The 288358-nt window shown below is 38.3% G+C and overlaps 5 protein-coding genes across 12 annotated transcripts; 1 reads left to right on the top strand and 4 right to left on the bottom strand.

Annotated features, from left to right (window-relative positions):
* The first annotated feature begins 6227 nt into the window (after window positions 1–6227).
* CSTF3 (cleavage stimulation factor subunit 3) lies at window positions 6228–78715 on the top strand. Its single transcript, XM_045484892.1, has 21 exons — window positions 6228–6454; window positions 21307–21408; window positions 21531–21626; window positions 57504–57536; window positions 57934–58031; window positions 59056–59122; window positions 59213–59247; window positions 59337–59463; window positions 61128–61205; window positions 62422–62584; window positions 64811–64920; window positions 65282–65398; window positions 65654–65728; window positions 67394–67537; window positions 68175–68277; window positions 72642–72711; window positions 74085–74280; window positions 76414–76567; window positions 77292–77386; window positions 77528–77588; window positions 77999–78715. Exons 1-21 carry the CDS (start codon window positions 6428–6430, stop codon window positions 78199–78201), a joined length of 2154 nt encoding a protein of 717 aa, XP_045340848.1. The 5' UTR covers window positions 6228–6427; the 3' UTR covers window positions 78202–78715.
* A 3723-nt stretch (window positions 78716–82438) lies between these two features.
* On the bottom strand, window positions 82439–116748 carry TCP11L1 (t-complex 11 like 1). Of its 5 annotated transcripts, none has more exons than XM_045484895.1 (10): window positions 116636–116748; window positions 113627–113813; window positions 102982–103114; window positions 101261–101381; window positions 99963–100183; window positions 97587–97723; window positions 94987–95183; window positions 91410–91591; window positions 89496–89668; window positions 82439–86388 (listed from the first exon to the last, which is right to left on the bottom strand). In XM_045484895.1, the coding sequence occupies exons 2-10, from the start codon at window positions 113787–113789 to the stop codon at window positions 86186–86188; spliced, it is 1530 nt and encodes a 509-aa protein (XP_045340851.1). In that variant the 5' UTR covers window positions 113790–113813; window positions 116636–116748; the 3' UTR covers window positions 82439–86185. The 5 variants fall into 5 exon arrangements, with proteins under 5 accessions (XP_045340851.1, XP_045340852.1, XP_045340854.1 ...); XM_045484896.1 differs by lacking the exon at window positions 116636–116748 and adding an exon at window positions 116350–116454; XM_045484898.1 differs by lacking the exon at window positions 116636–116748 and adding an exon at window positions 115928–116230.
* Window positions 116749–121907: 5159 nt separating this feature from the next.
* DEPDC7 (DEP domain containing 7) lies at window positions 121908–139534 on the bottom strand. Its single transcript, XM_045484893.1, has 9 exons — window positions 139390–139534; window positions 129859–130249; window positions 127902–128029; window positions 126891–127080; window positions 124436–124647; window positions 123265–123407; window positions 122953–123078; window positions 122767–122845; window positions 121908–122230 (listed from the first exon to the last, which is right to left on the bottom strand). Exons 1-9 carry the CDS (start codon window positions 139460–139462, stop codon window positions 122037–122039), a joined length of 1536 nt encoding a protein of 511 aa, XP_045340849.1. The 5' UTR covers window positions 139463–139534; the 3' UTR covers window positions 121908–122036.
* A 19265-nt stretch (window positions 139535–158799) lies between these two features.
* On the bottom strand, window positions 158800–243022 carry QSER1 (glutamine and serine rich 1). Of its 3 annotated transcripts, none has more exons than XM_045484889.1 (13): window positions 242516–243022; window positions 206153–206265; window positions 204930–205091; window positions 198528–202208; window positions 185232–185554; window positions 184158–184274; window positions 182901–183034; window positions 180954–181171; window positions 172744–172881; window positions 170265–170362; window positions 164762–164914; window positions 163434–163529; window positions 158800–162456 (listed from the first exon to the last, which is right to left on the bottom strand). In XM_045484889.1, exons 1-13 carry the CDS (start codon window positions 242704–242706, stop codon window positions 162316–162318), a joined length of 5565 nt encoding a protein of 1854 aa, XP_045340845.1. In that variant the 5' UTR covers window positions 242707–243022; the 3' UTR covers window positions 158800–162315. The 3 variants fall into 3 exon arrangements, with proteins under 3 accessions (XP_045340845.1, XP_045340847.1, XP_045340846.1); XM_045484891.1 differs by lacking the exon at window positions 242516–243022 and adding an exon at window positions 240677–240851; XM_045484890.1 differs by lacking the exons at window positions 158800–162456; window positions 163434–163529 and adding an exon at window positions 166059–166184 and having other exon boundaries at window positions 164806–164914.
* A 28872-nt stretch (window positions 243023–271894) lies between these two features.
* On the bottom strand, window positions 271895–286987 carry PRRG4 (proline rich and Gla domain 4). Of its 2 annotated transcripts, none has more exons than XM_045484888.1 (6): window positions 286862–286987; window positions 286071–286195; window positions 278702–278865; window positions 277071–277119; window positions 275762–275894; window positions 271895–272142 (listed from the first exon to the last, which is right to left on the bottom strand). In XM_045484888.1, exons 2-6 carry the CDS (start codon window positions 286171–286173, stop codon window positions 271908–271910), a joined length of 684 nt encoding a protein of 227 aa, XP_045340844.1. In that variant the 5' UTR covers window positions 286174–286195; window positions 286862–286987; the 3' UTR covers window positions 271895–271907. The 2 variants fall into 2 exon arrangements, with proteins under 2 accessions (XP_045340844.1, XP_045340843.1); XM_045484887.1 differs by lacking the exon at window positions 286862–286987 and adding an exon at window positions 286535–286816.
* Between the last annotated feature and the right edge of the window lie 1371 nt (window positions 286988–288358).

Genomic DNA, 288358 nt, shown 5'->3' with positions numbered 1-288358 from the left:
CTAGTTCTTGACTAATTTAAGAAAGTTTTTTAAATATTTAGAACAACTGGGGCAACTGGGTGGCTCAGTCACTTAAGCATCTGACTTGGGCTCAGGTCATGATCTCATGGTTCTTGAGCTCCGTGTCTGGCTCTGTGCTGACAGCTCATATCCTAGAACCTGCTTCAGATTCTGTGTCTCCCCCTCTTTCTGACCCTCCCCTGAGCTCTCTCATTCTTAAAAATAAATAAACATTAAATTAAAAAAAAATAAATATTTAGAATAAATAAAATTTAACAATGCCCAGATGGTTTTTAACTGAGTACGTTTATTTATTTTTTTTAATTTTCAAATAATTTTAAATGCCAGCAGTAGAGTCAGATTGCATTTAGAAAATGGGTAAGAGATGTGTTTCATTAACATTTTAATTTAAGATGAGTCAATAGTCTTTCCAGACTTTCCATGTACATAGAGAATTCATTACTTGGAAGTATCATACATACTTTAAAAAATAAAATCCCAGATATATTTGTGTCCTTCTCACACAAGCCTTTAAACTATTTGCCCATCCCTCTGCACAGCTGTGATCATGCTCCTTTTTTATAGAAAGCATACTGAAACATTAGAAAAATATAGCTGTGAGTGTGAGGAGGTAGAGTAAGCTTAATGTATTTATAGCAAGTGGGTAAATTATACCAAGTATAACAAACACCCAGACTTTTAGGACCAATTTTAACTGTTAAGAGTTTAAAACTGGGAGTAATGGTAGAAATCTCTAAAGAATTTTTTTAAGATGTTTTTATTTATTTTTGAGAGGAGAGAGAGAGATAGTGCTCATGGGAGAGGGGCAGAAAGAAAGGGAAAGAGGATCCAAAGCAGGATCTGTGCTGACAGCAGAGGTCCTGATGTAGAGCTTGAACCCATGAACCATGAGATCATGACTCAAGCCAAAGTCAGATGCTTAACCGACCGAGCCACCCAGGCACCCCTCTAAAGATTTTTTAAAAACCCAATTAGTTGGGGGGCACCTGGGTGACTCAGTCAGTTAAGTGTCCGACTTTGGCTCAGGTCATGAACTTGCGGTTCCTGAGTTTGGGCCCTGGGTCAGACTCTGTGCTGACAGCTCCGAGGCTGGAGCCTGCTTCAGATTCTGTGTCTCCCTCTCTCTCTATTGCTCTCCTGCTCTCTTTCTCTCTCTCAAAAATAAATAAAGATTAAAAAAAAAATTACTTGGTTAACAGAACTTTTGCTTTATTACCAGTGATGCTTAATTGATTTTTTCAGAGCCCAAAGGACCAGTATTAACTTCCATCCCCAGTAGATACATTTCTAAGTGTTTAGGATGATGGATCAAGTGGAATATATATTTATCAAAGTGCCTAATTACAATGATTGCTCAGCAATTTAACAATGCCATTTATGTTCCTAATGAAATTCTAAGGTAAGTTATAAGAAATTAATTACATAATCATATAGGAAGTATACTTGGCCTGTACTCTAGAATTCTGATTAATATTTCCAATTGGTTTGCAGTATGTAACATTCTTACCAAGTTTGTTTAATCAAGTGGAAATTGTATTTGTCTGCCACCTGGGGGATTTACGGAAACACTGCAAGTGGCAAAATTCATAGTAATAAAATGTTACAATATATGTGTTAATAGTAATTATTTTATGAATAATGTTGGCTTATGTGTGTTATATATATATATAACATACATATATATGTATATATACATATGTATATATATGTATGCAAATGTGTATATATGTATGTATATGCGTATGTATATATACGTATAACATATATATACACATATAACACACATACACATGTGTGTGTGTGTGTGTGTGTGTGTGTGTGTTTAAATTTGGCCAATGACATAGTGGCAAAACCAAGAAATATGTATTCTGGATGTAAAGTGACAAAAATGTTTCCAAAAGAAAGGAGTGATTGCGTTGTCAAATATTGCTGGTAGATCAAGTAAGACTGACCACAGCATTAGGTAATTGGGAGGTCATAGGTAACCAGCAGAAGAACTGTTTCTGGATGTTTTATGGGTTTTTTGTTTTTAATTTTTTTTGTAATGTTTTTATTTATTTTTGAGAGACAGAGATAGAGCACGAATCGGAGAGGGGCAGAGAGAGAGGGAGACACAGAATCTGAAGCAAGCTCTAGGTTCTAAGCTGTCAGCACAGAGCCCAACGTGGAGCTTGAACTCATGAACCAGGAGATCATGATCTGATCCAAAGTCAGACACTTGACTGACTGAGCCACCCAGGTGCCCCTGGATGTTTTATGGTTTCTATTGCTATCATGAGTATATTTTATCATTTATGACATTTTTCTAATCCATTACTGATGGAGTATAGGGAACTCTTAATTTTTATAAGTTGATCCTTTATTTGAACACCTTACTGGATTTTATTGTTATTTCTAATAGTTTATCAATTGATTTATTTCTGTCTTCTAGGTAGAAAGTCATATTGTTTGAAAATATTGAAAGATTTGTCTCACTTTTCTAACATTAATATTTCATTTGGCATTAACTGGGACCTCCAGTGCAGTGTTAAGCAGTAGAAATGAAAGTGACCACCAAAGAAGACATCCATATGGCCAACAACACGTGAAAAAAATGCTCAACATCACTCATCATCAGGGAAATGCAAATCAAAACCACAATGAGATACCACCTCACACCTGTCAGAATGGCTAACATTAACAACTCAGGCAACAACAGATGTTGGCAAGGTTGCAGAGAGAGAGGATCTCTTTTGCACTGCTGGTGGGAATGCAAACTGGTGCAGCCACTCTGGAAAACAGTATGGAGGTTCCTCAAAAAATTAAAAATAGAACTACTCTATGACCCAGCAATTGCACTACTAGGTATTTATCCAAGGGACACAGGTATGCTGTTTCAAAGGGGCACATGCACCCTAATGTTTATAGCAGCACTATCAACAATAGCCAAAGTATGGAAAGAGCCCAAGTGTCCACCCACGGATGAATGGATAAAGAAGATGTGGTAGATATATATACAATGGAGTATTACTTGGCAATCAAAAAGAATGAAATCTTGCCATTTCCAACTACGTGGATGGAACTAGAGGGTGTTATGCTAAGTGAAATTAGTCAGAGAAAGATAGATATCATATGACTTCACTCATTTGAGGACTTTAAAACACAGAACAGATGAACACAAGGGAAGGGAAGCAAAAATAATATAAAAACAGGGAGGGGGACAGAACTTAAGAGACTCTTAAATATGGAGAACAAACAGAGGGTTACTGGAGGGGTTGTGGAAGGGGGGATGGGCTAAACGGGTAAGGGGCATTAAGGACTCTAGCCCTGAAATCATTGTTGCACTATATGCTAACTTGGATGTAAATTAAAAAAATTAAATAAAAATTTTAAAAAGAGCATAAAAAAAAAGTGACCATTACTATAATTTAAAATGGCCTACTGTAGATTTCTGGGAAACAGTCTTTATCAAACAGGGAAGTTTCCTTCTGTTCCTACTTTGTTAGAGATTTCCTTTTCTTTCCTTCCTTCCTTCCTTCCTTCCTTCCTTTTTTCTTTCTTTCTTTCTTTCTTTCTTTCTTTCTTTCTTTCTTTCTTTCTTTGCTTTTTAAACTGCTTTATTAACTTCACAATATATAATGAGCATTTTGCCATGCAATAGGGTAAAACTCCCCCGCTGACAGAATCTTACAGATTGGGTCAAAATACAACATTCATTTAGAAGTTGGTAATAGGAGACCCACAATGTTTACAACAAAGGTATACGGAGAACATGTAAGTTTAGGAAGCAGGTGTGTGTTATCATTAACTTCAGGGAAAACATCAGGATTGGAGGCATAAGGCAAAACTCATCATGATGGTCACGGTGAGGAGGATCAGAGCTAACTACCCGCAGACTATGACTGAATTGCTTTTCCCTCAGCTTTTCCATCAGCTCTCTCACCTTCCCAATCCTTCCCATCTTGTCTTCTTTCATCCTTGCCTGTGGCTCTGCAAGCCTCTGAATCATGTCCCACCTATACTGAAGGATGGGCTGACTAAACACGGAAGGGCCTATGATTTACTCTGGACACACAATATTCACCAGCTTCCAAAGAGAGGCTTAAGGGCTCTCCTTTATTAGCAACTTGCTCCTTTTCATTTTTTTTTTTTTTTAATCATTTTCCTGGCTGTCATTTTCCATGTTGAAATTTTTGACTGTGCCTCTTTGGACGCCATTGCTCCCAGGCCTAGCCTTGCAGTCTCTTGCTCCCGATTCTTGCCCAAAGTGCGCCCCTACAACAGTTAGACCAGGGCACCTGCTCCCTCTTCGCCTCCTACTCTTTGGGGCTGCCCCTGACCTGCCCTGCTCGGAGACTTCCATCTCCTTAAATCATAACTTTGGGTGGAATTTTATCAAATAATTTTTTAAAATGTTTATTTATTTTTGAGAGTGAGAGAGTGCGAGTGGGGGAGTGGCAGAGAGCGATGGAGACACGAAATCCGAAGCAGGCTTCAGGCTCTGAGCTGTACCCACAGATCAGGAGGCAGGACTTGAACTTACTAGCTGTGAGATCATGACCTGAGCCAAAGTCAGCCACTTAACCGACTGAGCCACCCAGAAGCTCCAAGAATTACTCTCTAGTTGCAAGAATATAACAGAATCGGTCTGTCTCCACCCTAATCCAGTATTAAGTTTTATGTTACTTAATGGGCAGTAACCACACCTTTACAGGAAACTTACGGGATGACATCATGAGGAAACAATGAGACAAATCCATAAGGTGGAACATGCATTCTAAAAGACAACTAACTGGCTTGGTCAGTCTCTTCAACACATCAGTGTTGTGAAAAAAGCAACCGTCTTAGATTAAAAGAGATATAAGAAACAGAAAAACCAAACATAATGTGTAGTCCTGGATTGGCTCTTGATTTAAGTAAACCAGATGTGAAGAAAATTTGGGGACAATTGGAAAATTTGAATATGTAGTATATATTAGATAATATTAAAGAATGATTAATCTAATTAGGTATGATAGTATTATGTTGGCTAAGCAGAAAATATTCTTCATTCTTGAAAGATGCAAAGCACAGCATTCAGAAGCAAAATGTCATATTGTCATTAATTTATTTTAGACTACTCTTTCATTAAAATTTATTTTTGAAAATGGAATTTGTATTTGGGAGAAGATAAAATTGGATCCATTCTGCGTAATATACGCCAGATTAAACTCTAAATGGATCATAAATCCAAATGTAGGGTTACCAGTTAAAATGTACAGTTGCCTACATTAACCCCTTGGTACATAATTATAGAAAAAATTATTTGTATGAAATTCAATTAGCTGATTGTGCTGTATTTTTATTTGCCAATTCTAGCAACACTATCTAAATGGAAAAAATGAAACCAAGGAAGTACTAAAACCATGATTGAATTTATTATCTGGGAATGGAGAAAGCCCTTCTATCTTGGTCCCCAAATCCAGAGCAATAAGATTGATAGATTCTACTACATAACAATTCAAACAAAATTTTTTTGCATAACCAAAAATAACCCTACCCAACCTCCTGTAACCCCCACCAAGAAAACCCATAAAAGCACAATTAAAAGGAAAATGAGAAATAAGCCTTAGACACAATAGTAGATGGTGACAGTGCAAATTATTGTGGGCTTGATCGGTTCCTCTCATCCGTAGGAAGCATAGAAAAATTAGCTGAGACCTCGATGTATTCCTTATCTCCAATACATAGAAGGCATTTAAACTTAGCATTGCTCCCTAAAATAGCCAGTTTGCCTGAACTGATTGGTAATCAGGCTTCAAAAGTGAAGAACCATGGGGGGTGGGAGGGAGGGGAAAGTCGGTGATGGGCATTGAGGAGGGCACCTGTTGGGATGAGCACTGGATGTTGTACGGAAACCAATTTGACAATAAATTTCATATAAAAATAAATAAATAAAATTTACTGTTAACGCCCAAAAATAAAATAAAATAAATTTTTCAGAAAAAAAAAGTGAAGAACCAGGTTTCAAAGCTTGACAATTAAATTCTGAAAGGCGCGCAAACCTCCAGGTTAACCAGATTCCCGCCTCCCAGCCGGTTGTAGCCAGCTCAACAACAGTTTCCCTAAACCCAGAGTCGTGACGTCAGCGCAGGCTTTGGGCCCACCTCTGGGTTCTCTTTGCTTCTGCGCGGCCAAGTAACTGGGGAGTTGAGCTTTTAACCCCGCCCACTGCCCCGGAAGTTAATGCAGAAGCCACACCTCTCTCCTCGGCCAGCAGGGGCGCAGCCATTTTAATTCATATCTGAGTGGGCGGTGGCGATTCGTGTTGGCGGTCTGGCTCCGCTGGGCTGGGGGTAACTTTACTGGCTTGGGTGGCTTTTAGTTTAATTTTTCTTTTCTAGCTTCGCATCGCGGGCCAGTTCTCACTTTCTAATCAGCTGAGGCCATGTCAGGAGACGGAGCCCCGGAGCAGGTGAGGAAAGAGAGTGGTGGGGCCTCGTGGCGACCTCTTCTCTCCACGTCTCTGTTCGTCCGAGTACTCCAGCCATGTTCGCCTGAGGAAGGAATCGGGGTCTAATGAACCCAGAGGACCGGGTACAGAAGAATGGTGGGAATGGGGAGCAAGAGCTGACTGAGCTTGAAGTTATTTTTTGGCTTCTCTGTCTTAGGCGTTAATGTGAACAAATACTGGATGTAGACAATAGCCAGGAAGCTGCTTCGTCCTGTTTAGGTTCGTGGGACTACTCCTGTGGGATGCCTTCCTTTGATAACATTTTGTTTTGATGTTAGGGTGTTTGGGAATTGATTATTTTAACGTGTACTCGCTGTTCTCGAAAAACTTGTCAATGTTTCCTCCTCCCCCTCTCCGATATACGCAGAAATAGGTTACCAGTTTGAAAAATAATTTGAGATGAAACTCATCTGCAGAAATAGTGTCTTGCCAGAGCGAATGAAGAAGGAAGCAGTCTAGGAGTAAGAGCATGGTTATGCAGAGACTTGGGGAATTTTGTGGTTTTCTTTTTTTTTCTTTCTCTGTCCACATTTCATTTTCGGTTTTCAACCGACACATAATGCAGAATTTGATAAATCGGAAATGAGGAGTCTGTTTTGGCCACTGTGAATAAACGCATCTGCTTTAGTACTGGACATAAGTGACATATAAATATTTTAAAATTCAGACATTTAAATAAATGATTTGTTTCTTTTGCTCTTTATTCAGAATTTTGTAGGGTAGTATTTACCTTTTAGTTTGAAGGAGGAAACTGGTATTTTATGAAAGATGTCATTCAGTTTGTTTTTCGACTTAAAGTGATGGTATGTTCAGGTAAATAGTTTTTAAAATGGAGGCTAGCTAGCCTGCAGGGTCTCAATTTCCTGAAATTTCCCGTTGCCATGGTAACGAACTACACTTAGGTTTTTGTTTTTTTAAGTCCCCAGCTTAGAAGGTAGAGGCTGTTCTTGGAGGTTAACAGAGATGAGGCAAAATTGCAGTTCCTCTTGAATAGTCTGTATGATTGTAAATTTCATTAGGTCGGGAAAAGCTTCCTAAATTAAATTTTGTGTTTGCTTGTGGACTGATTTCAGTACTGAAATCTTCTGTGCTTGTATTTTACATGTTGTCAGAATGCCCAAGAATGAAAAGTCTCAAAATTCTATTAAATCTGTTTATGTATACCTACCATTTTTCTGGGCTAATAGTTTGTCACCTGAAAGTCAAGGAGTGATCTCCTAAGGTCTCATTGAAAATTTCCAGAATTTGTTAATTCTTTCGTTTATCTAAAATTGTAGACACTGCAATGTCATGACTTCGAATATTTCAGATATGTGGTGTTTTAAATGGCAGAGATGGTTAAAACTTACAGAAAAAAAATTAACCCTAAAGTTCTAGTGTGAAGTTTAGTACATAGAGAAAAGTTGAAAGAAAAGTGCAATGAATGCCTGCAACATAGTTCTTCACCCACAGTCAACAATTGTTAACCATTTTGCCATACTTGCTGTATCTCTCCATACATATTTATTTGAAAGTAAGCCAACACATATTTCAGCATTCTTTTATATAAGGACATTGATGCAGTTAATGACCATACCATTTTCTCACCTAAGAAAATTAATAGTAATACTATCATTTCCAAAGCCCAGTCCGTGTTCAAATTTCCCCAGTTGTCCCAAGAATATGTTTCGTAGGGTTTCTTTTCCTTTTTTTAAGGCAGAATCTATCTGGATTTACAGGCATCATTTAGTTAACGTCTCTTGAATAGTCTGCCCCATTTTTCTCCCCAGGGTTATTGTTTGAGGAACCCAGGACAATTTTCTAGTAAAACTTCTAATTTTCTGAGTTGATTTGATTTTTGTGTGTGTTGTTGTTTAACTTTTCCCTTCATCTTGTGTTATTTCCTGAAAACTGTGTGTGGTTAGGTCTAAACTGAGAGCTTTGGTAATATTTGGGTTAAATATTTTTGGGTAGAGTAACTTAGAGTGTTATGTTAGAAAGCACTTCATGCTAGGTTGTTCCACTATTAGTGATGGATAGGTTTATTTGGATAGGGTGATGACTGTTGGCTTTCTTCATTGTGAAGGATTATTTTCCCCTTTGCAGTTAGTAATCTGTGGGTTGGTATTGTGTTCCTCAGTAACCTTTTAACTAGTTATTATTTGTCATCGATTGATAATTCTTGAATAAATCAGTTATTATATTGGAGGTGGCAAATGGTGTTTTGAAAATTCTCTTATGTCTTTACTGACTGGCTCATACTTTTCTGTAAAGAAGAAATTTCTTTGTTTTTCTTTATAAAAGAGATCACTATGGATTCATGGGTTTCTCTGTATCTACTGTGTTAAGCAGTGAGGCAGCTGGGTGGCTCATTGGGTTAAGTATCTGGCTCAGGTCATGACCTTGTGGTTCATGAGTTCGAGCCCCACAACAGGCTTGCTGCTGTTAGCGCAGAGCCTGCTTCAGATCCTCAGTCTCCCTCTCTCTGCCTTTCCCTCACATGCACCATTTCTGTCTCTCTCTGTCTGTCTCTCTCTCTCAAAATAAATATTAAAAGAAAAAAAAAAGCGATAGCTATTTTTCTTTTTGATGCTCAACTTGGCCCAACCTTTATGGTGGCTCCTGTATCTTTCTTTCATCAACCTAAAACACATACTATCTTTTCTTTAAGTTTGTAATGATAACATTTCAAACATGCAAAAAAATAGTGTAACGAATGATGTTTCTATCGTAGAGCTGTAACTGATGACTTAATCTTTTTTCCCCCATACTTTCACTTACTCTCCCCATCCTCATTGCTTTCAGGCAAATCCCAGAGATTGTACTATTCAACTTTAACTGAAGTGGTAATTAAATGATACCTTCAATAGTGACCTGGTTGACAATACAAATCAACTAGTTTGCTTTAGGTAGGGTGATGACTGCTGGGTTTCTTCCTTGTGAAGGATTATTTTCCCCTTTGCAATTAGTAATTTGTGGGTTGATGTTGTGTTCTTCAGTAACCTTTTAACTGGTCAGTGAATATTTATAGGAAAAGAGAGTACCTAAAATGATAGACAAGAAAAAGAGACCAAACAAAGCTGAAGACTAGTAAGAAAAAAATCAAAGCCACTCTGAATTGTGCATTTGCTTTAGAAAGATGCCAAGAGATGTGATGGACAAAGAATCTGGCAAGATAGGAGGTGTAGATTTCTTTTACCCTTTTAGCATTGAAGCGCAAAAAAAAGTTTTTTTTGAATAAACCTGATACCTTAGTTATTCAAAACTATGCATGGTCATTTCTTTCTTGGTACTGAATCTCTAGATTTCCCTTTGATAGAGGAAAATGACTGTAGACCAGCAAAATCGCTGCTAAGGTTTATTGGTTTTTGTTTCTGGTTTTTTTTTTTTTTTAACTCTTGTGAGAAAGTTCCATTTTGCATATAGAGAGCTATTTAAATTACCTTAGCAGTTTTCATGGGTATTCTTGATTACCGTTTTTTGCCAGTTCCGTGGTGACAAAACTTTGTTTGTAAGTCCCCTCCCCCCCCTTCCCTAATGAAAGCACATCTAGTTCCTGTGTGGAATTATGGCTCCTTTTTTGTCTTGCATATGTTTCTTTTCACTGCTTGGTTCAGTTTTTTATCTCATTCTTTCTTAGCTTCATTTTACTTTGTGCACCACCCTTACAGCATTTAGCTATTGTTTAGAGTTCCTCCACTGGGTTTAGGCCTGAGTTGAAGGGGTGGCCTTATTTATTCATCCTTGCATCTAGGAATTTAGGAAATTCTCTTTGATATTTAAAGGTGTTTGATAAATGAATGGATGAATTTTGCAGTTAGGCTCTGTGCAATACAGTACAAATTCTCAAAGAGTTTAATCTTGGGAGGACAGATGGACAAATAATACAGAGTAAAATATTTTGGGTGTAAAAGTGGTGGTTCCTAAAGTTTTGTTAGATAAGAGGATGGAGATAGATGTTCTCAGCCAGGCCAATTCATATGAACCTTTAAATCCTTAAAATTCTGTTTCTACACTCTTCTTTTAGAAATAAGACACGAGGCACCTGTGTGGCTCAGTGGGTTAAGTGTCTGACTTTGGCTCAAGTCATGATCTCTCACAGTGAGTTTGAGCCCCACATTGGGGTCTTTGCTGACTGCTCAGAGCCAGGAGCCTGCTTCAGATTCTGTGTCTCCCACTTGCGCTCTGTCTCTCAAAAATAAACGTTAAAAAAAAAAATAGAAATAAGACTTCACTTTTAAAACAATCTATAACCTACCTAGAATTAGAAAGGCCTATAATATAAACAAAGTGATCCTCACTTTGGAAAAATTGCGTGACTTGAAGAAGCATAATTACCAGTAGTAATTAAAAAGATTAATCCTTGTTTTGCTTTATTAATGAAGGAAGAAAGATGAAATATATACAAGTGTTGAAGCCTGAAACCTTGTTTAGGGCTTTGCTGAGTACCATTAATACTTACCAGTGGTTAAAAGGTAATGATAGCACCAGGACAATTTCAAAGTCAAAGTGGATGTGGGCGGCAGTTAGGAATAGGGAGGGGGAAAGGCCAGGTATGTGTATTAGACGATGTGTTCTTGGGCCCAGTTATTCTTTTCTGTTTTTAATAATCTTTCTGTAATAGTCTTTCTTACTTTCCTCCCTTGTGTTGTGTTACTTAGTATAACAGTTTGGGCAGCTAAAATTGAGTTCGTCTTTATTAATATTTCGACTGTGTAGAATACTATAGTTGGCAGTCATTGTTCCTAAGTGAGATTGATCTGTATTTACGGAAGTATTGGTTTTCTTTAGAAGTACAACAGAAAGGTGCTGTGTTAAGAAAGATTGCATTCCTGGGGCGCCTGGGTGGCGCAGTCGGTTGGGCGTCCGACTTCAGCCAGGTCACGATCTCGCGGCCCGTGAGTTCGAGCCCCGCGTCGGGCTCTGTGCTGACGGCTCAGAGCCTGGAGCCTGTTTCCGATTCTGTGTCTCCCTCTCTCTCTGCCCCTCCCCCGTTCATGCTCTGTCTCTCTCTGTCCCAAAAATAAATAAACGTTGAAAAAAAAAAAAAAAAAGAAAGAAAGATTGCATTCCTTCAACATTAAGAATATAGGCGTTTCGGGGAGTATAGTTTGCATCCCAGATAGACTTCCCAGAGTTGCAAAATCTGTGTTCAGATGTTTGTACCTATTAAGTGGACCACTGCCAAACACAATTCTTAGTTTTGAGCTTTTCTACCGTTGTCTCTAAATCTTTATTTCTCTTTAGCCAAGACCTTGCTGTGAATTTGAGTCTTTTTGTTTTGCTGGACAGTTGGTAATGGTGTGAGAATTGATGTAAAAAGAGATTTGGGGCGCCTGGGTGGCTCAGTCAATTGAGCATCCAACTCTTGATTTCATCTCAGGTCATGATCCCAGGTCTGTCGAATTGAGCCCTGCATTCATTGGGCTCCATGCTGTGCGTGGTGCCTGCTTGAGATGCTCTCTCTCTCTCTCTCTCTCTCTCTCTCTCTCTCTCTCTTTCTCTTTAAAATGTATTTTTAAAAAAAGGAAGGGGAATTTGAGTTAGTAAATTTTTAGATTAGTGGATAGCTTATAATCAGTAAATACTTAAAGCCAGAAGGACAAAACTATTTCTTAATTGATGTTTTTCTAACATTTTACTTAATCTAGAGAATTAATATCTTGGCTACATTTGGTCTAAAGCTACATTTTTTAGATTCTAAAAGACTCAATTTTTTATTTGTAGTTTGCATCTGTTTCCTAGGGAATGAATAAGCAAATTTAATAAGGAAATGTGATATGTGTCATTTGGGCCAATAATCTTTAGCCTACTTTTTCTTAAGTTTTGAATTGTTTACGTGTTTCTTAGATTTTTAGTCTTTGAGGGATTGAGGATTGAAGGGATTATATGCAGGATACCAAAAATCTGGTAGAGTTCCATTGCACTGGTAAAGGCACACAGGACTAAGCTGGCATTCAGTCCTAACATCACCTGTCACATAAACTGCTTCATTGTCTAGGCGTATGAATCTTCTTGCTTACTACTTGCAGATAGTCTTGCAAAGGGTTACTCTAGTCTATTTTTAATTATAAATAAAGGTTAACTGCCAAGGGAGAATTAAGACTTCATATAGATAGTATAGTCCATGCAGCTTTATTATGTTTTAGGGAAAAAATGGAATGACTTAGGTCTGATGCCACTTTATTTTTAAGGAAACAACATTTCGAAAAATGTATTACAGGACACGTAGACTAGATAGTATTACTCCAAACGGAGTTCATGGTCTATTGAATCATAATTACTTAGGTGCTTTATTCAAGTATAGGTACCTACACCCCAATTTCAGACTTAGTATAACAGATTCTGTTAGTGAGGCTGAGAATCTTCATTTGAAACAAGTACCACAGGTGATTTTTATGTAAATGAAAGCTTGCAAACCACTTATGGGTTAAAGATACCTGAACCTTAAAAGTTGTGGTATTTTTGTTTTGTTTTAAAAAAAATTTTTTTTAACATTTATTTATTTTTGAGACAGACAGAGAGAGCATGAACAGGGAGGGTCAGAGAAAGAGGGAGACACAGAATCTGAAACAGGCTCCAGGCTCTGAACTGTCAGCACAGAGCCTGATGCGGGGCTCGAACCCACAGACTGTGAGATCATGACCTGAGCCGAAGTCGGACGCTTAACCGACTGAGCCACCCAGGCGCCCCTTAAAAGTTGTTTTTGAATACACTCTTGATAAAATAAAAATTTTTTTTAACGTTTGTTTATTTTTGAGACAGAGAGAGACAGAACATGAACGGGGGAGGGGCAGAGAAAGAGGGAGACACAGAATCCGAAGCAGGCTCCAGGCTCTGAGCCATCAGCCCAGAGCCTGACGCGGGGCTTGAACTCACGAACCGCGAGACCGTGACCTGAGCTGAAGTCGGACGCTTAACCGACTGAGCCACCCAGGCGCCCCAGTACACTCTTGATAAAATAAGTGGAGAAAAATATTGCAGATTATTTGAGGATGGTTAGGCTTTTGATACTATTTTACAAAAATTTTCCTCCCTCTACTGTATTTAGCCATTACCCTTATTAGTGGAAAATACTCATTACAGAACTGTATTTGAGACTCATCCTCTAGTTCTGTTGGTCATGGTCAAGAGATATTTACATAGGTTTAAATCTTTTTAATTTTACCACCTTCTCCCCGTACTTATGATAATTATCAGTTGGATTAAATTTTCATTGGTCTCCATTTTAATTGAATGTTGGTATGACCTCTAGCATAACACCCTTCCTATTTACCATGAAAATAGCTATTTGAAGGAGACCTATCCCTCCTTCCCTTTTTTTCCCCTGTGAAAGTTATATTTCTACTTCCCTGGTGGGAATGGAGGGAAGAAATTAGATTACTTTATTCTTTCAACCGTTAATCGTGTTTGTCATTCCCCCCCCTTCCATCCCCAATTATCCAACCTCTTTAATTAGTTAAGCTGCCATATAGAAACTGGTTTGCAGTTTTAGTAAAGCTTAATTTAGTTTCTCAGAGACTACCAATGATTCGAAAATGGTATTAAAAGTGCTTTTCCCTTTTCCAACTACATACGTAGTCATGTACTTCATAACTGTAGTTACATAGTCATATTTCATCCAAAACAATATATTGCAATAGACTGAAAGCTGAAGCAGATAATGTCTTCTATTCAGCCAGACATTAAAGAATCACAAAAACATAAAACTGCCATTATTTCCACTAATTATTTTTTTGTTTTGGAAAATATTTTTAAATAAAATTGTTTTATTTTAAAGTGAATTAACAAATTTTTTCCATTTTAATTTTTAATGATAATATTGATATAACCCACATGTAAAAATTTTTTCTTTGGATCTTCGATTTTTAAGAATGCAAACTAAGGCTTTACAAAAAGTTTGAGGACCATTGAAAGTGCATGGTGTCTTGTCAAGTTCTCTTTCTCTGGGTTAGCTTCACATGACAAACAAAAGGTTAAGCATGGAAAGTGAAAACACTCACCTAACAGGAGAACATTTTTGTAAATCTGGTATCTAATAAGGGATTTGTAGCTATAATATACAAAAGACTCTTGCAATTCAACAATAAAAAGATAGCCCAGTTAAAAATGGGCAAAGAATCTGGGTAGGCCGATAAGGCAAATGGGCAATAAGAACATCAAAAAATGCTGAACTTGGTTCACCATCAGAGAAATGTATATCAAAACCACCATGAGTTACCACTTCATACCCAGTAGGATGGTTATAATCATCAAAAGACAACTGTTGGTGAGGTTGTGGAGAAATTGGAACCCTCATACACTGTTGGTGGGAATGTAAAATGGTTCAGTCACTTTGGAAAACAGTCTGACAGTTCTTCAAAATGTTAAAAATAGAATTCCCATATAACCTAACAATATTACCTGTAGGAGTGTGTGTGTGTGTGTGTGTGTGTGTGTGTGTGTGTGTGTGTGTGTGTACATGTGTCTCTAAGAATAACAAAGCACAAAATGAACTCTACTGAAAAATTGGAAACAATCCGGGGCACCTGGGTGGCTCAGTTGGTAAAGTGTCCGACCCTTGGTTTTGGTTCAGGTCATGATCTCATGGTTCATGGGATCGAACCCTGCTGTCAGTGCAGAACCTGCTTGGGATTCTCTCTCCTTCTCTCTGCCCTTCACTCATACGGGCTCTTTCAAAATAAATAAACCTAAAATCCTTCTATATTAATTTTTTTAAATGTTTATTTACTTTTGAGAGAGAGAAAAGAATGGGGGAAGGGGTAGAGAGAGAGGGAGACAGAATTCAAAGCAGGCTCCAAGCTCTGAGCAGTCAGCACAGAGCCCGAAACAGGGCTCAAATGCACAAACCGCAAGATCATGACCTGAGCTGAATCAGATGCTTAACCGATTGAACCACCCAGGCGCCCCCGCAAAATAATTTTTTTTTAATTGGAAACAATCCAAATGGCCATAACTGATAAACAGAATGTGGGATTATCCATACAATGAAATATTTGGCATTAGAGAGGAATGTACTGATATGTGATAAAACACGAACTTTGAAAACACTCAAAATGCAAGTCAGAAACACGTTATGTAATCTCATTCACATGAAATACACGCACATTTATGGAGACTGAAAATAGTTTGGTGGTTGCTTAGGACTAGGGGATTGGGAAATTGTAATGACTAATGGGTATGGTTCTTGTTGGGTGATAAAATGTTTTAAAAAACTTATTGTGAATTGTATACATTAAATGAGTGAATTATATATGATTATGTCTCCAAAAAGCCATTATTAAAGAAAATTTTAAGATTGAACACATAATGGGTTTACCCTGCCTTCAGACTTTTAGCCAGTTGTAAATTGGTTACTGTTGTAACCAAAGAAAATAAGTTGTTAATTTTAGCAGTATGCTACTACTAGAAAAACAGTTCATAGAACAGATGCTAGAGACAGTTCTTGAGTAACATCTTGTCCCTATACAAAAAATATATCATCTAGTTCATAATTTTTCTGGGTTTTGTACCCATTTGAAATAGTATGTGTTGGTATGTATCTCCGTATACTCCATACAATTGTGTAATTTTTCTGATTTTTAAAATTTTGCAAATCAAAGGAGTTCTTAAAGTTCTGGTATCATTGGTAATGTGCATGCCTTGGGAACTAGTCCATCTTTTGTTCTGCTTATTGGGGTTCCATCCCACTGCCCATTAACATTCTTAAAGAATGGTAATAGGATTGTAGTTTATTCCAAAGGCAAAAGCTGGATTTGTAATAGAGTTTCTTATAGTAATAAATTTTGGGGCCATGTATCTATGGGACAGCTGTTCTTTTGCTACACTAAGCAAGCTGAGTTCTGAACTCATTCCATTACAAGTGAGCACTGGAAACTTGTCCTAAGTTTTCTTAAAGTGACCTATTCCTTTGGGCAAAACATTTAGGAAATAGTAACACAATTCCATTCCTTGTGGAGGTCCAGTCTCCATGTGGATAGTAGAAAACTGTTCAATTTTCCTTTGCCGTATGGAAATATGCCCAGGCCAGAGAACAAAAATATTGTGCCATTGGCCACCTAACTGGTTCATGATGATGAATGACTTTTTATTGTAGGAATTAAATGTGGCCCAAAGTACTTGAAGTCCAATGCGCTATCCATTGCGCAAAACTACTAGACTATATTCTTGGCTATTTTCGGTAGCTTTCTTGTTAATTGATATAGTTGATTGAGAATTATCTATGTAAATTATTTTATGAACATTTAACTGCATCCTTGGCAAGAGGAAAATATTTAGGGGTGTAACAGAGTCTGAAAAGAGCTGAGCTATGGTTCTGTCAGATTCTAACTAGACTTTGGGTAGATTCATGTAGTTTATATTTCTTGTTATGAAATGGGGTTATTACTTAACAAATAATGATTAATGCTTTACATTGTAGATGCTCAAAAACTTTTTTACATCTGATCTCCAACATCATTTGCACCGGTTCTTAGTCCATTGTAACCCCATCCCCCAGGTGTCTGGATAGAATTGTAGGGATTCTATGAAGTTGTATGGAAAACTCTTTGTTTTTACTAATGGCTAACTGAAATTGAGCCTTTCCTTATGAATGTAGGCAAGATACCTTTACATTAGCGGTGTTAGCAACAGCTGTAATTGGACATAAATATTCCAAATATTGTTGCCCTTATCATTAGACTGACTGCTAGATCTTATTTAATGTGTTGTGTCTGTTATTGTGTAAAACTTTGTTTAAAAATATTTCAATAATTATATTTCAATGTAATTGGTTTCCTTTGAGGTATCTGTTTATTTTGTGTATTTAAGAACATTATTCTTAGAGGGGCGCCTGGCTGGCTCAGTCTGTAGAGGAAACAACTTCTGATGTTGTGCATTCAAGCCCCATGTTGGGTGTAGTACCTACTTTGGGGGGAAAAAAAAACACTTATGAGAAAGAGCCCACAGGCTTCACTAGACTGTAAGAAAGTTCTGGGGTACTACAAAGGGTTATGAAACCCTCAGAGAGCTGTGGTTTCAACTGAGACTGCACATTAGAACCATCTGGGGAATTTTTTTAAAGTAGTGATTAAAAAAATTTTTTTTAAGTAAAATAAAAGTAGTGATGGTCCAGGCCAGTTCCTAGGGATTCTGATTTAATTGATCTAGATAGTGGGGCTTGAGCATCTTTTTAAAATCCTCTTTCACCCAGGTGGTTCTAATGTGCTGCCAGGGTTGAGAATCACTAAGGGAATGGCTTGTTTTATTTAGCAGGGAGACATTTATGCTTTTTGCTGCAATTTTGGTGGTTGAGTATTAGACACTGTTTCCTGAGTTTTCTCTGCTGTTTTACAGATTGTGATATACATTATCTAATTTGGTTGGTTAATTTTCAGATCATGATTTGCCTTCCCATCAGATTGCTTTGAAACCCTAATTGTTAGTGTTGATTTAACTAAAACTGGTATTGGTTAGTTGTTTTTTACTTGCTGATTTAAAGTACTTGTATCAGATTTACTTCTTATTTTATCATTAACACTTTATTATAGTTGGTATCTTACAAACTAAGATCCTAGTTTTATTTTATTTTTACATTTATTTATTTTGAGAGAGTGAGTCCATGTGAGTGGGGGAGGGGTAGATAGAGAATCCCAAGCAGGCTCCCTCTGTCAGCGCATAGCCTGAAGCAAGCTGAAATCAAGAGTTAGCCGCTTAACTGAGTCACCCAGGTGCCCCACTCCTAGTTTTCTTTTAAGATAGTTTTTTAATTTTTTTTTCAAGAAGTAAATAAATCCTTTGAAAGTAAAAGTCTTTATTTGTTGTATCTCAAGTGTCCTGTCAACAATGTGTGGCACATATTAAGCACTGAGCAAATACTTTTAAGGTGAATAGTAAAAATTTAAACAGTAGAAGAGTATATACATTGTAAAGTAAGTGTGTGTGTGTCTGTCTCTCCCCAGCTCACCTCCAATTTTTTTTGACGCAGTGTTATGGTAATAGTTCCATGTTACTATCTATAGACTTGTCTTGCTCTGTTCTTTTTAGTGACTGCAAATTCCTATATTTAGCCAGTTGTTGTATACATGATTATTTAAATTACTTCTAGTTTATGTAACAGCAAACAGCCAAGTACTTGACTCTTTATTTAGTACACATCTTTGGGCATGTGTGCAGTAGAAGTTGCCAGGAGTGGAATTCAGGGTCAGACGTTCATGTTAAATTTTGATCAGATTACTTGCCCCTGCCAACAATGTGAGAATGTCTGTTTTTATATACCCTTGCCAGTGCAATGTTGATTGTAAAACACTTTGGTCTCTGTCTTACGGTTTACATTGGTATTTCTTTTGAGTGTTTAAAGGTCATTGTTAACTTCTCTTTCTGGGAACTGTTTCAGTACTTTGCCCATTTTCTTTCTGAGCTGCTGGTCTTTTATTGACTGTACGTTAATAAATTTAGTACTGTGCCAAATAAGTTGGGATGTTTTTTAGGTTAGTCTTTTGACTTTGTAATACTTTTTCATGCACAAATTTACACTGAATTAAGTTTACTCTTCAAAGGCTTCTAAAAAGCTTTTTCTTTTTTTTTTTAACATTCATTTTTGAGAGAGAGAGAGAGAGCGCGAGCGAGCAGGGGAGGGGCAGAGGGAGAGGGAGACACAGAATCCGCAGCAGGCTCTAGGCTCTGAGCTGTCAGCACATAGCCCCATGTAGGGCTCAATCTCAAGAGATTCAAGAACCCGAGATCATGATCTGAGCCGAAGTCGGACGCTCAACTGACTGAGCCACCCAGGCGCCCCGGAAAAGTTTTTTCTATGCACAGATACATTTCAGTTATTTTTTCCTCTAGTTCTTTTTTTGTTGTGTTTAAATCTTTGATCTATCTGAAATTTACTTTGGTAGAAAGGATAAAATAGTAATTCAACTTTATTTTGATAAAGTTGACTGCAGTTATTCTAACACTGTACATTAAATAATCTATCATTCTGATTTAAAATATCACCTTTGTTCATTTTCCATATATCATTCTCTTTCTTAATCATCTTGAACCAGTGATTGGTTTGTCACCATTACCAAACTTGCCTTGTCATTTTGTGTTATAACATATGGTTGGAGCCAGTAGTCCTCTTCATTAAATTTTTCCAGTTTTAGCTTCTTAAGCTGGCCTGCTTATGAAGCTCTTGTATATTAGTAAAACATCATAATTTTGATATAAATTTACATTAATCTTTTAAAATATGTTTTTCTTTCTAAATAATTTATTCCAAAGAAGAGAGTATTATTTCTCCTTGGTAATTTTGTTTTCTAAACTCATAATTTAAAGTGTTTTTTCCCAACTGGAGTTTTGACAGTAATTTTCTATGAGATATTAATTGCCACTGAAGAAAGGAAAAAAGAAAGCTCTTAGCGGCAGTGTTTCCCTGTCTATCTCGAACATTATTGTGTTTTGCCATATTACAGATTTCAAGAAGTCCTGCAAAAAGACAAAACTTTTATAGGTTAACATGTATCTGACTTATTTGAATATCAGTTTCTTTTTGTGGTACATAGTAGTATTCTGAACAACAATTTGAGAAGTAGTTGTATTTTTGCTTCAAGTGCTAGCTACTATTTTAGGCAATAATTTTTTTAAGATTATATTTCTATAATAAAAATAAAACTACCACCCATCACCCATACATGACCACTAGACATTTTAGTACAGTCTTATAAATCTCTTATTGCAAGTTTCTTTTATAGTTTTAGTGATGCTGTATAAATCATTTGTGAGTCCTGTTTTTAAAATCTTTACATCAAAATAAAATTTCCAGGGGCACCTGGGTGACTCACTTGGTTGAATGCCTGCTCCTTGATTTTGACTCACATCGTGATCCCAGGGGCATGGATTGAGCCTTGTATCAGGCTCCATGCTGAATGTGGAGCCTGCTTAAGATTCTCTTTCTCCCTCCTCTGCTCCGCCCTTCCGGCTCTCTGTCTCTGTCTCTCTCTCAACTAAAAAAATAAAATTTCCATGTCATTTCATGCTTTTCCTTTTTGTGGCTCAGGGTGAATGCTCTATAGCAGTGTTTCTCAAAGTTGGTCCACAGACCCCAGGGATTCCTAAGACTTTCAGAGGTTCATTTTGTGAGTTTGTACTGTTTCATAATAAATCTAAGACATTTTTGCCCTATCACTCTTAATCTCTCATGAGAGTACAGTGGAATTTTTACATGTGCTATCACAACAGATAGAATGCAGAAGCAGATATAAAAATCCAGCTACATTTAAAACAATTGGACATTAAGTAGATTTGCAAATACATAATACAAGGGTATTGACTGAATTTTTAAATTTATTTTTCTTAAAAGTATTTGTTAACATGCAAATAATTTTATTATTTGTATGTGAATAAATATTTAACATTTTTCCATTTTAATTTCTAATATAGTAAATATTGAAATAATCACATAAACGAAATGCTCTTTGGCATACCAAGTAATTTTTAAGAGTATGAAAGGGGTCCGTCTTAAGACCACAGAGTTTGAGAACGGCTGCTGTGTAATATTTGATGTGAAAAATGGGTTTAAATTTTAAAATGTATTTCAGACCACAGAGTTTGAGAACGGCTGCTCTGTAATATTTAATGTGAAAAATGGGTTTAAATTTTAAAATGTTTTTTAAAAGTATGTGATCATTAGATTTTGTTTTTATGCAGGTGACTTATGATAGCATAATATAGATTATAGAAAATGCAGGCCTCTTTTGTAAGAGGACATTTTTATGCTTTTATATTAGAGACTGATAATCTTGTGCTTGGATTAATTTAGGCATGAAATTTTTAAAACAGTAACATCAGTTTGTTATTTTTCTTTCTCCCAGGCAGCTGAGTATGTCCCAGAGAAGGTGAAGAAAGCTGAAAAGAAATTAGAAGAGAATCCATATGACCTTGACGCTTGGAGCATTCTCATTCGAGAGGCACAGGTTTAGTGATATAGGATTACATTTCCTTCTCTATGGGTCCAATCACACTACTTGGTTCTGCAGTAAATAATATTTTCATAATCCTAACATTGTAAATGCTGTTTATTGGTTTTCAATTTTAGAATCAACCTATAGACAAAGCACGGAAGACTTATGAACGCCTTGTTGCCCAGTTCCCCAGTTCTGGCAGATTCTGGAAACTATACATTGAAGCAGAGGTTAATATTTTATTTTATTTTTTCTTATATAGCATCTGATGGGAATTGCAGCATACACTAGTGTGATAGAAAACAAGTTAGGAACATAGATAGCACAACTAGGACAAGGAGGATTTAAATGTCTCTTGCCTTTATTTTGTAAAATAGGTATGAAGGAGTAATTAAAGTGAATTTTTGAAATTTGGGTCTTTACAAGCTGATGATTGTTGCATTTTGGAGTTGCAACAACATTAAAACAGTTTCAATGGTATTGGAGTGCTTTAGCCTTTTATTTACTTGTCATGTGTCAATTTATTGCCTCCTGTGTCATTTATTTAGAACTCATTTTTCTTTTTATTCCTACTTACAAACTAATATGAATGGTACTATGAGAAAATATGGAAATGTTAACTTAGTTTTATAGGGTATATTGAGTGGTGAAACATGTAGGTGAAAAATTGTTTCAGGTTTTAATTTTGTGAAAATGCATGGTTTGTCAATAAATGTAAGCACTTCAGTAATTTAAAGTTTTTTAAGGGGATAAAGTTTCCATTATTTGGGAATAAGCTAATGTGATTCAAATTTGTGTAATCATAATTCACCCAGTGATACTTTGATTTTTTTTTTTTCCTTGCTTTCTAACTGTCTTGAAATTTTAAGTCAGGCACGTTTATTTTAAAGAGTAAGGGCCTCATTCTTGATTATGATTAGAAGGGAAATGTTCATTTTTGACAACTGAGGTTAGCAGTCAAGATGATAATAAAGCATTAATGTATCGATAACAATAGCACCAAGTAATCATCTTTCAGATTATAAATTAATGGGATGGAAGGGGTGAGATGGGAATAATTGATATCCACATTACGCTGAAAATTCTATCCATTTCTTTTTATAATTTATAATACTAAGAAGTATTCTTATTTTGAATGTTATAAATTCTCAACATAATCAAATACACTGCAGCCTCATCTTAACGTTCTCCATGATAACTGAAATTTGATGATCTATGGGTCTGTTTTGGACCTGTTTAAAGGGATTTAGTCATCAGCAGTACTAAACAGAATTTAACACAACACAGTGTCACCTGTGATGTGTTCCTCATAATGGACCCAACCAATAGCCAGTTTAAATTGAGGCTACAGTGTACTTACTGTATTTGTGCTATGGTTTATAGTATATTACTTTGGGGTGAGGGGAGATTACTGGACAATAACAGGAACATTGTGTGTGTGTATTAAATTTTTTGTGTGTGGTTGTGTATGTGGTATGTGTGTTTGTATGTGTGAGAGAGATTGTACCTTACATGGAGTTTGGTTGTGGTTTTGGTCCAAGACTTTAAGGTTTCATCAGTTACCCTTTGGGACCATTTCTTTCCTTAATATATTTAATCATCAGAGTAGACTGACATGGAATTCACCAGGTGAGTGAATAGGCCTGTCTGAAGTGTGCTGAACCCAGTGCTGCTTTGTAATACTCATTAAATCAAAGAACCTTGGATCACCTGTACTTGGTCTACATTCCGGTTTGATTTTACAAACACATTAACTTATATGCAAACTCATCAGACATGAACATAATTGATGCATAGTAGTTTTTATATAATGAAGTAGTACTTTAGTTTTAGAAAGTTCTCAAATATTCAGATATTTGTGCATTTTATTATAAGTTAAACTGAAACTGGCAGATACTCCATTCTGTAGGAACTGAATGAGTCTGTTTCTCCCATTTCCTAACTAAAGATATGAAATGCATTATAAAAAAGAATTCTAAGACGGACCAGATGTTCTTTCAAGGCTGAAATTGTCTAAATAATAGGCTCATTTCATTTAATATTTCAGAGCTGCTAGCAGTTGCCCGATTTATTTAATTGGTAAGACTTGCAGTTATTTCACACACATACACACACATAAATATGAATGTATGTATAAAACATCTTTTGAGAAAAAATGGTAAAGAATATATATATATGTGTGTTTTGTAAAATTTACATTTTTGGTTTAGGAATTAAAATGTTAAAATTGCTGATTTAGAAATGCATACCCGGAGCTGTGTTTTTCTCTTTTCCTGATTTGCTCTTTATTTTTTTATTTTCACATTTTGTACTTTGTTTAGCCTGTAAGAGGCTAAAGTTTTCTTTGGTCATTTCACCCAGTGTGGCCTTTAATATTTCTGGAGGAGACACATAACCTCTTTATAATACATTCAAATCTGAAGTAATAATTAGAATGTCTTTAAAGGTAATACTAACAGTGTTTACATAACATTTTGTATGCACTCTCAAGAAAATAAAGTTTTTTTAATACATTTGTTGTAACTCAGTACTTCATGGCGGGAAAATTATGTTTTGTTTATTTATGGTCAGTTAAACCAATGTGTGTGAGTCCAAATACATTTAGTACTTTTCTAATGAAAATACATACATCATTAATAACAACAGATAATTTGCTTCCCCAGAGAGAGTTGTAAGTCCTACTAAGAACAAGTAGCAAAAACGAGTTTTTCGGTTTTGGAGTTTTTGTTTTTGTTTTTGTTTTTTTGCTTTTAAATTTGAAACATAAGTTGCAAATGAGAGCATAATATAAATAATTTTTAGGAAAGGAGTTAGTGACACTAATCTGATATTTTCAGTATTTGCAAGTATATCAGCTTTTCTCATATCAGTGGCATTTATAATACCTAGCTACTTGTGTAAAATTTGAGCTTTATTGAACTATCATCCTTAATTCATTACCCACTTTTAATTTTTTGCTAAAGCATAGAAATTGTTGGATATAAAATTCTCTTGTTCTAATGAAAGGGCACTTAGAACCAATATCTGTGTATTTGTTATAATTATATAATTTCAAAATTAAGCCAGATTACTTGAGTGTTGTACATATTAATTCTATGGAAACACCAGAGGTTAAGTGGGATACCCAGTCAAAGCCTCAGTGCTCTGTAAATACCCACTTTTTAGGGTGGTTAAAAGGGTTACTAAATATCACAAAACTGAGAAAATTTATAGTTTTGCCATATTCTTTAAGTTGTTTTTCCCTTTGTGGTTTCTGTAGCTATTCATATAGCTAGGTAATCAATGTGACAGCACATAAGCTACAATATTTTACTGTTAGGAGTAATTTGTTTTGAATTAGGCCACATTCATAAGAAATTTTTCTACAAAAGGATGATGGTTTTTATTGGTAGCTGAAGGAGAAATGAAGAAGGTAATGCTGCTGGTAATAGCAACAATGTATCTTGCTATCTGTGAAAGCTGTAATTCTTTAATAAAAGTATATAGAGAATCGATGGCTTTTTATTTTAAAAGATTTTAAAAACATGAATCCTTATTAAAATGGGTTGTAAAGTATACATTTCAGTTTTTCAAAATAACCTTTCTACTTGGGAAAAATGACTCTTAAAAAATACCTTTCTTCTTGGAAAATGGAAGTGAACTCAGGATGGAACATGAATGACCTAAATTGAAATAAACTTCTCCACTGTCAATACTGTTTTAATATCTCTAAGTAGCAGTTCAAACTACTGTTGTTATAATGTTTTGTATATTTTGAGCAATGTGATTTTTTAAATGCAGATAAAATTATTGCATTATCATATAAATTATTTCTTTTCTATACTTCAACTTGCAGTCTCTTTTTAAAAACATCTGTACTCTTTTCTTATAGATCTGCTCTTTTCCTGTTTGTAATAAATGTTGGTCCATGTCTGTGTGATTATTCAGATTGTACTCTAAAATGCAACATGCTCTTTAATCTATAGTTTCTTAAATGCATGTATAAATGTAGTGTAGGGGTATAAAAGAAAACAGGACTGATTTGCAAACACAGAACTGAGTAATCAGATATCTGAAAGTGCTTTGAATAATTACATACTATTTTTTAAACCAAAGGAAATATTTGTGTGTTTATTATTATAAGCAGTAAACTTCTATTTCAGGTTTTACTGAAATACTGTATTCTGTCCATATTCCCTTCCATTATTGTAGCATAGATGTTTAGGTTTTGTCAGTGATACTAACTTGATCTATACATTTTTTTTTCCTTGAGGCCTTTTCTCTTCACCCAGGCATTGTATAATAAAAACTATTTTGCAAAAGGACATAGCTAATTTAGATAAAATTTCTTTTTAAAAAAATCTTATTTTCTATTCTTTGTCTTTAGATAATTTAGTATTTTATGTGAAATGTAGTGATTTATTTTCAAGCAAAACCTTGTACTAATCAGCCTAATTGCCTGTATATTTATATTTCTCCACTTTTTAAAGGAAAATTATAATCTTTGCAGTCACTGATACACAAATTAAAAAAATAATGGTCCTCTTTTTTCCTTTGCGAAGACTCAGATTTTTAAGATAGCTTCTTCATATTCTACTTCATTGCGTGTAATAAGATTTATGGTATATTCTGAAAATGTGGAAAAGGCATCTCTGACCAGATTTTAATAAAAAAGTACACACGTTCTCAAATTTATTATGGAACAAAAAGGGCTATTTGATCATGTAGTTTTAAGTTTCCCTGTGGGTAATGCTCTAGCCTAAGTTTCTTGGGCATTTATGGAATAACAATACTTAATATTATAATACCTAATATTTAGTGGTTTGTTTGTTTTTTTAAATCATGGGGCATTGTAATCAGTAAGGTCTTAGGGGATTATTTTGGTATATGACCCACTTCCCCTATTCTGGGAGGTATTAGTTATGCTCCAATATGGCATCCATGAATAAACACAAACACATAAGCCCTTCATAATATTATGAAGTGAAACCTCCATATTGGAAATAATCTTAACAGAAAAGCCTTTTGAGGGTGCTCTGCATTTTTGGTTCTAACTTGAGCATAAAGGAACCAGGTGGCAATTAATTGACTTTCTCTTTAAAAAACAAATCTTAAAGTCTAAGGCTCAGTTTTTTTCTAATGGGTTCATTGCTTTTTATTTTGTTTAGTGTGTTCTTTCTACTTGCAAACAGCTGTTCCTTTTTGAATGAGTCTGATTCAAGGCACTTCCAAGAAATGAAGATGTCTAAAATATACTGATGATGTCTATTAAAAGCTGTATTTTGAGATGTGGACAAGAATGCATTTTTCTTCCTGTAAATAATTTTCTTTTGAACTAATTTTTATTACTAAACAGTTTTGCTCTCAGCAACTTTGGAGTGGAAAACAGTTGGTTAATATGGTGGTGTAGTGGTTAATATGATGGTGTGGTACATTGAAGTCTATAAATTTTTTCCCCCACATATTCAGAATCCACAGCAGTTCCAACAAAATTGTGAATATTTGCTTTGAATACAACTTGTTGAGAAACTAAACGGCTTTTCTAAGGCTCAGGGAAGCATAACATGGGGTAAGTTTTACCATTTTGTATGCTAGGAGACCCCTCCCCCCCAAAGAAAAATTTTCTATTTGGTAATGTTAAGTGATAGTTCTAAAAACAAAAATCTAATGTCAAAGACAGGATTGACATGTGGTTTTGGAATAATACTTCAAAATGTAATAAGGCCAGTATAACTGTCCCAAAAGCTATTTTTAAGCTTTCTAGTACATTTATTTATGTGATACTGCATTATGACATTTTTTAAAATACAAAATTTTAGCTCTAGCATATACAGATAACATTGTAAGTCTTTGTCTACATATTTCTATATGGGAAAGTTTTTTCTCTTCTGGTTGTGTGGAGATATAAATGACCTATAACACTGCATAAGTTTAAGGTGTGCAATATATCAATTTGATAAATGTATATACTGTGAAATGATACCCACAATGTTTAGTTAACATCCATCACCTCACACAGTGATAAGGAAAAAGGTCTTTTATGATGACATTTTCTTTTAACTTTTTCATGTTGAATTTTAATGTTTGTTTATTTTTGAGAGAGAGACACAGAGCATGAGTGGAGGAGGGCCAGAGAGAGAGGGAGACACAGAATCTGAAGCAGACTCCAGGCTCTGAGCTGTCAGCACAGAGCCCGATGTGGGGCTGGAACTCACAAACCGTGAGATCATGACCTGAGTCAAAGTTGGATGCTCAACCGACTGAGCCACCCAGGCGCCCCTTTCATGTTGAATTTTAAGAAAACGGAGTGTTGAGCATTTTGCCATGATGGTTTCCTTGAAATCAACAACTGAATATACAAGTATTGTATATTTATTTTTTAAGTATTATTTTGAGAGTATGAGTAGGGGAGGAGTTGAGACAGGGAAAGAGAATCCCAAGCAGGCCCTGCACTGTCAACGCAGAGCCCAACATAGGGCTTGAACTCAATGAACCATGAGATCATGACCTGAGCTAAAATCAAGAGTCAGATGCTTAAATGACTGAGCCACCCAGGCACCCCTCCTAGTGCTGTATATTTAAACCCAAAGAGGACCTTAAGTTTAAAATTTTTTTTTTTTTTTTTTTTTTTGGTTTAGTTTGAGAGAGAGCATAAGTGGGTTGGGGGCAGAGAGAGAGGGAGACAGAGAATCCTAAGCAGGCTCTGCATTGTAAGTGCAGAGTCCAGAGTGGGGCTCAAACTCACAACCATGAGATCATGGCCTTAGCTGACACCAAGAGTTGGACACTTAACTGACTGAGCCACCTAGGCGCCCCAAGGATATTAAGTTTGAATCTGAAATTCAGAGTGGAAAGGTGAATTAATTTAGCCACTTCATATGTGAGTGACGTAAAGCAAGATATTATCCCTTAGAATCAAAGTTTAAATTTTTCTTTAATGTTTAGTTTTGAGAGAGAGGAAGACACAGAATCCGAAGCAGCCTCCAGGCTCTGAGCTGTCAGCACAGAGCCCAACGCGGGGCTCAAAACCACACAGACCGCAAGATCATGACCTGAGGTGAAGTCAGGCGCCACCCCCCCCCCCCCCCCGCTTTTTTAAATTTTTTAATTTTTTTTTTTAATTTTTTTTTTTTTTTTTTTTTACCTTAGAATCAAAGTTTAGAAACTATAGTGCTATGGGATCACCTGGGAAGCTTTTAAAACCTGCAAGCTTGGCAGTTAGCATACCATTAATGCTGACTCCATCTCCACAGAATGGGCACATGGAAACTTACTGTTCGGTGTTTCTGGCAACTAGTTTTGGAGTTGAGGCTTTAAAAGACAATAAAGGAGTCTTGTTGCTGTGAGTATATTTCATATCTCACAGAATACTACCTTTATTTGCCTGGATTATGAAGTTATTAGTCTCCTGGCTTTTTTGACTACACTGTGATAGATCACTCAATATATAATCAATCTAGAAGTAATCTTAGAAGCATGCATTGTGTGCTTAGTAGTATTCCTAACAGTGTGGTGACTGTTTCGTAGATCTGCAATCAGGATAATGGTAGTGTTATTGAACATTGACAGTTTTTTAGTTGCTGACTTAATTCCTGGGTTTGAAACCCAATTTTCTAGCCCTGGAAACTTTAAAAACAAAACAAAACAAAAAAACAATGTAATTACTTAAGTAGCAGCAAATAAGAGTGTCATGTATTCAGGAAGGACCACTTAAACTGGAAAATATGACTTAAAATTACTGCAGCTTTTTTTGGATAACTAACCCTTAACTCCTTTTATTTTAAATGTTTATTTTTGAGACGGAGAGAAGAGTGTGAGCTGGGGAGGGGCAGAGAGAAAGAGAGACCGAGGACCCCAAATGGGCTCTGCGCTGACAGCAGAGAGCCCAGTGCAGGGCTTCAGCTCAAGATATGTGAGATTGTGACCTGAGCCAAACTCATGCTTGCCTGACTGAGCCACCCAGGTGCCCCACCCTCAACTCTTGAGAGAGTCTTTAAACATGAATACCACATCTTCTTTTCAGATTATTAGCTAACCATCCATTCATTTAGTTAGGGCTTGAATATATGTAAGTACTACTCATTCTTTTGGGAGATGGGAGATGATGGAGTGTTTTAACAAAGAACCAGTCATTATTCCTAGCTATTTCTGTAGTCAGGTTTCTGAATTTTTCACCCCACAGAGGAGTGCAGTGTTTCTCAACCATTTTTAACTCTTGTTTCCTTATTAAAAAAAAAATGTCTCCCTTAGTGTGTTTTGATAGCTTTTAAATCAAATACGGCTTTTAACAAATGGTGATTTTAGTATTTCTGGTTGATACCTGTCCTTAGGAGAGTTGACTTATTTCCATCTGATAGTTGAGAATTTTGGCAGCAGTGATATTCGTAGAAGAACTGGAGTAGTATATCTAAATTTCATAAAACTTAAATGTCAAAAATATTACCTTAATGAAATACCTTGTGAAAATGTACACTGTCATAGGAGGGAGCTTACAAGTATTTGGGGAGATTGTAAACAAAAAACTTTGTTTCGTGCACTGTACATTTATGGCGGGGGGGGGGCGGAATTGTAGAGGAAGAGAATCCTAAACAGGTTCCATACTTACAGGACAAAGCCTGGTGCGGGGCTTGAACCCACGAACATGAGATAATGGGGTCCAGATGCTTAACCAACTGAGCCACCTAAGCACCCCAATTTTATCTTTTAAAGCTTTGTTTATTTCTGTACCCAACGTGGGGCTTGAACTAATGACTCCAAGATCAAGAGTCTCATGCTCTCCTGACTGAGCCAGCCATCTGCCCCTGTACATTTAATCCCCTCATCTACCATTATTATTACTATTATTAATCCTTTAACTTGTTTAATAAGTGAATTTTTGAGGTTTTGTGGTTCTCTTAGGATATGTTAGTAGATGAGAAATGCTTAAAACATCACTATTTAGATTATTTAGAGTTGAAGATTCAGATTGTATGCCAACCACATGGTTTATAATCTGCTTTGTTATGGGTTGAATAGCAAGTTAGAGCTTTTATGGGTAATAAACTGACATTTTTGCATTTTTAAAAAATGTTTTAAACTTAGAGTTGCAAGAACAATGCAAAGAATTTATATATGCTTTACCCTGATTGGACAGCTTTTAAGATTTCACATACACTTTATCAATTCTGTATCTTCCTGAACCATAGGAGATTGGATTGCATACATCACAACCTTTATACTTTGGTGTATTTTTTTTTCCATTTAATTTTTTTAATTTAAATTTTAGTTTAACATACAGTTTCAGTGTATTTTCAGTATATTATAGCAGTTTTCTTCTAAATTAGTAGTGTAATCCAAAGTTGTACATAGTTGCCATTCCTCTTTAGCCTCCTTTGATGTTGAACAGTTCCTCAGCTTTAAGTTTGATATTTCCTCATTCAGGAAATATACATATCAACTGAAAAGCTGCAAATGATGTGTGTGTTCTCACTCTCTCATCCAGAGGCACATGATGTTTATTTACCCCTTATTGGTGATGTCATTGGTGCCCATTTTCTCCACTGTGTAGTCACTATTACTGCTTTCATAATTAATAAAACAATGAGATACTTTGCAACTGTAAAAATCCTATTTCTCATTAAATAGTTACCCACTTCATTTTGAAATTGTAAACAATTTTTGCAGGAATCATTGATTTTTTTTTGACATTACCTAGTTTTTTTGGAATGTTTATCGTTGAGTGTTGTAAATATGTACTCTATATTGATGACTCAAACTTCAAGCCTTTTTGTGTTTGAAAACTACTGGAAAGTAGTAGCTTTTCTTTCCTTCCACATTTTAAACAGGTTAGTAGTAAGGGTTGTTAGAAAGGTGATGATTTATACGATTTCAGTGGTTTATAATAGGAGCAAGTTTTCCAGATCGTATACTCTATTAGTAATGCCTTTAAATTCTATCATAAATCACATAGGGGAAAGATAACATTTCCTTGACTCATTAGGTTTATAGAAACTTAACTAGTTCTATATTTTTATAAGAACTGCTGGAGGCCATAGGAAATGAGTATCTTTTATTGATTTATTAGCTGGCCAAATGGCAAATTATTTCAAATAATTTTATATTTAAAAAAAATCATTAGGTCTTTGGCTTTAGAACAGGTTGGAAAGTAAGGGGGAAAATCATCTAGATAAATACTGTATTTGCAAATGCTGTATCTTTAAAGTACTTAAATAATTTCGTTGCTGCCTGAGGCACAAATTAGAAAGTTACCACTTTAAAGGAAATAATTTCTCTACTAGCAATTAAAGATTGCTTACACCATGGTAGTGGTATTTTCCTAAAAGCAGGCTGTTTGATTAAATTTGAATTTCCTGAGTTAACAGAAAGTGAGATTTATAATTAAAGAACAGACATTCCAAGTCCAAAGAATTTATTTATATGTGTCTGTGATATCCTTTTAATAGCGGAAAGGGGGTTATTTGCCATGTGTCTCAACAGCAGAATTCTTTTACTGCAGCAGTAGCATCAGTTTTTGATAAGTGCAGAAAAGATATATTTGAAGAATTGGTAGTTTCTTGAAAGAAATGCAGGAAATCTGCAGATTATAAAGGGTAGTATGGAGGAATAGGAATGGCCCAGAATTTGAAATCTGGTGACCTAGGATTTTATACTTTAAGCTCTTCTGTTGAATTCCTGTCATCTTAGGCAAGCCATTTTTGTTTGTTAGGTTCTTTAAGTAGATTCCATTCCCAAGGGGGGGCTTGAACTCATACCCTGACATCAAGAGTCAACTGACCCAGCCAGGCACCTCCCTGCTTTTCAAATGTTTATTATGAAAATTTTGAAACTGAAAAGTTGAAAGAGTAGCATGAATATTATAGTAAATACCTATATACCTTCTTCCTTGACTGAATGTTATGTTTTGTCATACATGCTTTATCTTTCTCTTGTTTATATATTGTCCTACATAACCACAATAACCATTATACTGAAAAGGAACCTTGGTGTTCTAATATAATTTAATATGCAGCTCATGTTTACATTTTTCAACTGTCCCAGATTCATTGTTACTAAAATTCTCCATTTCTATGATGGATGAGATCATTTGAATTTTATGCCCTTATGGTCCTTTTTCTGCTGTGCTTTGTGTTTTAAGTAAAATTTTAGATTTTATATTATTTCTCACTCTTATCCCTTCCTCACGTGAATAGGAAAAACTAATGTGAATCCAAGTGTTGTTTCCAGTAGTCTGTATATAAATGGAAAAGTCCCATTAACCATTCCGGACAAGAATTGTCTTTAGAACTGTTGTAATTTTTTAAAAAATATTTTTATGTTTATTATGTTTTATGTTTATTACTATGTTTATTATTATTTTGTTTATTTATGTTTGTTTATTTTATGTTTTTATATTATTTATGTTTATTATGTTTATTTATTTTTAGAGAGAGCGAGCGTGAGTAGAGGAGGGGCAGAGAGAGAGAGGGAGACAAAGAATCTGAAGCGGGCTCCAGGCTCGGAGCTGTCAGCACAGAGCCCAACATGGGGCTCCAACTCAGGAACTGTGAGATCATGACCGAAGCCAAAGTCAGATGCTCAACTGACTGAGCCACCCAGGGGCCCCCAGAACTGTTTAATAAGGAGTAGGTGGGAATTTTTTTATTTTTTACCACGAAGAGGCAACTTTAAAAAAAAATTTTTTTTTTAAATATTTATTTTTGAGAGAGAGCACAAGCGGGGCTGGGGCAGAGAGGGAGACACAGAATCTAAAGCAGGCTGCAGGCTTTAAGCTGTCAGCACAGAGCCCCACGCAGGGCTCGAACCCACAAGCCGTGAGATCATGACCTGAGCTGAAGTCGTAAGCTTAACCGACTGAGCCACCCAGGTGCCCCAAGAGGCAACTTATTTTAAGTTTAAATACATTTGCAGTAACTTAAAGATTATAGTCTGAAATATGCATGGAATTGAATTGACTTCTTAAAAGTAAGCAAATGTTTTTTCAATTATGTTACATTTTCATTGTAGATCTACAAAAACTAAATTTTATGGAAAACAATATTCTGTATGGACACTATGTAAAGGAAAAAAAGTAAATGAGGAAGATATTTTATAGGTAAAAGATTTTTCTTAAAATTTTTAGAAGGAAAAAGTTCAGGTTACATTTTAAAAATCCGTTGTTGATTTTCAGTTGTATCTTGTTGATAGTGAATTTTTCCTTCAGTATTCTCATTATTGGCCTCAACGAGAATAGCTCAGATTTATGGGTCCTTTAACATATTCTGGTACTGTGTTCAGTACTTTATATGGGATATCTGATTAATCACAGTTTCCCTTTTGAGGTAGGTATGTATTATCCTTCCTTTTTTTTCAGATGGTCAGCTTTACTGAGATTTAGGATCAACAAAATTAATGTTTAAGTAAGTGGGAAAGGGGCTTACAGTCAAGTATTCTAATTCCTGGTTCTGGGCTCCTAGTCCCTTGAAAAAAAATAGATAATGTATAGCCACTCACAACCACATACAGTTGTTAGAAATGTTTTTGAAGAAGCATGGTACAATAGCTTCCATGAAGCCTAAGTCCAGCTTCATCTTACAATTTGTAAAATCTTTGTTGTTTGTTACTCTTCACAGTGTAAAAAAAAATTAGCAATACATATTTGGGTCTAATTTCAAATAGCAGAAAGGACTTCTGAACACAGCAAATCTTAGTAATTCTGGACTTTTTAATTTATAAGAACTCATTCTTTAAAACTTTATATTCAACATTAATATGAGAACAATACGTTTTACCTTCTAGTTCTTATTGAGCAATTGTGAGTTTTATTAGGATGGAATATTCTTTAAATCCTTTTTTAAATTTTAGAGCATGTGCATGCACGTGAGTTGGGGAGAAGGGCAGAGGGAGGAAAAGAATCTTAAGCAGGCTTCCACACTCAGCCTGATGCTGGGCTCAGTCCCACAACCCTTAGATCATGACCTGAGCTGAAATCAAGAGTCAGACACTAAATGAACTGAGCCACTCAGGCCACCCTGGGATGGAATTTTCTTAAGGTCAGAATTTAGGATTTAGTAAAGAATATTGAATTATAGAAATGGTAGAAGTCTTGCAAAATAAGTTCTGACAGGATAGACTATTTTATTCATTGTGGGTTTTTTTGGAGGGGAAATCTTTAAAATACAGTAAAACCTTAGATTGCGAATAAGTTCTGCAAGTGTTCTGCAAAGTGAGCAAACATTTCTAATAAACATTTCTAATAAAGTTGATAAATGAGTGATGTCTTGCAATATGACTACTACATGATGCTGAACATCACATCACAGCTGAGCCAGTGGTTCTTAAAATTCATTTTGAGGGGCTGCCTGAGTGGCTCAGTGGGTTAGGCTTCTGACTTTGGCTCAGGTCATGATCTCACACAGTTCGTGGGTTTGAGCCCTGCATTGGGCTCTGTGCTGACAGCTCAGAGCCTGGAGCCTGCTTCAGAGTCTGTGTCTCCCTGTCTCTCTGCCCCTCCCCTGTTCACGCTGTCTGTCTGTCTCAAAAATAAATATTAAAAAAAAAATTCGCTTTGATACACGAGTGCTTTGGATTACGAGCATGTTTCCAGAATGAATTATGCTCACAAACCAAGGTTTTCCTGTATTTTAAATTATGAAAAAAACTTAATGAAAAAGTAAAAATGAAATATTGAAGCCAGACAGGCACAATGATATTTAGTGGTCTTTTAAAAAAATCATGAAAGAGGATCTTGACTCCTGTAGTTAATGGGAAAATCGTATTTATTGAAACTGGACCAACATTTCCAGTTATTTGTAATTTAAGGTTTATTGGACTTAGAAATTTAAGAACTATGAGTACATCTCTAGTCTGTGTCATTGAATACTGAAATCTTTATTCAGGTTCCTGATACTGCTCAAATAATTCTAAACAACTGTTATGAAAAAATTCAAATTACTTACCTATAAAACAGTTTTGTAGTTCTTTTTTCAAGGAGGGAGAAACTGTGCGTGTGAGCAGGGGAGGGGCAGAGGGAGAGTGAGAATCTTAAGTGAGCTTCAAGCAGGACTTGATCTCACAACTATGAGAGCATGACCTGAGCCTAAATCCAGAGTTGGTCACTCATGGGCCACCCAGATGCCCCAGTCTTGTTTGCAGTTCTAAGGTTCTCATAATTGAAGAACTGTAGACATTCACGTCAGTGTGTTCAGTGATGCTTATTCTAATCCTTTTTGAATAAGGAGCAAAGTATAAACTGTAGTTTTAAGTTTCAGGAGATTCTATGCAGATTAAAATAAGCAGAATTTTGTTAGCAAACCCTCCTGGCAAGTAATTTTACATGTGGGGTCTGTAAAAGTACTCTAAAACAGTGGATGTATACTAGAATGAAGACTTGACAGATATCAATTGTTGTATTTGTCTGGGTTATATCCAGTTAAAATCGCCCAAAGTGTTATACTATTTTTCTGTAGTACAATTGACTGTTGAATTTATAGATTCTCAAAAGTCATCAGGTATGTTTTCAGGCCCCACACCATCTGTATATTTTCATAGTTTTTTATGTGGCTTCGGCAAAACATGAAAAGTGTTGTTTCAGGTTATTGGCTTTCACTTCATGTATCAGGAGAAGATGGGGGAGTTAACTTTCAAGTATGTACTGAATAAATGCATCCTGGGCACTAAGATGCTATGGACACCTCAGTGAACAAGTTTACAATTTGATAAAGTAGGGAAATTACAATATGACTGGTAGATGCTATGATAGAGAAAATGGAGAATATGTGAGGGTTGGTCCCGGAAATAGAACAGCAAGACTTCTAAAGAGGCCTGAAATTTGTATAGAATCCCTGGCAACAAGAACCACTAGTTGTGGCCTCAACAAAGGCGAGAAAAAACATATGCTTTATTTGAAGAGTTGAAACAGCTTGATACTTGGTAAGCTGAATTTTGCTTCTAGCCCTCCCCACTATCTTAAGCAGATGACTTGTGACTGTTAGGTGGAATATGTCTTAATTACAGAAAACATGAGCTTGATAGTTAAGAATTGCAGCCAAGCTGTCAGCAAATAGAACTGAAGAAAAAAGTCTGAATATCTGAGACTAGAATAATAAGGTGAATGTAATTTTGCTCTAGGAAAATCAAATTGAGAAAAGATAATTCTGGGCTCTTGTTTTAACTCATGCCTACATAAATTTAACTGAGTGGAAGTTTACTTTTCAAAGAAAAATTGCATGTTAGAAATTCTCTTTTGGTTTCATTAATTTTTACTTGGCATTTAAGTCTTAAGAAACTAATAGAATTACGGTATGAGAGTTCTTAATCTCTTAAATAGTCTTCATTAGTTTGAGGAAAATGCAACAATTGGCCAGTGTGTTCATTTTCAAAGAGAAAAAAGATTTTTCTAAAGGTAAAACTAGTTATTTTTTTTATAGGTAGATAAAACCTGAGTGGTTATTTTAAACAGATTCCTAGAAAAGTTTCTGCCATAAATAAAATACATTCTTAATGCCAGTCCTAGGACACCATATGCCTGTGTCTAGTTTATTCAGTAACATACAGTTTCCAGACTACTTATGCATGGTACAAAAAGATGGCTCATTTATTGTATGAATTTTATTAATGAAAAGAATTTATGATACTTTACTCCCTCAGTTTGGTTAAACATAGAGATTAATGTGCAAGTGTGCACTAAAAGTGGCAATTGTACCAGAGGGACAATTAACCAAGATTTTTAAATGCCACTTATACTTGTATTGATTTAATACCAAAGACTGAAACTTAGTTTTGAAGACAACCCTGGAACTAATGTCCTCATGTCTTGTGAATATTTTTGGAATACTTATAGACTGGCTAAAATGAAGAAAAACAAGAGCACAGGAGCTGGTTTCCAAAGATCTGTATTTGGTAAACATATGCCAGTCTCTTAAGTTTTCAAGTTTTTGTAAAGTCCAAAAATCCATTAGGGTAGGAACATTACCTACCTACAGCAATATGGTAAATTAATGAAGGAAGTATTAATAAGAACTGCATTGATGTGATAATGATAATGTATGTTTTTAAAAAGAATAGTATTACATGAAATAATGCTGTTTTTATAGCTGTAAAAGTAATTGAGGATTATTCTGGAACTTTGATCACTGAATTAGTTCTGGTTCTTGGTTGGGTTTGGCTATCTGGAATCTTCAAAATTATTAGAATAACCAGGGTTCTCTTCCAAGTGGATGTTGGTATAGTAATGAAAAAATTCATAAATTTTAAATGCATTTATATCTGTAAATTTTATAGGTTTAGGAATCAGTTATTTAAAACAATTTTTTTTAACATTTATTTTTGGAAGACACCACTATGGGGGAGGGGCAGAGAGAGAGGGAGACAGAATCTGAAGCAGGCTTCAGGCTCTGGGCCATCAGCAGAGAGCCCAACGCAGGGTTCGAACTCACACAGGTCATCTGACTTCGGCTCAGGTTGTGATCACTTAACCAACTGAGCCTCCCAGGCCCCCCAGGAGTCTGTTATTTCTTAGTTTAATTCAGATAGGTTGATTAGTTTTTAATCAATTTGTGACAAGTAAATGCTGGTATACCAAATTAAGTATAAAACTTTGTGCTTGAGATCTGTATGGTAGATCATTCACATAGTAAGGTTACTTCAGTCACACTGGCCTCCTTAAATGTTATAGATATTCCCATATTTTCTTTATTTTAGCTTTTTTTTTTTTTTGCCTACTCTAAAGATGTTTATGCAGGTAGTTGCCAACTAAATCTTCAAATCTTCAAGACAAAAGTGTTGTCTTCTCAGATCTATGGGAACCATGTTTAAAAATTCCCAACATGTCAAAACTCATTCTTCTATTTTTTTCATCTGTAATACCTAATCATTTCCTAATATACTGAATGACTGACTTATTGTGCTTATAATTTGTCTTTTATACTCTGATGTTTCAGGAACCTAAAACAATGTTTGACATATAGTAGCACTCTAAATATTTGTTGGATGAAAAATTGCAGTGGGAAGTAAAACAGATTATCATATTGTTTTACAACTTAAATTTTAATTTCTAAGAATTAGAGTATGATACCAATTTATGACCATAGTTTTGTAAAATTATAAGTCTGATAGATACACTGTTAACAGGTTAAAGTGTTTTTATAGTTTTTCTAAAAATACAAAAGTGTTTTTGTCTGATACCCCAGATATTTAGGTATTATAGAATAAGTTAATTGACATTTACAGTTATCTTGATCTATGATGCAAAAGTGTTTTTAAGCAATTACTCAAATTAAAGGCCATTACTAATTTAGCTACCATTTTGAAGTACCTATTTTTTTTTTTAATTGTTGTGATTCTGAAACAGTTCAGATAAAACTTAAAAATCTGATACAAGATAAAGGCCTGACTAGTTACAGTAAAGTTTTAGGTGTATTATACTGGAGTGAAATTTCTGAGACATTTGTTTGTGTATATATGAGATGAAAACTTGAGTTTTCACATGCTGATTTATCATATTTCATAGGTAGTTTTGTCAAATTGGTAAAGCATAGACATTCTCATTCTTCCCCATCCCCTTTCACAACTTTGACTGATGTGTGTGTGCACAATGCCAACATCTGATTGATGGGTGGGAATTCATTTACAAATATTAAAATATCAAATTATATTCATATTAAGATATTGGGTGTTATGCAATTAAAATTAAATGTTTTTTAAAAGTTTATTTATTTATTTTGAGGGAGAGAAAGCTTGAGTGGGGGCAGGGCAGAGAGAGAGGAAGAGAAAAAATCCCAAGCAGGCTTTGCGCTGTCAGTGCAAGGCTCGAACTCACAAACTGTGAGATCGTGACCTGAGCCAAAACCAAGAGTTGGATGCTTAACCAGCTGAGCCACCCAGGCACCCCAAAATTAAAATATGTTTTAATCCATAAACTTAACTTTTATATAGATTTATTTTTAAAAACAAATATAAAAGATGAATTACGCTAGATTTTGTCTTTTATAAAAGCTGTAGAATTCAATGTTAAATATTATTTATCATTTTACTTTTTGTTTGTGATTTCCACCCAAGCTTCACTTGCTTAGGCATAGCAAACATTAAAGGTAAACTCAAATTGCTAGATTCACAAAGTGTTTCAGAGAACTGAATTCTATCATATAGGAAATATATTTGGTTAGTTGAATTCTACAATTTTTTTAACCTTTGGGATTTAGTCTTTCAGTGAACTTTGGATTTTAAAGTTTTTAAGTTACTTTTAAAATATATGTATATATATTTTTTTTTAACTTAATTTTTTTTTTGAGAGAGCGAGAGGCGGACAGAGGATCTGAAGTGGGTTCTGCGCTGACCACAGTGGCCCGATGCAGGTCTTGAACCCGTGAACTGAGATCATGAGCTGAGCTGACGTTGGATGGACTTTCAACTGACTGAGCTGCCCAGGCATACCCTTAAGTTACTTTTAAAGAGTTTGCATAGAAAATATTTTCTCAAGTTTTTTGAAAGTTAGATGTTAATAAAATATATTAAAGTAGATTTGGGTAAGATGGTAAACTTGGTTACTCAGATCAGCTCACTCAGTTGAAAGCAACTAAGACTGCTGGACTGTATTTGAAAAGTATCTTAAAAGCTTGATTGAGGAACTGATAGTACAGTAAGGAATTGCCAGCCCAAAAACTAATTGGAAAGCAAATACAAAAAAAATCATAAATAGAAACACTGGGATATAAGCAGAATACCTTGGCTGTTTTTACCCTGAGAATCTTGGCCACACTGGGAGAACTTAAGCTGTGATTTTGAATGCTTCTAAGAGCTCATGCAGCAAAAGTCAAAGCCCAAGTCCTGCCCAATAAGACATTCTCCCCTTTTAAAACTGTGCAGGCAATACTCAGGGTGACCATGAAGCAGAAAAATATGCTACCTTCCTAACCTTAGGAGACTGAGGAAATATGCTGTGATTCTGAGCGGAATGGAATGGGGTAGGCCTGGTATGTTACAACACTAAATTGGCCCTGAATTCATGATCCAAGCACACATCATTTGGTGGTTAAAAAAAACCAACCAAATAAAAAAAACCATGAATATAAGGTGGACTCAACCTGAGTTAGGCTTTAATAAACTGATAAACTTACTCAGACCCTTTCCAGAGGAATGTGCCTTCATCAGAAGCCACAAAATAATCTCCACAAATATTTTTCCAAGGAAAAGGATTTTAATTGTTAAAAACTAAGCATGTAAGGAAACCACATGTAACAGAAACAGATCTGCCAAGACTTCAGCTAAAACTGAATTGAGTTAAAACAGATTAGACACAGTGAAGAGAGAATTGAAGAGATCCAGATTAGAATTTAAAGAGACAATAAGAAAATATGAAAGAGGATTAAGAGTCACAAAGCATAGAGTGAAAATGTGTCTAACTGAAGTTTCAGAAGTGGAGGAGAGAGATTGGGCAGAAGCACAATTTGAAGAGAGAAAACCTAATTTTCCAGAATTAACAGATTCAGGATGCTCAATGGATCCCAAATAAGATTAAAAAAAAAAAAGAAAAATTTCCCTACCTAGACACATGAAAATGTAACTATAGAAGACAAGACCAAGAAATCGCCAAAGCAGCTGGATACAAAAAGACAGATGACCAAAGGAATGGCAGATTGATCAACTTCCCAACAGCAACAATGGAAGCCAGAAGACAGTGAAATTGCCACTTCAATTCGCTGAAAGAAAATAGCTGTCAAAGTTCTATATCCAGAAAAGAAGTCTTTATGGGGATTTAAAAAGACATTTTAGGCAAGGTTAATAAAATAACATTGGCATTTCAGAGATACACGTGTGTTTTGGGACACTTAGAGTTTCCTCAAGCTTCAAAAAATATGTATATGTTAAGGAATCTTTAGTAAAGTATCCATCAAGTTATCCTGGATATTTGTTTTATTAAATTCACTCCCCCAAATTCATTCTGTTCTAATGAAAGTTCTCATAAGTGAATGGGCTTTCATTAGAATTATAATTAATTATATATGTATAGTTTGATTTCTTAAGGAGAAAGCAATTATGAATTTTAGTTTTTTGTTTATAAAATAAATTTGGTAGATCTTATTTGATTGCATAGTGCTTGAATTTTGTGAAGTTTATGGTATTCAACAGTTTCTTAAGTGTTAACTTCCAGTCATATTTTTACCCATGTATAATCATTTCAGTAATATTGTTAAATGTTATAAATACCTTATAAAACACTTTAAATCTTGAGTTACACCAGTGTTTTATTTCATTAGTTAACACCCATTTCTAGGTTTGAAAATTATCTGAGTTAAACTTTTAGAGTAGTACTTCTGTACTTTGTTTTATGTATTTGTGTTAAGATAGATTTCTTTTAAAAATGCCTAAATTCTCTTAGGTGTTTAGGATTTGCATAAGTAATCCTTTGCCTTAGAATATATTGTTAGTTAAATAGTTTAATATTATACGTCTTATTTCTCTGTGCATAATACATATCCCATGTCTTTTGTACATTTTTAGAGTATTTGGAGGGTTTGTTTAGAGTTTTAAAATGCATAATCTTTTTTAAAATATGGTTCAAAAATCCAAGATACCAAAAGGACCTAGTGAAATTTTTCATCTACCTTTCCTTGAGCCACCCAGTTCCCCTCCCCAGTGACAAATGTTCAACCTATGTTTTCTCTTCTCCTTTTACATGACTAATGGCCTCTTATGTTCTGTTTTGCATTTTGCTTTTTCTTTCTTTTTTGTTTAAAGTAAATTTTAAAGGTCATTATTTTTTTTTACAAGTACTTTATATTTTAACACAACTCCTACTGAGTTCTTCCCAGACTTGTTTTATTACAAACATTACTGCACTTTATATCTTTCTACATGTCATTTTCATTTGTGTGACTATGTTCTAGATTAAGTTCCTCGATGAAGAATTGTTCGATCATAGAATATGTGGGATTTTTAAAATTTTTCTGTAGCCAAATTGCCTTCAACAGAGGTGATAACAATTTAAAATCCCATTGACAATCCTTGAAAAACCCCACTTCCTCAACATTCTCTTATGCAATGTTTAAAACTTTTGCCAGTATTTATAGGTAAATAATCTCCGAGTGGTTTTGATTTGCATTTCTCTTATGAATGAGATTGAGCATGTTTGCATGTTTAAAGACTCTGGATTTCTTTTTCTGAGACCTAATCTCCTTATCCCGTTTTCTGTTTGTTTTTCTTATTTGCAGAAACACCATATATTAGGGGAGTTAAGGGAGACTTCACAATTTGCTATTTAAAAGTAAAAATTTTTTTTGAGAGAACAAGCATGTGCTCGTGTGCCCATGAGCAGGTGAGGGGCAGAAGGAGAGGGGAAGGGAGAATCTTGAGTAGGCTCCACTGTGATATAACCTGAGCCAAAATCAAAAGTTGGATGCTTATCCTCCTGAGCCGCCCAGGCACCCCTTAAAGTTGAAGTAATTTTGACAAAACCTTTAAATTGTATGTTCTCTTTATTGCTTATGCTCTTCCCAGTGTCCGATTGGAAGGAATGATAAATATGTTCTGAGATGAAAAAACAGTATTTTTCCTTGTTTGTGTTCTTGGCTTGTTCTCGATACTTTTTTCAAATACATGTTTTGTGCTTAGATTTTCATTTAGTTGATCAAACCTATAATTTCCCACTTAAATCTTAGGTTTGCAAATCATTTTTCTCATGTCTTGAACTTAACATATTCTTGCAACTCAACATTAGAAAGACATGAGAAGACTTAAATACCTGTATGTAATGATAATAGTTTTTATAATAATATAATAATATAAATATAGTAATGATAAGTAGATTTTATAACGGTATACTTTTGCTAGGTACGTAATTTTTATGCTTAAATTGATCTGACTATAAAATACTTGTGAAGAACATTCTCAATTCACAGTACAAATTTTCTTGAGCTATTAATTAAAAAGGCATCAAAATCATGAAGGCACTTTCAAGGATTATAAAGATCCCTTTTTTGTTTTAGAGAGAGTGTATGTGAGTGAGGGAAAGGGGCAGCAGGAGAGAGAGTGAATCTAAAGCAGGTGTTACTCTCAGTGGAAAGCCTGACTTGGGGCCCAATCCCACAACCCTGGGATCATGACCTGAGCTGAAATCAAGAGTTGGATGCTCAGCTGACTGAGCCAGCCAAGCACCCCTGCAGAGTTCCCTTTGAAGTGAAATTTTGATATACAGATTATATTTGTATTATTTAACATTAAACATTTTTTACTTTTTAATTGTTATTTTTTTAAGTTTCTTTATTTTGAGGGACAGAACAAGTGGGAGAGGGAGCAGAGAGAAAGAGAGGGAGGATCCCATGCAGACTCTGCACCATCCGTGCAGAGGACACAGCACTGGGGGCTCAACCTCACCAACAGTTGAGATCATGACCTGAGCTGAAATCAAGAATCAAGATGCTTAACTGACTGAACCACCCAGGCACGCCTTATTTTTGTCTTTTATTTATTTTTTAACATTAAACATTTTTCAACTAGTGTTCCCAGTGGTGAAGTAATTAAACACTTAATAAAATCTGGGTTTCCAACATGCATGTCCTCCTATCCAACAATGTATCTCAAATGTAGCAATTTGGAAGTCCATCCTTACATTATTTTATGACTTGTTTGTGTGCATATTGCTTGATGAGGGCGATGTGGGGAGGAAAATGTCAATGGTCTTGTCCCTGCCCTCTGTCCTCCCTCAGGTTTAGGTGGTGGTTAGAAAAGGGCTGTCAGCTCAGCTTCTTAGAGAAACTGGGCAGTAGGAGACTTCTTTTCATATAAAAAGTGTCACCAATTTTGATAATCTGAGTGCTGCCTTAACCTGTATATAAAGAGTGGACAAAATTAGACCTGTATATTAGAATCCACTAGAAAGAATGGCCATCCATTTATTGGATTACAGGAGCCTTCCTCCAGACTTAATATATAAGCTAAAATACTATTTTTATCCAGAGCTTGCTACTCAGCATTTTTCCCCTTCACCTTTCTTTACATTTAAGTGATGGCACAGTGAGGGCCTGTTTTTTTATAGCAGGAATGCGAGTACAATCTTATTTTGTTCTTGTCTACTGAAACTTTAATGGCAGTGTTCCATATAGACTTGGAACTTAATTCTTTACTTTTGGTGGTATCACTTTGGGAAGTGTCCTCACAAATATATTTGTGAGGAGATAAAATGTGAAATATAAGCCAAACATTTCAAACTATAGAAATCAAATTGCAGAGAATAAAGGGCATGCTTTTGTGAAGGCTTTATAGGCCTACTTGGAGAAATATACTTAGGAAATAAGGGGAAAAGCTTTAAAATTTAAGTACCTGTTAGATTATTTTATAAACATTCTGGAGATTATAAACACTTAACATTTTAAAGCAGGACTTAACTCATAAAAATGGAGCAATAATTTGAATTTTGGAACATATCTATCACAGAGGAAGAAGATGTAGGTCTCAATCTTATTTCTTGATTCTTTGTGGAATTTAGTATTTTTTACCTGAACATTTTCTTTGGTTTTTATCACTTGTTAGCTATGTCTGCTTATTTAAGCTTATTTTCAGAGTCCCAATTTCTCATCTTTCAGGTGATCATTTGAAGCAGTGTTACATGGGAAATGTTTAAGTGAATTAATGAGAAAATAATTTTGGTGTTCACATGGAATTGTCTAAACCATGTGAAAATCTACTTTCAAAATCCACATTAGCATTTTATTCAGTCCTTAATCTAATTTTATAAAATTGTTTGTCTAAATTGACTGACAAGATAATATTCTTTCTAAACCATTTATTGAGGTGGGATTTTCCAGTTAAAGTTTTAATAAAAATTTTATATTTTTACATTTCCATAGATACTTAAGTTAGTATAATATTAATTCCACAAGTTAACTTTGAATATGCAATCAATGTTAGGTATATCTACACTCATTTAGCAACTGTTTATTGAATATTATATGTTAGGTAGTATTCTGGTGTTCTAGTATTGCTATGAATTAAACTGATGGTCAGTTCCCTTGTGGGCACTCACACAAATGATGTTGATGCATTTGTTTTCAGATGAGCCAATGGAATAATATCGAGATGGAATACTGAAAAGATAAGAGTTATTATGGTAGGCGTTATGTACAGTTGTCACTGAAGCTAAATATGTGGGTGAATAAACATTTTGGAATTAAATTGTTCAATTTTAAAAGGGGAGCATAATGAAGTGGCATCAAATGAATGGAAGTTAGAAGACAGATGAGAGGAAAAATGAATTTGTCATTATTTAAAAGGGAAAATAAAGCTTGTATTTTGGGGGGTGCCTGGATGACTCGGTTGCGCGTCATACTCTTGATTTTGGCTCAGGTCGTGATCCTAGTGTCATGGGATGGAGCCTCATGTTGGGCTCTGTGCTGAGTGTGGAGCATGCTTAAGATTCTCTTTCTCTCCCTCTCCCTCTGCCCCTCCACTACCCCTCATGCTCACTCTGTAAAGTTAAAAAAAAAAAAAAGTGTATTTTTCTTTTTAAAAAGGATAATATGTGTTTATTGCAGAAAAATATAAGTATAAAGAGAGGAAAATCGTTATTCCCACTACCTTTCACCACTGTTAGCTTCTCTAGATGTAGTTGTCTGTAAAATCTTAAGAAACTTTTTGTAACTTATGTTTTCCACATGGTAGCATATTTTTGTGTTACTTATACAAAATTGCTTTTAAATATGCCAAAATAGTCCATTCTAGATAATATGCTATTTAACCAGCCCTTTATTATTGTACATTATATTGTTTCCAGTTTTTGGCTTTATAAGAAATTAATATAAATATGATTTTACTTAAATATCTTTATACATTTATAATAATTTTTTAGATCAACTTTTCAGAATTGATATTTCATTATCAAACGTTGCTGGCATGATCTTTCAAATGAGCCAGGTAATGCCCTTTTAAATTGTTTCAGAATTTTAGTAAAAATGACCACTGTATAGTTTGTCCAAGAGTAGAGATAAAAAAATTAAGTGTACAGTTTTGGTGGAAAAGATTAGGAGATTATTTGGTGAACATTTTTAAATGCAGTGTGGAATTAGGTCATTTTGATAACAAACTATGCATGTAGGATTGAAAAAGCTGGAATTGAGTCATAATACAAATGTTGATTTTATTTTTTTGGATAAAATGATAAGGGTATGAAGGGCAGAATTCCAAATTTAATTATAATTTCTGATCTAAAATTAAGAGTATTTGAATAGAAGCAATGATTTTAAAAAATGTGATATTTTAGTCTGAGGAATGCACTGTAAGTGTTGTAGAATGAGGAAATGGATTTTTTTTTTCCACATTTATGGATCTGTGTTGATAAGGAGATCCTGGAAGAGGAGGCAAGTTGTTCAAAAAGTAGAGAAATGTAATCCACTAAATTTGTATCCACTTCATTATGGAAGCTTAATCTTGTTTTTCCAGAAGTGATCTTGAGAAAATCTGGATGAAGCTTTATCCATGATATGTACATATCTAGTATAAATGTTATATGTGATTTAGCAATGTAAAATCATATGTAGAATTAGTGACAAGGACATGCATAGAAAAATTTATGATACCATTGAAAATTGGCAAGTGAAATGGTATTCTGATAGGAATCTATCAAAATGGGAAGGAAATTGATTAGTGAAACTAGAATGATCCACAGTAGAGGAGTGACTAAAATTTGGCTCTTGTCCAGTGTTAATTCAATTGTTAATTTTTAAAAATAGCAATTCTCAATTTGTGAAATTGCAAATCTAGTGAGAAGTACAGTAAGAAAAGAAAGGATTGTAAAGAGTTTTACGTAAATGGTTTTCCACTTCAAAAATTTTCCCCTCCAGGAGCGACTAAGTCCGAAGAACATACAACTCTTGATCTCGGGGTCGTGAATTTGAGCCCCTCATTGGGCATAGAAATTACTTTAAAAAAAAATTCCCCTCCACACATTTAAAAAAAAAAAAAGAAAAGTTGTATGACTACTAATGGAAGATTAACTCAGCCAATGAAAGCAGACTGAGATATGTTCTAAGGTACATAATCTTAGAGAAATTGTATTATTGAGTAGTATTTTAAGTTTGCCTGGAGGATTTCCATTTCATTAAGAGGACAGTTCATAAAAGCTGAAAATTAAGGTAGCAGGGTAGAAAACAGTATAAATAGATTGGAAAGAAACTGTTAAGACATTTGGGGGAAATGAGTCAAGTCAGTACATCTGCTTGAGCACAACTCATGCTGTGCATTATGGAATTGATACTGTTTTTGAGATCAGTAGCTTATAAACTTGGTGTTCTGACGTTCCTCTACTAGCTTAAACATCTCAAACGATTGTACATATTTCTCGTTCTTGGTTTTAATGTACTGTTTAGAAAGAATTTCTATGCCACACAATTTTGGGGAAGTGATGGGAGGAAGCATAGTGGCGCTAGAGTAGCCAAACCAATTGAGGCATTGATGATTAGTGACTTTTGACACTTCAGACCAAATTATTTTCCTCAAAAGGTAAAATATCCTGCTCTATTTTACTCAAAATCTGAAGATTTACTCAATCTGAAGGTTAGTTATTTTTGAAAAATAGTGTTTGGCATAGTGTTGACAAAATGTTTTTACTGGGAGCAAAGAATTGAGATAGTAAAACAGACTGCCTCTATAGATGGGAATTGATGATTGCTGACAGATGCCCTGTAAATTAGGGCAAAATCAAAATAGGTCAAACTTTTTACCTTTGACAATTTTGATTGAAATCAATTTTGCCTGATTTACCTGTAAATTATTTAACTTTTTTAGCTTTGTAGGCCTGACTGACAATTTCAAAGCATTTAAAAATGAATCTAAAATGGAGATTGTTTATAGCCAGGGAAAAATATCAATTAATTACTCAGAAGAGGAGTTTACTGCCCCAAATAAGTTATGATTTTCTTTTTCACTTAACAAAAACCCAATCTCTGCTGGGGTAAACTTGTGCTAATAGAAAATGTGTTATGGAAATAGTAACTGAGACGGATATCAATTCTCCCAGTGATAACAGTTTTGACCAACAGTTTTGTGTGCATTTCTCCTTAGTTTATATCTCTTGTACTCTGGATGGGTGGTGGGGGAACAATAAGGAGGAGAGGTAGATGGGTAAACATAGCAAATGTGTATATATTTTTTAAGTTCTACTTTTTAAAATAGTATATTGTACACCTATTTCTATTTAGTATTATAAATATATGTCACTGCTTTTAAAGTTTTATGTACATATGTATATACCCTATGCTCTTGTTTAGACAAAGCATAATTTATTCTGCCTTTGGTCATTTAAGTGTCCAAGTTTCTGTATTAGAAGCACTCTTTTGGGGAACATCCTCATACATATGTCTTGCTGAAGAGCAGAATAGTGTAGTGGGTAAGAGCTCAGTTGTGCAATCATGGGCAAGTTACTAAAACTTCCTACGCCTTGGTTTTCTCATCTTTAAGTAATAAATCATAATAGTACTTTATTTACTTGAGTGGTGTTCTAGGATTAAATGAGTTAATACATATAAACTCTTCTTAGAGTAGCGTTTAACATACATTAAGTATTTAATAAATGCTGCTAGTATTAGTATTTTGTCATTGATTTCAACTTCTAAGAAATTGAATTGTTTTCACTTTGAAATTTAAATTTGTAAAAGGTAAGCAATAACTTTATTATTACCAGATCTAGTGATCTTTTTTAAACCCACATTCCTTTTGACCTGTGGCATATCCTACCATCCACCAGTTCTCTTTCTTATAATGTTTTTGACCTCTTAAATGGGATTTTGTACTTTTTCTTTCATCTTATGTACTCTTTAGTTCTGTTCTTTTTTTCTGCCTGGTAATACATGTTTTTTCCAAAATTGTGTATATTCTCTGCTTTAGACAATATTCCTAATGTCTTGGGCATTATATACTCTGGGTATGTATGTAAGTTCATTTAAAACAAATGACTGATAAAAATATTATTTAATTCCAGTCTAATTTGAAAACAAATACCTTATCTCCTAACTTTAACCAGTTTCTGCCTGCAGAAATTGTATGGCCATCTCATATTAGATCTAAAAAAAAAGTAAACTTTACAGCAACTACCATAACATTTTTTATTTTTATTCTCATTAAAAAAAAAAAAAAAACCTCCATTGCCCTTCCCTCTGTATTACTGGTTTTCTTTCCCTGTTTCCTCTTCCCCAAGATCAGGCCATTATTACCCTACTTAAGGATACAGCAACAGCTTCTTAGCTATTATTCTCTCAGCTAGTGCCTGCTTGCCTCATCCCATAGCACTAAAGCCATCTCAGTCTTACTCACCTCCACCTCCCACCCTAATGTGGATAAGCCATAGTTTCTGTACTTTCATTATTGGGTGACAATTTTTTTGTGCATCAGATTTAAACTCTGATTGGCTCAGGCCCTTTGTAGTGGACCTCTACCACAATTAGGCAATCTACTTTCCTAATACTTATTCTTTCATGTGTGGATGTCTTCACTGTTCCACAGAAAATTCCAGAAACTCATGTCATTGATTTACACAAACGTTTTTTCTCATTAATGGCCTGGATTCCACCTGCTAAGTGAAACTTTCTTTGGTAACTCCATTTGCGTAGAACTCGTTTTCCTCTGAATTTTATAGGACATGGAATGTATACAAAATAATTTAAATTTAGTCTTATGTTCTTTCCAATAATTACTTTTATGTATTCAAGTAGATTATAAGCTTGTTAATAGAATTAAGTTTCATATTCTTGTATCCATTTGGTAAATCCTGTGCACACACTGAAGATACTTTTTAGTTGGTTCAGAAAAGTGGGAGATCAATTAATACCTAATTTGGTTAGTATGAAGAATCAAAATGAATAGAAACTTAATCTAGAACTGAAGGTAATCTTATTTTTGCTAAGTACATTTTAATTCTATTCATAATGAGACTGTAACAGTGGTCTGTACTTTCTACTCATTTAACAATATATTATTTCTGTGACACATTTTAAGTGCTCAGAGAATTGAAAATTTATGGGACAGGAACAGGTTTATCTAACTCTGTATATGCATATATAGACATCATTTGTAACTATATTTAGTAGAAAAATTACAAATTGTAGAAATAATATAATCTATTGTAGGAAAAGTAGGAAGTACAGATGAGCAAAAAATTTTTAAACTACCTAGTTTCTTTATTTACCTGACTCCCTCACTGAAATAGAAGTCCATGACTTTTAAAACTTAGTTTAGGGCCGCCTGGGTGGCGCAGTCGGTTAAGCGTCCGACTTCAGCCAGGTCACGATCTCGCGGTCCGTGAGTTCGAGCCCCACGTCAGGCTCTGGGCTGATGGCTCAGAGCCTGGAGCCTGTTTCCGATTCTGTGTCTCCCTCTCTCTCTGCCCCTCCCCCGTTCATGCTCTGTCTCTCTCTGTCCCAAAAATAAATAAACGTTGAAAAAAAAAATTAAAAAAAAAAAAAAAAACTTAGTTTAATCCACCACTGTATCTCCAGTGCTAGAATAGAGCCTACCACATAGACACACAATTATTTGTTTAAAAAAATGAATTTATTTATAGACAGTCCTTTGCTGATATAGGAACTAGGTGGTGCAAAGGACTTCAGCTACTCCAGCAACTTAAAAACTATGTATCTTATGTAATCTTCCAACACCTATTTTTTAGGATATGAGATTGGAGAGCTCCAGAAAAGAGTAGGGAAAGAGTAAAAGAATGGAAGATGGGGTTTATAATTAGGATTCCATTTGCTTGTAGGTTTTAGGATTGGGGCCAAACCTTTTGGATAATTAAGACAAGCAGAATGAGGCAACTTTTGTAGCTCAAACTCAGTTTAAATTCCACAAAAGTGCATGTGCTTTACTTTGGAAAAGATACAAATTAGGAATATAGGTTTACAATTAATTCATTTATTTATCACATTTATTATAAGCAACTGCTGTGTAAATTCACTTGAGATGAGGCCCTAGCCCTGCTTCTGCTATGTAGTCCAGTAGTGTCTTAAAGCACAAGCACTGGGATACCTGGCTGATCCAGCCAGTAAAGCATGTGACTCTTGATCTGGGGGTTGTAAGTTTGAGCCCCACATTGGGTGTAGGGATTGCAAAAAAAAATAAAATCTTAAAAAACACCATAAGCACTGACTTTTCTTAATTAGTTGCTATATAAAAACCTAAACAAAGTAGGGATGTCTGGGTGGCTCAGTCAGTTAAGCTTCTGACTTTGGCTCAGGTCATGATCTCATGGTTCATGAGTTCAAGCCCTGTGTTGGTCTCTGTACTGACAGCTCAGAGCCTGGAGCCTGCTTTGGATTCTGTGTCTCCCTCTCTCTCTGCCCCTCCCCCACTCATACTCTCCCCCCCAACCCCATCTCTCTGTCTCTCTTAAAAATAAATAAATAACCTAAACAAAGAAAATAGAGATTTACTTTTTCTTTCATATTGTTTTGCTTGTTTATGGAGTTACCATGTCATTTGGGTTTATTTGTCAAATATGTTTTTCAGCCATTTAAAATTAATTATACAGTTATTAATGATTATTATAACTGACAAATTTGCAAATACATTTTTTAAATTCTGATGTTATATGGGATTTGTTTTCCCAAGGTATATTATAAGAAAAAAAATTAAGGGGCGCCTGGGTGGCTCAGTCGGTTAAGCGTACGACTTCAGCTCAGGTCACGATCTCACGGTCCGTGAGTTCGAGCCCCGCGTCGGGCTCTGGGCTAATGGCTCAGAGCCTGGAGCCTGCTTCCGATTCTGTGTCTCCCTCTCTCTCTGACCCTCTCCCGTTCATGCTCTGTCTCTCTCTATCTCAAAAATAAATAAGAAAAAAAATAAAAAGAAAAAAAATTAAATTTGAGGAAATAGGCCAAAATGCATAATCTGTTGCAAGTGATCATTACTTCTAATAATTACTCAGAGGATAGCTTTAGTTCCAAAAGACAGTGTTCATTAATGCTGGAGAAATAATTGTGGACATTAAGAAAGGACCGGAAATAAATGTTCAAAAGTGTTAGGCACAGATCTATATTTACTCAATATTCTACACTTGTTTTATTCTGCCCCAAAAACCATTCATTTGAATTCAATTAAAATTTAATTAAAATATTTCACTTATCTTCCCCCCTTCATTAAATAAAAATAGTAGGAAGTTGACACTTATGCAACATCTTTTTTTTTTTTTTTTGAGAGAGAGATAGCGCACAGCGGGAGAGGGGCAGAGAGATTCCCAAGCAGGCTATGTGCTGTCAGAGCCTCACAAACCATGAGATCATGACCTGAGCTGACATCAAGAGTTGGCCACTTAACTAACTGAGCCGCCCAGGCACCCTGACACTTATAAAATTTTTATTCTTTTCCCTCCACAGCAACTTTTCTTGTCTTGGTAAAATTGTAACTGAATGACAAATTCTTATGATAAACAGTAGATATATCAGAAGGATAAGTATTAAAAATTATCCTTAATTTTTTCTTATAGTGATTTTTTAAATTATAAAAATAACACAACCACATTAGGGGCACCTGGGTGTCTCAGTTGTTAAACATCCAACTCTTGATTTTGTCTCAGTTCGTGATCTCATCATGGTTTGATCTCATCACGACCCCTGTCGGGCTCTGTGCTGAGGACTCTGCACGGACAGTGCAGAGACTGCTGGGGATTCTCTCCTCTCTCCCCCTCCCCTACTTGTGTTCTTTCTCAAAATATATAAACTTAAAATATATATATAATGTAACCACATCAGAAATTGTGATAAAAATGTCATTCTGTCACACACACATAAGTTATTCATATTTTAGCATATTTCCAACCATTTCAAGAAATCTTTGCATTAGTATAACTTGGGATTCCTGTTATAAAACAGAAATCCACATTTCTTTAAAAAAATTTTTTTTTTTTAATGTTTAGTTTTGGGAGAAAGAGAGCGCGAGTGCAGGAGGGGCCAAGAGGGAGGGAGACACAGAATCCAAAGCAGGCTCCAGGCTCTGAGCTGTCAGCACAGAGCCCAATGCAGAGCTCAAACCCTCAAACCACAAGATCATGACACGCAGGTGTCCCCAGACATCCACATTTGATAGATCATCATCTAAGGTGATCATTTGCACATTAACGTTTGGGAGCTGAAGACAAAAGATAATTTTTTAAGAGCCTGTTAGTTTCATTTCAAAATTACATAACTTTTATTATTTATTTTTAAGTAAACACTAACCCCAATGTGGGGCTTGAACTCACAACCCCCAGATGCATGCGCTACTAACTGAGCCAGCCAGGTGCTCCCATAAGATACTTTTAGTAGATAAGATATGAGTCAAATTCTAGTGAGCTTTGTAAAATTATGTGTATGCATATTAATGGGCTTATTAAATGGAGGCATTTTCCATTGGTTAACAATAGATCAAGAATCTCTGATGTCAAAGTTCAAGGCAGTATCTAGAACTTTTTATTATTTAAAAAATTTAAACCAAGCTTTTGTTATCAGGAAGATTTTGTACAAGCCTACATAACTATGCTAAATATTAAGAATATTTAACTTCTAGATGTATTCATGTAAATCTTAGTAAAAAATACCTTGGATAATAATGTTTTGAAGAAGAAAAATGGCCTAGTAGGAATACCAAGGCAGGGTGTTGACATATTCTTATGCTGGTTTTTCACCAATATGAAATTTTTCACCAAAACAGAATTTGAATATGACCTGCAGCATAACCTTTGTTTTTCTCTCAAATGGGGCCAATTATAATAATAGTCCTTGATTTGGTTACTTGGTTTCTATAGATCTGTTTAGAGAATATGTAATGAAAAGTGTTTGCTCTTTTAGTTCATGATTTTGTAAATTTGTATGATTTATGCATCTGAAAAGTCTAGATGCTTTATTTTGTTTTCAATCCTTGGAAACTTTATAGTACATGTTCTTATCATCCCTGTTTTATAAATGGAAATACTGATGCTGGGAGAAATTCAGCATTTGATACGAGGTGATTAAATTCTTTTGTTATCACACTGCTTTAGCAAAGCAGGTTGATACTTTAAAATTTTGAATGATGTTTAAGAAGTAATGAGATTATGGCTGCTATGTTAATGCCATAAGTGTAGGCTTTAGAGAGGGGCTGTCGAATGTTTACTGATTGAATTAATGAATGACAGTGGCCAGGTATTTAAGACCAGAGAATTCTATAGTTTTTCTACATATGTGTATTGACCATCATGCCAGTTGAAGTAATAAATAATGAATCCAAGACATAGGACCAATTTATGTAGACAAAAGCCAGATTCTTTGGTTTCTATTTCTTATACAAAAATAGATAAATGAAATCGTATACGTACGGTCTCCGCAGTACAGTCTCTTTTTTTTTTTTGTCTCTGTTCTTCCTCCTATCCATACAACTCTGCCCACCATAACTATATCACCAACTTTGTATTCCATATTTTCTCCATATAAAATATATATATTTTATATATACCAATATATTGGTATATTTTATATATATACCAATATATTGGTATATTTTATATATATACCAATATATTGGTTTATATTGGTATATATAAAATGAATTAAAGCTATAACAGGTAATTTGTTTTGGATATTTACTTTGTTAACTAATTTTCCTGCTGCAAATTTAGCAGAAATAACCTTGTTTAACACCTTTATATCCTGGTGCTTTTGTTTCTGTAGTATAGATCCGAGAGTAGAATTGCTAGGTCAAAAGATACATATTTTTTATTTGAATAGCTTTTGCCAATGGCTTTCCATAAGGGCCATAACAATTCATATTTCCTTGAGCAGTGTATGAACTCTCTTTTCCTCCTACCACTTCACTAGTGGTAATGATATTCTTCTTAAACTTTCACCATACTAATTGGTACAAAGTGGTATCTTATTTTGTTTTTCCCATCTTGGGAGTTTGTATGTGTTGCCATATTATTTTTAACCATTTGCATTTTCTCTTCTGGGGATCTCCTATTCGTATCCTTTGCCAATTTTCTCTGTGAGTATTGGTTTTCCTGGCCAGTTGTGAGAACTTTATATAGTCTGTCATCTGCATTTGGGAAGCTGGTGAATTCACTTCCACTTTCAACTCAACTTATTTACCTCTACCGAGCCAAGCAGGTAGACGCAAGGAAATCTCAGGTTTTATGGCAGCTTCAAAGAAGAGGGCTAGTGGAGAGCTTAAGGCAAAGAGTAAAAAAGTAACCCATAAAAATATGTGGAACCCCTCAACTGCCTTTCTACCCCCAGAGGAAGGTTGACATCAGCGTGGCTTCCAAGAAACCAAAAAGGAGTAGAACCAGCAGGCTGAATCCTCCCTACTCTTGAACAAAGATTTCTTTCTGGTTCTTTGTCCAAAGACCATGAACAGCCTGTTTGCTGTCTACCCCTGCTACATAGCTGTCACAATAGAGAAAGGGTCACCTGCTACACTAAGTCTGCCAACACTGAGCTTCATTGAACTGACAGAAAAAACAACTACACGCCTAAGGATCCAGCAACAAGAAAGGATGCTAACTAAACTCTTGGGGACAGCCCCCAACAGAATAGAGGAGACAACAACTTCCACAAAATGATATGAATACAGCGACACTGAGAGTGCAGTATTTTTAAAAAATGAGCCAAAACCCATTATTTTTTAACTAACTACAGTGATAAGTCAAATGGAGGAGAATGGTAACATGGAGACCTAAATAATTGGCCTGGAAAATCTAGTGGAAGAAATAATTTTAAGCCTAGACCAAAAATGCAAAAGACAGGGTAAAAATGACAGATTTTGAGGATAGAACAAGGAGATGTAATGTGTATAATAAGAGTTCTAAAAGGAAAAGGAACAGATGGAAGAGAGGCAATAATTTTTTTTTAATTCTTGAGCTGAAAAACGCCTTTATTTTTCAAAGGACAGGCTAAATTCCACGCAGAATTTGTGCTAATAGGATAATAAATGGCACCTACTATGTGCTCACTTTGCCAGGCAGTGTTCTAATGGCTTCACATTTATTAACTCTTTGAGTCCTTACAACAGCCTTAGAAAATAGCTATTATTATCACTGTTTTTCAGATAAGGAAAAAAGAGGTTAGGTGGGTAGTCAGTGTAAACCCGAGAGTTCTGACTTCAGAGCCTTGACTAAACTGCCTCAAAGTGGAAAGACTTAGGCATATCCTCTCAAAATTTATGGACTCTGAAGATCAAGGGGAAATCTTACAAGTTCCAGAGAGAAAGCCAAGTTATCAGCAAAAGAAAAAGAGCTTGTCATCAAAGTTCTCATCGGCATCACCATAAGGCAGAAAATAGAAAATTTATACATACTGCTGAGAGAAAAGGACCACAGGATTTCTCTAACCAATCAAATTATCCACCTATCTGGGTGAAAAAGATTTGTTGATACATCACAGTTGAGCAACTGATCCCACCTACCATCTAATGAAAATATTCAGAGAAAGGGAAATCTAATCATATTTAACCTTGGTCTTTGCACGTGTTATTCCTCTTGCCTGGAATAAGTCCTCCCTCCCTTTACCAGCCTAACACCTCATCCTTAACATCTTCACTTTTTCCAGGAAATTTTCTGCAACTACTCAAGTCTGAGTTTTAGGCTTCTTCTAAATGCACCCAGAGCACCCTATATTTTCCTCATCTTGACATACTTTTCCATTACACTGTGAGTTCTATGAGGACACAGGCAGACTATGCTTGTTTTGTTCACTGTGGTAGCCACAGTTCCTACCACAGTGCCTAGAATATAGGAGGTTGACTGGGTGACTGAAATTTAATTGTAGTCGAAGTTAGCAAATCTTTTTGCAACTGTACTCAGATTGTTCTAGTAATTAGCTATTCAAGGAAAATAAAGCTTTAAGTTTGTCTTCATTGGATACATAAAGCTCTGTATGTCTTATATATTCTGTATTCACCTTGTGACTTATACACTTTGAAATTTATAAAATTTAAACATAAATAGTTGGTGAAAAGCTATCTGTGTAGAATCAGTTTACATAAGGCACATTTACAGTGCATAATTACCCAAGTTGCACTCAAAATTCTATTTGTTATTTTTGTAAGGCAGAATTAGTAGGAAAGTGTAAGGATGAATTTGTAAGATTAGTCAAAAATCTCAGGCATGGTATTTTAATACTCTAAAAACAATAATGTTAATTCTACATTTTTCTCTTTCTCTTCAGATAAAAGCTAAAAATTATGACAAGGTTGAAAAGGTGAGTTCTCATAAACATACTTTGAATTTTATGCTAAAGTTTAACTCAGGACTTACCATATATAGGCAAATCTAGTAAAATGGTAACAATTGTTGAATCTAGGTAGTGATTATATAAGAGTTCATTATACTTATTTGAGTTTTTTGTATGGTTGAAAATGTTCACAATAAAAATTTTGGGAAAGAAAATAATTATACTCTACTGACCAAAATCATGAGAATGATTTTGATTATCTAAACTGAAAATAGGAGGGATTTGTTAAATTTGCCATTTATCTGTAACAAGATAATAAATTAATGAAAATAGCTGAATTTGTTTTTTTAATGTTCCATTTCACCCACATACATGTGAAATTTATCTAACCATAGATTCTGATAATATTTTCTTGTATTTGTAGCTATTTCAGAGATGCCTTATGAAGGTTTTGCACATTGATTTATGGAAGTGTTATCTTTCATACGTTCGAGAAACTAAGGGTAAACTGCCAAGTTACAAGTAAGTTAAAACAAGATCTTAAGAATAAGTCGTCTTCAGGCACGCAGTCAACCCCACATAAACTCACACCTTCTCTTAACTTAGGGGAGACTTAACAGTTCGAAAAGTCAGGGTTCTCTGAGAAGTCAGTAAACCTTGGGAAAAGTGCTTCAAAGAAAGCCACTGGTGTCGGTCTTATTCTGGAGAATCAAATCACCCAAGCCCTTCTTCTATGCTGAAACACTGTACATTTGTTAACACCCAGTCACTTTGTTGGCAGGCTTGTTGTCAAACTAGAATTTCTATAACTAGAATTCTGTATTTTCTGTTCCTCATTATCTTTTATTATCTTATATTGAAGAGGAAGTTCTTTCTTCCTATATTTTACTTCAGAGCTAATACATCTTCAGACACAGTGTACCTCCTCAATCAGAGAATCAGATATTTCCACATTTGAATCTGCTACATGTAAGATTAGGCAATTTAAAGAATATAACAATAAGTGAAATATGGGCTTTAGTTTTGATAAGCTCACAAGCAGTAGTTAAAAAAATAAAGCATATACATTAAAGACATTGACAAACTAAACACAAAAGAACTACTTTATATATTTGCAAAAATGTCTTTACATTTTTGCTTAGACAAAAAGTTCAAATGCTGTTTTCATCTTATGATCAGTAGTTATGATTGTGTCTTTAAAAAAAAAAAAAATATATATATATATATATATATTTAATGTTTATTTTTGAGAGAGAGTGGGGGAGGGGTACAGACAAAAGATCCAAAGCGGGCTCTGACCTGACATATGGTGCCCCGTATGTTTTATTTGTAGATACATTTTAATAATAAATGAATGTTTATTATTAACATGTATTTTGGGGTGCCTGGCTAGTTCAGTCAGTAGAACATATGACTCTTGATCTTGGGTTGTGAGTTCAAGCCTCACATTGGATTAGAGATTACTTAAAACTAAAATCTTAAAATAATAATAAAACCTTTTTAGAAAATAAATAATTTAAGAACATGTCTGTCACATTTATTTCAGAGAAAAAATGGCTCAAGCATATGACTTTGCACTGGATAAAATTGGAATGGAAATTATGTCTTATCAGGTAGACTTAAGTTTTTTCCATATATATGCTATACATGTAATAAATTTGAAAATATCAAGAAAGATACTGACATTTTATTTTATTTCTTAGATTTGGGTGGATTACATTAATTTCTTAAAAGGCGTGTAAGTATTTTTATAGTTTTTTTTTTCCCCATGTGAATAATGGCTTTAGCTGTAATATAATTGATAGCATTTTTTTAATCCAATGCCAGGGAAGCTGTTGGATCTTATGCAGAAAATCAGAGAATAACAGCTGTCCGAAGAGTTTATCAACGAGGTTGTGTTAATCCAATGATCAATATTGAACAACTCTGGAGAGACTATAACAAGTATGAAGAGGTAAATTAGGCCAGAGTAGTTTATTATTATAACTAAGCCATTTTTAGTTTTTTTGTTTTTAATTTTTATGCATTGTGGATTTGTGGATTCTGGTCTCGTTAGTATAAGGTGCCTGGATATTAGCGCTACACAGGTTTGTTTTTATATTGATTGTAATCAAAGAACCATTCCTAATGTTTTTGGAAGGTTTTGAGAGTCTCCTAATACTACTGAGTTATTTTTTAGAGAATACCCTGGGAGAAATTACAATTCTTACAAAACCACTTGTATTCAGTGCTAAACCACACAGTCATGCATACACATTGCCATTCATCTCTTATTAAATGGGACCTTATTAGAATTGTTTCCAGTAGTAATGATCAGTTGCATTGCTTGTCTTTCATGTAGTTATAGTGCTGTGATTGTTGGCATGCAGGGAGGCTGCAGTCCAAGATCTTTGTCTCAGTGGCTTTTTTTTTTTTTTTTTTTTTTTTTTTTGAGAGAGGGAGGGCAAAAGTGAGCGAGGGGCAGAGAGAGAGAGGGAGAAAGAGAGGAGCGGGGCTCTTGCTCACCCGAAGCGGGGCTTGAGCTCACCTGATACTGGACTCACCTGATACTGGACTTGAACTGTGAGATATGACCTGAGCCGATATCAGATGCTTAACCAACTGAGCCACCCAGGTGCCCATCACTGGCACATTTTTTAACCAGCTGAGCTAATCAGCTTATATATGTAAACATACATGCCAAATAAGCTCTATTGTTAAAACAAAATTTCTGATATGTCCCTTGTGATAGGGAAGAACTGTGTAGGGTATTGAAACTGTTCCCTCATAGGCATGAGCAGTGGTTGTCAAATTTTTTGGTCTTGGGATTTTAAGAATTGATGAAGATTACAAAGAACTTTTAATTTTAATGTGGCTTTTATCTATTAGTATTTAGCATATTGAGATTAAAACTGAGAAATTTCCAAGATATTTATTATTTCATTTGTATTTCACAATAATAAATTCCTTACATTTTAAATTTTAACATAAATAGCATTAAAACAAACTGTCTTTTCCAAAGCAAGAAAAATTTAGTGAGGAGAGTGGCCTTGTTTTATATTTTTGTGAATCTCTACCTAACTTAATAGAAGTTAATGGAAGATTTTCATATCTGCTTCTAAATTCAACGTGTTATGATATTAATAACATCATGTAGCCTCTGAAAACCCCTGAAAGGGTCTTAGGGAACAGGACTCCTTGGACTACTTTTTGAGAATTACTAAATGTGAGAGATAATGTTTTGTATCTCCATGCTACTTTGGCATTTGTTTTTAAAGTTATGCAGACCTAGTTAAAAAAGGACTTTTAAAGTGAAGCGATGGCTGTTCACCCTGCTGAATCTGTACAGAGTTCTTTATTAGTATAATCTTATATGAAATAATTGACCCTTTCCAAATGATTCCTTATCTTTAGAAATTCCTGATACATGGAGACTTACTGCCAGCTCCTAACAGATATAAGCAGATCCTCCTTGATCTCTGAAGCATGTAATGTGATTGAATCTTTATTTTATTAACAAAGTCTTTTAAAATAAAGAATTTAAAGTGACTTAGTAAATGAACAGATTAACTGTATTATGCTAATGTTAAAATATACTTAATTTTAAAATAATATACATTTCCCTTTGTTTTTTCCTAGGGTATCAATATTCATTTAGCTAAAAAAATGATTGAAGATCGGAGTCGAGATTACATGAATGCTAGGCGTGTAGCAAAGGTATGGGGTTCTGACAGGGCACTTACTATAATGATGAGTATGGTGTTTACACAAGAGCTTTCTCTGTCTGATGTTCCTCTTGACATTTTCAATTATTAGCAATCTTAACCAGTGGCAGTTAATTGCATTGTCTGAATGGATGATATATTTGAAATGAAATACCTCTTTACATACATGTTAAAGGACAAAAATAGAATAAATCAAGTTTAGAAAAAATTTTTTTCTTTATTTTTTTTTTTAAGAGAGAGACAGAGGGAGAGAGAGAGAGAGAGAGAGAGAGAGAGAGAGAATATCTTAAGCAGGCTCCACACTGAGCACAGAGCCTGACATGGGGCTTGATCCCATGACCCTGGCATCATGACTTGAGCTCAAATCAAGAGTTGGACACTCAACAAACTGAGTCACCCAGGTGTCCCCGGAAAAAATTTTTTTAAATACATAAACAGGGGGCACCTGGGTGGCTCATGTGGTTAAGTGTTTGACTTTAGCTCATCATGATCTCACGATTCATGGGTTTGAGCCCCGTGTTGGGCTCTGTGCTGACAGATCAGAGCCTGGAGCCTGCTTCAGATCTGTGTCTCCCTGTCTTTCTCTGCCCCTGCCCCATCCATTCACTCTCTCTCTCTCTCTCTCTCAAAAATAAATAAACATTAAAAAAAATTAAAATACATGAGCGGGATATACAGACAAGGTTCTATCTACAGTTGATGAAACAGTTCTTATGCTTCCCTCCTATGTGCTCATACATATTTGAATATTGTACTACTTTATGGTCTCACAGGTCTCAGGGACAGATTTTTATCTTGTGGGCATACCTTTCCATTCATTGACACTGTTAGAAGTTAGGGAAGATAGCCTAGTAATACCAACTATTGAAATTTTAAAAGACAGACAGTGTCTCCAAAGATGGCAGTAATGATGCCACCAGATCATCAGTCATGTTGATCTGTCAACTCCCCTGTCCTGGAGAGTGACCTCCTAGATCACCTGCAGAGAGGGCCCAGGGGTGTTCTGTTCACTCAGGCCTGGGAACTCGTTCACGGGTAAGTATTCCTCTGTTATCTTTCTCCCTGCTCTTAGTTTTTAGAGTATATTAACAAAGTGGTATTTGGGAAAAATAGGCATTTGAACAAAGTATTCTAAACTGATCAATTCAATTCTGTATATCTGAGTTGTTCCTAGGCTCACCACAGAATTATAAATGCTTGTTGTCTAGGAATATGAGACAGTAATGAAAGGTTTGGACCGTAATGCTCCCTCAGTGCCTCCTCAGAATACTCCCCAAGAAGCCCAGCAGGTGGATATGTGGAAGAAATACATACAGTGGGAAAAGAGCAACCCTCTTCGTACGGAAGATCAGACGCTTATCACAAAAAGAGGTAACTTGATATTATCCCACAGGCTATTTGTTACCTCCAGTCTTCTTTTTTCTCTTATGTTCTTCAGATTCAATGAGTTCTATAGATCTATCTTCATGTTCACTGACCTTTATCATATCCAATCTGCTGCTAAACCCATCCAGTCAATTATTTGTTTCAGATATTATACTTTTCAGTTCCATAAATTTGTTTTAGAAATTTTTGTATTTTTAAAAAATGTATATTTATTTATTTTGAGAGAGAGTGAGTGCAAGTGGGGGTGGGGTGGAGAGAGAGGGAGAGCTGTCAGTGCGGAGCCTGTTGTGGGGCTCGATTTCATGAATGGTGAGATCATGACCTGAGCCGAAATTGAGTCCAGCGCTTAACCACCTGAGCCACCCAGGTGCCCCTGTATTTTTATAGTTCCTTTTTTATAGTTTCCATTTCTCTGTTGAGATTCCATGTCCATTACCATCTTTTTCTTTATGTCCTTAAACATATTTATAACAGTTCCAAAGTCCTCATCTACTAATTCCAATGTCTGCACTATCAGGGAGTTGGTTTCTTTTTCTCTTGACTGCGGGTCACATTTTCCTGTTTTGTCATAGTCTAGACAGTTAATTTTTTTCTTTTGGACATTGTACAGATATACAAATGACACATTATAAAGACTGGATCCTGCCATCTGCCTCTGAAAAATGTTGAGTTTTATTTTAACAGGGAGTTAAGTTACTGGCAGATCACCTGGACCTTGTTAGAATGGATCTGTTTTAGTTTTGCCCTTAATCTCAGGGTAAATCTCTTAGTCCTGGGACCAAGTTTTTACTCCTAAAAAAGAATGGAAAGTTCAAGGTGTTTACCCAGACCCTCTAACTTGATGGGACTCAAATTCTAAACTTGGTCTCCGTGACAGTGGGTAGCTGCTGAGAAACCTATTCCGCTCTTTCAGTCTTCCAGCTTTGCTTTTCACTGGAGCTGTTTGTATTCTTCTCTGTGTATGTATATTTCAGTGGCCTGCTAAAGATTTAAGGGCATTTCTGCTGATTTTCAGGCTCCACCCTCTGTGGCTGTCTCCTTTGGGGAATTTCCCCTCTTAATTTTCTAGCAGCTCTCGTAGTCCAGAATGCCATGTTAACTACTTCTAGCCAGTAAGACTTCAGTATTTCACTTGAGATCTAGCTATCCCAGAACTGTACACACAGGGATTGCCGCTGAGGGGAAAAGCCATATTAAATGTGGATCTTGGCCAGTGTGGTTCTGATTTTTTAAGGGCTCAATCTTCTCTGGTTTCTGTTTTGGCCACTGGTTTCTTTTGGTCATTCTCCTGCACCTTTAGATAGTTGTTTTTTGTATTTTTTGGTTTATGATTTTTATTTTCAGAAAAGTCTGATAGAAACAAATCTGCTGCTGCCAGAACTAGAATTTTTCTCAGTCTGGCCTTGCTCTTACCTATAAGCCTTTGTAGGTAGTTTCCTTTGCCTATACCATTTTCCTGGTTCTTCCTGCACTTCACTTACTCTCTCATCTGACCAGATTCTTCTTCTGATCTGATCTGATCAGTCCCTTCTTCAGATTTTGCTTTAGATGTCAGTTCCTTAGTGAAGCTTTTCTTGAGTCCTTAAACGACGTTAAGTCTGACTGCTGTAAGTTCAAGAGTACACTGTATTTTCCTCATCATAATAGCTACTAATTTTTATAATTGCTTTCGTACTATCAGTCTTCCCAACACACTGTAGACTTCTTGAGTATAGGAAGTGTTAGTCACTGATATGTTCACAGTGTCTCTCACATTCCCTAGCATATAGTTTGTGCTGGGTAAATACTAATTTAAAAATGATGGATGGGGGCACCTGGGTGGCTCAGTTAAGCATCCAACTCTTGATTTCAGCTCAGGTCCTGATCTCATGGTTCTTGAGATCGAGCCCCACATGAGGCTGTGCATTGACTATGCAGAGCCTGCCCTAGGATTCTCTCTCCCTCTCTCTCTCTCTGCCCCTCTTCTGCTTGCACACCTGTGCACACTCTCTCACTCTCTCTCACACACAAATAAATAAACTTTAAAAAATAATGGATGGATAGATGGGGCTTGGGTGGATAATGGTGCTTGATATCACTAAAGCTTGTATTTCTAATTATCATTCATTATCAAGGGAACTGTTTTAGCCTACTAAGTTAGTTGTGATGCTTGTATTGATAGTTTCATAAATAATATTTATTTTCATTGAATGTTATGAATGTCTTCCCTAGTTATGTTTGCTTATGAACAGTGCCTGCTTGTACTGGGCCATCACCCTGATATTTGGTATGAAGCTGCCCAGTATCTTGAACAGTCAAGTAAACTGCTTGCAGAAAAGGGGGTAAGTATTCCTCGTCCCCGTTTTGGCCTTTTCATGGTTTTAATATAGCAATAATTTGCTAAAAATATAACACTGAATTTTGGTAATGAAGTATAGGTGTTGAAAATTTTAATCTTCTGTTAGTATGGAGCTTAGTGACACTCAGAGTACTTCGTCAAAATTATACGGGCTGTTTCTTAAGGCATTAAAACGATGGTTTCTTCTGTATGTTAAGTAATATACAGAAGAAGTCTTTGGAATTTTTTTTAGAATCCAGACATGCATATGTGTCTGTATGTATATACATGAGTGTGTATATTCATTCTCTTTCAACTGTATTAAAATTATTGAAGAGTGAGCTTTCTTTTTTTTCCTCTCCTAGGATATGAATAATGCCAAATTATTTAGTGATGAAGCTGCTAATATATATGAAAGAGCCATAAGCACTTTATTAAAGAAGAATATGCTTCTTTATTTTGCATATGCAGATTATGAAGAGGTCAGTAACAATATTTAGAACTTTCTTATAATTGGAGTTTTTACTGTAGGACTGAATTACTTTTCTGGCTGCTTCTTTGCCAGGCATCTTGCTTTTAGTAGAGATGATGCAAAATGAACAGGTATTAGTCCTCAGCTCATTATATATTTATGCTCAAAGCAGCCATTGTGGGGTACAGCCTCTGGATTCCTCAGAGCTCAAATCCTGCTTGTTTATGAATATATATTTATATCCACTTCTTCTCTACCACCTTAGAGTCGCATGAAGTATGAGAAAGTTCACAGTATATATAACAGACTTTTGGCAATTGAGGATATTGACCCCACCTTGGTGAGTAACATCATAAGTGTCTTTAACACCTTTGCTGTCAGCTTTAACAAATTTTTAATTTACACATATTACAATTCACTGGTTTTTTTGGATATAGTTCTGTGAATCTTGACCAATAACATTGAGTCATGGGACCACTGTCACAATTATACAAAACACTTCAGTCACCTTGCAAAAATTCCATGATGTGACCCCCTTTGTAGTCTGATCTGTTCTCTTGTTTTTTTGTTTTGTTTTGTTTTGTTTTGTTTTGTTTTGTTTTGCTTTGTTTTGAATGAAGCAGACTGAAACAGTGAGGATTCCTCATGATCACAGTTTAAAGCCATTTATGGCACATAATTGTTGCCTAATAAATAAATCTTTTTAAATAAATGGAAGCAAGAGAAACCAACATTCTGGAAAGGAATTGGACTGCAACTCACTTTATCCTGAATTCTGCTGTATAATAGTGATTTTCAAAGTCCTGAGTTTCTATAGAAGTGCAATGAAGCTTTTTCATCGGGAGGAGAAGGGGACAGGCCAATGTATGCGGCCCTAGAGACCCTCTGCCTCAAGTGAAATCTACACTGCTTTTCTGTTTGTATTGGGATTCCACTGTTGTACTTGCTTGCGTTTATTCATCATTTTAAAATTCATTTAGCAAACTGCTCTGTGCTGTGTACCATGCTAGGTTCCAGAACTATAACAACAAACTGGAGGAAATCTCTTTCCTCAAGGAACTCCTAGTTCGTTCATCCATTCATGTATCCACCTGTCAAAACTGGGTAACACAGTTTAACATCATCAAAACTGGGCAAATCAGGACCCTATTCATATTCCAGAAACATTTGTTCACTGAACAAATATGACATACTTATCACGTGTTGAGCACTCTGTGGTGCTGAGTATAAAATGACTTATTAATAGTTTATCAGTAAAGTTACATTATATGGTCTTTGGAAAAATAGAGTAGTGGGCTTTTAAAGCAATAAACCAGGAAAGTATAAAGTTAAACATATATTATTAAACATGCTTGTATTAGATCAAACCTTTTTAGGTGTTGGAATTTATTAATGGAGTGTGTTCTAGTAGTTTCACTTTTATTTCCTCCTTAAAATTTAATTTGCATATTCTGGATTTAGGCAGTAGTGTTCATTGTACAACCTCATGCATATAGTAGAGACCTTGAATTGTACACTTTAAAGGGTGAATTTTGTGGTATGTGAACTATGTATCAATTTTTAAAAATTTATTTGTACACATCTTTAATACCAGAAAAACTTTGCTTGTGGATTTAAATAGAGCACTATCTATAAGCTTACTTTCTGTTGTCTTGGGTATTCAAGATTGCTTTCTTAGATAGGAAACATACTAGTATAGGAATAAAGTGAGACTGTATTGGATGCGACAGGGATCACATTAGGCTAACCTGTAGAAAAGAAATGCTTTTGGGGCGTCTGGGTGGCTCAGTCGGTTAAGTGTCCTACTTCAGTTCAGGTCATGATCTTGCAGCTTATGAGTTTAAGCCCCATGTTGGGTTCTGTGCCAACAGCTCGGAGCCTGGGGCCTGCTTCAGATTCTGTGTTTCCCTCTCTCTCTGCCTCCCTGCCCCAACTCACACTCTCTCCCCTCTCTCTCTCAAAAATAAATAAACATTAAAAAAAATTTTTTAATGTTTTTCCATAGGTATATATCCAATATATGAAATTTGCGAGAAGAGCAGAAGGTATCAAATCTGGAAGAATGATATTTAAAAAAGCAAGAGAAGATACCAGAACCCGCCACCATGTCTATGTTACTGCAGCACTCATGGAGTATTACTGTAGTAAGGTAAGTGCTGAAATATAAAGGTAAAATATTTCCTTCATCTGAGATACATTAATTAAAAGAAAGATAGTCCTGGTTTCTGTCATTAAGTTTTCTTGTTTTTTGTTTTTTGTTTTAAGATATTTTTAAGTAATCTCTACACCCAACATGGGGCTTGAACTCACAACCGAGATCAAAAGTCACATGCTCTTTTGACTGAGCCAGCCAGGTGCCCCTTCTGTTATTTTGTTTTTGTTTCTTGTTTTTTAAGTAGGCTTCACGCCCAGTGTGGAGCCCACCATGGGGCTTGAACTCATAACCACGAGATCAAGACCTGAGCCAAGACCAAACATCAGACATTTAACCAGCTGAACCACCCAGGCTCCCCCTGTCATTAAGTTTTAATTGCTCCATATCATAAAGGAAGTCCAAGTGTATCTGTGTAAAATTATATGAAACATCATCCAAATCCCCACTGCCTGCTTATTTATACCTTATTTAAGCCCCTTGGTTTTTTTTAGCTCAGCAATTTTTACTTAATATGATTTTAGTTTCCACTTTAATATTTAATGTAACTTGTTTAGGTGTTGTAGTTTTAATATTCTTTTGAGTATCTTTTCTGACATTTTATGGAAATCAGTACATTCCTCTCTACTTCTAGGACAAATCTGTTGCCTTTAAAATTTTTGAACTGGGTCTAAAGAAATATGGAGACATTCCAGAATATGTGTTGGCCTATATTGACTATCTTTCTCATCTCAATGGTAAGTCAATTCTAGATCTATAATGGTTATGTAATTTTTTAAAATTTATTTATTTATTTTGAGAGAGCATGAATGTGAGTGGGGGAGGGGCAGGGAGGGGGAGAGAGAGAGAGAGAGAAAGGGAGAGAGAGAGAGAGAGGGAGAATGAGAATCTCAAGCAGGCTCCACACTACCAGTGCAGAGTCTGACACGGGGCTTGATTGCACAAACCCGCGACATCATGACCTGAGCCAAAATCAAGAGTCTGATGCTTAACCGTCTGAGCCATGCAGGGGCACCCCTGGCTATGTAATATTAAACCATCAATATCATTCTCTGAAAATGGGTTTCTTTCTTTCTCAAATGTATTACAATTCTGTCATCACACCAGAACCAGGCACTTAATAAGCACTCAAGAAATATCTGTTGCCTATCAACCGTGAATTTGTATTTGAGTAATGGTAAGTGCCTTTTGACTCTACAGAATGATCTTTAATACGTCATCAGTGAAGTCACATCAGTAATAGGATAAAGCCTCAAATTCAGACTTGGGAGACACAGTTATTTACGGTCATCTCCAACGACTCTGGGCAAATCATCTCTTGTTTCCTGGGTGGGGGTGGAGGAATACAAAACAAATCTCTAGCCACCAAAACTCAAAAATGACAAAGTAGTAAAGTGAACTGCTTACAGCTTACTGGGGAAGAGATTTCAAAAAGAAACATTAGGTTTATTCCCATCTTTATTTCCCTGTCCTGTTGTATTAATAATAGTAGCCATTCTTTACTGAGATCGACCTTATACCAGGCACTGAGCTAGGGGATTCAGGTACATGTAGATGTCTCATTTGGTCTAGTTACCCACAGTCCAGGATATGTAATTTCTTGACCAGCAGTGATCTGGTATAGAAATTGGTTTAATAAAGAAATATACAATTATGTGTCATGTAAATGAGTTAGATATCACAGGTATATATCAATGCTTTGAATGATATTTTAGAAAAATACAGATAACATTCTTTATATAAGTAGAGAGGAATAAAACTTAAAAATCATTTTATATTTTAGCTTAGTGATTCTACACTCTGGAAAAGGACTGAACTCCAGAAAATGAGACGTGGAGCATTTAATTAAAAATTAATTTTCTCATATAGAATTAATGTTCCTCACCAATTGCAAACTATTTTGATTTTTTTAGAATACCTACTAGTAGGGGCACCTGGGTAGCTCAGTTAAGCATCCAATTCTTGATTTCAGCTCAGGTCATGATCTCAACCATTAGTGAGTTCAAGCCCTGCCCTGGCTCTATGCTGACAGAACAGAGCCTACTTGGGATTCTCTCTCTCTCCCTCTGTCTCTGTCCCTTCCCAATTTGTGCACACCCTCTATCTCAAAATAAATATAACTTAAAAAAATAGAATAACTACTAGTATATATATGTTATTCTAAAAATGTGGATGTCGGGCGCCTGGGTGGCTCAGTTCGTTAAGCATCCACCTTTGGCTCAGGTCATTATCTCACCGCTCTCGTGAGTTCGAGCTGTGCTGACAGCTCAGAGTCTGGAGCCTGCCTCAGATCCTGTGTCTCCCCCTCTCTTTATCCTTCCCGTACTTGCACTCTGTCTCCCTCTCAAAAATAAACAAACATTAAAAAAAATTTTAAATGCCGATATCTGTTATCAGCATTGTCTTCCAACATCAGTGTTTTACATAGTTCATTCATTTGTTCATCCATCCGTCCATCCATCCATCTATTCATCATCTATTCAGTACCTTCAGGACCTTCTGGTTACTAGAGTCCAGGAATACAAAGGTGACTAGGACTCTATTCCTATCAGAGCATTCTCATGGGGGAATCCAATGTGTAAACATAACTATATCGATGTCTGGTGTTTAATTGTAGCATTAGTTCTTGGGTTAGGTGTAAATCTGGTTTCCAATTTCTCATCTGCAGACCAGTCATAATAAGAGTGCCTCTTGTAGGATTGTTGAGAGGATTAAATGGGGATTAAATGGGTTTTTGCATGTGGTTGACCTCTACATGGAATGTGGTGTGTATACTGTAAATGTGAACTAGTTATGATGATAGTGGCAATCATAAAAAAATGTTCTGCTATAATAGAGCCCTGAATGAAGTACAGCACTTTGGAAGCACAGAGAAGAAAGTACAATTTAAGTTCTGGAGCTGTGCTGTGCAGTTATAGCAGCCACTAGACTACTGATTATTGAGCACTCGAAACATGGCTAAGGCCAGGGGCATGTGGGTGGCTCAGTCGGGTCAGTGCCGGACTTCAGCTCAGGTCATGATCTCGCAGTTTGTGAGCTCAAGCCCCGCATGGGGCTCTGTTCTGACAGCTCAGAGCCTGGAGTCTGTTTCAGATTCTGTGTCTCCCTCCCTCTCTGTTCTTCCTGTGCTCACACTCTGTCTCTGTCTCAAGCATAATAAGTAAGTAAGTAAGTAAATAAATAAATAAATAAATAAATAAATAAAAAATTTCATTAAAAAAAAAAAAAAAGGAATGTGGCTAGCCCAAAATGAGATGTGGTGTGAGTGTAAAATACATACCAGGGGCGCCTGGGTGGTTCAGTCGGTTAAGCGGCCGACTTCAGCTCAGGTCATGATCTCTCGGTCTGTGAGTTCGAGCCCCGTGTCGGGCTCTGTGCTGACCACTCAGAGCCTGGAGCCTGTTTCAGATTCTGTGTCTCCCTCTCTCTGACCCTCCCCTGTTCATCCTCTGTCTCTCCCTGTCTCAAAAATAAATAAATAAAACATTTAAAAAAATAAATAAATAAAAAATAAAATAAAATACATACCAGATTTCAAAGAATCAGTACCAAAAAAAGAAAAAAAAAGTAAAATATCTTAATTTTTCATATTAATTACGTGCTAAAATAATTTAGATATATTGGGTTAAGTAAAATATATTAAAATTAATTTCACCTGTTTTTACTCTTTTAAGTGGGGCTAGCAGAAAATTTAAAATACTTATGTTAGCTTGCATTGTATTTCTGTTGGACAATGGCATTCTAGAGGCAACATGAGATGGGTCTTAAAGGATGAACATAGTTAGCCAGGAAAAGATGTAGGAAAATGCATTCTTGCCGGTAGAGAACACAGCATGAAAAGCAGTGGGAAACTTATGTGGAATGGTAGAAAGTGTCTGGAGCAAAGCTTGGATTAAAGTGAAAAGAATAAAATATTTTAATCTCTTGGTTTTAGTTTGCATACGGTCATGTAGTAAAAACTGAATAACTACCTAGAGTCAATAAAAACTAACACTGCTGGATTTTTTTTAAACAACTTTATTGAGGTATAGTTTATATACCATAAGTGCACCTGTTTTAAATATAAAATTCATTGATTGTTAGTAAATTTACTGCTGAATTCTTTAAAAAAAATCCTTAAAAAAATTTTTTTTAAATGTTTATTTTGAGAGAGAGAACACATGAGCAAGGGCAGGCAGAGAGGGAGGGAGACACAGAATCTGAAGCAGGCTCCAGGCTCTGAGCTGTCAGCACAGAGCCCGACGCGGGGCTTGAACCCACAAACTGTGAGATCGTGACCTGACCAACTGAGCCACCCAGGTGCCCCTGAATTATTAAATTTTAATATATCCCTTAACAAGAAGTGTTATTTTCCTGCTTCCAGCTACAGAGGACCTCCCAAGACTTCAGTTTTAATTGTACCTATATAAGAATTTAAAGTAGTTATGTAGAGAGCAGTCCTGGTACTGCAAAATAAAATCAACAGTATATAAATTTGAGTGTGCCACCCATCACAGTCCACGTACTTAAAAAACATCAGTAGTCTGACACAATGTCAGCACATACGTAAGTTATTTTTATTTAAAAAAAATTTTTTTAAGTTTATTTACTTAGAGTGAGCAAGAGAGCACGTGAGCATGAGTGGAGGAGGGGCAGAGAGAGAGAATCCCAAGCAGTCTCCATGCTGTCAGCTCAGAGCCTGACATGGTCTCAACCCTACAACTGTGGAATGATGACCTGAGCCAAAACCAAGAGCCTGATGCTTAACTGACTGAGCCACCCAGGCACCCCTAATTTTTGTTATTTTTAAAAGACCAGTGGGATACCTCATTTAGATATCATACTGTTATAAATCATTAGACATTATAACTGCAGTATATACAGAAGGAGGGGTGAACTACAGGTAAAAAGACCTGGCTTCCAGTTACAGCTGTTATTCAGTAATAGTGAGCCAGATCAACTCAATCCTTTTGAACCCCAGGTTAACCCATCTATAAACATTGGGGTAATGGTTACCTTTCTGCATAGGACTTTTATGAGAATTATAGGAGATTATGCATGTGCAAATACACTGTTGATTATAAAACAGTTTTAATATTTAATATCTTTTTTAATATCCTAGAGGACAATAATACACGAGTTTTGTTTGAACGCGTTTTAACATCTGGAAGCCTTCCTCCAGAGAAGTCTGGGTAAGCTGTTGGGAAAACTTGGTTGGGTTCTAATGGCAGCTTTAATACTTGAATTTGTGATGTGTGGATGAACATTTCTTGAGTATAATTTCAGGAGATGTTTCCCTTTTCCCTTGAAGCTTACTTACAAATGCCTACCTGTAATATTTTCATACCTGTTTAAGATTTTTAATTTTTGATAGAGTGTGAGAGTGGGAGGGGAAGAGAGAGAATCCCAAGCATACTCCACACTATCAGTACAGAGCCCGACTCGGGGCTTGATCTCACAAAACATGAGATCGTGACCCGAGCTGAAATCAAGAGTTAGACACTTAACTGAGCTACCCAGACACCCTCTTTTTTTAAGATTTTTAAAAAGTGTTTGCCTACTGATTACATATTTAAGAGATGTGTTAGCAATTTATTATTTTAATATATCTTCCTACTTGACTATGCCTCTAGAAATTAACATGAACAAATAAAGTTCTGAAAGTTTTACGTTACTCGAGAGCAGTGACTCTTACATATTAAAAGTTACACCAGACATATTACATCCCTGGTTTATGCTTTTGACTCCATCATCAGTTTTACCAGAGGAACATGGTGTAGAGCTACAGTATAAATAAGGCTTTGGAGTCTTGGGTTCAAATTCCAGCTCAGATCTTTGATTACACCTTGGGCAGATTTCATGACCTTTCCAAACCTTATGTCATTGAGTAACAATAATGTCTACCACTGTGGACTTTTCGTGATAGCCCTATTCCTGGTATGTAGTAGGCATTCAGTATGTTACTTTAGCACAAAGGGGCTTAGTAACAGTTAAGTAGAGTCTCAGAATTAATTTTGGCTGTTACAACAGTGCTGAGGTAAAAATATGTCCCAAATAATCTGTTAAGAAAAAACAGCAATATTAGATTTTAGAATATATTTTTATTCATACATTGAGTGAAGAATGTATTCTACAGAATAATTCATGCCACTAAACAAAAAGCCACATTATTCAGGAGAAATTGGAAATCTGTGTATGTTCCTTTTTCAGCTCTCCCTGCTAAAGTTTACCTTCTTTAAGGCAAATGTGCTCTTACCACAGGGGATAGGAAAATGTGCTAAATAAGCAAAAACTCAAAAAAGGGCTTAAATATACTAGTGTGCAGGGCGAAGTGTTATGATGTCTATAATTCACTTTCAAATACTTCATCAAAAGTAAGATTAAGTACTGCAAAATATTAACGATTAAATCTTAATGATGATATATAGGTATTTGTTATACTGCCCTATAGTTTAATAAGAGCTTTTTGTAATTAAAAGGGAAGGAGGGACCTTAAGGCTTTTTTTGTAAATGGGCTCCCTGTTCCAAACCCAGAATAATGAAGTACTGATTATACTTATTACAGAGAAATCTGGGCCCGATTTCTAGCTTTCGAAAGCAATATCGGTGATCTAGCTAGTATACTGAAAGTGGAGAAGAGACGGTTTACAGCATTCAAAGAAGAGTATGAAGGCAAAGAAACAGCTTTGCTGGTGGACAGATACAAGTTCATGGATTTATATCCTTGCTCTGCAAGTGAACTAAAAGCGCTTGGTTATAAGGTATGTACTTAGGATCAAGATGTGTGTCGTGTCCCTACTTTTCCCATGTTTTAGAATAGCTCATGGATACACATACCTCTAAAGCAAATTCTGAAATAGAAATTAGTTTCAGAGTAGTTTTCCAGAAAACAGGAAAAAAGTTCAGGGATTTTTCTTGATTTTGAAACACTGAGTATCAAAAGTACTGAAGAATGAGATTTAACAAATGCTTATGCCCTTCCCGTGACATTGTCAACACCCTGTATCTTCTGTCCGGTGGGCAGATGGAGGTATTGTGGAAGGAAGAAAATTTCTAATAGCTCTTAAAACGATGAACGTGTTTTGATAGCTCTTAAACCAAATGTAGTTCCTGTGGGTATAATGAAGAACCCTCACTACTTGTTTATAAATCAGTACAGTTCCCTCAGAGATTTGTATCTCAAAACAGTACTTCAGGGGGGCTCTTCAGGAAATTAGCTTATCTAGGAATGGAACTCTTCATAGACATCTGAGTCATAAGAAAAGAAATCTGGCCCTGAACCTGTTCAGGTCAGGGGGAAAGATATTGAGGTTTATACAGCTCCATCAGTAATAGCCCTGGCTGAGAAAAATATTATTCTATCATTTCTTGATTTTTTCCCCCCACTGTGTCATGAAAACAAAGACCAAGATGGAAACCCAAAGGGAAGCTATAGCCACAGAATCTTAGGTTGGTCCCTTTATGCCAACCAGCATTAAGATGTTCCTGACTATCATTCTCCATTTCCTCACCAGGTCTTGCTGGTCTGGTATCTGAACCAGATTTAAATGTTTGAGAAAAATTACCCATACATGAACTTCAGACCTTTTTATTAATGGAAACCCCAGTTCTGTGCCAGTCCCAGATCCCTATTCTGTAACTAGGGGTTACTGCTCAGGAATGATTGAGTTCTACTTCTAGTTTAAGTACTTCTCAATGAAAAGCAAAAGACCTTTTAAGACCCCGCTATGTGAAGTTATTAGCAAAGACCATTTCAACTTTACCAAGGTGAAAATGGAAATGAAGGAAAATAGACCTTACTCTTTCCAAGTAGAACTACTTCTTAAATATGAATTCTCCATCTCATATTTCTATTTCTACTCTTTCATTTTTGGGGAGAAAGATTAAATGTACTAGAGTGTATATATAATGGGAGAAGGGAAGAGAAAAAAAAGCAATTCCCAGTGGGCCTACTCATTTAGATCTGCCACCAACTGCATTTGAACAAAGGTTGAGAAAGCAAAATGCTCTTCTACCTGTTGAGGGTGGCAAAAGGGGCTCTTCTGGTTGTGGCCAGGCAGGCTGATGCCAGTGCCTGTAGCAGAGAAACTCCTCTGGGACGGGGCCTCCACTGCCAGGTGGCCACACTGCCCCTTTTCATCCATCTTAGAGAATTGTTCTCAGCCCTGGTGGGCCATTGCTGATAAACTATAAAAGAGGATGGTGGATGGGTTTGAGGTCAGAGGCCTGTGCCCCCAATCCTCGCTCTACTTTTTAGCTATAGGACCTTGAAAATATCAGACCTTCTTTGAGCTTCAGTCCCTTCTAGAAAATGGAGAGGCTACTATTGGGCTCATCAAAGAGGGAATAAATGGCTAAAACCATCTGGACAAATAGTGGCTGCTCCATATATATTTCTCCTCCCCTGTAACAATAGGTTGGGGATAATCTTTTATTTTGCTAACAAAACCTTATAACTAAGTGACTGTTTTAGCTTTCATAAAGCAGGACTTCACTTAACCAACCCAGCTTCACTTAAATTCATACTGTTCAATTCTAGTAGAAGGGAAGAGTCAGAAGAATACCTAAAATTGTAAGTTACCCCACTCTCTACCTGGCCCAATCTTAAGTATCTACCCAGAAAATCTTGTATCTAGCCCACAAATGTCCTACCTGGTAACATGGAGTCTAATGATTTCTTACCCAGGGTTAGGGGGAGGTTATGAAACACCTGCGTAGCATTCCTTATTGAGTATTTAACCGTCTTTACCATCAGATTCTTACTTATCCCTCTTGGTTCCCTTTCTATGGTTTTAACCCAGTGATTCACAGTGTATCCTCAAGACTGTAGAACTGCACAATTATACTCTAAGTCCCTTTTTCAGGTTTAGGATTCTTCTGTTCTGCATTTTCAGGATGTCTCCCGGGCTAAGCTAGCAGCTATAATTCCAGACCCAGTTGTAGCTCCTTCTATAGTGCCTGTTCTGAAAGATGAAGTGGATAGAAAACCAGAATACCCTAAACCAGACACTCAGCAGATGATTCCATTTCAGCCACGACATTTAGCACGTAAGCCATGACTTTAGATCCAGTACTGAGACCTCTGTTTGTTGATTTAAATCCAGAGGTGGGGGTGGGGGAGTGATGTGACCTTTCCATTGTAGGTTAATTATTAGACTCAGGGTGACCGTGACAAGTGACTTGGCTGCAATCTTTGAAGCAAGAAGAGTTAAGAATGTCTTTAAAAACAACAACAAAAAAACCCTCAATGATCCAGATTCTAGTAACCCATTTTGGCAGTGACATTAGACAGTCTTCAGAAATGCTGCTACATACAAGTTACCTGTACAACTGGAAACTTACTGCATGATGCTATTTGGTATCATTTATACTTACTGATGGGTAGTAGCCCCTCTAGATCCTATGTGAACAAGGCCCTTATGATTAATTATGTTGTTGAGTAATGGACTTTAAACAGGATTGCTGAACACCTGATTTATGAGGCTTAGAAATGGTCTTCAACAAAAACTGACTCAAGCTCAGCCCCCGGGTTGTCTTACTCAAAGTCACTTGTTAACTTTTCTGCCTCCCAGTGGCCATGGGGTTGAGACTGCTCTGTCTCATCCACTTTAGTTTGGTCAAACACGTAAAGCACTAAAAACAATTTAAGATATCCAGAACAAAACAACATAGACCTAGAACTTTATGTATAAATTACTTCTTACGGATTTATTTCAACTGTTTATAGAAATTCTTACATCCTATTTGATTCCCACCCTTTCTTCTCTCACAGCACCAGGCTTACACCCGGTCCCCGGTGGCGTATTCCCAGTACCACCTGCAGCCGTCGTTTTAATGAAACTTCTCCCTCCTCCCATCTGCTTCCAGGTTTGTTTATTGTCTTCCTGATAGATGCTTGCTCTATGGGTTATAAAAACTGTGTACTTCTTTTCTTGTCTCACGGGAAATGTAAAGTAGCACAATTCTAACTTGTCAGATTATTGGGGATTAAAATTTGTGTCACAACAGGGTCCTTTTGTACAAGTGGATGAACTGATGGAGATTTTCCGAAGATGCAAGATACCAAATAGTAAGTGACGACAGCTCCACCCTAGAGCCGAACTCACGTGACCCCCCAGGCAGGAGATGGTTATTCTTTGCCACTGAGGTTTCCCAATCCAGCTAGCCATCTTGCAGGAGTACAATGAACCCTCAGAACGATCCAAACCCTCTGATACAGAGAGGCTTGTTCATATCCTAATGTCACTGAGTAAAAAGTGGGTCTTTTCTATTCATGTGAACATGCACTGCGAGTTGGCTTTCGAAAGTAATTTTAAGAGCAGCTTTGGTCTTTAATTATGTAGTATCACTACTGCTCTCCCTTGCTCTGCTAATAGTAGGCTAGGAAATCAACTGTAAAGTGTCCAATAGCAGGGCAGTCTTTCACAGGAGCGGACTCTGAAAGCTCCTCCAACAGTCCTTTCCGTTTTGTTTGCGTAGCTGTGGAGGAAGCTGTGAGGATCATCACCGGCGGCGCCCCGGAGCTGGCTGTAGAGGGCAATGGCCCGGTGGAAAGCAACGCAGTACTCGCCAAGGCCGTCAAAAGGCCCAACGAGGATTCAGACGAAGATGAAGAAAAGGGAGCTGTCGTCCCTCCTGTTCATGACATTTACAGAGCGCGGCAGCAGAAGCGAATTCGGTGAAGCCGGCTCCAGTCCTGCCTCTGAAAGGAAACTTATCCAGGATTCCCTTTTTGCCTCTTAAGTCATATGTTTAAAAGAGACAATGCTTTGTTACAAGGTCCTTGGAAACAAAGTTGTATTGTCATTGGTGCCTCTATCATATGGTTCTTGAGAAAAAACAAACCAACCTGTGTGAAATTTAGAATACAGAACAGACCTGTGCTCTAAGCAAAATTAGGTTTTCAAAAATGTGAGAACAGCACAAAATGGCAGAACCACATTTTGTTCCCTCTTCAAGGGTGTCTTGTATGTGCCGCTTGAAGACTTGTGAGTTTTCAACAGTTTTATTTTAAAAACTGGATGGCTTATGATTGTAAAGCATTTTATCACATTTTCTGAAAACAGTTGTTCTCGGTTTGCTTATGTAGAGTCCTGCCTTATTGTTTGTTTTTATTTATGGCAGAATGTATGGAATCTGTTTTGTAGTTTAAAATTTTAAAACAATCCTTTAAAAAATAAAAGGATCTCAAAAATGTCATGCCTCCCGCTGCTTCCTCCATTCAGAACGTATTTAAGGGGCACCTGGGTGGCTCAGTCAATTAAGTATCCGACTCTTGGTTTCAGTTCAGGTCATGATCTCACAGTTCGTGACTTCAAGCCACACATCAGGCTCTGGGCCGACAGCATGGATTCCTTCTCTCCCTCTCTCTCTGCCCCTCCCCTGCTCACTCTTTCTCACAAACATTTTTTTTAAGAAGAATGTATTTAAAATAGAGACTTATGGGGCACCTGGGTGGCTCAGTCGGTTAAGCGTCTGACTTCAGTTCAGGTCACGATCTCACGGTTCGTGAGTTCGAACCCCGCGTCGGGCTCTGTGCTGACAGCTCGGAGCCTGGAGCCTGCTTGGATTCTGTGTCTCCTTCTCTCTCTGCCCCTCCCCTGCTTGTGCCCTGTCTCTCATAAACAAACAAACATAAATAAATAATAAAGTAGCAACTTATTCAACCAATACCATTTAAAAATAGATGACAATACAAAGTCACCTTGTATTTACTATATGTATACATAACTACATGTCTTTTCCCGGTCTTAGTACTAACTGAAAACATGAGGGATCTAACGTTAGGAGGCAAATTAAACATTTCAGAAATCCTCAAATATGAACATACTTATCCCAATCTGAGGCAGATATTTTACCTTTCATCTCTCTTAAAAGCAATGCTTAGTGCTCAAGAACAAGTTCTTTATGACCTACATACAGCATTAAATTGTAAGTCCAAAGAATTAGGTTCCACTCCTTGTTAGCAACAGTACCTCCTCTGACTCATTTCTAGAAAAACCACTAGACAGGGGTGCCTGGGTGGCTCTTTCAGTTAAGCATCTAACTCTTGATATCAGCTCAGGTTGTGATACGGTAATCGTGAGATCAAGCCCTGTGTTGGGCTCTGCACTGAGCGTGGAGTTTGCTTAAGATTCTCTTTCTCCCTCTTCCCCTTCCCCCGCTCACACACGCTCTCAAAATAAATATAGAAACTTAAAAAGACAAACAAAAACTGCTAGACAGAAAACTAGTTGAGCCTAAGGGCTGTGATTCAGAATAAAAGCTAAAAGTCAGTAAGGGAAAAAAAAAAAAAAAAAAAAAGGAAAAGTATTACAGTTATAAAGAAATCCTTACATACTGGGCACCCAATTTAGAATTTAAATTCAAAACTGATTAAATAGCTAACATTTTAAAATCAGCCTGAAATATTTCTATAAAACTCTGACTTATAATAGAAAAACGGTTACCTGGAATCATTTTCTTACATAAATGTATACGTAGCCAGGTAATATTTACACATTAATCACAAGCATGTGTCTTTTGTATTTTCCCATGAAAGCTAAAATATCTTCGAAGCCTGCTGGCTCTAATTCTGATTCTGTTGTCCTCAAGAGCCGTGTTTAAGCCGTTTTTTGTTTTTTTGTTTTTTTGTTTTTTTTTTATAATATATGAAATTTATTGTCAAATTGGTTTCCATACAACACCCAGTGCTCATCCCAAAAGGTGCCCTCCTCAATACCCATCACCCACCCTCCCCTCCCTCCCACCCCCCATCAACCCTCAGTTTGTTCTCAGTTTTTAACAGTCTCCTATGCTTTGGCTCTCTCCCACTCTAACCTTTTTTTTTTTTTTTTTTCCTTCCCCTCCCCCATGGGTTTCTGTTAAGTTTCTCAGGATCCACATAAGAGTGAAACCATATGGTATCTGTCTTTCTCTGTATGGCTTATTTCACTTAGTATCACACTCTCCAGTTCCATCCACGTTGCTACAAAAGGCCATATTTCATTTTTTCTCATTGCCGTTTTTTAAATATGGTTTTCAGCAACAAATCTGAAAGGTACAAGTAATGCCAAATACACTGCAGGCTTTAAAGTACAGAGGTACAGAGTCTTTCCTGAGGTGCTATCTTTGGGTAGTGTTGTAAAGACAAGAATGGCTCCAAATGCCAGTGATGATCTGCAACGATGTTTGCATGAACAGCAAAGCAAAGCTACACAAATGCATGAAAAATGACTGTCTTAGCACCATAACAAAGACAAAACACACACACACACAACCTCCCTACCTTGAAAAGTGCCACTAGCAGCCATTATGTGTATTACATTTATTCCTACTGTATTTCTAAGATTTTTTTCTCCTGAGAGTTATCTGATCTTTAAAAATAAAAAGGATTATTTGTGAAAAGAAATCATTTTCTAATGTTCTGCTGTAAATACATATGGATTTTTAGTTTTTAACAGGATTCTGAGTATTGACATTTCCTTTTGTAGACACAGTTGAACAAGTAGCTGAACTTACTCTGGGAAATCTAATGTGCAGACACTCATGCCACAGCCAGTCCCGCACGTGCAGAAACTGTCATACCTCCATACTGCTAGACCCAGAAGAAATTTCCAAAAGAGATCCATATTTTTCCTTTTTATCAAGGCAATGACATTTTCTAGACAATTCTAGAACTGGGAAAATAACAATGACAATTCTAGAACTGGGTAAGATGTAAGGATTTCTATGTCCTTCCTAAACAAAAATCAGTGAAACCCCAGCCTTTAGCACTGAATTTCAAGAGGTTTTATCTGTTGCCACACCGAGTAAAGTAAAAGGCTGTAACTACCTAGTAAATGTAAAACTGAACAACCAAATCATACCATTAGGAAAGAATGAAAAAATACACTTTTGTCAGCATATCAATCTTGGTCAATAACTATTAATTTATTTGGTAGTTTTAGAACCTTCTATTTCCCTATACTTAGCATGTAAAACCAAGAGTTCATTTACAGGATAGTAAAAACATAGCTACCATGTTCATAAATTTTTTATAATTCCCAAAGCAAACTACATTAATGTTGATGGTCCTCTTACCTGACACTCAGCAAGCGAAGCTCTATGTAGTGAAAATCCCAGAAGTCCTGACAATTCATACCAAGGAACAAAACTCAGGTACCATGTTCCTGTTCTAAGTAAAATCTTATACATTCAACAAAAGGGCCATCTTACCAAGCTTTGGGAATAAAAATCAAGAAAAACAATTCGTCCATTTTGTAAACTTTCCTCCCTGAGCCCTGACCAAAGTTCTGCTTTAAGCACAAGGAAGACCACGCTTTAGAAAGCAGAGGCGGCATGAATGAAAAAGACAGAAATGGGGGAGCTTCTTTAATTCCAGGGTTGCGTTTAGGTCAGAAGTTGCTTGGGGTGTCTGAGAGGCTCAGTGGGTTGAGCAGAGGCCCAGCTCAGGTCATGATCTCACAGTTCACAGGATTGAGCCCGGAGTCAGGCTCTGCGCTGATAGCACAGAGCCTGCTTGGGACTCTGCCTCTCCCTCTCTCTGCCCTTCCCCCACTTGCACTCTCTCAAACATTAAAAAAAAATTGCTCTTAAAGGTTCTCAGTGTTTATAGTTGAGATAAAATCAGACACATCTGATTTCAAACTCAAACCAGGCCTACAGATTAGTTCTGGTCCTTAGGTTCAGAAGTCAATGTAAACAGAAACCCGCACCACAGGCAGATGTAACTGCACTCTGCCCGTTGAGGTTTCTGACACTTGATTCCCAGGGCTCTAGCTATTTCTGAAAGGATCAGTGAGCATTTGACAGAGTAAAAGAGCTTAATGGGTTTAGAGTATCTCCTCCTCCATCCCATTAAGTTGTTTTGAATATTATGAATAAAAAAGCTATCCATTAAAATAGTTATAGAATACAAAATCCAACATAAATACACAATTGCAAACATCATGGTGGTTCTTTATTTAGATTATGTTTTCAATGAGATCGTGCCTTTAAATAAGAGTTTCACAGCCCATCATCTACCGTCCTTCATTTGTTCATTCATGCATTCACTTAGTTCAAATAATACAGAGGAGAGGATGGGGAGAAGTTACCGGGGTGGAGGCTGCAAGAGGAGAAAAAGGAAGACTGTAGCTTTACCACAGAAGAGATGACGGAAGTATCAGTCTTGGGCCGGGAGGAGAACCTTCCCTCAGGCCTGTAGAATGTGCTGACTGCAGGGAGGCTGGGCGCCAAAAGTCGAATACAGGCAGAGGGTTATATGCTCTCCTTTGTTAACAAAGCAATTTATAGTCCTTTTCCGTGTCCAAAGCATTCTAATATCCATTATCACATTTAATCCTCACAGGAAGGGTTAGTCATTTTCCCATTCTACAGATGAAAATGCTGAGGCCCAAGGGACAATGACTGGCCCAGTATCACACAACCAGTAAGAAGGCAAGAGAGGAAGGACTCCAACCCAGATCTTCCCCTCAGTCAGGAGCTTTGTGCACAATCCTACTGCGGTATACTTAAGTTACTCAAGTAAGACAGATCACAGAAGGTCAGGATTGGAAAGCAGTTTAAAGATCAAGTCTAGTCCTTTCATTTTACATGTGCCAGAAATAGGTACTAAGTGGGGCAAATCAGGACCTAACAGAAATGGAGTCACAACTCTGGTTTCCTGACAGCTCCCAGTCTTTCCACTCTGCCACCCTGCCTCAAAATTAAAAGAAATACAAATGTTCTGCACAAACTGGTGCATGCCAAAGGTCACTGGATGTCCAACAGCAAACACCTACTCCCCCTGAAACTCAGCAGCAGGAAAGGTGGTGGCAGCTGCCCCTCTCTATGCCCAGAAATCTTAAGGTTTTAGAGAAATGAACACAAGCACCTCCACAAAAACAGAACTGCTAAAAAATCCATTAGAACTGGCACACGTATGTGCACACACCTACCTAGTACGTCAGACTTATTAATAATTTTTCTTCAGACAAAAAAGCTCTTACGCACCTGCCTACTGTATTTAATCAGTGAGACATCCTTACCGAAGTATATTTATAGTTGAGTTATATGGTTACATGAACAATCACATTATACAGCTTGCTTTAAAAGTAATGAGATTTTCAAAAAACATCTAAACTGGGAATCCATCCACCCACCCACCCAGCCAAGGGCTGACAAAGTAGCAATTACTGTTCTAGACATTCATTCATTCATTCATGAGACCATCAAATAAATCTAACAGCCTTGCTGTCTGTAATGGACCTAACTCTCAAGGCGCTCAGTCTATCCATGGTAAAGTACTACAGCCAAATAAACTTAGCACTTTCATAAAAGATGCTTGTGTCCACAAACCTGTTAGAAAATCAAGTCAAATCCAATCAGACTGCATTATATAGAACCAGTTCAATTCTGAAGGATAATTTCCCCTCCAAAGGGTACATATCTTGGAGGGAGAGCTGTAGGGGGGAATTACAAGGAGATGCTCAATAAAACATTTCCTGAGTGACTAAATGAACTAAATGGATTTTCCTGGCCCTTAGTGATAATCCTGTGAGATTCCAGGAAGAAAGTAGCTCACTTATCTTCAAAGAGCGACAACACAACTCAATATGAATATTGTGATTCAGAACTTTGCCTCCTTCATTCTTGGCTTTGCCATTTAGAGAACTCCACCAGTGGACACTAAGGTAGCAGGGGGCGTGAGAGTCTGTGCAGGTCCCTGTAATATATGCATCAAGATTTCAAATGGTCCAAACTTAACTTTGTCGATTTAGGAACACATTAGGGGAAAGAAAAAAATCTTGTAAACAATTAACCCCTATAAAAGAAGGCAAAAAGAATTTTTAAGATTGGGAAGAGTGACTATAGGAGTGCTGATCCACCCCATATATTTCAGGGTAAAGCTCCTCTCCTTCACCCTTGGATCAGGAGGGACAAAACCCCAAACACTCTGAGGCTGAGGCAGGCAAAAGAGTGCTGAGGTAGGGGAGGGTGCCTGGTGGCTCAGTCCGTAGAGCATGGGACTACTGATCTCAAGGTTGTGAGTTCAAGCCCAACCTCGAGGTTGTGAGTTCAAGCCTTATGTTGGGCGTGTAGCCAACTTTAAAAGAGTGCTCGGGCTTCTCAGCCTAGGGATACCATACGACCAATAAGCAACCTTACCTCTGTAAACAATTCCAGAAAGGACCTCATTGAAGACACTATAAAAGACTGTGGTTTTGTTCTTTAAAAGTTCTACTTACTGAACTTTTATTCCCTTCCAACGAAACCACGGAAGATTTGTCCTTGAGTATTAACTTTAATAATATGACTTCTGACCACATAACACAGCATACATTTCTGACTGCAAGTAAAACACACCATTAGAACACAGTTTGTAGCACGTATCTGGAGAAATCACATTCCCCACCCCCGGCATAACCATTCCCTCTCCTGAAGCTTGTACACATGACAGCTCTCACAGAGTGAAGGTTCCTCTGGTGGCTGCCCCACCTGCCTCCTGTCCCACCCTACCCCTCAGCAGCTTGAAGGGATTCCTGGCATCATTTTGCTTTTTGCTGTTCCAGCTCTTGGGAATTCACTCCAGCTTCATGGCTCTGCTTCTAACATAACATCCCTGTCTAAAACACACACACACACACACACACACACCTTTCATTTTTATTTTTTGAACAGAGCAGGTCATCTGTGAGACCCCAGCTACCCTTTCAGTCAGTCAGGAATTCTGGTCCCTGAAGTTCCTCAAAAAATACTGCTCAAAAACCAGGGATTTTCCATGACTTCCTTATCATAGAAATAAGTGAGCTTATACTATGCTATTTTATCTGAAAACACTTAAATCCATTTCTGAAATTCAAATCCAATCAATACATCTGCATATTGTATGAGTGAACGTTTCAGTAAAAACTCCAGACATTTGTCTTCTTTTACATGACACCAACATATATATTGTTTAAAAAAATAGTTCCTCCTTAACTTTCAAACCTTAAAAGTCAAAGAATTTCCTTTCTCTGGATTCTGTAAGTCATAACTGCTATCATCCAGGCTCAGGAATAATTCTGTATAAAAGAATAAGCTTTTTAAAATCAATTCTCCTCTAGAACAAAAGGGCTCTGGGGCACTGGCTAGACCAGGAGGGAGAAAGCAATAAATGGGAGGGGTGGGGGGGGGGTGGGGAGGCGGGAAAACTATATATAGCCCTTCTAACACAAAATAGCTGGGGGAGGACTGGGGGTCTGTGCCAGAGAAGGGGGAGAGTCTCAACACGGTCATGGCTCGGTGTCTCATTCTTGGGTGGCTGGCAGATCCTCTGAGGGGTCTGAAAGAAAAACTACCCGGATAGCAGGAGAGAGGCCCCAGCCTCCTGGGAGAGACAAGGCAGCTACAATCAGGACACAGTGCGGGTGGACACACAGCAGTTCACCGTGTAAAAGCCAAGTGCTACCTAGGAGACTCAAGATAACAAGAAGCTTCTTGATTTGTAAACTTGCACTCATAAATACAAACCTGCAAAATAGAATTGAATTCAGTGCGTTTTTCCACAGCTCTTTTCAACAGTGATACACAATACTCTTCCTTTTGGAATCAGTGATGTTACACAGACATGTACTAAATAGCCATTTTCCAAAGCAACGTTATAGTTGAGAACAGGTATTCTGTATCAAGAGGCTAATACTGCTACCGTAGCGCACATACGTGTTAGGGTCTGACAAGGATCTTACTGAGGATGGCATCATAGTAGGGACTGAAGACCATCTTGTTATAGTTGACCAGGCGGACAAATTTAACAGCAACTTCCTCCAGCTCTTTCTGAACCGGACCCAATCCCCCAGGTACCGTAGGCAATGGCTTCTGATGACCTGAGGCAAGGTAGCTTTCTAAGAAGATCAGGATTCGGGAATCTGTGATAGAAAAGAAAGCAGTCAGTTGTTGTTCAGGATGACTTTACAAACTTCTGAGTAGGCTTCAGTGTTTATCACAAACATCCCTTTTTCAGGCAAGTCTTCCCTGCCCACCCTTAGTGCAAGTACCCACAGTACTTTGCCATTCTGAACATTTACCCCATTTATAACATTTCCTCTCCCTGCCTAGTTAGTTAGTTCCAAGAGGGTAGAAGCACGTTCATCTTGTTCACGATCCCCTCCCCCACCCTCGCCAGCACCCAGCACAGGGCCTGGCATGAGACCTGGCCCCCAGTAAAAGCTCAAAGCTCAAAATATATTTGGAAAGGAAGAATAAATGCGTCAATGAACAAAGGGAGACTAGAGTGTTGACAGGTTCTCCTCTCCAAGGAGCAAGATACACTGAGACCACTGTGAGCCATTACTGAAGATCCCATAAAAAATGGGGTGGGAGAGGACTAACGCAGGAATTACAAGTTCAAAAACAAAACAAGAAGAGCTCCTGGGTGGCTCAGTCAAACATCCGATGTCAGCTCACATCATGATCTCCAGGTTTGTGGGCTCAAGCCCCAAGTCGGGCTCTGTGCTGACAGCACAGAGCCTGCTTGGGATACTCTCTCCCTCTTTCTCTTCCTCTCCCCCCACCCTCTCTCCCTCTCTTTCTCAATAAATAAAAACTCTAAAAAAAATAATAATAATAATGCCTACAGTGGAAGGCCATGGAGTTGTGGGCATTTGCAAACTTGGACTACTCTGAGAAATAATTTAGGTTGATTTTTTTTTAGCCCATTCCTCTCTATGATGCTTTTGCACTGTCCTCATCAACCAAAAGAATATGCAAGCCACACTTCCTGCAGATTTTATTACAAAAGCAATAGGGGCATTTATGTTAAATGGGTTCTTTCAAACTGCATGCCTACTCCCTGCCCTGCAGCACCCTCTCAGGTGCAAATGACCTCTGGATCCCAATACACACTGACAGAGCAACTGCTGACCAGATGGGTCCCATCACCCCTCTTCCAAAGTTAGTTTGGTTTCCTAAGGTTCTCAGAACTGGAAGCCTCACCCAGACCTGGAGATCCTCATATCATTCCTACTCCAGGGCTGGCTTTTACCCCCAGGTCTGTAACTGCCTGTTAGTAAACAGCCAAGACGGCAGGGCACAGAGTAGCTTATTAGCCAGCGGTCTATTTACTGCACTTTCCTGCATCTCTACCAAGGTCAGTAACATTAATCCTGGTGATCCTTATACCTCTGCAAGAGGCTTCTCCCAAGTGACCCACACATGACATCATGCCCGATGCAGGACTGGGATGAAATCATTGAACTCTTAAAAAACCATCAATCCCTGTAACTTTTTCCATAAAATATTACTTAAGAATAAAAAAGAAGTCATGGTATTAGAAGCAGGCTCATGTCATTGGTTTAGCCTCTACTCCAACCTGAAATCTGGTAATCATGGATCATTCAGCTTTTGCCTGAAGCCTAATTGTCATTTACATGTTGAACATCTATCTAGTTTCATAAAGAAGCTAAAGAATGATTTCAAAATTAAAGATAAATGGGAATTTTAAAAATTCAATGAACATTTTTTTAAGATTTCATTTTTAAGTAATCTCTACAGCCAACATGGGGCTCAAACTTAACAACCCCAAGATCAAGAGTCACATGCTCTACCAACTAAGCCAGTCAGGTGCCCCAAAATTAGATGAACACTGTATTCCTCGATCAACCAGAATTTTCCACAGTGCTACTGCTGTGATGATGAAAAGTAACAGCTACCACATAGAGTAATATTTTTAATCACAGCTCCTCTCTAGTGAGTACTTCTGATGTGCTGCCCAATACAATGACAAGCATTTTATGGATCTCATGCCCTGCAGTCCTCCCAGCAACTGCATAGGGTTGTCAGTATTACCCCTTTGAGAGATGAGGAGTCTCAAGCATCCAGTCACCCGCTCAAGAACCAAAGCAGGTGCTTGTGAAGAAAACCCATGCCCCCTCCTTCACGCTCACCCCGCATCCTCAACACTCTGGCACCAGATGTGGGTGAGGGTGAGGGGTTCCCACACCAAGCAATTCTCTGCGACTCCAGCTGGGTGTCCTACAATTGTACTCAATTGCGACACCACCTGGAGGGAGTGTCACATCCCACAGGTCAAGGGTTCAGTCCCATGAGGCTGCCCCCCCCCCACTTCAGAAGCCAACCACAAGTAGTAGGTCCCCAGAACACCCACAAATTCTGTCTGATTTGGCTACAAACTGGAGGTTCCCATAACCTCCTCTGCCTTGGATTTTGATTATTTGCTAGAAAGGCTCACAGAACTCAGAGAAATACTTATGTTTACTAGCTTACTATAGAATAAAGGAGATGAAAACCAGAATAAGAGACACAGAGGGTGAGGTCTGGGAGAGTTCGGGGGGCAGGAGTTTCTGTGGAGTTGGAGTACATCACCCTCCCATTACTTGGCTAAGTTCCCTAACCCAGAAACTCCCCAAAACCTGAACTTTTGGGGTGTTTATGGAGGCTTCATCACATGGGCATTTCCAGTCCCTCTCCCCTCTCTTGGAAAATGAGGGAGTGGGGCTGAAAATTCTAAGCTTTTGATCATGGCTTGGTCTTTCTGGTGACCAGCCCCCATCCAGGAGCCCACCCAGACTTGCCTCACTAGAACAAAAGACACTCCTATCACCCAGGAAATTCCAAAGGATTTAAGAGCTCTGTGTCAGGATCCAGGTCAAAGACCAATATTAGAATAAAAGATACTCTAGTGCTCTTATCACTTAGGAAATTACAAGAGTTTCAGGGGCTCTGTGCCAGGAACGGGGGCAGAGACCAATCCATGCATTTTCTATTACCTCATAGTTCTGGAGCAGGGTTTTGAACAAAGCCTGTGATTCCAAAGTCAGAGCCCTCAGAACAATGACAGCTGCCTGGTCACTTGTCCAGACCTCTGGCTTGCCCTAATTGCACGGTGGTGATTAATCACTCGCCCCTCACTCATCAGCACTCATAACCTATCAGACCCTTCTAGATTTCTTCAGAGGGGTCTGTCTGCCAGCCCTCCAAAAGGACATCCCTGCTACCCGTCTTCGCCCAAACATACCAATGATCCTGCGGATGGGGTCGTCGGGACTGGCCACAGCCTGGATCTGGCCCTTGAGCACAGTCTCCTTTTCCGTGGTAAAGGGAGTGAGCCCACACAGGGCAAGGCAGCCGCTCACCTCCAGGCAGACTTTCTCCCCAATGGTAGTCAGGGCATCCTTCAGATGGAAGGAGCTTGAGCAGAGAAGGGAAAGGAGAAGGCAGAGAAGGGCCCATAAACAAAGTGCACATCTACCCAACTCAAGCCCAGGAAGAGCCCCAGCCCTGATAAGAGTCACAATCACCAATGCATGGACTGACATGTTCAAAGAGAAAATCTGTGACTCTCTCCCCTGCCACTAACCTTTCAGGCTGTGTACACATGACTCAGGGGACTTTCTCTCTCCCCCTCTCCCTCTCTTGGCTAGAAAGAACACTGGGAAGGGGAGGGCTCTATACCAGGCTATACCAGGGCTCACTACTCAAAACCCAAGTTCTTACTAGCATCTATGGTGAAATAAGCCTGGATTTGGCTTAAGAAGATCTTGAACACCACTGGAACAAAACACAAGAACCCAGAAATTAGGTAGTTGTGAGACAGGAGTGGGAGAGAAACTTTTCAATGGATACCCTTCTATCCCTTTTGATTTTTGAAACATGAGAGTGTATTAACTACTTTGAAACAATAAATAAAACTGAATTCCCAAAGTTAAGAAAACTAGCACTTTCATTTCCTGGGGCCCTTGGGCTCTCCTAGAGTATCTGTGGGGAGCCCTCCTGCTGGTAGGTTTTCTACAAGAAGGCAATTGCCCGTGTTCTGGGCCAATTAAATAGTGGGAGCAAATGTGCACGCCCTGGGACTCACTGCTGGAACCAGGTGTGTGTCAGCCCCCGAGTACCAGGGTAGATACAGCAGTGCGAGGCTGGACTGCTAAGAAGGTGCCAGACAGGGCCCCTTCATCGGTAGCTTTAAGCAGTAGACAAAGCAGATCTGCTGTGGGAGAACTCACTGACAGCCAAGGGCTACCCCTGTGCAAGGGCATCTGCTCAGCAAACCCCTCCTGGCCTAAGTCAAGGCTACTGAATCCCTGGTCACAACATGTGCACACACCCCTCACCATACCGAACACACGCATGCCTGGTGCAAACTCAGCAGGAAAATTCCTCCGTTATGTAAGGATGAGAATGTCTGGGGGACATTCCCCTTGAAGAATCTTCTGAACTGGACCTTGTCAGATAGTGTTTATTTACAACCATCATTCTATATGCTGTGAACCACATAAATCACCTGATCGGACTTCACCGCAGGAGCAGTTACAGCAGCTGCCCTCGCACAGGTGTGGGTTTGTGCTGGGTGAGGAAACAATCCATTTACACGCAGCACAAAATGGCCACGAAGAACATGCCAAGGGAAAAATTCTGTACTCACAGCCCGATGACTGTGGGAAAACACCTCCTGCTTCTTATAGGACCTTTCCCTAGGGCTGTGTTGCCCAAACTGTTAGCAGGTTGTGAAAGCAATTCAGTGGGTAGCAACCAGTATTTTTTTTTTTTTTAATGTCTTAAGACTTTGTACTAAGCACAGTTAGGATAAGTTTCACTTTGTGAAGTTTTTATTTCAGTTACATGTGCCTAAAGAGTGCACTAGGTCACAACGGAAAATGAATTTCTTACCGTGTGTTCTGGTCCTAAACATCTGAAAGCCACTCTCATGGAGACCTGTGAACCCTACAGTGAACTCTAACGTTCTTTGTAGGAACCTGAATGAATTCTGCTGTGGTGAAAAACCAGAGTGTAAAGTTTCTTGTCACTTCTGAGGCAGTGGCCCCGGATTCTGCCCCACACCAGCCAGGAGATCCTCCTCCCGTCTGCTCTCTGTCACCCACCGCCCCCAACCTGGCTCGCAGGGTCTGCCCCACGGCTTGCAGCCACTTACGGCAGGTGTGCATCTGTCAGCAGAATCTTCACAATCGTCTTGAGTTTCTCAGCAAAGTCAGCCTGGCTGGAAATTCCTGGGGCTGCCATGCTGAACGTCACCAGCAACACGGCTCCCAGGATGGTCAGTTGCTCTAGCTGGAGCTGGAGTTCTTGGAAGCGAGCCTGGTCCATCAAAACTGTCTGTAGTGAATAAAAAAAAAAATCGTCCCTGAGCTGGAGGCTCAGGCTGGCCAGCAGAGGGCAGTGGGGCCACAGCCCCCACACAGGCCTCCACAGATTCCCTCAGGATTTTCTAGTCCTTACAGAGCCTTAATGGAGGGCTGTGTGAACAATCCTTCCTCCTCAGAGCCCCTTTGTCCTTAGAAAGGCTGGAGTAAAGCATGCTCATTAAGAACATGAGGCCGAATGACATTTAAATAGCATAATCTCATGCAAATTTCTTCTTCTACTCTCTGAGCCCTATGCAAAACGGGAATTCCTGGGGCACCTGGGTGGCTCTCAAGTGGGTTGAGCAACTTTTTTTTTTAAATGTTTATTTTTGAGAGAGACAGAGACAGAGACAGAGCATGAGTGAGGGAGGGGCAGAGAGAGAGGGAGACACAGAATCCAAAGCAGGCTCCAGGCTCTGAGCTGTCAGTGCAGAGCCTGACCTGGGGCTCAAAGTCACGAACCACGAGATCATGACCTGAGCTGAGATCGGACAGTTAACCAACTGAGCCACCCAGGCGCCCTGAGAAACTCTTAATTTCAGCTCAGGTCATGATCTCACGGCTCCTGGGGTTGAGCCCTGGGTTGGGCTCTGTGCTGACAGCATGGAGCCTACCTGGGATCCTCTGTCCCCCTCTCTCTGCCTCTACCTCACTTGCATATTCTCTCTCTCTCTCTCTCTCTCTCTCTCACACACACACACACAAAGTAAATAAACATTAAAAAGAACAACAACAACAAAAGGGGGATTCCTGCTTCACAGGGCTGTTTCAAAGACGGAAGATGACCATGGATATAAAGGGGATTGGCAGAGCCAACCCCGGATAACTAGGACTTATATCCTTCAACAGGAAAGAGTAATGAGGCAATGAGCTAGAATGACCAACTCATCCCAGTTCGTCTGGGGATGTCCTGGCTTTAAAGCTGGAACTCCCAAGTCCTGTGAACACTTCCTGCCCCCAAGTCCTGGATAAACCAGGCAGCCAGTCACCCTAGCCAGAGCACTGGAGAGGAGGAGGGTAGAAGTTGCTTGAAGGGAGAGCCTGCATTATTCACCTTGGTTCCCCCTCAGTATCCAGCACAAAGGAGGCCTTCAAGAATCAGTAAGTGAATAAAGGAAATGAAAAATAAATGTAAGTAGAAAAAAGGCGGAATGACTGATAACCTAAAGCCACCCAGAAAGCAGTCAGTGAGTGAATTTCCATGACTGCACCCCCCATGTTAGATACCTCTGGGTCCTGCCAGGCCAATGTCCCCTGTGTGGGATGAGGGGAAGAGCATTGGAAAGGCTGATTTTTTTTTTTTTTTTTTTTTTTTTGAGTAGGCTCCATGCCCAACATGGGGCTTGAACTCATGACCCTGAGATTGAGAGTCAGAGGCTCTACTGACTGGGCCAGCCAGGGACCCTGAGATAGGGCATCTGATCTGGATTTTTACAGGTTAACCAAATAAATGTTAAGAACCATCTTGCTATAAGAGACTGACACACCAAATCAAGACATTAACAATTTAGGGTCTTAACCTAGAATTCTTCTCAAGAAATAAAAACAATCTTTGAAGATTCAAGATCCCCTATTGTTAAACAGAGATGCTTCAACAGACTGAGCCTCTGTCTTGATTTCACTGTTACACAGCAGCATCCCTGCTTTGCGCCAGAATTTGGGTGTAGGATACAAAAGATTTCCAAGGATCGATTCTGAGGGCAGACATCTGTGTCCAATGAAAACACCATCTTCCTCACAGCTGTTTTTTAAACGAAATGTCGGGCTGTGCACTGTCCCCCAGGAGAGAATGTGCCACTATTCGGAAAGGAGCCTCCCTCTATCCCTTCAACTCAACACCCTCTGTATAGCCTCCTTTGGCACAAAACAGGGAACTCAGAGGCAAGAGGTGATACCCTGAGCTTACATCGTCTTGAAAGGAAGAATAAGGAACTTAGATGAGAACGATTTAGAGAAGTAGCATGTTCTGAGGCTGGAGCTAAAAGGCCTGAGTGCCCTCAAAAACCAGAAGGCAGTCTACACACCAAACCAGCAGTCTACAGACAAAGTGGGGGAGATCCCTTGCTCGTCATCTTCCTAAAGGACTACTGCAGTTACACGTACTTACTGTGAAAAACAGAAAAGGAAAAAAATCTTGCTCCACGTGGAATGAGAAGTATTTTTTAGATAAAACTGAAAAGCAGCATCACTGTTACCGTTTGAATCAAACTGGAAGCCCCTTACACTGCTACACAGGGCGGGAGGGGGGGTGGCGGGAAACAGTCTGGCAGTTCCTCCAGGTGTTAAACTCAGAGTCACCATGTGATCCAGCAATTCTCATCCTCCGTATTTCGGTATTTACCCAAGAGAACTGAAACACATGCCCCTACAAAACCTGTACACAAATGTTCAGAGCAGCACAATTCACAATAGCCAAAAAGTAGAAACAACCCAAATGTCTATCAACTGATGAGTGAATCAACAAAATGTGGTACAGCCATATACCGGAAGATCATCCAGCCTCAAAAAGAAAATGCTGACACACAGCAGCACAACACGGATGAACCTCGAAGACACTATGCTGAGTGAAATAAGCCAGACACAAAGGCACAAGGTACCGTAGGATTCCATTCATATCCAGAGACGCAAAGTAGAATGGTGATTGTCAGGGGCCCGAGGGAGGGAGGGATGAGGTATGTTTAAAGGCGTTAAGTATTTAAAGAGTTTCAGTTTGGGAAGATGGAAAAGTTGTGGAGAAGGATGGTGGTGATGGCGGCACAACCATGTGAACGTATGAATGACACTGAACCGTGCACTTAAAGATGGTAAATTTTGGGGCGCCTGGCTGCCCCAGTCGGTGGAGCCTGCGGCTCTTGATCTTGGGGTTGTGAGTTCGAGCCCCACGTGGGCTGTAGAGCTAATTAAAAAAAAAATGATGGTAAATTTTGTGTTGTGTATATTTTACAGTAAAAAAATATAACTTTAAAGAAATAAAGTACTGATACACGCTACAACATACACGAACATTTTGCTTAAAGAAGCCAGACACAAAAGGCCAATATTGTAGGATTCCATTTATATATACAAAATGTCCAGAACAGGCAATTTCATAGAGTCAGAGAGTAGATTAGTGGTTGCCAGGGGGTAGGGGAGTGGGGAAAGGGTAGTGACTGCTGATGGGCACAGGGTTCCTTTTTGGGGTGATGAATAGTTTTGAAACTAAATCATTGGTAATGGTCGTATAGCTGTAAATATACTAATAACTGCTGAATTGTTCGATGTAAAAGGGGCAATTTTCTGGGAAGAGGATTATAACAAAACTATACTTTTTTTAAAGTTCAGCAGCACAGAAAGAAAGAAGCAGTTAGACTGCTCTGGAGCACCTACTTCAGGGAAAGGTCTCTGGAGGTGGTCCCATTTCAGAAGCTTCAGGTATGCATAATTCTGGACAGCCACAGGATTTGGCATGGAACCGTCTCCAGAGTCAGCGGCCCCTCCCTCAGCTGGCAGGGCATTTTTATACTTCTGATTCATAAGGTCATCTGCAGCCTCTTCCAGCCACTGGGTGACAAAGTCCAGGGAATCTGAAAAACAAGGCTACGAACATTACTATGACACTCAGGAGGAATTCTTCTCGGAATGACTTTAAGGAAGATCATCCTGAAGGTGTGGTGTATATAGAGTACGGACATAGAGTACGGACTTTGGAATCAAATAAAACTTGGTTCAAATCACAGCACTGCCGGTTACTAGCTGAGGTTTATCAGATTCCTACTACAAAGAAATGTACGATACCACCCCATAGGCAGTTGTGAGGATTAAACAAGACAGTAAACACAGAGCATGTAGCCAGACCTTGCCACCTGCAGATGTTCAACAAACCACTCCCTTCTCTCCCACCCCGACCGCTGCAGGAGCGGAGGCTGGAAGCTCTGATGACTCCAGCTCAGGGAGATGCAAAACTTCTCGCCCAGAGACAGATGGGAGGAGGCACTGGGGATAGCTTCCCAGTGTAAAGTCTCCTCCACGCTGAAGAGGAGGCCTTTTCCTTGTCTAGATCTTAGTCTCCTGTCAATCTGGTTTGCTTCCAGCCTCGTGGGAGGGGACGTGTACTACGCAGCGTCTGGAGTTCTGTCGGGGAACCTGGAGTGTCTTTCATCTGCTCTCATAGGCTTCCTCCTTTTCTAAGCTGAGTAACACAGCGAGGATTCTGAGGGACACAAGAGAAAGATGAGGTTTTTCTCCACCATATGGGAGAAAGTCTGACAGGTCCTAGAACGTGCTACAGCTCTGCCAGTGGAGGCCACCTTCGAACTAAGGGGGTGGCCCAGGGTATGACGGGGGTCCACTCTTCGCTGCTGCAGGATGCACCTCCGGCTCTGTCATAACAGCGGTGGCACGGATCTCTGTGGCCAGCCATACCATCCCGATAGCCTTCTGCAGATGGCAGGCTCTTAGCCCACAAGCTTGCACATGTGAGGAGGAAGCAGTAGACTGACCGGCTCAGGGATCACAGCAGTGGGTCCTTCACTGGGCCCTGGCTGCTGGCACCGGGCTCTCACACTGAGGCTCTTCAGCCTGCACCCCTGATGCCTCCTGAGGGGCAGTACTACACTGGCTGAGAAAGTGAACCATGTGGTCAATCAATTCTGGTCAAAAAGTTCTCAAAATTGATTTCCACATCTGCAAAATGGTGTTAAAAAAGTGCTGCCCTCCTAGTCTTACTGGTGAGGGTTATACATGATAATGCACACGCACCCTCGGCACATGCCTAGTAGGTAGTAAACATCAGCCAATCTTCTTCTGGTACTGCTTCTTCTACTCTGCTCTTCCCTGATCCCTCCTGAACCATCTCGGCCTTCTCTGCCGGCAGCTGGATGAACACCTGCTCTGGACACTGCATTATCTATTCTGGTCAGGCAACACAATCTATCCAGAGACCACCATTTTCATCTTGGGACCACCAAAGTTATAGGCTAAATAGAACTCATAATAAATTGGATTCTGGGGCGCCTGGGTGGCTCAGTTGGTTAAGCATCTGACTCTTGATTTCGGCTCAGGTCATGATCTCACAGCTTGTTGAGATTGAGCCCCACTTCAAGTTCTGTGCTAACAGTGGAGAGCCTGTTTGGGATTGTCTCTCCTCCTCTCTCTCTGCCCCTCCCCCTGCTCTCTCTCAAAATAAACTTAATACATGAATAAATAGGATCCAAAGATTGCAATTTAATCGTAACATCAGATGCCAGTGCAGAGACCAAAAAGAGCACCCTTGAAAGGCAACACAGTTTTGGGTTCTCTAGTGCTCTGTATTCCTGTAGTCATCTGAGAGGCTTATAAAAATGAGACTTTTTGTGGGTATAAAACCAGAAAGATTTTCTGCATATAGAACAGAGGCAAAGTAAAGTTTCTTCATGTACCTTAGAGGAGAAAGTGAATTAAATAATCACAAGAAGTGTGTCATGTTTTAAAAATCACGGCCAAGCATACAATTTACCTCAAACTGGTGTTTTCATTAAAAACCCATTTTGGGGAGCCTGGGTGGCTCAGTCGGTTAAGCATCCGACTTCGGCTCAGGTCATGATCTCATAGTTCCTGAGTTCAAGCCCCGCGCAGGGTTCTATGCTGACATATCAGAGCCTGGAGCCTGCTTTGGATTCTGTGTCTCCCTCTCTCTCTCTCTCTGTCCCTCCCCCTGTTCACACTCTGTCTCTCAAAAATGAATAAACATTTAAAAAAGAAAAAGATTTAAAAAGAAACATTTAATTTAGGACTTCATGCTTTTAAATTTCTATTCTTATATCCTACTTTTACTTCTCTTGCTTGTCAATAAAGTTTTCTTTTCAGGTCCAAAGTCTTGTGCTTTTAAGCCTTCAAATTAGAATACTAAATTTTAGTTTTGTCTTGAAAACAGTACCATTGTACAAAAAGCTACAGAACTGGAATGGGAAAAACACACAATGAAAGGGCACACAAAGCATTAGACGTACTTGGCTGCTTCTCCAAAAGCTGCTGAAACTTCTTCCTTTCGTATTCAACTGACTGCTGCATGAGATGTGGCCTAATGCTAGTGACAGCAAAGTTCGCCATGTCCACTTTCATTAGGTCCAACACGGAAAAAATTGCCCTGAGAGAAAAGGAAGAAAAGGATTTAGAACAAGGCACTTGTAAAGCAAGCACTGTTTTAGAGGAAAGAGGGGAGCTGATCTGAGAGAGGCTTCTCATTTCAGAAAGGGCAGCAAGTTCGAAAAATCTTGAGAGTGTAGATTAAGAAAACATAAAAATCTAAATAATGGATTGAAAAGACTGCAGATTTTTAAGCCGACTCTGTCCCCCCTCCCCCCCACACACACACCCTGCCCCCAAGCAAACACAGCTCCCCCACTGCCTGGGGACCCGTTCTTTGGCCTTGGGTTGGCCCTCCCAGCAACCACAGATGAAGGACAGCCAGGACCCAAGGCCAAGGGCAGAGAGCTGACCACTTGGGTCTCTACTCTCTCACACACGTTAATTCACTTTCCCAGGAAGAAAGAACAAGAACTCTCTCCTTTCTCCTCTCCTTTCGCCCCAGGCTCTTAGTTTCAGGGCATGTTTTCTATTCTAGTTTTGGTGGCAGAACTGCATGTTCACACTCTGAATGTACCCAGTGGGCAGACCTGACTCGATGCTAAGGATGCCTTCAATCCCGCAGGTCACACACCATAGCTATTTCTCCAGAGGCGGGAAACTGCTGAGTGACCTACTTGCAGAAGGTGGTTGAGAACCCAAGGTACAGGTTTGGCTGAGGCCCTACACACAAGGGGGAACAGGGTCAAAATGTCCTGAGTCCCCTGACACCCTCTGGGACTGACTGAACTGTATGACACAATTACCTTCTGTGTGGGAGTTTATTATGTGTGGAAAGGACACACAGTCTGAGGAACAATTCAGGGTCCCTTCCCTGCCATCCTGTCTACCTCCCAAACACATGGGACAGCCCACTTCTTGGGGGACATTCTGCCTCTCCTCTGAGTACTCCTAGAGGTTCCCCAAAACCACCCGCTGCAGATGAGAGACTGCTGGAAACTGCCACCTGGCGGCCACCAACTGGAGTAACCCATGAACATGTTTGTGCTCACAAAGTGTTTTTAAAAACCTCCATTTCCAGCCTCTCCTGAAAAAAATCTAAGGATCTGACAACATGGACCCACATTTCTTCACGGCCACAATCAACTGCTTCCTTTTAACAGTGTAGGTACTCCCACTTTGCCAGGCTCCCCGCTCCATTCTCTTCCCAGTAGGAATTTATGTTTAGGTTGAGTTTGCTGCAAGCTATCTTCCCCAGAGGTCTCACCTCCTAGGAAACTCCTCCCTTAACTTGGCCAAATTAGAAGCTCTTACTATTTCTAAAGTCTAGCACCATACCCAGCACATAAGAGATGCTCAATATGAGCTTGTTGAATGAGTGAACAAATCAATTTTTAGGTCTTTTTTTTTTTAAGATTTTATTTTTAAGTAATCTCTACACCCAATGTGGGGCTCAAACTCAGGACCCCGAGATTAAGAGTCACATGCTCTACCCACTGAGCAAGCCAGGCACCCCTTCTTAGGAGGTCTTTTCAATGCTTTCTGAACCCTGAGGTAACTTCATGATGCATAGCATTTTTATATGTGCCAAATATTGATATGATATAAAAGAAGCTGAAAATGAAAGGAACTTTTGGAAAGCAACTTGCTAACATGCAATGAGAGTCTTAAAACTGTTCTTATCCTCTGATACAGTAATCCCACTTCAAGAACTTATAGTTAGGAAATAACCTAAAATACAGAAAAAAGTTTTGTACACAAGGATGTTCACGGCAGGATTAAACAGTAAATAATTAGAGGTAATCTAATTGTCCATCTTAACATAGTAATAGTTAACTATATCTATGCAAATGAAGATTTTGCAGCCATTGAAAATGCTTATAGAGAGTTTTAAAAAATCATATAAGTTGGGGGTGCCTGGGTGGCTCAGTCAGTTAAGCGTCCAACTCTTGGTTTTGGCTCAGGTCATGATCTCACAGTTCACGGAATGGAGCCCCGTACTGGGCTCCATGTTGACAGCGTGGAGTCTGCTTGAAATTCTCTCTCTCCCTGCCTCTCCCCTGCTCAAGCTCTCTCTCGAAATAAAATTAAAAAAAATTTTTTTTTAATTATCAATATGATTAGCAGTGATTTTGCCTTTGGGTGGTAAAACCGTGGGTGATTTTTTTTCCCTTCTTTCTACTTTTCTGTATTTAAAAAAAAAATGTTTGCTTTTTAAAAATTCTTGAGTATGAAGTCTAAATCTGAAAACGGGCTCTGTATATTAAGTGCACTGAAGGTGATTAACACAATCCCCATACCTGAAAAGGGGCACTATTTCCTTAATGTCCTTTAGTTTCTTAACTTCTTCATCTCTAGCAGGTGCACACACTGTCCCCATCATGCCAATAATGAATTCTGCCAGCTTGGAAATGTCTAAGGCCCCATTCTCTGCTTCTTGCTTGATCAGATCCAGATCTAAGACTTCCATTATCTGGTTTCTCAGTCTACTGTGACCAGGCAGCAAGAAAGATAAGAGAGTCTACAAGAGAGCACAGCCAAGTTTAATCAAAGTTTCTTAGTCAGACATCATTTTTCATTATACACAAAGGAATTTACAATTACCCAAATAAGGCTTTATCAATAGTTACTGTAATACCATAATACAATTGCAACTATAAAACATTTTAACCTTTTAACAAATCTATAGAAAAACATGTTTTCAAATCATTTATTTATTTTAATGTTTATTCATTTTTGAGAGAGAGCACAAGGAGGGGAGCAGCAGAGAGAGAGGGAGACACAGAATCTGAAGCAGGCTCCAGGCTTTGAGCTGTCAGTGCAGAGGCGGACGTGGGGTTTGAACCCATAAACCATGAGATGACCTGAACCATAACACTTAATCGACTGAGCCACCCAGGTGCCCCTCATTTATTTAAGTAACTAAGTAAGTTAATTAAGTAAGCTCTAAGCCCAACACGGGGCTCAAACTCACAACTCTGAGAACAAGAGTTACATGTTCTACTGACTGAGCCAGCCAGGCACCCGTTTGCAAATCATTTAGACGAGCTATTTAAGCTTCTGTTTAAGGTCTAGGTAGCAATCAACAGGATAAAAGATGAACAAGCTGTTAAAAGTGAGAAAAAAACACAGTAATTAATGTGAGCCTCTGAACCAAATACAGATGCCAGTTTCCATGGATACATTTTTCTCTTTCAACTACTGCTAAAGGTATTTGCAGAAAGAGTCTCAATTTCCATTTAATACCTTCTCTATCCCACAGACTGAGTCACTCTTTGGCCATTATAAATTAAACGTATCTAAGCCGATTAAAATTTTTATTAATCACCTGTACTTGGTCAAATAACGTTTGTTTTCTTTAAATAATTGTTTTAAAAAATATAAACCTTCATTTACAAAAGTAAAGCCTTTGGGTTATCACAGCTTGTTTGAAATTTTTAAAAAGGCATTAAGCCAAAAAAAGTCTTAATCCACAATTCAGCAGGTATGTTAACCTCTCAATCCTTCAATTTCTTTAAAGTCTTCTGGCACAGTAACACAGACAGGCTGAATACTCCTAATACACCAGAAAAGCACTACAATTTGCCCTCCATCTCACCTCTTTGATTTCTCCGACAAGTTTGATGGCATGGTCATATGTTGGGGGGTCTTCACTTAGCTGGACACTCAAGCAGTCCCAAAAAGCTTTATGTACAATATCCTTTACTCTCTTCTCCAAGCTGGAAGCAAATGAAAAAAGGAAGAAAAAAAAATCAAAATATTTGAGGCTCAAATCACTTTCGAAAGCACAAATTCTATGGGTTTAGGGTGAGAAATTTTAAAAATAATTTAGATGAAGGAAAGATTTCCCAGATATACTTATACCAGTCACATATGCTATTTTTAGTTTAGTGATTTATTTCAGTAAGTACCTCACTGGACAGAATAACTTTCAGCTAATTTCACAGATGACTTTAGACCAATTAATAGCATATAAGGGGTCATATGATAAAAGCATACTGGAAAGTTCAGAGCTGTTTTCTTAATTTTCCCTGTTACCAGAAAGTTTCTTAAGATATTTATGATTAAGTAGTTTAAGATAACAACTCAGCATGTATATAGGCTGAAGGACTTTATTTCTAGAAAATACCCTATTCCTATATGATATATGAGACAATTATTGAATTAGGTACCAAACTAACAACTAACATATAACATCCCATTAAAACTGGTCTCTAAGAGCACCTAGCTGGCTCAGTTGGTAGAGCATGATCTCAGGGTTGGAAGTTCGAGCCCCATGTTGGATATAGAGATTACTTAAAAATAAAATCTTAAAAAAAAAAAATCTTTATATTGTAAGAGCAAAACAGGTAATTCTTCATTCTTAATGTGAAAAAGTACTCTCTTTGCAGAACATATAAGAAATGCTTGTAAAGTTATATTTAGAAGACTCACGTGGGCGACAGTATAGCTTGGCAACCCAGCAGTCAGTCATTCCTCCTCCCTCCTTGGTTAACAGAATCCCAATCTTTATCATGACACTTTTTTTAAAATTAATTTACTTATTTAGAGAGAGAGAGAAAACACGTGTACACACACACGCATGAGCAGGGGAGGGGCAAAGAGAGAGGGAGAGAGAGAGAGACAATCCCAAGCGGACTCCCCACTGTCAGTGCAGAGCCCAACCCAGAGCTTGATCTCATGACCAACAGATCATGACCTGAGCAAAATCAAGACCAATAGATCATGACGTGAGCCAAAAAATCAAGAGTTGGATGCTCAACCAACTTAGCCACCTAGGTGCCCCATATGATGGCACTTTTATAATTATAATGAGCAATGATTTTTATTATGACAATACATTTTAAAAGACACATTTTACAATCAATAGAGTTTAAGATTTGATAGGATATGTACCAGGTGCTAGGGATATAGAGAATAACGCATAATCCTTTATCTTTGTAGAGTTTATAATCTGGTGAAGAACACTAGTAAACCAACACTAGGAAACCAACAACTATAGTATGATGTGATAGTTACAAGAAATGAATGAAACAATACAATGAAAACACAAGATAGGACACTAGGCCCTATGCAGTAGGGAGAAGCTAACATGAAAGATTTCCACAGGAGATTTCCTAGACCTTTTATTTAGGAGCAGTAGTCCTGAGATCAACTTTCAAACACTAGTAATTCTGAGTATAGACATTTTATTTTTTTAGCAACTACATACAAAAGGAAAAATACATTTGAATATACTGACATCAAGTGGAGAAGACCTTTCCAGAACTGGGAAATGGCAGAGTTCCACTAAACAAGGTAACTCAGTAACCGCCTTACCTGTCTTCTGGTAATTCAACTGGTTTAATCCGAAAGTCTCCATTTACTACAATTTCATGGGCTAGAGCCATGTTAGCAACTCCTTTCGCTGTATCTAGAAGTTCTTCTACTGTCACAAATCGAGGAGGACTAGCTGTAACAAAACCCAGTGTAAGAGATTCGCTTCTCTAGATTAAAATTTCTATTAAAGTAAGGAGAAGGCAGTGGTTCTGGTACCAGCTAATAACTTCAGCTATGTCTCTATTTATGAAAACATTCTGGCAATTTCAAACAACAGAATTTTACCTATTTCATTTTTCTTTTAACCTGGAGTCCCAAAAGCAGAGACCATTTCCAATTCTCAAAATATCTGGACTTTTTACTTAAGACTGGTCAGTGGAAATGATTAAATTAAATGGAGACAAACTTTTAAAGTCACAGACTATCAAATTTCCCAATACACTGAGGGTTGTTTTCTGATCCCTTTGCTTTCTGTCTACCCTAAATTTTATTTAAAAAAAAATTTCTTTTAATGTTTTTATTTATTTTTGAGACAGAGAGAGGCAGAGCATGAGCAGGGGAGGGGCAGAGAGAGAGGGAGACACAGAATCCGAAGCAGGCTCCAGGCTCTGCGATGTCAGCACAGAGCCCAGCGCGGGGCTCGAACTCACGGACTGTGAGATCATGACCTGAGCCGAAGCCGGACGCTTAACCGACTGAGCCACCCAGGCGCCCCTATCTACTCTAAATTTTAAAAAGGAGACACCGGATTTAGGATTTCCTCATTTGCTCCCATCAGCAGTTTATATTTTGCTCCACCACTAATACTGTGCCAGGAATGAACCTTGTCAAATTAAAATTTCATCAAGTAGTCTAGGGTACCAGTGCTATTCAGAGAATGCTAAAACCACTACCCTGTATAGGATACTAAGAATGTTTTATAACCGTAATTTGAAAAGCACTGACCTGGAAGAGGACTATATTAATTTTCTGTGATGGTGATAAGATCTGGGCTTAAAATGAGATAAATAATTTCCTAGTTTGCACAGGGTTTAACAATTATGAAGATCTTAGGTTAGTAAAAAATTATTTTCCTTCCTCTTTACTTTTTTCTTTTGTTCACAAACAACAACAACAACAACAACAACAACAAAAGGAACCAAATCTAAGAGCTGGTCATATCCTGTTTGGTAAAAATCTTTATCCAGTCACATAAGGGGAAGTTGGGAACACTCAACAAAAATCCTTCTCTGTATTTCCACAGAATATTAATAAAAATACTAAATAAATAAATAAATAAATAAATAAATAAAATTTGCTCCATGGATACTGGCAAAATATAATGAATATATAAAAATCAGAGCCCAGATTGACAACCTCATAATGCTGAGAATTTCTATTTCTGCCAAATTGATCTACTGATAAAACGCAATCCCAGTTAAAATCCCAGCAGGCTTTTTGTTGAAAATGCCAAACTGAGGGGCGTCTGGGTAGCTCAGTTGCTTAAGCATCAGACTCTTGGTTTCAGTTCAGGTCATCTCACAGTTCATGAGTTCAAGCCCCACATCAGGCTCTGTGCTAACAGTGTGGAGCCTGCTTGGGATTCTCTCTCTCCTCCTCTCACGGTCTCTCTCAAAATAAAGTAACCTTAATAAAAAAATGCCAAACTGATTCTCAAATTTACATGGAAATGCACAGGACCTAGACAAGTGGAAACTATTTTGAAAAAAGAATAAAGTTGCAGGACTTAAACTAATTTCGAGACTTACGATAAAACTGCAACAATTGAGACAGTGTGTTTCTGGCATGAAGACAGATATACAGAGCAAGTGAACAGAGGACCTAGAAATAGACTGATACATACATACATACACACATACGTGTACATGTGGTCAATAAGCAAGAAATGGTGTTGACACAATTAGCTATCCGTATGGAAAAGAATGATCCTCAACCCTTACTGAACAAGATAAGTAAAAAACAAATTCAAAATGGACCACAGACCTAAATACAAGAGCTAAAACTGTAAAACGTCTAGGAGAAAGCACAGGTGAAATCTACCTTGAGTTAGGCAAAATTTCTTAGAGTAAGATACAAAAAACTCAACATAAAAGAGAAAAATATTGATAAATTGTGCTTTACCAATTTGTAAGACTCCTAAAAAGAATATAAAAGGCATGCCAGATAGGAGAAAATATATGCAAAACACAAATCTGATAAAGGACTTGTATCCAGAACATATTAAGAACTCTTGTAATAATAGACAACCAGTAAAAAGTAGACAAAAAGTCTGGACATTTCTCTCAAGCAGATAGATACACAACAGGCCAAGAACAGATGCTCAACATCATTAGTCATCAGTGAGAGATAACAGAAAATATACATATTGTTCTCTGACCCTGATTCCTGGCACAAAACTCCTAGAACCCTTATAATTTCCTAAGTGATAAGAACACTAGGTGCATCTCTTGTTTTAATATTTGGCTTTTGACCCCCTCCCTAACACTGGGCTCCTAAAACCTTTCTTAATCCCTAAGTGATAAGCACTAGCAGCATATTTTGTTCTACTGAGATGACTCTGAGCTCCTGGATGGCTTCTGGATGGGGGTGGGTCACTAGAAAGACCAAGCCATGATTAGAAGGTTGGGAATTTTCAGCCCTATCCTCCAGAGAGGATTCCATACTTAGGGCTGAAAATGGAGTTAATAATTGATCATGCCTACATGAGGAAGCCTCCATAAAGTCCCAATAGTAGAGGGTTCAGACAGCTTCCACGTTGTCCAACACATCCATACCAGGAGGGTGATGCACCCCAACTCCATAGGGTCAGAAGCTCCTGCACTCAGGACCCACCCAGACCTCACCCTATATATTTCTTCATCTAGCTGTTCACTTTTATTTATCTTTTAATAAACTGGTATACATAAGTGTTTCCCTGAGTTCTGTGAGCCACTCTAGTAAATTAATAGAATTTATGAAAGGGACGCTAGAATCTCCAATCTATAGCTGGTTGGTCAAAAGCACTGGTAATAACCTAGATTTGTGACTATTGTCCAAAGTGGAGGGATGGGTGTGGGACTAAGCTCTTCACCTGTGAGATCTGATGTTATCTCTGCATAAATAGTGTCAGAATTGAGTTGAATTATAGGAATTCAGGTAGTATCACAGGAAATTACTTGGTGGGAGAAAATGACCCCACACATTTGGTGGCCAGAAGTGATCTACTCTATGTGAATACTAAAGAGACACAGGCACCCGGGAGAAAAACACAGGAGGAAGGACTGGGTTTTGCCCCACACAGGTGGAACATTGTAGGTTTTTCCTTTTATTTTATAATCAGGGAAATGTAAATTAAAACCACATCGAGGGGCACCTGGGTGGCTCAGTTAAGCGTCTGACAGCTTGGGTCATGATCTCATGGTTCTTGAGTTTGAGCCCTGCATCAGGCTCTGTGCTGACAGCTCAGAGCCTGGAGCCGGCTTCAGATTCTGTCTCCCTCTCTCTCTGCCCCTCCCCTGGCTCACACTCTGTCTCTCTCAAAAATAAATAAACATTAAAAAAAAATTACCCACACTGAGATACCACTACATACATAATAGAATGGCCAAAATTAAAGAGACTGATCATAACCAAGTCTTGACATAGCGGCAGAGCAGTTGGAAGTCTCAAACAGTAGAAATAAAAAATGGTACAGTCACTTTGGAAAACAATCTCTTGGTTTCTTATAGAGTAAAACATACACTTATCACATGACCCGGCAATCCCACTCTTAGGTCTTTACACAAGAAAACTATGGCCCTATGAAGACCTGTACTCAAATGTTAATAGCAGCATTCTTCTTAACAGGCAAAATCTAGAACTAATCCAAATGTCAATCAACTGCAGAATGAATAAATAGTATAACCATACAATGGAACACTACCCAGCAATAACAAAGGAAGCAATCGATACATGCAAAAACACGGATGAATCTTAAAGCATTATCCCAAGTTAAAGAGTCAGATAAGAGACTATATACAGTATGATTCCATTTATTTGAAATCATAAAAAGGGCAAAATTATAGACATAGAAAGTAAGTGGCTGCCAAAGGCCAGAAGACAGTGGGAAAGATTCACTGTCAAGGGGCAGGACTGTGGTAGTAGCGACACAACTGTAAATGCATTTGTCAAAACTCAAACTACATGCTTAAAATGGAATTTTATTATATATAAATTCTACCTCAATAAAGTTGATTAAAAATTCAAAGGCGGGGGGCACTTGGGGGCTTACTTGGTTGACCATCGGATTCCTGGTTTTGGCTCAGGTCATGATCACACAGTTTGTGAGTTCAAGCCCCGCATTGAGCTCTACGCTGGTGGTGCGGAGCCTTCTTGGCATTCTCTCTCTCTCCCTCTCGGCTTTTGCTCTGCTTGTGCCCTCTCTCAAAAAATAAACTTAAAAAAAATTCAGGGGAGCCTGAGTGGCTCAGCCAGTTAAGCTTCGGATTTCAGTTCCACATCAGGCTCTGCACAGACAGCACAGAGCCTGCTTGGGATTCTCTCTCTCTCTCCGTCTCTGTCCCTCCCCTGATCATGTTCTCTATCTCAAAAATAAATAAACATTAAAAAAAATTTAATAGATAAACTAAAAAAAATTCAAAGACATTTAGCAGGAATTTGCTATATATATACTATTAAATTTATTCAAGCTAATATTTTCTGTTACCATGTATCAGAAAATGGAACTTTCACTGTGATGTATCAACATCAAACGTCAGGAATTATTAAACTGCATAGAGTTCTTATCCCTTTTAAGATTTTTTTTTTTAAAGTAATCACTACACCCAATGTGAGGCTCAAACTCACAACCCTGAAATCATGAGTAACGCACTCCACCAACTGAGCAAGCCAGGCATGCCAAGTTCTTATCTCTTAAAAAGAGATTCAGGGGCACCTGGGTGGCTCAGTCAGTTGGGTGTCCGACTTCGGCTCAGGTCATGATCTCGCGGTCCGTGAGTTTGAGCCCCACGTCAGGCTCTGTGCTGACAGCTCAGAGCCTGGAGCCTGTTTCAGATTCTGTGTCTCCCTCTCTCTCTGACCTTCCCTCGTTCATGCTCTGTCTCTGTCTCAAAAATGAATAAACATTAAAAAAAAAAAAATTTAAAAAAAAAAAGATTCAGAAGGACTACCTGGGTAGCTCAGTCGGTTGAGCGTCCAACTTCAGTTCAGGTCATGATTTCACAGTTCATAAGTTGAAGCCCTGTATCGGGCTCACTGCCGTCAGCCCAGAGACCCCTTTGGATCCTCTGTCCCCCTCTCCCTGCCCCTCCCCCTCTAGGGATCTCTCTCTTTCTCTCAAAAATAAATAAACATTAAAAAAAAAAAAAAAAAAAAAAGCCCCATCATCAGGGCTTCCAAGTTTGGTTTTGACCCTGGTTTTACAAAAATCTTCAAATGTCTAATCATCTTAAATTTATGAAAATAATAGAAACACGCCAAGTTTTCACAATTAATTTACCATTTTTCAACAATTTAGGGCATTTGGGTAATGATAAATACACAGTGTTTTTATGCTACCTTGTCATGAAACACAAGGGACAGAGGAAGGAAGAATTTCAGCTCCCTCCAGACTCTTGAATGTGACCTTGAACAAGTCATTTTAAATCTTCCACAGCCATTATTTCCTGATATGCAAAAAGAAGACAGTAAAACCAAAGGAATGTTCCACAGAAGATGAGACTCTTCCAAATTATACACAAGTGTGTTCTCATGATTTGGGGCACACTTGGGATAAAACAGCTTGTACCAAGTGCTAAGAACATGAGACACCAGGAAGAAGAAAATTTACAGAGCTGTCCAAGTTAGAGACTACTTAATCAAACTTATTAATGAAGGATACCTGATCAAAAAAGCTAAAAGCTACAATTCTAAGATAGGATCAGGATAGGTTACAGGTCTACATACACAGAAACTGGTCACTGCATACTAATTACAGGGTTGTGGGTGGGATTTTTTGTTTTGTTTTGAGAATTCTCAAATTTACCAATTTCATGAGAACACAAAGATACAATTTAGTGGACAACATGGTTTCACTTCAACTTGTGAAGAGAACCTGTGAAGAGTTGTAGTAAGAGCCATAAAAAATGGTAAGGTCACATGTATTTTACCCTGGAATTTATTTTACTATGCAATATAAAGCTAAAGCTGCTGCTGATTCCCTTATAGCATTTGTGCACTGATACCCTGTTAAAGAAACTGAAAACCAAACCAAGTAAACATGCCCTTTGGGAAGCTGGTGAATAGATTCAAAATAAAATGAAAACCTAATTCAGAATGTTCCTACTCTCTACCTTTCCTTATTGAGTTGTTCTGTAATCTGAGAAGTCCATACACTCTAAAGATACGCTTCTAGTCAGACAAGTGGTTGGACATTTATGGATGGCAGATGGCAAATGTCACCCAAAACTACTATAGAGGGAGCATAGTGAAGCAAGGGTAAAGTTTATCCACAGAACTTACTGCACTGTAGAAATTGCTTGTTATTTTGTCTTCTTCACTACACTGCAAGCTCCATGAGGTAAGAGACCTTGTAGGCCTGACTCACTGCTGTATCCCTGATACGTAATATTCATTCAATAGAAAAAAATATTGTTTTTGAGAGAAATAGAGAGAGCGCAAGTGGAAGAAGGGCAGAGGGGGAGGCAGAGAGAGAGAATCTTAAGCAGGCTCCATGCCCAGCACTGTCCAGCAAGGAGCCTGGTGTGGGGCTCGATATCACCACCCTGGGATCATTACCTGAGCTGAAATCAAGAGCCGAGTGAGCCATCCGGGCGCCCCGCATTCAATAAATACTGACTCACTGACTAAACACAGAGACACTACAACTCAAAGTCTAGTCATGAGCTTTAAAAATCTAGGAACTTAGGGGCACCTGGGTGGCTCAGTCGGTTAAACGTACGACTTCGGCTCAGGTCATGATCTCACCACTCGTGAGTTCGAGACCTGTGTAAAGCTCTGTACTAACAGCTCAGAGCCAGGAGCCTGCTTCGGATTCTGTGTGTGTGTCTCTCTCTCCGCCCTTCCCCTGCTCCCACTATCTATCTCTCTCTCTCAAAAATAAACATTTTAAAAAAATGTAATAACTTACGGGCAGCTGGCTGGCTCGGGGTTGCGAGATCAAGCCCCATACTGAGTGTGGAGAGTACCTAAATAAATAGGCTTAAAAAAAAAATTAAGAACTTGTGCCATCCGTTTATCTAAGGATGACTGGCATGTACTAATTAAATTCACAAAGACCTGATTTAATAAACCAAAATGCTAAATGGCAAATATTAACTGGGATAACAATGTGAAGTTTTTCATCTGAATACAGCATCTTCTACTGGTCAAAGGTGATTAAACACCAGAACAGAACAGGCTTTGTGAGCAGAGTATATGGAAGTAGAGAATCTCAGGGGAGACATTAATTTGCAGCTGACTGATCTTTACTTTTAGAGATGTAAACATCTCTATGTTTACAGAACAGATTATCTTTTAGAATCAAAGCACCATCTCGGACTAGTGCCAGCCAATTCCTACAAGGAAGCCACTCGTCCTTTTTCAATATTCTGTATCACTTACTGAAGGTTCTGCACCCAAATCCCAATGTGTACATTGGGTGCTTCCCCCCAACACTACCAAACAGTTGTCAGAAACCAGCTGGGTGTCCTACAATTCAATTGAGTTTTGACACTATCTACCTGGAGATACTGTCAGACCCCACAGGTTAAGTGTTCAGTTCTACAAAACTGCCCTAGTTGCAAGTCCAGGCGGTCATGGGTGCTATAGACCAGAGGTTCTGATGACTCCCTCCTTGGGTTTGATTTGCTAGAGTGGCTCCCAGAACTCAGAGAAACATTCTACTTACCAGGTTTACTGGTTTAGTATAAAAAGATATAACTCAGAAGCAGCCAGATGAAGAGATGCATAAGGGCAAAGTATGGGGAAAGGGTGCAGGGCTTCCCTGCCCTGAGGGTGTGCACCACTCTCCCAACACCACCCACTATGTATTCACCAACCTGGAAGCTCTCCAAACACAGTCCTTTTGGGTTTTTATGGAGGCTTCATTATATAGGCATGATTGATTAAATCACTGGCCAGGGGCAATTGATTCGACCTCCAACCCCCTCCTCTCCCCATGCTGAAGGCTGGGGGATGGGACAGAAAGTTCCAACCCTCTAATCACAGGGCTGGGTCCCCTGGCAACCAGCCCCCATCATTAGGTTACCTAGGTGCTTTCCAAAAGTCGCCTCATTAACATAACAAAAGACACACTTATAGCACTTAGGAAATTCCAAAGGCGCTCTTTGCCAGAAACTGGACAAAACCCAAATATATTTCTTATTATTAATCACAATATCATAGTTACCAATAGCAATTCTACCCTTAAAATATTACTCTATTATAACTTGCAAGACTAAAGGTTGTCTCTTTGCTATTTACATTTTAATTTGTAGAATTCCAGAAGGGATTTTAGAGTTACTAGAAGCTCAGTAGCTACTCATTTACACAGTTTGGAAAAAAAAAGTCTGCAGAGATGATTTCATACTTTATAAATTCTTATTTATGCTGTATATGTACAGTGATGCTTCTTGATGTGGCCCCCAGGCTGTGGGGCCTCAGCTTTACCACAGCCCTGTGCCTACCTATTATTATAAAGAGAAAGAGCAAGGAACCCAGAGGAATATTTTAGGGCACTGCTTTTCTATTCTGTTTTGGTATGGACTTCTATGAGAATTTAATTAAATCTTCCATAACCTTCTTCCTAGAAAAATGCATATGCACACAAATGTTGATAAACTTTTTTGGCTGTCCTGGATCCCCTAACACTTAATCATGGGTCCCAGCGTAAGGACTCTTGCCTTAAGGACATACTTACATACAGTCGAAGATAATGAATGTAGTCTAGTATTGGCTTGATATTAATTTGGAGTCATGCCATTAGACTGACAGGATGCCAAAGGCAAAGCCATCAATTAAAGAATGACTAAAGATCTAAACCAAAGGTCCTCCTTTATCAGGAACTGTAGTGATAAAACCATCATGTTGGCCATCTGCATCCATATTACAGCAATCAGTCCTGGTATCTTTAAATGCAACAGATGACATGTAGTATTAACAATATTTATTGAACATTTATTAGATGCCAAGCATTGTTCTAAGTGCTTTACATGAAATCATTTAATCTTTACAACCATCTAAGGGATAAGTGTATTTTCCTCATTTTAAAAATGAGAAAACAGGGGAAGCTGACTGGCTCAGTCAGTAGAGCATGTGACTCTTGATCTCAGAGTTGCGAGTTCAAGCCCCACATCAGGCCTGGAGCCTACTTAAAAAATAATAAATAATAAGCAATAAACAAACAAACGAACAGAGATGCCTGGCTGGCTCAGTCAGTAGAGCATACAACTCTTGATCTCGGAGTTGTATGTTGTGTATGTATGTTGTGAGTTCGAGTCCCACATCAGGTATAGAGGTTACTTAAAGATAAAATCTTAAGAACAAATAAATAAAAAGTAAAAAAAATAAAAAATAAGTAAAAACGGGAAAACAGAAGCTTTCTAAATATACATATTGGAGACCAAGAGGACCAAAGGTCGTATTTGCTTGTAGTGAGGTCTTTGTATACTTTGTGTGCTGGGATGAACCTAGCAGTATATCCATCAAAATCTATGTGATACTAAGCCACAATAAAATGGGGCCTACTAATGTTTGCTATAAGAATACTATGTTAAGGGGCACCCGGCTGGCTCAGTCAGCAGAGCATGTAATTCTTGTTCTCCGAGTCGGAGTTCAAGCCCCACGTTAAGTAATTAAGCGTACTTAATTTAAAAAAATAATAAAAGTGAAAAGAATATTATGGGGACTAATAAATTACCTGAGAAGGGCTTTGAACATTTTAAAAGAAACACACCTCAAACCCAAAAAATGTTCATACTTCTTTCAAATATGCAGAACTACCCATCATCTACACTTTAAAGAGATAACATCAGCACTGACATTCTTAGACTATGACACTCCCTCTTAAAACTTTCATTTTTTGGACCCACTTCAAAAAGCTTAAGTATTCTTAATAAAAGACAGGAGTTGGGGCAACTGCTGGGAATACTTGTGGAAATTGCCACCCTTTCATCAGTGAGGCCCGCTCCCAGTCAGGGATCTGAAATGACTTCACCATACATTCCGCAAACTGAATCCCCTCAACCTCGTGGGAACTAAGCCCCCAGGCAGTGAAGTTAGGGTGTGGTGACCTCACTCACATTCAAAACCTTTTTTAGCCTGCACGAGCACAGTCCTGGCTGGAACCTGCCTGAGACTTTTCAAATGCTTTTTTAATTAAAGCTATACAATTTGCACTCCACCCTCCTAGTTCTCAAAGCAATTCAGAGAAAGTGGAAGGTCACTGACACTAGAGGAAGACAGAAATATTCTGGACATTATTCTAAAACTTTACTTTCTCAAGCAACTGAAAACCCACAAGTGACTAGGCTGCCAGTTGAGAAACTTGCTATTCTTAAATGCTGGTTATTGGCAATGTTCTCATATGATAAGAACCCAGCTCAGGGTCACAAGTATAAGGAAGCCTAACCAAAATATCACCTGAAAAACAATGATAATATTCCTTCTAACCAAAGTTAAATTTGCTTACAGTGAGGTCTTTGCATTCTTTGGGTGCTGGGAGAGCCCGACTTTATATTTTTCTGTAAAGCTTCATCAGAACCTTCCACAGCATCTTCAAGGCCTTGTTCAGAATCACTTGATTTTGATTCTCCTGCTTCATTTGTATTGGGCTTGTCAGGGTTTTCAGACATTCTCAATTAAGTTTATTCACTTTCCTAGGAAAGGAAAAAAAAAAGTGAACCAAAATGTTCTAGCTCTGTTACTAACTGGCAGTTGACTCTGGGCAAATCATTTATTCTCTTTGGGTTTCCATTTCTCATGTGTAATAATCAGTGGGCTTGCAAAGATCTTATCCAGCTATCATATTCTACCTCAATGATTAAACAGATACCTGTAAAATGACACTTACAATTTATCAAAATTCATGGACCTGTACCTCAGACAGAGTAACAGGTTTGAGTATTTTTGTCCCACTCCTAAGTCAAAACCAGGATATTACACCGTTGGAAGATAACACTATAAACTGCCTGCTTCTATTTTGATCAAAGAGTGATTCAATTCTTCAATTCTTTCCTTTCTTTCCTGAGAGTGGAGAGGAAAAGCCTTTGGAAATCATGCTTTTAACTTGGGCTTCCAGTTGAATACACTGGGCCATGGAGCTGGTTCTCTGATCCTGTTATGTGGATAAGATACCTGGGGCTGACACATAGAAGGTAGAAGCATATGAAGCATTTAGGAATAATGTATGGGGCCAATATTTGTATTAACTTGTCAGCCGGCAGGAAAAGATGGTAAGTAGGAAGTTGCAAACAATCACGATGTATGGGGTTGGGTGGGGTTTTAATTTTTTTAGTTGCTGGTTAGAACAGAAATAATACTTAACGTGTTGGTTTGGGCCAGTTAAAAAAGGCCTGGAATACTAGCCTCTTTTTACTATACAAGTTTTTGTCAAGTTCTTTTCTCCCGAGTTTTTTTCCTAGAGTTTTCTCTTCCTAAGGTGTTCCTAATTAAGGGAGAAGACAGACACAATGTTTCTGCATTCACAAGAATACTGCAAATAATTAGCATTTGTATCATCAACACTTGGAGATCACAAAACATTTTCATAAACGCTAATTAGACTTTATTATACACCTGGAGGGTAATCCAGGGATCAAAAGAAATGTTGGCAGCTTCGAAAAGGTCTGGCAGACTCTCTTTTGCCCATTAGACAGAGAAGAATCATTTGATATAATTATCTAAAATTTCAGATCCCTCCATTAAATAGAATGAAGTTACTGGAATTGACATTTCCAGGCCTGTATTATTTTTTTTAGGCCTGTATTATTAATATGAAGGTTTCTTTAATACAGTTCCCTCTTACCTTCCAACATCCCACTCCAGACACCCATCTCCTCTGTCCTAAATCCTATCAGGCTCTGGAAACGCTCCAAGATCCAAAAGACAACATTGCCAGCATATTCTCTGAGAAAGGACAAACAAATACACTTCTAATTTTATCCTCTTCACATGCTGAGAATGAGCTCAGAAAGGATGAAGTAACTCATTCTGCACAGTGAGGAGGAAGGCATGCTTTCTGGGTCTCTAATACTCAGCTCAGTAAACTAACCCCATCCTTTTAAGATTCTGCTCAAGTCCTACTCCTCTTAGGACACCTCCCCACAGTGTTTGCACCTTTCTCTGAACTCTTGTAGGGCTAGTTGCTGCGTGTCTAGCATGCACCATAGCCTTAGATCCAATTCAAAATATACTTATTTAAATAGGTCTGGGGGGGAGACATGCTTACAAGGAAACAGAGCGAAACTGAAGCCCTGATGGCATTATGAAACCACTACGGGAACATAGTAGAGGGAGAAACTAATTCTGCCTGTAAGGAGTTGGGATAACCTTCCTGGAAAAGGTGACATTTGAGCTGTTTTTTTGTTTTTGTTTTTGTTTTTTTTTTTTTGTTTTTTTGTTTTTTTTTTTTGAAAAGAGCAAGATTTCGTCCAATTAAAATATGTCCGCAGTGGGAGAGAAGGTGAAAAGGGAGGCATTTCACTCAAAGGGCACACGTGAAGGCACGCGAAAATAAACAGAAGAACAAGTGGCAGGTGATGAAGAGGGAAAGATGAGTTGGGGCAAGATTGGAAAATTGCTAGTTTTATTAAAAACAACAACAAAACTCTTCACCTAGATTTTTAACTTCTTAATGCCCAAGACCAACCATATTTCCCACATATGCTCCATCCGTATATCTTCCAAAGAGATACCCAGTGTTTGTTGACAGCTGTGTCATCTCTGTGATGTCAGCGTGTGTGGGAAGGATGGGCGTTGGCCTCAGACATACCTGGGTTCCGATTCTGGCTCTTTGCTAACTGTGAAACTTCAGTTTCCTCATCTGTAAAACGCAGCTACCCACTTCTTCGATTTGGGGGAAGATCAGACGACAGAACGTGCATAACAGCAGCTGGCACACTACAAGCTTTCCACAAATGGAAGCTATATTTATAGGGCTACAGGATGCAGCAAGGAACCATTTATTGCTTACAGCGTGCTCATTCATTCAACAATCACTAACTCCTGCTCCGCCTCAGAAGGGAACCGAGGGTAGGAGGATTCTCGCACTTGCCCTAGAGACCTTCTATCCGAGCTACATGCCGGGCCCCAGCTGCCACGAGACTCCCCACCAGAAAGGGTCTTTCAGCAAAGTAAAGGGGGTCTGCCCACCGATGCCGGGAACCGCTTCCTCTGGCACGCAGTGTCACTCACTCTCAGCGTCCAGATTCCGTTGTAAACAACTGTTCAGGCCGGCGAGGGAGTGGCGGGCCAGCAGCAAGCGATGGAAGCGGGGTGCGATTTGAGCACGGCCTCGAGGGGTGGGACAAAGGCCGTCCTACGCCGCAACACGCCGCCGTCCCTGCCACTCCGTCGCCTCCACCGGACAGCACCGGGACCCGACCTCCCCGGAGGAGGCGAAGAAATGCCTGTGGTTTCCACCTCACGCCTCCCGTGCGGGCCCCGCAGGGCTGCCAGCCTCCGCGCCCCCTTCCCTCACCTGCCGCGGAGTCGGCGTGCTCCCTCCTGCAGCTCGGGCCGGGAATGAGACGGGAGGAGGCGCGGAGCGATGAGCGGCGAGCACGGGACGCTTCAGCCTCTGTCCTTCCGAGGCCACATCCCTCGCCGCGCTGAGGGCCGTCCTCCCTACCCGACTCCGGTGGGTAGCGGCCAAAGCGGCCGTTCCTCAAGCGTCGGGAAGGGGGAGTCAGCCTTTTAGCCGGGAGGCGCCCGCCCCACGCAGGGCAGCGCCATGTTTCTGTACGGAAAGGCGGGAGGCGCGGCCCTGTCCGGACCCAGGGTGCTTAGTGAGAGGTGGTTCAATCTGGGAGGCGCCCTGTTTCCGTATGTAGATGCGAGAGGTGGGCTCCGGGTCTGCGGAGGGGGCACAGTGGGCGGTGGCTCGGGACCTGGAGGTGCCCGCCCCATGCAGGGCGGCGCCATGTTTCCGTACAGAACGGCGGGCGCCTCTGAGAGAGTGTAAAGCGGGAGAGGAACTCGTGGTAGAGCTGGCACGGAGTCTGTCAAGTGAAAGAAAGCGATAGGCCGCTCATTCACAACCGCATTCAAAGCCTTCCCTGCCCGGGTTTTCAAATTTAAACATTACCATCATGTCTTATAGGTGCACATAATTTATTATCCTCCTCTAATTTGGGCTGTTAAGAAACAAAACAAACAAAAAAAAGTCACGCCCACCACCTAGGTAGCCAAGCCTCACTTTAATGGCACAGACTCATTTTGGTTTTGAGGTCATCTCTTTTATCCAAGCGGATGCCACACTTGTCCATAGGAAGAGGGAGACTTCAGTCCTGAAAAGACGCCAGGCAGGGGGCAGTTTCCATGAGGGTTCCACTTGGTGTAGGTACAGAAACAGTAAGCACTTTGGGCGTTTTATGAACTGCGTTTTAGAAGGGAAAAAATATCATGCTTGAATGGATAAAGGAAATGTGGTATATATTATACAATGGAATACTACTTGGCAATGAAAAAGAATGGAATCTTGCCATTTGCAACAATGTGGGTGGAACTGGAGGGTATTCTGCTAAGTGAAGTCAGAGAAAGACAATTATCACATTTTCACTCAAATGTGTAACTTGAGAAACTTAACAGAAGACCATAGGGGAAGGGAAGGAAAAATAAGTTACAGAGAGGGAGGCAAACCATAAGAGACTCTTAACTACAGAGAAAACTGAGGGTTGATGGGAGTGGGGGGGGGAAGGTTGATGGGTGCTGGACATTGAAGGCACTTTTTGGGATGAGAGCTGGGTGTTGTATGTAAGTGATGAATCACAGAAATCTATCTACTCCTGAATTCAAGACTATAATGTATGTGAGCCAACTTGACAATAAATTTTTCAAAAAAAAAAAATTCATGCTAAAACAAGCTTGTTTTAGAGCTTCATCTCCCTCCATCACAGGTAGCAGGGACCATGCTTATCTTGGTGCTGGACTAGTGGCTGCTCCTAGAAAACCATGCTTTTCTCACCTTGTAGCAAACTATGTGAATAGAAATAGTTTTGGGGCCAGGGTCATTGTGTGGCTCAGTTGGTTAAGCATCCGACTCTTTTTTTTTTTTTTTTATGTTTTTATTTTTGAGACAGAAAGAGACAGAGCATGAGCAGGGGAGGGGCAGAGAGAGAGGGAGGCACAGAATCCGAAGCAGGCTCCAGGCTCTGAGCTGTCAGCACAGAGCCCAACGCGGGGCTTGGCAAGCTCATGGGCTGTGAGATCATGACCTGAGCTGAAGTCGGACGCTTAACGCTTAACCGACTGAGCTACCCAGGTGCCCCAAGTATCTGACTCTTGATTCAGCTCAGGTCATGATCTCATGGTTGGGAAGTTCAAGCCCAGCATGAGGCTCTGTGCCATCAGCTTAGGATTCTCTCTCTTTCTCTCTCTGCCCCTCCCCCGCTTGCTCTCGTGTGCGCTCTCAAAAAATTAGTTAATTAAAAAATAGTTTCGGGGCCTAGTCTTAAAAAATAAAAGCTATGTGATTAATTGTTCATTTGTAAAAATGCTTTAAGACTGAGCATAAGTCATGTATGTCCTAAACCAAATGAAGGTAATAATTAAGTCTCCTACCTGTAACCCATAAAACTCATTAAATTTAAATAACTAGAACAAAGTAAGATGCAGTGAAGTTAGTGCTGTCAAACAATATTTCTAAATAGATCACACCCGGGCAATTATTCCTAAAGTGTTGAAGGCTGAGTGCAATACAACATCCTCAAACCATTCACAAACTAGCACGTTGGGTATTTTTTCTTAAATACACACACGCATAAAAGTCCTCGGATGAGGATTCACTTTAGAGAAAAAAAAAATCCCTAAAATACTCAACTAACTGGAACAAAGATTCACCAAGAAAACATTCAGTTCTCACTTCCAAGTCCAGACTAATATACCATTAGTCTCTAGTGGTTCTCAACCCTAACTACATCCTAAAATCTGGGGGTGTGGAGGGTTCTAAAACTATCATCTGAAATTCTGGGGGTGATGCCAAGGCAGAACTGTTAAGCTTTCCAGGTGATTTGAACATACAGCCAGGCAAGAACTACCTCCCTAGGGAGACCCACCCTCTATGTCCACACACCTAGTGAGAATCCACTACCTTCTTTTAAGGATTAATATACACAGTTTTCACTCGTGGAGGGGATGTTGTTACACTATCAAAACTATTGATTTGATTTGCAGTGGCTTACTTGTAATCTTCTGATATATTTGGTTTCCTTTAAATATTAAAAACATACTGACACCTTCTGTGATTTTTTGGGTTGCAAGGACTGGAAACTCAAATTACCTCAAAATAAAGGGAGTTCACTGAAAGGCCACTTAGGGTTTTGAAGAAGAAAGCTGGCAGCTGTTCTAGAGATCAGTACTATCCTATCAACTCCCCTAGACACAAAGGATCGCTCTCATCATACCTCTGCTCCTCGCTGCAGTCTCCTGTACTCCCTTCGTAAAACAGACTAGCTTACTTTAATTGTTGCTCCCTAATTTGGATTTTTCTATACAGAATTTCACTGCCCAAGCTGATTTTTATGCAAACTCAAGTCATTTGCCCATAGGTAAGCTATCGATCAGTGCTTAGCCCTGTTCTACCCAGCTAGGGTAGTGGTAAAGCTCAGTCTCCTAGACATCATGTTGTGTAAGTGAGGATGGGTTCCCAAGAGGTTATCCTGGATGAATAAATGAGGGCACATAGCAAACAACATACAGTTCTAGTGGTACAGGAGGGCTGCCCACAGCATTCAGGGTAGCACAGAACCCACAGTTTAAAACTTTGACCATGCAGTAAACATGACCAATTTTTCTTAAAACCTTATTCTATTCTTGCTTATGAAGGTTGAGGTAAATTGTGGTCTTGCTAGATTTTCCATGGAGTTATCATCCCATTAGAATGCTGCTGCTTCTAGGACCACGACTATAACTAGGCAGTTCTGCCTTCCCCTGAAGGAGAGATGGTAGTTTTGTTTGCCAAATAATCATTACGTGCAAAGGTTGCAAGTCAGTACACACAGTTTTGCTCTGTACTAATGTACAGAGTCTCTAGATTAGTGGTTCTCAACCCTGACTACACCTTAGAATCTCCTGGGGGGGGGGTAGGCAGGAGTTCTAAAACTATCATCTGAAACTCCAGGGGTGATGCCAGAGAACTGCCAAGCTTTCCAGGTGATTCCAGTGTGCAGCCAGATAAGAACCACCCCCACACTCCCCATATGGTCTCACTGCACTTTCAGTAGTTTCTGAAAACTTCACACTTAAATCACAAACAAGTTTATCTTCTCTTTTTCACTACATTGTAAAGAGAGTTACCTTCCCTTCTTGCCTATGAAAACAAAGCCAAAAAACAAAAAACCACACAAGGTTAGGGATCACAGGTACATTATAGAGGAGTCCTCAACTTTCTCCCATTTAAAGACTAGTATCAGTTATAGGTTAGAAAATAAAAGATTGACATGCCAGCATATTGGCTCATCATTTGAGTCTTTCCTACCTCTATTTTTCAAAAAAAAATTTAAGTAATCTCTATACCTAATGTGGGGTTCGAACCACAACCCTGAGATCAAGAGTTACACGCTCAGACTGAGCCAGCCAGGCACTCCTCCCTACCTCTCTTTATTTTTTTATTTTATTTTATTTTTTTTTTCAACGTTTATTTCTGGGACAGAGAGAGACAGAGCATGAACGGGGGAGGGGCAGAGAGAGAGGGAGACACAGAATTGGAAACAGGCTCCAGGCTCTGAGCCATCAGCCCAGAGCCCGACGCGGGGCTCGAACTCACAGACCGCGAGATCGTGACCTGGCTGAAGTCGGACGCTTAACCGACTGTGCCACCCAGGCGCCCCTCCCTACCTCTCTTTAAATGTAGGCAGCAGTATCTCTAAGTAGATAAAATTTAGTTTCATTTTATTTAATGTTTATTTTTTATAGACAAGACAGAGTACAAGCAGGGGAGGGCAGACAGAGGGAGACACAGAACCCGAAGCAGGCTCCAGGCCTCTGAACTGTCAGCATAGAACCCAGCGTGAGGAGAAACGAGAAAGATTCAAAAGAACATATAAATTAAGAGACTTACAAAGCTCATTAATCAATTGCAATTTATGGACTTTAATGGATCCCTATTTGAATAAACTGTCAAAATCATGTGAGATCAGAAAACGTAACTACTGAATGCATATTTGATGGTATTAAGGAATTGTGGGTTTGTGTGTATATACTATACTGTGGTTGGTTTTTTAATGTCCTGTTTTAGCTACACATTCTGAACTTTTATACATGAAGTGATATGTCTGAAGTTTGCTGGGGTGGGAGCAAAGAATGCATGGGGGTATAGATTAAATGAGATTGGCCATCAGTTGGCAATTGTTGAAACTGGATAATGAGTATGTGGAAGTTATTCTATTATTCCATTCTCCCCCATTTTTATATATGTTTGAAGTTTTCCACAATAAACCTAAAAAGATGAAGTTTTCAAAATCATTAGGACAGTTCAATTTCTGACTTGTCTACTGTTTGTGGTAATTACCAAATTCATTTTATCATAGCCTGAATTTCTATTTTATATCTTTAAGGAGTACCTTTCAAGGTAAAAACCACAGTCCTATTAACTGTTAATTAGACTTCCTTACTATTTAATACTGTTATGTAAACACTGCAATGTCATATCATTATATTCCTATGATGTTCTATAAAGTATTGGGCAGAGTAATTATAAATCAACTCACCCTAAACAGGTCAATATTTAACAGCAATACACCATCTAATACTCAGTTTATATAAAAAACATTTTATTAAGTACAATTTCATATTTAGAACACCCAAGATTACAAATGTGATTAGGTATTTGGGATACATAATTTATTCTTAAAATACATAAGTTATACACAGACATTAAAAACTCAGTCTCCAAAATACTCAATAAAGATGTCTGGATGACACTTGTAGAACTGACCTAGCAATTTTTTCTTCTCTTTGGCAGATAGTTTTGAATCCTCATCAATAGTTTTTAGTAAATTCATTAGTTCATCCTTAGTTGTCTTCTGTGTATAGTCAGAATAATCACTTTGATCAATTCTCTGGCAATATATATATCCTTCAAGTTTAAAAGTAAAAAGTTCAATTAATGAATCTATTCCTCAGATTTAACTAAAAAAAATAATATATTCACATTTCTATTTTTATTCCCGTTTTTAAAATGCAATGAAGATGCTAAGCACTGCTGACTTTCTAACCCTGGTTACTTTTTTTTTTTTTAAGTTTATTTTTGAGAGAGAGAGAGAGATTGAGAGCACAAGTCGTGAAGGGGCAAGGAGACAGAAGAGGCAGAGAATCCCAAGCAAGCTCTGTGCTGTCAGCACAGAGCCTGATACAGGGCTCGAACTCACAAACCACGAGATCATGACCCCAGCCTAAGTCAAGAGTAAGACGCTTGACTGACTGACTGAGCCACCCAGGCTCCCCAGGTCAAGTTACTTTTTGACATAAAGAGGGTCTCTGCCAAGTCTGGGTAACTCCAAGGAGTTTAAAGTTTAATTGAAATTAAAGTGCAACTACTTACAGCAAGACTTTCAAATAAATAACTAGGAATTTAGCTTTGAAAGATCATGAAAATACTATTTCTCAGATTACCTGTATCTCTATTTGGATCTCTTCCTTTCTGAATGGCCATGAGCTTAACACTAACAATTTTATGTAGAGTTCCTGGAATCTTTAAAAAAAAAAAAAAAAAGAGGAGGGACATGGGACATTATTCAAATGCATTGCAATCTAGTGATCTATTACATAAGCTCAATTTAACTACTTTCAGAATTTTACCTTAAAAACATCTTTTTGATGATCCATTAAAAAGAGTACCAGAAGATCAGTTTTGCCTTTGGATAAATTTTTATTGTCAACAATAGCTTTTGAGAATATCCTTTTCACAACCATTCGGTTGTCGCTCTATAAAAATAAAACAAAACACACCCAATAGTGTACATTTGAACTAAATTTAATATAAAAGGCAATATTAAGTATTAATAGCTATTCATTTCAGCATACTTGGTGCCAATGTAAAATAATCTGACATGTGCATCCTGTAAGTATTAAGGCTACTGAATACAATTAACATTTAGACGAAAGACTTACTTCTTTCTGTAATTTAAATTCAGAAGGATGTGCTGCAACAGCCATGAAATACAGTAGTCTTCTAAATTCTTCTCTATTTTGGGAATCCAAAAGCTTTAGAAAGAGCTGAGTAGCTTCTAATGCTATTTCAGTCTTCCCATTCACTTCAGCCAAAAGAAAAAACGGCTTTTAATTTTGACCAAAAGGGACTATTAAAGGAACAAAATTCAAGTTAAAGCTTAAGTTAAACAGTAAACTTATTCAAAACTATTTTCAAAAGCAAAACAAAACAAAAAGATGAGAAATTACAATAAATGACCAATACCAACCTTCAAGACAGCCTATTCTCAAATTGACAACTCATTCCCTAAATCCTTGTCAAAATTAACAATCTTAGGATGTTGTATCAAATTCTTGGCTTTGAAAATAAATTCCCAGCCTGCTTTTCATTAATTCAATACATTTCAAGTGTACACTATGTGTAAAGTACTGATGTATCCAACTCTACCTGAGAAAAATAGACAGGATTCTCTGAAACCCCCGATTTGTTTTCTTTTTTTTTTTTTCTTTTTTTTTTTTTAAATTTTTTTTTTCAACGTTTATTTATTTTTGGGACAGAGAGAGACAGAGCATGAACGGGGGAGGGGCAGAGAGAGAGGGAGACACAGAATTGGAAACAGGCTCCAGGTTCTGAGCCATCAGCCCAGAGCCTGACGCGGGGCTCGAACTCACAGACCGTGAGATCGTGACCTGGCTGAAGTCGGACGCTTAACCGACTGCGCCACCCAGGCGCCCCCCCCCCCCGATTTGTTTTCAACAAACCATGAGGAACAGTCTGGCTCATTGGTAGAGGGACAGAGTGTCTGCCATTTTGAAGAGAACGGAGTGGGAAGAGTGGTGATGTTGGTGTGCTTTCTACAGAAGAGAACTACCACGCTACACTTATTAAACTTCCAGTGAATGAGGGTAGCATTCTCCTGTGCCAACGGAAGTTCCTGCGTAACTTTACAGCTTATTAAAGCCTCTTTCCAAATCAGCCCTAGAAGTTTTGGAATAAACATACTTTCCATGGATTAATCCAGATCCACTCCCAGCTTGAAGTAGTGCCATTTTGGTTAATTCTGAGGATAATTAACTTCTTCCTGTTTTTTTCCAAAAGACACATTCCAGGATCCAGTAAGCTCTTACTTACCTAAGAGTTCTGCAATGCCATTATGAACATCAGATAAATGATTTAACAGAGGTTCCCTACTACTGTAATATTTGCCAATGGCATCAAACAGAAGTTCTTTCACTAGGTCTATCCTATCTGGTTGCTCAGGAAAGTTTCTGCTTATGTCCACCACCAACTGATCAGGAAGGTATTCTAAGCAGTCAGTTGCTGCAGAGAGCCATTCATCTTCCCTATGGGGAAAAAATAATTATTTTAAAAAGCAAAAAAGCAACAAATGTACACACAATACTTACTACCTATCTCAAGTCTGCCATGAAGATAGATTTCTATACCCTTAAAGATACATGTCTTTTTTTTTTTTTATTTTTTTTTAATGTTTATTTATCTTTGAGATAGAGAGAGAGACAGAGCACGAATGGGGGAGGGTCAGAGAGAGGGAGACACAGAATCCGAAACAGGCTCCAGGCTCTGAGCTGTCAGCACAGAGCCCGATGCGGGGCTCGAACTCACGGACCGCGAGATCATGACCCGAGCCGAAGTCGGCCACCCAACCGACTGAGCCACCCAGGCGCCCCTGTAATTCTTTTTAAAATATTGGTAGATCATGTATCACAGACCAAAAGCTTGGCTTAATAGGTCTTCTCTCTTTTTCTTTTTTTCTTTTGAAGGGAAAACAGAAGCTATCCACTACAATATAAACTAAAAAGGACATCAAAATTCAAAGCCTACTCTTGAAATTTATGACAGAGGCCCAGAAACTCTGAGTTACATGCTCAGGGTCCCAGATCTCACTCCTAGACCAGTACTTTTCTAATACAATCTTGCTTACTTCACAGCTCTGTGTGTGATCAATCATCTCACACTTTGGCTAGGAGAGAATAGAGGAAGATAAGGTAGGGTTTCAAAATAATTAAATATTAATTTCTACTTCTAATAAAATGCCAGCTGGGTAACTTCAGAAAAATGGTACAGTTCAAAAAATAGAATGAATAGCTTTTAATATTCAACTTGTTAATGTACATATGTATTTTATATATAGTTTTTAAAAAATCATGCACTCTACTGCCATGAACTCAGGACAACTAATTCTGTCACCACTCAGGTGCACTTTATCAGGCAGGTCATGTCACCCTTCTGGGCATCAGCTTCATCAAGTTAATGGTAAGATGCAGCTAGATGATCTTTAAGGTCATTTTTAACACAGTTTCTAACTCTGTATTTAAAATTTAAGGTAATTATAAAATGTTTTCAGGGGCACTTGGGTAGCTCAGTTGGTTAAGCAGCTGACTCTTGATTTTGGCTCAGGTCATGATCTCACATTGACAGTATGGAGCCTGCTTGGGATTCTCTCTCTCTCCCTCTGTCCCACATGCTCGCTCTCTCCCAAAATAAAATAAAATAAAAAATGTTTTCATGTTACTTGAGATTGTAGAAATAGGATTTAAATTCTTTTTTTTAAAAGAATTATGTAGGATTTAATCTTTTTAACTCTAAAATTCTTATTGATTAATAAGCCTCCTATTGTATACACAGAGTCAATAACTAGTATGTTGGGATTAACTGCTTTTTGCATAAGGTTTTAAGCTACCTTTTGACATTCAACTATTAATAGTTCATTGGACTGTAGAACTTATGAAGTACTGAAAATGTAAGTTGCATTCCTTTGAAACATTTCTATCTCCCTAACTACTGAATGCTATCTGCTAAGGCAAAAATAATTAAAAATTAAATAAGCTATAAGAAATAAAAAAATACAAGATTTTAACATGTGATAGTTTTACTTAGGAGAAGAGTTTCAAAGTTATAAGGAATATTGAACTCTTCCTTAAGGAAAAAAAAATCATATTTCCCTTAGCACCTGAAGTGAAGCCTTCATACCTTAAGATTTATATTTGGAAGAATGATGGTCAGATATGAGAACAAGAGTTACTTTCATTATATTTCTTTAACAAAACAATTAAAAATACATATTCAAGATATTCTGGAGAAGTATAAAAATATAGGTAGTCAAAGGATTCTGAGAATTTGCCAAATCTGTTAATTTTGTTCCAAGCCCTTTGAAGACCAGAGAGCCCTACATTTAAAAAAATTTTTTTTATATTGTGTTATTCCATTTATTTTTTTTCCTTTTATTTTTTCCTAATATGAAACTTATTGTCAAATTGGTTTCCATACAACCCCCAGTGCTGCCCTACATTTTAACAGAGAGAAGATGGAACATAATCATCTTCTTCACTTGATGCACAAGTGAAGGTATGTGTGAAACAAAAATGAATATAAAAAATAATGAAAATTAAATCTCTAATTTTGACCAAGGTAATTTTGTTCTTCACTTTTCCAAGTACTGATAATTATCAATCGACTAATGCATCTCTGATCCTGTGGACAGAACTCAAAGGATTATCTTCAAACCATTATCTATAATCTTCCTAAAAACACACTCAAATTATTAGATGGATGTATTTCCACATACTGAGAGTCACTATAAGCCTTGAGAATCCCTCGATCCAGATAGTTACTGTTGTTGATCAAGTCAGGTTGCCTCTTAGGCTGAGGAACTTTAGATACAACCTCTTGCTGTTTGAGTAAAGAGTCAAGAAGTGGAAGGTCTACAAGCTGCAGCAGACGTCCAATTGTTTCTTCTTGCCATACTTCATTAATAACTACACAGGAAAAATGACAAGGTAAAAAGTAACAATATTTATTAAATGCTCACCACAGTATTTGTCTAGGCAAGTCTAAGGTAGAAGTTTGTGGCAAAAAAAAAAAAAAAAGGAAAGGGAAAAAAGTCAATCTTATGAAGTGGTTTCTTATGAGAAAATAAAAACAATTCAAGATTTGTTTAAAGTGTAGGAGAACAGACTTGGACAACAGGAATTCTTTTCATTCTTGTACTGTAAAAAGCAATATGGCAGAGATAAGAGATCAAGTCATATAACATGTTAATAAGGACTTTGGAAGAAAGAATGATTCATTATTCAATCTGAAAACTGGTTTGAAACTATTGGCTGCAGATTATTCCACTCAGGGTTTCCACAACTAGGATGGGGGAGGGAAGGTGGAAATCGGTCATGAGTCTACAATCCTTTGCCAAAGACCAGGAAGAACATAAGAGTTCTGTTAATGTTAAACATTAATAATGTAATTTTCAAAATTTTATTTAGCCTAATAAAATGTTAGAGAAAGAATTATCTGAGAGCATATTTTAAATAAATAAAAATCTGCACGCAAAACACTGCAGATTTGAACCTCTGCCAGCTGATAGGACAAAAGTCAGTGTTCAAGAATTGCAACACTGATCTATTTGTTAAAGATAATAGACCTCTGTTAAAACTTAATATAAACAGCTTTAATACACAGTGTGCTCTTTCTTTGTGGTTTGAATATTTCAATTCTAATAAAGGTTAAGACTCAAAAGTTTTAAATAACTAACTTTATCTGAAGTTGGTCTTCTGTATTTCTTGCTTGTATCATCTTTACTTACCTTGTGGAGACAAGGTTGTAGACATGTTTATGTGAGGGTAGTTAGCAGGCTTTAAACTCAGATTTTCCCAGAGATCCTCTAAACTTGCCGATTTGGAATCAGAGGACTTAAATAATGCATCTGAATACCTAAAATGATTTTTTTTTTAATTAATGTTTAGTAGTAAGCCCAGAGAAATATCTTATTGTTAGAAAGCTAAGAGTTTCTACAAAGTTTATTTAGTTCAGAACAAAAACAAAACAAATGCAAATTCTAACAACAGAATACAAAAACATGCACCTTCTTTCTCAAGTCTAAACACACACACTCTAAATTCTCCTTTGAACATTTAGATTTTTTTTTTAATTTTTTTTACATTTTATTTATTTTTGATAGAGAGAGACCGAGCACAAGCGGGGGAGGGGCAGAGAGAGATGGAGACACAGAATCCGAAGCAGGCTCCAGGCTCTGAGCTGTCAGCACAGAGCCCGACATGGGGCTGGAACTCACGAACCGCGAGATCATGACCTGAGCCGAAGTCGGACGCTTAACCAACTGAGCCACCCAGGCACCCCTGAACGTTTAGATTTAAGTAATTCGATGATTAAAATTTTGGTCTCCTATTTTAGAACGTAATCAAACTTTATTATGCTGTTTTTTATCAGTTATGTCTATTTCTGGGGCATCCTTCGGTGGATAGTGCTCATCATTTTCCAAATACAGAGCTGATAATCCTTTACCCACAATTCTCAAACCCAAAAAGCTGTGAAAAATCTAAAGTTTATTCAGAACTCATATGGTGGCAAAAGCTAACCTGAGACTATCATAGCCTTTCTTCCTCCCAGTTAGGAGTATTTTGTTTACTGAAGAAATACTAATACGTTCGGTTACCAGATGCTGCCCAGGATCCCTCCAGGACTGTTATCAAACATATGGTCTATATACAAAAGTATCTTTTTAAGATCTCCAAAGCTCCAAATTGCTAAATGCATATAGCCCCAAAGGTTTCAGATAAAGTATGTGGACCTGTATCTGGAAAGCAGCGATTTTGCCCTATATCACCCTCATATCTCCTTCCTATATTTAGAGGTAATTTTATCATCTTTTAAAGTTTTGAAAGTTAGTACATTAAAATATTTGATACACTAAAGACATTAAAAATACACAATATCTGATACACAATACACTAAAAATAATTGAAAGTCGGGAAGACTAAAACTCTTTGGGTCAGATCTGAATTATAAGGCTTCAGTTGCATGGTCCCCTCTACACAGTTTAGCTCAAGGAAATATAAGGGAAACATTTTACTTCATGACAAGTAAGTTAATTATGTACTTAACACATTCATCCATTTCAGTCACTGGGTTCTACAATTCTGTCCCCCAGTCTCCCTTTAATTGATTCCCTCTTCACCACAATCCCCACTTCACCCCCGTCTATAGACTGCAATACTGCAATAGACTCCTAACTAGCTCTCCCCATTAGGATGTCCAGATGGCCGCCAGGATGACCTTTCTAAAATATAATGTCATTTTTTTGTGGCCTCCCCAACATCTGTATGATCGATTGCAAACTCAAGTCATATGAAACTCTCCGCACTCTGGGTCCCACATGCCTTTCATACTTCACATCTGCCATTTCCTAGATTCTAGTGATAACTTACCTGCCTACCTTCACATTTTCTGTTCTCACACCACTTTGTGCATAAACTAACATACTTTTACGCTATAATTGTAACTTGAAGCAGAAAAATCAAAGTTTGTTGATTGTTTCTGCTAAATATAAAATATGAACAAGCAAGAATTCCAGGAGATACCGAATAAACAAAAGTTCACTGTATTTTATCAAATTCACCCACAGAACCAGATTTTAGCCTCATTTACGGTTTCCAAAATAATATAAAACCATTCAGCCTGTTGCTAAAAAGTAGATTAAATCCTGCCAATACCCCCAGGATAATCTAACATTATATACTAACCTGGAAGGTGAACATAGTTTATTCTCTTTGCCTAATTGACTGTCTTGGTTAGGTATGGTTGTGAATCTATAAAGGCTGCAACTACTATCTTCAAATGTAGGTTTTTTGTCTTTTCCAAAGACTTTGGTTGGAACTGCTTCAAATACTTTGTAGTCCATAAGTGCTTGACACACTCTTACCACTTTGCCCCGAGGAATATCTACATCACCAAAATATTTATTCTGAATTAGGTGAGAAAAAATGACATCCACAGCTTCTGAACCAACAAAGCAGTCATTGTGTCTTTTTAAATGGTGTCTTCGTTTTTTCACCTCCACCTGTGTTTGAAGAGTGTTTATAATGCTGCTCCACACATAGGTGGCTCCGAATGGTTTCTGGGCCACGCTGAAACCTGCAATGGGAAAAACGCAGAGTAACCTTGTTCATTTATAATAAGGTCTAAGCAATCCTTAAACAAAAAATACCCATTTCAGGGGCACCTGGGTGGCTCAGTCAGTTAAACGTCCGACTTCAGCTCAGGTCATGATCATGCTGTCCGTGGGTTCGAGCCCTGTGTCAGGCTCTTTGCTGGCAGCTCAGAGTCTGGAGCCTGCTTCAGATTCTGTGTCTCCCTCTCTCTCTCTGCCCCTCCCCCGCTCATGCTCTGTCTCTCTCTGTCAAAATTTAACATTAAAAAAAAATTTTTTTTTAATAAAAAAATAAATAAATAAACATTAAAAAAAAAAAAAAAAAAAAGGAGCCATTTCAGGGGAGCCTGGGTGGCTCAGTCGGTTAAACACACAACTCTTGGTTTCAGCTCAAGTAATGATCTCATGGGTTCGTGAGTTCAAGCTCAACGTCAGGCTCTGCGCTGGTGGCATGGAGCCTGCCTGGGATATTCTCTCTCTCTCTCTCTCTCTGCCCCTCCCTCTCTTCCCTCTCTCAAAAATAAGTAAAATAAACTTTAAAAAAGTAGCAATTTCCAAAGTTATTACTAAGGAACAATTATGAGGTCAATTTATTACTGAAATTTTAATTAGTAGCAACTCATTTAAAATGTAGTGCCTACTTTATGCTGAACACTGTCCTACATGCTAGGATACAAAGGTGAGGAAAATCAAATCCCTGTTTACATGGACTTATACTTTGTGGGAAGATACAGACAATATGTACATGTTATATGAATGCTAACAAGAAAAATAAAGCCTGGTGAGGAAAGAACACTATTTCAGATGGATGTCAGGAAAGATCTGACAAGGTGATTTCTGAGCAGAAGCTGGAGTAAAACCAGGAAGCAAGCTGTGCAGGTATTTGGGGAAAGAGAACAGAAAGAGCAAAGGCTCTAGAAACCGAGTGTGTTTGGCCAGGAGAGGAGGAACAAGGCCAGCATGCCCAAGGTGGGTAGTCAGGGAAAGAACAGTAGGAAATGAGATCAGAGGAGAGTGGAAATGGTCTTTGGGGTGGGGTATCAAGTAGGACCTTGTGGCAGTTACCAATTATGTGTAAGGAACTCTATTACGTGTCTTATGAATTACATTACAACATTAGCAACCGTATGAGGTAGATATAATCTCAGAGAAGCAAAATAGATTCACAGAGGTTAAATGTAACTTCCAAACATTATACTGTAAGAGATGGTATTGGAATTTGGTTCATGGTCTATATGATTTTAAAGCATTTATCAGTAAATAGATGTATAATTATAGACATACATACACACAGCAGTTGGAATAAACTAATATTTTTTTATAAATTTTTTTGAACGTTTATTTATTTTTGAGACAGAGAGAGACAGAGCACAAACGGGGGAGGGGCAGAGAGAGAGAGGGAGACACAGAATCAGAAGCAGGCTCCAGGCTCTGAGCCATCAGCCCAGAGCCTGACGCGGGGCTTGAACTCACGGACCACGAGATCGTGACCTGAGCTGAAGTTGGACGCTTAACCGACTAAGCCACCCAGGCGCCCCTAAACTAATATTTTTAAAGCTTCCTACTATGCAGGTTTAGGAGTTAAGCACTTTGTAACAGGGAAAACTGGTTCCTGCCTGATAGGAGCTTACAACCTACCACAAAGATAGGAAAAGCACAGAGATAAAGCAAGGTTTCAGCAAGACAGGAAACAGAGAAAACATGCTTTCAAAGATTTATCATGTTTTTCCTGATTTTAATAAACTGATATTTGGCGAAACTACAAAGAAAAGGAGAAACAATAAAAAGGAAAACACAGACCTTCGTTTAATAAGCTGATGGAACAGAGTCTAGCTAATCATAAGCTTGGTGGCTGGGTGGCTTGCTCTCTTTTTACATAAACACAGACTGTGCCTTTTTATGTGTTACAATTTTCAATGATGCTCTGAATATTCAGTGGTTCTAATTTTTAAGCCTCTATTTTTGTTAAGTGGATCACTTCCTTTATTTTTAGGATTCTCTGACAGAGAAGTTGAAAACTTACTACTTCCCTTAAGGTCATGTAAAAAGGAAAACTATCACTACAACTCTAAGGAATAAGAGAATTATAATTACAGAAACTGCTACCTGAAATTATCTTCCTGCCTGTTTAGATAAAATAGAACGTATAAGATGAAAGCAAAGATAAGTTCCTGAAAGACATTAAAACTCCACTTAATGCACTAGGGTCATAAATTTTGAGTGGGTCATCTGGAATTTGTCTTTTGTATTATAATACATAAAAGAACCACAGTGAACCATCACACTGTATCCACTTGCAGTGCCATTTTGTAGCTACTAGAAATTTGAACATCTTCACTATTTAAGTTACTAACATACACACAAAGCCCTTTACTATTTGTGTATTTCCAATACCAGAAGTGATGGGTAATTCAACTATCTACCAATTACTCTAATGTTCATTTAAAATAATCAGCAAGACTGTTTTTATATTTTAAAATTCAAGATACTTCAGAGGAGCGCCTGGGTGGCTCAGTCGGTTAAGTATTCCACTCTTGATTTCCGCTTAGGTCATGATCTCACAGTCATGAGATCAAGCCCCAGGTTGGTCGGGCTCCACACTCAGTGTGGAGCCTGTTTGGGATTCCCTTTCCTCTCCCTCTGCCCCTTCCATGCTTGCACGTGCACTCTCTCTCTCAAAAACAAACATTTAAAAAATAATAAAAATAAAAACAAAATTCAAGGGGTGCCTGGGTGGTTCAGTTGGTTAGACGTCTGACTTCAGCTCAGGTCATGACCTCACAGTTCATGGGTTCGAGCCCCACGTTGGGCTCCGTGCTGACATTTCAGAGCCTGGAGCCTGCTTCAGATTCTGTGTCTCCCCTTCCCCCTTCTGCCCCTCCCCCGTTTGTGCTTGCTCTCAAAAATAAACAAACATATAAAAAATATTTAAAAACAGCAGTCATTAAATAAATACAGTATTCATTAGTCCTAAAATAGAGGATATCATAAATTCCATAATATATACTAGTCACAGTATGCAGGAGTAGGACAGGAAAGGAAAATAAGATTTGAACTTGTAGAGATCAGAGTGCTTTTCAAGTAGATTGAAATAGACTTCTGGGTTAGTAATAATGTTAAATCTGAAACACATCAGTCTTAACAGTTGAACTACAAGTAGGTAAGTATACAAATCCTAAAAAATAAGGCTGAGTCACTAATTTCAGATCAACAAGACCACAGAATGGAGTGGGAGGGAGGGGACACTCAGTTTCAGCAACATGGAAAAGGCTAATCTTCAACCGGGGAGTTAAGAATAAATTTCCCCATATTAACTTGCTGCTTAAATATGGGAAATCAGGAAGTTTTGCAGGTTGGATAACACAGTATAAAAGATTAAAGAACAGGTTAGAGCAGGATACTAGGCACCTATGAACCACACAAGGTTTCCAGAGTCCTCCAGGCATGATACAATTCAGCCCTTTCAGGTCCCCTCTGTTCTCACTGACCATTAATTCCCTACCATTGCATCCTGGGATATTTCCCCTCAAGCATCACCACCCACAGACCCAAAGTAGCTCATGTTCATACAGATACTTTAATACATAATATACCCTGGACTTGACGAGTAAATGTGCCAAAACCCACACCAGGATAACCTGTTTTTTTAATGCTGACTTCACCAGTTGAACACAGGTCCCCCACATGCTGGTTTGAAACTTATTTATCATCATCTAAGAGCTGAAATGAATATTGGTATAGCAGACCATGGCCCAGTAAGACAAATTACTGCAACTTCCAACCAGAATTCAAGAGACCAGAAGTATACAATGAATGCTTTGTAAATCTAGCAATCAGAATTTCAGCCTGTCTCCAGCCCTCACTTGCATATGAGCTAGACATTTCTTTAAAATCCATCACTATCTGCATCCTTGATACTTCCTTATTTAATTTACATTTGGTCAAGCATGTTCTAAAAGCATCATGACCAAAGGATCAAAGAGTCTAGAGATCAGCTGTGATAACCTTGGATAAGAGAGTTAACCTCTATAGGTCAGTGTCTTCATTTACTGATACAACAGTGGAACACTGTGTTTAAGGTTAGTTTCCAGTCTAAACTGCTGACTATAGGATTTGAGAGATTGAAATTCTACCCCATCTCCATTTAGATATGGACATCGAACACGACATAAAATATGGTAAGAAATGAAGCATAGGAACAAATGTGACCTTATCAGATACAAAGCTTTTTGGAAGATGTCTGAGCCTAATAAGAGGCTCATAAATTGTTTTAAACTAGATATATAATATACTATACATACTCTTAAACACTATATAAATCTAGACTAGTTAACATTCACTTTTCAAGCATATTCATTTTTGTTTGAAAATAGTTATTTTTCAAAGGCAAAGACCTGTTCTTTGCATGTATTTGAAATCTACCCAAAAGAATTTACCAAGAATAAAAAAGTTAAATTTCTAATATTGAACTCTGATATATATTTGTAATGCTACTGATAATCATCTTCATTTCTATAAATATACAGTAAATAAACAAGTTGTTACAATAATTCCCTAAAAATCAAGCCATAAAGGCAGATATGTCAAGAAATTACATTTACTCAAAAGTCACAAAGGGACAATCAGCTTCAACCACGATCTGTGCAGCACCTCTACCATGGCCCTGCTTGTGTTATTTAAAGGCAAAAACAAATTCTATCATCACTTCAAATTCGAAGGATTACTAAACTCCGTAGAAGATCAATATATATATTACAAAACTGGATCCTGATGCAAGGTAAACACAATTATGAAAACATGCTTTAAAAAATTTTTTTTTTATGGGGGCGCCTGGGTGGCGCAGTCGGTTAAGCGTCCGACTTCAGCCAGGTCACGATCTCGCGGTCCGTGGGTTCGAGCCCCGCGTCGGGCTCTGGGCTGATGGCTCAGAGCCTGGAGCCTGTTTCCGATTCTGTGTCTCCCTCTCTCTCTGCCCCTCCCCCGTTCATGCTCTGTCTCTCTCTGTCCCAAAAATAAATAAACGTTGAAAAAAAAAAAAAAAAATTTTTAAAATTTTTTTTTATGTTTATTTATTTTTGAGAGACAAAGACACAGAGGGAGCACAAGGGAGCAGGGGCAGAATCCCCAGGCTTCAGGCTCCACAGTCAGTGCAGAGCCAACTGGGGGCTCAAACCCATAAACCACGAGGTTATCACCTGAGCAGAAGTCTGACACTTAACCAACTGAGCCACCCAGGTACCCCCCAAAACATGCTACTTCTAAATTAACATGTAACGATCTCATTTTATTCCTAGGCATTAGAGTGTCCCCACCCCACAGGAAAAACAACAACAACAACAAAAAAACAATTCAGATAGCTCATGTTAGGCAATTTTCCACAAACTTGAACAGTGAAAAATAAGTGCCTTATTTTTTTTTCAAATGTCCTTATAGTTTGCAAAAGTTCAAATTATTTAATTGCCTTATAAACTGCCTCACAAAATACATTTGGTTATTCAATACTTGTAGATGATTGCCAACTACTAAAAACTTTGAAAAGAGAGTTAATGCTGTGGTTCTTAGTGGATGATTTTACCCCAACTGGATACTTGGCAATGTCTGGAGCCATTCTTGGTTGTCACAAGCAAAGGAGGGGTTGGTGCTACTGGCATTTAGTGAGTAGAGGGCCTAGGGACACTGCTAAACACAGGCCAACCCCCACAATGAAGAAAATGTCAATAGTGCCCAAAGTTCAGAAACTGTGGGTTAAGTGAACACTAGTTACACATGAAAACCTGTGTTAATGCAGGACGTACAGTCCTCCTTTCTCTGGATACAAAGAGTAAGACAAAAGCATGAGTTTTGGAGTCCCAGATACCTGGGTTCTATTCTTGGCTCCATCATTTACTATAATGCAATCTGGGGCAAACAAGGTTATTTTTCTTTTTTTTTCTTTTTAAAAAAAATTTTTTTAACATTTATTTATTTTTGAGACAGAGAGAGAGAGAGCATGAACAGGGAGGGTCAGAGAGAGGGAGACACATAATCTGAAACAGGCTCCAGGCTCTGAGCTGTCAGCACAGAGCCCGATGCGGGGCTCGAACCCACAGACTGTGAGATCATGACCTGAGCTGAAGTCGGACGCTTAACCGACTGAGCCACCCAGGCGCCCCAAACAAGGTTATTTTTCTGTTGCAAAAGAGAGCTAGTTGCACTGATCTCTGTTACCATCAGGATCATAGGAGACAATATGTCAATACCCAGCATCTAACAGATATATATTTCAAAACAAAGTGGGAAACTGTTACTTACAATCTAGAAGAGCCTAAGGACTCAATGTAATGGAATAACCTGATTGAGATCCCTGAACAGAGAAAGAACCTTAAGCAAAAATTAAGGAACTCTAAATAAAAGTATGGGCTTCAGTTAATAATAAGAATGCATTAACACTCGTTCATTAATTACAACAAATATACAATTCTAATATAAGATGTTAATAGTAAGGGAAAATGAGTAAAGAGCATATGGGAACTCTATATACTAACTTCGTGACTTTTTTGTAAATTAAATCTATTCTAAAATTTAAAAAATTTATTTAAAAAGTAAAAAAGGAAGGTATCTTTCTTCTTCCTTCCTCTGAACTAAGGGGACAGAGTTCCTACCTTCAAAGAGTTTATCCCTTACCTATTCACCTCACCGGATGATGTCAAGCTCCAAACAGTATTCAATAAATAAAGACTGTTAGCAGATAAGGCAAGATGTGTCACATACCAGAGGATTTAACTCTTCATCAGAAAATAATATGTAAATCCTAAGTCATTTAGGATTTAAGATAATGTTAAGAATTATTTTTTTCAGGAGGTTTTAAAACATTACAGAATTTTCAAGACAAAGGAAAAGAACTACATCTATTGGACATTAACCAAAGGCTTATGAAAATAGATAAATGTAGAGAACGAGTTTGGGGTATTAAAATAGGCAGCTGTAACTAAGTGGGAAAAGCCTGCTGCTATACACTGATACCAATATACATTTTTACTGCATATTGGTTTTGATAGGTCAAAGTTTGTTTTCCTCTTATTTAGTATTAGAGATGTCATGCTGAAGACAGAGACTGCCTCTAAGAAGGTTGCAAGCAGGTAAAGAATGTAAAAGAAATCTCTTCTAATAAGAACAATTTTAAAGTACGCTAAAAGAACTATCAATACAAGTAGGCACTGGCCCCTACTTTAATTCACACAGATTAATGAGATAGCATATGGGAAGTACTTTGAGCTCCCTGGAAAAGTGATACCTGGTGAATTCAGAGAATTGGGTTACAGTATAAAAGGAAAACAGGATAACATACCACTTTCTTATTTGTCTGTATTAAAAGGCAAGTATCTTTAAGGTATGTCCTGAAGGTTAGCATATGGCATTTATTTCTTCTACATAAATCAGGTCCCTGGTTGTTACAGCCCCTTTAAGGTGTGGAAGAGTTACTAATAGGTAGAGAACTAAGAGTAGAAAGCTGCTTGCCTGAGCATACAGAAAGGAAATAGCAAGGAACCAAGAAGCACAGGCTCCTATTACTGTGTTCCCTGGGACTGTGACAAGGCAACTAAAGGGTGAAAGAGGGATTAACAAATGCTAACAGGTAGGGTTCCAACCCTAGCAAGCAAAACAGATGAGAAAAGGCAGTGGTCTTTTCTCTGCCCCCTGTGCTGCTGTGCAGGACACTGGTCTTTTCCATGTGTTCAAATCTGCTAACCAGCCCTTTAGCTCTTCCCTCTGAAAGTCATCTACTTAATTTTGAATACTTGTTCGCTTATGCCATCTAAGAACCTGTTCACAAATGCCCAAAGCTCAGAACTGGTATTTCAGCTGTTAGAGAAGACAGGGTGCCATGTTTTTAATCATGTAAAATTTGGCAATTTCTTTCTCTCAGAAAGTAAGCCTAAAGATTTCCCAAGTCTGTTTCCAATACGATTTGATTTTGAATTCTCAAGTGATGAATATAAAACAACTCTTTTCACAATGTAAAACACAGAGAAATTCTGAATGTAGCCATCATATGCTTATCTGAATCCTTTAAATTGGGGAATAAGGTCGATATTATTCCTAAAGTAGTTCTCATCACAATTTATCATTAGAATTTTGAAGATTAAAAGGGGCATTAGTCATTATAAGTCAAACAAGACTGGAGCCACTGAGATGCACCCATCTGACCTAAGTCAATTCACTGACTACTGTCACCTTGAGGAAGGAGCCAGTTTCACTGGTTGGTATTTTCCAAAGGAAAAGTTTTTGTCAGATAGGGAACCAATTTGTAGAACACCCTACAGAGCAGATGCAGAAGAGGGTGGGGGTGTAACTTCTCTAGAAAGTAAAAAAAAAAAAAAAAAAAAAAAAAAAAAAGAGCCAAGTGTTCTCTGGATAGTTTGTTGTGGTTTGTTTGTTTGTTTACTGAGTTGTAATATGCTAAGATCAGAACTTCTCACCCATTCCATTCATTTGTTTGGACATTCAAAGAAAGTAAGAGGCTTTTGACTACTCTCAAAGCCAAGCCACGATTAAGCTGGTGGCAGAAATTCATCAACGTCTCTCCTAGTGTCATGTAGCCATTAAAAAAAGTTCAAACTTCTATTCACTGAAATACTGTCTATCCAGAAAATTTAACGAACAAATATTTTTTTGCCAAGGTCCTGCCCGTTGAACAGAGCCCAGGAAGTCTGGAGAACAGAGCGGGCAAGAGAGGCGCTCGGTTCCTGGCCATACTGTGGAGCCGAGGTTTGTGGCTGAGACAGAAGGCAAAGAGCCATACAAGTCCAGATAAACTTTCTACGAGTAACGACGTGGAGCCTATCTGGAGACCTAGTGAGAGCGCCTGGCACGCAGCTGGCCACTGAAAAGCGCGCAACAAAGTTCAAGTTGGGGACTAAGTAGAAAGCGGGGCTGTGAGGACGGCAGGGTCGGCCGGCTACAGCCCACCCGCGAGAGAGGGGCCCAATTCGCCGACAAGCCTGGGCACTAGCCAGAGGGGGCACAGCTGCGTGGAGCCCGCTGGACCCGGCGGCGTGCCAGCCTCGCGCAAGAACCGCAACCTGAGCCCCCCAGCCCGCCCTGTGACCCCCACATGTCCCGGACAGGGGTCTTCATCACCTACCTGGAGGCTTCTGCGCTGGGCTGTGGAGAGCTGAACAGTTCAGAGCCGCCGCCTTCTCCCGCACCGTGGCCATGGCCGTAGCTGCCAGGCCACCAGCTCTTCCGACCGCTGCACGGCGAAGTGCGCGCCCGCGCCCCGGCCGCCAGTTAACTGGCCCGGGACGGGGCGGGGCTCCCGTCAGGCCCCGCCCCCGGCCAGGCCCGGCCCGCCTTGGCCGCCGCGCGCCGCTCGACACTGGTCACGTGCCTGCAGGAGCTGCGCGTAACCTGCAGCCCCGCGGAGCCGGAAAAGGTTCGGCCCCGGGCGCCCCACCGCACCCACCCCCGCCCCGGACTGCACCGTTCTGCTGTGTTGCGGGCGGTAGCCAAGTAAAGAGCATTTGTGTGTGGGAGCCGCGGGTCGGCGCCGGCACTCCCATCCCACCGCCACTCAGCGTCGCCCCAGCAGGAGTTAGCCCACCTGGGTGCAAACCACGACACGCAGTTGATGAGCTCTGAGGCTTAGCAAGTTGCTTAATTGCTCTGTGCCTGAGTGCCCTCACCTGTGGCGTAGAGTTTTGTGAAGATTACACAAACTAATTCATGTTAAGAATTTTAGTACTTGGTCCTGAAACTTTAGTGCTTAAAATTATGTCACGATGGTATGTGCGTCGAATTTTTCACGCATCCTTCTCTGAAAAATAACAACAACAACAAAAACAAATCTTTATCTGGCCCAGGAGAGCAATGTTTAGAGGTCATGGTTAGGAGGGCATCTTGCTGGCCATGGAAAGAAAATTGGTGCCTCCTCCAAAGTAACTGTGGGTCAGGAGGATAGGGACAGAGTTTGCTATGAAAATGGAGTGAAGGCGAAAAAAGAAGGGAAGGGAGGGTTGTCAATGGGAAGTTGCAACTAGGGAATCCAGGGGTGCCCTGCTGAGGTACTTCTGAAAGGGTGAAGGATCTAAGTAAGGGACCAATAATTCATTGCCAGATACATGCCTGGGTTTGTTTTATTTTGTTTTGTTTTTTTGCCCCAAATTTGGGTATTTTGTAATCATTTTAAAACTTTGGTACATATAATAAATATCTCGTTAAGGAGGATACCTGTGTGATCAGGTTATAAATTAGAATGCTTTTAGGTGTGAATTCATTACTTTGCTTATTGGAAGAAGCCCCTGCATGTGGTTTAGAGAATACAATTCTAAGAATATATACATGTGGTTGTTTCAAAGAATACATACTTAAGAAGCTGTGACCCAGAATCCCAATTTAGTGCGTGGGGCAGGGGCAATCTGAAGATTTAGAAAAGGTGCCAGCTGGTTACTCCTTTTTTTAATGTGCTCTCTCCCCCTGGTGGTAGTAAAACCTGCCCTCAGGTCTGTTCAAGCAATTTCCTCTGTAATTTCTCAGTTGGTTCCTGCTGGCAGAGATAAGATACAATTTAGGACCTGTTTCAGGCATTCAACAGACCAGTTAGCTTTAGCCTGTCCCAGGCTGCCTTAATGAATAAAAATACACGTTCAGTTAAAAAAAAAAAAAAAAAAAAAAAAAAGTGTGTGTGTGTAGGGGGGTGGCCTGGGTAGCTCAGTCAGTTAGATGTCCAACTTTGGCTCAGGTCATGATGTCTGGGTCCATGAGTTCAAGCCCAGCTCTGTGCTGACAGCTCAGAATGTGAAGACTGCTTCAGATTCTGTGTCTCCCTCTCTCCCTTCCCCTCCCCTGCTTTCTCTCTCTCTCAAAAAAAATAAACATTAAAAAAATACACGTTCAGGGTCACCTGTGTGGCTCAGTGTGCTGAGGGTCCAACTTCAGCTCAAGTTATGATCTCACCTTCACCGTTCATGAGTTCAGGCCCAGCATCGAGCTCCGTCCTGTCAGCATGAGCCTGCTTCGGATCCTCTGTTCCCCCCTCTCCTCCTGCCTGCACCTCCCGGACTCATGCTCTCTCTCCCCAAAATGGATAAATGTTAAAAAAAAAAAAAAAAGTTCATCCTCATCGCTTGGGAGAGAAAAAGCTCGTACTATTTTTGAAAACAAATCTTGACAAACACTAGTATTGGGTCTTTTGAAAAAGTCAGGTGACCTTAATGATGATTTTGATAATTTATATAACATTTCAAATAATTTTTACCAGTTTGTGCTTTATTTGTTTATCTCACCTGAGATGCTGTATTTCTTTTTCCTGACCTAACCACATTCTATGCACCCAGGAGGCCTGACTCAAATCCCACCATCTTCACTGGACAGATTGTACTCTGATGTATTTCTTTTCCGACCACCAATGGCACTTACCAAGTACGTTATTATTTAGTGCTCCCTCGCCCAGCTTGAACAGATCTTACCTAATTATTTAAGCACACACACAGTGATTGCCTAACAAAATTGGAAAATTGTCAAGGGCAGAGAGCATTTTTTCTATTTATTTATTTATTTATTTATTTATTTATTTATTTATTTATTTATTTTTAAATTTACATCCAAGTTAGTTTGCATATAGTGCAATAATGATTTCAGGAGTAGATTCCAGTGATCCATCCCCTATGTATAACACCCACTGCTCATCCCAACAAGTGCCCTCCTTAATGCCCCTTACCCATTTAGCCCATCCCCCCATCCACAACCCCACCAGCAACCCTCAGTTTTGTTCTCTGTATTTGAGTCTCTTATGTTTTGTTCTCCTTCCTGTTTTTATATTATTTTTGCTTCCCTTCCCTTATGTTCATCTGTTTTGTATCTTAAATTCCACATATGAGTGAAGTCATATGATATTTGTCTTTCTCTGAGTGACTAATTCCGCTTAGCAGGCAGAGAGCATATTTTAACCTTTCCGATTTCTTTTAGTATCTAGTGTTACGCATATAATAGATCTCTTAATTATCCTTATCAAAATACAGTCTTAAAAAAAATCAGCTTTGCAACGTAAGTGTTCATCAATAGATGAGTGGATAGAGAGGATGTAATATATATATATATATATATATATATTTATATTATGTATATTTATAAATATATATTTTAATGTATTATGTATTTAATATATATGCACACGCAATGGGATATTACTCAGCCATAAGAAAGAATGAGTTCCTGTCATTCATGGCAACATGGATGGAACTAGAGGGTATTATGTATTATGCTAAGTTCAATAAGTCAGAGAAAGGCAAATGCCATATGATTTCACATATAGATAGAAAAAACAAAATAAAAAACCAAATTGAAATAAGGTAAAAACAAAATAAATGAACAGACATACAAATAAATAAAATGTTTATTCATTTAGGCTATTACAAAGTCTTAAAAGCTTAAAGAGTAAATATACATGATGCTGAAAATATCCTCTTCTGTTACCTAGGAGGAACATTTTTTTTTCACAGGTAGTTTGCATTATTTGGTTTAGATTAATGTCAGTTCAAATGAGTGCATTCAACAAGTTTGAATCCATCGCTCATAATTTAGAAAAAAAATTTAGATTTGCATGTCCTTACAATGGCCTTTTTGACCCTGGGTCTATCAGGACTTTAAAGATACTCTAGGGGTGCCTGGCTGGCTCAGTTGGAAAAACATGCAACTCTTTGATCTCAGGATTGTGAGTTTGAACCCCACATTGTGTGTAGAGATTGCATAGACAAACAAATTAATTAAATAAAATAAAGCTACTCTAAAAATCGCAGTCTAGGGGCATGTCTCTGGCTGAGTCTGCAGAACATGCAACTCTTGATATTGGTATTGTAAGTTCAAGCCCCATGGTGAGCATAGAGCTTACTTAAAAAAAAAAAGAAAAAAGAAAGAAAGAGAAGAAAAATAAACATCATAGTCTAAAATAAAAGTTTCAATAAAATATTCTGACAATGGTTTCTACCATTACACACTTTTAAAAAATGCACATAAGTGGGGTGCCTGGGTGGCTCAGTTGGTTAAGTATCCAACTTTGGCTCAGGTCATGATCTCTGGGTCCGTGAGCTCGAGCCCTGCGTCGGGCTCTGTGCTCACAGCTCGAAGCCTAGAGCCTGCCTTGGATTCTGTGTCCCCCTCCCTCTCTGCCCTTCCCCTGCTCTCACTCTGTGTGTGTCTCTCTCTCAGAAACAAACACTAAAAAAAAATTTTTTAATAAAAAATAAAAATTAAAAAAAATAAAAAATGCAGATTCATGTCTTCCACCCCACTTTTTGATTTCTTGCTTCTGGGGTGGTGTCCCTGACAGTCTTCATCATTTTTTAACTATGGTAAAAATAGACAAATCATCATATTTAACATGTATCACTGATATGCAGAATGCAGAATGTCAGTGAACCACATTTTGAGAAACACTTCTCTAAAATCTCAAAGTTTCCTTTTCCCTGATAGGACATTTTTCATAGGTTATAAGTTCCAAGACTGCAGGAATTTTTGTCTTTTCACTGCTATATCCTCAGTACTTAGTTCAGAACCTAGTTCATAATTAGCTCTTAACAATTTTTGTAAATGCCTGAAAAAAATAAAATATTTCAGCTGCAGTAAGTATCAAGAAAAGTATGTATAATTTTCTGTATACATAGTTTACTTGATATAATGGTATATCCTAAGCTTTCTGTTTTAAGAAGCATAAAAGTTTTAATGTAAACTTCTGTACAATTTTACTTGGAAAGTTAAATCATAGAAGATTGAGTACCAAATTGGTATTTTTAAAAATTTTTTAATGTTTATTTAGTTTTGACAGAGAGAGAGAGACAGAGCGTGAGTGGGGGAGGGGCAGAGACAGAGGGAGACACAGAATCCCAAGCAGGCTCCAGGCTCTGAGCTGTCAGCACAGAGCCCAACGTGGAGCTCAAACCCATGGACCCCGAGATCATGACCTGAGCTGATGCCAGATGCCTAACCAGCTGAGCCACCAGGAGCCCCTAAAATTAGTATTAGTAATGACTTGCCATTCATGTGATTTCAAATACAGGACTTTTAAACTTTTCTTATTAGTTGAAAGCTGTGGGTGCTATGGAAGAATTAGAATAAACTATGTTCATCATAAGTATTTTGTAGAAATATTTGTTATCCACAGTCCACCCCCTTTGTTCTTTATGTTGACCATAAATCAACAATGGCCTTTCTCATGGAACAGTGAAATACACTAAATCGTTGTTTTATTTTTTGTTCTATACAAGTTTCAACAAATTAAAAACTAATATGTATCATGACTAATATTTAGAATGTAATAATGCATGTAGCAAAGTGCTGTGACTATTTTGGGCAGATAAACTAATAAACAGAGATAAACTATGACCTCATAATTTTATTAAGGCCCCCAAATTTGGCTTAGATCAACCATTTTCTTTTACAAATGGTGTTTCTTTTTTTCCCCATAAAATGGACATAGCTTTATTTTTCTTCTGAAGCAATACATGCAAAGTCTAACACATTACCACTGGGTGTTTAAAGATACAAAACTTTTTAGATTCATAAGCATTTAATTCCTCTAATTAAAAAAGAATTCAAGGGGCACCTAGGTGGCTCAGTTGGTTAAGTGTCTGACTCTTGATTTTGGCTCAGGTCATGATCTCATGGTTCATGAGTTTGAGCCCCATGTTGGGCTCTGCACTGACAGTGTAGAGCCTGCTTGAGATTCTCTCCCACTCTCTCTGCCCCTCCCACACACACTGTCTCTCTCTCTCTCAAAATAAATACACTTAAAAAAAAAAAAGTCAAGATACTGTTTATTACCCAAGAGTCAACATCAGTTAATAATAGCTTATGTCCCTCAAACTTCTCTTCAAATGATCTTTAAAATCCTAAAACTAAAATGGGTAAACATTTTCCAAAGCTGGAGGGCTTGGGTGGCTCAGTAGGTTAAGCACCCAACTCTTGATTTCGGCTCAGGTGTTGATTTCCCGGTTGGCAAGATCCAGACCTGAGTTGGACTCTGTACTGACATCTCGGAGCTTGCTTAGGGTTCTCTCTCTTACTCTCTCTCTACTCCTCCTCCACTCGTTTTCTCTCTCTTTCTCAAAATAAATAAAAAAAATTAAAAAAAATTTTTTTTCCAAAGTTAACTACCTCAAACTTCTTTTCAAATGATCTTTAAAATCCTGAAACTAAAATGGATAAGAACAGCCTTTGCCAATAGCCATGAAACACAAAGCTTAGGGGATGCCTGGGTGGCTCAGTCGGTTGAACATCCAACTTCAGCTCAGGTCATGATCTCACAGCTCATGGGTTCCAGCCCCACATCGGGCTCTGTGCTGACAGCTCGGAGCCTGGAGCCTGCTTCGCATTCTGTGTCTCCCTCTGTCTCTGCCCCTAACCCACTCGCATTCTGTCATTGTCTCTCTCAAAAATACATAAACATAAAAAAAACAAAACAAAAAAACACAAAGCTTAGTACTTCAACTATTCCTCTTGTCTCACTGGTTGCTATTCCTCTGTCTCCTTTCCTTTGATATCTACTTTCCTCTTCTCTCTGCCTACTAATGTTCAAGTGTCCCAGAGCTCAGTCCTTTGTCCCCTTCTCTATTATTCACTTCCCTGTCCAGTCTTGTGTTTTTAAAAACCTCTTGAAGACTTCCAAAATTGTATCTCTAAACACTTCATTAAAACTCCAGCCTCATTTATCTACTGCCAGCTCTCCATCTCCACTTGGATGTCCAGTACACATCCCAAACTTAACATGCCCCAAAACAAACTCCTGATCATCCCCCCTCTAAATCTGTTCCACACCAACTTTCTCCAGCTCAGTTCATGGCAGTGCCAGCTCTCTAGTAGCTTAGGCCAAAAATCTTGGGGTCATCCTTGACTTCTTTCTTCCACTCCCTATACCCAATTCATGAGAAAATCTGTTGGCTCCATATTTCAAATATATCCAGAATCTGACCACATCCCACTACCTCCCTTCCTACTACCCTGGCCTGAGTCACTACTGTCTTTTATCTGGACTGCTACAGTAGCTTCCTTGTTGACCTTGCTTTTCTCTTTGTCCCCACCCTTTTCAGTCTTTTAACAAGGCTGCTTGAGTAGTCCTTAAAACATAAGTGACGTTATGCCACAGATTTCCTTTCTGCAAAGGCTACCTACGCTGTACCTTTCCCTCATTCCATTCCAGCTACACTAGCTTTCAAACCTGTTCCATGAACACACCCGGTACACTCCTACCTCCCGGCCTCTGTATGGCTGTTCAGTGTGCCTACAGGGCTCCTTGCCCGAATGTAGACATGGTTACTTCTCTCAAATTCTCCACATTTTGGTTTAAATGTCACCTTCTCAACAAGGGTTTCCTTAACCATCCTATTTAAATACTGCAGTCACCACCTCATCTTCCATAGCATTCCTCAGCACTCTGGGTCTCTCTTAATTAGGTCTTTCTCTCTTTTACCAATTTCTTTTTTAAAAAATTTTTTTTTTAACGTTTATTTATTTTTGAGACAGAGAGAGACAGAGCATGAACGGGGGAGGGTCAGAGAGAGAGGGAGATACAGAATCCGAAACAGGCTCCAGGCTCTGAGCCATCAGCACAGAGCCCGACGCGGGGCTCGAACTCACGAACCGCGAGATCATGACCTGAGCCGAAGTCGGACGCTTAACCGACTGAGCCACCTGGGCGCCCCTCTTTTACCGATTTCTTATCTCTTTCTAATAGATATATTGACTTTTTAAAAAATTGTTTACTTATTTATTTTTCAGAGAGAGAGAGAGATGGAGAGAGAGGGAGACAGAGAATCCCAAGCAGTTCCGTGCTCTCTGCACAGAGTCCGACTCTGGGCTTGAACTCAAACACTTTTACACCATGACTTGAGTTGAAATCAAGAGTTGGAGGCTTAACTGACTGAGCCACTCAGGAGCCACATATACTGACTTTAAAAAAAATCTATTGTGTGTTGTCTATTTCTTTCCCCTCCCCCAATGTAATCTCTATGTAGGTAAGATACATTGATGTAGACTGAGTACCTGGAAGAGTGCCAGGCACACAGTAGGTGTTCAATGAATAGTTGATGAATTAAGGATTGAAAACGAGACTGTCCTTTCCATGCTATTAGGTTCTTTTATTTACACTGCAGAATTGTCCCATAAACTCCATTTTGAGTTTTTTCAGGTTTTTTTTTTTTTTCCATTCTTGAAAGAGGAGAGGTCTTTTTAAGTCTAATATCTGCTTTAAAACAGGGCAAAGAGATCCTTCTTGGATCTCCACGTTATACACTGTTGTGTTGTTAAATGCCTTCTCTCCAATCTTTCGACCAAGAGCTCATTGGTGTACATTTACATGACTAGATCCATAATCCAACATCCCGAGAGCTTCTTTTCTGTGTTTGATGAAATATTTGTACAAGGGCCAGCTTTCTAACTTTATATTTGATCCAGTTCCCACTCCATGTACATGGCGTGACTGTATTCAGTGTCTTTCCTGTTGCAACTTCCTCCTGGTGGGGAATCACCTCACCACCTACTGGCTTACGTTTAGTGTGGAGGTACGTGCCCTGAGGCTTTCCAACACCTGTGGCTTTGGAAGGAAGGCCTTTTGAATGTGGGGAGGGTGTTTTAATTGAACTGCTCCACTAAAGTCTCATGACCTATCCTTTCTGCCACTCTTTATTTCTCTGAATTAGGGGTTAATAGCTGGAGTCTGCCAAGATCTCCATTTACTCACCCTAGCAACATCCTGCCTTGTTTGGAAGAGTTGAAGATATCTCTGGTATTTCTCTTCAATCTTGTCTCATTCAACACTCTGTTTAGCAGATTTTTTTTTAAGTTTGGAGCATTTGGATTGTATCTATTTGTTATTGCAGATTTTTTCCTTATTTTTAAGTTCCTCTGGTCTTTTCAGTGGCAGTTTGGCAGGAACCAATTATAAATTGGTGCTCGGAAGTCCAAGAGTATATAATTTAATAATTGCCAGTAGGGTGTGTACAAAAATTTTCCATCTCTTTTGCACTTGGAAAGAAGCTTTCTGAATGCTTTCAGGATGCAGCCAGATTTGGGGACTGCTGGAATCGATCAGTGAGGCTTGTATTTAGGATTTAGAGGAAAGGCAAAATCTTGTGCTGATTATAAATGTACCCGAGAGCAATTAAGCAGGACCCTCAACTGGTCACCACTTAGCTGCTTTTTTTGCTGCAGTTCATTTTTTTTTTTTTTTTTTTTTTTCAAAACCAAAACACATTACCCGGAATACCAAGATACTGAAGGTATCCAGCCAGCATCACTGCTTGAGGGGTGTTTCAAATTAGGGTTTTTTTTTTCCTTGTTATTTCCCAATAGTTTAAGGGAACCATTCTTTATAGGATTCAGTGTTGAGTACCATAATTTTATTAGATCTTAATTATGGGATTTAATCATTTATCCATTTAAAAAATATGTATTGATTTCTTTCATGTGCTAGTCCCACAGGTGGATCCAGGCTCTGTGAGGCCTGAAACTTATCACAAGTCTGTGGGTCTTATTTATTTATTTAAATGTCTACCCATTTATTTTGAGAGAGAGAGTGAGAGAGGTGATCTGGGGAGGGGCAGAGAGAAAGAGAATCCCAAGTGGTGTGGAGCTCGAAGTGGGGCTCAATCGCACGAACCAGGAGACCATGACCTGAGTTGAAATCAAGAGTCAGACGCTCAACCAACTGAGCCACCCAGGTGCCCCATGTCAGCCCTCTTTAAAAAAAAAAAAAAAAAAAAGAAGGAGAAGGAAGAGAAAAAAAGGAGGAAGGGAAAGAGGAGAATAATACAAAATTATAAATTCAAAATTGGTTACAGACTTCTGTTTCTGGAAGGATGGAATAGAAGTACATTTCCCTGCTCTTCCTAGTAAGTACAACTAAAAACTCTAGATACTATTATAAAACAAACATAAGAAGGCTCTGAATGGTGTAGAAAAAGAAGACACACTGGCTAGGGACCAAGAATGACATGATGATGAGTTGTTTTTATTTTTTTTTTTACCTTGTATATTCCAGGCTTCGAGCTGAAGAAGCCAGGAACCTGGATACCAATGAGCATGGACAAAAAGGCCCCTGCAAAAGCCTGCTCCCTCTAGCCAGATACGAAGACTTGAAGGTAGGACGACTTGTTTCTAGTCATGGCTCTGCCATTCACAAATGTGTCTTGGAAAACACTCTCTCCAGCTCTCCATTTACAGCCAATAGCTGAGCCACCCAGACACCCCTAACGGAAACTGTTTTTAAAAATCTTTGTTAGGGAGCACCTGGGTGGCTCAGTCGCTTAAGCCTCTGACTTCAGCTCAGATCATGATCCCACAGTTCATGGGTTCGAGCCCCGAGTCAGGCTGTGCTGACAGCTCAAAGCCTGGAGCCTGCTTCAGATTCTGTGTCTCCCTCTCTCTCTGCCCCTCCCCTACTCTCTCTCTCTCTCTCTCTCTCTCAGAAATAAATAAACATTAAACATTAAAAAAATTTTTCTGTCAGGGCACCTGGGTGGCTGAGTTGGTTAAGTGTCTGACTTTGGCTCAGGTCATGATCTCACGTTCATGGGTTCAGGCCGCATGTCAGGCTCTGTGGTGACAGCTCAGAGCCTTGGAGCCTGCTTTGGATTCTGTGTTTCCCTCTCTGTCTGTCCCTCCCCCACTTGCGTTCTGTCTCTCTCAAAAATAAATAAATAAACGTTAAAAAATTTTATATTAACATTTAAAAAAATTTAAAATGATCTTTGTTTATCTTTTATTTATATTTACCCTTTTTGTGGCATTTAGATACGTGTGCTTTGAGTTTACATTTCTCTGGGACATTGACTGAAATATTTGATTAAGGCTCTTAGAAGTTATGGGCCAAGGGCGCCTGGCTGGCTCAGTTGGAAGATCATGTGACTCTTGATCTCAGGGTCATGAATTCAAGCCCCATGTTGGTGTAGAGCTTACTTAAAAAACAAAAGAGAGAGAGAGAGAGAGACAGAGAGAGAGACAGAGAGACAGAGAGAGAAACTGACCCTAAGGACACACAGTGTTTTCAATTTATGAGACAAAAACTTAAAATCAGCTATTATAAATATATTTACAAAACTGAAATAAAACATGTTTAGGGACTTAAAGGAATTATGAGAGCAATATCTCATCAAATACAGAATATGAATGAAGAGACAGAAGTTATAAAATAAAATAAAGTTGAAAAGTATAATAACTGAAGTGAAAAATTCAGTAGAGGAGTTCAACAGCATATTTGAGCTGGCAGAAGAGAGAATCAGCACAGTTCAGGATAGATTAATTGAAATTATTGGGTCTCACAAAGAGAAAGAAAAGACTGAAAGAAAATGAGCACCTCAGAGACATGTGGTACACCATCAAGTGTGTGAACATACCCATAATGAGACTGCCATGAAAAGAGTAGAGATAGAAAGGGCTAGAAAGAATATTTCAAGAACTAATGACCAAAAAAACTTCCTAAATTTGATAAAATCTGAATCAACACATTGAAAAGTTTAACAACTTCTAAGTAGGATAAAGTCAAAGAAATCCAAACATAAGCTGTCAAAAGACAAGGAGACTTAAAAATAGCAAGAGAAAAATGTCTCATTGCATACATGGGATGCTCAATTTGATTAACTTCTCATCAAAAATCATGAAGTGCAGAAAGAAGACATATTCTAAAGTGCTGAAAGAAAAAGACTCAACCAAGACTTCTCTATCTAGCAAAACTGTTCTTTAAAAAATAAAGGAGAAATTGAGATATTCCCAGACATTATTAAAGTGTTATGTTTATTAAGCTAATTGTTTAACACATAGTATATGCTTAACAAATCTTTCTTCTTCCTGTTATATTATGTATCCCCAATTTTTATTTTTTAATTAATTAATTAAGTAGGCTCCATATCCAGTGTGGAGCCCAATGAGGGGGCTTGAACTCATGAACCTGAGATCAAGACCTAAGGTGAGGAGCACCTGGGTGGTTCAGTTGGTTGAGCATCCCACTCTTGATTTTGGTTCAAGTCACAATCTCGGGGGTTGGGATTGAGCCCTGCATCAGACTCCACACTGAGGTGGAGACTGCTTAAGATTCACTCTCTTTCTCTCTACCCCCTTCCCTGCTCACTCTCTCTCTCTAAAAATAAAAAATATATATATATTTTAAAAAGAACCCTGAGCTGAGATCAAGATTTGGATGCTTAACTGACTGAGCTACTCGGGTGCCCCCACTCCTAATTTTTCAAAGTGCCCAAGGGGCTCCTGGGTGGCTCAGTCAGTTAAGCGTCCAACTTTGGCTCAGGTCATGATCTTATGGTTTGTGAGTTTGAGCCTTAAGATGGGCTCTCTGCTGTCAGCATGGAGCCTGCTTCAGATCCTCTGTCCCCCTCTCTTGCTGCCCCTTCCCTGCTCGTGTGCTCTCTCTCCCTCAAAAATAAATAAACATTAAAAAAAAATAAAAATAAATAAAAGGGCCCAGGACTGGGGTACCTGGCTGGTTCAGTTGGTAGAGCTCACAACTCTTGAAATCAGTGTCAGTGTTGTGAGCTCCAGCCCCATGTTGGGTGTAGAGATTAAAGAAGAAAAATCCTCAAAAATAAAAAATAAAAAATAAAAGGACCCAGGATGACTGGCCCAAGTATCAAGAAGAAATAATTTCTGTTTTCACTACTAGTTAATAAATCTTAGCTTATCTTCATCCTAATTTTTATTGTGGTGTAAATCTCAAAAGCAGAGCACCTTGTACGGAATGGGTACTTTATAAACTAGGTAATGAATTATAAATATTGTTTTCCAGTTAGCCAAAAATAATATTGTTTACAAAGAATGGGGCTTGGGAGCTAATGTCTTTATAGACAGTGAATTAATAGTAAATTACACCCACTAAGCTAATCATCTACTTTCTTTAACAAAATACATACACACAGAGCACTTAGGGCATGGACCATAATGGCATACTTACCAAGATAAACATTGAGTGGGATGTCAGATTGTGACTTCAAAGTTCACAACAAGCAGTCCTAAATCTAATGACAAAACTTTCTTTTATTTAAAGAACTGGATACAATGTAGTTAGTAAATCACTTTCCTATAATCTCAATATATAATAAAAACCTAATCATGCCAACATGCGTATTTGGAGTAATGTTTAATTCCCAATTGAAGGAAGTTTTGCTGCTCTCTGATTTAGAAAAAAACAGACCTTGCTCCTATTAAGGTTAATATTTATAAATGTTACATATAATAAGAAAAAGAAAAAAAATGGAACATGAAAAAAAGGACTAAGGGACAACAAAAGGTAAAAGAGAAATGTATTCCCTAATATTTCATACCTATAATAATACCTTTAAAAAAACTAATCTGGGGCGCCTGTGTGGCTCAGTCAGTTAAGCGTCCACCTTCGGGCTCAGGTCATGATCTCATGGTTCATGAGTTCAAGCCCCGCGTCGGGCTCTGTGCTGACAGCTCAGAGCCTGGAGCCCGCTTGGGATTCTGTCTCCCTCTCTCTCTCTGCCCTTCCCCTGCTCACGCTCTATCTCTGTCTCACAAATAAAGAAAATAAACATTAAAAAAATATTTTTTAAAAATTAAAAGTTTACCAAAAAACCCCTGAATTTTAAAAATTATTTTTATTGCTTAAGCTATATATATATATATATATATATATATATATATATATATATATATAAATTATATATAAAATTATATGTGTATATATATATTTATAAAATTTTTAAAATATTTTATTTTTAGCAATCTCTGCACCCAACGTAGTGCTGAAACCCACAAAACTGAAATCTAGAGTTGCATGCTCAATGGATTGACACAGCTAGGTGCTCCCTATTATTTTAATTACATTTAATTATTTTTATCACATGCAAACATGGTATAAAACTCATGGCATAGACCATTGAATTTTTTGCATAAAATCATACACTTAAAGTTTTTAACAGCTGGAGATTGACATCTGGCGTGATAGTGTGAGGAGTTCCATTGACCCATTAACCAGTAAACTGGTAAAAGTTATTTTCAAAAAACAACCAATTTGAGGTGCCTGGCTGGCTCAGTCAGTGGAGCATGCAACTCATGATCTCGGGGTTGTAGATCTCGGGGTTGTAGATCTCGGGGTTGTTGAGATTACTTAAAAATAAATTCTTAAAAAAAAACATTTGGGGCACCTGGGTGGCTCAGTTTAGCATCAGACTCTTGATTTTGGCTCAGGTCATGATCCCAGGGTTGTGGGACTGAGCCCTGAGTCTGGCTCTGCACTGAGCGTAGAGCCTTCTCGAGATTCTCTCTCTCCCTCTGCGACTCCTCCACTCATGCTCTCTCTCTCTCTCAAAAAAAAAAAATAGGGTAAAAAAAGACATTAAAAGGTCCTAGGTATAAATAAAAGGTGAAGAAACATTTATTCAAGAAAAGGTGTGAAAATTGGGGAAGAGAGAAATTGGGAAAGGAGGGTTTATTTAGGAAGGAACTGATAGCCTGTTTTTGCCTATGTGAAGTTCAAAGTGGCAAGGCTTTGACCTCTATGCTAAGAGAGTTTCACTGTGGTCTCTTCTCAATGGTAGAAGAGTTATATATAAACTATGTTCTTGCTTCTGGATAGACCAGAGATATTTTTTTTAATATAATTTTTTTAAGTTTGTTTATTTTGAGAGAGACAGAGAGTGAGCAGGGGAGGGGCAGAGAGATAGGGAGAGAGAGAATCCCAAGCAGGCTCCGCACTGTCACAGCAGAACCCAATGTGGGGCTTGAACTCACGAACTGTGAGATCATGGTTAAGTCTGATGCTTAACCAACTGAGCCACCCAGGCACCCCAGACCAGAGATAATTTTAAGCCAGTCAGTGCTGACTATTTGCAGGGCAGGCTTCAGCTTTTCTGTCATAACTGACACCTCAGTTATTGTCATGGACTGAACGTTTTTGTTCCTTGCCCCCAATTCATATGTTGAAGCTCTGACCCTCAATGTGGTGGTACTTGGAAGTGAAGCCTTTGAAAGGCAATTAGAGTTATATGAGGCCGTAAATTTGGGGTGCTCATGTTGGGGTTAGTGCCCTTAGAAGACAACAGAGAGTCTCTCTGTCATATGAGGACACAGCAAGAAAGTAGTTATCTACAAGCTAGGAAGAGAGCCCTCACCATCAACTCAACTGCTGGACCTTGATCTGGACTGACAGCATCTGGGATTGTAAGAATATAAGTCTCTGTTGTTTAAACTACCTAAGTCTGTGGTATTTTGTGATAGCAGCCCAAGAAAGCTAATATAGTGGTGCTCAGCTACCAGTCAGTGATGACTTCTCGTGTTTCTCATTTGGATCGCACAGTATTTGCTCATGAGTGTGGGCATTCTTTAAAACGACTAATTTTTGCTTTGCAATGCTTTGTGAATGGTGCTTTAACACATAATCTTTTTGATAGTGAATTGTTTGCAAACTCCTGTGATAACATTAATGCATTTGTAAAAAACCTTAACTTCCTGACTTCTACTTAAATCAAATAATGTTATCTTCTAATAAACTCAATGGAGGACTGGCATTGAAAAGACTTTTACTGATTGGCCCATTAACAGTTTTTAAGTCATTGATGAAAAGAGTATGTAAACAAGGTTAATTTAAAAAATACATTAGAAAGCCAAGTTCTTTTGGCTAAGTTGTTGCTAGTGTTTTTAATTCTCTTGCTTCACTGCTTGAAGACAGCTGCTCTCTGATGATAGCTCATTCACTTCCATAGATTAAATGGAAATTAAATAGAAAAATTAAGAGAATGGACTTTGGTCTGTTGAGAAGCACAGTGATGAGAGGTTTTCTTTTAAAGATAGAGAAAGCAGGTAATGGACCACTGACATTAATGGCATTTTCAAAAAGATTTTATTATTTAAAAAATTTTTACTGTTTTATTTTATTTTTGAGACAGAGTGAGTGGGGGAGGGGCAGAGAGAGTGAGAGGAAGACAGAAGATCTGAAGCAGGCTCTGCGTTGAGAGCGGAGAGCCCAATGAGAGGCTCGAACTCACGAATCGTGAGATCATGACCTGAGCTGAAGTCGGACACTTAACCGCCTGAGCCACCCAGGCTCCCCTAAGATTTTATTTTTAGGAAATCTCTACACCCAATGTGAGGCTTGAATTTACAACCCTGAGACTAAGAGTCACATGCCCCCCTGACTGAGCCAGTCAGGCACCATACTAATGGCATTTTGAGCTACTTACAGGCCAGCTTGAAAACACTGTCCAAATGAACACTCATGTATAAATCACCCATCTATTCAACACATACCTATTAAGAGCCTATTGTGTAAAATACTTCGTGCTGTTGGAGCGAGAAAGGTGAAGATGATGTAGATATGACCTTAAGTACTTCACAAGTGACTGGTGAGAGCAGATATGTTTCTAATCTTATACTACTGTCACAAGGTAAACTAAGCGCTGCCAGGGGGGTGTGTGTATAAAATACCTGCTTAATGATTTTAATCTAAGTCTTGCAAGTTAGTGAAAGCTTGGAAATAATGTGGTAAAGTCATCCTTCTGTTCTGCTCTCTTTGGTGCTACTGTTGAACAACTCTGCATTTCTCCCAACGTTCCAGTCTCTATAGAATCAAAGAACATTAATAGTTTTAGAAGACTTTGTTTCTTACCTCACTTTCAGGATGAGAAAATAGACACAGACTAGGCTTCACATAACATGTCTGAGGACAGAGCTAGTTTAGTGGCAAGTAGAAACCATTTTCCTGAAAACAAAGTATTATGCCTTTTTCTTCATCCAGGTTTGTGTAAAATTTCTCCCAACCTTTGAGACTTGGCTTAATCATTACTGCTTCCATGAAGCTTTGCAGGATGCTCCCCAAGTAGATAAACACTCCCTCTCGAGTATTTCACTCACAATGAGTACTTCTAACAGAAACATTCATTCACTTTTACTGGAACTTTGTTCTCTAATTATTCCAGCTGGAGTCTCAAGCCCAAAAGAGAGGAATGTGAAATCAGGGTCCCTGGGCTGTCTCTGCAGATGAGGACACAATGTAAAAAATAATGGCCACTACATTGCACTTTTTCATAAAATGCCAATATTCTATTGTACAAACTCTTGGTATTGTTGCTTTCTTCTGACGCTGCAGTTGCACATTGCTCACTAAAGTCATTAATGCCTTTATTGCAAAATGCAGTGAATACTCTCCTGTTTTTACCTTTTAATGTTCCATGTAACTTTTCTTTCATATATCCAGTTATTCATTAAATATTTAATGAGATCAGATATTGTACCAGATGCTGGGAGTGCAATGGTGAGCAAAACACACATAGGTCCCATCATATCACAGTAAAGAGCACCAGTCAAGTAACCATAACAAAGTGTGGTAAATGCTACATTACAGGAATCACAGGGCACATAATCTGGGCCAGAGGGTTAAAACCTAATCTGATCCAAAAGAAGTGATATTAAAGTGAAACGTGAAGAATTAAAAGATGAAGGAAGACTAGTTCAGCAGAGGGAACAAGAACTACTAGAGGCAAGAAAAAACACACATTTGAGGAATTTAAAGATGTTCCTTAAGCCTGGGCCACAAATGGGGGAAAAAAGGAGAAAACATTTCATTTCATAAAGTGCTTTTAACTTTATAAGAGTCTGGGTTAAAAGCAATGAAAAGACACAGAAACATTGTGAAGAGAGGAAGGACAAGGAAGAAAAAGATCCTTCTTGCTACAATTTAAGAAAAATTTCTACCATGTCCATTATTTTTTATTCTAGGTCTTAAATGATTTTCATTGTTGCCTTATTCTAAATATTGTAAGGAGCTAAATTAAAAGAAAATCTGTATTTGCTACGGGTGAAAACATCTCTCAGTGTGTTACAGGTAAATTATATGTAAAACAGAAGTGATTCTTGCAAAGCAATTTCTGGACTCCTGATTAACATCACAAAATAGATAAGGTTTAACAACAGACTACTAGGTAATTCTATCTTCCTTTTATTTGAAACCGGTCAGCTCTAAATTATTCATGCTAACTGAATAGATATATATATATATATACATATAACCTAAAATGAACAATAATCCAGAGAGTTTCTATTTCCCTTTGGAATGTGCCTTTTCATTTTCATTTAAACACAAGTATCTTTAAAATCTAAGAATTTACTTAAAGTCACACCACAGAAAAGGGCTAATCGCTAATACCTAATTTTGTGACCCATCCCAAATTGGGAATTGAAAGCATGTTCTGGGCTGATGTTAAGACTTAATATTGAGAGTGGTTTATACCTTTTTCTTTACATTTTCATATTTTGTGACTTTTTTTCATACAATAAGTATGTAACTTTATTATTTTTCTGGTAATAAAAACATTTCCATATGGAAAACAAGTCTCCTCTTACACGTATTTCTTGAGAAAGTCAGGTTAAATAATTGATTTTAGAGAGCTCCTCTGAGATACAAAATTCATTTTAAAAAACACTAATGGGGCACCTGGATGGCTCAGTTGGTTAGTTGGTTAAGTGTCTGACTTTGGCTCAGATCATATCTCAAAGTTCCTGAGTTCGAGTCCCACGTCAGGCTCTGTGCTAACAGCTCCGAGGCTGGAGCTTGCTTTGGATTCTGTGTCTCCCTCTCTCCCTGACCCTCCCCTGCTCATGCTCTCTCTCTCTAAAATAAACATTAGAAAAGAAAACCTTAGGGGCACCTAGGTGGCTCAGTCTGACTCTTGGTTTCAGCTCAGGTCATAATCTCATGGTTTTGTGGGTTAAGCCCCACATTGGGCTCTGCACTGGCAGCTGGGAGCCTGCTTGAGATTCTCTCTCCCTCTCTTTCTGCCGTTCCCCCATTCGCAGTCTTTGTCTCTCTTAAAATAAACTTAAAAAAATTAAAAGAACATTAAAAAAATAAATAAAAAATTTAAAAAAACACTAATAAAAAGAACCAGAAAGTAACAAGACATTAATAAAGCAGTGTAGAAGTGTTATCATTTAGGTTTGCAATATAATTTTAATGACTATTTTCTACGATATTTGAATAATGACTATTTCTGAAAATTAACACAATTTTAGCAACCAATGGGGAATAAAACAGGGACGTTACAAAATTTTAAAACAATTTTTGATAGAGATCATTGATTGAAGATTTGGTTTTGAACAATGTAAAATAAGTCAAGGATTGAAATGTGCTTTTACAATCAAAATTAATTGGGGTGTCTGGCTGGCTCAGTCGGTAGAGCATGCAACTCTCGATATCAGGTCGTGAGTTTGAGCCCCACATTGGGTGTAAAGATTCTTGGAAAAAACTATTTTAAAACACAGCAAATATGCTGAGCATGTATTTACTTGGAATACTTAATGTTTTAAAATAGCATATGAAGGTAAAGGCAGGATATTATTACTCTGAAAATTAATGAATCAGGATAAACTCGTTTTTACATATTCAATAGTTAATATAGATTTGTACCTAATAACTTTACAATAGGACTTTACAAAATAGGTGTTGTGTGAAGAATCTATAACATGATGATGCTTTTGGATAATAGAATACCTCAGTTTTCAATTCTTAAAAAAAACCAAACAAACCCTCAAAACATTCTGATTTTGTTGTTTAAAAAATTGTTTTCATTTTAATGATCTGAGTTAGTAACAAACAAATATACAAAATTGTCTTTCACATTTCCATACATTGTATTATGGACCACTTAAAACTCTGGGCTACAAATGCAGGTTTCTTTGTATCCTTAACTTCAATCATTGTCACTTATAAATAAAGGTGATTTTTCAAAAACATGCATTTGTGAACATAGATGCCAAAAGTTGTACATGTAAGTTAATGCACAACCAATAGTGTACATTGTTCATTTGTGCAGTTACGTGTCAAATGCAATTGACATGGGTAGAAGCAGTTATCCCAGGACAGTTCACTCTGTTTGAAAATCATTTTTGAGAAGCAGATGAAACTGTAGTTCAAAACAAAAACTGTATTCTACAAATACAATAAAATTCACAACTTGCACATCTGAAGCAACTTTTGGGACCCAAAGCTGATTTAATAACCCTGCTGCTACGTTGGGTTTTTATTGGTGTATCTTCAAAATCATAGATTGGAAAACAGCTGTTTCAACAAAAATAAATATATATATTAAAAGGAAAGTGAGACTTTAAAAAATGTGAGGAAAGCTTTGAAACCAGTAATAATGTATGAGTCACCTATCATTTTCAAGTTTTAGAAACTTAAAGAAATTTAGAAACTTAAAGATAATCTGAATGTCTCCTGTTTTAAATTAAGATTTTTGCACCTCACCAATGTTTTCTATTTGATAGTGTAAAAGAAGAGTGGACAGTTTGTATTGTTGACTTACTATGATAAATTCACATCATCATAAGTTTGTGACTTCATTAGAGATCAAATAAGTGGAAACTGGATTATCATGAAAATGGGAACAAGGAAGCTCCTTCTACAACCACCAGTCTGAACTACAAATAAACACCAACACAAACTGATTTTTTATATTATTTCCAGATATATCTGCAGGAAGGAAAATCCAATCTTTCTTAAAAATGTTTTTCATGGGTTGTGGCAATGTGTGCTTTACCTCTTTAATTCTATCTACAACCTAAAATTATTTCTATACTACAAATTTCAAACTCCGTGGCAAGGAATGTGAATGCTAATCAGCTAGGTATTTATTCAACTTCATACAAAGAAAGGACTCATGAATGGTTATCATAATAATAGTCCCACTTTTTGCGAAGGCCCGAGTTTGAGGCCTTTGCCTATATTAATGATCAAATGAGAGAAGACAGTGCCAAACAACTGGGTCTCCTTCAGGCAGTTATCACAGACTTGGCCTCTGACATTATGAAAACACTTGTTTTACTAAAATGAATACAACTGCAAACATTTTGAGGACAACTGCAGTTGAAGAGGAAATGGGTTATTTTCTATAGGAAACATAAGTTAACTTTAAGGAAATGTACCTGTTTTCCATGGGCCTTAACAAGGAAATGTGGCTAGTGATTTCAAACATGTACTTCAAGTGTTACCTAAATGCATGATGGCATTTCAACCATCAATGATTCAGGAAAGTTAAACTGAGGGAGGAAAGACATGTACTTATGTACTTAGAACACTACATTAGGAGATGTAGTTATCTACTCTGCACTTTGGAAACGAAAGAAACCAATTCTGTCCAGAGTCAATATCAGAAAGAAATATGGCTGCTTCCTACTCTTCTCCACCTGGTGAAATTAATTTTATGATGCTCTCACTGTTAAGTCTCTCATTTGAGTTAGGCAAAATGAATCTAATAGGTTACTTTTGTTTTCAAAATCAACTGTTTAAACAGGTCTTTTTAGAAACTTTCAGAAGTGGAACATTTAACCCTTGAGAGAAACTTCTATTATTATCTCATCTAATGGCAGGTACAAGGATTGTTGGATTAAGAATTATTGCTTTTAATAAGATAACCATCAAAAATAAATATGTAAGCTTAACTCACTCATTTTCTACCCAATGCTACAATGTTTTACTCTCAAATCAAGTCACGTGTTATCTTTAATTCTTTGCCAATTTAGCAAGGTTTTAAGTATAAGAAGTTGGCCTGTTAACTCAAAATCAAGACAACAGCAATGTCCACATAAGCATGTCTTATTTGGGCATTGAGCAGTAACACTGCTTTCTTGATAGGGCTTAAGGCACTAAACGGTGGTAAAATAAACAAAAAGTATGATGATTAACAACTTCTTTATAATCCTAAAAAAGGAGATCATTTAGAAGGACACTAGTAAATCTTTTTCTCAAACAAATAAGGCATCCTGTTGGCAAACACAAATAAAACAAAAGGTCATGTTGAACCTAATACATTCACTGTCTCAGCTATACTACTTGAAACACTAGCTATCAAACTAAAGAAAGCTACAACAGCATGTATAAAGGTTGGAAAGGCACCAAAGGAGAGTTCTACCACTTGCAGTTCTAAGAGTTAGGTAAGCTGTGTTTAACACTGCATGTAGCCTAATCATAAATTTCATTCTTCCAAACGTATAACGTGGTGAATTTTGATTTGACAAATCAGTTTATCAAGTACTAGTTTAGTAAGAAATTTACTTTCATGAATTAGAAAATTACTGCAGTGTCTAACACAACTCCATTTATAAAGCTAAACTAATTCTAGTACTGAATGCATATTGTGGATAACACTGAAGCAAATCTGTATAAACAAAAATGGTTACCTCAAGATAGAATTCACAATAGAAATTCCATATACAACTAAATAAGATTTACTGAAAATAATGGAAAGTGTAGTACAGATACATCAAACTTAATTATAACCACAACATTTTCCTTGTGAAAAATACAACTATTAGTGAAATAAAATGTACAATTGAAAATTTTTCCAAAGGAAAAACAGTATAAACGAAAATATTCTTCGAGATAGGGAAAATAGTATGTCATTGTTTTTCTCATTACAATATAATTTGACACAAAAAGCAGTCCTAGAATTGCACCAATTCCACATCCAGTTTCCTGAACATGTTAAGAGTAAAAGGAGTTCGTAAAGCAGAATGCAGTTTCTGAATTTCATATTTTAAATTGAGGATATTCTCATACAAAATGTCACATCACACCAGATCTGTTTACATAATGTACAATACTTTCCATTTTGTGGCCAGACATGAATATAAACATATGCTTTCTGTGCCACCTCTCTTTCATTCTGGTATTTAGTCAGAGTCAGGAAAAAATAATCAAGTTACGTAAGTGTTATTTCTCTAGCCATAAAGAAAAATTATATTTAGTGCATGCTTCATCATTTGTCAAAAAACATTTCTGAAAATAAAACTCAGTTACTCAATGGTTTACAAAATAGAAAAGTCATTCATTAGGATAAAAACGTGGTAGGGTTTTAGGTCCATTTCCAAAGGACTGACTTCCTGGGCAGCACCGCTGTCCTTCAGCAGAGGTCATGATGCAAGTTCTATGGTCAAAGCAGGTGTGCCCGCAGGAGACCACTGCCTGACATTCAATTATCTGAGGCTCTGCACCCCCTTCGACCACCCGCCTCTGCCAGTTCATTAGTGCTATAAAATAGACGGAATTTTTGTGGAAATGTTAGGAACATTTCTGCTGTACATGATTTAGAAGTTCTCCAAATTTTTCAAATAGGTCTTCTACCCATTTTACATTTTTCATACAAAGTTGAACAATTTCTTCCTGTCCTAAGTCTTCATTTCTTTTCTGCACAGAAGAAATCTAAAATAAAGAGAATTGCCACATTAGCTTATACTTATCCCTTTATTAGCTCTTAATAAGAGCTCACTGTTTCTAGATCTCGAATGAAAAGGATTTATGAATCCACCTACAAATACTGCTTTAAAAAACAAATTCCATCCATGGAGAATGATTATGTCACATAAATTCAGGTGAAGTCTAATCCTATCATTTTTAGTTCCAGGAGGGCAAGGAGGAAGCTAGAAAAAAATGGCTCAAACTTTCTCAATTGCTTCCAGTTGTGTTAAATTTAAGTGGCCAATTTTGGGGTCAATTCTACATTTCAGAGCATTGTAAAAATAGTCAACATATATTGCACGACCATCTTTCCAGCACATTATCATCAAACACATCAAGTATAGCCTTGGGCCAACTTAACTCTTTATTAAAAAACTGGTAGTGCTGGTCAAAAAAGATACTACTGTCTAGAACCATTAAACCTTTGAGGAAATTGAACTTTATTATCCCACCTACAAAGTGGTAGTATGGTCATATATAATTTCTGAGCAACCTCAATTATGATACTTAAAAGTTATAATTAAATTTTAACTATCATTTCTTCCTGCCAAGGCACAAAAACCCCTTTCTCTGCAATTAAGTGGGATAAAGCCATTCTAGTGATAAGGAAGACAGCAGGATGTCAAAGCAGTGCCTGAAGTGAATTAAAGCAGGATCATTCTGTATTATGGGAGAAGAAAATGAAATAAAGTACCATTTATTATGGCAAGGTAAGTAAGCATAATAGCTTAAAAACATTACCACTTACAACTTCCCTAAGAGCCTCAGATTAATATGAGCACAACACATAACAGAGATACTCAGAATAACATTATTTACAGGACAATAGAGAGACATATTTTTCAACAGTTTTCTTTAAAACATTAAAAAACCATGATAGGTATGGAATCCTTAAAAGTTCAGAAAAAAATTTTCATTTTTAAATAAGTGAAAAAAATTACCTCATCTTTACATATCAGATAAACATGATATTTGTAATGATGGAGTGAATGATACAAAGAATACAGCTGTATTTTCTCTGGATCAACAGCAAACTCCTATAAAAAGAAAAGAGTTTATAGGTATATTTATTTCATGGAATATTTGAGCTGCGAATACTTTTTCCAAGAACACTAGACCAAAAGTCTCAATGGAAATCTTAAAAATAAATGACTAATATGGCTAGATATATGCTTAAATATGGACAAGAGGCTTATTCGATTAAGAATTTAAATTGTATTTTAAAACCTTCACTCTTTTTCCTGAATATAAACACACACTATTTCAAAAAGTTTAAACATAGAAAAAATTTAAACAGTAAACATGTAAGATGGCTTATAAAGTAAAAGAATCTATAATCTCTTGCTTTAGAGATAAATAAGGTTAACAGCATGGTATATATTCTTTCATATTTTCCCTCGATGTATACTACGTATTAATAACTCTCATTCTGTAATGGGAAGGAAATCCTACTATACATATTGTTCTGCAACTCTATTTTTTAGAACTTATTTTTTCCTAACTAAAACTTGAATATCTATTTATTACATATATCCCCCCGCCACTATAAATGATATGAGGGCAGGGATTTTTGGCCATTTTTCACTGTTATATTCCTAGTACTTAGAACTGTATTTGCAAACTGTAGGCACTCAAAATATTTTACTGAAAGAATGAATGAGTATCTTTTTAAAAAGTACATAGTATTACATTATCTGGATGGCTCTTTGTCCAATCTCCTACTGGCAAAGCATAACTGGATTGCTCTTACTAACAACTGCACAATGAGCAAGGGCATACGTTTTTATACATTTGTGAATGTGTTTCTACAGAATATATTTTTGATGTGGAATTGATTGGTAAAACTGTTTTCTGAAAAGGCAATAATTTAGACTATGTTTGAAAATGAGTGAATTCCAATTTCAATAATTTTACAGATATGGAATATTGAATCTCATGGAAATGTGTATGCTCACTTATCTATATGCATTTGTATCCAATGGTAAAAAGTATATGTAAAATATAAATACAGGCATCAGGTGATTCCTTGCCTATTAATCTAGTTTAAAAATCTGCGAGCACTAACTACATGCAGATACCCTGCTGAACGATGGAGAAACACAAAGAATAAGACCAAATCCCTGTTCCTTGAGCTGGAGCTGCTCATGCATATCTGAAAAGATTTCATATTTACAACAAAATTTAGTAAAATATTTGCTTCTTTCAATGTTTTAAATAGGAATTATATTAAGTGGAAAAGGTATAATTATATCAGTCAATATCTACTTACTTGTGCAGATTTGGTGGTTGTTTTAGAAGTCCTTAGAGTTTTCTTATTATAAGCTTTGCCATTCATTTTGATTTTAGAAATAGCAGAACCCCCACTTTTTGCTTTAGAGTCACGGGTAATTATTGTTAGTTCAGGAAAACTTTCCAAAGCATTCTTTAAAATAAAGCAAAAATAACTGACATCAGAAGAAAACTAAACTACTTTCAGCTATTCAAAATTTATTTTAAAAAATACAGAAAAAAAATACATACATACATTTATGCTTAGTACACACACGAATATGCAGAGGGTACAGATGGCATGTGGTAAATATATACAATACAGATATATACACGGGTATTAAACATAGCTACAAATTCTTTGTAGCTCTTCCATCAAGATGTGGAATCTATTTCCTCATCCCTTAAATTTGAGTGAGCCTTATGACCTGCTTTATGCCAACAGCACATGGCACTGTAGGGACTCCTTAATGAGGCAGGGAGTTCTAGTAATGCCTCTCTGTGGCTTCAAAGTAGGGGAAAGAGGGACATATGTTTCTCCAAAGCTTTACCAATTCAACTTGGCCAACCCCTGCTATAAAGAATTCATTGGATCACAGGTGAGGACGAGAATAGTGAAAATGAGCAGCATCATAATACTTCTCTGGCTTTACTACTCCTCTGCCTTTTTTGACTACGGTTGTGTTAAGAGAGTCTAAAACAGGTCTTGATGAATTTTTTGGCCACAATGACACAGTAATTACTCACTGACAAGTTAGTGGTCATATAGCCAAACCAATTCTAGTCCATACTTTTTTTTTTTTAATTGTTATTTATTTTTAAAGAAGAGAGAGAATGCCAAGCAGGCTCTGCGCATTCAGTGCTGAGCCTGATGTGGGGCTCAATCTCAGGAACTGTGAGACCATGACCTGAGCTGAAATCAAAAGTCTGACACTTAACTGACTGAGCCACCCAAGTGTTCCTCTAATCCATTCTTTAAAAGTCACTGGCACATTTATGCCCTTACCTACTCGGTAAATCATGAAAAGCCACAAACAATAAAGAATGATCTTTATAGCTAAATTTAACTAGTTTAAGTATTGTTTTAAGGTGGTGGAGTGTGTGACTCTTGATCTCAGGGTTGTGAGTTTGAGCCTATGTTGGGCATAGAGTTTACTCAAAAAAAAAAAAAAAAAAAAAAAAAGAAAAAGTTGTTTTAAAAGATTAAATTGAGTAACCACTATCATTTACTATTTTGAATTCTGACAATATACAGGTTCAAGTGCCTCCATTATTTTGATTATTCAGAATGTAATTACCATTTGACAGGCTATACTGTTTTATAAACAGTTACAACCTTTAGGGCCACCTCTTCCAAACTCTGTATGGGTTCCCAAGTACTTTCTGTGACAAGATGCTAAAGATGATTGGAAGCACATGGATTTCTGAGGAAAACAGAACATGATTTACTTCAAAACGCCTTAGGATTCCTAAAATTACTAAGATCATCATGAGTAATGGTGTTAATTATTTCTAAAGGACTGACAATCTTTTACAATCTACTGTTTGTATTTTGGTTTTAAAATGCAAAATGCTGTAAATGAAAATAATAAAAATTAATAACTAATTTCAAAATCAGAAATTGTTTTTTTTCTGTGAAAATAATATGAAAACTAATTTTTCAGTTGTTCATTATAAACTATCACATAAGCTTTAAATATCTACAGAGTCTATTAAATTTCAAGTGGTGGCTTTATTTTAATACAAGTTATTAGAGAACTGGTTTAACATTCCCCCCCCCTTTTTTTTCCACACAAAAGCCTTCACACAAATGTTTTGAGAGAGAGACAGTGAGTGAGGAGGGGAAGACAGAGAGGAAGACACAGAATCTGAAGCAAGCTCCAGGCTCTGAGCTGCCAGCACAGAGCCCAACATAGGGCTTGAACCCACAAACTGCAAGATCATGACCTAAGCTGAATGCTTAGCTGATTAAGCCACCCAGGCGCCCCTCCTTTTTTTTTTTTTTAACATTTATTTATTTTTGAGAGAGAGAGAGAGAGAGAGAGAGAGAGGAAATGCAGGGAAGGGGCACAGAAAGAGGGACACATAGAATCCAAAGCAGGGTCCAGGCTCTGAGCTGTCAGTGCAGAGCCTGACACAGGGCTCGAACCCATGATTTTGAGATCATGACCTGAGCTGAAGTTGGCCACTTCATTGACTGAGCCACCCAGGTACCCCAGAAAGGGTTTAACATTTCTAAATGGCTAGGCAAGGGGAGCCTAGCTGGTTCAGTTTGTAAAGCGGGAGACTTGATCTCTAGGGAGGAAGTTTGAGCCCCATATTGGGTATAGAGATTACTTGAAAAAAAAAGGGGGGGTACCTCAAACTGCTCATTTTTAAGATTTGGTAAACTTTTAGAAAACACACATCTAAAAGCATTCCCTTCCCTGCAGAAAGCAAGGTATTTTCTAAATTTCAATTGATAATAGCAGTTAAGCAGAAAATACTGGACTGTAGTCTGCAGGCCAAATTCTTAGTACTGGGCTTCTTACTACCTTTTGACTTTTTTCTCTGTAAGAGCACGTCTGTGAATGATACAGGACTATTAGTAGTTTGGTGTCATTTAACTTTTGATTTTTTTAAGTAAACTCTGCAACCAACGTGGGGCTAGATCTCATGACCCCGAGGATCACATGCTCTGTTGACTGAGCCAGCCAGGCAACTCTGGTGTCATTTAACTTTGAACTCAATCTCAGAGCCTTAATTTTTACCTAGTAAAATGAAGTCAATTTTCACTTTTATGTGGAGTCTGGATAAAATAGGGATGTGAAAAAGCTATACAAATTACCCAAATGAGCTGAAAACTTACATCCACACAAAAACCTTCACACATATGTTTATATACTAGCTTTATTGATAACTGCCAAGATTAGGAAGCAATCAAATATGTCCTTCAGTAGATGAACAGATAAACTGTGGTACATTCAGACAATGGAATATTATTTAGTGGTAAAAGAAATGAGCTGCCAAGCCATAAAAAGACATGGCAGAAAAAATTCTTTTTTTTAAAACAAGTTATTTTACAGATCTTTATTTTTTTATATTTTTTCATGTTTATTTATTTTGAGAGAGAGTGTGCGTGCATATGTGTGCAAGCAGAGAAGGGGCAGAGAGAGAGAGAGAGAGAGAGAGAGACACAGGAAAGAGAGAATCCCAAGCAGGCTCCACGCTGTCAGTGCAGAGCCTGTTATGGGACGGGGGGCTCAATCCCACGAACTGTGAGACCATGGCCTGAGCTGAAATCAAGAATTGGATGCTTAACTGACTAAGCCACTCTGGCACCTTTTTATTTTTTAAGTAGGCTCTATACCCAATGTGGGGCTTGATCTCATGACCCCTAGATAAGAGTTGCATGCTCTACTAACTAAGTCAGCCAGGTGCCCCCAAATCTTAAATTCTTATTAGTAAGTGAAAGAAGCCAAACTGAAAAGACCACATACGGTATAGTTTTCAACTATAGGACATTCTGGAAAAGGTACAACTATAGAGTAAAAAGATCAGTGGTTGCAAGAGGTTAAGTGGGTAGGGAGGGATGAATACAGCAAAGAGGATTTTCAGGGCAGTGAAAGTACTCTGTATAACACTTTAATAGTAGATAACATGTCATTATACCTTCTCCAAACTGATAGAATGTACAACACCAAGAGAGTCCATGCAAACTGTGGACTTCAGGTTATAAAGATACGTCAATGTAAGTTCATCAATTGTGACAAATATACCACTTTGGTGGGAGATGTTGATAATGGGGCAGGTTGTTCATGTGGGGTAGATGGGAACTCTTTGTACTTTGTTCAGTTTTGCTGTGAACCTAAAACTGCTATAAAAATAAAGTCCAGGGTTGCCTGGGTAGCTCAGTCAGTTGAGCATCCAGCTTTGGCTCAGGCCATGATCTCACAGTTTGTGGGTTCAAGCCCCGTGTCAGATTCTGTACTGATAGCACTGATATCAGATAGCTGATAGTCCAGAGTCTGCTTCAGATTCTCTGTCTCCCTCTTTCTCTGCCCCTCCTTCCCTCTCTCTCAAAAATAAACATTAAAGAAAAATAAAAAAGAAATTCTATTTATAAAAATTAAAAGATATACAAATGTATAAAAAAACTTTTCCCAAGGTAGATATATGATCAAAAGATTCTAAACGTTATATGTTATACTTAAAAAAAATTTTTTTTAATGTTTATTTATTTTTGACAGAGACAGAGCATGAGCGGGGGAGGGGCAGAGAGAGAGGGAGACACAGAATCCGAAGCAGGCTCCAGGCTCTGAGCTGTCAGCACAGAGCCCGACGCAGGGCTCAAATTCACAAGCCGTGAGATCATGACCTGAGCCGAAGTTGGATGCTTAGCCGACTGAGCCACCCAGAAGCCCCTCAGCTTTTCTTACTAAAAGTATAACATATAACATTTCGGGGCACCTGGGTGGCTCAGTTGGTTGAGCGTCCGACTTCGGCTCAGGTCATGATCTCACGGCTCGTGAATTTGAGCCCCGCATCAGGCTCTGTGCTGACAGCTCAGAGCCTGGAGCCTGCTTTGGATTCTGTGTCTCCCTCTCTCTCTCTCTCTGTCCCTCCCCTGCTTGTGTGAGCACGCATGTGCTCTCTCTCAAAAATAAACAATAAAAAAATTAAAGAAAAAAAGGAAAAGCTGGAAAAATTTTACTACTAAGTAGCTTCTGTGATAAATTTTGTGTTTAGATTAGCTTCTTATTGTTCTATATTTTTGATGACACCAAGACCAATTTAAACTATATATATCTACCATTATGTTAAGATAACTTTTCCTCAGATATTGAGTAAATCAGACAAATAAAGGAAATTTTTATAACTATGCTAAGAAAAGGCCAATTCTAATTACAGATGAAATGTGAAAATTTTGAAAAGGTTTAAAAGAAAAATAAGACTGTAATTTGGTAGTTTAAAGGAAGTACTTTTGAAAATATTTGGAAATTATTATATAGCAGGAATTCTAGATAAATATAAAAGCCTAAAAAATGAACTTAAGCAAAAAAAAAAAAAAAAAAAAAAAAAAAAAGCAAATGATTAACACTAAGAATCTGCTTAATAAAATGAAAAGACAAGCTAAACAGACTCATAATGAATAAAAACTAAATTTTCGTTTGGTGAAAAATTTTATAAAACTGAGAGTGACTTTCATAAATTTCTTGCCTATTATTATTTTTTTTTTTTAATTTTTTTTTTCAACGATTTATTTATTTTTGGGACAGAGAGAGAGACAGAGCATGAACGGGGGAGGGGCAGAGAGAGAGGGAGACACAGAATCGGAAACAGGCTCCAGGCTCTGAGCCATCAGCCCAGAGCCTGACGCGGGGCTCGAACTCACGGACCGCGAGATCGTGACCTGGCTGAAGTCGGATGCTTAACCGACTGCGCCACCCAGGCGCCCCTTTGCCTATTATTCTTAAGACTATGATTGCCAGTGAGTTTGCTAATAAATCATCTGAAGGAAATACCTTGAATGGCTGATCCAAATGAAGATTCAAAAGAAGTCTCTTTCGGTTATCATTCAGCATGCTATCTATTTTTTTCATATGAGGCAAAAGTAGCTCATCTAAAACAAGATAAAAATTTATTGTAACAGGATAAACTATCAACATAAAAACTTGTTAAAAATCCAAGTTTTCCTCAAAGTTAAGATATTAAATTCATTGGTGTATGTAAATATTACTTTAAAAATATTGGACATGTAGCTTTCTGAACAAAAGGTAACTTGAAAAAATAGGTTTGCAATAGCCAACCTGAGAAAGAAACAGCATAGTATGAGAACAGGATCAGAAGTCCTGGGTTTTAGCCCTGTCTCTGCCACCAGAATTGATTGATGACAGCTAACATGACCAGTGAGCAGACTGCCTAGTTTCTCCAGACCTCATTTATCATCTGAACAATAATCATATTACAAAATACAGATTTATCTGACATTATAAAAATCTATAAAATACCAAATATGATAGTCTTAATTTAACTGTAGTTTGGGCCAAAGAAAAAGTAGGGGAAGAAAAATGATCAAAATCCAGTTTCAAAAACACAAGAGAAGAGTCAAAATAGTTATTTCAGAAAAGGACAGAGTAAAAGTATGATAAAGATTTCTAACCAAAACTTTTTACTTTCTTTTTCACCCCTCTAAAACTTTAAGATCTTTTTTTAAAAAAAAGCACTTTCATTGGAGAATTAATTACTTTTGGTGTTGTATTAAATATTTTAGGTTACTAGATTATTTCTCAAATTATCAGCATAATAATATATTTTATAACACTACCTTTAATGACCATTCTGAAAATGTATATGTAATCCTCAGAATCTGGCCGCTAATTTCATAGATGAATAAAAGTATTCTTTATATTTGGAATACAAACACAAGCAGTGACCAGCAGAAGAACACTTCCTCTAATTGGAGAAAAAGTCCTTAGTGAGGAATGCATTCTGAGGTCACTCACCTTAGATACACACTGTGATAGTTTTCTTTTATCTTTCTAGTAGTGATTAAATCTGTTCAAAAACTGTAAGAATTTACATTTCACAAAACAAGGTTTAAACAGCTGTGGATATTTTAAAAATGTTACCATTAAAAAAAATAAAATATAACCATTAAAGTCTTTCCCCCTTATATCAAATAGAGAAAAATCAGAAAACAATGATAAGCAACAGAAAAAAAAATCAATTAAAATACAACTACCCAAGAATTGCCATTACTAAGAAATGTATGTTGTATGATGCAAGGAGTTTTGATTGAGAGAAAACATTTAATGGTGAAAACACTGATGTGGGGAATTAACTATGGGTTTTAATTGTGGTTATTCAATGATTAAGTTGTTCTATAACTATGAAATACATTTAATCTTTTTGAACCTTAGTCTACAAAATAAGTGTTTTAGAGTAGATAATCTCTAATGTCTCTTCCAAGCCTACATGACTCTAAAATTTTAGACTGATGAATGGATTACTGTCTCTGATACGGTCAAAAAACAATGGACCAAAAATCAGAAGACTTGAGATTGTAATCCTTTTTCTGCTACATGCAAATTGTGGGCTCTTAAGCAAGACACTTAACCTCTAGGTGCCTCACTGTCTTCATCCACAAAATGGCTGTCTGAATTGTTTTGGGAGTAAAACAGAATAATGTATATCAAAGTATGTGGAAATAACATATGTATTATTAGGCATTACTGTTGAAGTATATTGTTAGTGATTTTTGTTACTATCTTTTGATCATACATGCATACAATCATTTTGATAGGAGGGTGATGGAAACTGACTCATTAACAACTCTTTCATTCCCTCTTTTAGTTTCCTTGGTGAATGCTACAGTAGATGAGTAGTAAATATTAGCAAGCAACATTAAATATATGAGTCACCAGTTATTTCAGATATCAATCTCATCTCTATTTTACTGTGAGGAAAAGTTACTAAAGGAAGAATATAAAGGAATAATATTAATGAATATAACCTAATGCATACATTGCTTTATTATTAATTGATTAGAATATAATTATTTGGTGATGTATCTTTTATGAGACACAAATAATGTGATTTTAATCTTTATACCATTATTATCCACTTCATCTTTCCAATCATTAGAAAGCAGAATGTGTTGACCTCTGGACCTTGCGTGTAACATAGACACTTAGTGAAATGTTATAAGGATGACAAAGATTTAGAATTGAAAGGAACTAGTGGGTACTTACATAATTTTCCCATGAGTAGGAATCAATAAAAATACATTCAATCTAAGAAAATCCCTCAATATAAATTTGTTCAAATATTGACAATTCATGAAAAGACAGGAATACTTTATAGAATCAGTATCATGAACATGTGAACTGACAATATACAGATATCTATTAGAAAACCTACATACTAAACACATAACTAACAGATAAGAATAAAGAAGATCCATGAAGCACTACCAAGAAAGTACTACTTAGCAGACTGTACCATTGCTCTTCTCTAAGGCTTGCATTGTGTCAGGGTCCAAAGCGATGCTAACAAGCAATTCCATGTAGCTCTTAAAGGTTTCCTTCATCGCTCTTGTGTTCAAAAAACGAGTGACAAAGGGAGCTGGAGGATCAAATTCTGAGAGAGTGAAAAGACGAAATATTAAATATTCTTCCTGATAAATTTAAAAAACACTTTTATTTATTAAAAAAGACTACAAGCAGATAAAGGGTTGTAGATAAAATTTCTTCAAATTCAAGCTTCTCACATTTGGCTTTTAAAAACACCCCAGGTTACAGATTCTCAAAGCTGGTTTGCACATCACAATCACTAGAGAGCTCGTAAAACAAAACAAAACAAAACAAAACAAAACAAAACAAAACAAATCAGCTTGCTGGACTATTAAAACAGAATCTTTTGGTGGGGGTGGGTGGGTAGGTGGTGGTAGCAGTAATGATGAGGTTTAAATATTATACTTCTAAAGGTTCCCAGGTGACTCTGAAGCCCAATACTAGCCCAGCATTGGTAAACATCAGCCCCACAGGAACCTGTTTGTTCTCCCCTGGCTGTGCTACTCCAGAACTCATGGTTTCTCTAGATTGAAGAAACTACATAAGACATCTAATGTATGAGTTAATATACAGCCATCTCTTCTTTTTTTAATTCTACACTTAAATTACTGTAAAATTCTGGTCTAGAGCCAAGGCATATACACATTTTTAAAAAATATATAAAATAGCCCATACACAAGGAAAACTTCACTCAAGTTCAATGGCAAGAACTTCAAGATTAGAAATGTCTCAATTTTTACTTTTTTGATTAAAATACATAACTTGTAAAAAAAAAAAAAAGTTTGTTTGTTTGTTTGTTTTATACACACACAGGCCCAAAACGGTGTCACTTAGGGTAAGGCCCCAAGTCATTACCAGGACTTAATAACAGGACCAGGACATAAGCCAGGACATAATAATACCTAACCTAACTGCAGTTTCAAACCCCAGAAATGTAACCTTTACCCAGTTAACATGGGAATTTCCTGGTCAGCACTAGGAAATTTACTGATAGATCCTTTTTGTTCCACTTAGGAGGGTGACCTTGCCTAAAACAGTGGATTTTTGCTAATAATTTCCTTTTTACCACTCCCTCTCTACTTTTAAAACCTTTCCTTTTCTATAGCCCTTTGGAGCTCCCCTCTACTTGCCACATGGGATGCCGCCTGATTCATTAATTGAATAAAAAAGCCAGTATGTTTAAAACTTACTTGGTTGAATATTTGTTATTTAACAAACTATTATCACAGCCTTTAAAGCAGTTCTTAAAGTATGGTCCAAGGATCTTTTGAGGTTTCCTCCAAGATCCTTTTCATGATGTCAAAATTGTTTTCATAAAAATATTAAATGCTATATACCTTTTTTACTCTGTTGACATTTGTAAAAATAATGATGGGTAAAAATGCTGGTGCCTTAGTATGAATCAAAGCAGTGGCACCAAATTGCACTAGTAGCCATATACTTTGCCATCTCCCTGACATGCATTTAAAGGGGAAAAAAAGCCAGTTTCAAATAAGAATAGTCCTTAAGGAGGAGCACCTGGGTGGCTCAGTCCGTTGAATGTCTGACTTTGGCTCAGGTCATGATCTCGTGGTTTGTGGCTTTGAGCCCCGCATCGGGCTCTGTGCTGACAGCTCAGAGCCTGGAACCTGCTTCGGATTCTGTGTCTCCCTCTCTCTCTGCCCCTCCCCTGTTCACACTCTGTCTCTCTCAAAAATAAATAAACATTAAAAAAAAAATTTTTTTTTTAAAGAATAGTCCTTGGGGAGCCTGGCTGGCTCTATCGGTGCAGTGTGTGACTCTTGATGTTGGGTCCTGAGTTCAAGCCCCATTGGGTAGACATTACTTAAAAAAATGAAAAAAATAGTTTTTCATGAAGCAGTAAAAATGATTAATTACATTAAATTTTTTACTCTTGAGTAAATGTCTCAATATTCTGTGTGATAAATTAGAGGTACAAATGAAGCACTTCTGTTTTAAAGTATGATGGTTATCTCCAGGAAGAGCATCCATGCAATTGTTTGAGTTACAAGATGAACTAGACCCTTTTCTCCCCTTGGGACAACCATTTTCATTTGAAAGAGTGATTGCCAGACACACCATGCCTATTCAGACTCAGGTATCTGGCAGACATTCTCTCAAAAATTAATGAACCTGTCATTCAAAGAGAACAAATGACAGCATTTACTAACAATGACAAAATTTGAGGTTTCATTTTTTTTTATTTTTTTAAAAGATTTTATTTTTAAGTAATCTCTACACCCCATGTGGAGCTCAAATTCACGACTCTGAGATTGAGTCGCATACTCCACGACTGAGCCAGCCAGGCACTCCCAAAATTTCAGGTTTCAAATGAAAATCAGAATTCTGGAAAACATGTATCTACAGCTGTGAGCTTGGCAACATCCCCGTACTTAAGGAATTCACTGATGAGATCAGTGGTAATATTAGTGTTACACTGTAAAAATGTATGACCTAAATGTAAGAGCTAAAATCATGAAACTCTTAGAGGCGCCTGGGTGGCTCAGTTGGTTGAATGTCTGATTTCAGCTCAGGTCATGATTTCATGGAGCCCTGCATTGGGTTCTCTGATGTCAGCACAGAGCCTGCTTTGGATCCTCTGTCTCCCTTTCTCTGCCCCTCCCCCACTTACATGCACTCTTTTTTTCTCTCAAAAATAAACCTTAGGGGCGCCTGGGTGGCTCAGTTAGTTAAGCTTCCGACTTTGGCTCAGGTCATGATTTCGTGGCTTGTAAGTTGGCTTGTGAGTTCCAGCACCGTGTTGGGCTTCATGCTGACAGCTCAGAGCCTGGAGCCTGCTTCAGATTCTGTGTCTCCCTCTCTCTGACCCTCCCTTGCTCACGCTTTGTCTCTCTCAGAAGTAAACAAACATTAAAAAAATTAAAAAAAAAAAAAACAAACCAACATTAAAAAAAATAAAGTCATGAAACTCTTAGGAAATATAGGGGTAAATCTTCATGACCTTGTATTTGGCAATGGATTCTTAATATGACACCAAAAGTCTAAGCAATAAAAGAAAAAATAAAGAAATTTGGCTTCGTTAGAACTTCAAACTTTTTTCTGAGAGAGAGAGCATGCAGTGAAGGGGCAGAGGGAGAAAGAATTTGGAGCAGGCTCCAAGCTCAGCGTGGAGCCTGATGCAGGGCCCAATCCCACAAACCTGGGATCATGACCTGAGCTGAAATCAAGAGTTGGATGCTCAACTGACTGGGCCACCCAGGTGCCCCAGAATTTCAAACTTTTGTGCATCAATGGACATTATCAAAAGAATAAGATAAAATATTTTAAATCCTACATCTGGTAAGGGTTTATTATCTAGAATATATAAAGAACTCCTACAACTTCAGAACAAAAGAAGAAATAGCCTAATTAAAACTAGGCAACATATCAGAATAGACATTTCTTCAAAGAAGATAAGGAAATGGACAGTAAGCACTTGAAAAGACACTCAACATTAGTTGTTAAGGAACTACAAATCAAAACTTCAGTCATATACCACTTTACACCTACTAGGATGGCTACAATAAAAAATAAAACAAAACAACCCACCAGAAACAAAAAATAACAAGTATTGGTAAGGATGTGAAAAAACTGGAACCTTACGCATTGCTGGCAGTAAAGTAAAATGGTGCAATCATTGGGGTATTTCAAAGGTTTGGTGGTTCCTCAAAAAGCTAAACATACACTTATCATATGGCCCAGCAACTCCACTCCTAGGTATACACCCAAAACAATCAAAAAAAGACACAAACATATTTGTATGCCAATGTTCATTGCATGCACCATTTACAATAGCCAAAAGGTGGAAATAATCTATGTGTCCATCAAAAGATGAAAAGATAAATGAACATACAATGCATAAACTTACAATGAATAGCTGGCCGTAAAAAGCAATTAAGTTCATACACATGCTGTAACATGGATGAGCCTTGAAAACATTATAAGTGAAATAAGACAGATACACTTATATGAGATATTTAGAGTAGGCAAATTCATGGAAACAGAAACTAGATTAGAGATTACCAACAACTGGGGGAAAGAGAGAATCGGTAGTTTTTGCTTAATGGTTACAAAGTTTCTGTTTGGTGTGATGAAAATGTCTTGAAAATAGTTGTGATAGTTGCACAACAGTGTGAATATAATCAATGCTACTGAAATGTACACTTAAAAATGGCTAGGGGAGCCTGGGTGGCTTGGTCGGTTAAGCATCCGACTTCGGCTCAGGTCATGATCTCACGGTCCGTGAGTTCGAGCCCCGCGTCGGGCTGTGTGCTGACAGCTCAGAGCCTGGAGCCTGTTTCAGATTATGTGTCTCCCTCTCTCTGACCCTCCCCCATTCATGCTCTGTCTCTCTCTGTCTCAAAAATAAATAAACGTTAAAAAAAAATGGCTATAATGGCAAATATTATGTATATATATTTTAGCCCAAGTTTATAAAATGTGGAAAAAAAATGAAATAGAATATGTACCTCAATGAGCTAACAGATATTTTCACACGCAGAATGGATAAAATCATTCATGAATTAAAGATACATTCAAGGGGTAAGAGAAACCAATAAATTTTAATGTAATAAGCATGAGAAGTTGAAGAAGCTACTACTGGTCAAGTTTATAAAATAAAAAACTTTTGAGTATCAAATAATAAAAATATCCATAATTGTCTGAAAAGGTAATTAAAAATCAATATAGGGGCGCCTGGGTGGCTTGGTCGGTTAAGCATCCGACTTCGGCTCAGGTCATGATCTCACGGTCCATGAGTTCGAGCCCTGAGTCGGGCTCTGGGCTGACAGCTCAGAGCCTGGAGCCTGTTTCAGATTCTGTGTCTCCCTCTCTCTCTGCCCCTCCCCTGTTCACGCTCTGTCTCTCTCTGTCTCAAAAATAAATAAACGTTAAAAAAAAATTAAAAAAAAATCTATATAAGTCTGGGTTTTCTTTTTATACTGAAATATAAATTTCAGTATTATATATTTCAGTATTATACTGAAATATTATTTTTAGCTGAAATAATATATGTAGAAGCAAACATGAAAATGCTACTCTTCTGTTAGTTTAGGAAAATATAGTAGTTAAAAATGTTAATAAGTAATGGGTTTATTTTATTTTTTTACATTTAAAAAATGTTTTTATTTTTATTTTTTTGAGAGAGAGGGAGAGGGAGAGACAGAGTGCGAGTGGGGGAGGGGCAGAGAGACAGGGAGACACAGAATCTGAAGCATGCTCCAGGCTCTGAGCTGTCAGCACAGAGTCCAACGCGGGGCTTGAACTCACAACCATGAGATCAAGAACTGAGCCGAGATCAAGAGTTGGGGGCTTAACAGAATGAACCACCGAGGCACCCCTGTAATCTGTTTATTTTATATTTGAGAGAGTGGAAAAAACAGAGCTTGAGCGGGGCAGGGACAGAGAGACAGAAACAGGATCTGAAGCAGGCTCTAGGCTCCAAGCTATGAGCTGTCAGTACAGAGCCTGAGGCAGAGCTCGAACTCAAGACACCGCGAGATCATGACCTCAGCCAAAGTCAGATACTTAACCAACTGAGCCACCTGAGTGGCCCTTGGTTTACTTTAAATAAATATTTTAAAAATTTGTTTTAGGGGCACCCTGGTGGCTCAGTTGGTTAAGCATCTGACTTTAAGCTCAGGTCATGATCTCGTGGTGTCATGAGTCTGAGCCCCGCCTCAGGCTCTGTGCTGACAGCTCAGAGCCTGCAGCCTGCTTCAGGTTCTCTATGTGTGTGTGGGTCTCTCTGCCCCTCCCCTGCTCATACTCTGTCTCTCAAAAATAAGTAAACATTAAAAAAATTTTTTTAAATTATCTTAATAGACATTTGGTAAATGTCAATACATATAGCCCACAAAAGCACAAGTATTTTGGAATCCTCAATAAATCTGAAGATTATAAAAAACTCTTAAATAATTTTAAAAACCACCAATGTAGAAATCTATGTTTATTATCAATATTTGCCTTTTAAGAAATAATCAAAAACAATAAAAATGCTTACCTATTAGTGACACCTAGTGGCAACTCAAGTCACCATTAAAGAAAAACATCTTGAATGTCATTTAAGGAAGCGGTATAATTGCGTGCAAATTTAGAACCTAAACCATTCCATTCTAAACCATAGAAAGGAAAGCAAACTACAAAAATTACAAGTATTGCCTTCCATACACACTCAAAGCACTGAATATCTTTTTTTTAATCTTTAAAAGAATTAAATTTTTTTTTTCCATTTTAATTTTTGGGTGTGGGGAGGTGGGGGGTAGAGAGAGAGGGAGACAGAAAATCCCAAGCAGGCTCTGTGCTGTTAGTGCAGAGCCTGACATGGGGCTCAAACCCACAAATCATGAGATCATGACCTGAGCCAAAATCAAGACTAAACACCCAGGTGGCCCAAAGCACTGCATTTCTTTATAAATTCTGATGTTCAAACTTCATGAGTAGCTTTTATTTTTTTATTTTTATTTAATTTGAGAGAGAGAGAGAGAGAGAGAGAGAGAGAGAGAATATGACCTGGGGAAAGGGGCAGGGGGAGAGAGAATCTCTAGTAGGCTCCCAAAATGGGGCTTGACCTTGAGATCATGATGTGAGGCAAAATCAAGAGTCAGACGCTCAACTACTAACCAACCGAGCCACCCAGATGCCCTACCATTCTCTTTCTGTTCAAATAAGCTTTAAGATAAGCTCCTAAGCAATGAGCTTGTAATGTCAGAATCCAACCTGGTCATCAACCTCAATAGCACCCCAACACACAATTCACCATTTATATTCAACCTGAATTTCTCATGTGTCCCCCTCTTCCATCCCTACTGCCCCAACTTCAGACTTTCAATTTATACCTGAACTATGAGGTCTTGTAATACAAATTCCAATTTTAACATGTTGCTCCCTACTCAAATCCTTCCAGGGACTCTCCTTTGCTTACAGGATCCCAGGCTTTTTAGCTTTAGCTTGGCATATCCGGCCTTCTATCATCCTTTCAACTTTTTCTGCCTACCTCCAACTTTATGCTCTAGAAGGGTCACCAACCTTTTTCTGTAAAGGGCCAAGTGGTAAATATTTGAGGCTTTAATGGTCACATGCTCTTTGTAGCAATGACTCAAATCTGCCACTGTGGCAGAAAACCAACTATATGAAAATATGTAAATGAATCCGCATTCCAATTAAAACTTTATTTACAAGAATAGGCTGCAGGTCAGATTTGACCCACTGGCCAGTTTGCCAACTTTTGCTCTAGAATGAACTGCTTGGTATTTCTTACTTATATTCACAACAATTTGATGGCTAATGGAATGTGCACTAGTATATTCTTGTGTTTTACAGCTATCTCAGGTTTAGTTTCTAATAAATCAATATACCTATATCTGTATCTAGCCAATGAAAATGCTCTTTGGTGTCTTTTAACAGTTTTAAGAGTATAAAAGGGTTTGAAGGTCAAAAAGTCTGATCTATTTCAACCTTTTCATTTTATAAAAGAGAAAAAAGGCACAGAGAGGTCACCTAGATTAGTCAAGGGTACTGGTTGGCTAGTGGCAGATATATGGCAGTATATATTATATTATATAATTAACAAATATATTCCATATATTCCAAATATATTCCATATACTTATATTCCATATAAGTATACATTATTATATACATTATTATACCCTATTAACTATAGTTTCAGAGTTGCTGCCTCCTAGGCTCATTTTACTCTTTTCTTCCAGCATAAACATAGACTCTGAAGATTAGAACCACAGAGATTACAGGACTCAGCATAAATGATCTGATCCAATCCCCATCCTACCCAAAGAGGCGAGATAACTGGCATGACTATGGCAGCAGTCTTCTTTCAGTTCACTGTTCTTTTCTACTTTACAAGGCTGCATGTATGGGCAAAGTGTACTTCAATTAGTGTTCAAGGAATGAGAATTTATGTATGTATATATGTATGTATGTATGTATGTATGTATGTATGTATTTATTTATTTATTTATTGTATTTATTTTTAAATGTATTTTTATAAAAGCCTAGGCAGAACTTAGGTAGGTAAATCCCCTGAGAAATAAAACAATTTTGAATTGTGAATATCATTGCTTCTCTCTGTTCATGTAGATAATCTAAAGCTACCAAGGTATTCACTTCATAGAGAACTTACCCTCATCATCACTACTAGTAGAATGGATCTCAGGACTGGAGTCAGATTGGGATGATGAAAACTCTTCTTTCCATTTCTTCCGCTTCTTTGGTGGTGGCTCAGCCTTTACTTTCAGCTGTTTGACTTTGGGTTTCACTGAAGGGGCTTTTGTAGTTGTAGTTTTTGGTGTTGGAGGATCAGAAGTTTTACTGCTACTACTTGGTTTAGCCTGAACAGTTCTGCAATGTTACAAACAAACTTCATTAACACACTGCAATCTTGTCAGATTAAAATAAATTAGACCAAAAATGAATAACACTGTGAAAAAAAGTATAATTACCTCACCAACATCTCCAAAATAAAGCCCAAGTCCCATACATCTCCAATGATGATTCCCACCCTCCTCCCGACAAATTCTCTTGAAATACCCTCTAACCACTGACATTCAGTATTCAGTTATTAAGGGACTATTAATTTAATCCCTATTTCTCTCTCTTTACTCCTTCTCTCCCTTTATGAACTCATTTTCCTGAGGATGAAGCTGTACAACAGGTGATCAAAGGGCTTTGGGAAGTAATGCATGATAAACCATCAATAGCCATATGTAGTAACTCTGACCATCTGAAACTCTCAGATTCTTGTGGTAGCAAGTTTTGGTGTGGAGACCAACTACATCTGTCCTAGAGCCCTTCAAGATTTGCCGTGTTAGTTCTGGAGATTTGAGTAGATAAAATTCCATCATAAAAATAAGGTGCACTGCTTCTAATAAGCTGGAATCTTAATCAAACTAGACCTTACCAGCACTAGATTGAGAATATTTAGGGTCATACCCCCTTTTCCCATACAGATCACGGGAATGTGGCTAGGTCAGTTGTCTTCCAGATCCATGTTCCAGACAACCCAGATCACATTAATATATGATAATTCTATTGTATACTTGCCTGGTAATGTATAGGTTTTAGAGATTTTTCTCAAAATTTATTTCAGTTTAAATTTGACACTCCATTTTAATTTTCATTTTATGGATAAAAAAGGGGGCTTCAAAAAGGTTGTGTTACTCTAGGTCATAAAAAGCTGGATTCAAACCTCCTGACTCTAAATCTATTTTCCCTCCATTACATTAGGGTGACACCAAAAGGCTTCTGGGAAAGAAAAGAGTACCTATCCCACCACAGATGGTCATGAGCTTTACGGCTCCGGTCTCATTACTTCAAAAAGAATCACTTATTGGGGCGCCTGGGTTGCTCAGTTGGTTAAGCGTCTGACTTCAGCTCAGGTCATGATCTCACAGTCTTGAGTTCGAGCCCCACGTCGGGCTCTGTGCTGACAGCTCAGAGCCTGGAGCCTGCCTTGGATTCTGTGTCTCCCTCTCTCTCTGCCCCTCCCCTGCTTATGCTCTATCTTTTTCTGTCTCAACAATAAATTAAAATATTAAAAAAAAAAAAGAATCACTTATTATAGCAGACACTGAATTTTTAGACTTGTATATAATGAAAAAATGTTAGGCTCTTTAACTGATGTAATTCTTTGTTTAAGACATTGTGGGTGTGGGCAGATGACTGGATGGCTCAGTTGGTTGAATGTCTGACTTTTGAGTTTGGCTTGGGTTGTGATCCCAGGGTCATGGGATCCACACTGAGTTCGGAGCCTACCAAAGATTCTCTCTCTCTCTCTCTCTCTCTGTCTCTCTCTGTTTCTCTCTCTCCCTCTGCTTCTCTCCCCCACTTGTGCTCTCTCTCTCAAAAGTTAAAAACAAATTAAAAATTAAAAATTAAAATTAAAAAAAAAACATTGCTGGAGTACCTGACTGGTTTGGTCAAAAGAGCATGTGACTTGGGGTCACATACTTGGGGTTCTGGGTTCAAGCCCACACTGGGTGTAGAGACTACTAAAATAAAATTAACTTAAAATAAAAGACATTGCCAAAAATAAGCCTTTCATATATATATTACATATGAAAATAAATACCTGATAGTTTGTGAAGGCTTACTTCTTGGCTTTTTGGAACACACTCTGACATATTCCTTTTTGTTTGTGTTTTCAATGAACTTCACGTATATCTTTTTGTATTTACTCTTTGCATCTCCAAAATATCCAAGGTACTAAGGAAAGAAACACTATGAATTACATACTTATACATTCTGTACATAAGATATTTGTTGGCTTGACTATTACATTAGCATCCTTTAAGTTTTTCAAAATGCATCTCTGGCCAAGCTACTTTTCACCCTCAATAAAAATGATCTCAGTCTCATTCTTGACTGTAAGCCCTTACATAGAAGCTTACATTTGGTTAATCATTTGGCTAATCATCAGATGCTTACTTACTCAATGCTGTTAAATAACTACGTAAGTATAAAAGAATCACTTTTGTAAGTCTTCTGATAAATTGGGATGTTTGATTGGCAGAATAATCAATATAGTAGCAGCCCCTGATTCCATATGAACTTTTTATAGACTAATAACTAATTCATTTTTTTTAAAAAGGTTTTATATATATATATATATATATATATATATATATATATATGTGTGTGTGTATAAAGTGATTTAATTTTTAAAAACTGGTATTTACATACTGATTTTGTTTTATAATCAGACTATCAGAGTATTATATTATCACATTTTACATCAGAAATGCTTAATATAAAATACATTTGATTTAGGGGCGCCTAGGGACGCCTGGGTGGCTCAACTGGTTAAGTGTTTGACTTCAGCTCAGGTCATCATCTCATGGTTCGTGGGTTTGAGCGCCGTGTCGCACTCTGTGCTAATGGTACAGAGCCTGGAGCCTACTTCAGATTCTGTGCCTCTCGTTCTCTCTGTCTCTACCCCACTTGTACTCTGTCTCCCTCTCTCTCTCTCTCTCTCTCAAAAATAAATAAACATTAAAAAAAATTTAGGGGCATCTCGATGGCTCAGCTGGTTAAGCATCTGACTTTGGCTCAGGTCATGATCTCACAGCTCCTGAGTTGGAGCCCCGTGTCGGGCTTTGCGCTGACAGCTCAGAGGCTGGAGCCTGCTTGGATCCTGTGTCTCTGACTCTCCCTGCCCCTCCCCTGCTCTTGATCTCTCTTTATCTCTCTCTCTCTCTCTCTCTCTCTCAAAAATAAGTATTTAAAAAATAATAAAATACATTTAAATTTAAATCATCCTTTATTTTTCCCAGGATAACTGTTTTGTCAAAAAAATAGGAAGACTAATGTAACCAAGCATTTTACTTACACTATTTGTAGCAGCAAATTCTCTTTGTCCATCTCGAATTTCAGGAACAAACTTCTGTAATAAAGCTTTTTGTACTTTCCAAATAGCTGGGGGTTCTTTTCCTGTTTTTAAAGCCTCCTGTAATATGTGGAATCAGTTACAATTTTAAAAACTGGCAACATATTCTAGATTTATAGAATCTTAGAACTAAAAGAAAAATGAATGACCTATATAGCTATTATTTTTAACCTAGCTGAATTTTTGCAATAATTTTTATAAGGTGGCTATTCAATCTCTGCTAAAATTCTTCCAGAAATAGGGAAGACACCAATATGTACAGTAGCTCATTACCCTTTTGTGTAACTACTGGAAAGTTTTCCCCTAATGATATTTTGATACATTATTTGTGCAGTTTTACAAGAGTATGTATATATTCAAAAAGACCAGAAACAAATATGCTAAAATATTAACAGTAGTTAATTGTGAATGGAAGGCATACAGACAATTTGAATGTTATATTATAGTCCTCATTATACTTTTTAATGCCATTCCTCTCCACCCCAATTCAAAAATAAAATCAAAAGCAAGGAAACAAAAACCCAAAAAATATATTATTTTAAGCACAGCTAAAATCGTCTGGTATGAAATTTACCATTCTACCTATGGTTCTATAATTTGAAATTATGAAAATAAGTGAATTCTGTGTTTATTTTATACTTCTATTACTTTCTTTAAACTTTTAAATAAAAAAAAAAATAACCATTTTCCCCAACCCCTTAACAATACAATTGAGTTGGGAACCTTCAAAAACATTAACATTTCAAAACTGCTCTCATTACTAGCACCTAAATGCAACATACTGACTAGTCAGAAATATGCAAAACTCAGAAAAAGTCAAAATAATTTTAAACTGCTTTTTCAAAATGTCTGACATCTGCTAGTTTGATTTTATTATCTAGCAATTACAACAGAATAACTATAAAAATATAACTTTTTGCAGTTCAAGCCAGAGGCATACTATTAGTCATTATGAAGGCTTAGTATAGGACATGCCCACTAAACTATGACCTTTACACCTGTGAACATTTAAATCACCTTAAAAGTCTCTATGTCTTCTATCTTTACCACAAATTCATCACGCTCTCTGTATTGGCCTTCTCCTCCACTTTCTGTGTTCTCCTCATCTGTAAAACCTTCTATGGCAACAGTGTCCTGTCCTTTTGCAAACTGGTCTGAAGGAAGCCCATCAAGTTCGCAGGGCTTTGGGGGTTCTGTAGAGTTTATATTTTCCAGGATATTTATTGCAGATGAAGTAGAGCAGGGAGGTTCTTGTTTAACTGCACCCACAGTGGTAGAGGTAGCAGTACCAGTAGTATTGGCAGTTGGGCTAGTAGTTGCCACCCGTAGGGCTTCTGAAACTAGATCAAGCAAATGCAAATCAGTAATACAAATTAATATTTACTTGTTTGGAGTAAAATCTGAACAGTGTAAAAAGAAAGACTTGATTATTTTTACCACCAACTGTTTGAAACAATGAACACTATAGTAAGAAATTAAAATATGGCTGTAAATTTCCAAGAAACAAAGTGATAGAATTACATCTGGATGACAATCAGACTGAGGGCCTCCATCAACCTACTCTTACCCCTGAGTCCATTAAGTAGCACAAAGCTATTTTGAGAACAGAGGGGTGCCTGGGTGGCTCAGTCGGTTAAGGGTCCAACTTTGGCTCAGGTCATGATCTTGTAGTTTGTGGGTTCAAGCCCTGCACTGGGCTCTGTGCTGACAGCTCAGAGCCTGGAGCGTGCTTTGGATTCTGTGTTGCCCGCTATCTGCCCCTCCCCTGTTCATTCTCTGTCTTTCTCTCTCTAAAATAAATAAACATTAAAAAAATTTTTAGAAGAACTGAGACACAAAAGGGATGCAAGATAAGAAGGGTCAGCTGACCAAAGCTGTGAAGAATTCCTAGAAGAAGAAAAGCAAATTGGATATGGGAAGGGAAAACAACACCCCAAAATACTTTGAAAAAGCTCTAAGAACTACAGAAATAAAAAGGATTATAAAATAATAACATGAAAAATTGTATGCTAACAAATAAGATGAAATTCCTAGAAAAATGAAAATTAAAAAGGACTCGAGAATACAATATATGAACAGACCAACAAGTAGGGAGAATAAAAAATGTTAAAAAGCATCCCACAAAGATAAGCACAGGCCCAAATGGGTTCACAAATAGATTCTACCAATTTTAAGTTAAGTAAGAATTAATATCAATCCATCATAAGCCAAAAAAATAGAAGGAAACATGTCCCGCTTCATTCTATAGAGCCAGTATTATTCCAATACCTAAACCAGACAAAACATCACACACAAAAAACCATAGGATCAGCATCCCTCATGAATATATACACAAAAATCTTCAACATGAGGAAATCAACCAACATATAAAAAGAATTATACATCATGACCAAATGGGTTTTAACATCTAAAGATCAATCAGTCATCATATTAACATAACAAAGGACAAAACCAAAGGATCATCTCATTAGATGCAGAAAAAGCATTGGACAAAATTCAGCACCATGAATTTAAACACTTCTGTGATAAAAATACTCAACAAGCTGAACATAGGAGGGAACTTCAACCTGATAAAGGGCATCTACAAAAACCCAAAAGCTGACATCAGACTTAATGGTAAAAAACTAGATAGATGCTTTCCCCCAAGAAAGATGTCTGAAGAAATAAATAATCTCTATTTGCAGATGACATGATCTTGTATATAGAAAATCCAAAGGAATCTCCTAAAAAAACTATTTAATAAGTAAGTTCAGCAAGTTTTCAGAGTATAAAATCAATATATAAAAATCAATAGTATTTTTTTAAAGTAAGCTCTACACCCAACGTGGGCCATGAACTCACAACCTCAAGATCAAGAGTCACATACTGTACCAACTGAGCCAGCCAGGCGGCCCCAAATGTATTTCTATATACTCGCAACGAACAATCCAAAAATGAATTCAGGGGGGTGCCAGGGTGGCACAGTTGGTTAAGTGTCCCACTCTTGATTTTGGCTCAAGTCATGACCTCACGGTTTGTGAGATGGAGCTCTGTATGGGGCTCTGAGCTGACAGCATGGAACCTGCTTGGGATTCTCTCTCGCTCTCTTTCTCTCTGCCTTCCCACTGTTCACATGAGCACACTCTTTCTCTCAAAATAAATAAATAAATAAATAAATAAATAAATAAATAAACGTTAAAAAAAGGGAATTCAGGAAAACAATTCCACTTATAATAGCATCAAAAAGAAAAAAATATTTGGGAATAAATTTCAGAAAAATATAAAGCTTCCCTTCTGAAAACTATACACATTGTTCAAAGAGTTCTAGTGTTCAAAAGTCTACTATTATCCAGGAGGAGAGAAAGATATTAACAGATTTTGAGAAGCAGAAAATACATACTGTAATTCCTACTACAACCAGGAAAAGAACAGAAATATTTCATCAAAATAATGAGGGGTTGGGAATACAGGAATGAGACGAGACTGACCACGTATCAATGATTATTAAAACTAAGTGATAGGGGTACCTATCACTGGCTGGCTCAGTTGGTTAAGTGTCCGACTTTGGCTCAGGTCATGATCTCATTGTTTGTGAGTTCAAGCCCCCCACTGGACCCGCTGCTGTCAGCACAAAGCCCACTTCTGATCATCTATACCCCCCTCTCTCTGCCCCTCCCTTGCACATGTGCATATACACTCCCTCAAAAAAATAAACACTGAAAAAAATAAAAAAAAAAAAAACTGAGTGATACATACATTGGTTTAATTATATCAATCTTTGTTTATATTTGAAAATGCCCATGGGCACCTGATTGGCTCGGTGGGTTGAGCATCTGACTCTTGATTTTGGCTCAGGTCATGATCTCATGGTTGATGGGATTGAGCCCCGCTTCGGGATCTGCACTGACAGCATGGAGCCTCCTTGGGATCCTCTCTTTCCCTTTCTCTCTCTCTGCCCCTCTCCTACTCGTGCATACACATGTGCTCTCTCTTAAAATAAATAAATTTTAGGGGTGTCTGGGTGGCTCAGTTAGTTAAGTGTCTGACTCTTGATTTCGGTTCAGGTCACGATCTCACAGTTCACAAGATTAAGCCCTATGTCGGGCTCTGCAATGACAGTGCAGAGCTTGCTTGGGATCCTCTCTCTCTCCCCTCTCTGTCTGCCACTCCCCCTCCACCCTGCCCGTGTGCTCTCTCTCCCTCTTTCTCAAAATAAACATATAAAAAAATAAACAAAAAAAGAAAATGTCCATAGTAAAAAACTAAGCAAATATTTCTTTTAAAAGAATGTATAACTGGGGCACCTGGGTGGCTCAGTCAGTTAAGTGGTCGAATTCAGCTCAGGTCATGACCTCGAGTTTCATGAGTTCAAGCCCCAAGTTGGGCTCTGTGCTGACAGGTCTGAGCCTGGAGCCTGTTTCAGAGTCTGTGTCTCCCTTTGTTCCACCCCTGCTCACACTTTGTGTGTCTCTCTCTCTCAAAAAATAAATATTAAAAAAAATTTTTTTATTTCTCTATTTTATTATTTCCCAATGTATAATTATTTTTATTTTATCAATGGAGCTTTTGCATCCAGACTTTTAAAATTCTCATGTCATCAAATACATTTTCCTTTTCACTGTGAGTTTTTTTCCTTTTAATTTTTATTTAATTTTTTAAAAAATTTACATCTAAGTTAGTTAGCATATAGTGCAACAGTGACTTCAGGAGTATAGATTTCTTAATGCCCCTTACCCATTTAGCCCATCCCCCCTCCCACAACACCTCCAGTAACCCTCTGTTTGTTCTCCATATTTAAGAGTATCTTATGTTTTTGTCCCCCTCCCTGTTTTTGTATTATTTTTGCTTCCCTTCCCTTATGTTCATCTGTTTTGCATCTTACAGTACTCATACAAATGAAGTCATATGATATTTGTCTTTCTCTGACTAATTTCGCTTAGCATAGTACCCTCTAGTTCCATCCACATAGTTGCGAATGACAAGATTTCATTCTTTTTGATTGCTGAGTAATTAAAAAAAATTTTTTAATAAAAATAAAAGAATGTATAACTTTCAAATTAGTAAAGGGAAACATCTATATATAAATACTCTATGATGCTCTTTTTATGAAGCTTTAAAACAAACCAAAGCTAAGAAGAGTGTTCAGGTGTAGTATAGTATAATATACATAAAAGGGATTAAGAGGTACATACTTCCAGTTATAAAATAAGTAATGGAGATGAAAATAACAGAAGGAATACAGTCAATAATACTGTATTAATGTTGCATGGTGACAGATTGAGAAATGAATGAAATTGTTGAATCAATAAGCTATGCATTGGAAACTAATATAACATTGTATGTCAAATATACTTAAAAAAACAAAGGTATAGTATTTAGGGATGCATACACAGGTGATAAAATTACAAAAGAAAAGCAAGGAAGTGATTACCACCCCCAACTAAGATAGTGGTTAGTTCTAGAGGTTATGAGTTGAGTTTAATGTATAATATTCAATTTGGGGGCACCTGGTTGAGCGTCTGACTTTGGCTCCGGTCATGATCTCACAGTTTGTGGGTTTGAGCCCTGCATCAGGTCCTGTGCTGACAGATTGGAGCCTGAAGCCTGCTTCAGATTCTGTGTCTCCCTCTCTCTCTGCCCCTCCCCAACTTGCACTCTGTCTCTGTCTCTCTCTCAAAATACTAATCATTAAAAAAATTAATATAATATTCAAATTTTGTACTTTCTTGTTCTCTAATGAGTAGCATTTAACACCACTAAATTTTATTCTTTGCTCCACACTTTTGGCACATCTCATTGGTTTTGAAATGTAATGCTCCACTGTCCTTTGTAAGTGGTTAATCATTTCAGTTTTGGTTTCTTTTTAAAGCCATGAGTTATTTAGGAGAAGTTATTTAGAAGTTTTAAAAATAAACTTTTTATTTCTTTGTCCTTTTCTTTTTTTCCTTTCAACTATTATTTATAAAATTATTGCATTATAGTCAGGGAATATGGCTTAAGTAATGTCTGCATTTTCAAATTTATAGAAATTGTATGTGTGTTATCTTACATGTCTTATATTTATTTCCATATGTGAGTTATATTTCACAAGAGAAAATATTTTGAAAGAAAACAGATATGGAAAAATATACCAAAACAGTAACAATAAAATTAGTATGGCAATATTAAAAACAGAAATGAGAAATTAAAAGGGAAAAAGATTTTATGAAAAGGAAATTTAACTTAGTACAATTTTATGTATCCGATCACATGGGTTTGAAACATATCAAGTAAACAGTATTAGAGAAACAATCAAACATAGTTGGAAACTTTAACACACCTTTTTCAGGAATCAACAGATCAAGCAATCTAAAAACAAATAAGGATAGGGAGGATTTAAAAACTGTTTATTATTCAGAATTTCAAACATACATAAAAGTAGAAAATACAAACCCTCAAATACCATAACCCAGTTATAGTAACTACTACGAACAATTTGGTATACTTCTTTCATATTTCCATCACCCCTTTTATATTTGCTGGGATAGTTCAAGGCAAATTCTAGACCTGTCATTTAGGTCCAACAAACATAAATTTTCTTATATAACCTAATGTCATGTATTACATTAAGCAAAAAAGGAGATAGAAAGGATTTGAACAGCATTACCAAATATAATCTATAGCACATAGTATTCATGAATTATTTATAAAAAATGATCATTTACCAAGCCACTAGCAAACTTTTCATAAATATCCAAAAGCAGGCATTATTGAAGCACTCCTTTGACCAAAATACAGTAGGGCCATAAATTAGTAATAAATGAGTACCAACAACAACAAAAATAGAAACCTATTAGGAAATAGGCAAAAACACACAATTCTTAATAACTCTTAGGTTAAAAAGGAAATTAAAACTGAGGGGCGCCTGGGTGGCGCAGTCGGTTAAGCGTCCGACTTCAGCCAGGTCACGATCTCGCGGTCCGTGAGTTCGAGCCCCGCGTCAGGCTCTGGGCTGATGGCTCAGAGCCTGGATGGAGCCTGTTTCCGATTCTGTGTCTCCCTCTCTCTCTGCCCCTCCCCCGTTCATGCTCTGTCTCTCTCTGTCCCAAAAATAAATAAACGTTGAAAAAAAAAAAAATTAAAAAAAAAAAAAACTGAAATGACAAAGCATTTAGAAAGGAGTCAGAGTATTACAAATTGAAACCAAAGGCATAGATAGAGCCGGAGTGTGTTGCAATGAAGAAATCTTACACTTTAATGCCATTCATTAAAAAGCAAGGATATACATATAAAAATAAACTATTAAACTCAAGAAGCCAGAGACAGAATATTAAATTGAACCCAGGGAAGACAGAGAAATAGAACTGAGTAAAGAAAAAGTGAGTAAGAAAATGAAAGCAGGAATAAATAAAAAGTACACTGGTTCATTGAAAAGAACTATTAAATAGGTAAACTTCACAGAATGATAAGGAAAAAGATTCAAACACATTGGAGCAAGAAAGAGACCATATGTATAGAAACAGAGGGGATTAAATGCTATGTGCAACTTCATAACAGATTAAAAAATCTAAATGAAAGGGATGATTTTACTAGAAAATACCATACCTTTAAAAAAATTGATCTTGATAGATTAAACTACCTCAGGAAAAAAACTGGAAAGTCCCAGATATATTCTTAGAAAGTTCTACCAAATCCCTATTATATGTGGTAGGTAAATTTTTTCAAAGCTTAGACAAATATAAAAACTCTCCTAATTCGGGGCGCCTGGGTGGCTCAGTCGGTTGAGTGTCTGACTTCGGCTCAGGTCATGATCTCACAGTCTGTGGGTTCGAGCCCCGCGTCGGGCTCTGTGCTGACAGCTCAGGGCCTGGAGCCTGTTTCAGATTCTGTGTCTCCCTCTTTCTCCTCTGACCCTCCCCTGTTCATGCTCTCTCTCTGTCTCAAAAATAAATAAACGTTAAAAAAATTAAAAAAAAAAAAAAAAACTTTTGACTATAAAAGTGAATATTAAGACAAAAAACAAAAACACAAAACCAAAAATACAGCAATAAAAAGATTAAGGCAAAAAACACCATAAGCATAGGGGCGCCTGGGTGGCTTAGTCAATTAAGCATCCAACTTCAGCTCAGGTTATGATCTCACAGTTTGTGAGTTTCATGTCACAGTTTGAGGCCCTCGTTGGGCTCTATGCTGACATCGCAGAGCCTGGAACCTGCTTGGAGTTCTGTGTCTCCCTCTTTCTGCCCCTCCCCTGCTCATGCTCTCTCTCTCTCTCAAAAATAAAATAAATATTTAAAAAAAAACTTCAGGGGCGCCTGGGTGGCTCAGTCGGTTGAGCCTCCGACTTTGGCTCAGGTCATGATCTCATGGTTCGTGGGTTCGAGCCCCGCGTCGGGCTCTGTGCTGACAGCTCAGAGCCTGGGGCCTGCTTCCGATTCTGTGTCTCCCTCTGTCTCTGACCCTCCCCTGTTCATGGTCTGTCTGTCTCTGTCTCAAAGATAAGTAAACATTAAAAAAAAAAAAAATTTTTTTTTAAAAACTTTAAAAAAACACTATAGGCATTAATCTCACTTATGAATCTAAGTGTAAAAATCCTAAATAAAACACTAGCAACTTAAATCTTGCAATGGATTAAAATAATTCAGCATGACCAAGCAGAGTTTATGGTAGAATTTTCTTAAAAAGGTTCAACATTAAGAAATCAAATAAAAGGGCACCTCAGTTGGTTGGGTGTCTGACTTCAGCTCAGGTCATGATCTCACCACTTGTGAGTTCGAGCCCTGCTTGAACTCTGTGCTGGACAGCTCAGAGCCTGGAGCCTGCTTCTAATTCTGTGTCTCCCTCTCTCTCTCTCTCTGCCCCTCTCCCACTCACACTCTGTCTCTTTCTCTCAAAAATAAATAAATGTTAAAAAAAAAAGAAATGAAATAATAGATTAATGTGGGAAAAAAAGCATATGACAAAATTCAACACACATTGTTAATTTAAAAATATTTTTTTAAGGGGTGCCTGAGTGGCTTGCTCAGTTGGTTGAGTGTCCAACTTTTAACTTCAGCTCAGGTCATGATTGATCCCAAGGTCATGAGACTGAGCCCCATTTGGGCTCCACACTGAGCATGCATGATGCCTGCTTGGGATTCTCTCTCTCCCTCTCTTTCTGCTCCTCCCTCACTCACTCTTTCTCTCTCTCCCAAAGTAAAAAAAAACTAAAAAAAAAATAATTACATTAAAATGAATGGAAATATATAAATTCTCAGCAGAGAAACAGAAACTAAAAAAAAGAACCAAAAACAAATTTATAATTTAAAAAAAAAATTTTTTTTTTCAACGTTTATTTATTTTTGGGACAGAGAGAGACAGAGCATGAACGGGGCAGGGGCAGAGAGAGAGGGAGACACAGAATCGGAAACAGGCTCCAGGCTCTGAGCCATCAGCCCAGAGCCTGACGCGGGGCTCGAACTCACGGACCGCGAGATCGTGATCTGGCTGAAGTCGGATGCTTAACCGACTGCGCCACCCAGGCGCCCCCAAATTTTATAATTTAAAAAATATCTGAAATAAAAAATTCACTGGATGGGATTGATAACAGAATTGAGAAGGCTGAAAAATCAATGAACTGTAAGATAGGCCAATAGAAATTATACAATGTTTAGAACAGAGAGGAAAAGAAGATTGAAAAAAATGAACAGAATGTCAGGAACAATATCAAAAGGTTTTACATTTGTGTCACTGAAGTGTCACTGGAGTCCTGTAAGGAGAGAAAGAGATTGGTACAGAAAAAATAATGTCCCCAAACTCTCAAATTTGGTAAAAGACATACATTTTACAGATTTAAGAAGCTCAGTGAACTCCAAAGAGGATAAACCCTACCCAGATAAACAATTACATTGCTGAAAACCAAAGAAAAAGAAAAAGTAATCTTTGGGCTAATGGGAAGCAAATGATACCAGAGGGTAACCTGGAACATCAGGAATAAAGGAACTGCAACAGAAATTATAAATATCTGAGTAAATATAATAGGCTCTCTTCCTCCTCTTAAGTTATTTAAAATGTATTTGACTATTGAAAGCAAACCCCTATTAGAGTTTTCAATATATGTAGATAGATGTAATATATATGCCAAATATGTACAACATAAGGGCAAGGGTAAAGGGACCTGTATGGTCGTTAGAGTTTGACATTTTACTTGAAATCATAAAAATATTGTTTTAAAATGTTTATTTATTTATTTTGAGAGAGAGAGAGAGAGTGCAAGTTGGGGAGGGGCAGAGAGGAGAGAGAATCCCAAGCAGGCTCTGCGCTGTTAGGGCAAGGCCCAACGTGGGGCTTGAACCCACCAACTATGAGACCATGACCTGAGCTGAAATCAAGAGTCTGATACTCGACCAACTGAGCCACCCAGGTGTGCCAGAATCATAAAAATATTAATTCTATGTGGATGGTAATCACTAGGTCAAACACTAGAAGCATAGTACAAAAAGATACAGACAGAAAAAGCAGGGATAAATTTAAAAATGAAATACTAAAAGTTGAAATATTGTTTTTATAAATTTTTTAATGTTTATTTTTTGAGAGAGAAAGAACTGAAAAAATAATATATAAATAAAAAATAAATAATTAAAATTTGTGGGACATAGCTAAAGCAGGGCTTAGAGAGAGGTCTGTAACATTAAATGCGTATAGCAGAAAAGAAGAGGGGTCTTAAATTAACAATTTAGGCTTCTACCAAAAGAAACTAGAAAAATAGGGTATAATAAACCTAAATCAAGCAGGAAAAAGGAAATGACGAGAAGAGCAAAAATCAGTGAAACTGCCAACAAAGGAGAAAAAGAATCAATAAAATTAATAAACTTCTATTCAGACCATGACAAAAAGAGAGAAGACACAAATTACTAACATGAGGAAATACTACCAACGACTCTATGCTGATAAATTTGACATCTCAATTAAAACGGAATGATTCCTTCAAAGATACAAACTACCAAAGCACAGTCAAGAAGAAACAGGCAAGGTGAACAGCTCTGTATCAAAGAAACTGAACTCATAGCAAAAAAGTTTCTGACAAAGAAAACTCCAGGTTCAAACGGTTTCACTAACAAATTCAATCAAACATTTGTGGAAGAGATAGTACTACCCAACCTCTTGCAGAAAACAGAGAAGGGAAGAATCACCAAGTCATTTATGAGGTCAGCAACAACCAGATACCAAAACCAAACAAAGGAAGTACAAAAGGAAAACTACAGACCAATATCCACTGCAAACATGGATGTAAAAAAATTAGAAAATTGAATCCACTGATGTATAAAAAAGATAATATATCACAATTGCTGAGGTTTATCTTGGGAATGCAAGGCCATGAATATATTTGAAAATCAGTCAATGTTATTCACCATATTGAAAGACTTAATAAGAAAACTACATGATCATTTCAACAGATGAAGAAAAATCACTTGACGAAATTCAACTTCCATTCATTATAAAAACTGTTACCAAACTAGGCAATGTAAAGAATTTCTTTAATGTGATAAGACATCTACAAAAAACCTATAGTGAACATCGTACTTAATGGCAAAAGGTTGATTTTTTTTCCTCCAAAGATCAAGAACGTATTCAGAATGTCCACACTCAACTCTTTCATTAAACACTGTATAGGAATGTTTATTCCTATACATTAGGACAGGAATGAAGAAGGCATTATGACTGGAAAAGAGGGGCGCCTGGGTGGCGCAGTCGGTTAAGCGTCCGACTTCAGCCAGGTCACGATCTCGCGGTCCGTGAGTTCGAGCCCCGCGTCAGGCTCTGGGCTGATGGCTCAGAGCCTGGATGGAGCCTGTTTCCGATTCTGTGTCTCCCTCTCTCTCTGCCCCTCCCCCGTTCATGCTCTGTCTCTCTCTGTCCCAAAAATAAATAAACGTTGAAAAAAAAAAATGAAAAAAAAAAAAGACTGGAAAAGAAAAATGAAACTATCCTTATTTGCAGATGACATAATTTTCTACATAAAAAATCCTACAGAATAAAAAAAAAAAAACACACAACAAACCCCTAGAATTAATAAGTTGTGTAGATTTGTAGGATTTAAGATCAACATATATATATATGTATATTATATACACATATATAATATATAAAATATATTATATATACATATATAATGTATATAATATACATGACAATTTTCATAATCTACCAATAAATAACTAAAATTAGAAATTTTTAAAAAGCATCATTTACAATAAATAGCACCAAAAATATTTAGGCTCTACATCCCTAAATATAGATCATGTGCAGGATCTATACGCCCAAAACTGTAAAAGACTAGTGAAAAATCAAATGTGTTCATGAATTGTTAACACTCAGTACACTGTTAATAGTTCAGTTTTCCTCAAAGTGCTATAGATTCAAAGAAATCAAAATCAAAATTCCAGTGAGAATTTTTTTTGGTAGATACAGCTGATTTGCAATTTTATATGGAAAAGGAAAGGAACTAGAAGAGGCAGAACAATTTTGAAAAAGAACAAATTTGAATTCGCAACTGCCTTTTTTCAAGGTTTACTATAAAGCTACAGCAATTAAGACTGTGTTATTTTCAAAAGCATAAACACACAGATCAATGTAACAGAATTGACAGTCCAGAAATAGATTCATACAAATATGATCAACTGATTTTTTATAAAAAATGCAAAGGCAACAGAAGAAGAAAGGACTCTTTTCAACAAATGCTGCTGGAAAAGCTGGACTTCCATATGTAAAAAAATTAACTTCAACCCATACCTCACTCACCTCCTGTAAAAATAAATCAGAAGGGTCAGACTTTGGGTACCTGAATGGCTCAGTCTGTAGAGCATGCTAGTCTGGATCTCAGGGTTGTGAGTGCAAGCCTCATGCTGGGCGCAGGGCTCACATTTTCAGATTTGATTTATATTCATTTTTCATATTTGATTCATATTTTATTTTTACTTATCTTTTTTAAATGAAAGGGCCCTCTCAGTGCTGGACCTTTCATTTTTTTTTAAGTTTATTTATTTTGAGAGAGAGAGCCGGGGGGGGGAGAGAGAGAGAGAGTGTGAGCGAGCAGGGATGGGGCTGAGAGAGAGGGAGAAAGAAAATCCCAAGCAGGCTCTGCACCGACTCAGGGTTCTATCCCACAACCTTGGGATCATGAGCTGAGCTGAAATGAAGAGTCGGAAGCCTAAGCAACTGAGCTACCCAGGTGTCCCTAGATTCCTATTTTAGAACAAAAATTATAAAAGCATTGTTCTACAAATGGAAGAGGGAATATAGTAACAATTGCAAAGCACCCTGAATTGGGGGAAAAGGAGTGTAAAATCTTACTAGGATTATCCACGTACATAATGTCTTTGGCTCTAACATTGACATTCCATTATACTGATTTCCCTGTATAACAAAACGTGAATTCTTTAGAAATGAATTAGCAGATGTTTATGCTAACAGATTATTTGGAATACAGCTTGTTTCAGATCACTTCAGCAGTTAAAGGTAGTCTCAAGTCCAGAGAGAAACTAATAAGGTACATCGCAAAACAGGGTTTAACTTTCAAAGCACCACTTTATACAAAAGAGCTAGGCAGGAATAGAGGCTCTACAATCAGACAAACCTGAGTACAGACTCCAGCTCTGTCGCTTACTAGTTGTATGGACCTGCACAATTCATTCACTCTTGGTTATACCATCTGATATTGGAGAGAACAATGCAGATCTCACAACACTGCTACTAGTTCCTAGCACAGAGGTGGTGGCTACTATGTTATAAATATTTTTCCTTAGCATCTTCCTTAAAATAGTTCACATGAGGCAGAGCTTCTTAAATCAGTTCCTCCAAATGTTCATTTAACTACAGAGTAAAGTGAAAGCACACCCAAAGATTTGGGTATAGTCTGAAGCCAACACAAAAAATTTTTAATTTTACCTTAATGTGCATGCTACACATAGTGTAATATAATAATATTTAACAGCAAAATGTTAGCCTTCATGTAAAATTGACATACCAAGAAAATATGCCAGTTACTACTACAACAGGGCCCCCGGTACAAATGCCTCATGTCCATAACCCACCTCAAGATGTCTCAGATTAGAGAACCTGGATACACACTATGTAAATTATATATCATGTGGTAAAAAGTCAAGAAAACACAGAAGTTCTCAACCTAAACCCCAAAACTTTCCTACAGGGAAGAAGCATTAAAAAAAAAAAGTACCTAAAATACCTACCTATGCATTTTGTCCTGAAAATTTATTTGCAGACCTGCTTCAAGTTAAGAAAGCTTAAAACCCAATTTGTCACCATAAAAATAAGAGTGGAAAGCCATTATTATGAATCCAAAATTTAAAACTTTACCTGCTTTCTTCTTTTTATCAGAAGTAGCATCCAAAGTAGTTAAGGTAGTAGAGGCGCTTTTATAAATATCATGACCACATACTCCAGGATCTTCTTCATCAGAAGAAAATGAAGATAAATGTTCCAAGTTTTTAAGTTCATTATCAACTTTTTCTGATGGACTATTACCCCCAATTTCAGACACGGAAGGTGTGGGTGTTGTCGAAGAAGTCTTTGGAAGTGGTGGGGGACAAAATGTACGAACAGTCTGGGTCCCTGGTCGTCTAGTCCTGTTAGGCATTCGTACAGCAAGAGTGGAAAACTGCTGCTTGGGCCCAGATTTCAGAAAATCTAAGAAAGAGGCAATAAATCCTGTTTTGACTTCTGGCTGTTTTTCCTCTACTTCTTTGATCTTCTGTCTCATTTTTTCTTGATGCTGATAACCATCATGGCAGCTCTCTGAGGAAGGAGGAGTATATGGCAGATACACATCTGTTCCCCTTGGATTCTGGCGTTTGCCCTGGGCAGGTCTTTTCAGCTGTTTCTGATTACTGTTGTCTTCCTCTTTTGTTTGCCCCTTTCCAGTTTTTTTCTTCTGAAGGTTAAAATGCATTAAATCTTGATTTTCTTCTTCAATCTTGACACCGATGGCCTCCCCAGGTTGGGCCATGGCCAACAGTGCAAGTGTACTTCTAGTTGGGTTCACTGACACACTGCTGTCATCAGTGGTGAGCTCACTCTCTGATGTAGCACTTTCTCCACTTATACTTCTACTAGAAACAAACTCTTGGCTTCTGTTATTATTTAATGTACTATCCATAGGAACTTCGCTATCTTCTTCAGATTCGTGATTGGTAGCAGACTGTTTCTTGAATGAGCCAGAACTTTGCTCCTGGACATCATGACTTGGTCCAACCACAGGTGAAATTACTTTAGATGCTTTATTTTGACCAGTTTCAATATGCTGTTGATCAAGAGTCATTTTTGACTGGAGGGTTGGTACTGGTGACAGGTTTACAGCAACTTGATTTCCATTTAAGGAAATATCATTTATATTCTGTGGCTTTCCTACTGCGGCTGTCACAGAGTTAAAATCTGAAGTCACATGCCCCACATCTAATGACTGCTGAAAATGAGATTTAGAATCACCATCTTCAACTGCCGGAATGGTTTCATTTGAAGTTGACTTGGAAAAATCAGAAGGAGTAACCCCACAAGCTGCTGCTGTAGCTGCTAAGATATCATCTACATTTGATAAAATATTTCTCTCATCACTGAGAAGCATTGCTTCTGGGAAACACATTGATCCAAGAGAAACAAAATGATTCTTTGAATCATGTTGACTTGTTTCACTAAAATGGCCCTTAGCTGTTAGATGTTGTTGTAATGGTTTTGAAGACTCAGAGAGGTCCATTTTCATAATTTCAGAAGTTTGAGGATGGAGCTGCTGCTGAGAATGATCACCATTGCTCTGAATAATATGACCATCCATTTGAAGGAAAGGATGTACTATTTGTTGAGGACTTTGAACACGCTGTACTTGTAAAGATGCCTTTACTTGTCCTAAACCTGCCTGCAGTATTGACTGCTGAAGAATTTGTAAATCACAGGCAGAATCTAAAAGGACCTGTGTGTTAGGAAGAGATGCCTGATGGCCATGCCCTAAAGCATGATTTGGAATTTGAATCTGAGATGAGGCATTAATTATTTGATCATGTTGCTCCTGGACCTTGGCTTCATGTACCTTATGTATAAGAGAATGCTGCGGGTTGAGGTCTTTAGTATTCAACCTTATTTGTGGAGTTTGCATTAAATTAGTTGCCTTCTTAATATCAAGAGTTGCTGCACTGACTTGGCCAATTTGTTGGGTAAGCTGTGTCACTGAACCAACCATGCTTTCTTCTTTTTTTGACCCTTGTAGAGCAATCCCAACAACCTGATCTTCAAGACGAGAATTACTTCTAATTACACTCTGAGAATACCTGTCATCTGCCTTTGACACCTTATAAGCTGATTCTTGAACATTAATTTCTCCATCTGACAGCCTTTGGGTTGATGACTCAAGAGACACTTGTGGCTGCAATACCTGTAACTCTTGCATTGGAAAATCCTCTTCTTGCTTTGAAGATGTATACACAGTTGAGTCAAGTTTTCTTTCAGCATAAGACTTTGGATCAGGGGAAGGTATGTTATTCTGTAATGTCTGACAGTGAGTAGAGGATGCAAAAGATGATGACTGGGCAGCAGGCAAAAACTTTTGGGACTGGGGAGATGATGACCCTTGAGTCTGAGCATTCTGGGAAGAATGCATGGAAATATAATTCTGGGTTGGGCTAGAATCTGGCAAATTCTGAGCCCGAGTGGCAGAAGAGTAAGAAAGAGAAGGGGCTGTTAATGTTAGAGACTGCCCTGAAGCATAGCTTTCTGAAGGACTAACAACTGATAACACCTGTGACTGAGATGAATAACTAACCTGTGTCTGGCTAACTGGTGGTAAACCCTGAGAATGACTAGATGAATAACTTTGAGACTGACTAACTGAAGACAGATCTCTTGTTTGGGCAGGGTAATTCTCATTTGTAACTGAAGATAATACTTCTTGTTGATTAGAAGAATAATTAAGTGTCTGATTTTCAGAAGTTATAGTCTGAGATGATCCAGAAAAAGTCAATGTTTTATATAAGGATGGCAACTTCTCAACTTTGTTGGACCTATAAACCTGTGAATGAACAATAGATGGCACATTATGTGGCTGTACTAAACCATAATTTTGGGACTGACTAACTGATAAAAGGCTTGGTAGCTGCGCTGTAGAATAAATTTGTGCTTGGCCCGATATTACAGAACTCTGGTTATGTAAAGGTTTGGAATAGCTTAATGTTTGCACAGGAGGAATTACACTTTGAGGTTTGGGGGTCTTAGTTGATGCTAGTGGTTGTTTTGTAGAACAGCTTTTTACTTTTGTAGCAGATGGAGGAAACCCTGAAGATGGAATTGTAGATGAGTAAGACTGAGCAAGTTCCACTGACACCTGGGAGGTCTTCTGTTGTAATCCTCCATTGCTCACCTGAGTAGAATCTCCAACTGGGCTACAGGATAAAGATGACTGCCTACTTGTTTCCTGAAAATTAACCACACTTGCATTTGACAGATAGCTATGTAAGGAATGCTGTGAACCAGTCAGTTGTGCCTGAATAGACTGGGTACCTGAAGGCCGCTGATGGTGTTTAATAACACTACATTCTCGAAGAAGAGCTCTTTCAATGGAAGCAGTAGAACTAGTAAAGAGAGTTGAACTGTAGGCTTGAGGAGTTTGCTGGGCTCCCCCAAGTGCTGAAGGCAACAAACTAAATTGAGGTTGTAAAAGGTGGGGTGCAGACTCTTGCGCTGAGCGATACGTTGAAGACTGAGGTGGTATGCTGTTACTTAACGCAGAACTGCCCAGGCGTTCAAATGCCAAAGCAGTTGGAACAGTTCCCTGGGAAGTCTTGATTTGTAGCAGAGGGTCATGAGGATTTAAAATTCCATTTGATGTAGTGTTAAAAGACGAATCCTGAAGCACCAAAGGTGAGGTGGTAGCAAAGTTTCTATTGCTGAAGGTGGTGGGATGCTGATAAGCAGAGAGGGCAGAGGGTGGAAGTGTTCCAGTGGTTGGCAAAGGTCCAGTAACAAACAGCTCAGTTGCTGCTGAGGAATGCATACCTGTGAAGAGAAAACATAAAGAACTTTATGCAATCACAGCGCACACACACACACACACGCACACGTTTTTACAGTAGAGACTTACGTACCCATAACCCATTATAATCTCTGTAAGGGTGAAGGGGCAGGGGAAAAATCTCTGTAAGAGTGAAAAGCCTGATAAGCTAGTTCTACATGTAAATTTAAAAAATTACATTTCAAGACAGCTAGCTTTCTTAAAAGCAAAAACAAAGTTACAAAGGTATTAGCAATTTGTATCTATAATTGTTATAGAAATGAGTTGAGTTTATAGTTAGATAATGCCATTTGAAAATTAAGAAACCAGTAAAAATGTACATAATCTCTAGTGATTAATTTATCCTGAAATCTCAATGCAATAGCAACAAACTAAAATGTTCATAACATTAAAATGAAAACTAAACTCTCTACATTTAACATGATAAATAAATCTAAAAATAAACAGTGAGGTTAACCCTGCAATTTCCTTTATCAAAATATATAAATTTTAAAAATCTCTTGGATTCCAAATTTTGGCTTTCTATGAACAACTTCCAATGACAATAGATGTGTGCTTATTATACAAGGCTGATCAGAAATTAATAAAGTATTATCAATAAGATTATTAACATTTCAAGAAACCATTCTAGCCACATATAGTAAAGTGAAAACGTATACTCTTATGATCTAAAAATTCTACTTCTAGAAATTTATCATATAGCAATACATGGACACAATGATATCTATACAAGATACTTTCTTATAGTTATTGTGTGTAAGAAGTAGAAACAACCCGTATGTATACCAACATGGGAATGATCAAATAATTATGGCATATCCTATTAATACTATTGCTACAAACCCTGAGTACGTGAATATAGATGTTTTGATATACAAAGATATCAAAGAACTGTTAACTCTTCTCTACAAAAGTGGGAATGTAGTTAGGAAGTATCACTTTCCATTTCATATAACTTTTTTATTGTTTCCATGTGTTTTGTGAGCTTCCATTAAAATTTCGTTGTTTATTTTAGAAAAATAGGGGGAAAAAAGATTCTCTGGCCCTTCCAAAAACCTTTTTCTCTCACTTCTTCCCATTAAATGTCAAAAAATATTGCTACTACAAAGACAGAAAGTAATCTAGTTATACTTAAAAGAATTAACATTTAGTATTTGTGTTTAAAATAATATAATCATAGAAACTGGAATAGAAAGCCTAACTGATTATGTGTAATGTACAATTATTCCAGGGAGCAAAAAAGGAAGAAGCTACTTTGTTTCTTAATATTCTCCTTTATTTCACATTAAAACATTAATTATCTCCTTGGAAGCAGAAAAAAAAAACTGCTAAATTGAGGAGCTCTATTAATGGAATTATATCAGAATAGTAAAGTATTATTTCCTATAGCTATTATTTAAAAATATCTCTTTGGGGCACCTGGGTGGCTCAGTTGGTTGAGTATCTGACTTTGGCTCAGGTCATGACAGGTTCCTCAGTTCCAGCCCTGCATCAGGTTCGCTGCTATCGGCCCAGAGCCTGCTTGGGATCCTCTGTCCCCCTCCCTCCCCCGCTCACACTCTCCCTCAAAAAAATATAAACATTTAAAAAATAAAACATCTCTTCAAATAATAAGATGACATTTCTTATTATTTAAAACAAAGCCTTAAAAAAAAAAACACCTAACTTTCCTGTCACCCTGAGAAAAGTAAAAACATACACATAATTTTGGGGGAGAAGTAAGTGAAAAATGGAATGTATATATAAACAGGGAAAATATAATATCAGCTTGTAATGTCCACTACAGTTTAATTAATGTCAGACTAAATTCCTCATCTGTATGAATAAAGGACTAGACAAGATCATCTAAGGCCCCTCTAATTCTATGGAATATCAGATAATTCAAATAAACTGATTTAAATAACTTACCTAGAAAATTTCAAGCTTGTACATTTTGAGAGTAATTCAGAACTTTAAATAAATAGTGATTTAATCTGTTCAATTCTGGATAACTTTACATTAAACTCTAATGATGAAATCAGTCTCAAGATTGTTTTTTACTATATCATCTACTCAACCTGAAGTCACTAAGATAAATGAATTTAATCGTTCACCAAAAACCAAAAAAGATAAATATGTGAGGTGATAAATGTGTTAATCAATCAACTGTGGGGTAATTCTTTCACAATGTATGGTGAATCACCACAACGTACACTTTAAACATATTATAATTTTCTGTATCAATTATACTTCAATAAAGCTGAAATGGATAAATAAAAGAAAATTTAATTTTTGCTTTTATTAAGTAGACAAGTAGCTACATAAACTGCCAGATAGGAACTTTATACCTAGGGTTTATCTTCAATAATTATCTATCTTCTTCAATCTGTTAAGTTTTCACCGAAGTGATAAATCTGAGTTTCGTCCAACTTAAAATTGTGAAAAATTCCAGGTTTTAAATTTCACCAGAAAACCAGTAATTACTCTCAGCTACACTATATAATGACAAGGCCATAAAAATTTTTATCAGTATTTTTTCTGGACTTATAAGTTCTGAAAACAGGAGTGCCCGGATGCCTCAGCTAGTTAAGCATCTGACTCTTGATCCTGGCTTGGGCCATGATCTCATGGTTCCTTAGGAGTCTCTCTCTGCTCCTCCCCCACTCATGCTTTCTCTGAAAATAAATAAATAAACTTAAAAAAAAATTGTGAAAACAAAGAATCACCTGTCTGCCAGGATGGAGCCCTGAATTGTGGTAAAAGAGTAGTTCCTGAAGAAGCAGCCTGAGCAGTTCGGGATTCAACAGCAGAGAGAAAATTCATCACTGAAGACTCTTTAGTGTTAGTGCTGGCACTGTTCACACTAGCATCAAATATTCCAGAAAGACCTACGTTTGAAGATAAAATATGTCACAAAGTAAAATATTTAATAATACAAAAGTATATTTCTGTTCATATTTAATTAATTTATTTACCTATTTTTTTTGAGAGACAGAGAGAGTGCACCTGGGAGCAGGGGTAGGAGGAAAGAGAGAATCCCAAGCAGGCTCCATGCTCAGTATGGAGCCCTTGGAACCTGACACAGGGCTTGATCCCATGATTCTGGGACCATGACCTGAGCTGAAATCAAGAGTTGAATGCTCAACTGACTGAGCCACCCAGGTGCCCCCAGAGAGTCCTTTTTAAAATAAAAACAGGGGGGTGCTTTGGTGGCTCAGTCGGTTAAGCATCTGACTCTTTGATTTTGGCTCAGGTCTTGACCTTGCTCATGAGACTGAGCCTGGCATAGGGCTCCATGCTGACAGCACAAAGCCTGTTTGGGATTCTCTCTCTCCTCTCTCTCTGCTCCTCCCCCCACTCGTGCACTCTTGCACTGTCTCAAATGTTTTAAAATAAATAAATAAAAAAGAATCCCTGAAATTTAAGGCCAAAACCTCTACAACCCTAAACTGTTTTATTTTGAAATAGCAAACACACGTGAATTTGACGAAGCATGGTTACAATATAAAATCTACAAAAATCAGGGTGCCTGGATGGCTCAGTCGGTTAAGCATCTAACTTCAGAAGCTCAGGTTATGATCTCACAGCTCATGAGTTATAGCCCTGCATTGGGCTCTGTGCTGACATCTCGGAACCTGGGGCCTGTTTCAGATTCTGTGTCTTCCCCTCTTTCTGCCCCTCCCCTGCTTGTGCTCTGTCTCTCAAAAAAAAAAAAAAAAAAAAAAAGGTAGAAAAAAGTTAAAAAAAAATCTACAAGAATTGGGAAGATCTCCCAATTAATTAATTATATAGATATTCCCTATCAGTAAAAGACAAAGCTTTTAATTTCATTTTCACTTTTCCCACAGCTCCATTATTTTCTGCCCACATTCATAACCCAAAATATGAAAACTGATTTTTCTTCTTATTCACTAAACGTAGCCAGATTAATTTTAAAGAGCATTTTTACCAGTTGGCTGAGGTGTGGCAGCATATCCAGGAAGCTGATGGGAGGCTGCAAAAGTCTGTCTCTGAAGGAGATCTGTTTCAGAGTGTGAGGGATGTCCTTCTTCATAGCTTAAACTAAAGGATAATAAAAATAAGTGACCAAAAACACAGCTCAAACCATATGATCAAAAAATTTCTAGGAGAGCAATTATCAAAAGTAGCAAAAGTCTCTGACTAAATTCAATAGATTTGATTAATAGATCAAATACGGTCTGACAATACTGTCAAAATGGGGAAATATATTGAAGATATACTAGGAAGAAAAATGATACACAGTATATTCCTTAATTTAACTTTACTTCCTTTTACTGGGAGAGAAATAACATGGTACAGTGGGAAGAGCAATAGCCTGAAAAACAGGACAGCTGAATTCATTATACAACCTCTACCACCTGCTTACAGTATCATTTGAATAAAAGACTTAATGTCAGACTGAATTCTTCATCTGTATGAATACAGAATTAGAGAAGATGATCTAAGGTCCCTCTAATTCTACCATTCTATGGAGTATCAGATAATTCAAATAAACTGATAATTAAATACCTCACCTAGACAATTTCAAGCTTGTACCTTTTGAGAGTAATTCAGAACAAGATATTTTTTATCCCCTTGACATTTATTTTGAATATTTTAAATCCAGAAAAGAATGGAAAGTCCAATAAAAATATTATACACCTGTTGCTTAAGACTCAATAATCATGAACATTTTGTTACCTTTGTTTTATTTTTCTCTACATACACATACACACACACACACACACACACTTTTCTTTACATATATACACTTTTCTTTACTAAACCTTTCTTTTTTTACTAAACCACTTGAAAATAACTTGCATAAGGACACTACATCTTTAAATACTTCAGCTGTATCTCCTAGGAATCGGTCATTCTCCTATGCAGCTAATTATCATTATAATTATTATTAGACTTGAAGAAACTTAACAATTTGAGTCAATAACAGTATGTAATACAGAGGTCATATTCTAATTTCCCAATTGTTGCCTAAATGTTTGGGATTTTAAAGCTTTTCTATGTAGGATCCAATGAAAAATTCAAGAATTACACTTGCTGGGGTGTCTGGGCAGCTTAGTGGGTTAAGCCTCTGACTCTTGGTTTCGGCTCAGGTCATGATCTCATGGTTCATAAGGTTAAACCCCATGTCAGGCTCTGTGCTAACAGCACGGAGCCTGCTTGGGATTCTTCTCTCTCTCTTCCCCTCACCTGCTCACACTCACATGTATGTGCACACTCTCTCTCAAAATAAACTTTTTTTTTTAAAAAAAGGAGAATTACACTTGGCTATTTCTCTTTAAATTTAGAACAATGCCTCTACCCTGCCTCTAATCCCAGATCCCTTTTGTCTTGATTTCATGACATAGACTTGTTGAGGAAAACAAGTCAGCTGAATGTAGACTATCCCAAATTCTGACTCTAAAGGATACCTCATGAGAAGTGCATAAATGATATTTTGTACTTCATACTGCCTCATGAGGATACACATAATGTCAGTTTGTCTCATTGTTGGTGATACTAATCTTAAAGTGGGTAAGGTACATGTCAGATCTCTCCATGTAGTTATTTTTTCTTCTTTGAAATGCAGTTGGGAGATGTTACTTAAGACTTTGTAAATACCTTATTCCCAAAAGCAAAGGTTTCAGACATCATCCATCTTTAATTAAATTACCACCTTGGAGATTGGAAATGGTAGTTTTCTAATTACATCATTCCTTTAATATTTAAAAGTATTCTTCTGTAAAATAAAAATCAGCTTCCCCCCTTTTTCTCTCATGTACATACATGATATTTACTTATATTTTAATAATATTTTTCAAAAATGTAAACACCTTACACTTTAAATATATCGCTGTAGACTTAAAAATTGAGGTACAGTTGACATATAATATTATATTAGTGTCAGGTGTACAGCATAGTGATTCAACAATTATATACATTATGGAATGCCAACCATGATACATGTAGTTGCCACCTATCTCCTATAACATGATTATAATATTATTGACTATATCCCCTGCTATCAACATTTGTATACGTCTTTCATGGACGTATGTTTTCATTTCTCTTAAGTTAAATAGCTAGGAGTGGAATTACAGGGTCATAATGTAGGGGTATGTACTACTTTACATTACCATGTAAGGTAATATATCAAATTTCCATTTTTACTTTTTTTTTTTAATTTTTAATGTTTATTTTTGAGAGAGAGAGAGACAGAGCATGAGCAGGGGAGGAGCAGAGAGAGAGAGAGACACAGAATCTGAAGCAGGCTCCAGGCTCTGAGCTGTCAGCACAGAGCCTGACGTGGGGTTCGAACTCACAAACCGTGAGATCATGACCTGAGCCAAAGCCGGACGCTCAACCGACTGAGCCACCCAGGTGCCCATTTTTACTTTGCAACCTTTTCACCACATATTTTCAGTCTTCTTAATTTTAGTCATTCTAGTAGGTATAGTGGTATCTCACCACAGCATAATTTGCATTTCCTAGTAACAAATGATGACGAGCATCTTTTTATATGCTAACAGGCTATTCTTTCAGCTCCTCTTGTAAAGTTCATTCTGAATTTTTGCCTTTAAAAAAATTCAGGTTGTTAGCACTTTTCTTATATTCTGGATCTACCTTTTTTGTCAGATATATGTATTGTGAATGTTTTCTTCCAGTCTGATGGTCTCCTTTATACTTTCTAGTGTCTTTCTTTTTTTAATGTTTGTTTTTGAGAGAGAGAGAGAGCGAGCGAGCGAGCATGTGCATGAGCGGGGGAGGGGCAGAGAGAGCAGGGGCAGAGGATCCGAAGAGGGCTCCGCACTGACAGCAGTAAGCCTGATGCTGGGCTGGATCTCCTGAACCGCTGAGATCACAACCCGGGTTGAAGTCAGATGCTCAACCAACAGAGCCACCCAGGTGCCCTCTAGTGTCTTTCAGTAAAAGGTTTTCATCAGTTTTGTGGTAAAAGCACGTAACAACAGGTCTACCCACTTAGCAAAGTGTGAAATACAGTAGTATTAACTATGTTGTACAGCAGAGCTCTAGAGCTTATTCATCTTGAATAACTGAAACTCTATATTCTTTGAACAACTCCCCAATTCTCCCTTCCCCTAGTCTCTGGCAACCACATTCCTTTTCTCTGCTTCTGAGTTTGACTAACAAGGTGTTAATTTTTGATCAACCTGACTTATATTTTTTTCTATAAAGTCAGTGCTTTTAGTATCCTGTCACTAATATATTCACCTGTATTTTCTTTAAGTTTTAAAGTGTTAGCTTTTTTTTTTTAAGTATTAGCTTTTATATTTAGGTGTATGAAATCATTTTGAGATAAATTTTGTAAGGTAAGGGTAAAGGTTCATTTTCTAAATTTCTTAAAAAATTAAGGCATAATTTGCATACAATAAAATTCACCCTTTCTAGTGTACAGGTCAGTGAGTTTGAAAAAATATGTAAATACTGCAAAAACTAAGGGAGAGAACAGTCCTAGCATTATAAAAGATTCCCCCATGCCCAACTATGGTTAGATCCTCCCACCATCTCCCAAGGATCTATTCTCTGTTCTTATAGTTTTCCCTTGCCCAAAATGTCAAATGAATAGAGTAATTTAACATGTTGTATAGCCTTTTGTGTCTGGCTACTTTCAGTTAGCTTAATGCCTCTGAGATTCATCCATGTTTTTATTTATACCAGTAATTCATTACATTTTATAGCTGAGCAGCATTCCATTATATGGATGCATCAGAGGTTAGTGCTTGTTTTAAATCCATTTATCACTTTAAGGACCTTCGGGTTCCTTCCTGTTTTTGGCAGTTATGAATAAAGTTGTCATACAACTGTGTATGTTTCTGTGTGAACACAAGTTTTCATTTCACTTGACTAAACATATAGGAGGGGGATGGCTGGTATGGTAATAAGGTAATGTTGAACTTTAAAGAAACTGCTTGTTTTCCAAAGTAGCTATCCTTTTTCTCATATCCCTAGTACTGTATGTCTGGTCTATGGCTCTGCATCCTCACTGGCACTAAGTATTACCAATTTGTAAGTTGCTTCTTTTCTTTTTAAAAATTTTAGCCATTCTAGGGGCGCCTGGGTGGCTCAGTCAGTTAGGTGTCTGACTCTTGGTTTCAGCTCAGGTCATGAGCTCACGTGATTCATGAATTCAAGTCCCACGTCAGGCTCTATGCTGACAGCATGGAGCCTGCTTGGGATCCTCTGTCTCCCTCTCTCTCTGCCCCTACCCTGTTCTCTCTCTCGCTCAAAAGTAAATAAACTTAATTTTTTTTTTAAATATAAAAACAAAGTTTAGCCATTCTAATTGGTGTGCAATAGTACCTCACTGTGATTTTAATTTGCATTTCCCTACTAACAATGTTTAGCATCATTTGCTCATCTAACATGCAGAAATCTTTGGTAAAATATCTACTCAAATCTTTTGCCCGATATCATCAAATCCTTGGTGAGATATACGTTTTGAAAATAATTTCTCCCACTCTGTGGCTTTCATCCATCCTCATAATAATGTAGTTAGAAGAAGAGAACCATTTTTAAATGAATTTTTTTGGATTTTATTTTTAAGTAATCTCTACACCCAGCGTGGGGCTCAAACTCACAACACTGAGATCAAAAGTCACATGCTCCACTGACTGAGTCAGCCATATGCCCCTATGAATTGTATTTTTGCTATTGTTGCTAAGAGATCTTTGCCTAATCCACTATCTCAAAGATTTTCTCCTTTTTCCTCTTGAAGGAAGGTTTGTTTCCTTCTGAAGTTTTATGGTATTACTTTTTCCATTTAAGTCTGATTCATTTGGAGTTAATTTTTTGTACATGGTGTGAGGTTAAGGCTTGAGATTCATTTTTTTAAAAATTTGGATATGCAATTATCCCAGTACTATATGTTGAAAAAAATTATTCTTTACCCATTGAATTGCTTTGGCATCTCTTCTTTAAAAAAACTAGCCATATATTTGTGGTTCTATTCTTATCTATTCTGTTACATCAATATGTCTGTTCTTAGGCCAATAAAACACAGCCTGGTAAATGATTCATTCAGGTTGGACAAATCTTCTAATTTTGTTCTTTTTCACAACTATTTTGGGTATGCCAGGTATTCCCATATAAATTTTTGAGTCAGCTTGTCAACTTCTACAAAAAACATTGTACTGAATCTATATATGACTTTCAGAAAAACTGCCACCTTAGAAATACTGAGGACTCTAATCCAGGAGTATATCTATTTATTTAGGTCTTTAATTTCTCTGCAGTCTTCTGTAGTGTTTAGTGCATAATTCTTGTAAGTATTTTGTTAAATTTTTTAAAAGTTTCTTTTTTAAGTGTATTTATTTTGAGAGAAAGAGCATGCGCACATGAGTGTGATAGGAGCAGAAAGAGAGGGAGCGAGAATTCCAAGCAGGCTCTGGGCTGTCAGTGCAGAGCCCAACATGGGGGTTGAACTAACGAACCAGGAGATCATGACCTGAGCCGAAGTCAAGAACTGGATGCTTAACCGACTGAGCCACTCAGGCACCCCAGTATTTTGTTAAATTTATCCCTAAGTATCTCATTTTTGTTATGTTGTTCTAGATGTTTTTTAATTATAGCTTTATTGATATGTAATTCACATACCATAAAGGTCATCCTTTTAAAGTGTACAAATCAGTGCTTTTTAAGAATATTCAGAGTTGTGCAACCAGAACCATAATCTAACTTTAGAATATTTTCACTGCCTCAAAAATAAACCTGTACCCACTATCATTCCACACATCCCCTGGCACCCAGCCCCAGGCAATCACTGATCTACTTTTGTCTCTATGGATTTGCCCTACTCAAAGTATTTCACAAAAATGGAATCATACTATACCTGGCCTTTTGCAACTAGCTTTTTTCACTTAACACAATGTTTCCACGGTTCATCCCATGTTACAACATCTATATATCAGTACTTCACTTCATTTTATGGCTGAATAATATCTCATTTTATAGATACACATTTTATTTAGCCACTTAACAGCTGATGGACATTTAGGGTGTTTCCACTGTTTGGCTATTATGAATCATGCTCCTAGGAAAATTCATGTACAAGTTTTTGTGTGGATGTATGTTTTTTCTCTTGGGTGTATACCTAGGAGTTGAATTTTTGAGTCATATTGCAACTCAAATATGTTCAACATTTTGAGGAATGGCCAACCAAAATAGTGGTACCATTTTACATTCCCACCAGCAATGGTTAAGGGTTACAATTTCTCAACATCTTTGCTGACACTTCTTACAGCCTGTGTTTTTATTATAATAGCTATCCTAGTAGGTATAAAATAGTATCTCATTGTGGTTTTGATTTGCATTTACCTAATGATGTTGAACATCTTTATGCTTCCTGACCATCTGTATTTCTTCTTTGAACAAATGTCTATTCCAATCCTTTGCCCACTTTAAAATTGGGTTGTTGTTGTTTTTTAAATCAAGGTGTAAGAAGAATTCCTTGTACACTCTGTACAAGTACCTGACAAATACATGATATTTAAATATTGTTTCCCATTCTGTAAGTTATCTTTTCACTTTCTTGATGGTGTAATTTGCAGCCTGAAAGTTTTTTTGTTTTTTTTAATTTTTATTTTATTTTATTTATTTTATTATTTTTTAGATTTTTTAAAGTAATCTCCACACCTAACATGGGGTCAAACTTACAACTTCAAGATCAAGAGTCGTATGCTCCACCGACTAAGTCAGCCAGGTGCCCTTGAAGCCCAAAAGTTTTAAAGTTTGAGTTTGTTTGTTGGTTTGTTTTTTTTTTTCCTACACCAACAACCACTTCTCCAACTCTCTGGACACCAACTGGGTGACCATCCAACAATTCGGTTCAACCTTGTTTGTTTTTTTTTTTTTAATGTTTTATTTATTTTTGAGAGAGAGGGCACAAGCAGGGGAGGGGGAAAGAGAGTGACAGAAGATATGAAGCAGGCTCTGCACTGACAGCAGCAAGCTGGATGACGCAGGGCTCAAACCCACAAAATGCAAGATCATGACCTAAGCCTAAGTTGGATGCTTAACCAATTGAGCCACCCAGGTGCCCCCTAAAATTTAAGTTTAAAATTAGATGCAGGTAAGAGCACCTGGGTGGCTCAGTCGGTTAAGCATCCAATTTTGGCTGGGGTCATGATCTCACAGTTCTTGGGCTCAAGCCATATGTTGGGTTCTGTGCTGACAGCTTGGAGTCCGGAGCCTGCTTTGGATTCTGTGTCTCCCTCTCTCTCTCTGACCCTCTCCCGCTTCTGCTCTGTCTCTCTCTCAAAATTAAATAAACATTAAAAAAATTAAAAATAATTAAATAAATAAAATTAGATGCAGTTCAATAGATTTTTTTGTCACTTGTGTTTTTGATGGCATATCTGAGAAACCATTACTTAACCAAGGTCCTAAAGATTTATTCCTATGTTTCCTCTAAGAGTTTTACAGTTTTAATTTTTCCATTTAGGTCTACAGTGCATTTTGAATTAATATTTGTACATACTATAAGGTAGGAGTCCAACTTTGTTCTTTTGCTACTCATTTTGAATATAATTTGAAATTCTTTAATAATAAAAAACATGAATGAGCATTCATTGGCTAAAGTTGAAAGATTTTAATCCTGACAATAATCTGATAGTCACTGGTTTGCTGACATCACTTATTTTTTTAAAATCTGTGTTTAAGTTTTTTTAGTAATCTCTACACCCAATGTGGGGCTCAAACTCATGATTCCAAGATTAAGAGTCACATGCTCTACTGACTGAGCCAGCAAGGAGCCCCAACAAAAGCCAGATTAAAAAAAATTATCTTGGTAAAAAAATATGTCTCAAAACATGGTCAACAAATTCCCATATTTGAACCAATAAAAGATTTCCTTTGAATAAATATACATTTATTTAATATCGGACTTACCCTGGTATAGTCCTCCTAGCCCCCCAGGTCTGGATGGGTGGTACGGATAAAGACAGAGAATTTATACTATCCCCATATATAATCGAAAAATTACAGGAGCTAAGACCTTCTCTAAGACCTAGAGAAGAGGAGGGAGCCAAGAGATAAGAGATGCAGTTGTTTTAATCTTCATATTCCCAGCCTAGCATAAACTTCAATCTTCTATCCCTTCTCCACACACTCAAAGTAGGGTAGACTCATTGTGGAAGATAAGAAGGATCAGAATTTTGCAAGGGAAGTATCATCTTCCTTCAGCTGTTGTCATTTTATTTATTTATTTATTTTTTTTTTATTTTTTTTAACGTTTATTTATTTTTGAGACAGAGAGAGACAGAGCATGAATGGGGGAGGGTCAGAGAGAGGGAGACACAGAATCCGAAACAGGCTCCAGGCTCTGAGCTGTCAGCACAGAGCCTGACGCGGGGCTCAAACTCACGGACCGCGAGATCATGACCTGAGCCGATGTCGGCCGCCCAACCGACTGAGCCACCCAGGCGTCCCAACTGTTGTCATTTTAAATGACAAATTTTAAAAAAATGACATTTTCCTAAAAATTAAAATGAGCCAAAAGATTATTCAGTTACCACTCTCTACCTTAGGTCTGAACATTCTTTCCCTAAACTTAATTTTAATCTGTTTAACAAAGAAAATTAAGTTTTTTATTTATTTTTACTTTTACTTTTAGAGAGAGAGAGAGAGAGAGAGAGAGAGAGAGCGGGTGAGGGACAGAGGCAGAGGGAGAGAATTCCAAGCAGGCTCCACACTCAGCATGGAGCCCAGGGTGACCCTGGGAACCCAGGCACCCCAGGATCTCATATTTTACCTTCAAGGGAATCAAAAGCCTCTAAAGAATTTTAATCAGAGTTAAACAATTAAATTTGTATTTTAAAAGAGTGGTTTTTAACCAGGGGTGCCTATTAGCATCATCTGGTAGTTGTTGTTGTTCTTGTTGTTTTTCCTCCAAAATATACCTTTCCAGTTCTCACTTCCAGAAGTTATTTATTAATAGTTCTGAGACAAGACTCTGTAAGTCACTTTGAAAAACTCTTAAAGCAATTCTGCCATGTCCTAGCAGTAAGAATCACTGTGTTAGAAAGACAATCTGATAAGCAGTGTGAAGAACAGAGGAAGCCTGTGGGGCACCTGGATGGCTCAATCAGTTAAGTGTCCAATTCTTGGATGCTCAAGTGATGATCTCACAGTTTGTGAGATTGAGCCCAGTGTGGGCACTGTCAGTGAAGAGCCTGCTTGGGATTCTCTCTCTCCCTCTTACTGCCCCTCTCCAGCATATGCTCTCTCTCAAAATAAACAAGCAAACAAACAAAAAGGACAGAGAAAGCCTGAAAGCAGGAAAGCCAAGATTCTACTGCAGAAATCCAAGTAAAAGGCTGTAAAGACAGAACAGTGGCCACAGATAGACATTTGAGAACTCTTAAAAACAAACAGAACTGACGAGGTTTGGCCAACAAAGATTTGTGGGAAAAGTCAGAGGAATCATGAATGATAGTGAACCACCCATAAGGCTGAACAAATCCAATTGGAAGAGTTCAATTCTGGATGCATTAAGTTTGAGGTGAGGTGTTCTTAAGAGATAGAATGAGGAATAATCAAAAGTGGACTAATGAGGGGTGCCTGGATAGCTCAGTGGTTTTAGCACCAACTTCAGCTCAGGTCATGATCCCATGGTTCGTGAGTTCAAGCCTCATGTTGGGCTCTGTGCTGACAGCTCAGAGGCCGGGGCCTGCTTTGGATCCTGTGTCTTCCTCTCTCTCTGCCCCTCCCCCACTTGTGCTCTGTCCCTCTCAAACATAAAATAAACATTAAAAAAAAATTTTTTTAAAGTAGACTAATGAACATTCCCATTTAAGACCCAGGAAAGAAGTCCGAGATGAAAATAAAAAATTGGGAATCATTACCAGTTGGGTATTTTTGAAGTCATGAAAGTGGGTGAAAATGCCCAAGAGTGTCTTACATGAGAAACAGGCTGAGGACAGAAGCTATGCGGATACTGCTTTTGGAGGATATAGTGATCAGGAAAAAGTCTCCACAATATTAAACTATTCCTGTGCTAAACCAGAGGAAGAGAAGAGAAAAGTTATGCAAAGGCCTGAAGTAGGTAAGAGTTTGCTATTATAGAGAAGCTGAAAGAAGACTAACATGCTTTGAGTGTACTGAGGGAAGGGGACTGTAGCAGGAGCCTTATTTACCTGGAGGGTTAACAGGCGGCCATGTAAAAGCCTTGTGGGCATGGTAAAGTTTGGATTTTATTCCAAGTGCAATGGAATGAGAGTGCCTAAATACATTTTTACAAGGTAACACTGGCTGCTGCTTCAAAACTCCCTCAGTTCTCAAACTAAAATTGAAAGCAAAGGGAATCCTAAAATCAAATACACTTTTCAGTGTCAACTCCTACCCTCATATACACATTACTTCCCAAATAGCTCCAAGTTTCACTAAAAGTTGCTTTAAAAATTAATGTTAAGGGATGAAAAGTTTAATGAATTTGGCTATGAACTGCTGAATAATTCCATTGTAATGTCCTTTAGTTGTAAAAAAACAATGAAAATAACAGAGTTGTTGATGAGAAAACATAATCCTTTCCTTTGTACTCAACTTTGTAGAAAATCATAGAAGAGACAAGTCTATGGGTTAAAAATGATGAACTTTCCAGGGTATCATTGGTTATAATTAAAAGGATAATCACAAATATTGACAAGAATGTGGAGAAACAGACCCCTATACATTGCTGGTGGGAATGTAAAATTGTATAGCCACTTTAGAAAACAATTTAGCAGTTTTTCAGAATGTTCAACACAGAATATCCAGAAGACCCAACAATTCCACTCCTAGGTGGAAAACAAAACATATGTTCAAATACTTTCATGCAAATGTTCACAGCAGCATTATTCACAAGAGCCAAAAAGTGAAAACAACCCATATATACAACAACTACTGAACGGATAAACAAAATGAGCTATGTCTATGCAATGGAATACTACTCTGCTGTAAGTACTTATAGTACTGATTGATATATGCTACAACATGGATGAATCTCTAAAACAGTATGCTTAGTCAAAAAATCCAGAAACAAAGGAACATGCATTTTATTATTCCATTTATACGAAATGCCCAGAAAAGGCAAATCTAAAGAGACAGAAAATGGTATTAATGGTTACCAAGGGCTAGATAGGGGTGAAAATGGGAAGTGATTACAAATGGGCACAAGGTTTCTTTTTGGGGTAATGAAAAGGTTTGAAGATTAGATTGTTATGACATTGTAGTGATGTAAATATACTAAAAATCACTGTACACTTAATATAGGAGAAATTCATGGTGAGTAAATTAAATCTCAATAAAGCTATTAATTTAAAAAAGGGGGGGGGATTAGGGCATCTGGGCGGCTCAGTCCATTTAGTGTCTGACTCACGATTTCAGCTCAGATCATGATCTCGTGGTTTGTGGGTTTGAGCCCCACATGAGGCTCCATGCTGATAGTGCAGAGCCTGCTTGGAATTCTCTCTCTGCCCCTTCCCTACGCATGCTTTCTCTCAAAATAAACTAAGAAAAACTTTTTTTTTTTAAATTTTTTTAACGTTTATTTATTTTTGAGACAGAGAGAGACAGCATGAATGGGGGAGGGTCAGAGAGAGGGAGACACAGAATCTGAAACAGGCTCCAGGCTCTGAGCCGTCAGCACAGAGCCTGACGTGGGGCTCAAACTCACGGACCGCGAGATCATGGCCTGAGCCGAAGTAAGCCACTTAACCGACTGAGCCACCCAGGTGCCCCAGAAAAACTTTTTTTAAAAAAGGGCTGGAATGGGGCACCTGGGTGGCGCAGTCGGTTAAGCATCCGACTTCAGCCAGGTCACGATCTCGCGGTCCGTGAGTTCGAGCCCCGTGTCAGGCTCTGGGCTGACGGCTCAGAGCCTGGAGCCTGTTTCCGATTCTGTGTCTCCCTCTCTCTGCCCCTCCCCCGTTCATGCTCTGTCTCTCGCTGTCCCAAAAATAAACGTTGAAAAAAAAAAAATTAAAAAAAAAAAAAAAAAAAGGGCTGGAAGAGTCAAATGGCTTAGATTCACTATCTCTAAGGGGACCTTGAGCAATGTATTTACAGCTTCTCCGAGCCTTCATTTGCTCATTAAAAAATTTTTTTAAAGTTTATTTATTTATTTTTGAGAGACAGAGGCAGAGGGGGAGAGAGAGAATCCCAAGCAGGCTCTGCACCATCAGCGTGGGAGAGCCCAATGTGGGGCTTGAACCCACAAGCTGAGAGCTCATGAGTTGAAATCAAGAGTTGTATGCTTAACTGACTGAGCCACCCAGGCACCCCTCATTTGCTCATTTTTAAGACTACCTCAGAGCACAAGTAACTCCTATTTGTTGCATCACCTTGGTTCATTCGGGGCCATTAGAAGTATGTTCTGCAGAACATCAGAAGGCAGATGAAAGGAGTCTGAGTATTATTTTTGTTTTAATTTTATTTATTTATTTTGAGAGAGACAGACACAGTACAAGTGGGGGAGGGGCAGAAAGAGAGGAAGAGAGAGAATCCCAAGCAAGCTCCATGCTGTCAGTGCAGAGCCCAACACAGGGCTCAAACTCAAGAACCAGGAGATCATGACCTGAGCTGAAACTGAGAGTCAGATGCTTAACCTACTGAGCCACCCAGGCGCCCCAGAAGTCTGAGTATTATTTGTTCATTCCCTCCATCACAACCATGGTTCCAGCCAAGCCGCATCCCTCTACAACTACAACTAAGTCTAGACTCCAATAACTTGTTGCCCTGCCCCTTCATGGGCCTAAAAGTGGCTTCACACTGCTGCAACTCATTCAAAATCTCATTATCCTTATTTTGGTTCCTTAACCCTGCCCCCCAACTATAAACTGGGCCTCATTAATATGAGGCCTCAGATGAATGAAAGGAACAAAATTATGTTTTAGGCAGGGCCCTTAACTGATAATTGGTGTAAAGGAAGTGCAATTGATACTTTGTACCAAGTTACTGTCAAATCAAGTATGATTTCTTGAAATAAGTACATTTGTTTTCACTGTTATATACATCTTTAATGATCTTTACCAAAACAATCCTGCTTCATTTTATACAAACGATAATACTAAATAAAGTTGGCTAAAAGGTGTTTTTGTTTTCACTAAGAAGGTGAAAGGTATGGTATTTCCTGCCTAGGTGGAGTGGTAGAGCATATTCACTAATCAGTCTATCAGTTCCAAACACTATTCACACAGAGAGACAGATTTTGGCATTTGTAACAGATGCCCAAGAAAAACGATGCCAAAGTCAAGGCTATGAAGAGTTTCCGTCTGTTGTTCTGTCAGGAAATAAATGAAATGTGATGGTGATGTGGCATATGCTTGGCTATATTCATAACAAGAGACACCAAGGCTTGGATTGGACACAATTCCAAAATTCCATTTCATCATCTTCCTTTTTTATCTCTGTCATCACCTGCATTACTGACCTTTCCTTTCAACAAAGACAAAAGTTTCAGATCCAACTTTTCCCACCTCCAGTATTTTTCTAGAGCACTTTTCTTTTAGAAGAAATACATCTGTACAGCTACATGCAAAAGAATGAAACTGGACCACTTTCTTAGGCCGTACATAAAAATAAACTCAAAATAGATTAAATAACTAAATATTAAGATCTGAATCCATAAAACTGAAAGAAAACAAAGACAGTAAACTTTTCGACATCAGCCTTAGCAATATTTTTCTGGATCTGTCTCCTTAAGCAAGAAAACAAAAGCAAAAATAAGCAACTGGGACTATATCAAGCCAATAAGCTTTTGCACAGCAAAGGAAACCATCAACAAAATGAAAAGGCAACCTACTGACTGGAAGAAGATATTTGCAAATGATATATCCAATAAGGGGTTAATACCCAAAATGTATAAAGAACTCATACAACCTAACACCAAAAAACCAAACAATCCAATCAAAATGAACAGAGGATCTTAACATTTTCCCAAAGAAGACATATAAACGGACAACAGACACATGAAAAGATGCTCAACATCACTAATCATCAGGGAAATGCATACCAAAATCACAATGAGATTATCACCTCATACGAGTCAGAATGGCTAGAATTAAAAAGACAAGAAATAACTAATGGTGAGGATGTGGAGAAAGGGAACCCTCATGTGCGACTGGTAGGAATGAAAACTGGTGCAGCCACATGGAGGAGGTTCTTCAAGAAATTTAAAATATCATACAATCTAGTATGACAATTACTAGTCTAGTCTAGTAATGACAATCTATGACAAGAAATGTCATACAATCTAGTAATTCTACTTCCAGGTATTTACCCAAAGAAAACTAAAACACTAATTAGAAAAGATATATGCACCCCTATGTTTACTGCAGTATTATTTACAACAGCCAAGATATGGAAGTAACCTAAGTGTCCATCCACAGATGAATGGAAAAAGATGTGGTATTCAGCCATAAAAAAGAGTATCTCCCCATTTGCAACAACATGGATACTAAGTGAAAGAAGTCAGACAGATACCATATTTTACTTATATGTGGCATCTAAAAACAAAACAAACACAAAACAGAAACAGGTTCATAAACACAGAGAATTGGTAGTTGCCAAAGGGGAAGGGGTGAAATAGGTGAAGAGGATTAAATAGGTACAAACTTCCAGTTATAAATAAATACGCCACAGTGATGACCAAAATAGCATAGGGAATACACTCAATAATACTACAATAACTTTGTATAGGGACAGATGGTAACTACACTTATCATGGTGAACATTTCATAATGTACGTAATTGTCAAATCACTATGTTGTACACCTGAAACTCATATAATAATATAGGTCAACTATACTTGAATTAAATTTTTTTTTAAATTTAAAAAACCCAAGGGAAAAAACCCAAATACATCTGTCAAAGCCAATTAATTTGTAATTCAAATTGTTGCAATGTATTAACTACCTGTAATTTCCAGACATTAACATACTCATTTAAGAAGTAGACAAAAGTGGTCATGTGGGTTTTCATGATTATCTTTCATTTCAGGCTCTAAAGAAATTATTAAAAATGAACTACTATATAGTTGATTATTTCTCATAACACATAACAGAGTTCAAATTTCCATAATTCAATTGTATAGGTGCTATGAAATGTTTTTTTATTTTAGCTTCTTCATTGTATCTTGTGGCCCAGTTCCTTTACCAAATTAAACTTCTTCCTTTTATGAGAAACTAGTACAGGGGCGCCTGGGTGGCGCAGTCGGTTAAGCGTCCGACTTCAGCCAGGTCACAATCTCGCGGTCCGTGAGTTCGAGCCCCGCGTCAGGCTCTGGGCTGATGGCTCAGAGCCTGGAGCCTGTTTCCGATGCTGTGTCTCCCTCTCTCTCTGCCCCTCCCCCGTTCATGCTCTGTCTCTCTCTGTCCCAAAAATAAATAAACGTTGAAAAAAAAAAAAAAAAAAAAACTAGTACAGCTGAATTTTTACTTGTCACAATTTTGTTCACTATTATTCATGTGATCTAGGATTTCTGGCATTAGGTAAGTCAAGTCTGTCTAATATACATTCATCACGGCAATTCACATTTATACACTAGATTTCTAGACATTTATACACCTTTGGTTTAATATAAGAACCTAATAACGTTTTGGAGCAGAAAAAAAAAGATTCCCAGGTGAGTCAAAATCCAAAGTTATTTACCTTGATACTCAGTATGCTGTTTTTTTGTTCTCTAGAAATTTTAATATAAATTAATCAGAAATCATCTATAAGCTCACTACTTCTGCTTTCTTAAGGAAATTTCCAGAAATTTATAACCCCACTGACCAAATAGACTGCCTTAAAATATCCTATATAGTGAAGTTATGTTAAAAAAAATTTTTAAACCTTTATCTTTCAGAGACACACTATGGTTGAAAGAGATACATACATGTCCTGAAATTTACTTTGAAAAAATACAAAACAAATACAAAGTAGGGAGAGAAAGTAGTTGGAGGTATATATGAAACAAAATTAACCATGTAGGGGGGCACCTGGGCAGCCCAGTCATTTAAGCGTTTGACTCTTGGTTTCGGCTCAGGTTACCATCTCTCAATTCGTAGGTTTGAGCCTTGTACCATGTCAAGCTCCACGATATTAACTTGGGATCCTCTCTCTCTCTCTCTCTCTCCTCTCCTCTCTCTCTCTCTCTCTCCCTCCCTCTCTCTAAAAATGAATAAATAGGGGCGCCTGGGTGGCTCAGTCAGTTGAGCATCGGACTTCGGCTCAGGTCATGATCTCAAGGTTTGTGAGCTCGAGTCTCATCAGGCTCTGTGCTGACAGCTCAGAGCCTAGAGCCTGCTTTGGATTCCGTGTCCCTCTCTCGCTCTGCTCCTTCCCTGCTCATGCTCTGTCTCTCTCTCTCTCTCTCTCAAGAATAAATAAATCATTAAAAAAATGTTTTTAATGAATAAACGTAAAAAAAAGATTAACCATGTATTAAGTTTTTAAAGCTGGCTATGAATATGTAGGGTTTGTTGTACCATTCTCTCTAAATGTGTTTGGTTGAAAATTTTCCTTAATAAAAATGTTATTGTCTGTAGTAGAAAAATAAACTTCCAAGTAGCTAATTTATGTTCTGGATTTCTGGTTCACAACAATGATTAATGCAAAGTAAGAAATTATAATGAACATTAAAGAAAAGGTATATACCCTATTTTTAAACAACAGGTAAAAACAATTTCTTAATTTACAAACCTACTATCTTAAAATTTCTGATAAACATATCTGTTAAGTGTGAATAACATTCATACTCACTCCAAAGTATACTTTATGAAGATGATGCTAAGCTGACCATAATAAGGTACACAATAGATCAAGATTAACTAGCTGATATACTAGACTAGCTCTTATTTAATTTTTTTAAGTTTATTTATTTATTTTGAAAGAGCACAAGCACGGGAGGGGCACAGAGATTTGCTTTTGTTTAAAAAGAAAGTAATACAAAGATATTAACCAATGAATGACTAAATGCACCATTCTATTTAAATCCTCTATCCTTCCAAATCATTCACACTTTTATTTTGACATTATTCCACTAGACCCTTAGTGGCTCTGGGCAAATCAACTTAGTCTAATGTCTGTTTAACTGAGGAGAGTACCAGCTGCTTTACCAGAGTAATACTCATTCTGCAGTCTGCTCAGTATGAGAAATGTTTGAAAATGTTAAGCCATCTAATTTAAGCAGATCCAAGCAAAAGTATTTTAGCTTATCCACATTTTTGTGTTTGTCATGCTTCACTGGGTCAGACAAATCTGGTCTCAAGTTATTTAAATAGGATCAGTGATCACACAGTAATGAGAATGAAGTCATATGAAAATTTCATTATTTTATGTTTAGCTACACCCCATAAATGCTGACAGGTTTACCAACATAGGACAAGCTACGTGGTCAGTATTGCTAAAGAATCTTAAACTTATGGATGTCAAATTTCAACTCTGAATATGAGATAACAAGTCAAAGCCAAATATATGCCAACATTAAATATATTCTTTAGTAAATCAATATTTATTGAAGTTATTATATGACAGATACATGGCAAAAAAAAAAAAAAACTGCTCAATGTAGACGGTCAAGAAACCACCAAGTTAATGAAGATGGACCAACAAGAAGACCAGAGAAATATTTAACATCAAGGATTGATGAGTGCTATGTAGAAACTCCAAGCAAGGTACTAGGCTATACAGTGATGGGGGTGGGGGTACACCCTTCCATTGAGGGTACTAGAAAAGCAGGCCTCTAGCAACGTGATGTTTTGAGCTGAATAAATTGAAGGAGAAAGCCATGCAGATTATCAGAGGGAAGACTGGTCTTAGCGGAGAAACAGCCCAAAGACCCCATGGTAAGGGCATACCTACTACTGTTTAAGAAACAATGAAAAATATGTTTCATTCAAAGATAAAACAAGAGGGCAAGGGAGAATCTGAGGTCATGTTCTACAAAAAATGAAAGGTAAACAAGCCTGTGTCCTCCCATTTACCTCTTCATATTATGCAATATGTACACACATATTAGCATACAGCTAGCACACTGGTTAACAAATGCTTACTGTTGACCAAAATGAAAAGAGAATTGATTGCAACTGCAAAGGCCTCTGCTGGTCTGAGTGAAAATAAGGAAACTGATCAGAGCATCCCTGTAACAAGAAGTCATCTAGCATGTTGCTAAAAATGAAAACAGCAGTCAGTAGCAGCAACCAAGGATAAACACATAACAAAGATGCTTTTTTTGTAAGCAAGCTTAGCAAAGGAGTAGGCAATTAAAAAAAAAAAAAAAAAACCACAGAAACATGTAGTCATATTTGAATTAGTGCACAAAAAAGAAAACAAAACCAAAACACCCTTTGTGACGTACTATTCTCAATGTAAAATATTTCTTCTCTTTTCAAAAGATTACCATGTTCAAGTCCTTGTTCAAATATCACTATTTCAATTAGCCTGCCCAGTCCAAACTATTTAATCCACACTGCCTCACAACCCACCTTCCATTCCTCCTTACCCCATGTTTTCTTGTTCTTGTGTCACCTCCAAACATACTAGATAATTTAGTTATGTTTATTATTTATCATCTGTCTCACTCCACATACTCCAGTGTAAATTAAATTCCAGGGCAGGCATCCTGGTTTTGTTCACTGATATATCCCAAACTCCCCAGTATTTAATATATGAGAGGTGCTTGGTAAACATCTCTGAAATTCCCATACCTTATGGCAACCATTCAATCTGATATAAACTCATGTATCCAAGTTTTCTTCAAGAACTTTTTGTGAAAGTATGTTGTGGAAAAATTATTCTAATTTTTAAAATAACTGAGAAAGCATAACCTTCCAGCATACATGTTAACTTCCAAGAGATTCAATATTCTTGTTAAAAGTCTCCCATCACTAATGGCTCTGACTTCTTTTCATTTGCCAATTCGACTTCATCCTAAACCCCCACCCCTCTCAAAAGTTTTCCCTGAGGGATGAACACCCTGTGATTAACAGCACACTGATAATAAATCCTGTCTCTGCCACTGACCAGCAGTGTGAATTTGAACAAGTTAACAGTTCTTTGCTTTAGTTCCCTTGTCTGTAAAATGGGCTAATAGGACCTATTGCACAGACTTGTGAAAATTAAATGAGGTAATATAAATATCAGAACAGTGCCTAGCACAGGGTAGATATTCAACAAATGCTACTTATCACCAACAGCTTATGTTCAGTTCTCAGCCATCTACTCTTCATTCTCAGAAATATTAATCTCTAAGATTCTACTGTTGTCTTCTACACAAATGTCTATTCAGACTCCTATATTAACTTTTCTGGTCTTGTTGGCTGAGGACAAATACTTTATTTTTAAGCAGAGACAATGCCAAGAAGCCAAGGATGATAAGATGACAAACAACATTAGCATCACATAGAAATGAAAATTATTGGGCTTCACCCCAGACCTACTGATTCAGAAATTCTAGGTCTAGGCCCAGCAACCTATGTTTCAACAAGCCCTCTGGGTGATCTGAAGGACTCGTAAATTGGAAAACCACTGATCTAGGGTAAGATCATGTCAGGGAGGGGAATTATCAGACTTGTTTCTGCCATCAGACATTTGCACGAGCCCTTTCGTCAAATCTTGGGGAAATACTAATTCCTCGGGTAGGACATTTTCTTGTTTATTTGCTTATCTGATCTCCCACCCCAAGAATATTAACTCCACAAGACTTTATATTTGTCTGTCTTAATTGTCCGTCTTAATTGCCTAGAACTCCCAATAAGCCTAGAAGAGGTGTAAGGTGTATTTGCTGACCAAAATGAATGAACATCTCTACTTGTTTTTATTGCACCATTCTTCTTCCAGTCACCAGAAAAAGGTCAGTACTTCCTTTTGCTTACTTTTTAACACATGCCCTTTCAACAATCTCAGGCAATTTTATCTTGAATGTCTCTTATACCCATCTCTTCCTTTCTACACCCTCTGTGATGGTCAATTTTATGTGTCAGCTAGACTGGCCATAGAGAGCCCAAATTAAACATTATTTCTGGGTGTGTCTGTAAGACTGTTTTCTGGGTGAGGGGCACCTGGGTGGCTCAGTTGGTTGAGCGTCTGACTTCAGCTCAGGTCATGATCTCCTGGTTCGTGAGTTCAAGCCCACTGGCTCACTGCTGTCAGCCTGTCAGTGCAGAGCCTGCTTCAGATCCTCTGTTCCCCTCTCTCTGCCCCTCCCCCACTGGGGCTCTCTCAAAAAATAAATATAAAAAAAAAAAGTGTTTCTGGGTAAGATTAGCATTTGAATCCATGGAGTCAGTAGAGGAGATAGCCCCTCTCAATATAGGTGGGAATCATCCAAACCACTGAGAGCCTAAATACAACAAAAGGTAGAGGAAGGAGGAATTTGTACCTTTTTTCCTGCTTGAGCTGGGACATCTTGTCTCATTTCCTCCTGCCCTCGAACTGGGATTTATACCATGAGCTCCCCTGGTTCTCAGGCCTTACAACTCAGACTGAATTATACCATCAGCTCTCCTGGGTCTCCAGACTGCAAACAGCAGATCATGAGACTTCTCAGCCTCCATAATTGCATGAGCCAATTCCTCATGATAAATTTGCATTATATATATAAATCTCCATTTATATATACTTGTGTGTGTGTATTCATTCTATTGGTTCTTTTTCTCTGGAAAACATCTGACCAATACAGATTTTGGTACCAAGACTGGTTACAGAGGAAGAGAATTTTAAGGATGAGTTTTCTGAAATGGTCCTAGGGTTTCCGCAATTGGCTCTCTAATCTGATTAGAGTTAAAGTTTCCAGTTGTAAAGAGCAATGATAGTCCATGGCATGAACTCTATTTTATAGAGATATGCAAAATATCTGCACTGGATATTCCTCATCATCCCCTTATAAGCAGCAAGGAGCTAAATGACTCTGTATGTGATACTTTCAAACCTTTTTGGAAAACTAATGAGTATGACATTGGCTGGTTGCTCCTAATGTCACTGGACAAAGTGGTGAAAAGAGAGGATGAGCTCAGTGATTCAAATTCCCAGCTCTAGTGCAGTAAATGACCTAAGAGCTTCTAGGTGTTCCTGAAGGAGATCCTTACCTCCTGTAGCCACTGGGCTGAAATGGCTGGAAGTCCATGTAGAACCTCATCCTGTGGTAGAATTACAACACAAGTTGAACTCTCAGCGTCACAGGGCGGCTACTGTTAAAGTGAGGGCACTGATTGGGAAAGAAGAATGAGATCCTGCAAGTTGGGATGGCGAGATGCGGAAAGATCTGATGGAGCTGGAGACACTGGGCCTCTAAATTCTTACCAGTCTTCTTTACTGGTGGAAGAGGTTTCCCCACCCGCAGTAGAAGCATCCTCTCTACCTCCATCTGATGGGATTAATTCTGCACTGTCTGATGAATCTGTAATGGTTTCCCCTGAGGCACTTGCTATGTAAGGCAATGCTGATTCTCCTCAGGACCCATCCCTACCACCTCTCTGTGTTTCTAGACCCATAACTAGACTGAAGTCCCAACTGGCCCCTAAAGGTGAGGCACAATGTGTCAGGTCCAGGATGAAGTATGTTACAGTCTAAAAGAAATACTTGGATTTCTAACTTATATAGACAAAAATCTGAGGACCATGTATGGGAATGGGCATGTGTGTGGATCTAACAGTGGAAGAAACATGGTTTGATCAGGCCAAATTTATTGACATGGGCTCACTAAGCAGAGATTCTGCATTTAATGCCACAGCTTAGGGAGCTGGAAAAGGCTCTAGCATTTTGGCTGGTTAGCTGAAAAATGGACTAAAAGGCAGCCAGCCACCAGGAGCAAACTGGAAATGCCCACATGCCTTGGTTTAATGTAGAAGAAGTGATTCAAAGGCTTATGGAGATTAGAATGTTCCAGTAGGTTTGTCAAGACCTACTTCCCCACATTGGGAAGGTCCAGAAGACATACTTTTCACCAATACTGTGAGGAATAAATTTGTGAAGGGAATCCTGGCATCTGTGGAGTGCTCTGTGACCACCCATCTCTGTGGGCCAAACCTCACTGTAGAAACTGTAGTCAATTAACCTAAATACAATGGAGTCTAAATACAATTAGACTCCTGGGTAGCAGGGGCCAAGAGTCAATCAACTACAAAAGGCAAGGTGGGCATGGTTACTGTAATGGACAGCAGACTCAAAGCAGCAATCTGAATAGTCTGAATCACTTAGACCTTTAATGTTGATTATGGTGTTCCTTGAAAGTAAAACAGACAGGAAGCCAACCAAATTCTTAATCTACATAAGCACAAAATTTCTAGGTCAAGTGAACAAAAGCCTAATGCAAATAATAAAAAAGCCCTTAAGTCAATTCCCAGACTTGAACCAGACTGCAGACTCAGAATTTTTTTTTAAGTTTTTTAAAGTTTTATTTATTTTGAGAGAGACAAAACGTGTGCATGAGTTGGGGAGGGGCAGAGAGAATACCAAGCAGGCTCAGCACTGCCAGCACAGGGCCCCACGTGGTGGTTGATCTCATAAACTGTGAGATCATGATCTGAACTGAAACCAAGAGTCAGACACTTTAACCAACTGAGCCACCCAGGGGCCCCAGACTCAGAAGTCTTTGAATAAAGAGGCCAAGTCCCCATGAGGGAGGACCGCAGTACATTACTGAAAATGTATACTGTTAATCTTTCTCTCAGCCTTCTCCAAAGGGAACTATGTATGTATTGCCTTTTACCAGGGTAACTGTATACTGGAGAAAAGGAAATAATGTCAGACCTTTCAGTAACTACTGGATGTGGGCTATAACCTGACGCTAATTCCAGGAGACCCAAAACATCACTGTAGCCCAGTAGTCAAGAGTAGGGGCTTGGGGCGCCTGGTGGCTCAGTCAGTTAAGCATCCAACTTCAGCTCAGGCCATGATCTCACAGTTCGTGGGTTGGAGCCCCATGTCGGGCTCTGTGCAGACAGACAGCTCAGAGCCTACAGCCTGCTCCTGATTCTGTGTCTGCCTCTCTCTGCACCTCCGCCACTCACACTGTCTCTCTCTCTCTCACAAAAAAATAAACGTGAAAAAAAAGATTTTTTTTTTAAAAAGAGTAGGGGCTTATGGAGGTTAGGTTCAAGTTCATCTCACATGGGTCTAGTGGGTCCTTGAACTCATTCTATGGTTATTTTCCCAGGTTGAGAATGCATCATTGGAATGACATACTTAGCAGCTCACAGAATCCCCACACTGATTCCCTGACCTGTGGTGTGAAGGTTATTATGGAGGATAAGGCCTAGTGGACACCATTAGAATTGCTTCTACCTCAAAAAAAATTAAACCAAAAGCAATACTAAATCCTCAGAGGGGCTGCAGGGATTGGTGCTACCAAGGCAAGGATTTGAATGATGCAGGGGTGGTGATTTCCACCATATCTCCATTCATATGTATTTGGCCTATACAGAAGGTTGACGGGTCTTGGAAAATGACAGCAGATTGCTATGGTTAACCAGGTGGCAAATCCAACTGTAGCTTCTGTACCAGATGTGGTTTCATTGCTCGAGCAAATTATTACACATTCCCTAGTGCCTGGTATGCAGCTATAGATCTGGCAAATTCCTTTTTCTCCATACCTGTCCATAAGCAGTTTGCTTTCAGCTGGCAATGCCAGCAATACACTTTTACTGTCTTACCTCAGGGCTATATTGATTCGGTAGCTCTACGTCATAATTTACTCTGCACAGATCTTGATCACCTTGCATTGATAATATTATGGTGATTAGACAAACTGAAAAAGATGTAGCAAATACTCTAGACTTACTGGTAGGACATTTATATATCACTGGGTGGAAAATACAAAATTCAGGGGTGTTCTACTTCAGTGAAATTCTAGTAGTCCAGTGGTATGGGATATGTTGAAATATCCTTACTGAGGTGATGGATAGGTTTTTTGTCTCTGGGCTTCATACAACTAAGAAGGATGCATGAGATGTACCCAGTGGGACTTGGAGGCAACATATTCCTTACTAGGGTGTGTGTTATTCTGGCCCATTTACTGGGTGACCCAAAAAACTGCTAGTTTTGAGTGACAAGAAAGGATGTGTAACAGGCCCAGGCCGCTGTGCAAGCTATTCTGCCACTTGGGCCATATAAGCCAACAGATTCATTGGTTCTTGAAGTGTCAGTAACAGATAGGGCTGCTATTTAGAACTTTTGGCAGGCCCTTTTCGGTGAATTACAGCCATAGATCTTTAGGATTTGGAGCAAGTACCTGCCATCATCTACAGATAACTACTCTCTTTTTTGAAAAACTGCTCTTGACCTGCTACTGGTCCTCAACAGAAACTGAACATTTAACCATGGGCCCCCAAGTTACCACGGGACCCAAGATACCTATCATAAACTGGGTGTTATCTGATCCGCCAAGCCATAAAGATGGATATGCACAGCAATACTCTATCATCAAATGGACACAGTACATAGCCTATCAGGCCCAAGTAGGCCCTGAAGGGAAAAGTTACATTAAAAAGTGGTCCAAGGGAGGGGCGCCTGGGTGGCTTAGTCAGTTGGGCGTTCAACTCCAGCTAGGGTCATGATCTTGCAGTTCGTGAGTTCGAGCCCCACATGGGCCTCTGTGCTGACAGCCTGGAGCCTGGAGCCTGCTTTGGATTCTGTATCTCCCTCTCTCTCTGCCCCTCTTCCACTTGCACTCTCTCTTTCAAAAATAAACAAAAACAGGGGCGCCTGGGTGGCTCAGTCGGTTAAGCGGCCGACTTCAGTTCAGGTCATGATCTTGCGATCAGTGAGTTCAAGCCCCTCGCCAAGCTCTGTGCTGACAGCTCAGAGCCTGGAGCCTGTTTCAGATTCTGTGTCTCCCTCTCTCTGACCCTCCCCCGTTCATGCTCTGTCTCTCTCTCTCTCTCAAAAATAAATAAATGTTAAAAAAAATTAAAAAAATAGTAAATTAAAAAAAATAAACAAAAATAAACAAAAACATTAAAAAAAAAAAAAAAAAAGAAGTGGTCCAAGGGGGCGCTTGGGTGGCTCAGTCAGTTAAGCATCCAACTTCAGCTCAGGTCATGATCTCACGGTCTGTGACTTCGAGCCCTGTGTCAGGCTCTGTGCTGACAGCTCAGAGCCTGGAGCCTGCTTCGGAATCTGTCTCCCTCTCTCTCTGCCCCTCCCCCACTTGTGCGCGTGCACGCTCTCGCGCGCTCTCTCTCTCTCAAAAATAAATATTACCCAAAAAAAAAAAAAAAAAAAAAGTAGCCCAGGGGCACCTGGCTGGCTCAGTCAGCAGAGCATGTGACTCTTGATCTCAGGGTTGTAGGTTCAAGCCCCACCTTGGGTATAGAGATTACTTAAAAATAAAACCTTAAAAAAAAAAAAAAGAAAAAAAAAAAAAGAAAAGAAGTGGCCGAAATCCCCATGGTCCCCATTCCTGTTACTCTGCCTTCTCTCTCCCAGCCTATACCCTTACAATCCATTGAAAGAGGAAGAAAAGACTTAGGCCTGGTTTACCTATCTGTAAGATACGTAAGCACTAGCTAAAGGAGACAGCTGCGGCACTACAGTCCCTTTCTGGGATATCACTGAAGAACAGTGGTAAAGGGAAATCTTCCTGGTAGGCAGAACATCAAGCAGAGTACCCGGATGTCCATTTTCCTTGAAAAGAGAAATGGCCAGAAAAGCAATTATATATTGATTCGGGTACTGCAGCCAATGGTTCGGCTGGATGGCCTGGGACTTGAAAGGAACATAACTGGAAAATTGCTGACAAAGAAAGTATATGGATACACACCTGAATGGGCAAAAAAATCGAAGATTTGTTTTCTGTGTGAATGTTTACCAAAAGGTGACCTTAACAGAGGAGGATTTTAATCATTAAGTGGATAGAATGACCTGGTCTGTGGATATCAGAGAACATTCACCACCAGCCACTCTGAGCTAATGAACAAAGTGGCCATGGTGGCAGGGACGGATGTTATGCATGGGGTCAGCAACATGCACTTCCACATGTTAAGACTGACATGGTTATGGCCACTGCTGAGTGCCCAATCTGCCAGCAACAGATAACAACACTGAGCCCTTGATATGGTACCATTCCGCAGGGTGATCAGCTACTGGTGACAGGTTGATTACACTGAACAGCTTCCATTATGGAAGGGGCAACACTTTGTTGTTGCTTGAATAGATACTTACTCTGGATGTGGATTTCTGCCACAACTATCATCTGTGGACTTATGGAATGCCAATGCCTGATCCACCATTATGGTATTCCAACACAGAATTCCTTCTGATGAAGGAATTCACTTCACAGCAAAAGAAGTGCAACAGTGGGCCCATTCTTATGGAATTCACTGGTTTTACCATGTATCCCATCATCCTGAAGCAGCTGGCTTGATGGAATGGTGGAATGGCCTCTTGAAGATTATTTAAGCACCAACTAGGACTGTGGCACCTTGAGGACTGGGGCAAGGTTCTCTAGAACTCTGTATATGTTCTGAATCATCATCCTGTTGCCTAGTATTGTTTTCATGGGCTTAGGAATCAAGGGAGAGAATGGGAATGTCACCACTCATTAACATCCTTAGTGAACCATTAAGTGAAATTCCCTGTTTCAGTGACTTTATGCTCTGCTGGCCTGGAGGTCTAAGATCCAGCAGGAAAAATGCTTCATTAGGAGACCCAACAATGATTCTACTGGACTGGAAGTTAAGACTGCCACTCGGCCACTTTGGGCTTCTCATGCCTCTGAATCAACAGACAAAAAAAGGAATTCCTACTGCACCAAGGGGAAATTGAAATACTCTGCAATGCAAGCAATGATGAGTATGTGTGGAATACAGGAAGTCCCTTAAGGTGATGCTCAAGTATTACCATGCCCTGTGATTAAAGTCAACGGAAAACTAAAACAACTAAGTCCAAACAGGACCATAATGGTTACAGGCCCTTTAGAAATGAAGGTTGGGTCACCCGACCAGGTAAAGAACCACAGACAGCTGAGATACTTGCTGAAGGCAAACAGAATGGGTAGTGGAAGAGGTAGTTATAATACTAGCTATGAGTATATAACCAGCTAAAGAAACAGGACTATAATTGTCATGAGTATTTCCTCCTTATTTTGCTTATGTTTTTGTGTCCATGTATATTTGTTTTCTTTTCTCTTATTTCCTTATCATGTGACATAAGATGTACTGATTTTCTATCACAGTACTTAAGTATTATTAATTTTACATCACAGTATTTAAGTTATAGGATATCAAGGAGAAGAATAAACATCACTCAAGGACTTAATCTGCTCTCCTGGGGAAGGGACTGGCAGGTTTTCAGTTGTACACAGGATAGTTGTATCCTGCTAGAAAAAATTATGATCTTATTGTTATCTTTATTTGGAGATTAAGTACAGATTAAATAGATGCCTACAGGTGTAAAGATGACAAGGTCACCTTCACTGGCCACTGGGTACCCAGATTAAGCATGTTTCTGCCTCTTTTTCCCCAGAAATAAACTGCCCCCTGTTTCCTGCCTCACTGTGTGAGTTGGGACATCTCATTTTCTCCAGTCCTCACACTGGGATTTATGTCATGGGCTCCCCTCGTTCTCAAGCCTTAGGACTCAGACTGAATTACACAACAGGCCTTCTTTGTCTCCAGACTGCAAAGAATAGAGCATGGAGCTTTTCAGCCTCCATAATCGTGTGAGACTATTCCTCATAATAAATCATACACAGATAGATACCACAATTATCATATATACATACATATACTCCATCCACATCCATTACAAATCATATATTTCTCTGGAGAACCTTGACTAGTACAACCTCCCTCTTGTCTGGACTGATGAATTGCCTCTCATTTGGTATCTGTATTATACCTATGCCAATTTTTAAAAAATTATTTTAGAGAGAGAGCGAGTTGGGGAGAGGGCAGAGGGAAAGAGAGAATCCCAAGTAGGCTCCATGCTTGGCACAGAGCCCAACACGGGGCTCCATCCCACAACCCTGGACCTGAGCTGATATCAAGAGTTGGATGCGCAACTGACTGAGTCAGCCAGGTGTCCCTACCTCTGCCAATTCTAATGCATTATGTACTTAACTGAGAAAATAATATTACAACACTTATTTGCTCATATCATCATCATCCTTCTCAAAAACCTTTCAAAGCTTCCTATTGAGATGTATAGACTATACTCCATAGTCTGTCATCAAAGCTGTCCAAGTCTAGCACTAATACACTGTGGTAGAGTGTTACTCTGCTGACCTCCCCAATGAAACACACCTTTGTATAGTCTTTCTCCCATAACTCTACACTGGGCCCAGAACTGCTTTGACCGTAAGTGATCCTATGTCAGTTTAAGGATCAGTCCTTAACTGGTCTGATTCCATTTCCTCCTTTTTAAAATTTTTTTTCTTTAATGTTTATGTTTATATTTGAGAGAGGTGGGGGGGAGAGAATGAGCAGGTAAGGGGCAGAGAGTGAGGGAGACACAGAATCTGAAGCAGGCTCCAGGCTTGATGCTATCAGCACAGAGCCTGACGCAGGGCTCAAACCCATCAGCAGTGAGATCATTACCTGAGCTGAAGTCAGACACTTAACTGACTGAGCCACCCAGGCACCCCCACTTCATGCTCATCCCTTATTCTATTCACGCAACATTAACAATAATTCAGGTCAGATGTATGTAATATACCTGACAAGGCTTCCATGATCCCCTTGAACTTTATATAATTTTTCCTTCTAAGTTCCCAAAGCATTTTGGTAACACTTAAAAAGAAACAAATATTCTGCTTAGTACTACAGGGCTTCAATTCATTTGCTGAATGTTTAGTAGACACTTATAACGTGCCTGCCAGACATTGTCCTAAGTGCTGACAATAAAGCTAATATTCTAAGGGTGCCTGGGTGGCTCAGTCGGTTAAGCGTCCGACTTCAACTCAGGTCATGATCTCTGTTTCACATTCTCTGTCTCCCTCTCTCTCTGCCCCTTCCTAACTTGCGCTCTGTCTCTCTCTCAAAAATAAACATTAAAAAAAAAATTTTTTTTTAAACTAATATTCTATATAGTTCAGAATGTGGATGCCATTCTAAATACTTTTCTGAGTTATTTCATTTAATTTTCAAGAACTCTGGAAAGTATGCTCATTTTGGGGTACCTGGGTGGTTCAGTTGGTTAAGCATCTGACTTCGGCTCAGGTCATGATCTTGTAGTTTGTGGGTTTGAGCCTCATGCCGGTGTCTGTGCTGACAGCTCAGAGCCTGGAGCCTGCCACGTTCTGTGTCTCCCTCTTTCTCTGCCCCTCCCCTGCTCATGCTCGCTCATGCTCTCTCTCTCACTCTCGCAAAAAGAAATAAACATTAAAAAATTTTTTCAAAAATGCTCATTTTATACAAGGAACTCAGGCACAGAGAGATTAAGAAACTTATTTAAGATCATAGTGCAAGTGGAGTCAAAATAGAATCCCAAAAATTCTGACTTCAGAGTTTATGCTATCAACCACTACTCCAAGCTGCCTTCTATAGAGGTGAACAAGACAGACAAGATCTCTGTCCTCATGGAATATACATTCTATTAGTGGTAGTTAGTGGGATGAGGAAAGGGTAGTAACAATACATATAATTCTACAAAACTACTTCAGACAGTGATAATGCTATGAAGAAAACAAAACTCTATGATATGATGCAATGATGAGAGGTTACTTTAGATAGTGCAGAGAAGGCCTTTATGAGGCCTGGGTGAAGACCTGGGTGTCCAGAAGAAGCAACAAAGCGGAAGACCTGTGAAAAGAATACCAGATAAAGAGAACAGCCAGCGCAAAATTCCTAGGGCACAAATAATCTTAACATGTTTCAGGAACAGACATAAAGCCAGCATGGCTGAAGGATGGTAGGGGGAGTAGAATAATGAGGTTGGAGAATTAGCTGAGGCTCAGATCACACAGGGCCTTGTAGGCCATGATAAAGATGTTGGATTTTCCTCTGAGTAACAATGGAAGGTTTTAAGCAGGGTCACAACATTACCTGATTTGTATTTTGCAATGTTAACTGGCTGTTGCATGTTTAATAAACTCTAGAAGGCTAAAGTGGAAACAAGGAAAGCAATAGGAGGGACTGCATAGTCCTGTGGGAAATTATGGATATGGAGATCAAACCAACAGGATTTACCGAGGGGATGAATATGGGCGGAAAGAAATGAATCACAGGTGGCTCCAGTCTTTTGGGCCAGCACTACTAAGCAAGTGATCTTACTTACTGAGGTTGGGAAGGTTAAAGGAGGACGAGTAGGGCTTAGGGTGATAACCATGTTTTGGATATAGTATGTTTGAAATACCTACTCAATACCCAAGTGGAGATGGTGCGGAGGCACCGTTGTAACTAGATATGAATATAGAAATATAAATTTGAAAGTTAAATGATGTGTATGGCAACTTCACCCAGGATAAGTGAGGAGAGAAGGAAAAAGTCTGGAACTCCAAGTCCCTGGGCACTTCAACATTTAGAAACCAAGCAGAGAGGCAGCAAGTGATATTATCCTGTTTCCTCTTTGGATCACAAGTTCTTTGAAAGGCAAAGCAGTGTCTTTTTCATTTTTTTTTTTTTTTTTTTTTTTTGGTAGCCTATAGAACTTAGCTCAGTAACAGAAACTCAAAGATGCTCAATACATTTTAATGAATACACAAATGAATGATTTCTCAAGTTTTCACTGAAGAAATATATAATACCTGGGATAAAGCAATAGTGTCTCGCGTACTTTGGGCACTCAAATATTTGTTTAATGAATGGAAAACAAACTTGGACTAAGTTTTGCTAGATACAGTTTAGTATTCATTGTTCCAGAGAGCATAGCAAGGAAATGTAGAAAACAAGCAGCAGCCCACATCCTCACTTCTAACCAATGATAATCACAAATGTCCTAAGCCCTTTGTCTTGGTTCCTACTACAGGGTCAAGGAGTAGAAGCTGCAGCAGGAAGGAAAGGGCTTCCAATTCCCAAACTAACTCAAGAGTTCAGGCTTTTGTGTCATAAATATGTATTAAGCACCACCTATATGCCAGACACTAGAGTAAGTACTAGATATATAGCAGTACACAAAACTGTCCCTCAAAGAACTTCCATTCTAAAGAGGAAGGTATCTATTACATAAATAGCATGTAAGTATATGATATTTCTAAGAATTATATTAAAGTACACTAAAATACAGTGTGAAAACATATATACCATTGCACAAAACAACATGGGACAGAGGTTGGAAGGCAGTGAGTCTCTGACATAAATACCTTAAGAAGTCAGGTAAAGAGGGAGGGAAAGAGTGAGTTGTCTAAGTGGAAGTAACAGCATGTATGAAAGTTTTAAGGTAGGAAGGAATTTAGAATGGCCCAAGGAATTTAAAATGGACCAGTAAATGCAGGGCCATATATATTGTTTTTATAAATTTTAAAAACTTGATCCTAAGATGCAGGAGTAACCATGGAAAGGTTTTATAAAGCAAAGGGGCAACATAATCAAACTAGCAAATTTATGTTTAAAAAAAAAATCAGTCTGAATTCTCTAAGAGTTAACTGAAGGAAGAAAAGGTTCAAGATTGTTTAGTTTGGAGGAGACTGCAGTTATTGTGAAAAATAATGGTGGCTTGGATCAGGGTGGAGCAGTAGAAGGGAAAGGAGTAGAAAGAAGTAGACAATTTCAAGATATATTTAAGAGATTAAAAAAAAAGCAGGAGGGATTGGTGACTAAGCACACACAACTCCCAGGTTGACCTGGGTAACGATATGGACAAAAGTGTGACTTCCTGAGACAGGCCTCATTAGAGAAGCAGACGTGAAATAGGTGGGGACAGCAGGAGTTCATCACTAAATGGTCCTTATATACCCAAGTAAAAGCTCAGAGAGGTAGCTGGTTATGTGATTAGGTGATCAGAACAGGTTTGTGCCTTAGACATATACATAGGCATCTCCAGAGATGGTATTTAAAGTCATAGGCATGGAGCACCTGGGTGGCTAAGTCAGTCAAGCACCTGACTCTTGGTTTTAGCTCAGGTCAAGATCTCACGGTTTGTGGGGTTGAGCCCTACATCGGGCTCTGCACTGACAGTGTGGGCCTGCTTTGGATTCTCTCTAACCCTCCCCAGCTCATTTTCTCTCTCTCTCTCAAAAATAAATAAATAAACTTAAAAAAACAAAAGTCATAGCATGGATGTAATTATCCTCAGGAGAAAGCACAAGAAATTGTATCAGTTCAAAGTCCTGCGCAAGCGACACGTAGAGATCAGAAGAGGAAGAATTAATGAAGAACAGGGAAAAGCAGTGGGTTAGAAAGGTAAGAGGAAAACCAGCAAAGTACAGTGCTATGAAAGTAAAAGAAAGCATGTTTCAGGGCGCCTGGGTGGCTCAGTCAGATGGGCGACTGACTGCGGCTCAGGTCATGATCTCACGGTCCATAGGTTCAAGATCCGCATTGCTTTGTACTGACAGCTCAGAGCCTGGAGCCTGCTTCAGATTCTGTGTCTCCTTCTCTCTCTCTGCCCCTCCCTTGCTCACACTCTGTCTCTCTCAAAAATAAACATTTAAAAGAATAAAAAAAAAAAAGCACATTTCCCTTGGGAAAAAAAGGTCAACAGTGACATGAACACTGAAATAAGAATACTAATGATGGTAGGTTTCTAGGCCAGCTATAAAAGCTCATTTAACCCATAATATAGGCAGATTACATTATTAGACTATCTTACCATGAAGTAGTCCAATATAGTAATTAAACATGCAGGCTCCAGATCCACAATGCCCAGGTTTAAATCCCAGCTCCCCTATTTACTAGGTGGCTATAAATATATTACACTTAATTATACTTTGACTTAGTTATACTTAATGCCTCTATGCCTTAGTTTCCTCATTCATAAAAGGTAAAAATAATACCTACCTCAGAGGATTAAGATTAAGCATGTTTGTGTGTGTGTTTTGTGTATGCATGCACATATGCATCACTTAAAACAGTAACTAGCACAAATTAGCTCAGTAAATATATCTATTATTATTTACAACATGGTCTCTATGAGAAAATACTTTGTGAATAACAAAAGTTTGTTTGAAATAACCCTTCACTAATTTGGGATTGTCTCTACTCATAAATTGTGATCTTACAAGGTCTTTTCCCAAAAGCCTAGAGAGAAACTCTAGATTTAAAACTTACCCAAAAAGTCCTCAAGATAACTGACCAGTTTTAGAGAAGCTAATTATTTTTCTGGTTTTTGGAGGGGTACTTATCCCTACTCATTACACATTCTATACGATTAGAAAGAACTTATGTATCAGGAAATTTTAAAAACTGGTGGCAAAAAAAATAGACTGTTTCAAGTGACAAAATTACAAAAACAGATATAAACCTACTTTAAACAAAGCATTTTTATTTAGTCACTTTCTGGTACATATTCAAATACAAACATATCTATCATCACTATGATGGAAACAGCCTCTTGATGTTCTGTACATGATATAAATAACAGGTAGAGAAAAAGCAGCAGGTATGCAGCTTCCTGATGATCATCTTATTTCCAAAAGGTATACATAGGTATTTAAGACAGCCCCACAAAAGTATTTCCAAATGCATGGTGATAGGCAAAGATATAGTCATTCAGTCCCTAAAACTAACGAAGAACACACCAAAAAAAATGGAGATTTATAGGACCAATTTTTATTCCTGAATTTCCCATTTACTTAGCACGTATTTCAGATATATTCAGAAATATTCAGAAAACCCTCTATACACCCTAAGATAAAGGGTTGGAGTTTCCCATTAGCTCTTTATTTTTTAATTGTAAAACAAGAGAAATACCTCGTATCTGATGGAGCTGTTATACCAAAAAAGTATTATTTCAAAGTAATGAAAAATTGTTTACCACGCTCTTTCCCATCAACTGATGAAAATGTTCCATCTCAGGACCAAGCAAAGACAAAGTAGGATGTTAGATCCCATGTCAGTAACAACTGAATGTCATTACCATCTGTTCACTTCTGAATAGGTTACTGGAAACAAGGTGACAGACTAATTCTTTATGGATAAGTATCCATATATCATTACACTAGTACTCATTTGCACCTTCAAGAAGAAACTGCCGCAAAGGGGAACAAAAACATTCAACTGATATATGAATTATGAAAAAGCTTTTAAAAATGTTATAAAAATATGAATAGGCTTCTAAAAATGCAGAATAGCTAAAGACTTACAGGCCATATTTCAGATTCAGTATTTTCTATATAACTGAAATGAAAGAGGACATTGCACAATTTGAAGAATAAAATGAGGTACAATTAAGAAGTGTGCGTAGCCCTGTACAGATGGCCTGATCCTAACACAAGATGTTAACAAAGCAAGTTGGTGGGGGAGGGGGAAAACCTGCATGTTCTATGCTAAAATTTAGTTGACTCCACCCCCAAAATACATATTTTTAAAGGGGGGGGTGCTTAGCATTTAAGAATCAATAACTTCCAAAAAACAGAAAATAAATCTCTTTTAGATTACGTGTCCCAAATGAATCTACTTACTGTTTGCAAATGTGTTTGGGAAGTCATTCTTTGTTACTGTGATAAATAACATTTGGAAAATATGACAAGTAGATTTTAGTTTCTTGCCTCAGAAGTATTCTGCTAAAAGAAATAACAGAAATAACTAGGTAGAAATTGTTCCATTTACCTAATACCTTTAATTTAAAACATAAAAAATGATACACAAATACCTATCATTACTGTTTACTGAAGAGAAAGTAATTTTAATTTGTAAATTATCGTACTCAATCCAAAAGCCACTTGAAAAACGATAGTAGAATTAGCATCAAAAAAAATCAATGGGAAAAGTGCCAAACATTTTTCATAAAACTCCTTGAAATGTCTTAATTGTATATAATACAAAGTTATGACTATTTCTGAAAAGTTTCAATTATTTAGCTCCAAATTGGCACATCACATTATTATTTTTTAAATCCCAGCTCTTTTAAACAAAGGACCTAAAATTTTCTAAGAAAGCTTATTTCCCTTTTCTTGAACCAAATTTTTCTCATTCTCTCAGAATCATCCCGAGGTAGTATTTAAGACAAAAGACCAGCTACTCTTCACACATTATTTTCCAAATCACGAACGTGGAACTTTGATAAAAACAAAGAAGATAATCTAGAACAGTGTAATATATAAAGTAAAAAAAAGTTCACTTCTGTTGTGACAATAGTGAAGAAATCTGATGAGATCATAAAGCCACGAAGCTTCCTGTTGGTAGCTGAGGATGAAGTCATTAGCAACCCAGGATTCCCTGGTCCTTGTAATCAGAAGCTGCACCTACCAGATTCTGCATTGTTCGGCAGAGGTGGCTTTAAAACACCCCGCTCCCGAATCGTCCAAAGCAGACCACGCCTTCCAGTTATCATTCAAATGGACCATTTCAAAGTGTGGCACTACTACACATTTCCCGCGAGCTTAAATATCTAGTAAGAGTCAACATTTTAGATTCTCTTGGTCATGATGGAGCAAAGATGAACTCTTGAACCGAACCCCACTCTACATAATGAACCGGGGTTTCAGAAGCCGAGATGGAGAAGCATGCTTCTGTTCTTCAACCTTTATGGCCTTCGCTGACCCCCCGCTCCAATTTCTTCCCAACTCTTAGTCTCCCCAAGATACAGAAGGCAAAAAAGATCCCTTACTTCCTGCTGTTGTTAAAAGGGGAGGAAACCCAACAGTAACTTTGAACGCGTGGAAGAGAAATAGCTTAGTCTTGGCCACCACCGCAAACATATGTCACCCAGCCCCTTCGCAGCTTTCGCGCCCCTCCAGGCCCTCTCCCGGGCCCCCACACCCCAGGGGTTCTCCCGCAATCCAGCCCTCCCGGGTCTCCCAATGTCAGAGACACAGCTCGACGCCTCTTCCTCTCGCGCCTCCCCCACCCTCACATTGCCGGGGTCCCCAACCACATTGTCCATTCCAATACAATGGAATGTCACTGCCCGGAACTCCTCAGAGCCCCCCTCGGCCCCCCGGAGCCAGTCCGGGGTCTCCCTGATCGCCGAGTTCAGGCACGAACCCAAACTTCACCATGTGAGAGAGCCCAAGACCCGCGAGGTGACGGAGACCCACGACTCCCGCCCAGCCCTCCCTTTTACTCATAGTCCCCGAGCAGCCCCGGGCGCGAATCCTGCACTGGGCGCCCCCACCCACCCCAAGACCACCTCATAGGAGTCATCAGCAGCCTCTCCCGACGCGGGCATGGGCTAGGAGAAGAGTGGAAGGCTCTCCGCCCGGCCCGGACCCCTGGGCGGCGCTGCACAGGAGCGAAGGCCCCAAACGCATCCCCGGCCTTTCCTGGCCCACGACGACCCCGCCGCCCACCCTCCCTACCTGGCCTTGAGGCTGGGGCTGCTGCCGCTGCTGCAGCTGCTGCTGGCGGCGGCGGCGGCCGCGGCTCGGGGTTCGTAGGCCCAGGCGGGGGCGGGGGGTGGTGCGGCGGCGCTGGCGGTGGCGGGGGCGGCGGGGGGCGCGGGCGGCGGCGGCGGGTCCGCGAAGCCGGAGGTCGCGTAGTTCCTGTCCATCGTGGGGGTTGCGTAGGGAGGGCGGGCAGCAGTGGGGGCTCCTCTAGGGCCCAGTGTGAGGGGGGCGGGAGGGGAGGGAGGGGGCGGGGGGAGGAAGAGGAGGAGGAGGCGGCGGCGGAGGGAGCTGCCCCCTCACATGGCCCCGGCGGGAGGACGGGCGGAGGGCGCGCTAGCCGGTCTCTGCCGGGGGAACCCAGGCCGCGGCGCGCGGCGAGGCCCCAGCTGGGCGTCAGGGAAGCAGCGGCATCCGCGGCCGGGACTCACGGCGGCGGCGGTGGCCGCTTCGCCCCATGTTGGTGGATTTCCCAGGATGCACCTCCCGCCCCCCTCCGCCCCACGGCCTCGCCCCGCCTCCCCTCGGCGCCCCGCGCTCGCCGCTCGCGGGCCAGACGGGCGGCCCGCGAGGCCTCTGCCGCCACCGGCTGCCTCTCTCAGGCCAGCCGGGGCGGAGAAGGCTCGAGGCCTGCCGGCCCAGCCGGCTTCGGGGACCCAGAGGGCTGCCCGCCAGCGGTAGCCAACGGGCCGCGGACTTCCCGCCCTCGGCTGCTCCAAGGGGAGCTGTCCACGCTCGCCGCGTCCCGCGTGGGAAGGGGCCGCGCCTGCAGTTCTAGCGCGAGGGAGGGGAAATTGAGCGGAAACCCAGCGTAGGTGCTACAAAGGGGGAGGCTTGTCAACGCTTTGCCTGGAGTTCGTTATTTGACCCTTCGAGTTATTTTCAGTGTCTCAAATACTCAGTTCCCACATCGCGATTTCTTTCTCTGCTCCCAGTCCCAAACCAGAAACAGCTGAGCGGGCTGTTTTACAGTTCCGTTTACTCCCTTCCTGCACAAAGCTTGCTGGGCTAGAGGACCCTTTTCCTGTTGTTAGGGAGATTTATATTCAAAGAGATTCAAATTAAAACGTATTATTTTCCAATCCTCGTTGAAAAGACCTTTCCCAGGGGCTCCTATTAACTGTCCCCACCCCCACCTTAGGGATTTTCTCATTCTGGATTTCAGAATCTTCTATCCCAAGGTAAATACTGCCTCTTCATTGATTGATCCAACTACCATCTGGATGACTTTAATTACAATATATTTAAACTCACTGTGCACACCTTGTGTTGGAGTTTTTTGTTTTGAGTCTTGGGACTTCAGCAAGACTCTACCCAAACATTTCCTATCTGACCACGCTGTTTGGCAGGGGTTAATTTAATTATTATTTGAAGATCTGTGTTTATATCAGAGCTGTGTTTCTTCTATAACTCACGAGTAGTGAACTTTAGGGATCATAGAAATCATCGTTTGGTCCTTAAGGCATAAAGTAAAAGTTAAACAGTAAAATTTATATTTATTGACCATCACCCATTAAAAAAGTCAATATTAGTTTAATAACTATTACGTGCTTAGCACCGAAATCTGCCCCTCAAGATAAGCTTAAAAGTTTAAACAGACAGGCATAATAGAAGACCTAGTTAATAAAACTATCTGTTCACCATTTTAAGAGCCAGTTTAAATTTCGGTAATACCTGATACTGAATCTGCTATTCCTTCTGAGATTATTTTTGTTCTGGGAGATTCTGTTTTCCTCCTGGCGCCAACATCCTTTTGTTCCTATTCCTTCCTTTTTGTAAGTCTTTCGGCACCTGTAATGCTTGGGAGTCTGGTCCCCGGGTGGGGAAGCAAGGAAGTGAGCAGTCGTTATTTACAAATGAATTCCAACGCCTAGACACAAGTGATCTTGCCAATTTTATGTTAATTCCAGTATGCATTTACTGAGGGTTTCTTTGAAAAGTAGTTTTCCTTGGGGAAGGAATTTGCCAGATAATCTGAGATCCTGCCGAGAAGTAACATAAATCTTCCTTACCACATTTATTTTTCTTGCTACAGACTGGAAATCTGTAATCTAAATAAAAGAAGAAAGTTCTCACTACTAACTATTACATTTATAAGTATTTTGTGAGCACTCAAGTTTTGTCTTCACGGAAAGTGTAGGAAGTGGAGTGGCATGCTGTAAATGTTTTATGGCACTTAGTTTGAGATACCCACAACTGGTACTCAGATATGCACGCAATACCAAACAAGTGGTAATAAAACCTTTATAGTCCCTCACACCATTATGTAGTTTATTTATGTCACATAAATCAGAAAATAAATTAAGGGAACTTTTTGGTGAGTATTTTAAAAATAATATTCCTCTGACATCATATATGATGTTCCTTTGCCCGCTATTTCTATCGCAATTCTAAAATTGGGGGCAAGTTTTGAAAATCAATGCAATCAAAGGCAGTTTGGTGGCAAGAGGAATTGAAATCTTACACTTCAGAAGGAGTCTTTCCTCTTCCTCACCTCCATCTTCACTTCCTTCTGAGTTTATTGTCTAGGAGTTATTAATGCCTCAGAATATATCATGAACGGTGTCCTCACATTTCCAGCTTTCCTCCCTCCCATTAGAAAAATCACAAAGTATTTCAACTTGTAGGGAGATTGGAGTTAGACTGGGTAGTTCATCACCCTTATTTTGTTGTTGAGGAAACGGGGGCCCAGTGTTCAGCCACTTGCTTTACGGTGATGGAGGCAATCAGATGGAGGAGAGAACAGTGGAACTCCATCTCTACTGAGGCAGCCTTGTTTATTAGTTTGTTGGGAAAGGCAGAATTTGGGCTTGCCTGACTGGAAATGCAGTCAATGAGTTAATATATTTTAATGTTACAAACAGACCAGCTGTTAACTGGAAAGATCCAAGGAGGTAAAGTTTGTGGTTTTACCATGTATATCGGGAGTGGGAAATGGATTGATGATGGAGGGGGCTTAGTTTTTCATTTTTCCTTTCTTTTCTGGCATAAGCCCCATCTTTGCCAGGACAACCCTAATTCTAGTCCCTTAGGTCAGCATCAGAAATTAAAACATCAGAAATACAGTAAGTCCCACTATTACTTTCTCTGTCTATGAGGCTTAACTCTATCAGTCATCTTTGACTTCTCTCCATTGCCTGTCGTATCCATCGGGGAGCTAGCAATGGAGTCAGAAGAGCCTGCTTCTTTGGAAGCCACAGCCTCACTCAGAGGTGTCACTGAAAGACAGTGATAAGGCACATTCCTCTCAGTGAGCAGAACTTCAAGAAGCATACTTGATCATCAATTTTGTATGTATAAAGAAATGGTCTGAGCTATGGATGTGGATGGACTCAGGCTCTGATGAATGGCTTAGCTGATCAGGAGTCTAGAAAAAGGAAGGTTGAATGGTAGAAGACCAGGAGGTCTGGGGATGAAGAACAATTTAAGTATGACCTGGAAAGATACAGGTATGGCCTGATCATGAAGTCTTTCATTGAGTGTATCTCTTATCTCTTTGAATAGATTACAGGAAATTTTAACCTCATTCTGTAGATGATAGCTATTCTCATCAAAATAACCAATAAATAGGGGCACCTGGCTTACCCAGTTGTTGGACTGTACCACCCTTGATCTTCGGGTTGTGAATTCAAGCCCCATGTTGCGTGTAGAGTACTTACAACTAAAATCTTTTAAAAAAAAGAAAAACCAGTAAATATTGAATATGTATTTGCTAGGTCCTGTGCTATGGGCTTTACATAGATTATTATACTTAATCCTCAAAATATCCTTAAGATGTGGGTATTGGTTTTTATCACCTCCATTTTACAGGAAATTGAGGGCTAATGAAGTTAAGTTACAAATTGATGATGGTGCAAGTGAAGCTTCAGGCCACCTATGTTTGTTTGACTCCAAAACTCCATAAGCTTGGTCCTGCCAGGTTTCTCCACTGAAGAGTTACCATATTTTCCTTTATAATTAATACGTATCAGAGCACCTGGGTGGCTCAGTTGGTTAAGCATCTGACTTCGGCTCAGGTCATGATCTCATGGTTTGTGAGTTCAAGCCCCACGTGGGGCTCTGTGCTGACAGCTCAGAGCCTGGAGCCTGCTTCAGATTCTGTGTCTCCCTTTCTCTCTGCCTCTCCCCCACTTGCACTGTCTCTCCCTCTCAAAAAATAAACAAAAAATTTATAATTAATACGTATCTTGTGGGCACTTTAAGACTACATGAATTCCTGAGGCATTCTTCTTTTACCACTGGTTTTAGCTTCCTTATTAGTTTCTGTGGCTGCTGCAACAAATTATCACAAACTAACTGGCTTAAAACAACAGAAATTTACTGTCTCACAATTCTGACGTCTGAAATGACGATGTCTGCAGGGCTGTGTGCACCGTCTGAAGGCTCTAGGGAAGAATTCATCTCTTCCTCTTCCCGCTTCTGGTGGCATTCCTTGGGTTGTGGCCATGGCACTCCAATCTCTGTCTCAGTCTTTACAAGGCCTTCTCCTCTGTATATGTGTCTTTTCTTACATTTTGGGGGTTTTGTTTTAATTAATTTTTAGTAATCTCTACTAAAACATGGGGCTTGAACTCATGACCTGGAGATCAAGATTTGCTCTTCTTTTTCTTTTTTTCTCAAGAGTCACTCTTCTGACTAAGCCATCCAGGTACCCCTTCTCTTATGTCTTTTATAAGAGCACTTGTCATTGGATTTAGGGCCCACTTGGGTAATCCAGGATGATCTCATCTCAAGATGAGATCTTAAGTTAATTACATCTGCAAAGACCCTTCTATCAAATAAGGTCACATTCACATGTTCTGAAGATTGGGACATGGACACATCTTTTAGGGGGTCACCAATCAACTCACTGCTACACCCACTAGTGATTCTTTCTTGAAGCAACTATTATTATGTTTACCAAATAGTAATTTTTCTAACTCCATCATTTGTTCTATAATAGGTGATCATTCTTCTACAGGAAGGAATTTTCCTTATCTATTTCAGTACAGACTCATGGATTCTTATTCAACGGATTTGTGTAGTAAAGGATTAACTAAGCAGGTCCAGTTTGTCCAAACCCTGTACGTTGTAAAGAAAGATTTGGCCCTTGCCGGGTTCCAGGGCAATAACTTCTAAGCACTTGGAATACCCTGCCCATTAAGAGTATCTTTGTTTTCCTGAGGCCTTGGTTCATACCAGATATGCTAATGATGTGATTTATCGTGGGGGGGTCTTTGGACCACACAGTATCAGCTTGACCTCTGGAGGGGCTGGAGAATTAAGGTCAGCCACCAGGGCAGTCAGTCATGTCTATGTGACCCACTCCCAGTAAAAACCCTGGACACCAAGGCTCAGGTGAGCTTCTCTGGTTGGCAGTACTTCACTGATTAATGCCCACAGGACTCCACTGGGCAGAACACTGCAAGCTTGCACCTGGTCTCCCTTACCCTCTGCACTATGTGCCATTTTCCCTTGCCAATTTTAATCTGTACCCTTTCACTGTAATAAACTATAACCATCAGTATAACAACTTCTCTGACTTTTGAATTCCTATAATAAATTATTCAACATGAGGGTGTTCTTGGCGGGGGTGGGTCATAATCTGTTACCATACTTATTGATTTTTTTTTTTTTAATTTTTTTTTTTTTCAACGTTTATTTATTTTTGGGACAGAGAGAGACAGAGCATGAACGGGAGAGGGGCAGAGAGAGAGGGAGACACAGAATCGGAAACAGGCTCCAGGCTCTGAGCCATCAGCCCAGAGCCCGACGCGGGGCTCGAACTCACGGACCGCGAGATCGTGACCTGGCTGAAGCCGGACGCTTAACCGACTGCGCCACCCAGGTGCCCCAATACTTATTGATTTTTAATGTGAAGGTGGTCTTGGGGGGTCCTTGAACACAGGATTATAATCCATTGCCATATTTATTTATTTTTATGTTCAAATCACATATTTGGCCCAATACCAAAACAATTACTTTAGTAAATTTCCTCCCATTAAGGAGCCATGAGAACATTTTAAGCATGGAATAACATGATCAAAACCATGGAAAACACTCCCTTGCCCTTCCTAATGTCCCACTGTAGTCTATATCTTCAGGCTAGATGGAACATCGGTGTGCCAACATGAGAAGCACAGGCCCTTCATAGATTTACACACATACACACACCACCACCACCATCAACAACAACAACAAGAAAAGAAAAAACATTTCACTACTTAAGACAGTCCCACTATATTCCTGTTGTCCTACTTGTTTATAAATACAACGTGAGGCAAATACTTTCCAGGGGTTTTGCTGCTGAAGGACTGAACTTCAACCAGGGATGGTAGAGCATGTGTTCTCAAGTCTCCAGATTCTTCAGCTACAGACTAAGTTTAAGACCCTAAAGCATGCTCTGCCTGAACAGAAAGCCCCCTGCAATGCTGGTTTATATCCTCTCCCTTGTTACTTCTCTGTTCCCTTTGTCCCAAAGCCCTAGGTATGGTAGTGGTAAAGGAAGCTAGTTCAGAGTTGTCTACGCTTCACCTAATTATCATGCACGATTTTTTTTTTCAATGTTTATTTTATTTTTGAGAGAGAGAGAACCAGAGCATGAGCAAGGGAAGGGCAGAGAGAGAGGGAGACACAGAATCCAAAGCAAGCTCCAGGCTCTGAGCTGTCAGCACAGAGCCCAACGTGGGGGCTCGAACTGTGAGATCATGACCTGAGCCGAAGTCGGACACTTAACCAACTGAGCCACCCAGCACCCCTTTCATGCATGTTAATGTTAGTATGTAGTTACTAACTACTAGCATCTCATTACTTGGTAACAGATTCAATTTTGTCATATGGAATTTCTCAGTTACTTAAGATTAGATATGGTAGGCTCACATACCTTGTGGAAGTCCAAAACTTCTCCCAAATACCTGCAGATTCTGGGGAAACTTATACCCTCTTGCTCAATGTGTCTTCAAGTTTTTTCTGCTTCTATGGAGTGATGGCTCTGTTCAAGGTAGAAAATGAAACTCAGTCTCTTCATAGTTATGCACGTGTGCATGCACACACACAAATCCACTCATGGAGAACATTTATGAAAATAGCAAGGTAAGCGCTGGACTATTCATTATACCAATTTTCTTATATTTATGTGTATGTGCTCATTTTTATGCCGCTCATGTAATATGACTGCTTTCTCACAAGTTTAAAAACTCAGAGGAAGCATTGCTCATGACATGTTATAGCAGGCCCCTCTGGTGCCCACATCACATCCCCTGGCTCACCTCTGAGACAGTTCTGACTTACTTCATGCTCACAGCATTCTCTCCCAAGACACTGCATGTGTCTTTCTGTATTCCACTTTTTGTGACACCACTGGAGCTTGCTGGAGTGTAGAGGAGTTTGCATCTCTCCCATCATAGAGACCAGAAGTCAGTGAATAAGTCAGCCTCCCGGGTTCCAGATGGGTTGCTATGGGAGGCACTTTGCACCCTTCTCAGGGGTCCTAGTGGAAGGGAGCCATTGTTGCTAACAGCAACAACTTTGATAATATACCCTTTGGTTTGTCCTCTTGCCCAGTTCCACTCCCTGCTCAGTCATTCTTGCCGCCTCCCAATTAACTACCTGCATTCAAATCATTGTTTCATGTTCTGCTTTCGGGGAAACATGTCTTATACTATTATTTGATATAACTACTTAATTTTAGCACTTTAAATTTTTATGTATGTTTTTATAAGTGGCTGTTCCCAAGGCAACGTTGTTATTGAATCTTCCCTTTTCAGGTGTGGACTGACATAGGGAACAAGGTAGAGTAAAGGAGTATTGTTAAAAGTGCTAAAAGCTACATTCTAAAGGCATGTTCAAGAGGTTAGAACGGGGGCAGACAATCCCAAAGATGTTATCCATATAAAGTGTGAAACAAGTGAGCTTGGGTCTTTTTTTTAAAACACACTGTAGTTCTTCCAAATGAAAGCTTACATGCCCCCTTAGTATATAATACTGATAAAAGTGGAATCCTGACTCTTGCTGGCCCTCTCCATTGCTCCCCGCACGCAATTACCAACACACCTTATAAAACTCTGAGGCCTCTATGAAGTTGGTTTCAAAAGTACAGGGCTAGAAAAGTAGCTAGTGCTCAGGCAGAAAGCAAAAACAGGGCCCCAAAATAAGAGTTGCTGGTATTCAGGAAATGGAACGGTGGCTGGTTAATTCTTAGTGCTAAAATTTTATCTATAATAGTTTTCTTATTTTGTTAAAATGCTGACAGCTACATCATAGTCCTACTATATTGACATAATTCAACTAACTTTTCAACTGTTGTTGGACATTCATTTCTAATTTTTTTTTTAAGTTTTATTTATTTCAAGAGAAGGAGAAAGGGCATGAGCGGGGAGGCAGAGAGAGAATCCAAAGCAGGCTCCACGCTGTCAGCAAAGAGCCCGATGTGGGGCTCAAACTCACGAACTGTGAGATCATGACCTGAGCTGAAGCCAAGAGCCAAATGCTCAACTGACTGAGCCACCCAGGCTCCCCTCATTTCTAATTTTTTACTTTATACACTGCAATGAGCAATTTTCTGAAAATGTGTAATCCTTTGATTCTTTAAGCTATATTCCTAGAAGTGGACTTTCTTTGTCATGGAGCACAAATGCTCCTCAATGCTCCTCAATGACTGCTCACTCATGTCCTTGATCCATATCGTCAAATTATTTTCCAGAAAGAGTGTATCAATTTCTCTTCCACCGACAGTCCATGAGAGCACTATGTTGAGTGTACCATGTCAGCATGAATGCATGGATCCATTTAGACTTACCTTGTTGAAATTAAGGTCACAGCAGCCACACTTGTGCTATTTGCTTTATAGTACTGATGAGCTTAGAATCACAACTGGTCCCTTTTCTCTTTACAGTTAGTTTCAGACATAAGTCCTTCTGCCCCAAGCACTATACAAGGTATCCTTGTGACCTGAGCATCCTCACCTTCTGTGCCATCTTGATTTGAGTGACAACTCTCTACCACTTTTTTTCAGACACTTATCTACTAATGTCAATAAAGTTCAGTGGTTCTTCTCCAGCTGCCACAATTAATAATAAATAAACAAAACAAAAACCTGAGATTAAGAGGAATTCCAGTTGAGAAACATAACCTAATGGAAACTAAATAAATTAGAGGGGCTGACCTACTATGAATGTCCTTGTGAATAAAATACAAACTAAAGATGCACTCTTTGGAGAGACAGAATAGCACAATGGTTAAAGAGCATAGACTCTGGAACCAGGCTGCTTTGATTCAAATACTGCTTCTGCTGCTTACTGCGTGACCTTGGGTAAGCTACTCAACCTTTCTGGGTCTCCGTTTCCACTGCTTCACCAAAGTGTTGAGAGAATTAAATAATTTCATATACACTTAGAACTGTGCTTAGAACAGGGACGCTTGGGTGGTTCAGTCGGTTGGGCGTCCGACTTTGGCTCAGGTCGGTAAGTGAGTTCACCCCGCATCAGGCTCTGTGCTGACAGTCAGAGCCTGGAGACTGAGTCAAATTCTGTGTCTCCCTCTCTCTCTCCCCCCCTCCCTTACTCACGCCCCTTCCCTGCTCACGCTCTGTCTCTGTCTCTCTCAAAAATAAATAAACATTTTTTAAAAATTAAAAAAAAAAAAAGAACTGTGCTTGGCACACACATAGTTTTTGGTTTTTGATTTTAAACTTTTTATTTGACATAAAGAAAGTTAAAGAATAGTACAAAAATACCTTTAAATCATTCATTAACATTTCATAAATGTTAACATTTGCCACATTTTCTTCCAATATCTCTTTCTTTCATACACCATTTTGTAGGGTTAGTCAGTGCAATAAGATGAAGGAAATATAAATAAAAAAGTAAAACTGTCTTTGTGAATGTCATGATTATGTCATTGAAAATCCTAAGGAATTTACTGAAAAAAGTAGAACTGATAATTGAATTTTACAAGATCACAGGATACAAGGTCAATAAATAAAAAACATCATATTTGTATATAGTAGCAATAAACAATTGGAGAATGAGATTTTTAAAGATTGAGACATAATTCACAAAACATAAAATTCACCATTTTAGAGTATACAATTCAGTGGATTTGAGTGTATTCATAAGATTGTGCAGCCATCACCACTATCTTATTCTAGAACATTTACATCACCACCACCACCACCCCAAATTCCCTCATAGCCATCATCAAACATTCCCTATTCCCTCTTTCTTCTAACCTCTGATAACCGCTAATCTACTTTCTATCTCGGTGGATTTGCCTAATCTGGACATTTCACGTAAATGGAATGATATGCTATGAATGGCCTTTTTGTGTCTGACATCTTTCACTTAGCATAATGTTTTCAAGGTTCATCATGTTGCAGCATATATCAGCACTTCATTCCTTTTTATCACTGAATAATATTCCATTGAATGGATATGCCACATTTGTGTATTCATTCATAGGTTGGTGGACATTTGAGTATTTCCACATTTTGGTCATTATGATTAATGCTGCTATGACTATTTGTACACAAATTTTTGTGTGAATGCATGTTTTTAATACTCTTGGGTATACACCTAGGAGTTAGAAATCAAATTTTTAAAATACCACTTGAAATAGTGTAAAAATACATGAACTACTTAAAGATGAACTTAACAAAATATATGCAACACTTATACACTGAAACCTATGAACATTGATGAAAGAAATTTAAAAGGCCTCAATATCTTGAAAAATGTATTATGGAATGGAGGACTCAATTGTTAAGAAGTTGATTCTTCTTAAAAAAAAGAGAGAGTGGGGCGCCTAGGTGGCTCAGTCAGTTGGGCATTTGACTATTTCGGCTCAGGTTATGGTCTTATGGTTCGTGAGTTCAAGCCCTGCATCGGGGCTCTGAGCTATCAGCTCTTAAAAAAGAGGTTGATTCTCCTTAAATTTTTCTTTTTTTTTTTTAAGTTTATTTATTTATTTTGAGAGAGAGAGAAAGGGCAATTGTGGGAGGGGCAGAGAGAGGGAGAGAGAGAATCCTAAGTAGGCTCCACACTGTCAGCATGGAGCCCAATGTGGAGCTTGAACACACAAACTGTGAGATCATGACCTGAGCTGTCTGAGGTCAAATGCTTAACTGACTGAGCCACCCAGGCACCCCAAAGTTTTCTTTTTTTTTAATGTTTATTTTTGAGAGAGAGAGAGAGAATGAGTGGAGCAGGGGCAGAGAGACAGGAGGACAGAGGATCTGAAGCAGGCTCTGCAATGACAGCAGAGAGCCCGATGTGGGGCTTAAATTCACAGAATTTTGAGGTCATGAGCTAAGCTGAAATTGGACGTTTAACCGACTGAACCACCCAGGCACCCCCTCCTTAAATTTTTCTATAAATTAAACTCAATCTTAGTAAAATTCTCCAAAGTATTTTGGTTTAGAAGTTGACAAGCTGATTCTAAAATATATATGGAAATGCAGAATACTTTCAATAGCCAAAGTAATTCAGGAAAAGAATAAAGTTGGAAGACTTATGCTATTTATTTTCAAGATTCAACTACAAAGCTGCAGTGAGCAAAACAGTATGATATTGGCATAAGGATAGGGACCAATGGAACAGAGAACCCCAAATGTATCTTCAATTGATTTCTGACAAAGGCTCCAAGATAATTTAGATAATTTGGTGGGGAAAAGATAGCCTTGTAAATACATCCTGCTAACACAACTACAATAGTTCGATGGGGGGGATGGGGAATGAACCTTGACCCTAACTCCATATACACATAAAAATTAGACTTACATGTAAAAGCTGAAACTACACAATGTCCAGGAGAAAACATAAGGAAATCTTCACAACTATGGGGCAGACAATAATTTCTTGGCAGGACACACAAAAAGACAATGAACATTACAAGAAAAGCTGATAAATTGGACTCTTCTGCTCTTTGAAAGACACTGTTAAGAAGATGAAAAGGCAAGCCACGACCTAGGAGAAAATATCTGCCAAACACATACATGACAAGAGGCTTATCTCCAGAACATATACAGAACTCTTTAAAACTCAAAAGTTAAGAAGATAAGGCAATTTAAAAAATGGCCACAGAGGGGCGCCTGGGTGGCACAGTTGGTTGAGCATCCAACTTCTGATTTCTGCTCAGGTCATGATCCCAGGGTCATGGGATGAAACCCTGTGTTGGACTGTGCGCTGAGCATGGAGCCTGCTTAAGATTCTCTCTCTCTCCCTCCCCCTCTGGCCCTCTCCCCATGCTTGCCTGCTCCCCACGCCCAAATCAATCAATCAATCAATCAATCAATCAAGTGGTCACAGATTTTAATTTTTTTTTTTCAACGTTTATTTATTTTTGGGACAGAGAGAGACAGAGCATGAACGGGGGAGGGGCAGAGAGAGAGGGAAACACAGAATCGGAAACAGGCTCCAGGCTCTGAGCCATCAGCCCAGAGCCTGACGCGGGGCTCGAACCCACGGACCGCAAGATCGTGACCTGGCTGAAGTCGGACGCTTAACCGACTGCGCCACCCAGGCGCCCCAACACAGATTTTTTTTTTTTTTAACTTTTTTTTTTTTTCAACGTTTATTTATTTTTGGGACAGAGAGAGACAGAGCATGAACGGGGGAGGGGCAGAGAGAGAGGGAGACACAGAATCGGAAACAGGCTCCAGGCTCCGAGCCATCAGCCCAGAACCCGGCGACGCAGGACTCGAACTCACGGACCGCGAGATCGTGACCTGGCTGAAGTCGGACGCTTAACCGACTGCGCCACCCAGGCGCCCCAACCCCCAACACAGATTTTAATAAACACTTGATAAAAGAAGTTATATGAATGGTTAACAAGCATATAAAAAGGCATATACTATCATCACTCATCAGGAAAATGCAAATTAAAATTACAATGAGATACCACTACATACCCACCAGAGTGTGTAAAATTAAAAGACTGATAACAGCAAGACTTGGCAAGGATATGGAGCCATCGGAACCTTCATACATTCCTTTTGGGAGTGTAAAATAGTTCTACCACTTTGAGAAACAACTTGGTAGTTTCTTATAAAGTTAAGCATACACTCACCTATTACTAGCTGTTCTACTCCTAGGTATTTACCTGAAAGAACTGAAAGCATGTATCTACACAAAGACTCAAATGAATGTTCATAGTAGCTTTATTCATAAGTGCTTATCAGCAGATGAATGGATAAATATCAATACAATGAAAATCTATTCACCAATAAATAGAAATAAACTACAAATATGTTCAACAATATTCTGCTGAATGAAAGAAACCAGACACTGAAGAATACATGTCATGTGATTCGATTTATGTAAAATTCTAACATAGGCAAACTAATCTATAGTGATATAAAGTAGATCAGTGGTAGCCTGAGGCTAGAGACTCAGGAAAGGGACAAATGGGAACTTTCTGCACTTGGGATGATTATTACATTGGTGTCTATTTTTGTTAAAATTCATGGAACTGCTCACTGAAGATGGCTTCATTTTATAGCATGTAAATTATACACAAGTAAAGTTGTTATAAATGTCAGAAACAATTCATAGAATACAAACAATGCTTTTGGAAATTAAAGACATGACAATCTCAAAAAGTTAAAATTCGGGGTGTCTGGCTGGCTCAGTTGGTAGAGCTTGCAACTCTTGATCTCATGGTTGTGAGTTCAAGCCCCACATTGGGGGTAGAGGTTATATAGAAAAATAAAATCTTAAAAAAAGTTAAAATTTGATAGAGTTGGAAGTTAAAGTATAAGAACTTATGCAGAAAGTAGGATAAATGGAGAAAGAAATGGAAAATAGTTGATCAATTCAGGAAGTCCAATATTCAACCATTAGGAATCACACAAAAAGTGGAAGAAACAAAGGAGAAGAAAAAATTATACATGAAGCCAAACATTATAGATGAAAATTTCCTAGATTTGGGGGTGTGGAGGTGGGACACAGATCTCTATATTGAAAGGAGATATTAGATACCATGAACAATAAATGAAAACCTATACCAAGACTCAGAATAATGAATTGGAGATCACCAGGGATAAAAAGATTTGAAAAGGTTCCAGAGGATGGAAACTGGACTTTAGGAGACAAGAACAAAAACAGGAGACCAATGTTATGGGATGAACTGAAGTTGAAGCCTTAACCTTCAGTATCTAAGAATATGACTAGATTTGGGGCACCTGGGTGGCTCAGTCGGATAGGCATCCGACTTCAGTTCAGGTCATGATCTCACAGTCCGTGAGTTTGAGCCCCCTGTGCTGACAGCTTAGAGCCTGGAGCCTGCTTCAGATTCTGTGCCTCCCTCTCTCTCTGAACCAGGCCCCCACTCCCCACCCCTGCCAGGCTCAGGCTCTGTCTCTGTCTCTCTCAAAAATAAATAAACATTAAAAAAGAAAAAAGAATATGATTAGATTTGACAATAGGATATTTAAAGGGTTGATTAAGTAAACATGATGGCTTTAGGGTAGGCCCTAATCCAATATGGCTGATGTCCTTCTTCTTTTCTTTTTTTTTTTTTAAGTTTATTGATTTATTCTGAGAGAGAAAGAGAGCAGGGCGGGGGGTAGAGAGAAATGGAGAGAAAGAATCCCAAGTAGGCTCTGCACTGTAAGTGCAGAGCCTGACATGGGGCTCAAACCCACCAATCAAGAGATCATGACCTGATCCGAAATCAACAGTCAGATGCTCAACTGACTGAGCCACCCAGGCACTCCTGATGGGTGTCCTTCTAAGAAGAGGAGATCAGGACTGAGACATATATCAAGGGAAGGCCATCTAGAACATGGAGAGAGGATGGCTATCTACAAACCAAGTACAGAGGCCTCCAAAGAAATCAGCTTTGCTGATGTTGATTTCAAGACTTCCAGCCTCCGGAATTGTAAGAAAATAAATTTTCATGGTTTAAGGGGAAAAAAAGGTTCTATTGGAAATAAAAGGTCATATGTAAAGGAATTGAATGAGAATGCTATTAGAAATTTTTAGATTTTATTTTTAAGTAATCTCTATACCCAATGTGGGGCTCAAACTCACAACCCCAAGATCAAGAGCCACATGCTCCTCTAAGTCAGCCACGTACCCCAAGAATGCTATTAGAATTCTTAATGGCAATTAGATGGTAAAAGATATTAGAGCAGGGGTGCCTGGGTGGCTCAGTTAGTTAAGCGTCCGACTTTGGCTCAGGTCATGATCTCACGGTTTGTGAGTTCAAGCCCCGCATCAAGCTTTGCGCTGACAGTTTAGAGCCTGGAGCCCGTTTCAGATTCTGTGTCTCCCTCTCTCTCTGCTCCTCCCCTGCTCATGCTCTCTCTCTCTCTCCTTCACAAATAAATAAATACATTAAAAAAAAAAAGATATTAGAGCAATATCTACAACATGCCAAGGAGAATGATTTTTAACCTAGAACATTACACACAACAAATTGTAAATCAAATGTGAGAGTAAATGGGGCTGCTGGGTGGCTCATTTGGTTAAGTGTACGACTTCGGCTCAGGTCATGATCTCACGGTCTGTGGGTTCGAGCCCCGCATCGGGCTCTGTGCTGACAGCTCGGAGCCTGGAGCCTGTTTCGGATTCTGTGTCTCCCTCTTTCTCTGACCCTCCCCTGTTCATGCTCTCTCTCTCTCTGTCTCAAAAATAAATAAATGTTTAAAAAAAAAGAGAGAGTAAAGAAGACATTCAGAGGCATTCAAGGATTAGGGTCTGAACCACTCTTTTTTAGTTCCTTTTCCTTTGGGTGTGCCTTGGCTAACTGAGGAATAGGACCAATTTCCCCAAATTGTTCTCAATATTATTATCTTTTAGGGGTGCCTGGTGGCTCAGTTTGTTAAGCATCTGACTTTGGCTCAGGCCATGATTTCATGGCTCTCCTGAATTCAAGCTGTGCTGACAGCTCAGAGCCTAGAGCCTGCTTTGGATTCTGTTCCTCCCTCTCTCTCTGCCTCTCCCTCGCTCGTGCTCTGTGTGTCTCTCTCTCAAAAATAAACATTAAAAAAACTTTAAAAAATATTGTCTTTTATATAAACACTTTAACCTATTCAAGACTGTTTAATGCTAACAATTGTAGGAAAATGAACAAGATGAATGAAAATGGTAAATACTGAGACATTACAAAGTCTTCAAGAAACAATAATAATATTAGTATTAGGTGTTTACTCACATTTCTATAACACTTTATAACTGAAAGACTTTTTAACATACTCATATGAACTGAGAGATAATAGAGAAACTATTTGGCCTAGAAACTGGCACATGATAGATGCTTATGGTATACAGACCATAAGGTGGTCCCCAATGATTCCTCAGGTCTGTATTCATACCTTTGTAACTCTCCTCTCCTCGAGTGCAGGTGGAACTTGCGACTTTATTCTAACCAATAGAAAGTAGCAAAGGTAATGGGATATCACTGCTGGGATTATGTTACATGATATAAGACTTCCTTTTCTAGCAGACACACTCCAAAGATCTCTCAGCTGGGTTGATAAAGTGCCCATGTTGATAAATCCTATGTGGAGGGAACTGCAAACAGCTTCTAGAAAATGCAAGTAACCTCTGCAGCTGAGGTCGGCCTTTAGCTTCCAGCCTATACGGGCCTTCAGTCCTACAGATGCAAGGAATTGAATTCTGCCATCAAACCGTGTGAGCACGAAAGTGGGTTCTTCCCCATTGAAGCCTGCAGATGAGAACACAGCTTGGCCAGCACCTGGATTGCAGCCTTGTTAGACACGGAGGAGAGGACCTTGTAAGCTGCGCCTGGACTCTTGACTCAGGAACTGTGGGATAATAAATGTGTATTGCTTGAAGGCATTAAATTTGTTATACAGCAAAAGAAAACGACTACAGTCCTCAACAAATGTAATCGGTTTGAAATGCAAATGAGGTTAGAGCTACTGTCTAATAGCTTTTTTCTTTTTTTTTAAAGAATTTTTTAAATGTTTACTTATTTTTGAGAGAGAGAGAGAGAGAGAGAGAGAGAGAGAGCATGAGCAGGGGAGGGGCAGAGAGAGAGGGACACACAGAATCCAACGCAGGCTCCAGGCTCTGAGCTGTTAGCACAGAGCTTGACAGACAGTACAGCGCCTGATGCGGGGCTCAAACTCACAAATCATGAGTTCATGACCTGAGTTGAAGTTGGACGCTTACTCGATTGAGCCACCCAGGTACCCCTAATAGCCTTCTTTCTGACTGTCCTGTTGTTTCTGGACTGTTTAGTCCCTGCCCCACCTCATCTGGTTTGGTACAAGAGATCCTAACTGGTCTTGCCACCTGTCTTAGAATGATTTTTTTTTTTTAAGACTTTATTTTTAAGTCATTTCTATAGCCAACGTGGAAATCAAACTCACAACCCCGAGATCAAGAGTTGCATGCTCTACTGTGCTCTACCAATTGAACTAGCCAAGCTCCCCAAGGATGGTTTTTGATCTGATGAGAGCTTCTGGTTTTTCTGCTCAACATCCTTTTGCCCCTGGTTTAGTAATAGCATCCACTTCTTTCAGGGAACTGTCTCTCCCCAACTTCCAATCAAAATATGCTGCACTCTGGATACAAGATAGGTACTTGAACCAGGCCTGCTCGCAAATATGACCCATGCCTGGCCAATTAGAATCTTGGTGTTTTTCCTTTTTTAGAATCTTTTTTTATTAAAAAAAATTATTATTTTAAGTAGACTCCATGCTCAACGTGGGGTTGGAACTCACGACCCTGAGATCAAGAGTCCTATGTTCTTCTGACTAAGCCAGCCAGGTGGCCCAAGCTTTTGTGACTTTCAACTAGAGTTCTGACTTCTATCTTTTAGACCTGTCTCCTGACCAATTTACAAGTGACTGCATCATTTCTTCCAATCTTTGAGTGAGGAAAAATGTGCTTAGAATCAGCAATGGATTCTAGACAATATTGCATTAACTTTGTAAGGGTATCTCTAATCAACCCCACCTCCTAAATCTTTATGGTTGTAATCCCCAAAGTTCTTCTTCTCCATATTAGTGTTTCTTTTATTTTTTTAATGTTTATTCTTGAGAGAGGGCGCTAGAGCATGAGTGGAGCCATCTAGGTGCCCTGTAAATTAGTGTTTCTGTTGGAAGCATATTCACTAAACTGTTAGGACAGGTTCCTCCTTAGATGATGTGGCTATGCCATGTAGTTTTTAAAAATTTGTATCTGTGTTTCTTTCACAATCTCATCACAGTAATCAAAATCCAGGATATATTTTTGACTCCCTTGAAATTTCACTTATAGGCTTTGTCTAGTTAAATATACACAAAAATAATTACTAAGCCAATTCATTTCCCCCCTAATCTTTAATAGCATATAAAGAAGTATTTAAAAAAAAAAAAAACCTTTCAATTGGCCCTAGGAAAACTTTGTCTTAAAAAATTTTTTTTCATTAATAAACTTTACTTTTTAAAGCAAGTTTAGGGTCAAAGCAAAATTGATTGGAAAGTACAGAGAATTCCCAATACCCTCTGTCCTCCTCCCACAAACAACATCCCCCACTATCAACATCCCACACCACAGTGGTACATTTGTTTTAATCGATGAACCTATGTTGACACATCATTCTCACCCAAAGTCCATAGTTTACATTGCAGTTCACTCTTGCTGTTGTGCAATTTGTGGATTTGGACAAACATGTAATGACATGTATTTACCATTAAAATATCATACAGAGTAGTTTCACTGCCTTAAAAATCCTCTCTGCTCCACCTATCACCCCTAATCCCTTACAACCACTGATCTTTCTACTATTCCCATAGTTTCACCTTTCCAGGTGAAATTGGAATCATACAGGATATAGACTTTTCAGATTGGCTTTTTTCACTTAGTAACATGCATTTACATTTCCGTCATGTGTTTTCATGGCTTGATAGCTAATTTCTTTTTAGCATTGAATAATATTCCATTATCTCAAAAAACATTTTTTTAAAGTATACTTTTGAGAGAGAGAGAGAGAGAATGAGCAGGGGAGGGACAGAGAGAGAGGGAGACATAGAATCTGAAGCAGGATCCAGGCTCTGAGCTGTCAGCACAGAACCTGATGTGGGGCTCGAACTCATGAACCGTGAGATCATGACCTGAACCAAAGTTGGATGCTTAACCAACTGAGCCCCCCAGATGCCTCTATTCCATTATCTTTTAATGTTTATTTGTTTTTTGAGAAAGCGAAAGAGAGACCGACAGACAGAGGGTGAATGGGGGAAGGGCAGAAAGAGAGGGAGACACAGAATCCAAAGCAGGCTCCAGGCTCCAAGCTGTCAGCACAGAGCCCAACCCCACAATCAAGGGAATGAGAAGAAAAGCTAGTTACTAGGAGAAAATAATTGCAAAAGATTCATCTGATAAAGGAGTTACAAAGAACCCATAAACCGTGAGATCATGACCTGAGCCGAAGTGGGAGCCTTAATCAACTGAGCCACTCAGGCTCACCACCCCCCCATTCCATTACCTTAAAGTAGCATGGTTTATTTGCCTACTGAAGGGCATCTTGGTTGCTTCCAAGTTTTGGGAATTGTAAGTAAAGCTGTTATAAACACTGATGTGAGGGTTTTTGTGTGGATGTACATTTTCAACTCATTTGGGTAAATAACAAGGAGCATGATTGCTGGATCAAACGGTAAGCATAATTAGTTATGTAAGAAGCTGCCAAACTGTCCTCGAAAGTGACTGTACCGGGGCGCCTGGGTGGCGCAGTCGGTTAAGCGTCCGACTTCAGCCAGGTCACGATCTCGCGGTCCGTGAGTTCGAGCCCCGCGTCGGGCTCTGGGCTGATGGCTCAGAGCCTGGAGCCTGTTTCCGATTCTGTGTCTCCCTCTCTCTCTGCCCCTCCCCCGTTCATGCTGTCTCTCTCTGTACCAAAAATAAATAAACGTTGAAAAAAAAAAAAAATTTAAAAAAAAAAAAAAAAAAAAAAGAAAGTGACTGTACCATTTTGTACTTCAACCAGCAACAAATGAGAGTTCTTGTTGCTCTACATTGTCACCAACACTTAGTGTTTGTGTTATAGATTTTGATCATTTTAAATAGGTGTGTAGTGGTAACTCTTAGTTGTTTTTATTTGCAATTCTCTAATGACATACGATGCTGACATCCTTACTTGCCATCCACACATTTTCTTTGGTGAGGTGGCTGTTCAGTTCTTTTGTCCATTTTAAAAATCAGAGTTGTTAGTTTTCTTATTGTTGATTTCTAAGAGTTCTTTGTATAATTTGGACAACAGTCCTTTATCAGATGAGTATTTTGCAAATATTTTCTCCCAGTAACTAGCTTCTCCTCTTGTTCCCTTGATTAAAGTAATTTTAAGGAGGGGCGCCTGGGTAGTTCAGTCAGTTAAGCTTCTGACTTCAGGTCAGGTCATGATCTCGCGGTTCGTGAGTTCAAGTCCCACAGCTGGCTCTGTGCTGCCAGCTCATAGCCTGCAGCCTGCTTCGGATTCTGTGTCTCCCTCTGTTTCTGCCCCTCCCCCACTCAAGCTCTGTCTCTCAAAAATAAACATTAAACAAAAAATTTTTTTAAATAAACAATAAGAAAATTTTAAAAATTATAATTTTAAGGAGTATAAGTATTAACATTTGTGTATAACTCAACTGGATCCAAAAAAATTTTGAGGTAGTCTAAATGTTTAGCATGAAGTAATGTTTAATAATAACCAGTGTTTATTTATGGGTATGATGCTTAGTATTACTTTTTAAAAATCTTTATTTTTAAATAATCTCTACACCCCCATGAGGCTTGCCCTCACGACCCTGAGGTCAAGAGTCAGATACTCTGCTGAGCCAGGCAGGTGTCTGGATACTCAGTATTACTTAATATGTTTCTCTTAAGCTGGAAGTAATGTTATTCCCATAATTTAATATAACATTACTACATTTTCTTATCATTTTTAGGTTATGTATAGATATAGGCCACAGAAATAAATTCAGTTTTAAGGAGTAATATATTTGCCTCAAACAACATATTAAATACTAAAACTGTGTTAAGGGGCACCTGGGTGGCTTAGTCGGTTGAGAGACTGACTTCAGCTCTGGTCATGATCTCACGGTGAGTTCAAGCCCCACGTTGGGCTCTGTGCTGACAACTCAGAGCCTGGAGCCTGCTTCAGATTCTGTGTCTCCCTCTCTCTCTCTGCCCCTCCCCCGCTACTGTTCTGGCTCTCAAAAATAAATTAAAAGGCTGAAAAATTTTTTTAAAAACAACTGCATCAAAGAAAATAGCACGTTCAGGGCACCTGGGTGGCTCAGTCGGTTAAGTGTCCAACCCTTGGTTTTGGCTGGGGTCATGATCTCATGGCTTTGTGGGTTTGAGCCCCATATTGGGCTCTGGGCTGGTGGCACAAAGCCAGCTTGGGATTCTCTCTCTCTCTCTCTCTCTCTCTCTCTCTCTGCCCCTCCCTCACTTGCACTGTCCCTGTCTCTCTCAAAATAAATAAACTTAAAAAATAAAAAGGAAAATAGCACTTTCACAAGTGTAACAAAATTGTTTAAATAGAAGGCTAGCCCCACTTAAATAGAAGATATTCACAGCAACACCATGCTGTAAACACTGTTTTGAAATGCGCTGTTCACATTAAATTCACAATATTTTTCGCATTACATAAGAAGAATGTTTAATTGAAACAAGTAACAGTTATTTAGTATAAAGTTTATTCACATGTATAAAAGTGTCTGGATTTAAGGAAATCCATTAAAACAAAAATATAATTAAGGCTGTAGGAAAAATGTGCATTCAAAACAATGGTTGAAAGTGGAATGTATCAGTATATGTCATATATGTTCCTAAATGTCACGTAGATAGGATCTACAAAAGACTCTAGTTTTTTTTCTTTTAATTGAATATCTTAATTTTAATTTTTTTCAATATATGAAATTTATTGTCAAATTGGTTTCCATACAACACCCAGTGCTCATCCCAAAAGGTGCCCTCCTCAATACCCATCACCCGACCTCCCCTCCCTCCCACCCCCCATCAACCCTCAGTTTGTTCTCAGTTTTTAACAGTCTCTTATGCTTTGGCTCTCTCCCACTCTAACCTCTTTTTTTTTTTTTCCTTCCCCTCCCCCATGGGTTTCTGTTAAGTTTCTCAGGATCCACGTAAGAGTGAAACCATATGGTATCTGTCTTTCTCTGTATGGCTTATTTCACTTAGCATCACACTCTCCAGTTCCATCCACGTTGCTACAAAAGGCCATATTTCATTTTTTCTCATTGCCACGTAGTATTCCATTGTGTATATAAACCACAATTTCTTTATCCATTCATCAGTTGATGGACATTTAGGCTCTTTCCATAATTTGGCTATTGTTGAGAGTGCTGCTATGAACATTGGGGTACAAGTGCCCCTATGCATCAGTACTCCTGTATCCCTTGGATAAATTCCTAGCAGTGCTATTGCTGGGTCATAGGGTAGGTCTATTTTTAATTTTCTGAGGAACCTCCACACTGCTTTCCAGAGTGGCTGCACCAATTTGCATTCCCACCAACAGTGCAAGAGGGTTCCCGTTTCTCCACATCCTCTCCAGCATCTATAGTCTCCTGATTTGTTCATTTTGGCCACTCTGACTGGCATGAGGTGATACCTGAGTGTGGTTTTGATTTGTATTTCCCTGATAAGGAGCGACGCTGAACATCTTTTAATGTGCCTGTTGGCCATCCGGATGTCTTCTTTAGAGAAGTGTCTCTTCATGTTTTCTGCCCATTTCTTCACTGGGTTATTTGTTTTTCGGGTGTGGAGTTTGGTGAGCTCTTTATAGATTTTGGATACTAGCCCTTTGTCCGACATGTCATCTGCAAATGTCTTTTCCCATTCCGTTGGGCGTCTTTTAGTTTTGTTGGTTGTTTCCTTTGCAGTGCAGAAGCTTTTTATCTTCATAAGGTCCCAGTAGTTCATTTTTGCTTTTAATTCCCTTGCCTTTAGGGGATGTGTCAAGTAAGAAATTGCTGCGGCTGAGGTCAGAGAGGAAAAGACTCTAGTTTTTAAAAATTACAGACATTATAGACACTCCTCTAATAGTATAAATGCTATACACAATATTTCAAAGCAAAATAATAACTGATAAAAATAGAATTCACATTAAATTAGAACAAAAACAGTTCTATAACAAAAAATTAAGCTTTTGAGCAGCACTAACAAACCTTTTCTTATCAAAAAATTCTCTTGTACCTATATAGGAAAAGCACACACACACATAAATTATCTGAGAGGTAGAAAAATTGATTTGAATTTTACAGGCCAATGGGAAACCAAAGATACACAAGACACTGTTGTTCTAGTTTTTATAGTTTCAAGAGTTTTTACCCCACTCTGTATTCATTCAGAGGGTACAATGTTGTTTTTCAAAGTTTATTTATTTATTTTGAGGGAGAGAGAGAGAGAGAGAGAGAGAACAAGTACGGGAGGAGCAGAGGGAGACAGAGAGAGAGAATCCCAAGCACACTCCACAGGGTTAGCGCAGAGCCTGATGCTGGGCTCAGTCCCACAAACCGAGCTGAATCATGACCTGAGCTGAAATCAAGAGTCAGACACTTAATTGACTAGGCCACCCAGGTGCTCCTATTATTATTTTTAATGTTTATTTATATATTTTGAGAGAAAGTGAGAGAGAGAGAGAGAGAGAGAGAGAGAGAGGCGTCTGTGTGCACATCTGCACAAGCAGGGGAGGGGTAGAGAGAGAGGGAGAGAAAGAATCCCAAGCAGGCTCCATGATCAACACAGAGCCCATTGCAGGGCTTGATCCCATGACCATGAGACCACAGTCTGAGCTGAAATCAAGAGTCGGATGCCACCCACATGCCCCATCAGAGGGCACATTATTAAATGAAAAACTTTGACACAATTTGTGCTCTTTAATTTTTTTCATTTTGAAAAAACAATATTCTGTGTAGAATTAAATATCCTATTGAAGGTATAACCTTTTAATGCCTATTTGTCTTTTTTCTTGTCCAGTTTCCTTTTTATACCCATGTTCCATCATTTCCTGATTGTAATGGAGGAGTTGTAATGATCTAGTTAAAAACAAACTGTATTTCAATTTTTTTTAATTTTAATTCAATTTTTTTTAATTTAGTTAAGTAATCTCTGCACCCCACATGGGGCTTGAACTCACTACCCCAAGATCAAGAGTCCCATGCTCTTCCACCTGAGTCAGCCAGGCGCCCCTAAATACAAACCTTTTTTCAAAATAGATTTAATGGTTAACACTAATAAGTTTCTTGGGGAAGAAGCACAAATAAGACAGATCAAACAAAAAAAATCCACTACTCAAAGTACTACAAGAATTCAGACTGCTGAATGAGAGAAATATATGCCAATAATTTTATATTAAGATATTTTTCTTTCTATTATTATAAGCAGTTACCAGTTATGGAATTAATATACAATGTTATATTAGCGTCAGGTACAACATATGTTCAACAATTCTATACATTATTCAGTGCTAACCATGATAAAGGTAGTCCCCATCTGTCACCAATATTTTTTTTTTTAATTTTTTTTTTAACGTTTATTTATTTTTGAGACAGAGAGAGACAGAGCATGAACGGGGGAGGGTCAGAGAGAGGGAGACACAGAATCTGAAACAGGCTCCAGGCTCTGAGCTGTCAGCACAGAGCCCGACGCGGGGCTCAAACTCACGGACGGCGAGATCATGACCTGAGCCGAAGTCGGCCGCCCAACCGACTGAGCCACCCAGGCGCCCCTGTCACCAATGTTTAAAATATTATTGACTATATTTCCTGTGCTGTACTTTTCATCCCTGTGACTTATTTATTTTATAACCAGAAGTTTATACCTTTTAATCCCTTTTATCTATTTCATCCCATCTCCCCACCCACCTTCCCTCTGGCAACCATCAATCTGTTTTCTGCATTTAAGGGTCTGTTTGTTTGTTCATTTCGTTTGTTTGTTTCTTAGATTCTACCTATATGTGAAATCATCTGGTATTTGTCTTTCTTTGTGTGACTTATTTAGCAGAATACCCTCTAGGTCCATCCATGTTGTCTTAAGTAGCAAGATCTCATTCTTTTTTTTATGGCTGAGTGATACTCCATTATATGTATGCCACATCTTCTTTATCCATCTGTTGATGGACACTTGTGTTGCTTCCATGTCTTGGCGATTGTAAACAATTCTGCAATAAAACATAGGGTTATCTTTCTGAATTAGTGTTTTCATTTCCTTTGGGTAAATACACAGTAGTAGAATTACTGGATCATAAGGTTTTTTATCTTTACTTTTTCGAGGAACCTCTGTACTCTTTTCTACAGTGTCTGTACTAATTTAAATTCCCCACGAAAAGTCCATGAGATTCTTTTTTTTCCACATCCTTGCCAACACTTATTTCTTGTCTTTTTTGATACTAGCCATTCTGACAGGTATAAGGTGATATCTCATTGTGGTTTTGATTTGCATTTTCCTGATGGCTAGACATTTTGAGCATCTTTTCATGTGTCTGTTTTCCATCTGTATGTCTTCTTTGGAAAAACGTCTGTTCAGTTCTTCTTCCCACTTTTAAATTGGATTGTTTGTTCAGTGTTGAGTTGTATAAGCTCTTTATATATTTTGGATATTAATTCCTTGTTGGATGTATCATTTGCAAATATCTCCCATTCATGGGTTGTCTTTTTGTTTCGTTGATGGTTTCCTTTGCTGTGCAGAAGCATTTTATTTTGGTGTAGTCTCATACCACATTTTCCTTTGTATAAAGCATTATGAGCTCAACATTGGATGTTTTACAAATACCAGGGATTTCACAAATTTAGTGATGAATTCTAGATTAATTCAAGTTAGAGCAACAGTTTTACCCTAAATGATGGCATATAACAAATCTAGGCTACTGCTGGGAGAGAGGGGTTGTCATAGTTTCTGAACTTAGCTTTGCAATTAGACTCTCGTGTGTCAGTGGTAGTAAACAAGTTCAAGGAATATTTCAAATTATGATTCAATAAGAGATACATCTTATCTTATATTTTCTTTTCTTTTAAAAGTTTATTTATTCAAATAATCTGTATACCCAATGTGGGGCTTGAATTTTGACCCTGAGATTAAGAGAGGCATGCTCCTCTGACTGAGCCAGCCAGGCGCCTGTCTTATATTTCTATTCATCCTGAGAAATACATGTGTGTGAGAATATGTACACATATGTGTAATATATGTACTTATATGTTTATGTATGACATATATGACAAATGCTCATAAATTTCTCATACAGACTTAGTATTAAGATCCTTGTTTTTCATAATTTGAGACAATGCAATTCTAGACACATACATATACATATACCTATATACACTTATGTATATATGACAAATGGTCATCAATTTTTCATGCAGAACTAGAATTAAGTAATAAGGTCCCTGTTCTTTGTAATTTGAGACAGCATAATTCTATAGGTATGAGATGGGCCTGGAAAAGTGTGCTTGCCCTTTCTAAACCTAGCTGTCACCAACATGTTAGATTTAGGGCAAGTTATCCTTCTACACCTCAGTCTGACTGCTACAAAATGAGCAAAGTAGAATTTGCCTCTGACATTTTATTTTATTTTTTTTAAAGTTCTTATTTATTTATTTATTTATGTTTATTTTTGAGACAGAGACAGAGACAGAGTGTGAGTGGAGGAGGGGCAGAGAGAGAGGGAGACACAAAATCCTAAACAGGCTCCAGGCTCTAAGCTGTCAGCACAGAGCCTGATGTGGGGCTCGAAATCACAAACCATGAGATCATGACCTGAGCTGAATTTGGATACTTAACTGACTGAGCCACCCAGGTGCCCCTGCCTCTGACATTTTAAAGAAAATTAAAATAAGGGCAAAGTGCAAAGTTACATCAGAAAAGTACCTATGGAAAGTCAAGTTATGATTAATAGTAATTTTCTTTTTTTTTTTAATAATCTCTACACCAAATGTGGGGCTCAAACTCATGACCTCCAGATCAAGACTTGCATGTTCTACTGACTAAGCCAGTCAGGTGCCCCATAATGGTAAAATTTTTATAGGTAATGTAGGACGCTCTAAAGAGACTACTTTTGGGGTACCTGGCTGGCTCAGTCAGTGGAGCACGTGACTCTTGATCTCAAGGTTGTGAGTTCAAGCCTCACGTTGGGCATGGAACCTACATAAAATAAAGGTTAAAAAAATTTTTTAGGACTTCTTTTCCTGGGGTGCCTGGCTGGCTCAGTTTGTGGAGCATACAACTCTTGATCTTGGGGCTGTGAGTTTGAACCCCACAGTGGGTGTAGAGATTACTTAAAAATAAAATCTTTAAAAAAATAAAAATACTCTTAAAAATTGAGAATAAACTGAGGGCTGATGGGGAGTGGGAGGGAGGGAGGGTGGGTGATGGGCATTGAGAAGGGCACCTGTTGGGATGAACACTGGGTGTTGTATGGAAACCAATTGACAATAAATTTCATATTAAAAACTAAAAATAAAAAAGTAAAAAGACTACTTTTTAAAATTATACCTAAATTTTGCTAGATTTCTTTGTGCCAAGCAACTAAAGAGACCCCATAATCTAGAAGGATAAAGTGGTTGCAGTCTGAAATGATTAAGGTCTTGCTTATATCCGCCTTAAGATCATGTTGTCTTAAAAGAGAGACATATACACTCACACACACATATTGTAATGATAATTTATACTTTGTAAACATTTAATTGGAAGGAATTACCAAATACATGTGGGTTTTAGTTTCACTTCTGTAAAAATTATAAAACAAAATACAATTTTACACATGGTCTTAAATAATTGGAAAATGCAATGCTTAGCAAAACAAAAAGAACAGAATTTTCTACTTTATTTGTCAGGAGTATGTTATTTCTTAAGTTCCTGCAAAGAGAAAACAAATTCACATTTACATCCACACCCACTTACATAAATGTGTGCAAACACACTCACTCCAGAGGTTTATAGCTTATATTCTACTACATTCTTTTTTTTTTTTTTTTTTTTTTTTTTTAATTTTTTTTTTTTTTTTCAACGTTTATTTATTTTTTTGGGGACAGAGAGAAACAGAGCATGAACGGGGGAGGGGCAGAGAGAGAGGGAGACACAGAATCGGAAACAGGCTCCAGGCTCTGAGCCATCAGCCCAGAGCCCGACGCGGGGCTCGAACTCACGGACCGTGAGATCGTGACCTGGTTGAAGTCGGACGCTTAACCGACTGCGCCACCCAGGCGCCCCTCTACTACATTCTTAAGGAAGACTAGTCATATCTACAATTAGAAGAAGAGACAAAAAGTATAGGTTAAAACGATTACTTATGGTGTTTTGTGTCTAGACATTAAGAGGTACAAGGGGTTGTTGATAACTTTAGTCGGTATTATTATTATCATTATTTTTTAAAAGGTTATTTTATTTTTTTTAATGTTTATTTTTGAGAGAGAGCAAAGCAGGGGAGGGGCAGAGAGAGAGGGAGACAGAGGATCCAAAGCAGGCTCCATGCTGATAGCAGTGAGCTCGATGTGGATCTCAAACCCACAAACTGTGAGATCACGACCTGAGCCGAAGTCAGACACTCAAACAACTGAGCCACCCAGGCGCCCCTTAGTCAGCATTATTTTAATAGCAGAAAAGTAAATTAATTTTTCTAGGTTCTCAAACTATTATTTATAAACTTCAACACATTTTCAAGATAAATAATTATATAGAGTGATACATAGATAATTTAGCAATGAAAATGGATATGTCAGTAGAATGGGCAACTTTATCAAGTTCTAGTCACTCCTAGATTTGAAGCCTATGTATTTATTTGACAGTATTACAGCCCTTGCAAATCCTTGCCATTGCAACCCTATACCCTCTGAAGAACTAACTCTCTAGCAACTGATTTTTCTTTAAATTACTCCCTACTCCCCATAGCAAAACATGACTGACAGCAATTGTTAACAACTAAAACCTACAAATTATGGTTCAATACTATGCAATTATTTAAAATGTAAAACCCAGTGATTAAGGCCACCAATTTGTACTGAAGTATCAAATTTTGTAAAGTATTTCCAACCAAAAAGAAATCCTAATAAAGGGTGAGTCCAATATGCTGACTTTGGTAATCTACTGATCAGAAATCATTTTTTTTTTTATACTCAATGCAAGAAATCCATAACCTTTATCTGTACAAAGGATATTTACTAGTTCTAGCTATGGCATCCATAACAGAGTTTTTGAACCATTAAAATAAACAAAAAAGTGCTCTCTTCTTTACTGCAAGGACATGGAATCAAAGTTTCTTATCAAGCTGATAATGATCAAGTTCAGGTCCAAGATGCCAACAGAACTTCTGTGGTGTTGTACACATGCTTATTCTTTCTTTGCTCCTTAGAGTTTGTCATAAAGGGCTGATATGACATGTCTCTTTGGTTCAGGGAAAACAAACCATTCAAATAACAGGAATCTCCTTTTCCACCATGATGGGCTTAGTGAGATGGGAGCGACATAGACTTTTTAAATACTCGAAACCCTTTTGCTGGCCCGGGATATGGTGGCGGTGGGGAAACATTGTGTTTTCTGGTCAGTGCCACTGCCTGTTCATAAGAAGGTAATCCTGTGTCCTCTACGGAAGGTGGTGATGGAGTCAAGGCAGCCTCCTCAGGTCTTCTGAAAATGATGGAGGGAGTGTGCCGGCCCCTTCTTACATAGGTGGCTGAAGAACTAAACGGAGAGACTGCGGTTAGATCTAGAAAGGCAGCATTTTAGGTTAAAATGGCAATAGTATAAAACCCAACTGACCATGTTGATAAAAGTTGATCAAAAGCTTATCAAAAGTTGAACTTTTCATAAAAGTTGTTGTTATTACTATAACAACAGTTTTATTTTACACATAAACTCTGATGAAAGAGCAAGCGTTTTGGAGTCAGACACAGGTATGAAACTGGATCCTATCATTTCATAGCTACGTGACCAAAGGCAAGTAATCTAACTCAGTTTCCTCCTCAATAAAATGTGGATAATAATAGCTGCCTCAACAGAGTTGTATTGTGTAGATTCAGAAAGATGTCATATTTAAAGTATCTAAGCAGTGTCTGGAACACTATAATAAGGGCTCAAAACATACTAATTCCCTTTTTCTCCCACTCCTGACAGAGAACTTTCTCAAAATATGTTGTGAAACCAAATCCTTTCTTGTTGAAAGGCAGCATTACTCCAAGCCAAGGGAAGTGATGTCACAGAGATAATCACAACAGGTGATGCCTGTCTCTCTCCTATTGCCCCTGCAGTCCTGCTGCCTGGTCCATTCCTCCTAAACAGCACTTCTGTCATGTCCCTCTTCCCTGCAAAAGTGTAACCTGAAGCCTACTTTCCACTGAGTCAAGTTCAACTCCATGCCTCCTTTTTAGAGCCTCCCTTATCCTGGCCTCACCTTATTTTTTACAGCTTTTTGCTCTTGCGAAAGTACTATGTGCAATGAATTCTCTGTCCTGCCTCTGTGCTTTCACTGGCATTGTTTGCTTTCTCAGATTATTGTCTTTTCTGCACTCCATTGACCTAAGACCAACAATTTTAAAAAATATGGCCTAGTTCAAGCCCCACCATTTTCACAAAACTTTGTCAGCTACACTAGACAATGAAAATTAATATGCAACACGGGTCTGGTGTTATGAACCTTTGTTTTCTCTTCTCACTATTGAATTACCAATTATAATTTAAACATTAGTAAATTTATTGGTTTAGACTGTGAAGTGGGCTGTACATGAAGCACTTAATGTGTAAATCAAGTTCATAGAGCTATGGCTGATAAGATAGTTAGAATTCATAGGTTAATCCCCAACTTCTAGACAATATTTACAATATTCTTCCTAACAAGAGTTAAACAGATGCAAAATACTGGAAACTTTTCCAAACCAAGGCAGTCAATTTGCACCTTGGAACACCTTTTCCTTGGAGGTAATAATGAGATATGAAACTAGAGGGAAGGAGACAGGATGACTAGCCTTTCAGTTAGCTGGGGGTGACTGAGAGCATCCATCACAAGCTTACTTAGAGGGCTCCACACAATTCTTCCTCTGCCAGAAATCTGGAACATAGTCATGGTAGGCTAGTCACTTGCCACATTCATTAGCTTATGACCAAAAGTTCTATTTGTTTGCTGACAGAGAATAGGAGAGACAAGTGTTTTATTTGAACAAATAAAATTTTCCATGTCTACTTTCAAATTTTAAGATATAGAGACAGAGGCACATGGGTGGCTCAGTCGGTTACATGTAAGGCTCTTGATTTCGACTCAGGTCATGATCTCACGGTTCATGGGTTTGAGCCCTACATTGGGCTCTGAGATGACAGCATGGAGCCTGCTTGGGATTCTCTCTCTCCCTCTGTCTCTGCCCCACTCCTGCTTGTGCGTGAGTGTACGCGCTCATGCCCTCTCTCTCTTTCTCACAAAACAAACAAACTTTAAAGATATAGAGACAATATAAAAATTATTAAATAATCTACAGTGATTTCTTATATACATCTTAAATGATTCATATCAAAAAGTATGTACCAATAACATTTCAAATAAACTGACATCATCTTATGCCCATTTTTCTCCATAAAATACAGGAACTAAGAAATGAAAAGATCTTATTTCCCATTTCTTGGTATGTTTGGACAGAGGAATGAGACAACTTTTCTGACAATAATCTTATTTTTTACTTTTTTCTTTCTCAAATATTTCCTCACCCTTCCCCCACTTCCAGACTTGCAAAATACAGAAAGAGAACAAATAACTCTGCTAGAAGAATTTCTTGGGATAATAGATGAAAAGTACTTTAGTAAGTGTTTAAAAGTTAATCCCCAAATAAGAGAATATCTCATAAACCTAGTTTTTAATGTCCCCTAAAATTCAAAAGGTTGTTTTGGGGATCAAAGTGAGAAAACAGATGTAAAAATCATGTGTGAACTGTATAGCATTATACTACACTAACATTAATAACTAATCCTACTTTTATTTTTTAATGATTTTTTAAAGTTTATTTATTTATTCTTAGTAATCTCTATACCCAACGTGGAGCTTGAACTCACAACCCCAAGATCAAGACTCCACACACTCTATGGACTGAGCTAGCCAGGCACCTCACTAATATTGCTTTCAAAATACGAGATGGGCACCTGGGTGACTCGGCTGAGCATCGGACTTTGGCTCAGGTCATGATCTTGCAGTTTTGTTTTTTTTTTCTTTCCAGGAAGCAACTTTATTTGTCTTGATCTTGCAGTTCTTGAGTTCGAGCCCTGTGTCGGGCTCTGTGCTGTCAGCATGGAACCCACTTCAGAGCCTCTGTCTCCCCCTCTGCCTCCCCCTCCCCCCCTTGTGCTCTTTTTCTCTCTCCCAAAAATGGATAAACATTCAAAAATACAAAATAAAGAGATATTACGGGTGCCTGGCAGGCTCAGTCGGTAGAGCATGCGACCTCTTGATCTCGAAGTCAAGAGTTCAAGCCCCCACGGTGGGTATAGAGATTACTTAAATAAATAAATAAACTTTAAAAAATAAAATAAGAGATATTCAGGGTTTTTAAATTTTACAACAACATACACAGAAAACATACATAATAATGGCACTACGTTGCTACCTTTGTATTCTGCTTCTAACCTAAAGCAGGGAAGAAGCTACAAGATTTCAGAGAAAAAAAAAAAAGCATAAGGTAAGAAGATGTAGTGGTGCAGAAAGTAGAAAAATGAAGAAAAACAAAAGAGAAGGGGGACATGTCAACTAAATGCAGTGTGGTATCTTGACTGTGTCCTAGAGCAGAAAGAGGACATGAATGGAAAAATTGGTGAAATCTGAATAAGGTCTAAAGTTTAGTTAACAGTAACATACCAGTGTTGGTTTGTTTGTTTTACAAATGTTCTCTGGGAGTATGAGATGTGAGATGTTAACAATGAGAGAAAGTGGATGAAGGATGGGAAAACTCTGCATTATCTTGGCAACTTTCCTGTATATCTAAAGTTATTCCAAAATAAAAAATTTACTTAAAAAAAACAGGCAGCCACTTTTATCCATTTAAAAATAATGACATAGAGGAGTGCCTGGGTGGCTCACTTGGTTAAGCATCTGATTCTTGGTTTCAGCTCAGGTCATGATCTTGTGGTTCATGGGATCAAGCCCTGCATCGGGCTTTGCTCTGGCAGTGCAGAGCCTGCTTGGGATTCTCTCTCCCCGCCTTTCTCGGTCCCTCCCATGCTTACACTCTCTCTTTCTCAAAATAAATAAACATTACAAAATTTTTTTTAATAAAATAACAATATAGAATGTATAATAGTGAAGTAAATGTTTTTACTTGGTACTTACCCTGGATATTGTTGCCTGTTACACTTGGTGATACAAAGATAGTAACCAAGTAATCCAAAAATAACCAAAAATACTCCAGCAGCAATTAATCCAGTCAGAAGGCCCATGACATCAATTTTTTCTCTGTTGCCATCTTAAGAGAAGTCATTTAGTTAATATTTAAAATCATTAAAAATATATACTAACTGGAAAGCACTACCTATGATTTCAATAAATTTAACACTGGATATAAACATACTATTAAGCATCTAGTAATATTGATTTTTCTAAAAAGTCTTTGTGTTAGCGACATGACCCGAAAAGTTTGTAAATGGCACTTCCTAAAAGTCCTAGTTATAGTTTCATTTATTTTATTTAATTTTTTTTAAGTTTATTTCTTTATTTCCAGAGACAGAGAGAGAATCCCAAGCAGGCTCCACACTCAGCGTGGAGCCCAACATGGGGCTCAATCCCTTGACCCTAGGATCACAACCTGAGCCGAAATCAAAAGTTGGATGCTCAACCAACTGAGCCACCCAGGTGCCCCTCATTCACCTTAAATAGATCATAATAAATGAATAGTATTTAAGACTAAACATATTCTAGGGTGCCTGGCTGGCCAAGTTGGAAGAACAGGTGGCTCCTGATCTTAGGGTCATGAGTTCAAGCCCCATGTTGGGTGTAGAGATTACTAAATAAGTAAATAAACTTAAAAAAATACTAAACAAAACATTCTTTGTCTAACTAGGCACATTTCAGTATTAAATACACAGATAAATGTACTAAGAAACACTAGCATAGCAATGTAATAAAGTCTCCTCAGAGCTGGGGCTCTACCTGAGGGGAATGAAAGAATTGGCAAAAAAGACTTGACTAAAAAGAAGCTACAAATGATAAATATAGATAAAATAAAGGATCTCCCCTCTGTAGAAGTTACTTAATTCTAACACTCTTAATTTACCTAGTAGCAGAAGTATTCCACTCACTTGCAATGGTAAAAGAGAAAAAAAAAAAATTAAAATAGCTTACTACTTGGAACTAATGGAGTCCTACTTTTATTCTATGCAAGTCTCGACTTAGCTGAGTTGTTTAAAACACCTTTAAGCCTATTATCTCATTTCCCTAGTATCTCACCAAACTTGATTTTCAGTGTGTAAAGATGAACGTGGCTTCCTCTGTCTTAGATAGCCCAGTGTATAATTGAGAAATCTTCCCTGGGTTTACAAGGTATGTATGTTGAGCAACAACCAAACTCAAACAATGAAACTAAAATGTATTATAACAGAGAGAGGGTGGGAAAAACATTAAATTCGGTCAATTCTTGCCTTACCTGATTTTGTGGTTGGTCCTTTGATGGAATATTCTTGCCAAAATGCCATCTAAGAGAAAAGCAAATGTGCCAAGTTTATTTCATTGTTTTATTATCATTTCATTTGGTCCCAATGACCCACACAGGGGTGGTAAATTCTTGGCATGTGCCACAGGTAAGATACCAGTTTATTCAAGCTACAGGGTGTGACTCATTCTAACTAAAGCACTAACACCCACCACTGTTTCTCCCAACTCTGAAATTGGTCAGGGGATTACTGGCCGGGCCGGCTCCCCACTGCTGTACCCTGCCGTTCTCCCTTCACCTGCTCAGAGTCCTCACTCAGGCATCAGGTGAAACTATCAGTGGGTCGGTGACAGCACCAAAGGTGGGAGCTGAAACCGTGGACCCATTACCAAGTTTGAAAAGGAGTCTGAACTTTTCTGTGCTAGGTGGGCCCTAAGTTTGCTAGATTTTATTGAAAGGTATTGATTGAGAAAGACATCCCTGAGATTCGGTAAGTTCAGTGTTTCTTGAGAGAATGAAGCAGATTTTAAGGAACCATGATAAAATCATTCAATGGGTTTGTGACAAACAGAATAAAATTTCAACAGGCACAACTACAAAGTACAGACTTTGTTTTCCTTCTCCAAAAGATGTGGCAGATATCAGTGGGGAATGAGAGGCTGGGAGCAATTTTAGAAGAAAAAGGAACTAAGTTCCATTAATACCTGCATTTGAAGGATACCTGGAGCTCTTATTGACCAAAGAGTAAAACAGGACTCTTGAGGAAGGGAAAAAGGAGCTGTTATTTAATTTACAAAAGTAAAGAATTTGGATCACTTAACATTCTTTAAGAATGTGCCAGGTTATACAGGGATAATGCTGTCCATTTTTTTTTGTACTGTTCCAAGATTAATAGATAGGATTTAATTCTATTTTAAAGGAGAACATCTAGGGGGCATGTGGGTGGCTCAGTCAGTTGAGTGTCTGACTCTTGATTTTGGCTCAGTTCATGATCTCACGGTTTATGAGATCAAACCCTGAGTCGGGATCTGCAATGACAGTGTAAAGCCTGCTTGGGATTCTCCCTCTTTGTCCCTCCCCACCCCCTTCAAAATAAATTTAAAAAAGGGAGAACTTCTGAAAGTTTTTTCCCTTGAATTACACGGATATACCAAACAATAAACTCCTGAATGCAGAGACTATATATTTTGTATCTTCAGTCTTTGGCAGAGCAGTTGACATAATAGATTGTTAATACATAACAGTAATCAGAAAAGATAAGGTCACTGATAGGAAAATTTCTGAGTCTAGAATGATTGAAGCTAACTAAGAGTCCGAGAACTAACTCAAATAATATCTTAAAATTTAATTCACTCTGCCTTATAATTGTTTTTGAATATAATAAACATTAAACACACAAAATCACAGCATAATTGACAACTTGCTAATTACTACAAGCCCATTTAATTAAATATAAAAACCAAGTTTAAATAGCTTAATTATCATTTTAAAGAAGTAAAGAGGGGTAACAGGTATACAATTTTGATTTTATTTTAACCATAAAATCTCTGATGGCTGAGAGTGACACTTTAAGTATCATTTAATAATAATAATTTCCAGTCAATTAACATTATCAACCAAATTACCGTTTTGTCTTCATCCACAAAAATTTCTCTGGCTTCCTCATAATTACAAAGTTCTTCTATGCACTCTCTTTCTAGGTCACCGGGCGTGAAGAGCTCCAAATCAAATCTATTGTATAGGAGGTGTCTACCTATGAAAAGGTTTGCTTCTTCTTTTGATGTGAAGACTAATAAAGAAATAGAAAGATTTCAAAGGTTGATAAAAATAGGGCAGAAAATTTCTGTTTTAACTGTGGAAAAGTGAATAATTCTCTTGATGTAAGAGTATACCAAATTTTCTTGTATGGTTTTAAGTCCTGACAAAAAGAAATCTCATCAGTAAAAATAATTTCTGTTAAATATGAAATACATATACTAGCATAAGTATAATTTTGATTTATGTCCAAATTATTAGCATAAATGAAAATTATTTAAATATCACTTTTCCCTCCAGACAATAACATTTCCAAGAAATGACAGGTCAGACTATTCTACTTCTAAAAATTTTTTTTTTTTCAACGTTTATTTATTTTTGGGACAGAGAGAGACAGAGCATGAACGGGGGAGGGGCAGAGAGAGAAGGAGACACAGAAAGACTATTCTACTTCTAAAGGGTTGGCTCTCTATTATCTTGACTGAGAAAAATTAGTTTGGTGTCATGGACAGAGTATTGGACTAAGAGAAGACAGAGATTCTTGGTTTTGATTTGGCTTAGCTATTGGCTGTGTATCCTGGGATAGTCACTTACATCTCTGGTTTGCTATTTCTTCATTTGTAAAATTGGAAAATGAACTAAATAATTACTAATATCTTTTTACGTTTTAAAATTATAAATTCATGGGGCGCCTGGGTGGCGCAGTCGGTTAAGCGTCCGACTTCAGCCAGGTCACGATCTCACGGTCCGTGAGTTCGAGCCCCGCGTCAGGCTCTGGGCTGATGGCTCAGAGCCTGGAGCCTGTTTCCGATTCTGTGTCTCCCTCTCTCTCTGCCCCTCCCCCGTTCATGCGCTGTCTCTCTCTGTCCCAAAAATAAATAAACGTTGAAAAAAAATTTTTAATTATAAATTCATACATTTATATTAATTTTTTTAATTAAAAATTTTTTAAATGTTTATTTATTTTTGAGAGAGAGAGAGAGAGAGAGAGTGTGTGTGTGTGTGTGAGCAGGGAAGGGGAAGAGACAGAGAGGGAGACACAGAGTCCAAAGCAGGCTCCAGGCTCTGAGCTGTTGGCACAGAGCCTGATTTGGGGTTTAAACCCATGAACTGTGAGATTATAATCTGAGCCAAAGTTGGATGTTCAAGTGATTGAGCCACCCAGGCGCCCCTAATTAAAAAATAAAATTTAATGTTTATTTACTTTTGAGAGAGATGGAGCACGAGAAGGGGAGGGGAAGAGAGAGAGGGAGACACAGAATCTGAAGCAAGCTTCAGGCTCTGAGCTGTCAGCACAGAGCCCAACATAGGACTCAAACTCACAAAGTGTGAGATCATGACTTGAGCCAAAGTCAGATGCCCAACCAACTGACCTACCCAGGCATCCCAATATATTAAAAATTTTAGAGCAAGTTTATACTAAAAACTTATAAAATTTTAAACTTCTAAGTTAATAAAATTATAGGTTAATTATAAGATTAATTAAAAGACATTCAGCCCCAGGACGCCTGGGTGGCTCAGGTTATGATCTCACGGTTTGTGAGTTCAAGCCTCATGTCGGGCTGGCTGCTGTCAGCTCAAGCCTGGAGACTGCTTTGGGTTCTGTGTCTCCCTCTCTCTCCTCTCTCTGCCCCTCCCTCGCTTGTGCTCTGTCTCTCTCTGTTTCTCTCTTAAAAATAAATAAACGTTAAAAAAAAAAAAAAGACATTCAGTCCCTCCTAAAGAATTAGTTCCTTCTACCTACTCTCCAAATATGTGTCTCCAATACTTTATAAGACTCCCTCTATCTTTTCTGGGAAGGTAAATGGTAAACACGATAGAGTTTAGCATAGGTTGACACAAAACCAAAATGTCCCACCATGACAGTATTTTAAAAACCCATAAACTTTAAACTCATTCTGGTATCACACAAAGAATGCTTAAAAAATCTTGCTCCTGGGGCACCTGGGTGGCTCAGTCGGTTAAGCAACTGACTCTTGATTTCCACTCAGGCCATGATCTCACAATTCCTGAGATCAAGTCCACATGGGGCTCTGCACTGACAGTGAGGAGCCTATTTGGGACTCTGCCCCTTCCCTTCTGTGTTCATGCATACTATAAATAATAAACATTAAAAAAAAAAAAAAAAGAAATCTTGTTCCAGGTCACATTACCAAGACTGGAATTCAGAAACTGTGAAAACTACAACAAATGCTTAAAAGAATTTGGTATTTCTCACTGCTAACCATTACTATAAAGGAAGAATATATTAAAGTGGGCGACTGAAATACTGAGTACTAATGAGAGAGCATGGCTTGAAAGATTAATATTGATTTGTGAATGATCTCAGGTTAGCCATTTATTCTTAGCCCCTTGAGAACAGTCACACCTTGTCCAAGATATTTTTTTTCCACTAGTCAATCACCTTTCCAAATAGGTCTGAATCTTATAGAGCTATTTTGTTCAATACAATAGCCATTAGGCACACATATGGCTATTGAGAACTGAACTACGGCCAATTTGAGATGTGCTATAAATGTAAAATATGCACTGGATTCGAAAGACTTAATTAAAAAAGTGAAATATATCAATGTCTTATATTGCTTATATTTGGAAATGATATTTAGGATATAATGGCTTAAATTAAATATATGAAAAACATAATTTTATCAATTATTTTTACATTTTTAATATGGTTATTAGAAAATTTTAAATTTTGGGGGCACCTGGGTGGCTCAGTAGGTTAAGTGTCCCGACTTTGGCTCAGGTCATGATCTTGTAGCATCCTGCATCAGGCTCTTTGCTGATAGCTCAGAGCCTGGAGCCTGCTTCAGAGTCTTTGTGTGTGTCTCTCTCTGCCACTTCCTGCCTTATGCTCTGTCTCTCTCTCAAAAATGAAGAAACATTAAAAAAAAGAAAAGAAAAAAAGAAAATTTTAAATTATTTATGTGGTTTACATTATGTTTCTATTTGCCTGCACTATTCCAGCATATACATATCTATGTTATAAATAACATGTATGGGCTATTTGGACTGGGGTGGTGGGGAAGCTAGAATGGAATCACTGTTGGTAACTGTTTTCAGAAATATTCTAGGGGCGCATGGGTGGCTCAGTCAGATGAGTGTTGGACTCCCTTTTTTAAAAAAATTTTTTAATGTTTATTCATTTTTGAGAGACAGAGAGAGACAGAGCATGAGCGGGGAAGGGGCCACAGAGAGGGAGACACAGAATCTGAAATAGGATCCAGGCTCTGAGGTGTCAGCACAGAGCCCAATGCGGGGCTCAAACTCACAAACTGCGAGATCCTGATCTGAGCCAAAGTTGGACGCTCAACTGACTGAGCCACTGAGGCGCCCCTAGATGAGTGTTGGACTCTTGATTTTGGCTCAGACCCTGGTCCCAGGGTCATGGGATCGAGCCCCAAGTTGGGCTCTGTGCTGAGTATGGAACCTGCTTGGGATTCTCTCTCCCTCTGCCCCTCTCCCCTGCTCGTGTTCTCTCTCTCTCTAAAAGGAAAAGAAAAGAAAAAAATATTCTAAAAGGCAACCAGTATGATGAAATCTTTCTATTCTTTATTCTCCCTTGTCTTCTTATAGATTTTATGCTACTACCAAATAGAGACAAAATGAAAAAATTTCCAAGTCACCATCATCTCTCATTGGGATTCTTACATTGGCCCTCGAAGGGGTTGCCTTGCTTCCCTACAGTCTGTTTTTAACATTGTGTTGTAGCCTCACTGGCTTCCATTGCACCTTTGTACTTGCTATTTCTCCTGAACAGAACTTTCTTCTTTCAGTTTGTTCTTCCATCTGCTTTAGGATTTTGTTCAATGTTAGCTTAACTCCCATCCCCACCCACCCACCTCTGGCACTCCCCTGTCCCTTACTATACTTTGTTTGTCTCCACAGCACTTATCACCATCAGGTGTTTTATATGTGTTACCCACTTACTTGTTACCACTGTTTCCCTCACTAGAAGAAAAAATTTCACTCAAGTAGGCATGCAGTTCCTGACACATACAAGGCACTAAAAAACTTAACTAAATGAATGAATGAACTCAACTTCTCTATGTTGGGAAGAAACTCTTGGACCTAAATTCTACTAGTTAAAACAATTCATAGGTATAATCTGGTATTACTCAGTTTGTTGTAGGTTTAAAATACTAAACCAGTGATGAAGAAACTCATGGCCTGCCTAACTTAGCTATACTTACAACATGAAATCTAATTTTAGAATGGAGAATTACAAATCTGCTTTTGTATTGCTATTTCTCAGATGTGGCTAGATCTTTACATTTTATTGGCTAAGAAAGCAATGCAAATTTCTCACTGTTGGTCTTTCCTTCAAGCAGGTTATTTGAATTATAAAAATACTCTGCTCTCCATGGGCGACTGGGTGGCTCAGTTGGTTGAGTGTCTGACTTTGGCTCAGGTCATGATTCCACGGCTTGTGGGTTTGAGCCCCACATCTGGTTCTGTGCTGACAGCTTGGAGCCTGGAGCCTCCTTCAAATTCTGTCTCTGGCTCTCTTTGCACCCCCCCCCCCAAATATAAAATAACATTAAAAATTAAAAAAAAAAATACTCTGTGCCCTCCAGATGGGATTCAATAGAACTACTTTCAACTTGAAAGGAAAGTAAGAAAGAGAGAATCATAAACATTTTTATTGTTCTTGGGATGATACTTATGCCAGTAAAATCTTCACCCCCAAATTAAACATGGCCTCCAGGGGCTGCTGTTTGCCACTTCCCTGAGTGTGAAAGTTCTGATTCCATCAGTGGTTTACCTCGGACTTTCAGTGCTTCATTAAACTTGTTCCTGCCACCCTTTTGATCTTAGGAGAAATACTGTCCTTTGTTGTTTGGGTCCTATGTAACTGTGAATTTGTTTGTTATCCAAAGAAGCAAACCTCCTGGTCCTGGGGCATTCGGGACTTCCTGTGAGAGTTCCTATTTTCCCTCCGCCCATTGCTGGAGGATATGCGGTCCTTAGTACTTTTGTATTTGCCTCCTCAGGTTCTCTTCCCATGTTTATTTCTCCCAGTTAAGGCTGTCCTAAGAGGCTGTCTCTGCTTTCCGATGTTTCAAACCCACCAACCCAGGGATTTTATTTGCTCCCTCTCTCCTTCTCCCTCTCTCATGCCATGTTTTCTAAATAAGCTCCTTTTAAGTCATTTCAACTCCACCCTTGGGCTTTATCAGAGTTTAGCTGAAGGTCCTTTATTTTCCTGGTTACTTTTCATATCGCCACTTATTATTGGCTTCTGTGCCGTACAACTCTCCAGAGACAGAGTTACTGCTATTCTTTCCTCTCTCTGGAGCTCTCTGCCCCTACCTCTGTCACAGAGCTTATGGAGATTATCTCTTTACATCCCACCCCCTTTGCCAGATGAAGAGGTCTTTCAGGGCAGGGACTAGTCTTTCACTGCTGTATCTCCAGCACCTAGCATTGGGCCTGGCACATAGTATGTGATAATAAAGTGATTACTAACTGAACAAATTAGCTCTTTAAATATATAGGATTCCTTGGGGCACCTGGGTGGCTCAATCGGTTAAGCATCTGACTCTTGATTTCAGCTCAGGTGTGGTCTTGAGGTTTGTGGGATTGAGCCCCACAATGGGCTCCACACTGACACCTCTGAGCCTGCTTGGGATTCTCTCTCTCCCTCTCTTTCTGCCCTCCCCCCACATGCACTCTAAATAAATAAATAAATAAATAAATAAATAAACAAACTTAAGAAATACAGGATTTCTTGTTTACATTTCCCACAGATATTTCCAGTCTTCTGCACTCGAGTATGATCTCTAAATTCCTTCCATAGTCTGTGATGTCCTTGAGAATGTCTTTTATGTCTGTATTATGCGAATGAATGAATATACTCATAAGCATACTGGGGATCAGCACCTGGTCCCACTGAGTGTAGACCTTCAATCTTACATATGTGCTGTAACTTGGGAGGCACCGAGAAGGATCTGCTTCTAAAATCTGTCCCTATACTCACTAGCTAGCTTATCCATTGCCTAGAATTCTGCTATTAGGGTTTGACTCCTTTGGGTTAAGATACCTATCCTTTTGGCTTTAGATGTCCTATCTTAAAATACACACACACACACACACACACATGCACACACACACACACACACACACACACACACCCTCCTGGAAGGTTTAATACACTCAGCTTTATTAATCATTAATAAGTTATCCAGGAGTATTAGTGTAACAGATCCTTCTCAAATGAAAATGAGCTGAGACTAGATCTGATGAGAAGGAACAAGGGACAGGAATGTGTAGAGAAAGAAGTAGATCCAAAATATTGGCACTGGGTAGGGAAGCATAATGGCTAGGCAGAGAGAAGGATGCTGAAACCAAAGCCATTTTCTTTTCTTTTCTGGCTTTTCTTTTCTTTTTTTAAAGTTTATTTATTTTGAGAGAGACAGAGACAGTGCAAGTGGGGGCGGGGCAGAAAGAGAAGGAGAGAGAGAGAATCCCAAGTAGGCTCCTCACTGTTGCACAGAGTCCAATGTGGGGCTTGAACTCACCTAAACCAAGAGAGCGGAAACCAAGAGTCCAAGGCTTAACCAACTGAGCCACCCAGGCACCCCTCTTGTCTGTTTTTTTCTAAGATAGACTTTTAAAATGTGATCAGGAACCAGTCTGTTTATGACCTGGAACCCGCAAGGTATGAAATTCTAGGTTAGCAAGCCCCAAGCCTAATCTTCCCACAACCATCTGACTTCATCCAGATAATCAGACAATTTGATGTCAAAAAGCACCTCAGGGATCATTCTACTCCCCACTCCCATCATTTTACAGAGGAAGAAATTCAAGTGGAGAAGGGTTAAGTAACTTGCCCAGGGTCTTATCACAAGTCCAGACTAGATCCTGGACTCCTTGTCCATCTTTCCAGGAAGAACAAGTAATTATGCTCATTATAATTACCACATAGCATCATCTAGAAAAACGGCACTCACTGATTTTCAGAAGGTGAAACAGGCTTTCCATTCAGTGAACCACAAACAAGGTCTTAAATATATATTTATCAAAAGTAACCTACAGAAATAAATTTGTATAAATTGTACCCAACATAACCACAACATTGCCAAATAAACCACAAATTAAACTAAGGGATATTTTGGTGCTTTTTATGATTGATGGGGGCATGTAATTTCAAAGACTACACTTTCTCGCTGGAGATCTGTAATACGTGGCTCGGGTTTCCGGGGGGGGGGGGTTCCTCGGAACGGAGGCCATGCTTACCTTCTTCTCCAGCATGCCCAGACTCCTTTGGACTTCTTGTGCAATGAGGAAACGCGAAGGTAACTATGCGCAGTTGGCTGAGAAAAACCAGAAGTGTAAACATAGTCTGGTAACTGCCAAACAAACTGAAACAAAATAACAACAGCAAAAAGTCAAAAAAGCCCCTGGCTCAGCGCTTTGAGTTTTCGTGGGAACTGAGTCACCCACCTGCTGCGCTCCCAGCAACCGCCCGACTGCGCCCCGCTCTCGGGTTTCGGTCACCCGGGCCCGACCCGCGCCCGGAAAGCGGCTCCGAGAGCGCCTAGTGACAAATGCTGCGCCCCCGGTGCTCTGCCGACTGCTGAGCGGACACCTGTCGCCGCGGGCAGCCCTCTACCTCCAGTTCCAATCGGACCCGGTCCGCCGAGGGGGCCCCGCTCTGAGAAACCCATTCCCGGCCCTAGCCAAGCCGTCGGGCCCCGCACCTGAGGCTCTGGGCGCATGTTCCTGCAGTTCCCGGGCCGAAGCCCCGTCGGCGGGTGGTCCCTGCGGCCGCCAGACCCTCCGTCCCGGCGTCCCCGACCCCCAAATCTCGGCGACAATCCCGGCCTCTCTCTCCGCAAGACCGGAGTGGCCTCCGCGTTCGGGCCGTGGAAGCGCCTGGGGTCTGCGGAGGGGCGCCCGGGGACGCGCGGCGTTAAGTTCCTGCCTTGATCCCGAGAGGCCGCGGAGCAGAGCAGTGGGAGAGGGAGGGCGGAGGCGGCTACCTGGGGAGCACCCGCCGCGCTCCTCCTCCCCGGGGGCCGGCCTACCTGCGGCGGGCGGGCGATCCGCAGGTGCTTCCTGAGCCGCCGCAGCTTCAGCCGGGAGCCTCGGGCGAGCCCGGCCGCCTGCAGCCAGTTCTGGCCCCGCCTTGGCGCGCGAGTGGCAGGTTTTGGACTGGTTTCTAGACCCGGCGTTGCTTGCGAGTTCAGGGGGAGTTTTCAAAAGTGCTCGGTGGTAAGCAGAGCGCCCCCCGGCGCATCCCGCGGGCTTGTCGCTTTGGATTTCCCTGGGCTAGGGGTCTGTCTTGTGGTTACTTTAGGTCAGCGGTTCTCAAGGGGTGGTCCGGGAACGAAAACAAAATATTCACCAGAGAAAATACACTTCACTAGTAATAGGAAATGGGAAGTGACTTTAAAACTAATCGATTACATTGGTTTTCAAATCGTGGTCCGCCAGGTCTTGGGATGTTTCTAAGATCCTTTCAAGGGGTCTCCTAGGTCAAAATTATTTCCATTAGGGTAAAAAGACATGATTTGCCTTTTTCACTTCCGTTGTCTCACGACTGTACAACGGAAATTTCCAGAGGCCGTTTGACGTGAATGGTGTCATCACTCTAATAGAATGCCTGTATGGATATTATTGTGTTTTCTATGGTAGTAGGTTTAAGTATCCACATGTATGTTTCTATAGAGATTAATAAAGTTAATTTGTTCTCACTACTGTAATTTAGCTGTCTTTGATCGTACCTGCCAGGATAACTGTAACCTCATTATTTAAAAAAAAAACAGGGGCGCCTGGGTGGCTCAGTCGGTTAAGCGTCCGACTTCAGCTCAGGTCACGATCTCACGGTCCGGGAGTTCGAGCCCCGCGTCGGGCTCTGGGCTGATGGCTCAGAGCCAGGAGCCTTTTCCGATTCTGTGTCTCCCTCTCTCTCTGCTCCTCCCCCGTTCATGCTCTGTCTCTCTCTGTCTCAAAAATAAATAAACGTTAAAAAAATTTAAAAATAAATAAATAAATAAATAAAAAACAAAAGCAAAAACATCTTGAAATCTTGAACTTTTCTTTGAGTTTATGAGGAAACAACAAAAAAGTACACTTTGTTGTCTTGATTTGGAATAATATTTTGAAAATATCTCAGTTTTAATATGTAATATGATATAATCAGATGTAATTCACATAAGTAAAGGCTCTATAGGGCCCTTGATAGAGTGTAAAGCGTCCAGAGACCCAATCGTTTGAGAATTGGTGCCTCAGGTAATGAAGGCAGCAGGCTGTAAGAGGACCTATTCAGGTAACATTCACATCCTTCATTGTCCAAATAACATGCTTCACAATTCTTTGAAACATTACTTAAGATTCTGAGGGGTCCCTGGGTGGCTCAGTCGGTTAAGCCTCCAACTTTGGCTCAGGTCATGAGCTCACAGTTCCTGACTTCCAGCTCTACCCACATTGGTCTCGGTGCTGACAGCTCAGAGCCAGAGCCTGCTTCCGATTCTGTGTCTCTCTCTGTTCCTTCCCCGCTTGCACTCTGTCTCTCTCTCTCA

This window comes from Leopardus geoffroyi, chromosome D1 (genome assembly GCF_018350155.1).
Source record: "Leopardus geoffroyi isolate Oge1 chromosome D1, O.geoffroyi_Oge1_pat1.0, whole genome shotgun sequence".
Taxonomy (NCBI): domain Eukaryota; kingdom Metazoa; phylum Chordata; class Mammalia; order Carnivora; family Felidae; genus Leopardus; species Leopardus geoffroyi.
The sequence above is the reverse complement of the archived record's forward strand: the minus strand, read 5'-3'. Positions and strand labels throughout refer to the sequence as shown.

What these genes read in the sequence shown, in the direction of transcription:
- CSTF3 (XM_045484892.1), top strand. Translation starts at nt 6,428, where the DNA reads ATGTCAGGAGACGGAGCCCCGGAGCAG. An exon ending in ATTAATTTCTTAAAAGGCGT is followed by an intron (nt 59,248 to 59,336) that starts GTAAGTATTTTT and finishes ATCCAATGCCAG; the next exon opens with GGAAGCTGTTGGATCTTATG. An exon ending in AAGATGCAAGATACCAAATA is followed by an intron (nt 77,589 to 77,998) that starts GTAAGTGACGAC and finishes TTGTTTGCGTAG; the next exon opens with CTGTGGAGGAAGCTGTGAGG.
- TCP11L1 (XM_045484895.1), bottom strand. Translation starts at nt 113,789, where the DNA reads ATGTCTGAAAACCCTGACAAGCCCAATACAAATGAAGCAGGAGAATCA. An exon ending in GAAATAGTGCCCCTTTTCAG is followed by an intron (nt 97,724 to 99,962) that starts GTATGGGGATTG and finishes CTTTTCTCTCAG; the next exon opens with GGCAATTTTTTCCGTGTTGG. An exon ending in GCTTTTGGAGAAGCAGCCAA is followed by an intron (nt 95,184 to 97,586) that starts GTACGTCTAATG and finishes CTTGTTTTTCAG; the next exon opens with ATTCCCTGGACTTTGTCACC.
- DEPDC7 (XM_045484893.1), bottom strand. Translation starts at nt 139,462, where the DNA reads ATGGCCACGGTGCGGGAGAAGGCGGCGGCTCTGAACTGTTCAGCTCTC. An exon ending in CCCAGCGCAGAAGCCTCCAG is followed by an intron (nt 130,250 to 139,389) that starts GTAGGTGATGAA and finishes TTCCCATTGCAG; the next exon opens with GTTTCAGCGTGGCCCAGAAA. An exon ending in TACAACCTTGTCTCCACAAG is followed by an intron (nt 127,081 to 127,901) that starts GTAAGTAAAGAT and finishes TTTCCTGTGTAG; the next exon opens with TTATTAATGAAGTATGGCAA.
- QSER1 (XM_045484889.1), bottom strand. Translation starts at nt 242,706, where the DNA reads ATGGACAGGAACTACGCGACCTCCGGCTTCGCGGACCCGCCGCCGCCG. An exon ending in TGCCACACCTCAGCCAACTG is followed by an intron (nt 205,092 to 206,152) that starts GTAAAAATGCTC and finishes CTTCAAACGTAG; the next exon opens with GTCTTTCTGGAATATTTGAT. An exon ending in TGATAAAAAGAAGAAAGCAG is followed by an intron (nt 185,555 to 198,527) that starts GTAAAGTTTTAA and finishes TGCTTGATCTAG; the next exon opens with TTTCAGAAGCCCTACGGGTG.
- PRRG4 (XM_045484888.1), bottom strand. Translation starts at nt 286,173, where the DNA reads ATGTTTACACTTCTGGTTTTTCTCAGCCAACTGCGCATAGTTACCTTC. An exon ending in TTGTGGATGAAGACAAAACG is followed by an intron (nt 277,120 to 278,701) that starts GTAATTTGGTTG and finishes CTTTTCTCTTAG; the next exon opens with ATGGCATTTTGGCAAGAATA. An exon ending in AGGACCAACCACAAAATCAG is followed by an intron (nt 275,895 to 277,070) that starts GTAAGGCAAGAA and finishes ACTTCTCTTAAG; the next exon opens with ATGGCAACAGAGAAAAAATT.